We start from the raw sequence: 205,456 nt of genomic DNA, 5'->3' as shown, positions 1-205,456 counted from the left end.
CAAACCTGCCCTGACCCACAAGCGGGAACTCACCCCGCTTGGGTGGTCCCAGGTTTGGGTGCTCCTGGGGGTCCCTGGCAGTCTCATGGAGCAGGGGGTGGGGGGGGGGAAGCGCAGCCCCATGTCACCCCCTGCCCAGGGGGCTGCAATGGAAGAGGGGGCAGGGGATGAGGGTCAACATCTGCCTTGAAACCTGCAGAGCAGCACCCAGAGACCCCCCCCAGCCTTGGCTGCCTCCTGGGGTGACAATGGGGGGGGGCAGCTGCCTCCTATGAACACACCCCTCCCCTGCCCTCCATCACCAGTACCCCATGACTCCCTGCTGCCCCTCATACTCCAGCCAGCCCCGGCTGGGGTGGCAGCAGTCGTGCCTGGAGGCAGAAGGCAGCTTGTGGGGTGGTTTTCTACAATGTGGGCCGAAAGGGGACGGGCCCCCAGAGCCTTTGCGAAGAGCAGATCCCATGGGTCTCAGTAACCAGCTTGGAGACTGGAATGGGGCTCCAGGGATGCATTTCCCAACACACACCACCCCCCCACCCCCCACAACACCATGGCTCTCCCACCACATCCACGCTATGGCTGGCGCAGAACAGAGACAGGTGCTGGATGAACGTTGTTTTATCTACTGTGGCCAAAAATAATAATTAAAAAAACAAAATAAAGGTCCAAACATGTAAAAATGAGTGGGGAGGGTGTCAGAAGCCACCAGGTCCCACGCAGAGAGTCACATCCGCTGCAGCCTGACTCCAGCACCACCTGGTTCCAGCCTACCCTTCCCAGTGACCTGGCACACACTGGGGCCTCCCCACACCGGCGTTCCCTTTGTGGTCATCCCTGTGCAAGGCAGCGTCCGGCGAAACGCAGCCCCCTCCCCACACACACCCACCCAGCAGGAGGAGAAAGCCTCCAAGCAGCGCCAGCAGCTATCACAGCAGGGTCGAAGCGCCGGTGACGGGCATCTTGGCCATTAGTAGGAAACTGGGTGTCTGTACAAGTTCTGTCATGGCGCCGTGGGGAGGGAGGGGAGGAGAAATAAAGACCAAAAAAGGGGGGAGGGGTAGGAAAAAACAAAACAAAACAAAAAACAACCCAAAACCGGTGAAGCTGTGGTGCCGCGGGGTGGGCTCAGGGGATGCCAAACTGTACAACCAGTTCTTCTTTGGCATCGACGCGGATCTGTGAGAGTGCGCTGAAGGCGTAGGCAGCTATCCGGGACACCTGCGGGCACAAGCACAGCAGCTGGCATCAGCGGCGGCTCTGGCAAACACAGTTATCCCAAAGAAAATGCCACAGGGAGCAGCGGGGCTGGCAGCCCCAGCACAAGCCTGCGCATAGGATGGGGAACACTTGTACCCCCCCAAAAAAGGTCCCTGTCCCTGAGGATGTACTGGGGCAGGGCTGTGTCCTGGGGAGATGCCACAGCAGCAGAGCAGGGCAGGAGGCCCCTGGACAGCGCAGGACTCTTTGGGTCAAAAAAAACCAAACCCCAACCTTCAAGACCCTAAAAATGGGCTTTTGTTCTCAGAGCAGAGGCTGCACCACCAGGACCAGCCCCATCCCCGTGTCAGCCCAGGCCTTGGGAGAAACCACGACACCTTGGCCACCCTGCAGCCAGTGGGAAAGCCAGGCTATTCAGGCAGCTCCCAGCATGGCAGCAGTGCCGGAGCTGCTCACTGCAGGCAGGTACAGGCAGGAGACCTCACCACGGCAGGCAAACCTGCCCTCTGAGCGGAGCCCGTGGCCGTTCCTGAGATCCAGCCCAGCAGAGAGGGCAAAGCAGAACCCGGCTGGCAAAAGCCTGCCCACCGGCAGCTCCTCCCTGCCTGCACAAGCTGAGGCCTGGCTGTGCCCGCCCCAGCAGGGGATGAACCTCCACAGTCCCCAGAGGGGAGCGATGCAGTGGGCTGGGCAGAGCCGCTCTGCTTGCCGGGACGTGCCCGGATACTGGCCCGTCTCCATTTGGGAAGAGGTTTCTGGCAGCCCAGAGACAGTCTCCTCTCCCCGCACACTTCAGTATTCAAACGCCCCGGCTGGGGAGGAAGCGCCGTGAGCAGGACAAGCCATGGCGAGCCAGTGGGCTTTGTGCTGGGCTGCACCAGCCCTCCCACAGCTCCGGAGACCAGCCAGTGGGCTGGGAACCAGCCCTTGCTGGGGCTGGAATGGGGAGACCCACCCTGCAAACCAGCTGGCAGCAAACCTGGGCCTTTTCACTGCGCTTAATGGGCAAGGCAGCAGCTCCTCCCTGTAAGGAAGAGTTGTTTCCCCAGCAGCTCCTTCCTCAAAGCGGCAGCAGGACTCCCCAAGAGCTGCAAAACACCCTGCTGCCACAAAGGATCCTCTGAATGGACTGGAAGGAGTACAGAGCCACTGCCTGCGTGCAGTTACTGCACTAGAAACCCGTGACCAGGCTTTGCCTTCAGTGCTCATGAGTTCTTACAGGGTTGCCTGAGACTTGGGATGTTTCTGCATTGACCACAACGTCGCCCATCAACACCGTGACTCCCAACTCTGTGCTCACAGGAGCCCCGGCACGGCCCGTGCTCAAGCCTGTGGTGTCCATGCTCCTCTGGCAAGGCAGCACTGAGCTAAAGACAGCACAAGCAGCCACCAGAACCTGCCTGGGGCCTGCTGGCACAGCCAGGCTGCTGCACACAAGCTGGGGCACTCACTGCCACAACTGCCAGGGCTCCAGGCAAGCGGGGAACAGCACCACTGCTCCTCCGGGATGAGGACACTTCAGTCCCCGCATCTCCATGGAGCGCCGAGGGAGGCCCAGGGGCCAGCTGCAGGGCAGAGCTTGCCCCCAGCCCCTCTCACCTGCTGCAGGTCTGCGAAGGGGACGGGGTCACTGGCGAGCACTTGGTGTGGTTGGTTGGTCAGAGACGGCAGCAGCGGGAGCTTCTTCCAGTGCGTCAGGTTGTTGCTCAGCATTGCCAAGCGTGTGCTGCGGAGGGAAGAGCGGCGAGGGTCGGCACCGGCACCGGGGAGGAGCGTGCCAGCCCACCCCAGGGAGCAACGGGATGCAGGGAGACCCAGGCTCGACAGAAGACGGGTGCTGCACCTCCAGGCACTAGCACCACCGAGGGGGATCTGGGCAAAGCCACGCTGCACCGCTCCCAGCATCCACCCCTCTTCACTCCCCAAGGCAGGAGGATGAGGGAGCTTCCAGTTCTCCAACACAGGCGCCTTTCAAGCGGCAGCAATCGCATCCAGCCACCCGCTGTCTGCCCTGAGTGCTGGCGGGGGGGAACACAGGAGCCCTTTGTGCGTGGCCGCCCTCACTGAGCCTGTAGCCGGGACAAGGACTCTGCCACTGGCACCACCACGGGCCTCACCCAGCAGTGCCAGGAGGGCGGAGGAGAGGAGCAGAGCTAAGCACGACCTCCCTGGATACGGGGAGCCCTGCTCCACGCTGAGTTGACTCCCAAAGGCAAAACCCCAAGGCCCTGCCCAGGGACACAGCTTTGAGGGGGTGCAAGTGTCCCGAGAGAGCAGGGCAGGTCCCACCTGTACTGCCTGGCTCTGTCCATGTACTCATGCTGCTCCATGCCCTGGGAATCTGCTGCCGACACGTCAATGATGTTGCTGTGGAGACACAAAACAGCAGGTCCTGCTGCAGGCTCATCGCTCTCCCTGAGCCCTCTCCCCCTCTCAGGCAGACCTAGCACCCTCCAACGAGGCTGGCCAGGACTTCAGCACTCTCCAGCAACCCAAAATTAACAGCTCAGGGCTGTTACAAGGCCAAACTCGCAGCACGGATGCAGCCAGCTGGACACGAGCGTGCCAGGCTGGACAGCTGCTTGCTGGGAGGGAAGTGCCAAGGACTGTTTGCATGCAACTGCCCCAGGGCAGATGCAGACGGAGGGACAGAGCCTGCGCAGAGAGCCGGGGGCTTTGGCCCGCAGCCTCCTGCAGCGCGGGCTGGCCCATACCCTGGGGACCCGGGCACGCAGCCACTCAGGGAAGGAGGCTCTGTCATGCCGCAAGGGCTGTGAGGATTAAACGCTTGGCAGACATCCTGAGAGCCCCGGTACCGGGCCCCGGGCTCAGAGAGGAGCTGGGCACTCACCCAGGTCCATGCCACAGCCCAGCCACGTGCCCCCTGCCTCCCCCCGCAAGCAGAGTGGTGCTCAGGGCTGCTCTGACACCACATGTGAGACACGCACCAGTTGCCACCAGCCCCTCCGTGCCAGACAGGGGAGCAGCAGGGCCCATGAGCAACCCAAAGCCCCCCCCAGCCAGGCTGGGCAAGCCCCCACCCCACATTGCTCCTGCATGTACAGGGGGCAGCCTCCCCAGGGAGGACAGAGCATCCCCAGAAGGGGACACAGTGCTGGTGCCCCCAGTCCCCCTCTCTGCCTCCCCACTTGCTCACCCCAATCTGGAGCGGGGGAACTCCTCAGCCCCTGCCCCTATTCCCAGCCCAGCAGCCAAGGGGTTATCTCACACCTGCGGTCTTGTCTCTGCGTCCCCATGGGGCTCAAACCAGAGGGAGGGGGCTGACCACAGGCAGCCCACCCCAAATGCAGGCTGCTGGAGGGACAAGGGGGGCACTGCGCCAGCTCCCCCCTTCCCCTTGGCACCCACAGCCTGGCAGACCACGGGTGAGGCTGCCACAACATGTCCGATAGCACGCCGTGTCCTGCGGTCATCGCCGGTCCCCCAGATGCCCTGCCCACCCCGCTGCAGCACCGAGGCAGTTATGGCATGAGGCTTACATGGCTGTTTTGGCGAGGATGGAGGACAGCATGGCCTGCTCGTCGGTGCGTGCCGATGGGAGGTTGTGGTAGCTCTGCTCTGCTCCGTTCAGCACCTTGTTGGGAGGGCTGGCTGCCGGCTCCAGCAGCCGCTTTGTCTCTTCTTCCTGGGGGGGAAATGCAAGAGGTGGATGAGTCCCAGCTCCACTGTGCCAGCAGCTTTTGCCCCATGGGAGTCTCACCCTCTGCCTACCAGGTGCTGCTGGGAGGGGTCCCCGCGCTTCCCGGTGTAACCCTGGCACAACCGAGGCAGCGGCTGGGCTCCTTTTCCCCAATTCCTTTGCTTTTTCACACTCAAAGCCCCCACTGCCACAAAGGGAGCAAGCACGGCTGAAATCAGGCAGCGTGCAGCAGCACGTCTGGAGCAGCTAACCCTGCAGGCAGGAGCCCACAGCCCTGCCTGCTCCCACAGGCAAGCCAACACAGCCAGCACCCTACGGCCAGGCAGCAGGTGTCACCACAGAGGATCCCAACCTGCCCAAAACCTGGCAGCTAACGAGGACGCACCCATTGCATCCTGAACCTGCCTATGCAGAACCTACCACGGCCTCACCCACCGACTGGCGGACGGAGAGACCCCAGCCAGCCTTTTGCATCCACACTGGCACAGCACGGGATTCATTTGGGCCAGGTGAACCCCACCCTAGCCACAGCCCAGGGGGTGCAGAGCCCCCAGCCATGGCTCAAGCCTTAATCCTCCAGCTTGGTGACGCAGGGGTCAGAAGAGCAGGAGCCAACAGGCACAAGCACCCCGGCAGAGTGGGACGCGCAGCCTGTAATCTAGGAGCGTGGTCACTCCTCCACGCTTCCCATCGGTGACATCTTCGGCTCCTCCCCGGCCAGCAGCTCCCCTCTCCTTCCCTTCCCCACAGCACCCATGGAAGCACCACGGCTCAGCCGAGCTCCCTGGCAGGGCACAGGCAGGGGCTGCCCGCACCGCAGCTGCCGATTAAATTTCTGTGGGACAGGTGACAGCCCTGATTTTGCACCGCCACCCCTCCCCAACCCCCACGAGCTGAAGCTGCTCAGCAAGAGGCAACAGCGGAGACGGTCACACTGTCCCAAGAAGGAAAACCTGGCACAGCTCCCACCGGCCATGACCGTCTGGAGCCCTGGGCTTACACCTGCACCGGGACAGGGTCCACAGGGCTGGGGGGTGCTGGGGGGGGAGGTGTTTTCCACGATCTACCAAGCCCCCTCCTCCTCCCACGCAGCACCAGGGAGGCTGTGCGCAGCCAGAAGCACCGGGAGAAACGCAAGGCCAAAAAAACCTCCCACCAAAACCCCCCAGACAGTAAGGTGATGAGGGGCAGGAGCATCTCTCGAGGGCTGTTGGAGGAGAGAAACCGGGCCCGGCTCTGTGGGAATAACGACACCGGGAGAGGGGCCACGACGGTGGGGGGAGGGCGGGCAGGGAGGCGGAGGCACGGCGGCTGTCACGCTGCAGCCGGCATTCCGCAAGCCAGCGCCGGTTCCTGGGAAGGGGACGAGGTCCCCAGGAGTTGCCCGCAGCCCCCCGACCCGTAACCGGAGGAAGGGAGGGGGCGGGCGGGGAGACCCGCCGCTCGGCCCCCGCCCCCCCAGGCCGCCCCCGGGGAGGGGGGGAGCCCGCCGCGCCGGCAGAAGGGCCCGGGCCCCGGGGCGGGGGCGGAGAGGCCTCCCCCGGAGCGGGGCAGCCGGCAGGCCGCTTCCCCCCCTGCCCCGCCCCGCCTCGCCCCTCCTCCGCCACGGCGGGGCCGCGCCGGCCCCCTCCCTAACCCCGCAGAGCCCCGGGCTTCCCCCGCCGGCCCCGGGGCCCACCTGGTCGGAGGCCTCGGCCTCGCTGCTGTAGCAGCAGCCCATGGCGAGGCGCAGCAGGGCCGGGCCGGGCGCGGCGCCGCTACGGTGTCCGGCAGGGGCCCCGCCGCCCCGGTCACGTGAGGGTGGGGAGGGCGGAGCCGCGTCCCTGCTGCCGCCGCCGTCTGCCACGTGACCAGCCATCCCCGTCACGTGGGCGGAGAGAGCCAACGGGAAAGGCAAACCCCCTCCCCGTAGCTCCCCGCCCCGCCTAAAGGCGCCTCCGTCACGTGAAGGGGAGCCAATCAGCGGGGCGCAGGGGGAAGGGGGAAGGGCGAGGACGGGCCTCGCCCTCCGCCGGGGGCGCGCGCCGCCTCCGTCACGTGAACGGGCGCGGCGCGGCGGGGTCGCGCGCGGAGCCCTCGCGGGGCGGGGCGGCGACGGGGCGGGGCTCGCGCGCAGGCTGTGTCACGCGGCCCTGGGCGACGCGCGCGTGAGTCTGCGGTCACGTGTCCGCCCCCACCGACCCTCCCACTCCCCCCGGTCACGGCGGTCACGTGGCGCGGCCGCGGGCTGCGCGCGCCTGCGCAGGGACACGCGGTGACACCGGTGACCCCAGTGATACCTGTGCTCCCGGTGACACCAGTAACCCCAGTGCCTCCCAGTGCTCCCAGTGACACCGGTGACCCCAGTGCTCCCAGTGACACCGGTGACCCCAGTGATACCTGTGCTCCCGGTGACATCGGTGACCCCAGTGCCTCCCAGTGCCTTCCAGTGCCCCCCAGTGCTTCCCAGTGCCTCCTAGTGCCCCTAGTTCTCCCACTGCTTCCCAGTGCTCCTAGTGCTTCCCAGAGCCCCCACTGCCCCCCAGTACTCCCAGAACCCCAGTGCCCTCAGGGCTCCCAGTGCCCCCAGTGCTTCCCAGAGCCCCCAGTGGCCCCCAGTACTCCCAGTGCCCCTCAGTGCCCCTGGTGCTCCCAGTTCCCCCCAGTGTCCCCAGTGCTTCCTGCTGCTCCCAGTGCCTCCCATACTCCCATTGCTTCCCAGTGCTCCCAGTTCCCCCAGTTCCCCCATACTCCCAGTGCCCCCCAAGTCCTCCCAAGCCCTCCTGACCCCCCCAGGCCGGCGTTCCTCCCCTTGCTCCCCTGCAGATTTGGGCATCCCCGCCCCGGGGGGCCAAGCTGAGCCCCCCCCCCCTTCCTCCAAGCATTGCTGGTCCCGAGGGGACCCCGCTCCCAGCACCCCCTGCCCACCCCCGCCATGGGGACCCCTGCCAGCTCCGTGCACCCACGCATGTCCCCGTGTCTGTCTGCCGCTCTGTGCACAGAAAATGTGGGGTGCGGAGCGGGAGCCCACCCCGTGCCCTGCACCTGGGGCGGGGGGGTGTCCCGCCTGCCCCCCTCCCTGACCCATCCCTGCAGCGAGTGCATCGGTGCTCAGCCCGGCGGGACACGACCCCCTCGCTCCGGCTGTGCCGAAGGCAGCGGGGAGAGGGGCTGAGGCCTCGCGGTACTGGGGAGGAAGTGCTGGGGGGGGGGGTCTGCGGGGACCCCCCCACCCCGGAGCCCAGCGAGAGGCTGGGAAGGAGCCCCCAGGCTTGGAGCAGGGCTGGGCACTCTCCCTGGAGCGGCCGGGGCTCCCCAAGGGGCACTGCCCGCAGCCCCCACCGCTGCAGCCCTGCCCCGAGCCCCCCAGTCCAGCACCACCCCCCCAATATGGCATCCAGCCCCCCAAACCCTGCATCCCTCCCCCCAGTCCAGTGTCCGGCCCCCCAAATCCTGCACCCAGCCCCCCCAATCCGGCCTCCAACCCCTGGCTCTGGTGTGTACTCCCCCAGACCCAGTGTTGGGACCCCAGCCCCAGTGATGGGACCCCAGCCCCAGTGTCAGCACCCCAGACCCAGTGTTGGGACCCCAGCCCCAGTGATGGGACCCCAGCCCCAGTGTCAGCACCCCAGACCCAGTGTTGGGACCCCAGCCCCAGTGATGGGACCCCAGCCCCAGTGTCAGCACCCCAGACCCAGTGTTGGGACCCCAGCCCCAGGGTCACCCTCCAGCCCCAGCCTGGCCCCATTCCCGTCCCCAGCCCCACTCAGCCCAGTAACCGGAGCCAGTGCTGGCTGCGGCTGAGGTGACACCATCAATAATTGAGTGGGCACCAGGGCTCAGCGCCGCTCGGGGCCACGCAGCCCTGCCTGCCTCCTGCCTGCTGCCTGAAGTGTGGAGACAGGTAGGTGCCACCCCCACAGCCCCAGCCCCTCGCTGCGGTTGGGGACCCCCAACAGCTCAGGGTGCGGGGTGTGGGGTGCAGGGGCAGCAAAGTTGTGCCGAGGGGGGGGGTGTGAGGGGCTGTGCCGGACAGTGCCCCCCCAGAGCAGCGCCACAGCCCGACCCCCCGGCACCCCTCAGCCCTAGCGCAGGGACCCCCAAGAGCATCCCAGCCCAGCTCCGGTCACAGCCCTCCAGCCCCATGGCCGGGAAAACCATGTGGGCAGCACCGGAGCCCTGGGAGAGGCAATTCCCAGGGGGTGCAGAGCACTGCCAGCTCATGGCACAAATGGGAGCTACGGGCTGGCACCGTGGCATCTCCCTTGTGGGGGCCCTTTCCACAGCCACCCCCCCTCCGCGATGGTGTCGCCGGCGATCACCCTGGCCTTCATCCCTTTCCTCGTCACCCTGCTGATCCGCTACCGGCACTACTTGGTGCTGCTGTACCGGGCGGTGCTGGTGACCTGGCTGCGGGACCGGCTCACCGGCGTCCCGCGGGAGCAGCGCGCCTTCCAGTATCTGCTGGCGCACGCCATCCCTGGGGACCCCCGGCACGTCCTGCAGACCTTCGACCAGTGGTGCTACCACTGCGAGCACCTCAGCAGCGTGGGGCCCGTCAAAGGTGAGCGCGACCCTCGCCTGCCCGTGCCTGTCCCAGCACTGGGCACGGCCACGGCACCGTTAGCATGGCCATGGCACCAATGACATGGCTGTGGCACCACCAGTGCAGCCATGGCACTGTTGGTGCAGCCTTGCAATCACTGACAGAGCTGTGGCATCATTGGAATGGCCGTGGCACCGCTAGCATGGCTACAGCACTGCTGGCACAGCCACGGCACCATCAGCACAGCCACAGCATTGTTGGCATGGCCGTAACACCATCTGCACGGCTGTGGCACTGTTGGTATGGCTGTGGCATCATTGTCATGGCCACAGCACCACAGATGTGGCCGTGATGCTGTTGGTGTGGCCGTGGCACCATCAGCATGCCTGTAGCACCATCTGCACAGCTGCGGTGTTGTTGGTGTGGCCATGGCACCATTGGCATAGCTGTGGTAGTGTTGGTATAGCCATGGCACCACCAGCATGGCTGTGGCGCTGTTGGTACGGCCATGGTACAATTGACATGGCTGTGGCCTCATTGGCATAGCTGTGGCACCACTGGTGTGGCCATGGCACCGTTAGTATGGCCACAGTATATTGGCACAGCTGTAGCATCAGTGACATGGCCGTGGCACCACCAATATGCGGCCATGGCATTATTGGCACGGCTGTGGCAGTGCCACTATGGTCATGGCACCACTGTCGGAGCTGTGCACCCCCAGCGCAGCCACAGCCCTGTCAGCGCAGTTGGGGACATGGGGCCAGCATCTTCGGAAGGGCTGGCCGGGGACATGGGGAGCTTTGGCACGGACATTCACTTCCCTCCTGCCATGCCGTATACTCTGCCCCTCCCGCTGCTGGGGAACCGGTTGGCACCCTCCCCCCCCCCCCGCCCAGAGAAGGGGGGACACAGGGTGGGGGTGCATGCAGCCCCCTGGCACCCTGTGGGGTGCTGAGGGGTCTGGACTGCGGCAGGGAGGATCGTGGAGCGGCTGCTGTACGAGCGGGCGCCGCGGCGGGTGCTGGAGCTGGGCACCTACTGCGGCTATGGCACGGTGCTGCTGGCCCAGGGGCTGCCCCCCGGCGCCCGCCTCTACACCGTGGAGGTGGACCCCCGGCACGCCGCCGTGGCTGAGAAGGTCATCCGCCTGGCCGGGTTCGACGAGCAGACGGTGAGCGCCACGCCTGGGAGGGGGAAAACCCAGCTCTTACCCCTGCTGCTGCCGGGGGGCGGGGGGGGGGGGGGGGGGGGGGGTACACCTGCACCTTGCGCCCTCTCCCATCCCACACCCGCTGCTGGGTGGGATAGCCAGGCTGGGAAAGGCCGGATACTTTCCCTGGTGGGTCCCTCACCTCCGCTTGCTCCCAGATACCCCATGGGGCGAGGTGGTGGTGGTAAGAGAGGGGTTGAATGCTGTGGTCAGCGGGGTCAGCCCCCCCCAGTACCCCGGCCCAGGGGCTGAGGGGTCTCCGGCACAGGTGGAGCTGATCGTGGGCCCCTCGGAGGAGGTGATCCCCCGGCTGAGGGAGAAGCACGGCCTGCTGAAGGCCGACTTCGTCTTCATGGACCACTGGAAGCGCTGCTACCTGCGGGACCTGCAGCTGCTGGAGACCCACCAGCTGCTGGCCGAGGGGGCCACCGTCCTGGCCGACAATGTCCTCTTCCCCGGGGCACCCCACTTCCTGCAGTACGCCAAAACCTGTGGCAAATACCGCTGCAAGGTACACCGCGCCAGCCTGGAGTACTTCCGCGCCATCCCCGACGGCGTCGCCGAGCTCTGCTACACCAGTAACCGCTGAGGTGGGCGGGAGCTCTCACCCAGTGACCGCGGTCACCGCCGTCTCCCCGGCTAACCACGCTCTGCCATAAATACGGGCTCCAGAGGAAAGGCGGTGGCTGCTGTGGTCTGCGGTGGTGGGAAAAGGGGGGGGCCTTGCACCACCTCGTACGGCTCCTGCCCAAACTGCTTCACCCCGTGACCCAGGCGCAGCCCCCCACAGCTCCCGGCACGCCTCAGAGCCCCCAAATCTGGTGTATTTTCTTGAAAACTGAGTTTATTAGAAAAGACAACGCACCGCCGCAATGTTGGGCAGAGCCAGCGCTGCCCTGGCAGCTGCTGCTTCTCTCCGGCCCCCTGGGCAGCTTCACCTTGAAGGCCCCCTGCCCCATGCAGCCCCCCACTGCCGGAACGGCCACAGCAGAAGCAGCCTCACCAAACCACACCCCAGGGCCCCAGAGCAGTGATGAGCGAGGGCTCTTCCCCAGTCTCCTCCCAGTTCCTCAGGCTCTGGTTTGCTGTGGCCACGGCGGAATCAGATCATCCACTGGTCCTGATCCTGCTCTGCCCCCTCCATGTCCACCTGGGAAGGGGGAAGGTTTAAGACACCCCTAGACCACCACCAGAGCACAGGCCAGGTTGTTCCCAACAGCCAGCCCTTCCCTCTCCTCCCAAAGGCAGGGAGACCTGGAGAGGGACCCATTGGGGGCAGAGGGAGGAGACAACCCCCCAGGGTTCACCCTCGACCCCCCCACTTCAGGGTCCCAGTGGGGCAGGGACATGGGCTGCCACCCCCAGCCCCGTTATTTACCTCATTGATCTCCCCATCATCGGGAGACTCGTTATAATCATTCATCTCGTCCATATCCTGCATGTCCTCGTCGTCCTCCGAGTCCTCTTCACTGTCTTCATCGTCCTCGTCATCCTCCTCTTCCTCCTCGTCGTAATGCTGTGGATACGACAGCTCCAGTGCCCCTGCCAGCCCCCCCACCCCGTGCCCAACCCCTGCGGCTTCCCCCCCAGCTTCCCCCCCATCCTCATGCAGGGGTGGGGGACCCCCTGAACCACCCACAGCACCGCACCCACCTCGGACGCTGGCTTTCCTATGGGCACCAGGTTGTTGTCCTTCTCGGCTATGCTCTGGAGCTGGGGAGGGAAGAGAGAGGGAGGGGGGAGGCAGGTGAGCACCCCGACAGCTCCGCGACACCCCGGCATGGCTCCCTGGTGGCAAACCAGCCCTTCCCGCTTAGCTGCCGGCCCCTCAAGCGCTCGCATCGCTTCCTAATGGCAGCTAATCCTAGCCGGCAGCTGCCAGAGGAGTTTTTCTGCCCCCATCCTGTCCCCAGGCAGGGGCAGGCAGGGAAGAGCAGCTGCAGGCAGCTGCCTGCGCTCTCTGGCACAAAGTAGGGTGGTCTCAACGATGCAGCACCTGCCCTGGGGGCGAAGGGGCGTCCCTGCGCTCGGCCTGAGAAGCATTAAGCAGAGCTCAAACACAAAGTTTTTCCTGTTTTCTTTATAAAAAAAAGAATGCAAACATGAGGTGTCTGCCCAGGCAGATGAGCGCAACCCCTGCAGGTAATTAAAGCTCAATTAAAGCACTCCAGCACCTCCCACCCAGAGGGACTCGGAACTTCTCCCAGGTGCTGATGTTTTAATTATGGATCGAAATGATTTTTTAGAAGAAATTAATCACTGAGCTATTTTCTTTTTTAAAACCTTAATCAAAGAGACATTGTTTTCCCCCACACTCAGGAGTGGCCGTAGGGCCGTGGCACCAAGCCACGCTCACAGTGTGGGGCAGAGAAATCCCCACCTGCCTTCCTCTGGAAAAGGTTAATTTATGAATTGGGGGCTGATGAGGGAGCCTTGGTTCAGCCCCAGCTCTTTAATCAACCCCCACCACACACAACAGGGAGCTCCAGGCTGCTGTGGGAAATGAGGGAAGGGCCCACACGGAGCTGGTGCAGCAGAGGGATTGCGGCAACGAGAACACTGGCTGGCTGCGAGACCAGCGGTGCCCGAGACGGCAGCACCGGCTCGGGGGTCCTGCAAAAAACCTTCAAAGAAAAGGCAGAAGTGGTGAAAAAACAGCTGGGGAAACAGCATGTGGTACCTGCCCTGCGCCCCGGGAGAAGTGCAGTGAGCATGGTGGTTGTCTCCGGTGTGCCACAGGACAGCGGGCGGTGGGGCCTGGAGACCCCGGTCTCCCCCCCCGCCCAGCCAGGCCTGGCGCAGCTGGGGGGCTGAAGCACAGTCAGCACCCCTGCTTCCTTCAGCGGGGCAGCGGGGGGACACCCCACCACCACCCCAATCCCACCTCACAGGGTCCCGGACCCCAGAGACACACACCCCCCCCCCCCCCCCCGGACCCTACCCCTCAGCCCCCTCATCCCCCCCAGCCCCCCATAACGCCCGGTGCCCCGCTCCCCCCGGCCCCACAGCCCCACCGGGGCCCACCCAGGCCTGGTGCTGCTGCTCCTGCTGCTGCAGCTCGGTCTCGTCCACGCAGGGTCGGTCAAGGTTGAACCACAAAGACTCGGTAACTCGGGGCAGCAGCGAGGGGAACAGCGTGGACATGGCGGGGGGGGGGGGGGGGGGGTTTACACGGACACCGGGAACTGGGCAGGCCGCTACCGGCCGCCGACCCGGAAGTATAACCCAGCCCGAGTCCCACCGGAAGCAGTTTGGGGGGGGGGTGTGTGTGTGGTGACTGTCCCGCACGGAGCATGCGCGGCGCGGGGGTGGTGTATGGCGAGGCCACGCCCTCAAGAGCGACGGGGCGGGGCAGGGGGCGGGGCCAGCGCCGCGCCGTGCGGCGTGACTGACAGCTCGGGGTGTCTGGCCCCCCCCCCCCGCCCCCCCCTCCCGGGGCATCTGCGACCCATGGCGGGTATGTGACCCCCCCGCGGTATCTGTGACCCCCCCCCCGGGGCATATGTGACCCCAAACGAGGGGTATCTGCCCCCCCTTTCCCTCCCCGGGCAATTGTGACCCCCAGAGGCATGTCTGCCCCCCGACCTTGTGTCACCCCCGAAGTATCTGCCCCCCCCCCAGGGTATCGGTCTGCCCCCGGTATCTACCCCAGGGGTATCTGCCCCCCCCCCCCCCCCCGCGGGGCACGTCTGACACTTGGGGGGGCTTCTGCCCCCCCACCATGGGTGACCCACGAAGGCTATCTGCCCCCCTCCGGGCAGGGGTACCTGCCCCCCCCCCCCCCCCGGCGGCATCTGTGACCCTACAGGGGTACCATCCCCCCCCGGGGGTAGCTCTTACCTGCTGGGGTGCCGTCCCCCCCCCAGGGCATCCATGGTGACCCTGCAGTGCTGGGAAAGGCGTTGGGGGGGGGGGGGGGGGGTGTCGGGGCATGTGGCTACCTGCCCACCCTGCCCGCCCCCCCCGCAGGGGAGGGAAAGGGAAAAACCCAGCCACGAGTGGATTTTGGCTGACGGTGGCCCCAGCCTGGCGCCGAAAGGACGGATTCTGCCTCCACGTGGGACCAGGGAGGGGGGGCTGGGGTGTGTGTGTGTGTGTGTCTGGGGGGGCCTGTCAATCCAGAGCAGAGTGGGGCGGCAGAGCCCAGCACCCCATCCCATTCGTGCCCCACAGACGTCGCCCCCCCCACCGTGCCCCACGCCGGCGGTGGGTGACGTCCCGTGATTGGTGGCCAAGGGTTGCGGCGCGCAGCGACCTTTGGGATAAGCCACGCTTGCCCGGTGGCACGCGGCACCCAGCACCCCTCCAGGTAAGAGCCCCGACACCCCCCACCCTCCCCACCCACCCCCTCCCCACCCGTGGTCCCGGTCGAGGGTTGTGGGTGATGGCGTGCCGCCAGGCTCCCACGTGGGGCACGGGGGGGTACTTTATCCCCGCCGGCACCCTGTTCCCTCGGTATTCCGCCGTCCTCACCCCTCCGTTGCCACCGGCAGGATGATGGTGGCCGCCTGGGTGCTGCTGGCCCTCCTGGCCCTCCTGGCCTGGCCGGTTCCCGCCACGGCCGCCACGGTACGAGACTCGCTGCTCAACGTCTGCATGGACGCCAAGCACCATAAAACGGCACCCGGCCCCGAGGGGCAGCTCCACGGGCAGGTAGGATCCTCACCCGCCACCCCGGCACCCACCGGCGTCACCCGGTGTGGGATCACCGGACCGGATCGCGACGGTGCCGGCGGGGGGGTGCCGTCTGCCCCGCCGTGGTCTCCATCACCTGCTGCCACTTCCCCACATGAACCGCCGGTGCTCAGCCTGGCGTGTCTACCCGCCCCCCCCCCCGTCTCCCCCCCCGGCCCCCCTCACCCCGTGCCCGGGGAAGCACCGGCAGGTTCCGGCTGAGCCCCGGCTGTCCCGGCACAGTGTACTCCCTGGAAGGATAACGCCTGCTGCACCGCCAACACCAGCGTGCAAGCCCACCAGGACCAGTCCTACCTGTACAACTTCAACTGGGACCACTGTGGGATCATGCCGGAGAAGTGCAAACGGCACTTCATCCAGGACACGTGTCTCTACGAGTGCTCCCCCAACCTGGGACCCTGGATCAAGCCGGTGGGTGCAGACCCCCGCCTCCCCCCACAGCGTCCCTTCCACCTTCACCCACCTGCTGGAAGGCTGGGAGGTCCCCGGAGTGAACTGGGATGAACTGGGGTACCCCCGCAGGCGGACAGCAGCTGGCGTAAGGAACGGATCCTGCATGTGCCGCTGTGCCTGGAGGACTGCGAGGAGTGGTGGGAGGACTGCCAGAACGCCGTCACCTGCAAGGTCAACTGGCACAAGGGCTGGAACTGGACCACAGGTCAGTGGGGGGGCGCGGGACACCCCCCCCCCCCCATCTCACCGCAGGGGAATCGGCTGCGTCCCCCCGCCTCGGTGGCTGTGAGCGGGTTTGGGGGTGCCTGAGGGCTCCCCGTGGAGGTGGGGGGGGCTGCCGGCAGCCGGGTGGGGGTCCGCCAGGGTCAACCCCAAAGGCGGCAGGACCCCCATACCCTCCCGCACACACTTCTCACCGCAACACCCCCCCCCCCCCCCCAACCCCCAGGCATCAACCAGTGTCCCCGAGGCACCTCGTGCCAGAAATTCCGGTACGTCTTCCCGACGCCGGCCGACCTCTGCCAGCAGATCTGGTCCCACTCCTACCGTTACACCACCTACCGCCGCGGCAGCGGCCGCTGCATCCAGATGTGGTTCAACCCCTCGCAGGGGAACCCCAACGTCGCCGTGGCGCGGTATTACGCCCAAGCCAACGCCGCCGCCGCCGTCGCCGCAGCCCCCACCGGCTCCCCGCTTTCCCACCTGCTGGCCTTGCTGCCCCCCGCTCTCCTGGCCCTGCTCTGAGCGGCAGGCAGGAGCACGTTGGGGAGGGGGGGGGTGTCCGTCTGCCCCCGGCCCCCTCCCCACCATGGGACACCCCCAAGCTGTACAGGCTGCTTCCCCCTGCACCCCCCCGCCCCCAGCATGGGGCTGGTGAATAAATGCTTCTGCCCCAGTCGGTGTCGGGGTGCTTTGGGATGGGGGGGGGGGCGGTGGGATGGGATGGGGGAGGCTCGGGAGGGGAGGGGGGTCTGGTCCTGCTCCTCTTGGGGGGGTGAAACCCCGTTTAACTGGACCGACCCCCTGGGCTGTGTGGTGTCACCCCCCCCAAACCGCCCCGCCTGGCAAAGCGGGGGGGCACGGGGCTCCCCACTGCTGGGACACATGTGGAGGGAGACACGACACGGGACCCCCCCCAAAGGCGTCCCAGGCGCCCACCGCAGCTCTCAGAGCCTGGGGGGTCTCCGGCACCCCGGGCTGTGCCGGGTGGGACTGGGGCGATGAGGGGGAAAATGGGAGGGGGGGGTGGTGTGCCGGGGACCCCCAGCGCCAGCTCTGCTTGTCCTGAGGTTGGGGGCGGGGGGGGGAACGGGACAAGCCCCGGCTGTCGCGGGGGTCCTGTCGGCCGGGAGCCCACCCGGCTGCCGGGGGGGTGTGTGGGGGGGGGCTCGCCCACGTCCCCACGGACTCCCACCCCACGGGGTGCCCCTCGGCGAGCTGGGGGGGGGGGGTGTGCGGAGCTGCAGACAAAGCGGGGTGCAGCCCCCCCGGCCCCCCCGGCGACGGCAGAGCGCGTGCGTGCGGGGTGCGTGTGTCCCCCGATCCCGGGTGCGGCCGTTCCCGTGCCAAAGCGCGCACCCCCCCCTTCTTCTTTCTTCGAGCCCCCCCCCCCAAGCTCCGCGTTCCCGCTCCGCCCCCCCCGCCCCCCCCCCCCCGCCTCTCCCCGCCCCCTCCCTCCCTCCCTCCCTCCGGTGCTGCCCCCGCCCGCCCAGCGCCGAGCGCGGTCCCCGGTGATCGGAGCATGGCGGGTGCGGGGGGGGCACCGCCGCCGCCGCCGCCTCCGCCGCCTCTTCCTCCTCCTCCTCCTCCTCCGCCGTGGTACCACCGGGACCTGAGCCGGGCCGCCGCCGAGGAGCAGCTGGCCCGGGCCGGGCGGGACGGCAGCTTCCTGGTGCGGGACAGCGAGAGCGTGGCGGGGGCCTACGCGCTCTGTCTGCTGTGAGTGGGGGGGGGCGATCGGGGGGGGGGGACTGGGGGAGGGGGGGGGGTGGGGGGATGCGGGGGGAGCTGGGGGCCGCGGCGGGGGGCCGCGCACACAGATCGGGTATGGGGGGCACCGGCAGTGTGGAGGGGGGAATGGGTACGGGGGGCGGGGGGGGGCGCTGGGAGTGGGGAGGGGTCTGGGGGGGTGCGGGGGGTACTGGCACTGCTGGGGGATGGGGCATCCGCCCCGGGCTGGGGGTCCTGGGGGGCCGGGCACTGACAGATAGACTGGGGGGGCTCTGGGGGAGGAGGGGGGCAGTGGGCTGGGGGTCCCCCGGGCACTGTGGGGGGACGCTGGGCACCGGCAGGGGACAGGCACCGTGGGGAGCAGGGCTGGCTCCGATGGGGGGGGGGGGGGGGGGGGGCTGGGGCCCCCACGCTGCCACCGTGGGGGTCTGCGAGGATGGGGGGGGGCTTGGGCCCCACTCTGCACTCTTGGGGTCCGTGAGCCACCCCGTGGGGTTGGGGGGCACCAGCCCCTGCCCCTCATCTCTGGCAGGGTCCCCAGCCCAGGGGGCTGTCGGGTGGGGGGATGACACGTCTCTGTGCTCGTGGGTCACGCTGGGGGGCTCGGTGGCTGGTGCTGGTCCACGGGCGAGTGCCAACAGCCCCGGGGTGTTGCCACCCCCTGCCCGGTGGCCGTGCCGGCCTGGGGCTGAGCGTGCGGTGGCACCGGGGCGGCAGCCCAGCCATCACCGAGCAGCGGATCCCGGCCACCCCACCGTCCCCGGGGGCCTTGCCGGCACCTCGGCGTGTTGGCAGCACGGCTCAGCACCATGCCGGGGTGATCCCGGGGCGCGCCGCCGGCTCTGCTCGGGGCTGGCGGCTTGCACCGGCGCCGGGACCTTGATGTGGTTGTGGGGCAGGCGGTGCGGCACGGCGGCGAGGGCACCTCGAAATGAGGCTTTTCCGCTCCCCAAGAGCTCGTGGGTGCCGACAGCCGCTGGCTCCTCATGGCAAATGAGGGAGAACCAGGAGTCCGCCGCGAGCCGGCCTGCCCTGGCCTGGGGCTGTGCCGTGTGCCGTGCCGGCGCAGGGCGTGCGGCCTCCGTGGTGGCCCTGTCCTCCTTCCTTGTGGCCCGTGGCTCCTGCAAATTTGGTTTCCCGGCCACGTGGGCGCAGTGTGGCCGTGGCCACCGGATCCCCGCCACGAAGCCAGGATGGCGAGCGGCACTGGGGACGCGGCACCGGCGGCACGACGCCGGGATAGCACGCCTCGCCCCTGCAAATACTGGTGACTGGTGGTGCCACGGGGCTGGGGGACACATCGGGGGTACCTGGGTGGGTGTCAGGGGGCTGCAGCGGGGTCTTGGTGTAGCTGCTGGGGTAAGAGGGGTGCCGGCCCCGGCATCTCCCCTCGCCTGGGGATGCCACGGTGGGCGGCTGCGCCGGGCCCTGCCGTGGCGATGACCGGTGGGGGTCCCTGCCCGGGCAGTGGGCAGGAGCGTGCCATGGTCGCACCGAGCAGCCTTCTGGCCGGCGCGGGGGCGGCTGGGGCTGCTGAGCCCGTCGGCAGCGGCCGCCGCCGGGGCCTAAAAATAACTGCGGGGGCAGGAGGAGGAAAGGGAACTGCGCCGGGATCCCGGCAGCGCCGTCTTCCTTTAACCCTCCTGCCGACGCGCCGCGGCCTCCGCCGAGCCAGCCACGGCACAACCGGGCTTCGCCAGAGCAGGCGGTGCCAGCATGTGGCGGTGGCATCCCGGGGAGCGCTGGCATCGCCGTTTGGCGGCTGGTGGGCGATGCCGGCGGGGACGTTCCCCGTGGGGTGTCCCAGGAGAGGGTGGGGGGCCGGAGCCCCCATCCTGGCTCTCCGCTGGTTTGTGGGGACAGCAGTGCTGGGGTGGTGCCGGCGGGCGCGTGGTGCCCCCCCTCGCCGGGGTGCCTGCACCCCACTCCTGGTTGGAGGAGGGTGGTGGGCGCCCTCCTCTCCGGGGGGGGGGGCAGGTGGTGGTGGGTGCACGGGTGGTCCCCACTGTGCCGGCCGGGCCGTGGCGGGATGCCGGCTGGCGCGGCAGAGGCGGCGGGGAGCCCTGGCGCTCGCCGGCAGCCGCGCTCCCACATAATGGCTCTTTGTGCCGGCAGCCCCGGCATGAGCCCGGCGCTCCCCGGCCTCCTGGCATTACTCACCAAAATAGCAGCCGCGAGCGGTGCGGGGCTGGGCATCTGGGGGGGGTGCCCCCCCTCCGGACAGCGCCTGTGGGGGTCACCCCCCCAGCTGGGGTCCCCCATACTGACCCTTGTGCTGGTGGTCCCTCTAGGCCCCCTGCCCAAGGTTACCCATAGAGACCCCCCTGTGCTTTCCCCCCAGCTGGGGTTCTTCCTATGGGTCCCCCTTGCCCCCCCCAATTTGGGGTTCCCTCTGTTGACCCTGTGCTGGGGTTCCCCATACAGCCCCCCCGTCACCCCCCCATTGGGGTTTCTGCTATGGAGACCCTGACTGTGCTTTAGGGCTTCCCACAGAGACCCCTTGTGCTCCCCTCCCCAGCTGGGGGTCTCTCTGTGCCCCCCCCCAATCCCACCATCTGAGGGTCCCCATGCAGAGCCCCCTGACACCAGTTGGGGGTCTCCCATGTTAATCCCCCCAGGACTCCTTTGAGTTGGAAACCCCCCAGATCCCTCAGCAGCGGTTTCCCATATGGACCCCCTTACCTCCCCCCAGCAGGGTTTTCTATACAGGCCCCCCTAGCAGGTTCCCATTCAGCTCCCCCTCAGTTTGGAGGGTTCCCCATGGCCCCCCCATGACCCCTGGCTGACGACTGAGGCACCCAGGAGCAGCCCCAGTGCTGGGGGAGCTGGTGCTGCACCCCTGGGGTGCTGGGGGAGGATGGGGACCCAGTGCCGTGGGGAGTGGGCTGGCACCAGGGGACCCAGCACCGTGACAAGTGGGGTGACACCGGGGGACCCAGTGCTGCAGGGCACGGCACCCCCTCCGGGGGCATGGCGTGATGGCAGTGGGACGCGTCCTGGTCCCCCAGCTCTGCGATGGGGTGCCACCGGAGCAGGGGACACGGCAGCCGAGCTGACAGGTGGCCCTGGCGCGGTGACAGCCGCCTCTGTGTTCACGGTGACCTCCACGAGTGCCGTGGCCGGGGGCCAGCCCGGGAGCCACCATCCCTGCCGCTGGCACTGGTGTTGGGGGGGGGTCTGGCCGTGCCGGTGGTCCCCGGCTCCCGGTGTCACCCTGCTGCAGAGGGGATGCGCCCGGGGTCCCCGTCCTGCTCCCCGTGCCCGCTGGCGTCGGCACCCCGTCTCTCAGCGCCGCCCGTCACCCCCTGCCCCGGGATCGTGTCCCCGGTTCCTGTGAGCTTCCATTGAAAAATAAATTGCTTCCTGGCCTCCCAGCTGCCAGCGGCTGCCTGATCCTGCCTGCGGTGCGGGCAGGGGACGCCCGCTCCGGCACACCGACGGGCAGCAGAGCTGGGACCGTGGTGTGGCATGGGGCAGGCTGCGGCACTGCCTGCGGACATGGGGGTGTTGGATGGGGGGGCTCCCTTGGAGCAAGCGGGGGGTCACTCTGGGACCCCCAGCACCCATCTGGGACCCCTGGCACCCATCCTGCAGGCGTTTTCCCGTGGGAGCTGGGCTGAGACCTGGCAGCTCGTTGCATGCCATAGGTCATGGTGGTACTGGAGCTCCTTCCCGCTGTGGATTCTTGTGCCCAGCCAGTGGCATGAGGGTCCCATGGGACGGGTGCCTGGCGTCCCCCCCGTGTCTAGGGGGGGCCGTGCAGGCAGATGGGGGGATGCCATGTGTTCCCCCCCTGGCATCCTCTGCCTGACACCCTCCCCGTCCCGGCTGCCTGCAGGTTCCAGAAGCACGTCCACACCTACCGCATCCTGCCTGACGAGGAGGATTTCCTGGCCGTGCAGGTGGGCATTGCCCCCCCGCGCCATGACACGGACCACCCCCCAGCTCTTTGGGAGCAGGGGCACCCCCTTATGGGAAGCAGTGTGTGTGGGGGTAGTCCTGGCATGGGCTGCGGGAGGCCTGGGTGCTGGGACCCCCAACCCGCACCCAGCTCCTTGCTGGGGGGGCTGCTTGGGGGGCTGGGCTGGTGCTGGGTGGGCACAGCACCCCACTGAGAGCTCCCTGCCCCCCCGCCTCTCCTGTGGGGCTGGGTGCGGGGAGCGGGGCTCGGCCTCGGCCCTGTGCCGTGAGCGTGCCCGGCTCTCCGGCACGGCCGGACGATTCGGCAGCACCCATTTTGGCCGGCCGGCGTCGCCGGGTATTTTTAGAGCAACAGAAACCCCTTTGTGCCGTCCGGGCAGGCAGGAAAAAGCCGCCCCCGGGAGGGAGGAGGCCGAGGGATGGCTGCTGCCTGTTGCCTGCTGCCTGCACCCTGCCAGCCCTGCCGGCACGCAGCCACGGCACTGCGGCGGGCTGCCACGTGCGCCGGACCCCGCTCCCCATGGGGCTCAGCTTTGGGGCTCCCGGGGTCAGCCCCCCCCAATCTTGTGTGTGGGGGGGTGTCCCTGCATGGGGGGGGGGGGGGGGAGGTCCGGGTGACCCCGCCGGTAGGCACTGAGGGTCCCCGTGTCCCCGCAGACGTCGCAGGGGGTGCAGGTGAGACGCTTCAAGACGCTGAGCGAGCTGATCGCCCTGTACCTGCAGCCCAACCAGGGGCTGGTCTGCACCCTCCTTTTCCCCGTCGAGAGGGAGAAGGAGAAGGAGAACGCGGAGGAGAGGGACTACTCGGGTATGGCAGGGTGACCCGGGTGAGCGGATGGGGTCCCGGGACCCCCGGTCCCCGTCGGGGCTGTGACTGACCCCCCCCTCCACCATCGCCCTGTTGCAGATGGAGAGGATGAAAAGCCGCCATTACCGCCGCGCTCCGGCTCCACCAGCTTCTCCAGCACCTCGGCAGGGCTCAGCCCCACCGGCCTGGGGCCGGCTGTGCCAGAGGGGACGGCGGAGAGGTGAGGGGCTTCACCCCTGCCCGTCCCCTGCCCATCCCTGCCGGCTCTTCACCCTCCGGGCTCCCTCCCTGCAGCACCAACGGCCTGAGCAGCATCTCCCACGAGTACCTGAAGGGCAGCTACTCGCTGGACCTGGAGGCGGTGAAGGGGGGGGCCAGCAGCCTCCCCCACCTCAACAAGACCCTCGTCACCTCCTGCAAACGGCTGCACAGGTGGGTGCCGGGCACCGGGATGGACGGACGGACAGACAGACGACCGGCCGTGCCGCCTGCCGAGCCCGTTCCTCTCTCCCTCCCCAGCGAGGTGGACAAGGTGCTGGCGGGGCTGGAGATCCTCTCCAAGGTGTTTGACCAGCAGAGCTCCCCCATGGTCTCCAAAATCCTGCAGCAGGTGAGGGGCTGCCATCCCCCCCACCCGTGGGGGCTGTGCCCACGGACACGCCACGGCACCATCCACGGGGACGCGTGGGTGGTGGGAAAGCGAGCAGAGAAACACCCACCCGTCCTGCCCTGTCCCACAGTGCCGGGGGGGTCCTGCCCTACTGGGGGGCTGGGGTGAATCCGGAGGGTCCCATCCTGCCCCGTCCCACAGTGCGGGGGGGGTCCTGCCCTTTTGGGGGGTGGGGGTGGCTCCAGGGGACCCATCCTGCCCTGTCCCACGGTGCCAGGGGGGTCGTGCCCTTCTGGGGGGCTGGGGTGGATCTGGGGGTGCCGTCCTGGTGCCGTGCCGGTGCCGGTGCCGGTGCCGGCTGTGACATGCTGGGGGATTTCAGACGGCGGGGCAGAGCGGGGAGCAGGAGCTGGAGAGCCTGGTGCTGAAGCTCTCAGTGCTGAAGGATTTCCTCTCCAGCATCGAGAAGAAGGTGAGGTCGGGGGTCCCGCCGTGGGGGTCTGTGCCAGGCCTGTGCCAGGGTATGGTCAGGGCGCAATCCGGTTGGTGCCGGGGCCAAAACGAGCCACTCGGGTGGCACGGAGGGGACCCCGTGGGTGGGAGGGGTTGGGGGGCTGGGGTTCTGATGGGGCTGGGGGGGCTGGGGGTCGCGGTGCCCGGCGCTCTGCCGACGCTGACGCCGGCTCTGCCAGGCGCTGAAAGCCCTGCAGGAGATGAGCTCGGCCACCCCCGCCGCCCCCCCCCCAGCCCCTTTCCCGCAAGGCCAAGAGCATCCCGGTGCAGACCTTCGAGGTGAGTCCCGACCCCCTTTCCCCGCGCTTGAAGGGTCCCCCGGGGGGGGTGTTTCGGCATCGACCTGGTGTCCCATCACAGGTGAAGCTGGACGTCACCCTGGGGGACCTGACCAAGATCGGCAAGTCGCAGAAGTACACGCTGAGCGTGGACGTGGAGGGGGGGAAGCTGGTGGTGCTGAAGAAGCAGAAGGACTCCCAGGAGGATTGGAACACCTTCACCCACGACAAGAGTGAGGGGGGGGCATGCGGCGGTGGGGACTGGGGGGGGGGATCCCTGCACCTCAGGCTGGCGGCTGGGGCTGACTTTGCGCTGGAGCGGAGGGGCAGCGTCCCGATGGGGCTCAGTGGTGGGGTGGGAGCGGCTGGCTGTCCCCATCCTGGGTGTCCCTCCACCCTGGGTGTCCCCCAGAGCCTGAGTGCTGGGGTGGGGGGGGCACGGTACCCAGCTGGAGCCCAGGACTCCCCCCCCCACACACCCCACCGCCTCTCCCCGCTCTCCCCCAGTCCGGCAGCTGATCAAGTCACAGCGGGTGCAGAACAAACTGGGCATCGTTTTCGAGAAGGAAAAGGATAAAACGCAACGGAAAGACTTCGTTTTCGTCAGTGCCCGGGTGGGTCGCGCTCAGCCGGGATGGGGGGGGTGAGGAAGGAGGGTCTCTCATAGGGATGGGGGGTGCGGGATTTAACCCCTGGTCCCTCATGGGGGCTTGGGGATGGGTGCTGGGTGCCCGGTGTTTGGGGGATGTCCCCAGGGTGGTCCCTGCCCAGTCCCCTGTGCCCAAGAGGTGCTGAGTTTGGCCGAACCGAATCATGGGGGCTGGAGGTGGCTGGGGGGGGCCCATCCCAGCCATGGGAAGCCCCTTGCCCCTGCTCACTGCCTCCCCCTCCGCAGAAGCGGGAGGCTTTCTGCCAGCTCCTGCAGCTGATGAAGAACAAGCATTCCCACCAGGACGAGCCTGACATGATCTCCATCTTCATCGGCACCTGGAACATGGGTGAGCGGGGCCGGGGGGGGGCCTGCTGCAGGGGGCCGAGCCCCTGGGGTCCCCCCCTGACCATGCTGCTCCCCCCTGTCCCACCTGCACCGCAGGCAGCGTGCCCCCACCCAAGAGCATCACGTCGTGGTTCACCTCCAAGGGTTTGGGAAAGACGCTGGACGAGGTGACGGTCGCCATCCCCCACGACATTTATGTCTTCGGCACCCAGGAGAATTCCCTGGGGGACAAGGAGTGGGTGGATTTCCTCCGCGCCGTGCTGAAGGACTTCACGGAGGTCGAGTACCGCCCGGTAAGAACCTGGGGGTCCTGAGGGCCGCGGGATGCAGACGCTGTTGGGTGGTGGAGATGGGTGATGCTCGGTGTCCCTCTGGCTCCTGGGGAGGCTGTGGATGCTCCAGCTCTGCCGACACCAGGTGTTTTGGGCTGCTCTCGTTGTGCTGGGGTGCTGGTGATAGTGGGTATTGCAGGGGAACAGCCCTTGGTGGGAGACGCCGGGGTGAAGGAGGGGGCTTCTGCAACGGTCCGCACCCGAGGGGCGCCTTGCACCCAGCTCCCTGGCACCCACGGCATGGGGGGACAGGGACCCGCTCCTCAGTGTGTCCCAGCAGAAGCGGGGGTCTGACGGTGGCCGTGGGCCCACAGGTGGCCATGCAGTCCCTGTGGAACATCAAGGTGGTGGTACTGGTGAAGCCGGAGCACGAGAACCGCATCAGCCACGTCAGCACCTCCAGCGTCAAGACCGGGATTGCCAACACCCTAGGTAGGGGCTGGAGCTGCCGGGCACATGGGGGGGACACGGGGATGGGGGCACACAGGGTCGGGGTGGGGGTGTGCTGCACGAGGAGGGGTCCGGGTATGTCTGCGTTGCACGGGGGGAGGTCCTGATCTTGCACGTGTTGCACAGAGAAGGGTCCTGCAGCATGTGTGTTGCACGAGGAGGAGTCTGGGCAGGCGGGTGTTGCACGGGAAGGGGTTCTGGTGTTGCATGCATTGCACAGGGAGGGGTCCGGGTGTGTGCATTGCACGGGGAGGGGCCCCACAGCACATGTGTTGCATGAGGAGGGGTCCAGGCACCTGTACATTGCATGGCGGGGGGGGGGGGGGGGGCTGGTGTTGCATGTGTTGCACAAGGAGAGGTCCTGGAGCACGTATTGCACAAGGAGGGATCTGGCTGCGCATGTATTGCATGGGGAGGGGTCCCAGCATGTGTGCATTGCACAAGGAGGGGTCCTGGCGTGTGTGTGTTGCGTGGAGGGAGGTCCTGGTGTTGCGTGTGTTGCACGGGGAGGGGTCCTGGAGCATGTGCGTTGCATGATGAGGAGTCTGGATGCGCGTGCATTGCGTGAGGAGGGGTCTGGCCATGTGTGTGTTGCACAAGGAGGGTCTGGGTGCGTGCCGGGAGCCTGGGCACAGTGCGGGCTGTGGGTGCTGGTGCCGGCAGTCTGGGTGGTGACCGTGCCCCGTCACTGGGACTTGGGGACAGCTGGGTCCTCGACCCCCCAGGGTGGGCAGCCTGTGGGTCCTGGGGCAGCCGCCCACCCCGGCCTGATCCTGCCCCCGTCCCCGTGTCCCTGCAGGGAACAAGGGAGCCGTGGGCGTCTCCTTCATGTTCAACGGCACCTCCTTCGGCTTCGTCAACTGCCACCTCACCTCTGGCAATGAGAAGACGGCACGGTGAGCACCCACGCACCGGGATGGGTCTCATCCTGCCCTGGGGCTGTGCAACCCCCGTCCCGGTGACACCCCCATGTCCCCCACGCTGGGCAGGAGGAACCAGAACTACCTGGACATCCTGCGCCTGCTCTCGCTGGGGGACAAGCAGCTGAGCTCCTTCGACATCTCCCTCCGCTTCACCCACCTCTTCTGGTTTGGGGACCTCAATTATCGCCTGGACATGGACATCCAGGTGCTGGGGAGGGCGGCATGGTGGGGGGTGGGGGTGGGCTGTTGCTGTGTCCCCCCCTCGACCCCGTGCCAGCCCCTCTGTCCCACAGGAGATCCTCAACTACATCAGCCGCAAGGAGCTGGAGCCGCTGCTCAAGGTGGATCAGCTCAACCTGGAGAAGGAGAAGCACAAGGTCTTCCTGCGCTTTGGTGAGGGCTGGGGGAGCTTGGGGGGGGCGATCCGGGGGGGTCAGCCCCCACTGTCAGGACTGTCCTGACACACACCCCCACCCCGCTGTCGGTGCAGGTGAGGAGGAGATCACCTTCCCCCCCACCTACCGCTACGAGCGGGGCTCCCGGGACACCTACGTCTGGCACAAGCAGAAGCCCACAGGGGTAGGTGCTGGGGGGTGGGGGAGGGTTAGGGTGAGGGGGGACCCCAGCCTGACACCCCCAACACACACACACTCCTGTCCCTGCCAGGTCCGCACCAACGTGCCCTCCTGGTGCGACCGCATCCTCTGGAAGTCCTACCCCGAGACTCACGTCAACTGCAATGCCTACGGTGAGCTGTGTGTCCCCCTCCTTGGGACGCTGTCCCCCCCCTGCCCCGGGGACAGGCTGCCCGCCCCCCCACCCCAGACTGACACCCCCCCATCCCGACTGGCCGCAGGGTGCACAGACGACATTGTCACCAGCGACCACTCGCCTGTCTTCGGCTCCTTCGAGGTGGGGGTGACGTCCCAGTTCGTCTCCAAAAAAGGTGCCTGTGCCCAAGGAGACACTCCATTCCCCTCCCTGTGGGTCCCATCTCTCCCTCAAGGCAGGGGGGGCTCCTGGGGGGGGTCGGTCCTGACACCTCGCCTCTCCCTGGAGGGCTCTCCAAGTCTACCGAGCAGGCGTACATCGAGTTCGAGAGCATCGAGGCTATCGTGAAGACGGCCAGTCGCACCAAGTTCTTCATCGAGTTTTATTCCACCTGCCTGGAAGGTGAGGGATGGCACCATGGCGGGGGGGTCCTGGGGGGTGGCTCAGAGGGCTGATGGGGGCTGTGCTGTGTCCCCCCACCCCTCCGCAGAGTTCAAGAAGAGCTTCGAGAACGACAGCCAGAGCAGCGACAACATCAACTTTCTCAAGGTGCAGTGGTCATCCCGGCAGCTGCCCACGGTGAGGAAGGGCTGGGGGTGGGCAAGGCTGGTGCTGGGGCAGGGGGGGCTGCAGGCAGGGAGACCCCCCCTGCTGCCGGTGCCAGCATCCCATCCCCTCGCCTGCAGCTGAAGCCCATCCTCTCTGAGATCGAGTACCTGCAGGACCAACACCTCCTGCTCACCGTCAAATCCCTCGATGGCTACGAGTCCTACGGTGAGTACCCACACCGGCTCCCCCCGGCACCTCGCCGCCCTCCCAGGGGGCTTCCTTGGGGATGCGGACCCCTGACCCCCCCCAACCCTGCTGCCGTCCCCAGGGGAATGCGTCATCGCTCTGAAGTCGATGATCGGCAGCACGGCGCAGCAGTTCCTCACCTACCTGTCGCACCGCGGCGAGGAGACGGGCAATATCCGCGGCTCCATGAAGGTCCGGGTGCCCGCCGAGCGCTTGGGCACCCGTGAGAGGCTCTACGGTGAGGACCCCCCCACACCCCGGGGGGACAGCGGGGACGGGACCCCCCCCCGCTGAGCCCCCATCCCCTGGCAGAGTGGATCAGCATCGATAAGGATGAGACGGCGGCCGGCAAAGGGAAGGTGCCGCTGGGTGCCAGAGCCAACCAGGACTATGCCAAGTACGGGGGACTGGGCTTGGTGGGGCGGGGGAGAACCAGTGGCCCCTGGCTGGGGGTTCTGGGGGCGCCGGGGGGGCTGAATCATGCCCCAGTGCTGCAGGAGCACAGGCATCTCTCAGAGCATCCCTCTGGGATGGCATATGTGACGTGGTTGGGGACAGTCCCGGTGCTGGCTCTTATGCCACGTGGGTTAGGGATGAGGGGGCTCAGTGCATCCGAGAGCGGTGCTGGGCCCATCCTGGGGGTCTGAGCCCCATCCTGGGGGTCTGAGTCCTGTTCGGGAGGCGGCCGAGCTCCATGGGGCACCCGACACTTCTTGTCACCCAGGTCGGTGGGGCGGAAGCCTGCCGGTGCCGAGCCGCCCGCTGCCGCTGCCGTCCCAGCGAAGCTCCCGGAGGAGCCCGAGAAGGGCAACGCCGCACCGGCCCCCCGGCCCCCCGCACCGCACCGTGGCACTGCCAGGGACGAGGCCGCCCCGAGCCGGTGAGGGGGGATGGGCAGGACTGGGGGGGGGGGGGGACACACCCACCGTCTCCCCCCGCACCCGGGGGTGCCACGCTCACCCCTGTGCCCGCAGGTCCAAGGCGGAGGCGATGCCGGAGCCGGCGGCGGGGCCGCTGAAGAACAGCTTCAACAACCCGGCGTACTACGTGCTGGAGGGGGTCCCGCACCAGCTGCTGGCGCCCGGGGACCCCGGCAAACCCCCGGCCCCCAAGGCCAAGGTGCAGCTGGCGGTGCCCGAGCGACGACGGCACCCCTCGGCCGGGCAGCCGCCGACGTGCCGCGGCGAGGAGAGCTCCTCGGATGAGGACGCCGGCACCCTCAATTTGCCGCCGCCGGATTTCCCACCGCCGCCGCTGCCGCGGGAGCTGGAGCTGCCCCCGAACCCCTTCTTCGGCAGCGCCAAGGAGGTGCCGGTGCCCGTCGGGCGCGAGGAGCCCAAACCGCGGCCGGCCGGCGGCGGTGCTGCCTTCGGCGAGTCCCCCCCTCCCAAGCTGCACCCCCGGCCCCCGCCGTCTGCCAGCGCCGGATTTGGGCTTGAGGGGCCTGGCGGGACTCCCGCTACCGGGGGGCTGCATGGTGCCGGGGGGCTGCCCGCAGCAGGAGGGCTACTGGACGACCGCTCCTGCTCGGTGCTGCAGATGGCCAAGACGCTGAGCGAGGTGGACTACGCCGGCGGGAAGGGGAGGGCGGCCCCCCCCCCCGCCACTGCTGGCCAAGGGGGGGCGGTTGGAGCTGCCCCCCCGCTGCCTGCACCCCGACTACGGCCGCCCCCTCGCCTTCCCCCCCCACTCCATCCGGGAGAGCATCCAGGAGGACCTGGCTGAGGAGGTGGGTGTTTGGGGGGGGCGGTCAGGGTGCTGGGACCCCCCGCCCCCGGCGCCCTCCATCGGCGTTCCCTTTGGGGGGGGATGCCGGGGGTGCGCTGAGGGTGTTAGGGTCTGGGACCTTCCACGGCACAGGGTGGTCCCATCCCGGGGGTCCGCTGGGGTGTGGGGCCGGGGCGACGCAGTGCTGACGGCGCGGGTGCTGCGGCGCAGGCGCTGTGCCAGGCGAGCCGTGGCGTGGGCGCCGTGCCCGGCGTGGGCGAGTGGCTGCGGGCGCTGGGGCTGGAGCGGTACGAGGAGGGGCTGGTGCGCAACGGCTGGGACGACCTGGAGTTCCTCAGGTGAGTGGCCCCCCCACCCCACGGGACGGCATGGGGGGGACCCCCACCCACCTCGCCAGCCCCGGTGGGTCTGCGTTCTCCCCAGGGGGTCACAGCGATGCCTGGGTGGGAGCACGCTGCCCTGGGGAGACCCCCTGCCCTGGTGAGACCCCCGTGGGGTGCTGCCCTGGGGGGGGTCCCTGCTGCCACTGGGGGTCCCTGCCGCCCCCCAGGGCTGCGTAGCCCCGCGGGGTGGGTGGGGGGAGGCTGCCTGGGCACCCAGCAACCCGAGTGGGGGCTCCTGCGCCCCCTGAGGACGTACCCCCCAAGGGCTGGGGTGCCCCCCAGGGGCTGATGTACCCGCCCCGGGGGCGGCGAGCCCCACGCCTGTGCCCCCCTCCCCAGCGACATCACAGAGGAGGACCTGGAGGAGGCCGGTGTGCTGGACCCCGGCCACAAGCGCGTCCTCCTGGAGAGCCTCCAGCTCCGCAAATAGCCGCGGCCGCGCATCCCGCATCCCACGGCCGCGCATCCCGGATCCCACGGCCGAGCATCCCGCATCCGCACATCCCGCCATCACCAGCAGCAGCCATCACCAGCAGCCGGCGTGAGCACCGGGACCCCCGCGGCCGCCCCCCTCCCCGGGTGCTGGGTAACGGCGGGGTGGGGGAGATTGGGGGGGGCAGGGGGGGCGGCGGGTCCTGGTCAGACAATTTCAGGGGGGTGAGGTCCCCACCGATGGGGCCTCCCCTCGCTTAAGTTATTTCTTATTTATTGAGAGAAGGGACGAGCATTTGTCTTGTGGGTGGGGGGGGTCCTGTGGGCAGAGGGAGGTTTTTGGGGTGAACCCTGGGGACCTCTGGCTCCCACCGCGGCCCCTCACAGCCGGGGAGGAGGAGGAGGAGGAGGCGGCTCTGAGCAAAGTCGTGTCACAGCCCAAGTGCCTTTGTGATGCCTGGCTGGGGCCAAGCTGGGATGTGGGATGGGATGGGATGGGATGGGATGGGATGGGATGGGATGGGGGGCTCTGCCAGCCCCCATAGACAACACCAGGCAGAGCTCAGGGTGCCCATCCCTACCCTGGGGGTCCCATCCCCACCCAGGGGGTCCCGCTGCAGCAGAGCTGGATCAGTGCCTTCGCCCAAACACCCCCCCAACTCGCCACCACCAGTGCCTCCGGGGCGTCCCCCCCGTCCCCGCTCCCAGTTTGCCCATTAGGTACTTGCTGGATCCATCCCTTCCCAGGGGCTGCGACACCCTCGGTGGCAGCGGGGCTGGCACCCGGGTCCCCCGTGGGTGCTGACCCAAGTTCCCCCACGGGTGCTCAGCCCCCAGCCTCACCAAGTGCCCTTCCGGGGGGTCCCCGGGGTGGGGATCCCCCAGCTGTGCCTTTCCCCCTCCCCTTCCTCGCCGGGACCTCAGCGCCTCGGACCCCCAGCCCTCCCCATCCCCCTGTCTGGCCCCCGCTGCCACCGCTCCGGCTGAGATGAAGGATGGTCCGGACCCCCCCACCGGCAGCCCCCCCCCCCCCCCCCCGCCCCAGTCCTCCCCTTGTTAGTGAACGGGGCATTTGGTGTGTACTTAATCCTACTAAAAATACTGTCATGTTGTACTCTGTGTTTTGGTGGTTTTTGTTAAATCGTGAGCTATTTTTTGTTTAATCTTTAATGCAATGGTCATTGCCAACCTCTTGTCGTGTGCCAGGCGTGGAGGGGGTCTTCCCAGGGGAATCACGGGAAGGGGCGGGATGAGGAACCGGGGCCCAGTACAGTCTAGGCTGGCTGTACTGGTCCCACCATGGCCTGCGACCCTCCAGGCTAGCCGTACTGGTCCCAGCACAGTGGGGACCCGGCAGAGGACACTTCTGCTGCCCCATTTGGAAGACCCCCATTCCCCAGCTGTCCCCCCTGCACAGACACCCCCCCCATCCCTGACACCCCCCACAGACCCGGACCCCATCGGCGCATCCCGGCACTCCCTTGGACGGAGCATGCTGTGCCGGCACCCTGCAACCCCCTGCCCCCTCCCTGCCCATCCTGGGGGGGGTGCAGGACCCTGCCCGCCCCGGCTCCCCTTACTGCAGACCGCCCCCCCCCCACTACGCCGCGCCCCAGGACCCTACTTGCTGCCATCCCAGTGCTTTCCAGGACCTTCTCCATCACCAGCCCCCCGAGGGGGGCTGCGTGGGGCAACCGTCTCTCCCTGGACTCAGGGGGGGCTGCTCGTGGGGGGCTACCCCAGGTCCCTGCAGCTGCTTGGGGTCTTTTGAGGGAGGGACGACACACCTGAAACATCCCTAAGGTGCTGGGGGTCTGCAGCACCCCTGGCATTGCCTGGGGGTCCCCTGCTGGCATAGGGGGGGACTCGGGGGGCTGAGGGAGGGGTGGCTGTGCAGACCCCCACCACCTGCAGCCTTGGCGGGGGGAGGTTGCAGCAAGGGCAGGGGGCTGGTGGCGTCTTCAATAAATTAAGTTTTATTTGGATTAGTGTCATTTGCAAATGGGGTCAATAAATTACAGAACGGTTAAAAAAAAAAAAAAAAAGAAAAAAGGTGAAACCCAAACCCACCTCAGCTGGGACGGGGGGGGGACACGGGACCCTCGGCAGGGAGGGGACGGGGATGGGGTCCGACCGCTGCCGCTGCGCAGACACACAGACAGGTACGCCGGTACAGCCATGCCGGTGCTCACCGTGCTGCAAAGCCCACCGGCAAGGCCAGCACCGGCACGGTGGGTGCAAGGGGCTGAGCTGCACCCTGGGCTCCCCCGGGACCCTTTGCAAGGTCCCTGCCCAGGGGTGATGTGCCGGAGGGGGGGTCGTGGCTGCATCCGTGCCAGCTCCGGTGAGAGCACCCATCCTGCTCCTGGCGCGGTGGTGACGGCCGGCGAGGGGTCGCGGCTCGTCCGAGGGCCCCACCGGCTGCTCCGGGTGGTCCGTCCCATGCCAGCCCCTCTCCGGAGGAGCTGCGGCATCACCGGAGCAGCTCAGCCCCGGCACAGCAGGATGGTGACAGTTCCCGATGCCTCGTCCCCGTTGGCAGCATCCACGGCATTGCCAGCGAGCGGAAAGCCCCAGTCCTGCATTTGCACCCCAAAATCTCGTTGCACCCCGGGGGGTGTGGGGGTGTTTCCTCCCTTCCAGTTCTGCTGGGCTGGGGTGCTGCTGGGGGGGGGGGGGGGGGCAGGGAGGCAAGTCCGTGTCCGCAGGATTTGGGGGAGGGGGTGCATCACTCCCCCCATGCCAAAGGGAGGCTCTTGCTGCCAAATTCCCCGGCACTGCTCACCCCGTGGCCCCCAAAACCCCCAGCCCTAAAGTGCTTCCTCGCCCCCAGCCCAGCGGCATGGCCCGTGGGGGGGGGCCTCCCGGGGGGACCACCATGATGCCGGAGCACCCGCAGTGCCATGGGGAGCCCCATAGCTGTCCCTGCCCCTGGGGTGCACCGGGACTCCCCCCAAAAGCATGCCGAAGTGATGGCTCTGCCCAGACATGCCGGCTGGGCCAGGGGCTGCTGCCCCCCCCCACATTTGCACCCCTGTGGTCCCACAGCACCCGTGGGTGGGTGGTGCCGGTGGGAGCCATCGGCGGGGGCTGCCCCCAGCTCCGGGTCTGTCCTGTCGGCACAGGGTCCGGGAGAAGGTGGGGGTCCCGTGGCCCTCTCGGGGAGCAGCTTTGGGTGCTGGCAGCTGGGCAGGGCTGGGGGGGGTCCACGGTCCATCTCCCTGCCGGCAGCCATTTGCCGGAGCATCATCGCTGGGTCCACGGCGGGAACATCGGCGCGGTGGGCAGGGGCTGGCGGTGGGGGGCCGGGGGGGTTCGGGGCAGCCGGATCCGGTGACCGGCACATCAGAAGAGGTTTGTCTTGAGGGCGTTGGGCTTCCGATGGAAGGAGGAGAGAACGCCGGAGAAAGGTCCCGGCACGGCTTCGGCGGGCTGCCAGGCCTTCAGCAGGTCGGTGGCGTTGGCGGTGCCGCTGCTGGTGCTCACGCCGGGCCAGATGGGCGCCTTGAGGGGCTGGGGGGGATGGCCGGGTCCCATGGGTGGCCCCGCACCGGGGCTGGGGCTCAGGCTGCTGCCGGGGCTGCCGAGGCTGCCGGCGGCGGGCAGGGATGCCGTGCTGTCCGGCGTCGGGCTGCAGTTGGACTCCTTGGACTCGTCGTCCTCTGAGGAAGAGCGCGGCTCTGACTTCTTGCCGGCGGTGCCGGCGGTGGCACCGGCACCCTTGGCGTTGGCCGCCCGTTCCTGCTTGCGGAATTTGGCTCGGCGGTTCTGGAACCAGACCTGGAGGGGATGGGAGGACCCCGTGCTGCCATCCGTGGGGGTTTGGGGAACCCATGGGGTGCAGATGGCTCCGCAGCCCCCCCATGCCAGGGTGCTCGCCCCGGGGTGCCCCTTGCAACACCCCCACTCCCACGGATGAAACGTTTTCCACTGCACCGGGGAGGGGTCAATACGTCTAAAACCAGCTACAGGCTTTGTGGCGCTGATGCTGGGCGCTGGCACTGCTGCGGTGCTGCGGCACAAGCACCGGCGATGCCGGGAGGCTCTGCAGGGGCTCCTTGGCAGACAGTGAGGGGCACTGCTGGGGCCCACGCTGCCCCCCTGCCTGCACCCCGTGGGGTCAGAGCCCCCCCCCCCATGCAGCCTGTGCCCCCCCAGGGTCCGCAGCACGCACCTTCCCCACGGTGCCGACCGCAGCGTCGGCCCCGCTCACCATCCCCACCTGGGAGGGAGGTGACCCCAAAGGTGGGACCCCCCTCCCCGGCAAGGACTTGGTAGCACACGGTGCCACAAGGTGCTGGCAGGATGGGGGGGTCCATGGGCACCACCACCTCATCGCCAGCAGTTTTCCCCCAGGACCGTGTCCATCACATCCCATTCCGAACCACAGCAGAGTTCTGTCCCCGCAGCCGCTGGGGATGTCAGCAGCCTCGCCTGGAAATGGCCGGACCTGGAAACACTGCCTGGTCCCCTACCCTTAGGGACCAGGACCCCCAGCCCTGTGGGTCCCCCACCCTTAGCGACCAGGACCCCCCAGCACTGAGGGACTGCAGCATCCATCCTGCCTGCAGGATGCCGAGGGCAGGTTGTGCCGCTGCTGCGGAGGGGCGGCTGCCGGGGCCAAGCCGTGCCATTCCGGTTAGCAACAGCCGCCAGCCCGGCCGTATCCCCTGGCTGCTCCATGGCACTGCGGAACGCTCTGGGGGGACGGGGGGAGCAGGGTCCCATGGGACCCTTCACCCACAGAGCATCCCTGGTGCTCGGTGCAAGGACACGCTGGGGGGCGGCCCAGGGACCGAGACGTTCCCTGGGGTGTCAGGGACACGGGCGCTGGCTCTGCCATGCCGGCGTCTCCCACTGCTGCCCCGATCGTGGTGCTGCCGCAGACAGATCTCACTGCTGGGACCCGCTGGGCAGCCTGGGAACCCCCAGCTGAGGGGGGCCAGGGTTGGGGTGCAGCAGGACCCACTGAGGACACCCGGGGCGATCCCTCCTAAACTGTCCCCATGTCACTGAGCCGTGGGTTACCACGGCTTGGGGTGCAGCAGGCACACCGTCGTCCCCCCCCAAGAACAACCCCGGAGTGTCCCGCACCATTCCTCAGGCTGTGCCTGCCGTGCCCGTCCCACCTGGCCCCTCTCATCCCTGCCTGGCCCCCAATAACCCAGCACGGTCCTGTCCGCCCCCCCGGCACCCACCGAGCACCTGCCCTTGCACCCGTGGAAACGGGGGGGGAACCTTGTTTTTCCCCTGTGTGCTGACAAAGCAACTCCCTCCACGGTGCCTGAGCCCACGCTGGAGGGGGGGCAGGAGCTGCCCCAAACCACCCCATTTTCAGCCAAAACCAGAGGGGAGCTGGAGCTGAGGCTGGAGGGGCACATCTGCCCCAACCCCCCCCACACTCCGCAGCTGGGCTGGGGGCCACTGGATGGGTCCCCTCCTGCTGTGGGATGTCACCCTCCCCATTGACCACCCCCCAGCATTGTCCCCCTCTCCAGAGGGGTCACACTGGCCGTGTCCCTCCCAGGGACATTGTCCGGCTGGGACCCTCTCCCTGCCCTGAGTCCTGGTGCCCCGTGAGGACCGCGGTGCCATCGAAGGGGGGAGGGCTGCACGGACAAAGGGGGGGGGTCTGCATCACTGCAGGGCCGATCTCCACCCCCCACGGCCTTTACCAAATCCACCCGACCTCAATGCGTTTGGGACTGTAACAAGTCACTGCTGAGGAGTGCCAGCGCAGCGATGTGGCACGAGCCAAACCCCCCCACCTCTGCCGGCAGCGGGGCCGGGCCCCGGGGGGGTTCCGCTGAGCCCCCCGGCTGTGCCTCATCCCGTCCCCTCGCTGCTGCGGTGACAAAGCGGGGTCCCAGCCCTGATCCCTGTCCCCCATCCCAGCCGATCGCTGGGGAACGACCTGGTGGAAACACTCCGGTCCCGGCCAGGGCACCCGGCACTGGGAAAACACACGGACGCGTTCGATTCCTGGGGGGTGGGTCCCCACGTTGGGACCCTGCGGTGGGTCCCCATCGCTTCCCTGACATGACCCCAATGTGAGCAGCAGATCCCAATGTTGGGGTGCAGCCGCCTGGACCAGAGACCCCCCCCCCATCCCCATCCCCAGGCCCCTCACCTGCACCCGGGCTTCGGTGAGGTCAATTTTGAGGGCCAGCTCCTCGCGGGTGTAGATGTCGGGGTAGTGCGTCTCGGCAAAGACCCTCTCCAGCTCCTTCAGCTGGGAGCTGGTGAACGTCGTCCGGATCCGCCGCTGCTTCCGCTTCTCGTTGATCCCCGACGGGTCCGAGAAGAATTTGTATGGCACTGGGGAGGGAGAGGACGGGGTGAGAGGGGCTGGCACAGCGGGCAAGGCCGGCAGGGACACAGCGGGCAGGGGAACAGGGGTTCACTGGGCAGGGGACACCGGGTGGGATGCAGGGAGCTGGGATGCACCGGGCGGGATGCAGCGGGCAGGGATGCAGCGGGCAGGGATGCACCGGGCGGGATGCAGCGGGCAGGGATAGACCGGGCAGGGATGCACCGGGCAGGGATGGACCGGGCAGGGATGGACCGGGCTGGGATGCACCGGGTGGGATGCAGCGGGCAGGGATGCACCGGGTGGGATGCAGCGGGCAGGGATGCAGTGGGCAGGGATGCACCGGGCGGGATGCAGCGGGCAGGGATGCAGCGGGCAGGGATGGACCGGGCAGGGATGGACCGGGCGGGATGCAGCGGGCAGGGATGGACCGGGCAGGGATGCACCGGGCGGGATGCAGCGGGCAGGGATGCAGCGGGCAGGGATGCACCGGGCAGGGATGCACCGGGCAGGGATGGACCGGGCAGGGATGCAGCGGGCAGGGATGCAGCGGGCAGGGATGGAGCGGGCAGGGATGGACCGGGCAGGGATGCAGCGGGCAGGGATGCAGCGGGCAGGGTGGGCAGGACAGGGCGGGCAGGGCGGCCGCGGAGCTCGGCCGCTGCCTCCCCGCGTCCCCCGGTCCCGTTCGTTCGTTGCCGCCGCCCCCTCGGCGGGGTCCCCCAGCGGCGGGAGCGGGGCCGGTGCGGGGCTGGGAACCGGGGCCGGGGCTAGGGGGGGGCGGCCGGTCCCGTCCGGCGGCTCCTTCGTTGTCGGCGCCTCCGCGGGCAGCGCGTCCGCGGCGGCAACGAAAACGGAGCGGGGAAGGGGAGCCCGGCGGCGGTGCCCCCCCCCCAGCCCCGCTCCGGGGCCGCCGCAGCCCCGGGGACCTCGGGGGCTCCGCGGCCGCGCACGGGGCGCCCGCCCGGCAACGGGCCCGGGGGCGGCGGGGACCGGGCTCGGGGGCGGCCGTGGCGGGGCCAGCCTGGGCTGCGAGCACCGGCGGCGCCGGGAACCGGCGGGACAGGGAACCGACGGGACCGGGAATCGATGGCAGCGGGCACCGGCGGGACCGGGAACAGACGGGACCGGGAATCGATGGCAGCGGGCACCGGCGGGACCGGGAACCGAGGGCAGCGAGCACCGGAGGTAGCGGGAATCGACGGTACCGGCAACCGATCGCACCGAGCACCGACGGTAGCGGGTACCAACGGCAGCGGTCACCAGCGGCACCGGGCACCGCCGGCAGCCGGTTCCGACGGTACTGGGAGCCGACGGCACCGAGGACGGACGGTAGCGAACACCGACGGCGGCGAGGAGTTACCGGCGGCAGCGAGCCCCGACGGTACCGAGCCCCGGCGGCACCGGCGGCCCCGAGCCCCGGCGGCAGCTGTCAAGGACGGCACAGAGCACCGGCAGTACCGGGCCCCGGCGGCCCCGGGAACCGACAGCGCCGGGCACCGGCGGCCGGGGATGCTCCCGCACGCCCGGCCAGCGGGTGCCGGGGCTCGGGGCCGGGCCGGGGGGGGTGGGGGGGGGCGCGGTGGGAGGCAAGCGGGGCCGGGGGGGTGGGGTGGTGGTGGCGGCGTCCCCCGGTGGGCGCGGGGCGGGGGGGGGGGGGGGGTCCGGGGGTCCCGGCTCCGTTACCTGCCGAGTAGGGCGAGGGCTGGTGGTCGCGCAGCGCGCCCAGGGCGCAGTTGGCGGAGGCGAGGGGGGGGCAGGCGGGCCCGGTGCCGAAGCCCCCCCGCATGGGGCTGTACTGGAAGGAGCCGGCCTGGCTGCAGGGGCTGAACTCGTAGGCGGACGCCTCCATGGCGGCCACGCAGGAGTCGTAGGAGTTGAGGTAGGAGTAGTCCATGGCGAACATGGAGCGGCCCCGGCTGCCGCCCGCCCGTTACCGCCGCCGCCTGCCCGCCGGCCCCCGGCCCGCCCCCGCCATCCGCCGCCCCAGCCCGCCCCGGGCCGCCGCGCCCCGTAAATATACCGGCGGGGGGAGCGGCGGACAAAGGCTGCGCTCGCCGGGGGCTTTTGCATGACAATATCTCCCGGGGACGGCGGGCGCAGCAGGAGCGGGCGGAGCCGCCGCCACCCGCCCCCCCCCCCCCCCCCCGCCCGCCGCCGCCCCCCGCCCTTAACCCTTCGTGGGCGCCCGCCGAGATCCGCACAGCCCCCCCAACTCAGCCGCCCCCCCCCCCCCCCCCCCCCAAACCCCGGCTCCCGGCCCGGCCCCGGCAGCCGCGCACGTCGGGGCGGGCGGTGGGCAGCGGCCCCGGGGCGGGCGGGCGGCCCCGCCGTCCCTGCCGGTGCGCCGGGTCCTCGGCAGGGCCCCCCCCCCGCGGTCCCCCCCCACCCCCCGGTCCCGGGAACCAGCAGCAGCGGCCCCGGTACCGGTCCCAGCCCCGTCCCGTTCTCCAGCCCCGTCCCCGCCACGGCCCCCTCCCCACCGTCCCTCCCCGTCCCCGTCCCCTGCCCCATCCCCATCCCACCCCAACCCCATCCTCATCCCAGTCCCGTTCCCCGCTCCATCCCGCTTCCATCCGCATCCCGGTCCCCGTCCCGATCCCTGTCCCATCCCCATCCCCACTCCAGCCCATCCCAATCCCATCCTCATCCCAATCCCCAACTCAGTCCCATTCCCAATCCCCATCCCCACTCCATCCCAATTCCACCCCCATCCCACTGTGCCCCCACGGATCCACCCCCACCTGACCCCTGGCCCTTCCCTTCCCCCGGCACCGCTCCCCACCCCACCACCCCCCCCGCCCCCAGACACCCCACGGCAGCACAGGGGGGGCCCCAGGGCACCCACCCGTGGGGTCGGCCCCTCCCTGCCCCATGGCACAGCTGGGGTGAGGGGTGCCCCCCAGCCAGCGCAACCCCTGTGCCCCAGTGCTGGGGGGGGACGGGGAGCGGGGCTGGGGGCTAGTTCGTGCCACCCAGCTCTGACAGGGCTCCTGCCCAGCTCCAGCCCCGGCTGTCCCGGGGGGGTCACAGGATGATCCTGGGGTCGGGGGGGGGGGAGGTCTGGGTACCCCGAGCCCTGCGGTCCCCCACGGGGGTGACCACCTCCATCCCACACCCAGGGGCCCCCCAGCCTCAGGGACAGACGACTTCTCGGGTGGGCCCGGCTGCCGCTTTTTCAGCAGAGTGCAGGCGATGCTCTGCCAGCACCGGGGAGCGAGGGGCCGCGGGGGGGACAGGCAGCAGATTGTCCCTGTCCCTGATGGGTCACCCCCCCCCCCCCCCAGCCCTTACATCCATCCACCCCAACCTCAGTGGCCGCTGGGTCCCCAGTGTCCCCGAGCACCGGCCACCCTCGCAGGTGGCATCCCGGGAAGGTTCCGGGGCACGTGCTGCGGGAAGGGCCCACCATCCCCTGGGCCCACCGTCCGGGGTGGGGGACGGGACACGGGGGTCCCCTTCATGGGGGGGGGGTGGCTCTGGGGCTGAGCATCCCGGGAGCAGGAGGGCAGCAGGGGCACCCCAAAACCCACGGGTGCATGGGAGGGAGCAGGGGCCTGCGAGGGGGTGCTCAGCCCCCCCTTCCTCTCCTCTCCCGGGGCCCTTTACGCCCCCCCCCCCCCCCCCCCCCCCAATGTGCAGCCCAGTTGCATTTCAAAGCGCCTCATCCCTGCCCCGCTGGGACCCCCTGTCCGGCTGAGGCCAAGGTAGAGGCTTTGCCCCTTTTCAGTGGCACTGGGGGGGGGTGCAGGGGGGGGATTTGGGGAGGATTTGGGGACATTTTCAAGACAAACACTTTCACTAAAGAGGATTTAAAAGTCTAATTACGCCCAGCTAAGGGCTTTGTGCCCACAGCCCGGGGAGGAGGGGGGTCCCTGCCCTCTCAGCGGGCATCCCCCCCCACCCCCCCACCCCGGGGCTGGGGGAAAGGCCAGACCCTGCCCAGGGCCTGCCGGATCAGCTCTGCCCATGGGGCTCGTCTCCGCTTGGGCACCGGGATGGGACTGGGGTGCTTGGCACGGGCCCCCGCTGTCCTGGGGGCTGCCCGGGACCTGTCCTCCCCCATCTCCTGCTCTGTATCCAGCCCCATGTCCTGCCCCGCATCCTGCCCCATGCCCTGTCCCGTGTCCTGCCCCATCTCCTGCCCCATGCCCTGTCCCGTGTCCTGCCCCATCTCCTGCCCCGTGTCCTGCCCCATCTCCTGCCCCATGCCCTGTCCCGCATCCTGCCCCATGCCCTGTCCGGCGTCCTGCCCCATCTCCTGCCCCATGCCCTGTCCTGCATCCTGCCCCATGCCCTGTCCCGCGTCCTGCCCCATCTCCTGCCCCATGCCCTGTCCCGTGTCCTGCCCCATGCCCTGCCCTGCATCTTGCCCCATGCCCTGACCCACGTCTTGTCCTGCATTCTGCCCCACGTCTCGCCCGCCCCATGTCCCGCAGGGCAGAGCTGATGCCCCCGCTCCCGGCCAGGCTCCCCTCACTGGGAACTGCCACCGCTGCCACCCGGGTGAGCCAGGTGCGGGTCCGGTCCCTCTCCATGGGACCCTCGGAACACCCGTGAGCGCGGGCAGGGGCTGATGGGTGCTCCCCACCCGCGCCCACCCCAGCTGCGCCGGCCGAGCGGGCAGGTTGCTAAACAAGTTAATTAGATCATGGAGCTGGAGGCTGGCGGCTGAGCGAGAGCCCCGACTGTCAGGCTGCTGGAGTTGTGAAAAAGTTAATTCAATTAAGTTTTCCCTCTAAACTAATTAGGTAGCAATCTGCCACGCAAGGAGCTGCTGCTATTGCTACCCAGAGCCAGGGGCAGAACGGGGAAGGGGGGGGGGGGGGATGAAGGAGGTGAGGAGAGGGAGGGGGACAAGGGGGGGGATATGGGGGGAGGAGTGGGATGGTGGGTGAGCTGGGGCACCCCGGCCCGGCCCGGCCAGGGGTGAGGGGCAGTGCCAGGGAGACCCCCTGCATCCCTGTGGCTCCTGTGGGAGCTGGGATGCAGATGTGGGTGAAACCTCCCGATTTCGGTGGGTGAAGGAAGATGGGTGCTGGCAGCAGGGGCACCTGGTTGTCCCCAGCATGGCCTGATGGGGTGGGGGCACGGGCTGACACCCCTCCCCATGAAACAGGTGCCAATGGCAGCGGGAAGGACTGGGCATGGTGCAGGAGCTGGGGACAGGGACGCCCCGTCCCTCCATCCCGCCAGGCTTTGGGGACCGTCCGTGACCCGAGGGCCATGTCCCTGTGTCCAGGTGGGCTGGGGCCCCTCTGGAGCTGGGGGGGCTGATAAGACCCTCTCTGACGGGACCCCCTTTGGGCACAACCCAGGTACCCCGCACAGCTCAAGTCCCAGCTTTGTCGGGGTTGTTGACCAGGCGCAGCCCATGCCCTGTAGCAGCACCCGATGGCAGCACCCATGGCATCATCCCACGTCCCATCCAGGCTGTGTCACCCCACAGGGACACCCATGCTGTGGCGCAGACCCCCAGCAGGTCCCTGCCCCGCTGCTACCGGGGCAGTTGGTCCCGCACCGTGCACGGCCCAGTGGTGCCGGAGGCCTCCGGCCGCCACCGCCGCTTTGTTCCCGGTGACAAAGCCCCAAGCCGGGGCTGCACCGAGGCCCCTCCGCTCGCTGGAGCTCGCCTGCCCCTAATCGAATTAGGAGCCCGGCACGGGGCTGAAGGCTGGCGGTAATTGAATTTCCCCCGTCACAGCCTGATGTTTCTCCCCTCCGGATCCTGCCTCCCGTTTATTGTTCCCGGCCTGGCTGTGGTGGCACATTTATTTGATCTGTCAGAGGGAGCCCTTTCACCCGCTGCTGTTTGCTCAGAGGACGCCGGCGCCGCGCCTCCAGCACAATTAAAAACAAATAAAACGATCAGGGAGGGCCCCATGTGCCCCCCAAGTGCCGTCCCGGCCGGGATGCTCCTGCTGATGGGGCCCTCGTGGCTGTACTCCCCTGGGGGCACGGCACAGCACGGCACGGCACGGCACGGCGTGGCACAGCATGGCATGACACAGCAAAGCATGGCAGAGATTGGCATAGCATGGAACAGAATGGCATGGCACGGCAGAGTGTGGTGTGGCACAGAATGCCATAGCATGATGGCACAGCACAGTGTGACCCAGCACAGCATGGCATGGCATGACACGGCATATCGTGACGTGCCATGCCACAGCATGACATTTCACAGCGTGGCACAGCATGCCTGGCCGTGGGGTCCCTGCTCTCCTTGCACCCCAGCCAGCAGCTCCAAGGCAGGGATGGGGCCCGTTCCCACTGTCGTGCAGGAGGACCCGCGAGAGCCACGGCACCGGGTGCCCCGCGCCCGGCGGTGCCGGTGTGGGGGTGCTGGTGTCGTGGCACAGGGGTGCTGGGGAAGGAGCCGCTCCCTAGGGCTGCATGGAGGGAATCTGCCTTCATCCCTGGGGTCAGGCTCAGCGTCGTGCAGCACTGCCCGGCACAGCACGCTCAGCTCTGCCCCCCCCGCCCCATCGCACACTTTACTACTGCTGCAAGACCCGTTTTCAGCCCCATTGCTTCTTGCAGCCCCCCAGGTTTGGGGCCTGGCTGGCACTTGGGGAGTTCCCAGGGATCCCAGCTTTGCCCTGCGGTGCCACCCAGGCTGCCCATCCTGCACCAGGCCAGTGTGGTGCTGGACGTCGGCTGGAGGCAGCCGAGCCCCCGTGTCTGTGCAGAGCGTGGGGCTGGCATTCGCTGCGGGAGGTGACAGCAGTTTTGGGGATGCTGCTTGCTGCCCTGTGAGGCACCCCGGTGTTTTCGGGGACTCCCTCCCCAAGCCCTGGCCCCTCTGCAGCCTTGCCCGCCTGGGGCAAGGATGCGAAGGGGTGTGTGATTCCCTGGCTGTGGCACAGGGGAAGAAGCAGGGACCGAGCCAGCAAACTCCCCTTCCCACCCGTCGGGTTGGAGTCAGCCATGCCCACCACGGCAGCGGCTGAATCTCTTCCTGGTCCTCCCATGAAAAATCTGAATTTGGGAGGGTCCAGAGAAGGTCCAAAACCCTTTCAGGGGAAGAGAAACCTGCTTTGGCTGTCCTGCTGTCCTCTTGCTGGTCACCTTGAGTGGCTCGTAAAGGTCAAATCCTGCTGCCGGAGGCCCCCTTCCCCATTCAGCTGATCCCTGGGCATTGCCAGCCCCCACATCCCAGCGCCTGGGTGGGAACAGGCTCAACCTCTCCTGCTCCATCACCCACCCGCTGCCAGCCCGAAGCTGCCCAGGCAGTGGACAGGGGTTGAGAGGAGCAGGGCACCCATGGACCACCAGCACGGGCGATGCCCAAGATGGGGCAGCTCCACTTGCCATCCCAGCAGCTCCATTTAGGCAGAGCTTTTCCCCTTCTCCAGCCTTCCTGCCCCGTTTGCAGCCCTGGCCGAAGGCAGTGCTCAGGTCCCCAGCAGCATTACTGAATTAAGACCCATGACAAGAAAAGGTGACCAGGGTGAAAAGGTGGGTCAAGGCAGCCCCCCCCCCCCTCCAACCTTCACGTATCCCCTGGAAATGAGTGCCAGTGCCAAAACTAAAGCCATGCCATGACCTGGCAGTACCAGCGGGGATGCTCTGGCAGGGGGACTTCACATAGTGGCTTTGCCGTGTCGGATGGGGCTGTCACCCCCGATCCATCCCTGTCCCCATGCCGGAGGGACTGTGACTTAAGGCTTATTGATTCGGGAAGGCTATTTGGTTTGATTTCCTTTTGTATTTAATTTCTTACTCTTCATAATCCGCCTCTGCGACACGTCACCAGCTGGAGGAGTGGGTGCTGTGTTGGTGAAGTGCCGCTGTCTCGGCGGCAGAGAGGGCTCTTCTCCCAGCGGGGTGATGGTGGTGACCGCGCACCTCGAACCCAGCCGGTACCCACCACGGGACACCTCATCCCACGCGCCCAGGACCGACAGGCATGACCCTGCACCAGGACCCTCGCCAAGGAAGGCAAATCCCCGAATCACTCACACTGCTGGGCCATGCTTTCCCCCAAACCCCGGCAAGGCTCGGAGCCGGATGCTCGGAGGAAATTGGAGAAATCCAGAGGATTTTCCCTTAACAACTCCCCCCATCTGCCCCATCAGCCCTGCGGCGCTGCCCTTGGCACGGGAACCCTCCTCCACCCCAGACGAGATGCACCCTGAAATGGGCTGCAGGGGACACCCTCACCCCTGTGTCCCTCCATCCCTGTCCCACTGCTGGCAGGTCCCTGGAGGAGTGACCGTGGGGTGGCCAGGGTCAGCCCCCAGCCAACCCTGGGGACCCGCAAATGCGGCTGCTGGCAGGATCAGTCCCTGCAGAGCTCACGGCTTGGGAGAGCAAAACCTCCCGCATACAAACACACAGGAAAAATCCAATTCTGCCCAGTGACAGCCACTGTAATTGGTCTGGGCTGGGGACCTTTGCTCCAGCTCTGACACTGGGGACAGCTTGGGCAGCTAGGTTAAGCCTGAGATATTAAATATTTCCCTGAATCAGGTCAGAAGCAAAGCAGCAGGGAGGATTAAGCGAGGGGTTTGCACTGGGATGTTGCCCGGCCAGGACGGGGAGATGTGTCGCTGTTGTTCACGGCTCCCAGCGAGGAGCAGGAGATGCAGAAGCCCCCCGGGGACGTGTCCTGCCCACAGGCAATCCCCACCTCTGCTCTACCCGTCCTCTCTGCGCCCGCGCCAGACACAGGTTGTATGTGCACGCCGTGTTTATTGCCAATAAATAAAGAGAAGCGGGCAAAATACAGAGTCAGAGTGCCTGGTGGTTTTTAAAATGCTGTCGCTCACTCGATCCCTGTCCTACCCCTTTCCAGCCGCAGTCCAACCCAGCAAACCCAGCCTCCACAGCAAGCCTCCTCTTTAAGGAATGACAAATCCTACCAGAGCCGGACACCCCAGGTCCCATAAAGTCTGAAATCTGCTTTCCCCTTTCTTAAAAAGCTTTGATGCTTTCTCTTGTGCCAAGTGAAACCCCAGGACCCTCCACCTGTATGTCCCCGAATGGCAGCGTGGCACCTCACCACCCATAGCTACAGCTCCAGAGCCCTCTGCGCCCACCCCAGAGTAAGCAGGCGCAGGCTGATCGGGCAGCTCCTGCCTGCCCATGCCTGGCTCCAGGCAGCGGAGGTAGCAGGAACACAGCTTTGCCCCTGCCCTACCTACTGCCTGCCCTCACTGATGTGGCCACATTGCACACTTCCGAGTCTTGCGGTATTTTATTGTCAGCCCGCGCTGCCCGGAGGCAGCTGCTGGGGCAGAGTGTGCTCCGGGAGTGCTCATTGCTGCCTACAAGAAGTAAGTAATGTTTTCTGGGTTCAGAGGCGCTTGGATGTCCAGTTTTCGGGATTTGCTGTCTTTCTCCACTATCTCCAACCTCAGGGTGGGCATCTTTGTTTTTTCCGCTCCAGGGGAAGAGCTGTCCTTGGTTTTCAGCAGATGCTTGTCCGAGTCCTCCACTGTGATCCTCAAGGTGCAGCCCCTCGGCAGCAGGTCCTGCTCATAGGCAGCTGCCAACTGGTTCACAACGCGCCGCTCAACCTGAAGAAATAAAACCAGCTCCCATCAGAAAACGCCTATGAGCAGCTTCCCAGGGAGCCGGGCAGCTCTCCTTCCCACCTCCGGGTAGCGCAGGGTCCCAGAATCTCCTGCTCATCCTACTTATTCCCTGTCTCTTTCTGGAGTGTACTGTCTGTGCTGTTTCCTCCCACAGATCATGAATGTCTGCCCTCGGGAGCCGTGGGGACCCTCTTCTGCAGGACAGACCCAAGCAATAATCCCTTCCTGACTCCCCTTGTGCAGAGCAGGGCTGGAGGTGATGCCATGGGCTTCACCCGTGCTCCGTCCTTGGTTTTACCTCATGTTTGATAGACCGGGCACCGTAGTGCAAGTTGTAGCCGTCAGCCAGCACGTCCATGACCTCCCTGTCCCACAGCAGGGTGATGTTGTGCCTTGCCTTGGCCTGCCGGGTGAGGAAGAAGAGGAAGAGTTACTGATGCCTTCAAGCAACCCTGGCACCCCATTCCTTGAGCAGTGGGGACACCACGGGCAGCATGGTGGGGTGTGAGCAGTCCTGGGCCAAGGAAGAAAGGGCACCACCGAGAGCTCCACCAGGCCAGACCCACCAAAGTAAGTGGCCCCCCCAATTCCTATTTAGGCCCCCTGGAGAGCTCAGATGTGCAAGGACCAATTAGACAAATAATGTCTCTGAACGTGCCCCAAAGCTCATTGCTGCCCCAACACAGAAGGAACCATCCCCCACCATCCCAAGAGGTCCCCACCCTCCTGAGTAGGGTCCCCTCATGTTGAACAGCATGTGAGACTATGGTAAAGATATACATTCATTCTGCATCCACATCAGGAGGATGAAGGCTTGGGCAGGGATTTCCTCCTGCTTATGCATTGTTTGAGAAGTTACCTCTAAAGCCATGGATGGTTTTTACCTTCTTGGCCCAAAAATTCAGCTCCTTGTTGACAAGCTGGATGAGCTCCGAGTGGCAAAAAGGGAGAAAATAGACAATCTCATTGATCCTTCCCAGGAACTCATCTCGTCTGAAGTGAGCCTGCAGGGACAAGGGGGGAAGGTCAGCGGGGACAGGACTGGTGACTCTGATAGGGACAGTAGTGACAGTGACGCTGCTGAATGAGCTCCCCAGGGATCACCTCCACCTCCGACAGCTCACGCATCCATGTGGCGAGGCCCTGAAGCCATCCCACCCCATGCCATGGAGCTGGAAATCCATGGTGCCAGATCTCGGGTCACCAGGAGTACCTCTCAGCATGGCTTATAGGAGGAATTAATTCTTCCGGAGATGACAAGAGGAACTAGAAACAAATCTCTCCTGCAGTGTAAGCCCAGCTCCAGCCTCTTCTGCTGTTTGCTCCTGCCTGAGCCACTTACAGTAATACCCCTCGCTGCTCTCAGGGTCTCCCAGTTCTGAGGCTCCAATCTGAGCGTTCTGCTGGGAGGTCAAATTCTTGGTCTCTGTAGGAGCTGCCAGGAGAGCAGTGCCATGAAGTGCTCAGAAACATCTTAAAGAAACTTAATGTCATCAGGATGTGTTGCTGTGGTCAGGTTTTCCTGGCCCCTCTGCAGCAGTGCAGGAGCTGAGCAGACAGTGACCCTGGGAGAGCAGCGAACCCCCAAAATCCCAGTGTAGCACTTCCCACCCCATGTTCCCCTTCTTGTGTCATGTTGTTGCTCTAATACAAGAGGACAGGGAGTGAGTAAGAAGCTGTTATCTGTTTCTGCTGGACTCTGACCTTACTTCTTAGTGGGTGAAAATTAAAAAACGATGTCATGTCACTTATCTCACAGCTGGGTGAGGAACATGGATGACTGAGTGACCAAAGCTCAGGACACCTGAAACATAAGCCATGAAAAAAATCATTCGTACCTTCAAGATGGGGCGAATAACTTTTTCCTTGAACTGCTTGGAGATGGTTATCTTGTCGGTCATCTGGACATCCTCTGGAAGACAGGAGGACACGGGGTGTTGGTGGGTAAGGTGGGACATGGGCTTCCCATCTGCCCAGCTCCCAGAGGACGGATGAGCAAAGCAGCGTGACAAGGAGCCAGAGGCTGAGCAGGGGGGTGAGGTGGGGGTCCGGAGGGGACCTCAGAACAGACCTGGAACCTCCACACCCACCACCATCCACGCTTGGTTCAGTAGTGGGGTGTCCCTGCGCTTGACACACTGGACAGCGGGTCCGGGTGTCCTGCGGCTGCCCCTGCACGTGTTGGGTGCCCGAGGAGAGCACCCTACATTGATGTGTTTCACTTGCATGGCAAAAGAGCTCCGGCTCTGCCTCCGCTCTCTGCCCTACACCCCCAGGAGCTGCCACCTGGAGGTTTCGGATACCAGGAGTCCTCACTCGGCCTCCACAGACCCTGGCCGGTGGCTGGGTTCTGGGAGCCGGTGCTAATTACATTACACACAGGGCACATCATCACCCGTGGCTGCTCTGTGTAGGCTCCCGCAGCTCTGTCAGGCACAGAGGAACCGTCTTCGGTCCCTTCAGCAAACTGCAAAACCCCTGTTCAGACGGTTTGTGGCACAACTCTGCCTCTGGCCAGAGTCTACTTCCCTCAGCTGACTGCAGATGGAGCCAGGGTCTGGCTGGCTCCAGAATCCCAGCACAGAACAGACAGCTCAAATGCAAGGTTTACCTGTCTGCTGCCCAAATTTGCTTTTCCCGTTGTCTTTACCACCTCATTCCTTCCTACATCTTCATGCATTTAACTCCACATGCTATTTTAATGCAAGGATGCTCATCGGGAGATCCCTTGCATCCAAGGTGCTCTGGATAGGATCCTGACATGCCGGGCAGTGGAGAAAGACCCACGCTGGGTGCTGGGAGCCCTTTCCAGCTCGCAGCCTTGGCGCAGATTGTTGCACACCCAGCAGCGGCAGAAGAAGCTCACTTCCACCGGACCCACACTGGTGCCAGCATGCAACAAAGCGGTGCTGTGCACTCTGAAATCACCTCTTCTCCTTCTCCCCCATGGCAGACATGAGCACGCTCATGGTTCTTGTTTGCATCCTGGGTGGGGAGTTTGCTGCACAGTATGGGGGATAAGACAGTATGGCCCATCCGTGAGGTCTAAATGGAGCGGGGGGGGTCTTTCGTTATAAAGATTTGGCCCATTTCACTTCTCTGTTTTCTGCTAAAAGACACCAAGGGTTTTTTCACTAAGTCACAGGAACTCGGCATGGCATTCTGGAAGAGGAGAGCCGGAGAAGGCAGAAGAGACAGAGCTGCGCCCCATATTCAGGTTTGCCACCAGTAATATCTGCTGCTTCCACTCGCAGACGCAGAGATGCTGCAGAAGCAGCTCCTTCCCTCTATCTTTCCATTTATCTGCCCACCCAGGCACTTACGCTGACCTGGCCACTGCCTTCAAGAGCATCTGCAAGCCAAGAACTCAGTAAATTGCAAGGAGCTCCACGAAACTCAATTGAGGGCAGGCTTCTGAGCCGAAATGCATTTTCCGGCTATGCTCTCTCACTGCCGTTCGCTCACTGCAGCTGTCTGCTGTACAGTTCTAGAGATTAAAATTCAATGCTTTCCTCATTTAGGAGAAAAGTGCTTGGCATTTTAAAATGTTATTCTTGAAAGTTCAGTTGCAGGCATGCTCTGTCCTTTACCTAGTTTGATTGAAGTTTAAAGATTCTGAATTAAGCCAGCTTTGGCATCAACTCCTCAAAATAAAAAGGAAGAGACAGTGAGAAAGAAGCTGGAAAATACATTTGACACCAAAACCAAACATTTTTTGCTGCTCCCATGGAGCTGATGCAGAGGGCTGTGGCTGTTTCCCAGGCACAGCCACAGCACATGCTGCACATCACAGCTTCTCCGGGCATTTCCACTGGTGAGCAGAACTCTCGAGACTGACCTTCAGGAAATATGGTGTATCTGTGACAGCACATACTGTGAGGTACCCTATAGAAGATGCATGTCCAGACATTTAAGACCATAAATGGGTCTTAAAAAAAACCCCAAAACTGATTTAAAACTGATGAGAAAACAAGGGATGCAGCCATTGTTCATGGCTGCCTGGTTATCCACAGGCGCAGCAGCACGCGATGGAGATGGTGTTTCCCTGTGCTAGTGCCTTGTGCTCACAAACTGCCATGCATTTTAGAGCTAGAAGGGATGGCCCCTGGTGCAGGCATTGCTGACCACCGTCCGTCCATCCCTTCTCGGCACAGCAGAGACCTACCAGTCCCTGGGGCCTCCTGGTGCCACTGCAGTTATCACCAACCAGCTGGTGAAGGGTCGTGCATAAATTGGGACTCTGCTGCCTTCAGCGGAGTTGTGTAGTTCAGATATTAGAGGCTGCCCTTGCTCTACTCAGTTCTCCTTTTATTACCGAATTCACATTTTTTGAAAATTTTCTACAAGACCCTGATGTGTGAGTCCACGGCTCCATTCCAAGGTGAAGTAAAATTGATTAAGCTCAGTCCTTTTTGGAAGGACTGTGAGGAAACAAAACTCTTCCTCTTTAATATGAGCACCTGTACCAGCCCCAGACTTTTCTAGAAAGCATTTGGAAGGGTCCTGAAAGAATGAAAAGGGTGAGGAGATAAAGGAAGAGCGCACAGGATGAGGAAGACTGAGAGGTGGAACAGAAAGCCTCCTCCAAAGATGTGATCTCCCTCTGAAGGATGTGATCTCAAATAATGAGGATTTCAGAACAGGGCAAGCCCAAAGCAGAGGTATCACAGGAGGGAGAATGGTAGAGATAGGGGTGTGGGACTTCTCAGCAACAGGTCATCCTAGAAGGCAACAGCACGACTTCCTAGACACACACACAAAAGAAGAGGCAGCTGCCTTCCCTTCTGGCAGAGGAGCATCCCTGAGGCTTGCCCTAAAGCTGCAGTGCCTGGAGGACATGTCAGTGCAAGACCAGCTGCAGGGGTGAGCAGTGGAGAGGCAACCAAAGGGTCTGGGTGCTCCCCCCGGCAGAAGGATGGCTGAGCTGGTGTCAAATTAATGTTAGGAAGGAGGTGGATTCTTTAGGGATTTGGGGTATGACATCAAAAGACCAGTACCTAAGTTTTCTGCGATCCTTTTCTTGCTCATCTCCATGGCCTCTTGTCGGAGCTGCAGAGCGTGCTGTGCAATCTCATCGCTTGCCACGTTGGAAGTCATGATAAAGATGGCATCCTTGCAGTCGATGGTTTTCCCCTTCCCATCTGTCAGCCTGCCCTGCAACAACACCGAGTCAACACAAGCAGCATAAGCAGGTGCCACAGGACGTTGCCAAAACATGAGGCAAAATGACACGGACCCCATTTTTACCCCCTAGCAGATTTATTTTTGAAGGGATGCCCAAGGATACAGGCAGGAAGGAGGCAGGGCTGAGCTGCAGAGGCTGAAGAAGCCCCCACCTCTCTGAGGAATGGCAGTAACTTTTCCTGCACGTGGTCCCAGCCTGCCCCATGCAGGAGACACTCGATGGAAGCCCTGGGAGATGCCTCGCAGGGGAGGTGGGCTGGGGCAGCCCATATGGCTGCCCATACATAACTCAACTGCCTTTGATGTTCTGCCTACCTCCCTGCTGTGGTTTTGGGTCTGACGCATGAGCTCTGATGAACCCCACCGGTGCAGGTGAAGTTGTTGTCACCTCATGCCTCTGTCCCAGCCCTCTAACAGAGGCTGTTGCCTCTCGGGTAGGTTTGAAGGACTCTCAGAGGCAGTCCAGGCTCTTGGCTCAGCCCTGCCCATGGTTGTGGTTTAGGCTGGGACGCTGGGCTTGGTGCTGGAGTGGCTGAAACATGAGTCATTCCCCCGTACAGGCTCTTTTGGGGGGCAAAACGGGCAGCAGCAGGCATTGGTGCCTTGAACAGCTCCAGCAACATTGCCCAGATGTTCCCCAAAGCCTTCCAGATGAGTCAGTTCAAAGCTCTCCGTGGCACCATGGCCGCCTGGGAAGGCAGGGAGGGCTCAGAGGGGGCTTTGTAGTCGTCTGAAAGCACCACGGGGATGCACAGGCTGCTAGTAGCCTGACTGAAAATAAGTAAAGCTGAAATAACCTTGCAGAAATAACCGGGTTATGGCTATAATGGAGTGAACTAAGCAACAGAGAGGCCGTGACAGCAAGAGGCAATAGAGAGCATCTCTCACGCCTGCGGGATTGCCCAGCAAATCAAACCAGGGCAGCCCAGCACTGTGGTCAGTGGTGGGGGCGACCGCCACAGCAGCTAACTGGTGTGGCATCAACCTTCCTCCTACCAGGAGGAACCCTTCAAAAGTACTAGTTCTCTTGATTAATAAAATAAGAAAAGAGAGAAAAATAAGGAAAAAAAAAAGCAGTTCCCCAGGCAGTTTCTTTCCTTGATATGTCTCCAGCAGCAGATATCCAGCACAATGACACAAATCCTTGTTGGGTGCTTGAGATTAACATTTGGGTTATTGCCCTGTCAAGTGCGTGGTACAGGAATTGATTTCACATTTAGCTGCTGCTGCGATGATCTATGCAAGAAAAAATTGTGTTATTAATCCCTAAAACAAAAAAACCCCAAACCTTCCAGTGCATTGCTCAGGAACTTGGTTGCCTCTGAGGAGAGAATGAGACCTTAAAAATAAACCGAAAAGCTTGCATGCAACAGGCTGAGGGCTCAGCAGAAGATGCAAAGCCTGGAGACACACATTTGTCCCTGGCTCCTACCAGCTCGTGCAAGAAAGCTGCAGCTGCCGAAGACAGGTCATATGCCAAGTGTCTCCCAGAGACCAGCAGACAGCAAAGGACTCCAAAGTCACAGACTTTGTGCTGCCTTCCTCAGACAGTAGGTATCTGCTCTCCTTCCCACTGCCATCAGGATCAGGTAGTGTCATGCGTGGAAATGCCAGGGAGGAGTATCAGGGAGCTAACAGGCATGGACCTGCCTCTAATGTTGACAAAATTCCTTGGGTAGCTACCTTGGAGGAGTCTAGGGCTTCTATCTGGGACTTCGGCTGCCTCCAGAGGAGGCCAACATGCTCCTGGAGATGCCTGGGAGTTTTCCTGGAGAGCTACCAGGCATGGACCTTCCGCAACATACACAATGCTTTCGGGAGCCTGACTCCTCCAAGGTAGCTACCTGAGGAGTTTTGTGTATGTTAAGGCAGGTCCATGCCAGTAACTCTTCAGGATTCCTCCCAGGCATCTCCAAGAATCTTCTGGCTTCCTCTGGAGACAGCTGAAGTCCTGGGAAGCAGCCCCAGACTCCTCCTAGGTAGTCAGCTGAATGGTTTTGCAGGGGGGGCTGGAACTAGGTGGTCTTTAAGGTCCCTTCCAACCCAAACCATTCTATGATTCTATGTTTAGGGGAGGAAGGGTGTGAGACAAATCACATGCCAACTGAAAAGTCATAAATTAACCAACCTGAACTAAAAAACAGCAATTAACAAGACATGACTCATTAGGATACCGATGGACTATGAAGTCCCCCAACCACCCTGCTTTTCTGATGTTGTGAAAACACCCTGACCTGAGCCTGGGACTTAGGAGAAGATTTCCTCCATGCCATGGAAGTGTACATGGGGGGTGGGCACAGGGCACCCATGGGAACAGGGCTGCTGTCCTCCTGCCTCCTCTTGTTGCTCCTGCTTTCTGCCCTGGACCCTATTCTGCCCTGCCCACCTATTCCCACACTAAGCTGTCACTGGGGTGTTTTTTTTAGCAGTATCCTCATGACAGTCTTCACCGTCATGCCTTCATGGTGACATGGGACAATCCGATTCCCAAGTTTCTTTCTCAAGCTTCCAACCCTCCCATCACTGGCTTTTTCTTTGCCTGAAGATGTCATTTATTCCACCAGGAGACCTCAGCATCACCCTGTTTCCTGACGCTAAAATGCAGAAGATGCTGACTGGCTGGGTCACATTTTTCGGAAGGGACTATTGATCTAGAGCATTTCAGCTCCGCTCCAGGACATCTCCTGCAGCCATCGTCCCTTGCGTCACTCACTGTCACCTTCTGAACGGCCCCTTTGCAAACCCTGACCCTAAAACGTGGATTTACCTCATCAAACAGCTGCAGCATGATGGTAAGGACATCTGGGTGGGCTTTGTCAACCTCATCAAAGAGCACCACAGCATTTGGACACTGCCTCAGCTTTTTGGTGAGCTGCCCGCCCTCTTCATGGCCCACGTAGCCAGGCGGAGAGCCGATAAACTTGGCAACCTAGGAGGAAGCAACAGGACACGTGAAAGCTGATCCATGAGTGCCAGGAACACTATTGGTAGCTCAGCAGGCAGCCACGACTCTTTGCTGCAGACAAATCAAGCTCTATATTCTTTGTGACATCTATCGCACCCTGGGTATCCCCAAATCAGCTTAATAAGCAACAATTTGGCAAAATGCAGATTGGTGGCTGCTGCAAGCAATTGCGTTGCCCAGAGCTTTACCCAGCAGAACCTGCAGAAGCAGCCACGGACAGGCGAAAAGGCATCACCCCTGCTTTTCTAAGCAGTGTCTGAGTGACCCATCCCAGCTGTCCAAGACCTATTTTCATCTCCTTTAGCCTTTTTAAGAGCAAGAATTCAAAGGATTATGAGTGGCAGGTGGCTCTGGTGGGGAATCAAAGCTTGGGAAGAGGCCACGATGGAAATATTTTTCCTGTGTCAATAACCGACTTCACTACTTGACATCATGATACTTTGGTTAAAAAATTTAGAAGATTATTTAGAAGAATATTTCTGACAATAGAAATGTTTTGGCAAAAATGACAAGTGATTTTTGATGTACAGCTTGGAGCATTTTCAAGTGACCAGGGTCTGTGTACGCGTCTTTAGGTGTATAAAAGTTGAAAAGAACAAAATTATCAGTCACTTTGTTAATCTTGTGTTGTTCTCTGGGACGTTGGACATGCAGAGCCAGTGGCCGGCTGGCTGTATGGGCAGCAGAAGCGATTCGTGGAGCAAAATCCCAAATCCTCATAAAACAAAGAAATTTCTTCTCCTTAATCCAGGACAAGGAAGCAGCACAGCTCAAGGGCAAGTGTGTCGTGGTCTCGGTTCTGGTGAATGACAAAAGCCGCATGTGCCATGGCACGGCCGTGCTGGTGTGTCCCCTTTCGGTGAGCCTGGCTCCGTGGGGCTGGCAGGAGAAGCCAAGGCAGCTTCTAACTAAGCACCTAACTTGTACAGGGAAGACACAGACCTGTTGGAGCGGGTCTGGAGGAGGCCACAAAAATCATCAGAGGGCTGGAACACCTCTGCTGTGAGGACAGGCTGAGAGAGAGTTGGGCTTGTTCAGCCTGGAGAAGAGAGGGCTCCAGGGAGACCTTATGGCAGTACTTAAAGTACTACAGTACTTAAAGGGGGCTTGTAAGAAAGATGGGCACAGGCTTTTTAGTAGGGCCTGTAGTGATAGGACAAGGCGTAATTGTTTTAAACTAAAAGAGGGTGGATTCAGACTAGATATAAGGAAGAAATGTTTTACGCTGAGGGAGGTTAAACCCTGGCCCAGGTGGCCCAGAGAGGTGGTCGATGCCCCATCCCTGGGCACATTCAAGGCCAGGTTGGACGGGGCTCTGAGCAACCTGATCTGGTTGAAGATGTCCCTGCCCGTTCCGTGGTTCTATGGTTCTCCCATCATTCAAGTGGCTCCCTTTTGCTGAGCGATATGGGCAGGCTGCCCGGGGAGAGCTGCGATCCCCCTTCCCCGTGCACCGCTGCCCTGCACCGCAGCTGCCGCCCCTGCCCACTCCCACGGACATGGGCTGTGGAGGTGAGGGGGGTCCCTCTGACTCGGGAACAGCAGAGAAGAAATTAGCCGATGGCAGCTAATTCGTTGCATTCGTTTCACAGTGCCTGGGGCTACGTGAGGCTCCCCAGGCTCCTTCAAAGGATGCCGTCTCCTGGGCTGACCTCCTGATCCTTGTTTGCTTGAAAAATTTATATTGTTTTCGCTGCAATTCTCTACTTTATTCATTCCCTTTGCTCTGCCTCTTGTCTTTGTCAGGGCACAGTATTTTATATCTTACATTTATACTGCTACTCCTAACTCCTCTTTCTTTGTACTGAATCATCAGCATGGCTTTATTTTTATCTATTTTTGACTCCTACAGTGTAGGAACCTATCATAACCAATCTATCAGGCCAGCAGCAAGCATGTCTTTATTTTCTCTTCCCACACCTCTTCGCCTTACTGCTTTAGACAAAATAACATATTTTCTGGACCTTTTCTAGCCTTGGCCATCTGAGGGCCTTGCAGTTCCTGAAGATGCTGCTGAGGCTCCCACTGCCTCATGCCAGGTCAAAACTCAAATCAGCCCCTGTCAGCGTGACATGCTGAGTGTGAGGGTCTGCCTGACCCCTGCCCACTTGCAGCCTGGTGTGTATGGGCCGGAGGCTGGCTGCAGACCTCAGCAGCAAGAAATGCAAAAAAATAAGTACTCCCATCTTGGACCGGTCCTTCTGAGCAACTCCCCAGCACCTTCCTCCTCCTCCTCCAAGACACCATCTTCCCAGGTCCCAGCCAGCGAGTCCTCCTCCTCCTTCTTCCCTGTCTCCGTACAACAATGCAGCAGCTCCAATGGGAATGATCCTCAGATCCTTCATGGAATATTTCTCATCCCATGCTTTCTGGATTTGGGTGCACTTCCCCACTGGCATCAATAAAAAATACAAGGCTCCTACACAGCCATCAAAAGAAAAATATTATGAACCTATCTCAGCTAGGACCTTGCTGCTTTTTGGGGAGACAGAGCCCTCCAAAGGGATTTAGGGCCCCCCCCAGCCCCAGGGGTGAATCTGGTGAGACGTCCCACCTCTCCTGGGGCACCAGAATTGGGCAGAAGGTGTGACGGGAGGGGTGGACTCTGCACCACAATCCTGTCTTCTGCTGGATTTTCCTCCTTTCCCCAGTGGGAGGTACGCTGAGGCGATGATGCCGCACCAGACTCGGCAATGTGTCGGAGGTAAGGAAGGGAATGGAGCTTTGGGCTGAGCTCTGCCTGCCTAGGCAGGAGTGCACAAACAGCCCTGGCACGGGTGGGTGACATACAGCACGTGGCTTGTGCCCAGGCTGCAGATTTTCATGCACAATATGATTTCTTCTCAGTGACTCTTCCCCCAAGGGTCGACACTGTGTACAGGAGCCACAGCATAAGATACAAATTATTGGAGCTTTTCTTGCTCCTTGGTCTCTGTTCCTAATTTTTTTGAGTTAAACTTGTTTTTTTGGCTGGTATTTCCCATACTGCAATTTACTGCAGAGCCTGGAGCAACTGCTATTGCTCTGTCTTTGACACATCAAACTGCCCATTTTCTGGAGAACATAGAAGTAGTTCAGGAAGGCCACTGCCAGGATGAGACAGGAGATGCTTGTAACATTCAGCGGCAGCAGGGAGATGCTCAGCACTGCCAAGGACAGGGACCAAATGCAGGGGAACGAGGGCATTGACAGGATTTGTTTAAATTACCCATTAAACTTGAAGCTGCACCCCTTGGAAGCAGAGACAGCCCATTTACTAACCTCGTGCCTCTCCTGGAACTCCGACATGTCCAGTCTGATGAAACCCTGCAAGAGAAAGAAACTCTTAACGTGATTTTTGATGAATGTGCTCCAAGTTTCATTACATTTAAAGGCTCCTCCAGAACCAGGCAGGTGGCTCCACAGATGAACACAACAAGGTTTTGTGGTTCCCCAGGACAGCCAGCACTGGAGTGGCCAGATCCACCACAAAGTTCTGAGGGTTATTCTGAGGAAGAGGAAGATGACTGCAGTTTCTCAAAGAGAGACAGGAACAGTTCCCACTGCCAGCTCATGGCCCCCGGCCGAGATTCACTTCAGACACTGCTTGTTGCTAGAGCTGGAGTGATACAGATGGGACTGAAACAGCAACTCACAATTTGCTAAATAAAATGGATATTCTTGCAGTTCAGCTTTTTAGAAATAAATCACAAGAAGAATGCAATGCCTCTCTGCAAAAATAAAATAAAAATCAAAATCATAAAGCCGAGGTAAACTAGGTTTGTGGGTGATCACCTTAAATAGATAATATTGTTAGAGAATTTACAGCTACTACCCAAGGTTCCTTTTTGCATTTGAAAAGCTGATGATTCACTGCAGACACTGAATTTCCTGGGCTTGCAGCTATAATCTAGCTCCTAGAGGTACAAGAATAGAATAGAATAGAATAGAATAAAATAGAGTATTTCAGCTGGTAAGAACCTACAATGATCATCCAGTCCAACTGCCTAAGAAGAAGGCAAGCCTGAATATTCAGCTTCAGAGCTAATGGGCAGGACATTTGGCAGCACACAGGGAGCCCAAAGCTTTTCTGGTCCCGGGTGATGCCTTGGGGCACCAAACCAAGACAGTGCTGCCATGAACTTCCAAGGGATGGAGTGCCTGGTTTGCCACTCTCCTGTGAAATACCAGTATTTGCGGGGTGGGGTGGTAAGAGTTCAGGCCACTTTAGGACGGATTTCAATTCAAACCAGCCACATTTCCCTGCAAAATATTAAAATACCAACAAAATGCCCAGGGCAAAGTGAGGGGTACAAAACTGGGGCCTGACCCTGGCGGCATGCATGCTGAGGAGTGTCCCACCAACATCCTGGCAAACAGCTGGCACAAGCAAAGTGGAGCTGGGCTCTGCAGGACCTGCTTTGCTTTGGTCTGATCCTGCTCCCAATCCTGCCTCCATGTTCATACCATGCAGGCTGGACAAAGAAGTTAGCATGTGTGATTACCTTGCAGCCTCTCTAGCAGTACGAAAATGGGACGATTATGGGTTTTCCTTTCTTAATCCGTCAGTTCCTGCGAGTTGCTGCACCCCCATAACTGCCCATGGGGTTTATGGGGTTTATCACACCGCTCGTTACAGCACTGACGGCTAAGCTGATTCGTTACCAATAAAACTCCGATTTGTGCATGCTATTGAATTAACACAACATTCAGTGTTTAACTGATTTCTCCATTTGATGTTTGGCCAGGCTTTGACCAGTTCCAGGTGCGGGAGTTAGGGATGAAGGTGCTTGGGACGCAGGAGCCAGGATTTATTGCTTCTGGAAGGCAATTATAGAAGGATGAGGAAAAGAAACCAGAACAGCCGTTTTTTATAGCGTTGTTTTACTTTTGATCTTCTTTCTACACATGTCATTTTATCTTGTGTCCGTTCTCTGCCGGAGGATGTGGGGGAGAGGAATTAATCTATTGTCGGCGCAGGGGGCAGCTCTGTTTGTGTTTCCTCCTCTTCCCCGGCTCCAACCTCTGCACCTTCCCCGGTCCTCCATGCGAGAGACCTAGGCATGTCCCAAAGGTAGGCAGAGACTTAAATGTGAATTGGGGAGCCTGGCTTTAAAAGCTTGGTGTTTTAAAATCTCAGACATCCCTGAACTATCCCCCTACTAAGCCACCACCACCTAGAAATAATTCTAACCCATCTTCACTAAACACTGCCAAGTGGATAACAAACTAAACTACACAAACAGCTTCTGCAGTTTGAAACATTTCAGCACTAAGAACCCGCGCGCAAAATCAATGCCACCGCCTCTACCAGCGTACTGGTACGATGCGACAAGTGGTGCAGCTAGGGACATGTAAAATGGATTTTCAGTATTTTATCCTTCTAACAATTTACAGTGTTATTAGTAACAGAGGCAAAAAAATACGTTCACAACGCAGGATGTCAAAATGACAGCAACCTCAAATGGGGAACACAAGATATTGTTAAATCCATTTAGATTTTTACAATTCAAATATACTGGTAACATAGTCAGGAACCTTCACAGGTTCATTTTAACGCAGCTGAGGCCCTTTCTCAGTGTACACAGACAGACCTCACATTTCTCTTCTACGGATGAATGAAGCGTGCTGCAAGGCAGCCGGGCTGACCAGTGAGCTGGACTCCCAGCCTAGCAAAGCCAGACAATGACCCTGCCACCAAGAAACCAAACCCACCCCGTTACTAAAAGCACCCGGACGGCAAAAAGTGAAGAGACATTACCTTTTTGACATCCTTATGAATGTACTTGGCTGTCTGCTTGGCGAGCTCAGTTTTACCTGTTAAAAGACAGTAAGAAAAGACTCGTGTTAAACCACATTTGTCCACCGTCTGTCTGTCCATCAGCTGTGCTAACACCAGGGCTAGCACCTCCTGTAACTGATACACATATTTTTTTCTGCAAAATGCACTCCTAGGAAGAGGGTATCACTGTCAGATCCCTGGGATAATACCCTGATGAGAGCCCTGGGCAGGACACAGCCGGGCAGCAGTTAAGGGGTTGATCAGGAGAGCAGTATCACAGCGCCAGCTGCTTCATTTTTAATAGTTGATTCTTACATGATGGGCAGAGAGATCTTTATTTTTTTTCCCACAAAAAGGTGTGGTTAGATCAGGCTTTTGCTACACTTACTATCTTCTACACTTACTATCTACACTTACTATTCTCGGTTTCATAAGCAATGTCTTTTGCTCTCTAGATAAAGAATTTCAGGGAAACGGGATATTCTTTCCTTCTTTGATTTATATAAGGCAACTGTCATAAAATTCTAGGATTAGGAACAATCAGTAATGGAACAAATCCACACTGACACGGATGAATACACACAGCAGCTCACGAAAGGCCAGATCCTGTCCTCCCAACCCATCCATTCAGGGAAAAAATTCATTAAACAGGCAGGTGCTACTCCGTGTTGGAAATATCCCCCACTCTGCCAGCAAACCCCTCTTCCCTGCTGCCACCCACTGGCACGTAATTGCTGAGTTTATTGGGTTTATCAGGTGGAGGATTTGGCTATTTTGGCTCCTGGGATTATGAGCAAAGGTGACGTGCAGCCTTCCACAGCCACGGAGGATGCTCTGTGGGTTTACAACAGTACCTCGTGTACCGTCTGAAGCCCATGTGCTATCTGCACTCCACATATATCCATTTTAGATTTAACTGCACACTGAAAAATAAACACTCTGACATGTTAGGGCAGAGAGCAGGCACATAGACATGCTATAAACAACTATACCAGATAAAAAAATTGTGTCTTAAAAACCAAACTAGCTAAAAAAATATACTGGAGTATTACACATCTGCCCCAGTCCCACCCTGACACAGCTGTATTTTGGTGACGATAGATTGGGTGGGTCAGATCTGCAGGATCACTTAACCAGATCACCACAAAAGCGCTGCAAAAATAGGAATTCATCACTGTGCTCGGAAGCCTGCTCTGGCAGGTAAAAGCTTTGCCAAAATTTAGCATCTTACTTCAGTTCAAGCTTTGTTGACTTCGTATGTTGCTATATTGTAGATCCCACTGTGTAAGCATGTAGGTATATGTGTGTACTTATACATATTGTATATACATATATACAAATGGATCTTTAAAGTGCTTAACTGCTGTGGGAATCTACTGAAATGTGAAGACATATTAGATATGAGTTTGCACATATTTGGGCTTTCAGGCTGCTGTTACTTCAAGCCCTATTTAAAATATCCATTTGAGACAATAAAATTCTCAGCTGTTTTGCTTTCTTATTTCAATATTCATTTTTATGGCAGTAAAAGAAGGAAAAAAACCCCACGGAAATACATGGGAGTTGAAGAGCTGACAATTTACATTACTGAGCCTTCAGACCTGCTATAAGCAGGGCAATGAAGTCTCAAAAACATTTCTTACTGTTTTTATACAGCTTTATAGCAAGTCATTTAGAGTTAATACTTGGCCTGCCACTGCTCTGAGGCAGGAGCCTGGTCAGGCAGCAATCCTTGTGTGTCCCGTTGCCTTAACCCCTCCAGCACCAGCATCTTCCCAAGGATCACAGGAGTCAGTGGATGCAGGAGAAGCACTGAGGTTGGTTGTTTCAAATGTCACAGTTTGGTTACTTTAAATCTGCTTTTTTTTTTTCCTCCCTAAAAGTAATTTTGTCCATTTCATGAACTGATCAGCTGTCATGTTGCATTTTATTGTGCTTGAGGACAAATATTATCGGTGTCAATAAAATCCTGTCATTACAAAGCAATCCTTGCCCACAGGAGCAAGATGAGCAGAGATTCAGTCTGCAAGCAGCAAATTTCTACTATTACCCCACCCATGGAGGCAATCCTGCTGGAAAGCACAGGGCTGTTAAAAATAACACTTTTATTGTGAAAACCGCCCCTTCTTGAGACTTGGAGGGCAGACAGTCCCCTGGGATCATTCAGTGTGAGGCTGCTCATGCCCCAGCATGGGATGTGGCTGTGTGTGCTGGAGTCTGGTGGTGGTTGCCCTGTGGGACGATGGACTGGGTAACCAGTTGGAACGACGACAGCATCTTTAGCTGGTATTTTATGCAGAGCCTGCGAAAAGTGCTGCGGGCCTGTGCTGAGCCTGAGGAGCCACCCTGCCGCAGCCCCCTCTCCCAGCCCAGCTGCGACATGGGGCTCTCCGTCCCTCTCACTGCAACCCAGACGTTACCTATTCCAGATGATCCCAAGAAAAGAAAGACCAGCGGGTGCTCCTCATCATACCAGCCATTTTCTTTCCTCCGAATAGCTGCATTTAAAGACAACGAAAACAAAAAAGGGGGGGGGGGGAAAGGCATATAAATCAATGACACAAAAGCAAGTATAATTATCACTAAGTATACACTATGTTTTACTGCTCTCTACCCACTCAAAGTCCTCACTACCATTAGTGCTATCTAATTTGATTAGCCAGCCAAGGCCCCAGAGACACCTAATCAGGTTAGCATGGATTTGGAAAGCTGCCCAGAGCAGATTTCGGATAAAGTTTTCCAGGATGTGCACTCAGCGTTGCCAGGGAGACGGCGGGGAGGGGGGACAGGGATGGATGGATGGAGCAACGGGGGCTGGCGAAGGAAGATGCGAGAGGGACACCGCATTGCCAGCTCGCAAGTGCGACCTTTCTGCAAAAAAGCGGGTTTGAAGAGGTTTATGCATTCTTTCCCGCATGCGAATGGAAAGAGGGAGGTGACTGAAGGTCACAAAAGCTCTGAACTGGTGCAAGTCTAGAAGGACTGGGAAAGGAGAGCCGGCTATCTCTGTGCCTCAGTGGACAGCAATATACTAGGGCATCCTGGTTAAGATACCAATGGAAAATTTTACAAAAGGCAAGAAGGGTTTGGAAACTGCAACACCCTATTACCTGCCAAAGTCCTAGTCCTAACAGCACACCCCTTCTTCAGGACAGACACTGATCTGCCTTGCAGAGCCAATGATGCCTCCTACCCTCCACAGGTCTCCACAGCCACCCAAGGTGTGATTCAGTCCCTCAGCCCCACTGAACAGCCTCAGACTCTGTGAACATGTTCACCAAACCAGTAACATCACTGCAGTAGGCTTATCTGGAAGATAAGGAACAACTTTTGAGGCCAAGAGGATCAAACATAGTCACCTGCAGGATGGATCTGGCCTGTGGAGCACAAAAGTGACTGCCCTGGTTCAGACCAAGGGTCCATTGCTGCTTGGCCTTTTGGCTAAGTAAATAATTGTCAGCATTTTAATATTAGATAGTCCTTGGTTGGACTGGACTTGATATCTGGTGGTTGGCTGATACCGGGAGACGGAGTAGGTGTTTCCTCCATCTGCTGCTGGCATCAGCTCGGTGCAGTGATGCTCCCTGCAGTGGCATGAGAAGCAGCAGCTCCAGGAAGAGGCTCAGGGATGAGTAAGTCCCATCAGTGGGACTTTCTTCCCTATATTGTGCTGACCCCCACCTATCTTCAGCTCTGGGGATCTTCTGTGCCTGCCGTGATGTAAATCCTCCATAAGTGTCACTTCCAAGTACGTGTCCAGCCTCCCCTGGAGTCCAAGCAAGTGTCACAAACCTTTGAGTAAAGCCTGTGCTGAGCACAGCCTATGGAAAACAGACTCCCAGGGTATTTGTACCCTGGAAGACTCTGAAGTGACCACTAGTAAATGTGAAATACCAGTGCAGGTGGGTAGGGTGGCTTCAGTTCAGGCAGTGACTAAAGGGGGCAGGGAGAGGAGGAGGTATTTTGTGGGTTCTGTTCTGAATTTTTATCTGCAGGGGCTTCAGATCTCACGCAGATCTTGTAAGGGATGAACAAAGCTCTTAATTCAGGAGGTTCACAAGGATATATGCCAATGAGATGCGGGGACATGTAAGGAAAGCACTACTGAGATTTGCCTCCCAGTTTCCTTAAACAGGCTCTTCCCCATGAGACCAGAACAAGTGCTCCTGGGGGACAGCAGTGCAGTTATCCTCATGCTCGGACTGCTGACTCTGCCCCTGAACCAAACCTGAGCCCCATGAAACCAAAACCATCCGAGCCTGCCCTGCTCCGCCAGCCTTCTGGGTGCACCACCATCTGCTGCTTCCCACCAAGCACCAGGGACGGACTCGGACTGAGCTGGAGCCAGGAAGGGACCACAGGACACGAAATGCTCCAGACCATAGCTTGGACACAATTTGGCAGCTGGCTCTAGAAAAACGACGTGGTGCAAGGCTCCAGAGCAAAGCATAGAGCTCACCAGATCATGGTTTGTGCCCTGGGAGTTAATCACAGAGGCACTGCAATATACTGAATTTCCAGCTCCTAGTTCAGAGGGAGAGAGAAAGACTCACATCTCAGTCTTCCTGATTTATCTGCATTATTTAAACAGAGCCTGTATTACAGCTCTTAAAAAGAATTATGCTTGCCATATGAATTGGTGCACATTTTAAAGTGTTTTGTGGTATTTTGTAAGAAGCGACATAAACCCAAACTGTACAGTGTTACAAATGATGGGGAGGCTGCGCCAAACAAGGTACCTGCAAGCATGGTTTTCGAACGGCACACGGCAGCTGCCAGATGTCAGTGAGACTAAAGATGTGGCATGGGTTTTTTTGATAGAAGTAGGGCATGAAACGGGCAAGATGCCCAAGAATGATAACCTATGTTATTTTTAAGGTAGCAGAGGAAAATAGCAGCATCAGAGGTAGAATGAAGAAGAGGGAAATCACTCAGAGATCCACAGCTTGACTGCACTTTTAAAATAAAGTTCTTTAAACGCTGCTGCACAAGTGGCACTGCAAAGCTCTGTGTTTGCTGCCTTTCAGTGGCACCCACAGCAAACACAAGAATAAAACTGCATCTCTCTCTGTGACTGCCATCCCCCAAACCACATCTCCTCTCTGACTGCCTGGGACCGAGAATCTGTCCTTGTCCCTCAGACCTGGGCTCGCAGTTGCCCCTGTCTCCCGCAAATGGGGCACCAGCCGGCACTGTGGGGAGCTGTGGATTTTGGATTTGTTTTCTCCCTGGAGCTGGCAGGAGAGCATGACAGTAACCTTTAGAATTGGGGAATTCTGAAATTCAGCCTCAAAAAGTCAGTCTACAAAACCCTCTGCTTGATGGGGTATGGGAAAATAAAGGATCTCTGAGAAAAGGCATCCTAGCCGTGCACGCAAAGAGGTCTTCTGCAGGAACAGGGAGAGTAAACTGACATGGGAAATAGTTAATAAATATTTCCATTTTGCATGTAAAAAGATTTGCATGTAAATATATTTAAAAAATATTTCCATTTTGCATGTAAAAAGCAGCTGAATATCATAGCCTACAGAAAGACAGTGAAATGCTGCCTCTGCCAGCAGGAGACATGGTGGGGAGATGTTAAAACAGCAGCAGCTCAAGTGAAATATTCCAGCAGCTGGATCGTACCAAGGAGTCTCACATGAATTTGCCACAAAGCTCTTGGAGTTGCTCCTGTTGCTGAGAAGACCTGCATGCAGCCGAGCTCCTCTGAGCCCATGTCTGTATTTGAGGAGACCCAGATAGGTCTGGTGAGGATTAGGAGAACAAGTGCAGAGCCTCAAGTGAGCCTGAAAACTGCAAGAAAAAAATCAATCTACTGAGGTTAACAATGAGAGGTTTGAGGATTGACTTGACCACAGTCATTAAGTATCTCCACAAGAAAGCAGAGAACTCGCTCATCTAGCAGACAAAATTAACATGCTCCAGGGGCTGGAGCTAGACGAATTCAAACTAGAAATAAGGCAGAACATTTTTTAATAATGAGGGTGATTAACCATTGCAGCGAATTAGAAAGAGGAGTGTGACTGAATCCCGAATCCCTGCAGATTCTGCAGGGAAAGACAGTCTTCCTGAAAGGTGGTGGTCACTCAGTCTGAAGGTAAAGGTTTGCATCACTGCACTACGTAGGGGGTCAGCCCAAACAGCTGAAAACGCCCAATTTAACCTTAAAGTCGAGGGCACATCACCCAGTGAAACGGGACTGAGTGCAGGGATTGTGAAGTTGGTGGGAACTCGAGCCCCAGCACTGTAAGGACTTGCTGGTTTATGCCTGGATGCAATTGAGATGCATTACCCTGTGCCTTAGCCACGCTAATAAGTTCTGACTCCTGTCAAGGCTTAATTAGCTTGGGCGCAGAGCCAGGCTGCAGGACCGGTCTGCGTCCGGCTCCGTCTCACCCTGCCCGGGTGTCTCTGTTCGGCCCCACGGACCAGCTCGGGCTGCAGCCGGCAACGCGGCTCTGTTCTCTCGGAAATCATGGCCAAAGCCCAGTGGGCATCCAGTCCTGCTCTCCAGCTGCTCACGGGCCATGTCACCCCCACAAAACAGCCACTGCAGGAGGAGGAAGAGGAGGAAATGGTTGTGCTGTTGACACGGAGGTGCAGAGGAGGGCCTGGGGGAGCCCAAGGCGTGCTGCAGCCGTCCCAGCCCCTGCACGCCTCTGAGTGCATCCCACCGCGTGCCCTCCCTGGTGCTGCACGTGCTCCTTCCCTGCCCTTTATCGCAGCAAACGTGAGGTCAAACAGCCAGGGTGGATATATTTTATAAAAATTGATGGGGAACAACATGACCGCCGACAATTTCTGCAGCTATCTCAGCTAAGATAATCAAGGTAATAAACTTTTGCTTCAGGGCACGGAGTGACCACTTGCAGGGGTCAGCACGTTCAATGGTCCAAAGGCAGCGAGGTTAAGTGCGGTCTTTTTTCACTTCCCTCTGCAGCACGATACCAGACTTTATGGGTAAATGCTCGTCTCACTCATAGCAACTCCAGGGATATAAAGGACCCCATAAAAAACTACCATAAAGTTAGTGCTTGTGATTCAGTGTGAGATCATCATTACTTACTGGATTAGTTAGATCAACAGAGTGATGAGGTGTAAAACGTTTTCTACAAGCAGCCTTAAAATGATGAGGTGTTCTAGCACACAGCCTGGCCTCAGTCCTCTTGAGGTTTGGAAAACCTGAAAAATTCTGGATGTCACCAGAGAGGGACCATTGCACCCCCAGGTCTTGCAGCCACAGCTGCAGGAGGGTCTCCTAGGTTGGCCACTGCACAGTTCATCTTCAGCAGGAGGAACAAAGATGCCATCCTAGAACAGAGCAAGACACCAGCGCCAGTTTGAAGGATGAAAACCTGAGCTAGGAAAGCCCACAGGAGCACTCCTCTCCTTGGGGTTTGTACCCACAATGCAGCTGCCAGCCACGTTGACTGCTCTTCGTTGATAGCCACACAAGAAATCCATGCTATGCCTCTCAGAAAGCTGTCCCCTTCCTCCTGTAACTTCAGGGATGGCAGAAATAAATAAATAAAAGGAGGTAGGTCACACTACTTTGCTGAAATTTCATTAAGACATTCAGACCCAATGTCCAAGCAAAGAGGCTGATGATGACGCCTGGGCCTTCTTCTTTGGAGCCATTTCCAGTGTCGCTGCAGTGCTCTCACTTTATTTTGTACATCTGTAACAGCGTAACTGTAGCACTGTGTCTCTGAGAGGCCCTTCAGCTTGCTATTGAACTGATAAATTCACTGTATTACTTTACACAAATCAATACCCTAGCAGTTATCAGGGGTTGATGTGACCAAAATTGGTTTCAGCCAATTTGTGAGTGTAATAAATGTCCATTTATCAAATCAATTCATTCAGCGGTGCTTCTCAGACCGCCCGGGCTCAGGGTACCACAGGGTGATGTCTCCAGGTCCATACCCACCGTGGGATAACTCTCCTCTGTCCAGGCTCTGCATCTACAGTCCAGGGTCTACCACATCCCTGAAGAACTGCTCATCCAGCCCCACTGTCGATGGCTCCGGGATGTGGAAGAAGACAAGCCTCAAACTAGACCAAAGCTGTTTCCTTGCAAAGTCTGACCTGACTTGCAGTCAACAAGTGCTACACACACTGAAATATAGAACTTGTAAAGGATCCTATCTTGTCCAAAATAAAACCAATTTCCTTTGGACCAGAGCAGGATGATATTCCTGCTTACCCATTTTCCTTCAGCTTTGAAGCGCCAACTGATTTCAACATCGTAACTGCTCAGCACGTTTGAAATTTGTAATTTTACAATTAAAAAGTAGAATTTCTGCACTACCCTTTATTAAAAATCTCTACACTAAAAAATACACAACACTTTTCCTTCCTCCCTTCTTATTTAACTTCAGGAAGAGTCGTAACAGATTAGTTCAATCCAAAAAGTTTAGGAAATCAGCATTGGGAAGTGGTGTTTTTGAGCCCCCCACTCCTAAGTGACCACTGCCTGGCAAATGTTATGTATCTTTATAAAAGACATATTCTTTCTCTGGCATGGTATTTAGGATATGAGATCACAAAACAAAACAAAAATATATAGTTTCAAAAACCACCCTCCTTTGGTTTATAACCTCAGAAGGAGATGCTTTCTTTCCGTTGATCCCCAAGAAGCATGCACTGCTTCACCCCGGTGCCTCTGCATCTTCAAGTGAAAACCCAAATAAGACCTAACCAGATTCAGAGTATAATCATTTATGAAAGTGCCCTGGAAACACAATCATAAGCCTTTTAGCTCTTCATTTGCATGAACCAGTTGTAGCATCCAGGCTGCCATTAGTTCCTGGGATCACAGGAATGACCTGCCTGTTTCTGACATATTATGAGATGGAATATTTAATTTGGATTTTGTTAAAGTGAATCAAACATCTACACCCGCAGACGGGAAAGCATCATTCAGCCATGGCCAAGCTGCCTCCCACCATTGCCGTCCCCAGTCAGGGCACTGGGAGGAATCCTGCACTCTCGGAGATGCCCTGTTACGACCTGTTAACCATCATCCACCTTCTCACGGTCCTGCCATTGTTTGTCCTGCTTCATGTAGCAGAAAAGAGAGCAGCAGGGCTCAGATATATCCCAGGGAAATGACAGAGAAAGGTTTCCTCCCTCTGTGGTAAAGATGTCAAGCTGTTGGTGCTGCGACTGCGGCAAGCTCCCTGCAAGCATCCCGGCAGTCGGAGCCTCTGTGCATCCCCACCACCCCGGACCTGCGTGGCAAACACCAGAGCACACATTCCCTTTGTATTCTCGGCTGAGCCCCTCTGGAGACTGTTTGGATCATGCACCGAGTGACGGATTAAATCAGATTATTCAATTAAGGCAGCAGTTATAAATTAAACATATCAGCTAGGCTCGGTAAATCTCGAGACGTGGTGTGTGGCAAGTCTCCTAGCCAACAAACTGCATCGGCAAGTGCAAAACAGGAGGCACGTGGAGTCCACAAAGTGGCAGCAAAACCAGCTGGGAATAAAATAAATAACAAAAATAGACGGGAAGTGCTTGAAAGAAAAAGTCATGTCTCTAAATTCACTCTTCCTGAAAGAAAACAACAAAAATGGGGCAGAAGGGAAGAGGGGGAGGAGGGGACGGAGACTCTCCTGCTACCTTTTGGTCTGATATCCCGAGGCTGCAGGGGTATCAAGCACATTCCCTATAATTCAATAAGAGAAACCTCCATAAAGGCAGCCACTTTAATGTGCAGAAACACCACCTGTGTCAGAAACAGGCACTACCCATTAATCAAAGCTTCCCAATTAGCCCGTACTGCTGCCCCCAGGCACAGCCACTCTCCAAACACAGAGGGTGTCTGTTGTGTTTGCAGGGGGAGAGCTGGCTCTTTCCAGGGCTTCCAGATCACACAGGACTTGTCTTTGTTAACTAGACTGCTATGGTTTTTGTATTTATGACGGCACGTTGCTCACAGTTCTGCCCTGACCTCAGCCTGGTCTTACCTTGCTGTCCCGTTTTCAGGCACTGAACTAGGCTGCACGGATGGTTCAAGGAATTATTAACAGGATCCAGAGGCTTTCAGGCTTTGGACTGGCAAATTGAAACCAGCCCAGCTTGCTGGAGCCTTGATTTCCTTACAGTCTTTTAGTGTCCAGCATGAAAAAAACTGCTGCTGAGTTTTGAGTGGCTGCCCCAAGCTTGTGACACCAAGGAAAACCATCTCACACAAACAGCCGGGACCCCTCTTTTCTTTTCCCTGCAGGTGCTCTGGTCGGGGCTGTGCGCTCCATCACGTGCAATGGATGGAGTCTGGCTGGTGCCTCCAGCGAGAGACAAAGCGTAGTGCTCCCCGGGAGGGTAGCGGGTGGCTCGGAGCTGGTGGAGCTGCAGCTCCAGGCTCTCTGCAGGGCCAGGCTGATGCCCCAGGCTCACGCTTTGCAGGGATGCTGCTGCCGGAGCCGTGGTGGTATAAGCAAAGCAAGGTTTACAGAGACAGATAATAGCATTTACTAGGCTAACTGATACAGTCAGAAATCAACCCCCTCTGCTCCACAGATGCCCAGCACCCTTTCATCTCAAAGTGCCTAATTGATTAACGAAGTTATGCTCAGAGCAACTGTCTGCGCTCATCTGAAATTCATGGTTTCTATTTGGGCCAGTGTGCCTAAAAGCTGGTCTGTTTTTTCCCCCAGCTCCAGCCACTGGTCCGATGAAAACCATTACCTATTCCTCCAACCCTTGCTGCACACTTGTATGGTTCCATCACAGCCACAAGAGGCCAGACTCCTCATTTATTCCCTGCATTTATTTTATTTTTTTTTTAAGCAGTGAAAACTTAGAATTTGAAGTGCAGGAGAAACACCTCCAGAAAAAGGCACCAGCACCCTCATTTGAACAGGGCTTTCAACAGATCCAGACAAGGCAACACTAGCTAAGGGCTTGCCACTGTTTGCAATGGATTCACGGACACGTGTGAACACATGTTTTACCAAATCTATACCACAGACAACTAACACGGCTTGCAAGACGGAAAACAACAGAAGCAGACTTGTAAAGGCAATGTGCTTTAAAGTTGAGTCTCTTAAGGAGGCGCCTCATGCAGCATTCCTCTCTCGGCAGTGTATCTAGCAAGAGAAGATGGTGTCCCTTTGTATCTGTAAGTGCTCGCGGATACAGCAGGGAATGCCACAGGGACATGCTGCTGCAAAAGGTTTTGCTTTATTGTTATCTTTGGTATTTACTGGCAACACCTCCAGAAAGGTAGGGATGGAAAGGGCTCAGGAGGCAAATAACCCTTCCATCGGCTATCATCCATCCCATCCTCCCCAAAGCCTGGGTATCTTACAACTAACCACAACCAAACACACTCTGAGAGCTCAGGATCACAGCCCCCACTGATCAAAGTGGGGCCAGGCTCTGAACTCCAACTGGAATCAGTCTGTTATGAGGCAAGAAGAGCTTTGTGCCATAAACTGCAGCTACTTTGGCTGAGCAACTGTTTCCTCAGCAGCAAATGCTTCGTTTGACACAAGAACTAGAGGGCACCAGGCAAAACTATCAGGAGGCAGATTTAAAATGAATAAAAGGGTCTATTTCTTCCCTAGCTATGCAACTGTCTGCCAAAGGATGCTGCAGAGGCTGGATGTTTACAGGACATCCAAGGGAAACTTGGACAAATTCATGGAAGAAAACTCTCTTGAGGGCTGCTGCACACAAAATTGTAACTTCTGGTTCAGGGTACTCCTGGCTTGCAAATTGATGGACGCTGGGGGAGTAGAGTGAGGAAATATCACTCTGTATTTGTCTTGCTAAAGCTCCCTGTGCTCTGGTAACAGTGACAGGACGCTGGCCTTTGATCTGACGTAGCACATATGGCCCGGAAAGTGCGGCTGAAGTATGTGCTTGTATTTTATGTGGAATGAAGTCCCAAATCTGTAAGGGATACAGGAAAATGCCCCAAAGCAGCCCGTGTGTGAGGGGCTTCTGTACATAAAGTTGTACAAAACTGCTCGCAAATTATTAATGAGTGATATTCTTAAGACAAATGATCTTGTAAAAAGATAGCTCAATGTTCAAGTGTCATCAGGTTCAGCCACTGTGTTTAGCTGAGAACTGCCTGCGTACATGCTCAAAGGTATGAGGTGGGCATGTCAGTGACCAACTTTGACCTTTCAGACACTACACTTAATCTGGGGAGAAAGCATCCCAAATGACAGGGCTTGTAGGCACCTCACTCCAGTGCCTGGGAAGAAAGCATCCAATGGTCCTCTCTGCTGCTGCACCTGAAACAGCCCCTCTTGTGATAAAGAGCAAGCATTCTCTCTCACAGCCAAGAAATACCTGCTGGACCTCATGGTGAGTCCCCCACCAACCTTGGTGACCTGCTCAGAGGCAGCCTCAGATCAGGGCTTGAGGGAATGGCTTGCTTTCCCTGCAGAGCAGAAGATGTGGGAGGGCAGAGTGGGCGGTGGGCAAGGGGTCCTACCTGCTCCCACCGTTGCTATTGCGCTCTCCTGACCGATGATGTGCTCTTTTAGCCGTTGCTCCAGTGGAAACCTCCGGCGTTCCTCCACCTCCCTCCTGCGCTGCTCCTCCTGGAACTGTGGAGGGAAGAAAACGTTGGGACCAGAGGCTTTTTGGAGCAACAACATAAGCATCGGGTAGGTACATAGAGTTTCCCCCTCCCCAGAACTGCAAAGCCCTGCATGGGTATCTCTCTGACACCCAGACAGACAGAGCACTGCTCCCTGGCACTGGGAAGCAGCCAGGGCAGATGCAGCTTAGTCTGGAAGCACCAGCTCAAGCAAGGTGAAATTTCTGGATCTGCTGGGGATGGAGGCTGGGGTGCACGGGAATGGAGAGAAGTGGGTGAGCTGCCACACCATGGGCAGCACTCGGGAACCGGCTTTGCAGCTGATGGGAAAACCAGATACTGCACTGCTTCTGTAACAGTGACACAGAGGGAACACTGACACTGCTCAAATTTCCTAATGAACTCTTAACCTGTTATGAGCTTGCTTATTTTGAAAAATAAAGCCTTGACTATTCTACCTATATTTGTTTTCTTACCCTCCACACATCTCCTGTTCAAAGACTCCAACAACATCCTGCAGGGATGGAAGAGCATCAGTGTGTCCTGTTGTGTACACTGGGGAAGTTGGACACCATTGCTTTGCAGAGAAACCCACAGCAGCACACAGGACGGCACTGGAAAATGCTCTTTACTCTGGAAATTTGCCTTCTTCCACCTCCAGCTCACAAGGAAGCAGGGCCTTTGAGAGCCAGTGACTTATACATTGCTTCCACCCAGATCATTTTCTGGAGCTGAAGGCTGAGATAGCACACAGAGTAGTTTACAGAGACGTCCGACACATGCACTTCTCTGAGATGCTTGGGGATGGGATACAGGCAGAGTGGGAGCAGGTCTTATGGGGAAGTGAACTTCTAGAGGAAAGAGGACAAATCTAGCCCCTGCTCATCTTTAGAAAATGCTGCAAAACTTCCTGCTGAGCACCTTTCCCCTCACAAGCAGAGGCTGGCCATCTCACCAGTGAAACACTGCTCTGGAAACAACTGTCCCACAACGCCAGACTTAGCTAAGGACAGAACATAAAGAGCCCACAGGGTTTGCAGAGTGAGTAACTTAACACACATAACTGGCCCCATCATTTAACCCACCTTCCTGAAGGGGAAACACCTCTAACAAAACCAGAAAGCAGTCGCAGAAGCTGCAGCAGGATCCTGCTGCCAGAGCCGGAGCGGATAAAACCCCCCAGGCCAGGTTGCCAGTGTTTCCTGGGCCAGTAGTGGCTCTGACAGAAGTTAAAAAAAAATAAATAGCAAACAATCCAATTTTGGCTGGTGCTATCTGTCTCGTGTGTAACGGAGAGATGCCATCAGCCCTGATGCCTCATGTGGAGCAATAACTTCCCTGCGGATCCCAGCGGAACAGCACTGCAGGACAGACACCGGCATGTCTGTGGTGATCTCCCCCAGGCTCCGTGTACACCACAAGGCTCAAAGTACTGCTCTTGCCATGTATCTGTGTCTTTCTATATATCTTGACAAATCTTTTCTTCCTCCCTCCTATTCTGCCTTTCTTAAGGTACAGAGAATGTGATCTGTGTTGTCAGGATAGATTTGCGTGGGTTTATAGAGAAGCAGGAAGACGCGCAGGAGGAGCAGGAGGGGATGCCCTTTTTCTGCAATGCCCTCGCCCTCCCTCTTTGGAAAACCAATGTTATAGAAGTCCTTGGGTAGGAAGAAAGTCCCTCTCATGGGTAAAAAACTGCACCAGTTACAGTGCTTTTTCCAAGCTGTCCCACTATGGTTTTCTGCTCATGCTCTGTTCTGGAGAGACCTGCCCTCCCGTGTGCCATCTCCTTGGCAGAGCTGCAGTACCACCAGGCATCTCGCAGTTGGGTCACGCTGCCAGCTCGGAGCATCCTGAGCAGCAGCCACAACCCACACTGAGCAGGGCTCACCAGAACAAGAAAAGTCCACTGAGAAAAACATATTTTAGATCAGTCTAGGATACAACCTGCAACAAAAAGCCCCTTGGGTTTTACACGAGACACAAGCTTGCACTCCTTTCTCTTCCATTCCCTCCACCACCCTCCTACAGAGGTATGCACCCAGCTTCTCCCACCTTCTCCCTGCTATCTTGACACCAGGGGCAGCTGGAGCACCACATCTGACCCAGGTCTCGCTCCTGCCAGACATTTCTGCTGGACATTTTGACCTCGTCTGCATTTGACTTCGGTCCTCAGTGTTGGTGGTGAGGAAAAGAGCAGCCGGAGAAAGCAACACCCGTTCCAGGTTTGCAGTGTGAAACAGTGTCAGTGGGGACCATGTCCTCACCCTCTGACTCCTACGGCACATCACTGGCACTTAAGCGGATTATAGTGGTGTTACATGCTCTGAAAGAAATGCAAGAAGCGGTACCCTGCTCTTGCATTGAAGGCAACTGAACTCCTGCGCTGACCTGGGCTAAGAGGTTCTCCTGATGCAATGCCAAAAGTACAAGAGATGTTCATTTTTAATAAGATATTCACTCTGTCTGTGCTTTGGCAGACCTCACTTTGAGATAATAACAGCTGGCTGCCTGTCACCAAGATGGGTATGGCAATTGTATTCACTGGCTTTCGTTATTCTTTACCCAGCATGGCATCCCTCCCAAGCATGACTGCATTTACGGGAAAAATATTCAGAGGGAAGAGGTTCAAAAGCACAGCACCAGCAGAAGCAAACCTTTGCAGAAAACCTACAGATGTGAAGGGGACAGTGTCTTTCGCCTTACAGGGGTAAGAGTTTAAAAACTTAAAGGAAAGCAAGATGATAAACCTCTGGTCAGCTGCAGAACATGCTGGGGATGTGAACTAAGCTATGACAGTCTTTGGAGATCTGGAGAGTAGTTCTTCTGTGGGAAGGGCAAACACTATCTTGAAGTAATTCTTGTGGGTCTACAGAAAGCATAAAATCAGCTTTCACTGCAAGGCTGCTCTGCCCCTGACACTACATTTAAGATTGTGTGGGGCTTAATGAACAGACACTTTGCAAACAACCAAAAGAGAAATTTTTCTCATAAAATATGCTTAAACCAACAACCCGAGGATGTTCTGGATGGAAAAAGCAAGCCACAGCTAGACGTTTGTTTTCTTTAAAAGGTCCATCAAAGGCAATTCAGTATGATGAAGGGGACACAAGCTCCAGTTCAGGAGGTCCTCACACCACTGCTTGCCAGAAGGGAGCCCAGAGAATCGGCAACTGTGTGGTCATCCTGGCTGAAACATTCCTTAAAAATCCGTTAGCAGCCACTGATGGGACACAGGAGAGACCACTGGATGGATCTGACTGGGCCCAGTACACCAGGGGAAAGAGGACTTCAATGGCAAAGAAAGACTTAGAAGAGCTGAAATCAGTTCTGGGGCTGCTTTCCTTCTAGTTACATACAGAAGACACTAGTTTCGAGGGCTACTCCCTTCCTTTCTGCCCTAGATACATGACAGATTATTTAAATTTCACTGGACTGTTTAGCAATGTGAACTAGCTCAAGAGTCCTAAACACCAGGCAAGTGTGGTCTAGCATAGGGAAAGCACACACAGAATTTTGTTTTTTTTCTAAAAGAATAAAGGAAATCAAAATAAATTAAAAATACATATGAAAACTCCTTGTTATTCTGTCACAAGGATATGTAAATAAAATCTATGGGATGTGCCTATCCAGTAATAGTTCTGCCAATTCATTCTCTAGCAGTGATTAAAATGAGCAATAAATTCTCAAAGACTCTCAGTGGAATGCAGATACTGGGGTGGATGCAACCCCTGGAGCACCATATCCCCCCCAGCTGAATATTCATCACGAGCTGGCTTGACTGCCTTACGTTTTATATACAAGTACAATCATTTTCATCAGGAACATCTCTATAGATATATTTCTTTTCTCTCCTCCTTCTATTAGTTAAGCATAAAAACCAATGCAGCTTTTCAAACTGTTAGGGGCAGATTTCCTTGCAATGCTGGACTCCAGAGACCGTTTACCCAGCAGATAATTCCCCCCCCCTCCTTCTCGTAAAGATTTCAAATATTTTATTCTCAACTTTTCTTCCTTAAAACTTGCTTGGAGAGCTGTCCAAGCGACCAAGTGGTGCTTCTGGCTAACACAAGAAGCTGTCAGCTCTGCAGAGGAGAGCCACGGTCAGGGTTTCCTTTGCTGTGACGGAGCATGGAGAGCCCAAGAGGAAAGATCCCTGTCTCCCTGCTTAGGACAGAGGTTTAGCATTCAGGGAACATGATTCTGAACTCCTGCTTGAGCAAGGATTTTCCTAGGTGAGTGCAGGCAGTACAGCAGTTTTGACTGCCTGGCACATTTAACTCATAGTAATGTCCACTAAATGTAGTAATTGCCACAGTTTTAATTACTTCCTCTTCCACTTGTGGGCAAGTTCTTAACTTCTGGTTTTCCAGCACACAAGTTCAAATTCCAAACCTGTAGACCAGCCTCTGAGGAGCCTAACATCAGAGGATAAGTCTGCAACCATGAGCAAACCTGGCCTCCTCGTGCCTCAGTTTCTGCTTTTGCAGTCTGGTGGCATTGGTACCCCCCCTTCATCGGGCAGCGGGGGGAGTTTCACACTTCCACTGACCTAAGATTCTTGGAGCCACGATGCTCAAGAGGCATTGCTCATGGCTGCTGTGATGGCCTCTCATGCCAATTGATAATTAGTTGCTTCTACTCGAATAAGGCCTCATATCCAGGAATTTTAAATCCTTGACACCAGGCTGCACATCTCTGTCCATCTACTTACTCCTGGAGTTTTTATTGGAACCACTATGGCAAATGTGGTTCTTTTCCCTCTTTAAAATACCTGATAACAGCAGCTCACGAATGGCACACGATGTGCTCCAGCCCACTCAAGGAGACAGTGAGGCTGAAGGGATGAGATGGCCATCTCACAACCAGACAGCAGAAATGGGGGTCTTTTGCCTTAGACTGGTGCTCATGAATGCATGGATACCAGGCCCACAACTGGACTCTGGGTTCTCAGACCTGCTTTTTTTACCAGGAATTTCAGAAAATACAGTAAAAACAACGCCCTGATTTTACCGTTTTTTTGCCAAGGGCTTACAGAACAGTATTACTGGTCCTGTGCAGGTCACTGCTGAGGAAGAAATGTTAACATGGAAGAGGAGGACACATAGCCACGAACACAGCTAACAAGACTTCAGAAGAGGTTTTTTTTCCCCTTATGCATCATGTCATTAACTTATACAGACCTCTTTTGAAAAAGCATGGAGGTGTAGGTGTGCTAAGGCGCTCCTCCATTGCTTGCGCCAGGTCTTCTTTAAAACTGTTCTTGTAGTGGGAAAGGAAGCACCAAGTCACCTGAATCTCAGGCTCACCTTTGTCTCTGATGCTTTCAGAAGGTTCATGACCTCCCCTTCACGGGCATAATCCAGGGGTGTATGTCCCATTTCGTTCTTCTGCAGGGGGTTGGCACCTGATGGCAGGAAGAAATTGATAAGATCAGGGGATTGGAGTTCAGTCTTGGGGCAGAATGAGCAGGAAGCACATCTTGTGCCTCCTGTCCTAGTCAGCATCCCCTCCTAACCTTTGCTCCAAAGGCTATCTGGATCAGAAAGGGACAATGTACAACCAGCGGTTACATGCATGGGTGTCCAGGGAACAAGAAAAGGAATTGTCACTGCTAACAATTGGCTTGGCAGGGAAGAGCTGCTGTGGGGGATGAGAGCACATGGTCACCAGAAGAAAATACAGCTTCACAAAAGCACCCGCTCCTGATCCTGTGGGAGCCACATGGGACCATTACGACTTCAATTGGACACGCTACCCTTCCTCTCTGTTACTCCAAGCTGGAGATGGAGATGGCTGTAGTCTGCTAAACAGCTGCCACCCTAAGCCACAGGAGTGGCTTCTGGGGGAAAATCACACTCTTCTTTAGAATGTAATTAAAAAAAAAAAGTCAACAAACCCCAAAGACTGAACTGGAGTGAGTCAGATGGGCACCCTCACAGAAACAAGCTCACACAGAGATTGCTCCCCTTCCTCTGTCCCTGTCCCAGACACGCTGGACTGCAGAAGAATGTGCAAAGGCAAACTGCTCCCAGTTGCAGTGATGGGAAGTATATAGAGGGAATCTTGGACAGGGCAGTCCAAGATCAGGAGAGAGGGGTACTGGGGAATAGCCAGTGAGGCAGGCAAGGTCTCAGGATTAATCTCTGGCTCTCAGTATCTCAGGAGGTATGTCTAAGGCAGAGAGACTCAGCACTAACATTGGTGCACTCTGTGACTCCACGACAGCTTGCTGTCACCAACCAGACACCAAGGGTTAGGAGAATGAGCCTTCAAATCGGCCTGAAATCCCTCAGGTTGGTGCTTGAGCTGACCATCCCACCGGTTTCGAAGCTGCAGCACTTATCGAGCCTTGAGAAGCAACCTGGGGAGGGAAGAGCCTATAGTAGGTCTGGCTGATTTGCCTGTAAAACAGAGGGGACAGTGGTGACAAGCTGCTGGGAAGGGCAGGCTGATGGTGCCTGTGCACGACTGTGAAAAACGGGAGCCTGGGCACTGCTACAGCACCCCCACTTTGCAAGGGGCTTGACAAACATCTTCCATCCCGCTGGAAACGGGAACAAACCGAGTACCTTGGCACACGCAAAGCAGGCTGCAGCTTCTGCTTCTATAATGCAGGAGAGTGCAGAGCACCAGGATTGCTCAATAAAAGCGAGCAGCAATCATAATATATGAAAGAAGTGAGAGGACTCTCTGCGAGCGGGAGCCAGAGAGATTAGCTATTTCTAAGCATTGGCATCAGGGATCTATATTTGCTTACAGAATGAAAAATGTGCTCCATAAACATTCGACACAGAGTAATTTCTATTGCAAGCCTTGTCATTGCAAATAAAGAATATGATCGAGACAGGTGAGATTATATACTGCTGAGGCTGGCCACTCAATATCTTTTAAAGAGACAGTGCTCCCACGGCCCCCCCCACTGCCAAAACCCACCCCGGGTTTGTGCAGCGAGGAGGGGGGCAAGTTTTCTGGCTTCTCCAAATGATGACATCCTCGAGGCTAGGCCTGCTCTCATTTTAGATGGAGGTTGAGGGTTTGTTTGGCTTTTCCCTTCTCCTGGATCTATCAATAATGGCTATCCAATATTGGCCTAATCCCCCTGTTAATGGCTTTGACGACTTGACTAATTGCTGCAATAATTGATAGAACCTGACTCCTACAACTGGTCGATTCCAACCTCGAGTACCGGCAGCAATAAAATATTACGCCGCAATAAATAACAGTGTCACTTTGCTTGCTAATAGAAGGTAAAAGTGGCGACCGGTTTGTCAGCGCCCCGGCCTGACCCCCTTCCCCATCTCCACCTCCTCCCCTGCCCTCTCCCACCCCGGCAGCTGGCTGGAGCGGCGGCAGAGGGGACGTCAACCTTTGGAGACTTAATAGAAGGCAATTTGTCACCTCCCACTAGCTGTCTGTAGCTGGAGATCGACACCTGGGCAACACCTCGGGCTGTGCGAGCCCGTCGCCTCCTCCCACACCTCCCTGCTCATATTAGGAGGCCCCGGCTTATAATATTTGATAAATAGCACGCTGGTTCACTCGCAGCATCCGCGCGGCATCGCGTCGCTGGAGCAGCTGCATAAGGTCACTCATTGGGGAAATATGTTCCTGTCAGCAGTATCGAAAAAAGTTTAGTAGAGTGACAGGCCTCAATTTTTCAAATTTTATTAACTCCATCCTCTTAACAATTTGTCTTGAATTCCTTCAGATTCTGGATAACTGTCAATAGAGCTCACGACACAGCAGGTGCTGGTACCCAGGTCCTCCACTGCCGTCAGGGAGGAGATGGGGATGGCAGGGAGAGGGGGAGATGGCAGAGAGGAGGAGGTGATGGCAGGAGGGAGAGGAGGATGCCAGGGGCTCGCAGGGCTCACAAAGGGCTTGGAAGAGCATCCCAGCAATGCTCTGTGGGCAGCCCTGTGTCCTCTGCAGCTCGGCAGCCCTGGGACCCTGCCGCAGCTCGGTCCTTGCTCTCCGTTCTCCACCAGTCTGTCCTGACAGGGCAGACCAGCGGAGATCTGGCTCAGGGCATGTAGCCAAACAGGTGCCTGATGAAGCAAGAATAAGCCTCACACCTCAGACAGACAGAACGGGGCTCAAAGCATTATCAGTGACCCATAGGGACACCCAGAGAGCTACATTTCTCCAAAGACTGGACACAGAAAGCCTGTGAAACTTGGGAAAGCCCGGGGCACTGAGACAAGGAAAGGAGTAAGTGTGAGGACCTCATTTCATAGTGCAACCAGATGCTGTGAAAGCTCCTTTGCGGACTGCTGCTCTCGGGCATCCTCAGAGGTAACCTCCAACCTCAGCGTTTCGGTCCTGAGCCTCTCTTCTGCAGACCGCTCAACAGGACCTGCTCTGGGGACAGAGGACGCAGCTGCTGTGAACTAGCACGAGACGGTCTATGTTCTGGTGCAATTCCGAATGTCCTGTCTGCAAAAAGTCTTTTCTGGTAAAGCAGACTAAATCCCAGAAAGAAGAGCCTGGAAATCCCCACGCCCACAGTGGGTATGCTGCTGAGGGTGCTGGAGATGGGCACGGAGAGCGGCTGTCGTCCTGAACCAGGGAGGCTCTGAGCGGCAGACAAGCGCTGGGATGAACTGCACAACTCTGGTGCACTGAATGCGATTTGACACTGCAGTTACACCTTTCCGTGGCCCTGTTCAAATACCAACATAGTCTGGGATTCACCAGGAGGAAGCAGCCCACACTACCTGCTGGGGATTACACAATGTCATCAGCCATCAGCTTTGACAAGGAATGACATTATTATTGCTCCACATGGCTAGTTAAAGTAATATAAAAAGACTTCTCTCCTCCTGAGTCTTCAGTGATTGAATTAGCATGATCACCCCTTTTTCCAGTAACGTAAACCTGTTTTTAAATCAATAAGACACGTATTTCACAAGCAGCTTTTAACATACAACATTAGTATGAAAGTAGCCACCCCAGCCTATGATCCTACCACTCTTTTCTTGCCTGATGTTTCACTAAATACAAGAGACGCATTACAGGGTACTGCTCCACTTGCTGGGCTTTAACCTTTAGCTCTTGCCAAGGACCTGCGCCTGCTACTACCTCGAATGAGTCTTCCCAAGCGCTTGAATTTCAATGTGAACATACACTCCCCTGGGAATAACCTCAAATCTCATCGAGGGAAGACCCAGAGCAAAATTTTCAGAGGTACTGGGTGGAAGTAGAAGCTGCGGGCACGCTTGAGGACAATACTCCAGATGATTCAGTATCCAGACCCAGCCCTCTTCCTTGGTGGCATTGCTAATTACCCTGGCCATGACAGTATATGAGATCAAACCATCTCAGTGCATTGACACGCTGAGGCTAATACTGCCTGTGGTCCCTCCAGTGAAAACGTTGGTCTCCATAGGAGTAAATGCTCAGCATACTTAAGAGCAACATATGGCTCAAAGATCTAATAATTCTTCTGGGTCATACTTGGCTGTACCACCTTGACCGGTGATGTGGGCTTGAGGCTGAGGCTCCGGGTCAGCCCCCACCACGGTTAGCAGTTGCAAGCTCCCAAGCCTCTGACTTCTCCCATACCCGCAGACATCTATATACAAGTCCACGTAAGCATACCTGTAGTCCCTCTTTGAGGGGACTACAAATATAGCTGAGAAGTTAACTGAAAGTACGTTGCACCGAACAATAAGACTCACTCATTAGTGATTCATAATATCATCATTTAAAATGTTAGTACTGTACAATGCAATGATACCACAAACACTGACCACAAGGTGCAAAAAAGATTCAGAAAATGTTTCCCAAGTGTGCTGCTGTGCCTGAATGTGGTGATATCACACCGTTCAGCAGGATTTTCAATATTTGCTTCTACACAGTTCCTCAAATCCTTTCCTTCTGTCACCAAATGAAGCATCACTTTAATGAGAACACACATGAAACAACTTTCTTTTAGCCTGACAGCTCAACCCATAAACACTCCATCAGGAGAACCACGCATGCAGATGAAGATGGCTGTGAAATGCCGTTCTCCCCCGAATGAACTCCTGGTGGTTTCCCGGTGGCCAAGGCCAGCAGGCACCATGAGTGCGATATCCCAGGCAGTGCAGAACATTGCATTACCTGAACGAGGTTCAGTGCCATCACATCGAGCGCTGGCTAATGCATGGCTCCGGGACGGCAGCAGCCCACCCGGAGCTCTTAGGGGACAGGATCTGTGCTCCCTTGGTCCGCCCTCACTCTTAAAGCATAGGAATCCTTTCCAGTATGAGTTTGTCCAGCATCATGCATTAGTTCTTGTCCTGCCTCTCCTTCCTAAAATTCCTGTTGCCCTCTGACTGCTCCCCTGTTAATACACCCTCGGACCGGCTCATTTTGGTGTGGCTCAGCTCTCAGTGCTTCCTCCTGCTCCTGCTCACCTGGCTGTGACTCTGCATCCTTTCCAGAGCCTCCACTTCCCAAAGGTCGATACCACCCTAATCCTCCCCCAATGTGCGGAACTTTGCATCTGACAGCATTAAAAATACATTTTGTCCTAACTGACCAAGCTGGCAACTCATCCATCTCTTGAGGATTTATTCTCACTGTATTGACCTATCACAGACCTACTATGACTGTGCATGGTTTTTAATAAATTTTAACACATACACGACCAAACAGAGAGATGGTGCCTTGATACACCGTTGAAAAAGTGATGTAGGAAGGAAGGGTTCAGACTCAATTAAGAACTAGATGTTTATGGAGTAGAGAGAGTCTACAAGGAAAGGAGAGATCCTCTAAACCAGAAATATCCAGAGCTCCCAAGATGAAGCTCAGCTGCTGACAAGGGCAGGTAAGAAACATCAACGAGAGATCCTCACAGAGGTGCAGCTCAACCGGTGCTCACAAATCTCAGGAACCACGCTGAGAACAAATCAGTGTGTGCTTCTGACAGACGGTAGCGGCAAAGTCCAAAACTAGGATGTGCAAGCTGGAATGGAGGCATCAGAGGAGACTGGTAATAGCATGCAGGAAGGTAATAGCAGGATGCCTTAATGCCTGCGTATAAACAGCATATTGCAGTGAAGGAATAAGTCCCACTGGTGGAGCACTGATGTTAGGTATTAAAGACTGGAAACGAAAATAAGGTAAGTAAGTTGACTGCATGAGCCAATAACACAGAATTTGTACAGAATGAAATGTTCTGACTGAGTAGGGAAAATACAGTACTAAGATCACACCTTTGAGAGATTGAAGGGCATCATAACACACTAAAAAAAAAGTGCAGGGCCTGCAAGGGCAAAAGGCATGATACTAATAAATTGATAAATTGTTAAGAACCAGAGACTAAGAGGTGCTTGCTGAGGTAACTAGTCAGAAAGCTCACAAGACAAGAAGCAAGCCTTAATTCACGCTTGTACAGAGTAAAAGACTTTCTCCAAAACCTCAGCTCCTAAGCACCACGCTGCAGCAGGACACGTGCTCGTGCTTCACATCATTACAAACAAAACCCAATGAAGAATACATTGCCAAGGAGCTTTGTTCTGAAAGAGAACGACATGAATCTTGCTAGAAATAAAGCTGCAGCCCACCAGCAGATAACTTTCAGAAACATGGATGTTAAAGACAAAAGAAATGCATGTTATTTATTAAAAAGTCTTTATAATGAGAAAAGTTAGGATCTTCAAAGCCTGGAAGCTCTGTCCAGATGAGAAAAGCAGAATGGAGCATTTGCTCTGGCAAGTTAAAATGGAAAAAACACAGGTCAAAAAGTATTTAAAAGAAGTTCTTGCTTCAGGAATGAAAACTAGAACTTCTTTTTAACTGTATCAGAAGCTGGAAGTCAGCCTGAGGAGGTGAGTTTCCAGAGGTGACCAAGGTGAAGCAGGAGGGCTCGAGATGATGTGAGGAACAGCTAACTGCACTCTGCATCCGCAGTTACCACGGAAAGGGTCTCACACCAAACCTCTTACAGGGACACGCTGCAGGAACTGCCTCAAGTTGAAGCATCAGCAGAAACAGTTTTAAAACATTACTGAGCATTAATAAATTGTCAGGCCTGGAGACTTTTCACTGAAGAGTTCAGAAGGAGCTTAAACACCAAATTATCCACCAGCGCTAATGACTCACGGCTTGTCATGTCCACTACAGGGTGACAGTGGAAGGCAGCAAATGTGACACCAATCTGTAAAAAACACTTATACAAGGAAACACAGTAGCAGACATGTGGAAAAAACATGTAAGAGGAAAAGTCAGCACAACTTCTTTGGCAGAAAGCCTTGCCTTCCCAAGCTGGGGGCCATGCCATCACTGTTCAGTTGGAAACCGGCATCTACTCCATGCAGATGCATCTCTGATGCCCGAGAACTTCAGAGTTCCGCACCTAAGAAGCAAGATGTTACAAGAAAAAGGCTCCTCATGGATAAATAATGGCTTAAACACTGAAAACAAAGGATTTAAAGGCCTGTGTCCACAGAGGAAGAAAGTTGTCCAAAGGCATCCAAGGGATTTCTGCTAATGCCTGTGTGGTCAGACCATCTGCGAGTGGTTGGAGTGAGGGCTAATACTGACATGACAAAGATGACTACCAATACTATGTTTTTCAGAGCCATTTGAGTGACAGCGATGAGCTGGCAAGCGAAACTCAACTTAGATAATAAATGTAAACCGATGCACGTGTGGAAAAATTGATCTGAGTTACATACAAGCATTGACAGGCACTGAGCCATCTTTCACCGAGAAACTGGGCACGAGGCATTGGAGTTGCCGTCAACAGCTCTATGAAAACATTAACTTGCTGCTGAATCAAAGCGGGAATTAGTTCAGAAGGAAGAAAGCACCAGACATTTGTTCTACTCTGAGTTTTCCTCCTCAGTGCTGTTCCCAGCTGCTCCCACGGGTGCAAGAACGTGGTCGGGTGCGGTGTGCTCCCAGCCATGCCAAGTCCTGCATTGCCGCATCGTTAGGCACCAGCAGCGAGCGACCTGCCTAGAGGCGCTTGCTGTGCGGATGGACACGATAAAGGATGGAAGAAAGAGAGGAATATCTAGAACAGAGAGCCACTGGCAGGGCTGAGAAGCACCCCAGATCTCCTGAAACTCAGCCCAATGCTTGTTTATTCAGGCACATTGCATCCTGAAGGCCTTTTGGTGTCCTCAGCGCCACATAACGCAGCATTATACGCTTCAGGGTATGAACTACAGAACACTCTTTCAAACTCAGAACAAGCCCTTCACATTTACTTGATCTCTTTTATGCTGTTCAGCGCTGGGCCAAGGGCTGTTGCCCTTCTTTATAGATGGAATCTTGCACATAGATTTTTCACCCCAGTATAAAATTACAAAACACAATAAAATGACCAAATTTGCTTTCAGTGACCCCAGTGGAACTCTGGAAAATAAAGAGCTCCGTAGAGGTATGCCCAGTGCACAGGTACAATCCCAGCCAGAACCTGCCCTTCAGAAAAATAACAGAAGAGGACTGTATTTCTCTTTGAATACACAGAACAGTTCACACGCATGGCAAATGGGAAGGTTGCAACAGAATAAGTCAGAGAAAAAAATAAATTAACGTGTGTGTTAAATATAAACATGTTATTTTGGATTTGCCTTTTGAGAGCTCCAGCAGAGAAGAGTGCCCTCCAGCAGTGCTTCTTTGAGCAAGGGTACTGCTGCTGGTGCACCCCTGGCATGACACGACATGACACAACACAACATGACACAGCATGGCACAGCACAGCACAGCAGCCTCCCTCCTGCAGCTCTTTTGCCCAGGGCAGCTGGTAAGGGGATCACCACGGTCGCTGCTGGTCCCCTGTGCCTGACACACAGCACTGCATGTATCACTCAGACACAAACCTCATGAAGAGGATGAAGTAGGGGAGCCAGGTCTGCAAGTTCTTGCACTCTGAGCACAAGACTTGACATATCTGAGGAAAAAACAGGCTTCCCTCAAGACGTTACGAGTATTAGCTAATCTTACCTCAAACTGCTTTCAACTTGCATAAATGGTTAAATTCAAACTGCCTTCAAACACAATCTTCTCCAGCAATGCACAGGAAGAACCAGAGCATGGAAAGGCTTGGGCAATTTGGACTTTGTATTTTGGGCTCAGAAAAACCTTTTTTCTTTGACATGCCTTTTAAAACAAGTTGACCTACCTGCTCCTTTCAGTCTTGCTTTATTGTAATGTGAGTGTAAGTTGGTTTATGCCTTCTTGATACCTGGGTGTGAAAACAATCCACCTTCTTCTTGTTTGTAAGGTAACAGTATGAGAGGGGAAACTAAAGAATCATCATCTCTCTATATATCTACACATGTGTGCAGAGCTATTAACTTAATGACAAACATTATGTCACTGCAGAATTTTGTACCCAGAAACACTTAGAGAGGGATCTATTTGCTCCCCTGCCCTATGGGGAAACTATTCTTAAGCACTCCGACATGGACATAAATGTGCTTGCACTTATACGCTTATTGCTCTCGCCACGCTGGGATGTTAGACACTTCGATGCTGTGATATGATTGGTTTCTAAATCCCAGTCTCACAGGATTTTAATTACTGGTCTGGTGCGGCTGGGAGTGGAACTTGCTGCCGTTGGATGGAGGGGGTCGATACGCCGGCCCAGAACATATTGAGCCACGGCGCTTGCAGACTCTATTGCACTATTTAATCATCTTTTGCAAAATTTACAGTGCAACAGAAGGAATCAATACTGAATTTATCACATTCCATTGTAAATATGAGCATGGAGAGGGAGAGAGGATTTCAGGCACTCTTGCACAACAGCTGGCCTGGGATGGATGCATTATAGCAGGTGCCAGACCTGGAGGAAACCTCCCGGACAGAGAACCCAGGGGCAGCTACGAGGCATGTGGCTCCCCAGAAACACTGACCCTGACACCCCGCTGCTGTCTCGGGCTGAGGAAGGGCTCAGTGTCCTCTGAGGCACTGGCAGGAGCTCAGGGGAGGACTCAGCCACACTCCCTCCGGCACCGTAGCCTGGGCAATAAGGGATCTGCGAGCACGTGGCTCTGCGGGAGCAGGGATGCTCCCCTGGCATGAGCACTTACCACTTCCATGCATGTCTGCAGGATCCCGGACAGCAAAGGCAGAGTTGTCATTTCACATCGGCCTGTTTTTGCTCACAAGGACTGAGTTACAGCCTTGTTCTTCACAAGACAAACAGTTCCTAACTCTAGCTAATATGGGGCAAAAAACCCCAGTGAAGGCAGAGTAGCCTGTGGTTTTCACTTCCCCAAACCAAGTTGCAACAACACTGGCTTTCAAGACAAGCACACACATTCTCCCAGCCCCCTGCAGACATGCTGTGCATTTATAATGAGTGCTAAGGACCAAAGGGACTCCTGGTTCCTGTCTTGCTCTGTCCTGTTAGCTGGCACCGTCATACCTGCGCCACTGCTCCTTCCAAAGACCTGGCTGATGTCAAAGCACAGAGGCAGAGCCAGCAGAGATCAAGGGTGGGACAGGAAAAGCTGCCAAGGTAGCTTTAGAATAAATGAAATTATTTTTGAAGGGAACCAGCTCATGTGGGAACTTTTTGAGTGTACCATCTACTGTCCTGGGCCCCCGGGCAGCGCTTTTCAACCTGATCAACCTCCAGGGCTCAATGAAGAAACCGAGCAAAGCAAAATAATTCAGTAGGTTTAAGCTCACTGTACAGTTGCATCTGAACCTTGTCTGGAAATTTTTGGGGATCCACCCATTAGAAAAGACCTCTTGTTCAGAGACCATCAGCCTAGCAGACCTACGGCAGCATGACTTCCTCAGTTTCTCATGTAGTTCCCCAGTTTTGCTCTTGCTTATGCTAGTGACTTCACCGAGTACAGTGAAACAATGTCACCTTCTGAGGATGTAATCAGGCCCAAGGTATCTCCTCTCCATCATCACAGCTGTCTAGTGATGTCCTTCACCCTCTCTATGTAAGAGCAGAGCCCCTTCCATCTGGGATGCAACTGAAAATGCTCCAAGCCATATTATGCAGAATTCAAACACAAGAAAGCCAGCTATAATTGCAACCTCATTTTTCTTGAGAATACCACAAGCACTTTCACTTTCTGATGTCAAAATAGCATCCCTTGTAATGCTGGCTCTGTAATTCATTTACCCATCAGTCATCCTATTCACAATATCTGCAATTATACTGTACCAAATAGGTTAGTGTGGTGCATTACCAACAAATGTACTGTGCTAAATTTACTGGCAAATCGAGTTCAGAAGTCTGGGTTATTGCAGCTTCAGCTAAAATGTTTTCATAAATGTATGTTCTTTCCTTCCTCTCTTTCCCTCCCTCTCTCCCCCCTCTAATTAGAGATGTGTGCACTGAGCTGACATGATCGCTCACGTTTTACAAGAGAGACTCGAGTGCCAGACCTAGGCATGCATGCTCAAGTTTCTCAAGGCGGCAGGGGCAGTGAGGCTGCTCCAGTGAGATGCGGCTCCGCTCCCAGCTTCCCCAGCTACGTGCTGCGTGACCTCAGCTACTCAGTCTCTCTGCACTTCCGAGACCATCAATCCCAGTCCAAGAGATTGTTAGCGCTGGTATGAGAACAGGGAGCAGTGCCGGAGTCACACTGAGGGTTCCACGCAGGGAGAAGGAGGCAAAGGGTGTTTTGGCACAGGCACTTCCCATGCAGGAACAGCCTGGTCAGCCTGCATGCTGGCTCTAGGAGGAGCTGGAAGCAAAGGGAATTTCTGAAGATGGGAAGTAGAAAGCAAGGTGGTCAGTGATTAGGAGAGTGCGGGCGAGAATGAGACACATAATGAGGCTGTTCAGGTTTGGCAGGAGGAGATGTGTCTGTGCCTGAGATGGGGATGGAGAGAGGCGAGGTCCTGACAAGGGGCAAGGGGTCAGTCTCTGAAGGAGGGAACTGCTCTGCTTTTAAGCAAAGATATGAAATGTAAGCCACCATCTACCTACGTGCATTAGCAAAGTAGTGCACTTCCACACAACAGCAGCTGCCAGTTCAGCCAACCCCTCGCTATGTGGACATGCACACAAAACACACCTTGGAAAAGCACTTGGAAAAGCAATTCAATATCCAAGAAACATGACAGCTGAGCTGTTAAGTGCCAGGGTAACCTTGCTTCTACACTTCTCTCTGTGCCCAAGTTTCTCAGGTGTGTATGGGGGGAAGAAGTCACAATATTCTGATTTTGCATTTCATAAGCTCTAGCCCAAGAAAAAGACAGTTCTCTGCAGCATTTTCTTCTGTGCTTTGTTTAGTGTAACTTTAATTTATTACAAGGATACCACAGCTATCACAACTCTTCCCAGCACAAGGCTGTGAAAGGTAATGTGTCCCATGCTGGGAGAAAGGATATCTCCCTGCAGGGAAAATCTCTCAGCAGCAGTGCTGCCCCTCGGTTTGAAGCCCATGGGGTTTCCCCAGGCTGCTCCCCCTTTCCACTCCCACTCAGCCTTGCTAAGCCTCACCCAGGTCAATCTGCTCCAGGTGACCCTGCTTTGAGCAGGGGTCGGACTAGATGGTCTCCAGAGGTCCCTGCCAACCTCAGCAATTTCACGGCTCTGGGATTCTACAATGCCCCGGCACCCTGACGGGCAAACACAACTCTCCCCTCAGCTCTCTCTTTGTCCCTCGTGACTATTAGAGAGCATGTTTGGACCTAGATGCTTTAGTCAGGGGCAAAGATACCTTTCTTCAGTGAGTGCAAAGTATGAGACAGCAGCTGGATACGGTCAGAGGAACACATGCCAGCAATGAAACACCACTGAGCAACAGACAAGGCATCAGCAAACCACTTGCAATGTCTCCTGCAGACAACTGAGCACTGGTGAGAGCACTAGGGGAGAGAAAACAGCAGCTCTGGAACATCCAGGTGAGCTGCTTCCAAGCTAACATGCTTGTTCGACAGTCTGTCCACAAGGCAGTGGCAGCTGACGTTCTGGCTGTCAGCAGCGTGATCTCTCAATAGCAAATGACAGCGTGATGCACAGGGCTGGGACAGGCTGCAAACGGCCTTTACAACGCAGGCAAGCAGACTGTGCTTGGTTTAATAAAGGAGGGGCCACTCAAGAGATGCAGAGGGACAAACAACTTCTGGTGAACCTCTCCAGCCTGGTCAGGTTTCTAAGCTCCTTCAAGTCTCCTGTAGAGACTTGCTGGAGGGCAAGAGGACTGGTAGCATCGTGAGCCATCAGGAAGGTTTAGTTTGTCTATGAGCAAATGTCCAGAGCTAAGAGGAGGATGGAGGGCAGGAATACACCCACTGTGCTTCCAGACACTGGGGGTCACGGGAGCTGAGCTCTGGTCCTAGTTCCCCATGGATCAGTGCCTGCCTGGGCTCCTCCGGCTACCTGCCTTTCAGCAGCAGGTTCTGGAGCAGAATCAGACTTAGAAGGGTGCTAGAAGGCATCTGAGCTCTATGGCAAGGCTACCCTATTGCCTGCAGAAAGCTGAACCTTTTAATACTGGCGATGTCATGCAGCAGATTTAAATACTGACATAATAAAAGCTCCCTCTAAAATGAAGAGACTTCTATTGCCAATGAACTGGAGATCCTGCCTTCCTTCCTCCAAGCCAAACACAAAACCCTCTGCATCGATCGTGCCTGCAGTAGCAACTGGTGCACTCTGTGGATGTGAGCTCCCACCCACTCCTTCCCATAAACACCGATATTTATGGTGTCAGCTCAGGTCAGGAGACTGTGAAATGTCACCAACAACTGTCCCGAAAGGACAACAGAGCAGTGACTTCGTCTCGCGGTCTGCTGGGCACACACATGCTGACCACAAGGCGATAAGGTCCTGGAGGGGTCAAGCGAGTCACTGAATGGGCCACAAAAGGCCAGGGATGTGGGGTGAGGGGCAAGTGCACGGGAGCTTCCCTTAAAAAAAACACCAGTGCTGCACAACGGGGTAGTTGTTTTAGCAGAGAGGGGCCTTGGCAGTTAATGGCTTTGGCCCCGAGGGCAGGGCACCAAGCGAAGGAAGTGTTCGGGAGAGTAAATGGACAGTTAGTAAAAAGGCAGGTGTAGGGAAGGGTAAGGGAGGGAGCGAGGGGAGCCTGTTCCATGTCAGCAAACAGGAGACATCCTACGCGCGGATATCAATGGCAGACCGCATGGGGAAATTATCCTCACAAAGGGCCCGGGGCAGGCACACTTTGAAAGGTGTTCGATCTCCACTTCTGAGACCTTCAGCCATGTATTCATCGCAGATTATACTAACAAGGATGCAGGGACCAATGCTTTGTTATCGTGCAGAACTGGGAGGAGGGGAACACCCCCAGTCAATGCAATGAAAACCTCGTGTCAGGCACCAATCGTGAAATCGAACTCCAGCATGCAAAACTCACTGAAAGGAAAGGGAAGGGTCTGCTGTAACACTACCAGCTCAGAAGAATTCACCTGACAAAAAGCAGAGATGTATTTGATTTAGCAAGTAAATTGTGATAAATTTTCATCATAACTATGACCGCAAAGGGTAAGAGGATGTTGTGGATGGGCTGGCGAATACAGATTAATCTGAAGAACATTGCAAACTCAGCCCTGGGATCCTACAAGGACTTCTGCATCATGCACCAAGTGGAGATTCATGTTGGTGGACTGCTGTTCCCAGGGTCTAAACACTGGGACATGCTCATACCTTCACAAGACAAAAAATTTCACTTGGAAATGCATTCTTAGTGTGGACTCTCTTCAATCTGTATCCAGAAGGATTTCCATGGGGATGGATTAAGAACAGAATGGTGATGAGCAATCGTCACATTTTAGTGCTATGGCTGACTAAATTCAGACTTTTCACTTTGATTTGGTACACAATCCCTTCAGTTGTGCTCAAACAAACACAGTCCTACAGATTGTTATACGCTTTTTTCTGAGATCCAAGTGAGTTCTTCTGAGCTGAGACACTTTGCCACGAACAAAGAACTCTCTATGAGCATCGAGCAGCAGAAGCGGTCATTCACGAAGACAGCAGTGGCTCCAGGACAGATACAGAAACGGCTTTTGAACAAAAAGAACAGTCCTCTCTATTAAAACAGGCCTGTATTGTAACAGCACTCAGATAGCTGAGCAGGGGACAGATGTAGAAATGAGCTGGACTTGCTACTTGCAATTATTTATTCAGTACAGTGAAATTCTTTAATGCCAACTTCATTTATTTGCACACATATTTTACCTATACTTAGGATAACCAAGCAGCTACCTTGGTACTTTCAACTAGCTAATAATACACACGTCTTGCAAGGAGACTTTCAAAGGCAAAAATGAGAAGCAGGTATCTTTGTAAAAAATGTTATTCCAGAAGGTACAGGGGGGGCGGCTGCCAGCCCAAACTCAACAGACTGAAAAAGAGCTCTCAGCCTCTGCCATCACATTCTCTCATGACCACAGCGTATGTATGTCCCTGCTGACGCTGGCTGTGCCTCTGTACCACCTTCACAGAGGACTGCCCCTTTGCCCTCGCAGCTAGTCCACACCAGGATTTCAGGCATTTTTAAAGAGCAAACACTGCTGTTGACATTCACGCCATCCCACACGTGAAGTATTCCCCAGCCTCAAGAGCCACAGACTCACCCTGCTCAGATCTGTTCACAACCCTGCTGTGACGAGGACTTCTCCATGCCAGCACTTCGACCATGTTACCTCTCTCTCTAACACCACAGAGGCTCTCTTGCTCGTTGCACTCACCATCAAAGCCCTTCCTGGTCTGTGCATTCACAACGCATCACTCAAGAGGGTGAAGCCCACTCCACTCCTCCCACAGGCATCCCTGTCCACAACTGTGGGATCTCAGAGGTCCTGTTGGAGCAGTTTCTTCTGACCACCAGAGCCCTTGGACAAGCAACCGCTGAAGACATGCAGTTGGGACTGTGCAGCAGATGTGCAGCAAGTCAGATGCACTGAGAAAGTGCCAGGTTCAGTGTTCATGCAGTGTCTACATATGCTGCAAACATGAAGCAGGTCTGCCACACCAGACAAATGCGTTGGACCACACATGGGGCAATATTTTTGTCTGAGGACTTCCCAGTCACCACACGCACATAGTCCCACAACCTACAAAGCAGCTGTCTGCTTTTTCAGCTCCCTTCTCTGCAAGCATTCCTGAGGAACCTTGGCTAAATCCATTTGGAATAGGTTTTCTTTCAGTGGCTTATTTTTTTGGGGGGTTAAATTTATGGCCAAGAGATAGGGTTCTGGTATCTGGCAGGCTCCCAGAGAAATCCTGACTCACAGTTAACTGTGGAATTCAGTGGTATTGAATCTCAACTTTTCACTCTTATTTTTCTATTTGTGAAAGATAACAAGCATATGGTATAGATGAGTATCAAGGTTCAATGTTCCTACAATTATTTTTCTTCATCTCTTCTGGGGAGGTTTAGCCTTCATGGATGCTACTTCCCATTATCTTTTTAGTTGCTTTCTTAAGGAATGAGCCTTATGTGAGCCCGTTGTACAATTATCTGCCTGCCTGCTTCCCTAGAATTAACTCCTGAACTCCTGAGGTGCCCACCCCATGAAGATTATGACATTCCTAAAATTTCTGCAGAAATTAGCATCTGGCTAGAGAGACGCTAGAGAGTCTCTCCACTGCAGGGACAGGCTGACAGCCTTCAGCTGCTATAGGCTGCATTTGGCAGAAGGCTGCTGCCAAGCACACACTTGAAAGCAGGCACAACATCGCTGCTTCTTGGTCATTCAAAGGTGCCCTAGGTGACCCTGCAGGGAGGAGAGGAGTTGAAATTGTTGTAGTAGGAGGAATGCTAAGGACAAAGGACACAAATCTGGAGGAAAGCAGAACTTTACCGACTAGCTCTGTGGTTTGCAGAACGATTTGCATCGTGGGCAGATGCAGCTATTTTAACAGCACCATGCAGATGTAGATACACATTCAGCAGACTCCGGTTCTGGGTAACAGCATAACACAGATGCAAATGTCATCCTGGTAAACATCAGCAGGACGATAAAAATAAAAAACTGTTGTCATGGTAGTACATGTCTATTCTGTTAGCTAAATGCATCTTCTTCTTCTCCTCCACTAGTGCTGATGAGCTTTTTCCCCACAACGATAGTCAAGCATTGCAGCAGGCTGCCCAGAGAGGTTGGGCAGTGTCCATCCTTGGACATTTTCAGGACTCAGCTGGCTAAAGCCCTGAATAACCTGGTTTAGCCTCACAGCTGACTTTGCTTTGAACAGGAGGTTGGACTAGAGACCTCCTGAAGTCTCTTCCAACCTGAACTCTGCAATAATTCTACAATTTTTCACCTCTTTAGTATCACAGAATCATTTAAGTTGGAAAAGACCCTTAAGATCATCGAGTCCAACCGTAAGTATCTCTATGGATCTGTAATCTGGAGCCGTGAGTACATAAGAGATGACAGTAAAGCAGGATCCATGAGAAAAAGGGGTTTGTGATTTATCCAGGAGGACCAATAACTGCACAAGCTCATTTCTACCAATTCTCACAAGAGCTGCCTTGCCAAGCTACCAACAATACCTGAGCCTCAACCATTTAATGTGGGTACCGGTACCTATCCAGTGCCTTGTCTACAGAGCAGATCCATTCCCAGTAAAGCAGGGGCTCTTTGATTCCACACCACACAGGTACATAAGGGATATGACAGATGAGTGCAAATTGCGAAAGGGAAATGTTCAAAATACTGAACAGAGAGACCAGGGGATGCATCTCCGCTGAACTGCAGGAAACACTCAATGACTGAGAACAGCCACCAGAAGTACATGAGAAAAACCATTGGAGATGAATGGGAACACAGAAACTAAAAAATAAAGAGATTAAAGCAAACAGTAAATCACATCTAATCCTGACAATGAAAGACTGTGGTCCTTGTCTGAGCCTGACAGTTCTGTGGAACAGGCCTACTCAGAAACAGTGCTCCTGGCCCAAGAGCCAGTTGGAGCTACGAAACTCACCTCCATCCAGCAGCAATTTGACCGTCAGGTAGTCGTCAGCCAACACTGCGTAGTGTAGAGCTGTGCAGCCCTTGAAATTGGCTCGGATGTTCAAGCGGTTGTTGAAGTCGTCCTCCCGGGTTACAAGGACTGCAGGGGAAGAAGAATGGAAGCTCAGCTCACTGAGACAAAATGAAGAACTGCTTGTCTGAATGTGCACCAGCAGCATGGACCACCACCACCGGTCTGGAAGCTTGTTAAGGGCCTAATGGCCTTTTCCAGGAGACAGCTGGGACCCCGGTGGGGGTTTCTGCTGCTTAATCTCCCCACTCCTCTGAGCAGCAGTGGAGATGAAGACAACATGGTTTCCACAAATCCCAGTGACTGCCTTCACAGTGCCCAGGCAGGGGCGGAGGTGGTTGGAGAAAGCCTGAGAGAAGACCTCTCAGCCTTGTTCCAACCACAGCCTCTTTGCACCTTCAAAGTGAAATCAGGATTCAATGCAAGCAAGCAACACAGAGATTTCTGCCTTTTTTTCCCTCTTTTACTGTCCAGAAGGGCCACAGAACAACCATTCAATGCTTCCTCCACACCACCTTCCTCCCCTAGCCAAAACATGATCCCAGCAGGCTGCGCCTACTTCAGGCTGGAAGCACAGAGCACCAATACCTACAAGCCATAACCAAGAGAAAAGAGCCAGAGTGGCTGAGGGATGACAGCGCTACAGGTCCTTGGGACAGCAGTCAGCTGGGAATGCCCACTGGAACTCCTCAGAGTCATGCTAAACTTCCCATATCACGCCACTCCAATTGCTCATGTGCTCATCTCCACCAGGAGCTGCCTCCTCTACTCCACACTTCCCAGAAATGTCAAGAAGTAGCCATTTAAAAGCAGGAACTCTTCTAAAAATACTTCCTTTGTTAACTGAAAGGTAATACGGGTTAAAGTGCTGCAGAGCACAATACTCAACTCAGTTCTGCTCCTGTCCATATCTACCTGCTTGCCATCTTCAGTTCTGTGTCAAAACCAGCTGTTCTTTGGGACTTTTGAGATTTTATCCTGTGTTTGCCTAGTCACCAGTACAGTGTGCTCCATGAGGTGTATTCCTCGATGCTACCGGGATGGGAATAATTCATAATAACGCATTTTACAACTCACTAGAAATCCTGGAATCCCCTGAGCAAAATGCAATTACACCGAGCCTTGGCAGGTTTTGTGAAATCAGACCTAGAAATTGTGATGTTTCTTTGAACAGAAACTGATGCTTGCTAAAGCTGATTAATTATAGTATTTTCTTCCTTTGAGCTCTGTTCTACTGAATGCCAACGTGCATGGATACCCTGCAAAAGGAAAAGCCCAAAGACTTGTGTTTCCAGGCCAGAGCAAAGCTGGGCCAAGGCATTCCTGGGAGGACAGGAGAAGGACTGTGTGGTGAGACAGACACATGGAAACACTTAAATCTTCCAGATCAGGTGCAAAATCAGAGTTTGGACTGCAAAGCTGGAAGATCACAGAATGCATTAAATCGAACATGTACAGAGGCAAAGGCTCTCTGCAGGGGAGCCAGCACCACACCAGCTCCAAGCCCAGCTCTGGGTAGATCTGTCCCCTTTCCACAACACATGCAGATAGGAACTGATGAAATGGCAGATTCGAACACAAACCCAGCTGACGCTCAGGCAATGCACCATGGCTAGCAGACGTGGCTGGGCTGTTACCGCACTGGCACAGGACCACTGTGAAAGGCACTGAAAGGCATTGCTCGTCTCTGCTAAGTGCAGGTCCAACCTGTCCCCAAGCACGGACTTAACAACACCTGCAACATTTATGTGCAAGCTTAGACTCAGACATGCAGTGGGAGAGGTGAAAGTGCCTCCACTGCTGATGCTCTGGTGCTAATCGAAGACCTGTTTTTAGATGCTGTTTCTACAGTGGGAAGAAATATTCTCCCAAGCCAGGAGAAACTCCCTCCTGATACTCAGAGTGATTACTACAAGGCAGTGGTGATTTTGGCAAACAGAAGAGAAGCTGTACAGGAGAGGACGCCGCCCCACCATCGCCTGGCCTTCAAGCAAATTCCTAATTCTGGGACTCTCCAACAGACCAGCCCATGTGTCTGGGCAAGGCTCCAGCACCCATGGGCCCAGAATCCTACCCGGGTCCACGGGAAGGGTCTGCAGCAGCAGTACTCTTCTGCAGCTGGTCTAAGGGTCAGGCTTTAGAAAACCCTTAAGCCCTTTGCTCTGGTCATCAGCAAAAATGAACAGTGGAAAAAAGTGTGGCTCTTCTTAGGTATTGAAGGAAATACCAGGCTGCTGATTAGCCAGGAAGGGACACCTGTGGGAGCAGAGACAGCATCTTCACAACATCAGCCCTGAGAGCGTTCAGCACACCAGAGAGAAGCCTGATCTAAAGCCTGGCCAGATGGACGATCACAGCCACCAAAGAGGTCACGTATTCCATAGTTAAGAATCCGATATGAGCACCACTCTCATGTCTGCAGGGAGGGCAGATCCCTCTCTCATTTCAGCATTCACCATCTTCACTGGCTCTTTTATCAACAAGCAGATGCTATCACTCAGGGCTGTGGGTTTGGACAGGCGCTGCACTTTATATCCGATTTTTGAGGAAAGTGAGGCTGTCGCACCCATTCCAGAGTTAATGGAGACTAATCCACCTCTCACTCAGCTGGTGGAGGTGGGGGGCAGGCAATAGGGCCAGGCCTGGCCACAACCCTTCTCCCCAGCTTTGGGAGATGAGGGAGCCCCATAAGCACACAGCCCCGCCATGGAGTCTAAGTGATGGTGGGGCTGGCATGTGCTGTCTCCTGTTGAATGAACATCACCCAGTTGGTGAGCTAAATTCTGCTCCTGGAGGTGCATTCAGCTCCTTGGTGAATGGGTATATCACGAAAATTCAAGGACTTTGCCATCGAGAACTTGAAAGGGCTCTGAGCACCTAATACTTTCTCACAGCAAAGCAAGCAGACCCGGATTGTGGATCCCCTGCAGGGCAGTCTCCACGATCCCTCCTGAGAGCTACCGACAGATTTCCAAACGATTTGAAAAGTTCAGAAGAGAAAAACACTGTAATGAATACCTGATGCCGTCCTAGCCCAGCATCTCTGCTAATGAACCGCAGTACCTCCAGGAAGATCAATTAATGCCCTGGCTCCTTTCCTTTCCTGGGTCTTTTCTCCAAGCATACAGGGTGAGTATGTATATTTATTTATTTGTCGTCATTTCCTACCCAGGGAGGAGCAGGATAATGAACTGCGTGCGTCAGGGAAGATGAATCTGAGATACTAGGGAGCAGTGCAGTAAAGAGATTAAAGTGTTATTATTGTTGGGTTTTTTCCCCCATGGTCCGTTGTGACAGCTCGGCCGTCATCTGTAAAAAATGTCTCAGAGAGAGATAATCATCGGAAACTCAATAAAGCGTCAGGGGAAGCCTCGTCTACCATCAATCACTGGGTGCCTGGAAATTTTCAGCCCTCTGTCTCCCTTCCTGCCATCCATATAAATGTCTGTAATATATTTTGTGCAGTGTTTGTGGAGCATACCCTCTCGATTTGGATGTTTTTATGAAAAAATATTTATACACAAAATATGTAAATGTGTAAAAAAAAAGTAAAAAACAAAGGCAGTTTCTCTCTCTCCCTCTCTTTTTAAAAATGCAACTGAATTTATTCTTTTTAATAAAACATGTCAACCAAAGAATTAATGCAACTTCTTCCTGAGTGGCCTTATCTTTTCTTCACCCCAAAAATATATAACATTATAGAGGGATGAATGCAGACAAAAACAATTAACTTTATTGGTTGATATACTTTGTCTTAAATAAAGTCTACGTACATGCATTATGTATTGGCATTCCATTGTTCATTTTTTAATGTTGTTTCATACATTTTGCATTCACTGCTACAGCAATCTGATATATGCGTGTTCTCACTTCCATCAAGGAGCAGGTCTATTGCACGAGTGGGTTAAAGTGAGGGATGAGAGCGGAGAGCTTTTAAAAATAAAATAACGCCCTGTCAAAACTGTCCCCTCACTGATTCATCTTCTTAACTCAACCTGTGTTTTATGAAAGGTTCAAATATTACACCTTCATTAGACTTTATATAGCTCTTAGCGGTGAGGCAAAAAGCACAGACAGACCAATGGATAATATCACCGTCTGATTTAGGCTCTGCAAACCATGCAGGGCAAAGAGGCTCTGGACAACCTGTGTGGCTTCCTCCAATTTTCTCCTTACAGCAGCTAGGAAAAGGTTTAACTTCAAAGGAGAAGGTTAGAGCACACAAATGCAGTCATTGTGGATGCAGCAGTCCCTGGGAACGCAAGTCTCAGCAGCTGGCTGAGCTCTGGCAGGTTGCTGGGGATGGCTGGGACACTGCCAGCTCAGAGCCAACGCCAGTGGGTCAGCGAAGCGCTTGGATGGGGAAAAGGCTTCTGGAACAGGGAAAGCAACAGCCAGGGACATTTAAGCAGAGTCAGGTCCTGCCAGCGTTCCTGCCAGCCTGGGAGCTGTAAGCCTGTGGACCAGAAGCATCCTTAAAACGTGCAGCTGGCCTCTTCGAAGCACAGCCAGGCAGCAGGAATCCAGACATCCCCCCCCACGATTCCATTGATAATCACAAACCCAAGAAATTTTAACCACCATTTATCGTCATAAAAAGTGGAAACAGTCTGGGAAATTTAAATTGGTCTGAATAGACAGAGCAGGTCTCTGCTCATCGCAGGGGGGTTGGACTAAATGACCTTTAAAGGTCCCTTCCAACCCAAACTGTTGTATGATTCTAAGTCTGCATCAACATCCCAGCAATGGGGATAGCTGCGAGCAGGATCTTCACCACACTGTTACAAATTAGAACAAAAATAAGGCAGAGGTAGAAAATGAGTAACTGAAGTTGTTCAGAGACTGAGAAGGGAGAAAGTGCTCAGAAACTTGAGACATGGGCTGTGGAAAATCATAACAAGATGAAATGATGCTGCAGAAAATTTCCTTGTTTTCACATAGACTTCAAGGGCTGAAAGCTAGCGTTAATGCCTGCCCGAAAACCAGCAGCAGTAACAGCAACCAGTTATGTCATTCAGCTTTATTTCAATTGGACAAGTCTTTCTTTATTTTATATCTACTTATAAGATCTAGAGTAAGGCTACTGGTGGAATACACTGCCTTGAACCCTTCTGCTTCCCCAGCAAGTGGCTGCATGTGGGTCAGTGGGATGACGCTCCTATCTACAACTTTGTGTTATGTTCTGACTATATAAAAACAGGTTATCTCTACGACGTTGAAGGATTGCTTCTCATAAACATCTACATAATGTTTTCGCTCATCTTCAGACCTATGCTCACCCACATACCATCAGTTACTCTGCATTTAAAAGGAAGCTGAAGCTAGCTCTAAAAAAAACCAAACAAGGTCAAATTTCCATTTCAAAGCCAGGAAGCAAAATTTTGGGACCTAAAAAGCAAATGCAGGTAACTGCACACAATCAATACTACCTTCTAAAGAATGGAGGCCTTTTTCCTTGGCAGTCTCATACACGCTGCTGAAATCATCTCCAAGGTTTGGATCTGCGTTAGCTGCGAGCAGGATCTTCACCACACTGTTACAAATTAGAACAAAAATAAGGCAGAGGTAGAACATGAGTAACCGAAGTCCTTCAGAAACTGAGAAGGGAGAGCCCTCCTCAAACATTGCCAGCTAGCAAAGGAAAGTTAAACCAACAGCCATAGTTGAACATTTCAACAAATACAACCACACCAGCATATTCTCAAACCAATTAGATGTGGAGGCACTTGAGGCAGGGGTGACACTGTAGGGAAACACAGCCCTCCCAAGAAGATCTGCACAGAACAGGCTCTTAGCAAGAGTCATATTCCCAGTCCACGATAGGAATCAGTTATGTCCCCATAACTTTGTGGGTCTGGATCAGTGGTGGAAACTGTCCCCAGCCACAGTAAAGGCACAGTCAGAGCCAGATCTTGGCTCCAAGTCCATCCCTGCCCCTGCAAAAAGGAAGAGTCTTGTAATACTCTTCAGGTTAAGGGATGCAAAACTAGGTTATGCTGTTACTTCTGCTTTTGGGAAGCCTCCTTTAATAAAGGTGCCATCCTACCAAGACAAGAAGGATATAGCATTTCAGTATGAAGCACGACAAAAGGCAGGGGGCTGGAAGGGCCCTATTCACTCTGGAGGTTTCTGCCCTACAATTTATAGCATTCACTTGAGTGGTCCCTCTACATCGATGCAGCTAAAGGAAGCCACCCTTGAAGAGGCATCTCTTGCACCCACATTGGCTATGAGAGACACCTAGTCTTTCTTTGCCTCTTTCTGCCCTCATAAGATGAAACACCAACCTCAGCATTTAAAAATAAATTTCAATTGCATTAATTATGTGGGGTTCTGGAAGAAAAGCATTTGACTGCTGCGTGAAGTTCAGGCAAACCTCCGTTTCTGAGAACCAGACAATTCGTATGAGATCACCACTGAAGACAGCCTGATCATCTGCAACCAGCCCAGCAGTTGTCAGGACTTCTGAAAGAGATTTAACCTCTGAATTTGTAGAGAACTTCCCCATTTTTTTATAATGTAGCTGCAGGGCCCACTGGAGAGGCAGGTCCTCCCAGGGCTGACCAGCATGGCAACATAGGCAGGACATACCAGACTACAACTCTCCTACGCGTTGGGACTGAGGCTTTCAGTTTCCAGACCTGTAAAGTTATCAACACACTGCAGCAGGACAGATCAACACGAGACATACAGGCCAGGCAATTTTGGTGTGGAAGTCCTCCATCTCTGCTCCCGAACGCAAACAATCATCAGGCAAGAATTAGATTTCTCACCACTTCTGAAAGCAGCTTGAAGCCAGTTAATTCTTAATTTTTTTCCAGGGTTCAAGCTTTCCATGACAACTAGACAGTAACTCGTTAGTTAGCATTCATCACTGATGACATGGCTCACGGGCTGACAGCGACATGCACTGCAGACTGACTGACATGTATCTGCAGGCTGTGTCTTGTCAAGTCACATTTAGAATTTAACTTAAGCTCCTCTCCCATTTACGCCATAAATGCATTAGCGGAATAAAAGGTGGTTATTTTATTCTTTGAATATGGTACAATAGAGCCAGCTCTTTACTGGCACTGGTACGCTCTTCACCACGTACAAAGTTACTTCTAGTGAGCAAAGCACCAGGCTAGAAGTCAGGAGAACCTCCCGCCATCTCCCGTGTGAGCATACAGAGTTCATTTATATCTGTATTTTAACAACACCCTTAGTTCTAAAATATTTAGGTTGAGATGCACTGGATCTTATTCTTCAAACAGCAGCTATGATCTTTCACCATTTCAATGTAGTCAGGAGCACGTTGCACTAAAGATTTTCTCTAATAGTTTGAGTTGCACACCCATGATCAAATTAGGTATCTGACGGTTTAGGACTGGCACTAAGGATGGGGATCATCTCACCTACTTTCAGACATCAGCAATGGAGGACATGAAGCCCTAAGTAGCCTCCCATCACAGATGTGCTCCCTCTTTACCGCTCAAATCCCTCCAACTAGCCTGAATTTTCTTTCAGTTCCTTCTGCCGTTTTGGTCTTGGTGCAAGGATCACTGTGTGAGATCATCTACTATCTTCAGCATAGTTCCAGCGAGATATAACCTTACTGTCTCATCCTCAGTCCTCTCAGAACAGACAATTTGCTGCCAGGGCAAAGCCACTGATAAAAGTCTCCCCCTCTGTGTTCAGTGTCTACGCTGTCCTGCTACACTGCTCCTGAAGGCCACATCAGTGAGGACACCTTAGGTAGGGCTGCCATCTCTCCAGCCACACAAGAAGCCTGTAGGTCCTTCTGGACCACCACAGGAGCATCGATAAGGTACAGGGCACAAAACCTATCCTAAAAGTCCTTCAGCACCTCTAGCAAGGGCTTTTCTGAACACAGCTAGATCCAGACTCACCTCTACTTCACAGGTCCGACATGTTGCCTCATATAAAGGGACACTGCATGACCTTTACCACTGACCTCTATGGCCACAGCAAAATGGAAAGCAAGAGAGAGGTTTGGCTGCAAATAAAGCCACATGAGCCCAAGTGCATAGCCTTGGCTGTCCAGAACAGCTGTAGTCAAAGCCTGCCAGCCCAGGCTCTTCCACCTCTGGTCATTAGGTAGGTCATCAAGTAGGTTTCAGCCTGTCAATCCTACTTTTGGTGCCTGGCTGGCAGTGCTGGGCAGGAGGTGTGCCATCTGCTCAAGTCTATGAAACAGGAGAAGTAGAGGTGCCACAGCCAGGCTTTCTACCCAGGAAAGCTCTAGAACAGGTCATTGATCTGTGCAAAGTTCTTCTGGGAGATCCAGTGCTGGATTCCTCTGGAGACATCCTGCATCTCCAGTACTTGGTACTGCTGTGGTCAGTCATCGAGAGAACTGCAGCAGAGATCTGGAAGAGGCAGTCCCTATGGAAAGCACGAGGTACAGGATGGAAGATGGTAGGGCAGATGCTGCCCTGTTGCCCTATGGGATCTTTGTTGATGACCTCCATGATCCTAGAGATGGACATCTAGCTACTGAGCAGAAGCCAACATTAGTGCAATGTGCCTCAATTAAGCCTCTGATGATCTTGCCCCAGCAGCTGACTTACTGTGATTCTCGCATCAGGGCTTCCAGCATGTACACCAGAAAGCCAGGCCTTTCTCATCATTCAAATCCTTAGTAGTACAGGTTCTGATATGGTCAAACCACCCTTCTTGGACCCCGTCCTCATGGCTGTCAAGACCAAAGAGATCCTTCTACTCTAATTTTAGCTGACAGGCTACGATATATTTTAAGGTCCATGCATCTTTCTCATTTTAAGAGAAATGATCCCAAGTCCCAGTGTAGGACTTTAATCCACAACCTTGCAGGCCAGGGGTGAGCTACGGGTACTGAATGAGTCATATGATAACACACAATGACTTGTAATTTCCTTGGTCACTCCATACATCTTCCTTTCCTGTTCTTAGTGACTACGTTGAAATGAATGATCTTCCCAGGCACTTCCATCAGATAACACCTTCGTGGGCTGTCAGTGACTCTTAGGAAGCCCTTTCCTCTTTGTGCATTGCCTACACCTTCAGTGTTTCTCGCTGGGCAATGTCCTTTCATGAAAAGTTTAGCAGAGGACCACAAATGCTAGATGCAAGTTGGGCTAAGAGTGAGAGCGGGAAGTGAGGATGTCAGAACTGCTCCGCTCTCTCTGTTAACAACCCTCTACACCATTTACCCCCCCAGCGATAAGAAACATATCCTTAGCTCTTAAGATAACTGGGAGGCTCAAGTTTAATACGCACAGATATAATCTCTTACTGGCAAAATTTAGTGTTCCAAAAGCCTGGCCCTGTTTCGGGCTGCGATCCAGCTCCGTACACGGGAAGGACTCACTGGTCTAATAACAACACGTGGCACATTCAGCCTCCCTCTCCCATCATCTTTCAATCTCACCTCCTGCTTTTGGGACATGCTGTCCCCTCCAGGCACTTCTGCACCAGCCAGACGTTCCTGGAATCACAAATATTGATCGCACCTATCCAATTTGCAGGTAATGGGACATTCAAGCAAATTAGCCTTTAGGAAAGGTAACGGCACCATCAAAATACAGAGTAACTGTGCTCATCAGCGTAAAGCGTGTGAATGTCACTGGAATAAGCAAGGGACTTTCAAAAATGAGATGACAGTCACAAAGTATGATCAGGTTTCCCAGTGAGAAGAGGTGTAACTACTTCCCAATTCATAAGGCAGTTGTGGGGGTCAATTAAGGAAGCTCTGGCAAATGTGCTAGAGAAGGCAGAAGGCATCTTTCTCTTCTGCACCAGCTCAGCTATTAGTTATTAATAAAGGGGTGACTTTTAAATGGAGGATTCTTTGGCCCATATACCTCCTGTTTTCCTCCACTTGCTGCCAGGTGTTGGGGCAGAACAACACTCCGTGCAGATACCTAGAGGGAGCGGGACGCCAACGGCAGGCTGAGCTGGTCCGGGAAGGCAGGCTTCCCTCCATAACTCACCTGTGCTCAACAGCCTCAACAAGCTGAGTTTTAATTTGCTGATCAAGTTTTCATTAGATTAGAGGCACAGCCTATTCATCAGCATGAATATAAATCTAAATTGACCCTGGTGATGACTCAGAGGGCAACGCTTAACTGAAGTTTGCTGGGCAGTTCAATCGATTGGAGAAAGTGCTTTCTGCTTTTAATGGCTGGACCAACATATTGTTAAATAAATAAATACATACATACAATACAGGGGGTGGGGAAATCAATGACGAGATGGCTGGACGTGACTGGGGCTGCGTCAGGGAAGACGTTGTGCTGGGACCAACGCGCCGGCAGCTGGGGTTGGTGAACCAAGAAGTCCAGTGATCCCCATGACCGTGAGTTATCAGCACAATGCAAAAGCCTTGACGGGTTTTGATACGCGGCTGCCCTGAGCTCTGGCAGAAGCCACAGGTCCTGCCTGGACACAAAGAAGATCCCTTGTATGGCTATACCTTAACTCTCTGTAAAACTCAGCAGGGGCAGGAGGGCCGGGGGGAGCTGCTGTTTACACTCCAGCCCCTGTTCTCTCCTTTTTTTCTCAGATGAGGTCTAAATGTGGATGTGTGCCTTCCCAGGAATACGTTTACGCCTACCTGTGGCACAGAAAGCAGGGCAGCCGTGGCATTCCCTCACTCTGCGGCGGTTTGTTATTGACCCAGATAAAAATGATCCTCCCCCCAAAAAGGAACCCAAAAAGAAAAAAAAATCTTGAAGGGTAGAATTGTTATGTTGTTCACAACAGTTTTCTCTTAAGATTGTGACTCAGGTGAATTGTGCTTCAGAGACATGGTCAAGGTACAGCACTGCTGCTGCATACCCCCAGCCATCCACAAAGGACCGTTAAAAGAAGTCTGGCTACCTGCATGCAGTGGTAAGAAAACGTGCACAGAGGCAGTTTCTGTGGCTTGGAGAGGTGCAGGAACCTGCTAAACTGACGATACCTCATTATGCCTGACCTGCAGGACACCGAATGCCATTCATCCCTGGAAAGAGGGGTGCTCATGCACAGAGGTCTCAGATGGGGACACTGCCGAATCAGTGGAGGAGCAGTGTGGGCAACAGCTGCCACTGGCCTGTCCTCAGGTGGGCAGGTACAATGCAGGAATGGCCAAGTGGACACTGTCCCTCAAAGACATCCAGAAGGGGAGTAGTTGAAAGACAATGCCCCAGTTTGTCAGATCAAGCCCTCAAAATGTGCTGTCATCACAGCTGAAAACCATGTTCAACTCCTCAGCTCTTTGACAGGCAACGCTATGGGCCATACGTCCTTCCAAAGGCATCCAGATATTTCTCCAGCTCTGCTGCAGACAGCTCTGAATGAGTTGCCTGAAGTGAAAGGAGTGAAAAAAATCACACGGACAGATGTATGTACCTAATATAGGTAATAAGACTGCACCAGTTAATCATGTCATTGCCTATAGACAGAAAATGGCTCCAGATAGGTCACCCTTCACTATAAGTCTTAGAACATACCCACCAGAATATTACTATGCATGATGTACTGTTATTACCAATATAAAACATCTATACAGCACCTTCAACGCACAAAGTCTAGGTACGCATGGAAGGGGCACAAGTCCCAGCAATCTACACCGAGGCAGAGAGTGCGCTGCTTCCTGACTCCTCTCCCTAAGGAGGGACGGAGGAGGGCAGGCTGCAGGAGGAGGGCAAGGGAAAGAACAAGACCACATTGGGCCAAGCACTGCTGGTTCTGGTTCCATGTACAAGCCTCTGACCCACAGCTCTTTTGATCTACATAGAAAGACAGAGAAGGAAAAGGAGAGCCAAGGCACAGGGAGGAGTCACTTGTCGTTGGTCATTCCCAGCAGGAAGGTGTTGAGAAGCAAAGGTGAGGAAAGGCAAAGAGAACCAGATCTGAAGATGGAGGGAGAAGGAGAAAAGGTGTGCAGGAAGGCAAAGACGTGAAAAGAAAATGGACGAGAGAAGATGATGTTGGGAACAGCTGAGAGGAATCACAGGCTAAAGCCCTTGACAGAACAAGAATAGGTATGCCTGGGAGGTGCTTATACCATGAGCTGGATGAACAAGCAGGACTCATTTAAAAGCACATGGAATGAATGGTTCACCAGTACAGAGCATTAAGGTTGTCCCCTCCTGCTTGAAGAGAATGTGAAGCAGTCCGTACAGAAGAACACCCACGGGCAAGGGGAGACAGGGACAAGCTTCCAAGAGAAAGCACCTGTTCAAATAAAGAAATGCTCTTTACGTGGAGCTGCGCTCTGCTCTTGTCCCTCCTCCCACCCTCCTCGCACTCATAGAGGGTATCACCCTAAGATCCATGCACAGCTGCTTACAGCATTTGGGGGGTGAGAATGAAGGGCTCATTTATGTGTAAAACAAGATGGGTGTGTGAAAAAATGGGTATGTGAAAAAAGGGGGGAGGAAGACGGACAGAAGTACTGTAGCTATGTATTAGTAAAGAAGAAAAAGGGAAGCTGGAAAGAAGAGGATTGACTGTTAAACCTGAGAAAACACGCACAAACTTACTTAATGCAAGCAGTCATGTGCCTGTCACTCTCACCCACATCTCCCTCCCCAGAGCTGCACGTGTCTCTGTCCCAGCAAACAAAGACCTTGCTATGACACAGAGACCCAGCTGCGGCCAAGTAATTTTCTCTTTATCTTCTCTCTCCACCTGTAAAACGTGGGTATTGCTGCTGCTGAGAAAGCTGTTACCCAGCCTTGCAGAGCCCCGAACCACTCTGAGAAGGTCATCCCTCCGAGTACAGCTGGGCACTCCTCCCCATCACCTGAGCTATCCATATAACTTCAGAAACCCTAAAATCATGCTCCAACCCCCTCCCTCCTTGCTGGACTGGGGCACAGGTCCATTGCATTGACGGTAAGAATGGAAGCAGAACTGGGCACCAGTGTTTTACAACTGCCCAAACTCATCCCACTGGGGCTTAGCAGCACATGCTGCTCTGTGCCTTAGTTTCCCCTTCCATGGGATTCTGGAGAATCAGTTCTCCACCTTATAAGGGGATGAGAGGATGACTCAGTATTTCACTGCCATTTTATTTCTGCCAGAACAATGTAAAACAGAGTAGAAAAGGTCACTATGCTACAAATGCATAGACACTTAGCCTGCTAAGGTCCTAATTGCTTTGGTTTTTAACTTACTATAGCTTTGTTGCTTATTTTAACAAAGGCACAAAACCAACAAAGCTTTCAGTAAGCATTTAATTAAAGCTTAATTACTATAAATATGTTAAATGTGCAAATCTAGCAGGTGCAGCCAAGGGAAAGAAGCCCCTAGTAGTGTTTTTCACATAGACTGTAAATCCTCCCCTTTAAAACCGATGTCGTTCCAGGAGAATTAAGAAACCACTTTAAAATAGTTCTAGAAATCCAAAAGAGCAATAGGCTTTCACAAAGACTAAAAATAAAACAGAGTAGGAGTCACTCCAACTGAAAAACGTAAATGAAAAGTAAGGTGGAAGGTGTGTGTGTGTACGTGCACACCCACTTGCCTGCGTTACTCTTCAGGCCTCAACAGAAATGCACAGATATGACACAGCACTGCAGACTACATAAAGTGGCAGTTACGTTGTTATGCTTAGACTAAAACCAGCATCATTGCCTCATCAGCTATGTTAAAGCTATGGTAAATTCCCCCAGCTATGAGAATTACAGTGTAAAACCTTCCTTTGCTCATGTAAACGTAGTCACAGCTGATCTGCCTTTAGTCCACAACCCGGTTACAACCTGTATTATTACAGAGCCAAGGAATTTGGACCTGGACTCTCACTCACATAAAAAAAGAGCCATAAATGAACCTATCCACACTTCAGAAAGGGTCTGAAACAAGGTAATAAGCTAATTAAAAGAATAATAATAAAAAAGGAACACAATTCTCACAACAATTTTTTTATATCATCTATGTTACCTTAGTGAAGTGTTTTTAAAACACAAACACCAAAATTAGACACCAGACTGAAGTATTTGGCCACTTCCCTTCACTTTTATAACACTAGAAAAAAGAAATAGCTCCTCCAAGCCGCTGAGCAGAGACCAGAGCGGATCTCAGGCGTCCCAGTAGCCCAGTCCCTCTCCACTAGACCACAAACTGTGCCGGGCTGAGAGGTGCCAAAGCTAAGCTGCAATCACGCTGCATGCTGTGCATCTGCATTTCAGAACAGAATGCTCTACAGAGGAAGATGCCAGCTAGGACTAGAAACACTCCCTGCCTGCAGAAGAGTGATCCCCTGAGCACGGGCAATGGGAAAGAAAGGCCTGCCTGGACCTGGAGCTGCTGGAAGTGCCAGTGCCTCTCCCAGTTCACAGGGCACTATGAGGCTAAATTCACCTGGATAGGAGCCTTTGGGAGCCCATGAGAAAGGCTCTGCTTCAGTGTGACATGAAGCCCTGACCGCGCTCCTGCCCAGCTATGTACCCATATCCCCTCTGAAACCTATCAGTAGGAATGTACCCAAACACTTCTCATGCCCTGCCATGTTTTGGATACAGGACATTTTCAAGAGGATGAGAATGATCATTGTTTTGTTGTAAAAAGGAAAGACAGACCCCAAACTTCCCTGCCGGCACACGGGATTTCATCTTGTAGCTGATGGCAACTGACAGAAATCATTAATGCAGTGCCTCTGTAATTAAATTAAACATATGGACTGTAGCTGTCTAATTGGAAGAGTGAGGGCCGTGAAAATTAGGAGACATTACAAAGCTAAAGGACAGGTCACAGAAATCTCCAGCAGCACAGCAGAGAACATAGTTCTCTGAAAAATGACTTTGGAAAGACAGCAATTTGGGGCTGAAGGCTTACTTTTTCTTAGCGGTTCTAAGCTGAAGACACTCATTCCAGCTACCAACATCACAGGCCCCTAAATCCACGCTGAGTAACTTGTGCAGGTATTGGCAACCTTAAAAAAAGAAGTGATGACCGAGCAAGCAGGTTAAACAACACCAAACAACCCTGTTCTTGTTGCAGGGTAACAATACATGGAGATCCTTGCTCAGCTGGGTGCATCTTGACCATCTCTGAGCTACTCGTTACCTCTCCTCTGATGTGCAAGACAGAGAGAGACCCAGCTCACCGCCCCTGGAGGCTGTTTGACTGATGGGTTAAGAATCAAAAGTCGTAACAACTTATAATCCAGCAAATCAGCTGCTGTGGCTGGATAAACCAATTTTAGATCATCACTCTTCACAGAGGGACCACACTCTAAAAAAAATATAATCCTGCATCCTACTACAAAGCAGAGTAAGTCACATTTAGACTAATTCCCACCTAATGTATGCAAAAGGATTGCAAGAGATCCAGAAAAACAGTAGGCACTCTGCATTTGGAAGGGAAAAGCTACTAAACATTTAAAATTCTGCAGGCTAAACCCATGCTCCTGAGTCAAAGCCATCAGCTCCCCAGACTCTGCCTTCTCCACTTCCACAGCTGACCACACACACAATGCCCAGTTCAGCTGGGTTTGGATTAAAAGGGTTACCCTCTGGGCTACATCCGTGAGCAAACGATTTGTAGGGAATTTCAAACACTCCGTGTGTCATGTTCCAGCTCAATACATTTCCCAGCCAGCAGCGAGACCCCACTGTGGACGTTACAAAGCTAGAAATGGTACGGAGGGCCAAAAACATGTCTGGCACAACCCCAGCGGTATCAACAGAGTTGTTACACCAGGAGTAAGTCTGGCTTGCATTTATGTTTGCCTCCGTGAACTATTTAATTACTCTTCCACTATATTGTTGGAGACAAGTCCTACCAAGCTTCAGATATTCAAGGACTTCTTAATTTTCAATTAAAGTCAGTATTCATCCAAAATGTGGGAAAAATAAACACCATTTGCCCAACACAGCCAAAAGCGCTTTTTTTGCCAGGTACCCAAATAAGACACACCGCTGTTATCACTCTGCCAGTCTGTAACAAGGGACCAGCCTGGGTGCTGAACGCTTTTTAATGCCTAGATGTTTTCATTAGCATTTCTACCTGATTTTAGGCAATTATTGTACCATGAACAGCCTTTTTCCCTGTCTCCTCTTAGCCTTTGCAACTCGGGAAGCCCTGTTCTGGTCCACCGGTCACTTGGAATGGTCAACAGTCGTCACACTCCATTGCTGACCATTGTCTACTGGCAAAGGTGGGAGGCTCCAAAGCCCGTCCCTCTGCGGACAGGCAAACAACGGGGCCCGTTGCTGCTCGGACATCAAAGTTAAACAAACAGTCCCAAGCCCCCGCCTCTGTGCCCATCTTAAGGAGCTCCCCAAGGAGGTCACGACTTTCAGCTTGTCATAGCACACATCAAAGTTCGCACCACACACGAACTCGGCACATGGATTCGAATCGTGTCGCCCGAGAGCGGATATTCAGCTTTTGTGCACTGCTTTAATCCTGTGTTTTCCCAAGTAATTAGGCTTTTTTGCTTATGAACTTGTGACTAAGTAAAGCATCCCTGAGAGGTTGTAACATCAAAGCTCATTCTCCCGTCTGTCCCACGTTTTCCAAAATTGGATTTCTTTTTCTCTTTTTTCCTTAAATAAAAAACTAATTGAATTTAGTTGTAGACTGAATATATTTAAGAGTGTCTTTAAAAGGTTACAAGAAGCCACAGCGATCATCATGGGAACTAAGGAGGGAGGGCACAGCATTCAGCATTTTTGCTTCATAAAGGCCTAGCATGAAAGACCCAGCAATGGCCCCACAAGCTAGGAGGGATGCAGCAGCTCTTAGGGGAGCTATTTCTAGTGGTGGGGTGTTAGACTACCTACCACGATGACATCCCAAGGGTATGGACGCATCAGAGGCCGAAATCTATTGCCAATTCAGCAGTCACCTCTCTGGGATTGCAGAGCAGCCTACCTCGATCTGTCACACAACGTATTGGGCAAAGGAAGAGTGTAAAGCTCCCTCGGGTTTAGCTCGACAACGCATCCCAAACCAGCCCAAACTTTCTGGAAACCCTCTGTGGAGCTCAGTATGACTTTAGGAAAAGATGAGGCAGCTGTGAAGTGACTTACTCACTACATAATGGTGAATGCCGAGACGAACGTACCTGGAGTTTCTGCTGATAGCTGCCACCATGAGAGCAGTCCAGCCAAGCTTGTGCCTCGCGTTCACGTCTGTGCCTTCCAGCAATAACCTGGACAGAAGAGAGACACATTCAGGAAAAAGACGCAGCAAAAGCATCCCGAGCACACTGGAGCTAATGACAGAAAGCGGAATATTTTACTTCACAGGCACCTGCTCCAGTGCAGCCTAGAAGACCCAACATGAAAAGCTGATTCAATCCAGTTTCTCATCAGCTACCAAACTGAAATGAACTGGTAGGTGATAACAAGCATAGTCCTTTCAAATGGTGCAATGCCAACCATCTTTGTTTTTTATTTCTTTCTTCTATTCAGTCTAATACCTGAAGAACCAACCAGCAACATGATGGAGAGCAAAGCTGATTAACCTACAATCTGATGACAGGTTTGGATCATAGGCTGCAATGCAACCATTAGGGTTTTGGAAGAAGCTCAGCAGATCTCCAAAGCCCATGCCAACAGGAGATATTTTGCAGATTTTGTGCATGACATGAGAACAAATGAGACAAACGCAAAAAATACAAGGCATCAAACAACTTTGGTGCTTCTTCTGTGAAATTTTCTCAGCCTTTGCACTGTTTCCCTAGTCCCGCCTTGGCACCTTTTAGCAACTTTGTTCCTACATGGCTTCTGCTGGCTTTTATATTCTTCAGATTCTAAAGCACCAGAAGGCTTCTCTACCCTTTCTGCATCCTCTGATCCTGCAGCAACAACACTATTACTCTTAGTGCCAGATTCCAAGCAGTACTTAAGAACAGCGATATTTCATAGAGGCAAACTTACCCAACCTTCTGTCTTTCATGGCCAACCATGGGATCCAAATAACCTCCTCTAGCCAAATGCATGTGAATGCTGGGAGTCCAGCCTACCCTAGCTGCCTATGCTTCCCCACAGCTAATGGCAAGGGATGGGTCCTTGCAGAAGCTAATTCAGCTCATCCTAAAACAAGTGCCAAACCCAGATGGTATGAAATGACAGTCTGGAAGCACCATTCTCTCTGTAGACCACAAGGAAAGAGGGAAGTTCAGACTTCAGACACAAATCCTCCTTCCTTCTCCCAAACTGAGGCTTTCCATCTTCCTTTCTGGGTGAGGCCGTTACTGCACAGCACATCCTCCACACAGATGCAACAGGGAAGAGCTACCATTAAACTCCGTGCTGTGAGAGACACAAGTGAAAACACAAGCCACGTTCCACACATGCAAGCACCACACTTCAAAATCCCCCCAGATCCACAGAGAAGGAATTTGATGGCAGCTGTGGCTGCTCACATGCACTGAAAAAGTCAGACCACTTCTTTAAGGACTTAAGAGAGTTACGTGCCTGAACTTGCCAACCCTTTTCAAATTAACTGCCCTCAGCCTGCTGTGGTGGTAAATCTGTCAGGTGGTTAATAAAGAGTGCTGGGATGGAATTAGTGAAAAGGAGCTAAATGTACCATATTACTCTTCCTACAGTTGGAACAAAGATAAAGGAAACCACAAACGCTAGCCCAGCAAACACCCACAGCTGTACTCAAAGTCTCTGCAAACCCTCCTCCACCTAGTCAAAAATCCTTACAGCGGTTTCACTAAAAACTTATCCCAAGGAACAAATATATAATCCTAAAGTTATTTCTGACCAGCAATACCAATGCCTAAGCTTTGCCTCCTGTCTTGAACACAGTTGAACACAGTTCTTCCCGCTGACCTGAGAAACTAGCCAGATAACTGTCATCCAAGTTAGATGCCTAAAATCATCCATATCCCCCTCCAGTTGAACTTTTTGCCCTATTAGACTGAGACTAATGGGGGCATGAGAGACAACAGGCAGATGACTTCAGCCAAGTCGGATAACTAGCAGGTCGGATAACTCTTCTGACTCAAGTGGAGGTATGATATGTAGGTAATGGGTACAGGTGGGTAATTTGACCATCCTTTTTTGACAGGAGGAGTAGCCAGTGCTGGTGCCCTGGTACCAGATGCTCTGAACTGCTCATCAGGCAGTTGGACTGAGATCCAATAGTTAATAAAATAGAATAGTAACTGGTAGCCTTTATTCATAGCTCCCAACTGTGGTTCAGGAGGCCATGACCTCTGTAAATGATCCACAGCACTAACAGAAGATTTATGTTCTCTTTACCAGGGTTACAATTAAAAGTTTAATGATAATGAACTATTTGGCAGGTAAACAACAGGTCCTTGCTCCAAAAAAGTTTGGTACTTGATACTACATGGTAGCAGAGGAACAAATTTTCATGCAGAATCCTTACCAGATCCATGCTACACAGATCTGCACGTCACTAACTTCAGGCAGGTCGCAGCTCCTGTATTATCAAATGGTCCTGAAAACTACAGTATGAGGTACTGCACAGGACCAGCCTTGGCTCTCCCCAGGATATGTCCTTATGCTTTCTCCTTCTTCCAGCAACTAATCTCTGAAAACAAACAACAAGAGCATGCTGCCAGCTCTGTTGCCTGAAGACCACTCCCAGACGGCAGACTGCTTAAAGGAGAAATATCCATGTGCAGCCACAAGGCTCTCCTGTCCCTGTAACATAGGACGTGCCTAGATACACAGATGATGGCAGCCTGTACGCCACGCAGATTGCTATCTTTAGAGATCAGCTCTCATTGCAGCTATGCATATGGAGGGTGTTTGCACTCACAACAGAGAGATAAGCAAGCCTGACTCAGATCCACAGCCACTGCTCGTCACAGCAATCACCTGCTCTTGCTTGGAGGGACACTGCCTGCAGCAGAAATCCACACCGCAGCTCCATCTGTGCCACCATGTGCACCGCGTCCTCCGCACAGGCACAGAAAGCTGCTCCTTCAGAAGAAGAACTGCTCGGTTGCTGCCACTGCAGGGACCAGCTTCAGCCCTAGCTCCCCCAGAAACCACAAGGAGCTGTAGCCAAGCCCAGCAAGAGATGGGGGAACCTACACTGAGATCTCACCGTCTCCCCTCTGAATCACACCAGGTGCTTTGGAAAATCCTTTCACAGCCATCGCGGTGCCCAGTCATCTTCCATTCTTCTCTTAGAGCGGCATGGAAGGATGTGTACAAGTTATTTCTGAATTTCATTTTATTTACCTGGCCATTTGAAAGTACTTTGAACACAGTAACTTCCACTTCCTTTCTACAGTATGTCAGTCTGATAGTCTAATAGCCACATAAAATCCAGCAAATAAAAGAAAGGAAAATACTACTGCGTCGGAGAGGAAGCCTGACAGGGGAACCCAGGAGAAGCAGGGGGAAGCCAGACACGAAGCCTCCCGAGATACGAAGGCATCGGCATCGGCTAAGCAGGGATTAAGGCAGCCATACCCCTTCAGGCTGGGAACTTTTGTCTGACAGCTAAAACCTCACAGCCCAACACCTACCACTTATTAACATCTTTAACAGGGGTTAATTAATGTAATTCACAAAGTATTAGGCCCATTTGCACTTGACCACAGTATTAATATGATTTAACATTAAAGCCGCAAACAGACTGTCCTGGTTGCCTTCCATCAGCCACTGGGTCGCTCGGCTGCAAAACCTTGGTCTTACCTCCATATGTCATGCTTTAACATTTGTTTCCTCATGAATGGGAACCGCAGCTAAACACTTCAGCATCTCTTCATGAGACAGGGGACAGGACTGCAACCTTCACTTAAAGGACTTTGGAGCCACTAAAAACTATATTTTTAACTCACTGGAAGGCTTTTTTCCTCTACAGACATACTGGAAGGGCTTATTGAACAATGAATTATCTTCACTCTTAGGTAAAAAAATAATGAAATAAGATCCTAGTCCAGCAGCCAAACCTGTTAGAACATAGTGCATCCAACAGGAAGGATGCTGGAGACTCTGCTGCGGGATTTGATTACAGGCTCGGAGCTAAGATACTAGAATTAATCAAGTAGTTTTCCATTCAGGAATCCAGATAATCGTAAGCATCTGGAATGCCACATGACCAAACCCAGTGAGAGAATTACTAGCATCACATCACCTAGCGTAATATGCATTGACATTTCCTTTAGGAGCTGGATTTTTTTTTTTTTTTAAATCATTGCAAGATGCTCAGCAACTTAACAGATTTTCTAGACAACTGAACTTTATGTTCAGGGTCTTCAAGCCTATCATTAATTTTTTCCCCGCCTGATTTAATGATATGACAATCGATAAAGTGATGACCACTGCTCAGATCCTAGACAGCCAAATGTATTTACCAGCAGGAGTATTTTTTTTTAATTAAATAAAATCCTCTGATCAATGTTTAGGATGTTTATCCACATTTTAACCAAATAAGATCCAGGACACTCACTCCTACCTCCTAAGAGTTTCTCAGATGTATATAGCCCTATTAGCACCATTTTCAGTGTTTCTCAAATGACAAACTGGTCCTCGGCTGCAGCAGTACCACCAAGACCCAGTCACTAGAAGAATAACGAGCGGGTGCTTTTTCTGTTTGGTGGTATGTTTGTATTTTAAGGATTTCAGAAAAACCTTTTTTTTTTAGGGTTTTAGGGCAGAAAGCTCGTCCGCTTCTCCAGAGAGATGGGGTATTCTGCGTGAACAGATTTTCCTGACAGTGTTTTAACAGCTAGAGAGCCTGCAAGCGAGCAGTGACAGCTCCCAGTCCCAGTCTTCAACGAACGTCCCCTCTCCCTCCAGAGCCTCACCTCCAAGGGCAGCAATGGGGGCCCTTTGCAGAACTCAAGACTTCTCTGGAAACGAGCAGAGGGTCTGGAGCAGCCCAGGGCCTGGCCAGCAGAACATCACCGGCTGCTCTGGAATTTGCCGGAGGAGCCCGGGCAGAGCAGCACCCACTGCTTTGTGCGTATGCCTTATTTTACCTCGAGACAGCAGCTCCCAAAGCTTCAGCACTTTGATCCACCCAAAAGAGAAAAAGAGCCCAAGTCGGCTGCAGCGATGAGCCTTCTCCCCCCGCTGCCCCCGGACAGATGTGCCTCCTATTCACCCCGCTGCCGGGGTTCTGGGTGACTAACTCGGTGACACTGCGCTCACAACCGAGCCCAGAGGGCATGTTTGAGTTTGTGCTCAGTGCTGGGAGCATGCCCAGCGCTCCCTCCTGACAGGTGGAGGAAGAGGAAGCTGGAAACTTGAACTTTTGCAACAACAATAGCTTCTGTTTCTCTCGGCCACTTAAACATTTCCCCCACCCCTTCCCCAATATGTCACTGTTTAACTGCAGGGATGGGGGACACCCTCAGACCTGCTCATCCTCTTGGGACTTGCCCTCCACTTTGCAGAAGAGGAAGGGAAGAAAAACATCCAAACCCAACAATATCTCCGAACATGAAAGCACAATCCCTGTTAGAGGCCAGGGAAAGGATCTGTCCACTCCGGAGAACATGGCACGCTGCTGAAAAGCCTTTGATCTTGCTGCTGTCTTCCCTGTGATAGCTCGCATCTGCTTCTCAACCCCTCATGATTGTCTTGGGGCCAGTAACACACCATGGTGCTTCGTGAAAACACACGAACCCATAAAGCATTGGGCAGGGTCAGTGCAGATGGTTCAAGCAAGGCTCGGGAAGGGAAGGGACAAGGAGAGGAGCAGCATTTTCTCCACAGCTCCCAAGGCAGGCAGGCTGCTCCGAGGACACAGGGGTCCCGGAGAGGACAGTGTCCCTAACCCAGACAGCACAAACAGGGCATGTGGAGAGGCAAGTGGCCAAGAAGAAACTCCCGGAAATAAATTTCCAACATCAAAGGGAAGCTCTTATAAATCTGAATTTCAGAAGGCAAACCAAGCTCCCAGATGAGAGCGGGGTTGTCTGAGGGCACAGAGGGTGGGCGAAAGCACCGCAGGCAAGAACACACACGATGGGAAAGCCAAAGTGGCACAACGCAAACATGAAGAGACTGATACAGACAGGGTGAGATGCTGGTCTCTGCCCCATGCCTACATGGCCTGTGAGATGCTGCAACACTGCAAGTAGATTTTGTTTTTCAAAACAGGCTGAAAGAGGGAGAAAAGGACTGGAATGTACACACCCTGTCTCCTGCTGCTGCCCAGGGAACAGGGGAGGGCAGGAGTTTAGAAGTACTGGCTTCACTACTGGCTAAGGTGTGCTACGGTTGGCATCACCAGGTTTGGGAGGAAGAGAAAATGTAGCCTCACCTGAAGGAGCCTTGATTCATTACTGACTTCACTGCAATACAACAGCTAAGTTGTGCGTTGGAAAAAGACTACACCAACCTGACAGTCTGTCTCTGGCAACGGCCACTGGCAGATAGTTGGGGAAAGAACATGAGTAATCACTGTTTGCAGAGGGATTTGAGGATAATACACTAACTTCTGGCAATCTACAACACACTGGTTTCTGAGCTGGAGGTGACACATGGTTACCTGCTAGGCTTACTCTGCACGAATCTGAATTTGAGTTTCAGACTCCCTAGCACCCACTGAGTTTCACAGTTAAAGTAAGTGCCGCATTAAGGCAGCACTTTGCATTTGTTTTAAACCTGCTGTCTGACATCTCCCTGGGTGCTCCTTGGCTCCCGAGCTGTGAGGGAAGTGGAATAATTGCTCCCGTTCGTCACCATCGCTCGTGGTTGTACAGGCCACTTCCACGCTGGCTGACTGCCCTTCCCAGTGCTGCTGCCGCTTCTCCTCCAAACCCAGAGCTGCTCGGCCATCTCCCTCACATGGAGACTATCCTGCACTCAGCCCCGCTGCTGCCAGAGTGATAAACACCTACATTAACTGGAATTAACCCTGTGACGGTTACCAGATGTATTCCACACATGCAGAAACTACCACACATCCAGCCATGCCAGATAAGTTGGTCTCTGCTTCCAGAGAGAGGGATTTTGGCACAGTAAAAGGTTTAAAGCTGTTTTGGAAAGACGCATGAGTTCTTCTGTCTCTTGTGGCTGGCTGGCTGGCCACCAACTGCAAAGAGATTGGTCTTATGACTCAGTGTGCAAACACCATCAGTCCTGGAAGGACAAAATACAACAAGCAGCATGAAAAAAGGTCACTACAGAGGAAGTGTTAAAGCAAAATGCTCCTGCAAAACCAGTGAGAAACTGAGCAGCAACAACAGAAGCTACCACTATTTCCCATCTTTCCTCTTCAGTCCTTGCTGCCCTGTTTGGGAAACCTGTGCTGCAGTGCTGCCTGGTAAAGGCTGTCCCGTTTCAGTTTTTCCCAATACGGGAAAGCACAGTGCACACAAGTCTCCTCCAATATTTCATAACCAAGATGAAGAAATCTGGGCTGTTGTATCTGCTCCAAGTCCCCAAGGCCACGTGCCAAATCAAACTCAATAACCAGTCAAAAACTTCCACTGAAACAAAGTACTGTGTAATTTGGTCCACATGTTAGGAGAAAAGATTAAAGGGGTCGCTTACAGGAAAAAGATCTGTTTATCCTAAAAAACCCAGGTGTCCATTAACTCAGATATATACTAACAAATACAGGCCCGGTAAGTGTAAACAGACAGTATAATATAAAAAATAATGGAAATAAATGTAATTATAAATAATCTTCCAATCCTGTCTCTAACCCTCCCTCACTGATACTACTGAAGATGTTTCACAGCTGTTTGGGACAGAAGATAAGGTACACGTCTGGCTGGTGGCCAGAGGCAGTCATGCTTCGGTAGCCGTTGACATAACTCCTACATTTACCCTACAAAGCATTCAGGTGTCCCTCGAGCATAAGGCCACATGCACGATATTCACAGTACTGCTAATTATTCTGAGACAGGAAGTGCTCTGACAGGTACCGGACGGGATATTGCCTCCCGTAAAGGCCCACACCCTCCCCACGGTTCCTCCCCATGATCTGATGGTTTCCCAGCTGCAGGCATGACTTTCTGCTCAGACAGTGGCATGGGCAGCACAACCCCACATGAACTGCCAGTTTGTGCTTGGTGGGGGCAGAAACGGGGCTGCCAGGTCAGGAGAGAAAAGCCACCAACGGGACTGAGCTCCAGGAAACTCTGATGCATATGGCTCATGTTCAGCTCCGATTTGGGCTCGTTTCAGACAAGGGACTTTCAAAACTCCATTCCAGGACTGAGGAGGGTGTTGTTCCAAGTTGGTAACCAACGCCTGATTCACTACAGAGGGGTTTTTTGCCCAGTCTGTGATTTTACATGCAGTTTCTGAATTCTTTAACAAACCCTTGAAATGGGAAGCAAACAGAAGGTGCTGCTGAACCCCTAGTCCACCCCCTGAGCTGGAGAGAACTGATAAGGAGACAAGTGCAATGTCCAGGAGCACAATGTTTTACCCAGAAACAGACGTGTCTTCACAGATCTACTGTGGTACTGGCAGCTTATCTCAGCTCCTCCTAGCCATTTAAACATAAAAAGATACAAAAGGCATAAAAGACAAGAACAAAAAATTGCTCTGGTCTAGCTGAGAGGACTGTCCAGATCCTGCCATGTCACATGTGCCCCAGAGCAGAAAGGGCTTGCAGCTTTCTAGACGAGCAACCTTGTTTTCCAGCACATCTGACCACCGTGCCAGGTATAGATTAGAAGGCAAATCACCACCATGACTACACAGTTCAGCCAGTGCAGCAACTAACACAGCCCTGGATCCTTCAGCTCAGTCTTCTGCAGCTGACCACAGCCTCAGGTTTAATCTTTCCCCACTAGCAGGCCAACACAGCACGACAGTGTATGCCCTGGGCCAGACGTATTTTCATGGTGGGGAAAGAAGCCTGGCCCTGCCACCACACACCCTGTGTATGCCATACGCACCAGAGTACATCCCACATCAGCGTTTCTGCTACTGATCTGAATTAGAACTATGTGGGGACTGAACATCCCTGGAGCGCCATGCTGGTGGGCAGCAAAACTCTCTGTGACAGCAAGGGGAGATGTTGTGCTCTCAGAGGACTGTAAGCAGGGGATAACAAGGCTGGTAACAGACCGGGACCACCCTTCTCCCAACTGGGCAGAGCAGGGTGTTCTTGCCATTGGGATCAGGACCATTTATCAGGTGTAACCCTGTCATGGCCAGCAGCCGAGGCTGGGCCAAATCCCATCTTGCTGCAGAAGGGATCTCTTGCTCGACGAGCTTTGCTGCCTACAAAACAAGGGAGAAGCGACAGACACAGTCTGGCAGCAGGCAGTGCAATGATGAGTCAGAAACAACAAGATGAGCTATTCTCAGCTGCTTGACCAAAAGGGAGAGATCACCATTTGGGGCAATCAAGATTGACTTAGCTGTTTCTGCAACCCTCCACCTAAAAATCAGCCTGGAGAGAGCAAAACCAGCTGCAGGAGCTGAAACAGAGCTTCCTGCCCCAGCACCATGTCTGGCTGGATCCCTCCGAGAGCAGGAGAGCGCCTGGTCATCTCCACATCTCATTAACATGCAGATTTGGGTTGCTGCCTGCTGTTGTGAATGAGCCTGATAACAGCCAACTGACATACGCACCGTGTTTCCATGAGTCACAGTCGTACAGTGCTTATGAGAATACTGTTCCATCATATTTATCTGGCAAGGAAACTCCGCTGTAAGCCTGCGCTTTTGTGGGTGGCTTATTAAGAAACAAAGCTGGAACACAGAGAATCAATATAAATACTGAATATAAACACAAGGGGGACTGAGGCAGTAATTCTTTATGGCTTTGCTTCTTGCTTTCCCTCCAAATGCATGGAACAACTGAGGTTGAGGGAAATTAAACTATCCACATTAATTAGGTGTTATCTTCTGTACTGCCTAACAGCATGAAGGGCTTGAAGGGAATAGCTTGAAGGTTTGCCACACATTCCCAAAAGGAATGGTCTCAGAAGTTAACAAGTTCCTTGATCTCGATCAAGATTTCGGCCTGGTTTCTTGCATTTAACAAGCAGGTAAAGATGAGAAAACCTGTCTAGGAGCTAAGAGGAGACAGAGAAGAGGAGAGCCTACGGCTCAGGGGCTGGATCCAACCTTTAGACACGCGATCCTTCCTGCAGCAAAACTAACGTGTGTGTTAATGTGAGGTCTGCCTGGTCTGTTTGAAAGGCCTGTTCATCCTTAACCAAGGAAAAAGTTGCTGGTCAGAATAACACGAAATTCCCCTGAACAAAAGCCTCCCATTCATTTCTGGTATTCATAACCTTAGTCTTTCCAAGCCCAATTGAGAAATTTCCAGTTACCAGCTGAATTAACACTCATTATGTCTCATCACTTTCCCTGTCTAGCAGCAAAAAAGGACCCAGAGAAAGCCTTTCAGAGTAAGGTGCTCTGTACGCTGTTTGTGAGTAGAGCTTGGCTGGCCTGTGTAAGTATCCTCGCCCAAACTCAGAGAGATGCTAGTGCAGAGGCACAGCTGCTAACCAGCCCGAGGCAAATTCATGTGCTGCCCAAGTGCCCCTGACACAAACCCTCCTTTCAGTCCCTTCGGCCCAATTTTCACCTGTGCCTGTGCTTGAGTTCCCAGACAGAAGATCTGGACAGGCATAGGACAGCTTGGCTTCCAAGATCAAATGCTTTCAATTTTGTATAACTGTATCACTTATTTTCTGACTCCATTCACATCCTGACGGCTGGAACAAAGCAGCGTGTTTGCCTGCAGCTTCGTGAAATGTGAGCTCTTTATTACAGCATAATCTGAGTAGTGTCATCCACTTCCTTACGCACGTGGAAGCACTTGTACAGCAGCACCCTGCTATCTGTCGCTTCTCCGTATATTGTTTAGGAGTTCTGTAGCTGCCTGATGTCGTGCTCCTCTAACCATTGCCACTACCCCATCTTCTGACCTTCCTAGTCAACTGATGCGATTGACTTTAATTTGAGGAATATGATGATGAGATGTAAATACTCAGAAAGAGGCAGTGAGAAGACCCGCACTGGAAGATTTACGCTTGACGATGGGGAGGCTGAGGTATTCTGGAAGGGTGACCTGCTCTGAAGAGCCAGACTCCAAAAAGCCAGCATCTTCTCTGGTTGATGATTCTGATGCTACTGCTCCTGCCCCTCCATCTTTCACATCAAGCACCCTGTTCCTGTGTATTTAAGGTATATTTCTGAAGCCCCCACATAAAATCCCTCCTTACAGTAATTCCTACAGGAAAAATTGCTTCACTCTTCATTGCACCAGGTCATCATCACACTTTTCAGGAACACAACCTCAAAACAGGCAGCAGGTTATGGACACACACGCCAGGGCCTCTACACCTCCTGTTCTTTGACTATCATTCATTTTAGGAAACAGATACTGGTTATCCCTGCTGGCATTCAAATCCTCTATGGGGATTTTCCACAAGGATGACAGCCTTGACTCCATCATCCTACAGGTGGCTGTTAGGGTGATGGAGGCACTCTCTTCCAAGAGAGAACACACAACTCTTTTGGGATAAGGGATGCAGTTATCCTAAAAGCTCTTCAGTTCTTTGCTTATAGCACAGCCTCTGCTCCAGACTGCCTTGGAGCCTCCCTCTACCCTGTTTTCCCGCTGCAGTTAAGCACAACTATGACTTAACTCATGGTTTCAAAATTATCTTCTTTGCACCTCACACCACCTTCTCTCACAGGTCCATTTTCTACACTTCAGACCAAAAGGCTACATTTCCTAGTCATTGTGTTACAATGTTTTAATGTGTAAAGGGCCAGGACAAGCCATCAGCTGAACAAGGCGCTTGAAAAAGGCCAGCTCCCCAGTTTGCACAGCAAGTGAAAACAAGTCCCCAGCAGCAGATGAAGAGAGCGTGTAGCAGAGGACATGGTCTGAAGAATTATAAACATCTGGCTGCTTCTTCTAATAGTCTTTGAGCCAAGAGGCTGGAGAACTGAACAACATCAGCAACTGCTCCGCAACACGAGCAGCAACATGTCTCTGCTCAGCTTTCCTGGCACGGCCTAATGAGACAGGTTGCTGAACAGCAGAGAACATGTGTCTTGAATCGCTCTGTGAAGCCCGAGCAAGACGGCGTGCAGGAGTTCAGCCCTATCGCACCACCAGCTTTTCACTGCCTTTAAGTTATTATACCAAGACACTAGGCCATGGGAGAGAGTTTAAATGAGTCTAAAGCTGTATTAGAAAACTCTATCACACCAGCCTCACCTCCCCTAACTCACCACCAGCGAGTTGTGTGGATCAGAGGGGAGAGCAGGCAGGGGACAGCACTGTCCGCAGAGGGGAGGACGAGTCACCAACAGTGTTACGTGGACGGCGCTGCCCTCTCCCGGGTGCAGCCCACACTGCACAGCTCAATGTCAGACTCCTGCCCCGCTAAGACTGAATTGGGGCTTTACCCCTTGCAGGTGGCAAGAGCAAGAGCCCTGTCTCCTCTGTCAGCTCTGCAGCAGCCTTGGGGTTCCTGGGCTGTGGAAGCTTGTTGTAAAGCAGAGGCCGAAGCTGCCTGCAGCAGGGAGAGAGTCAGTAGTTTTCACAGTCCTCTGCCCATGCCCGGCAGCAAAGGCACGTGCCAGGCACAGGTAGGCAGGGAGCTCCAAACACAGGGGTGCTGCAGGGGGAAGGCAGCTTCCCAGGGAGCGGGACTGGAAGAGCACAGAAACAAAGGGAGAGGCCGTGGGTGTGCAGCACAGCTGGACTGTGTACAGCTGCCAGCCCTTCCCTAATCAGGGGGAGCACAGAGCATCCCTCTCACTGCTCTGCCTGACCAGGCTCACAAATCACCCAGACATCCCTAAGCAGCAGTTTCCTGCAATTACAAACAGCAGAACACATGTGCCAATTAGCTGCATGCTAATATCCTCTTCAGTCCTTGATCTAGGCCAGATCTCAGCCCCGGGGTGCAGCAGAGTCAGGCTGCTTCCTCTTGAGATCCTGGAGACTGGAAGGAGCATCCCCTGGCTGCAGGCCAGGAGGGCTCTCCTCCCCTGCCGCAGGAGGACACAAGGACAGCAGTTGGCAGCACCGAGTTCCCTGGATGCCTGCACTGGGTGGGAGATCTCAGCCAAAGAGAAACATCAGGTGTGGTGAACACAGAAGAGCAGCAATGTCCGCTCCTGTCCTGTGCAAGCTGCCAGGCTACTAAAAAAAATAAAAATATCTTAATTCTGTACTGGTTGAGGGTGACACTTGGGGCATGGGAGACCTCATCACCACTGGGTTACTGAGAGAGAGCAGGCAGGATGGCCAAGCTCTGCTGGACAAGCAGCTCTGCCTGGTTCTCAGACACTTCTCTTCACCCTGCGTTTTCAGGACATTTGTTTCCCCCACACAGCTCCACACTGAGTCCCTGGCACTCGCTGCAGATGAGGTCAGTGCTGGCCTGCCAGCAGACATATTTCGTTAATGCAGCGCTGCTGCTCACAAACCATCCTGGGAACCACTTGAGCCAATCCACGTCCCTCCCAAGAGCTACAGCCACAGGAGGATTTGGTGGGCAGAGAGCAAACATGCCTCTCAGGGTCTGATCACAAGTTGGGCCTGAGAAACGCGCTCATTCGTTAACACCCCAGGAAATCTAACACTGCTAGACGAGCTCCCCAATGATGCCATGGCGCAACCCCAACAGAGGCAGGCAAGGCCAACGGCAACAAGAGCGCTGGAGGCCCATTGCCTGTGGGACAGGAGCATATGGACAGCTCGACTCCCCAACAGGCACGTGCTTGGCCACCCAACCAGCCACTTGACTGACAGGTTGGCTTGGACAGCACAGGCAGACCCGAGCTCTCTCCTGTGCTCCTTGTGGGACACAAGCCCCTGTGCGGGCTGGAGAGCTGCTGGCTCTGGCTGAGGAGCCCACAAGGGTTGCTCTTTCACAGACAGACCCCCAACAAACAAGGCTCTGTGGCTTCTGGCCTGGAGGGGTACATCCGCACCACGCTGCACTGCATGGCCTCACGCTTTGTCCTCTCCCAGCACAGGGATCTGTGATCCACCTTCCACTTCACAGGTAACTGCGCTCACCATCCCTTCTGACCCACTCAGGATCCGAGACAGCGAGGTGAACACCCCAAAGGCTCTGGAAGCAGCCAGTCCTCGCTGCTCTATCCCAGGAGCTCTGCCTTGGGATGCCTACCCACACATGAACAAGTGCCGAGTCACAGCGAGTAACGAGGATGAGCCCACCCCTTCGCCAAGTGCTGACAGAGCTTTCCTGCCTTCCCACCCCCTCAGCAGTGCTGTTCTCTCATACCTCTGTAAAGCCTGCTCACCTGTTGACTTCTGAAACGTTGTTGATCCTTGCAGCTTCCAGCAGAGCATCTTCTGAAAGCAGAAAAAGATGGGAAAGTGAGTTAGCAGTGAAACACACACACATAAAAACGTGGAGGTGGCACAGGCCACTGCAGCAGAGAAGGCAGGGCCTGTGCTTACAGCTCTTATCAAACACCACAGGTTAGGAAGGATCTATTTCTGTGAGCAGGTCACTCCAAAATCCCTTGCTTGCTGACTTCCCACAGCCTCCCTGCAAGCCCTGGTGCTAGGCTCTGGGGAAGGCAGGACTGAACAGCAGTTCTCAAAAGGCAGTCACAAGCAGACACATGGCAACCTGTGTGCAAGCTGAATCCCTGGCCTGGCTGCACAAGTCCCTTCCTCGCCTCTCCTAGCCCAAATGCGGATGTTCAGCCAGCTGAAACAGCAGCTCCCCACATGCCGCATCATAACATAAGAGATCCCCCGGGCAGCACCTCAGCAGACGCAGCCAGGGATGTAAATTGCTCCTCCCTGGGAGACCAGCCTCTCCCAGCCTGCCAGAGATCACCCATGTCTGCAGGAAACTACCTCAGCTCACAACTGTGGGCGCTGCCAGTCTCTGGCTTGGAAGGTGCCATGGGATGGGCCCAGCAAAAGGCTGGAGCAGAGGGGAAAGGTCCTGCTTGGCCACCTGGGGCTGAGGGCAAGGCAGCAGCGGCTCCAGCAAGGAACCAACTGCATCAACAACTGGAGAAACAAAGACTTCTCCTGTGTTTGCAAAGCAAACCCCACAAATGGTGGGCTCTGAGCTGCAGCAGGCATTATGGGGCAGCTGGCACTGTCAGCCCAGACAGGCACTGTCATCAGCCAGAGGTTTCCAGACATCACAGCAAGGCCAGCGAGTTCCTACTGCAGGCTCAGAATGACATCTTCTGGCTAGAGGGGGTAAGGACAGCACCCCAGCTCTGACTCAGAGATGCACAGAGCTGCTGGAGCAGGACTTGTTCAAAAACAGTGCAGCCAGCACAGCTGCACCAGGGTATTTGGGAAGCTGGGACAATTCTCCCCAATTCTTACCAGCCTTCAGGTGCTTCCTGCTCTCTTCCCAACATTTTCTGCCTCCTTTCCCTTCTCCAAGTCATTTGTGCCTGTGGCTCAGTCTTCTGCCTTGCATTGTCAACCTGCCTTCCTAGAGAGCAGCCCCAGCAGACAGGGCTCTGTCCTGCACACCCCATGCCCTGGTCCTGGAGTGAGGGTCCCTCTCTCCTGAGAGAACATACAGCCACAAATGGACAGAGGCAACAATTACAGTTCAGCCCAGCAGCCAGCTTTCTGCAGAGGTTCAAGCTGCACCACAAACCTCAACGTTTCCTCTGCTGCCCTGAAAGTAACGGCAGTCAGTGTGCTGCAAGGAGCTATTTTGGCTGTCATCAGTGCATCCAAACTAAGAGCTTTCGAGCACAAATTGCTTGTGGTGTTATTAGGAAAGCCAAGATCAGTGGGCACTAGGGGTTTACCTGGGCAGTATGCTGTCTCAAGGACAATTCACCAGGCTGAGCATGTCAGAGGGGAGCAGTGGGTGCGTTTATGTGTCCCCCCTGCTCTGGGGTGATGATGGCTGCTTGCTGGCCTGGATACCACAGCAGAGCACTCAGGAGCAGCATGGAGCACTCAGGCCTGCCCAAGACACGGGTTAAAATCCAGGCAGTTGGGGCCAAACAACCTTTGATGTCTGAGTGACTGAGCGTTCAGCCACTGCAACCTGGACTTCAGCCCAGCACAGTGTCCTCCTCCCAGTCACAGAATCACAGAACAGTTTGGGTTGGAAGGAACCTTTCAAGGTCATCTAGTCCAACCCCCCTGCCATCTTCAACCAGATCAAGGTGCTCAGAGCCCAGTCCAACCCGGCCTTGAATGTGTCCAGGGATAGGGGCACTGACCACCTCTCTGGGCAACCTGGGCCAGTGTTTCACCACCCTCAGCATAAAACATTTCTTCCTTATATCTAGTCTGAATCTGCCCTCTTTTAGTTTAAAACAATTACCCCTTGTCCTATCACTACAGGCCCTACTAAAAAGCCTGTCCCCATCTTTCTTATAAGCCACCTTTAAGTACTGGAAGGCTGCTATAAGGTCTCCCTGGTGCCTTCTCTTCTCCAGGCTGAACAACCCCAACTCTCTCAGACTTTCCTCACAGCAGAGGTGTTCCAGCCGTCTGATCATTTTTGTGGCCTCCTCCCTCTGGATTGACTCCAACAGGTCCCTGTCTCTCCTGTGCTGAGGACACCAGGGCTGCACGCAATACCTAGTAAAAAACAACATGGGGCTTTCCCAAACCCACCCACAAAGAAGAGTGAGGGGAAAGCTCTCCAACACGTGGCCTGGCTCAGTGAGCTCTGCAGGGACCCTTGAGCTCTCTGGCCCTGACCTTCTGCAACCGTGTCCCTGCATCCCTGCCCTCTCCGGGAAAGCGTCTCGCCTGCTTGCTTCCCGCACTCTCCCCGCCTCCCTGGCTGCAGGGTTTGGGGCACTCATGGCTCTGTCCCCTCTGCCCGCAGCCAAAGCCACGTGGCTTCCTGGCTCTAAACACTAACCAGTCCACAAACCGGCTCCTGCAACAAAGCCAGACCTTGGTCTCACAGACCTTTCCTAAGCACTAATTACACAAGACTCTCTATAATGATGGTGAAACCTCCTGGGTAACCAACCCAGCAGCCCAGCGCAGCAGTTGGCACGTTACTCACAGGGAAACCAACCTCTGACGTGCCTGAAACTACTGAGTAAACTGTCCTGCTCTGAAGTCACAGCCCCCCCTGCCCCAGGCCTCTGTCACAGCAGCGGATGAGCTCACTGCCCACAGGCCCAAGCCCGTGAGCAGTGAGCGCTGGTTCATGACGAAGGGACCGCAGTGAAGGCCCCCCTTGTGCACACACCATCTCTTCTGGAGCTAGGACCGGCTGGAGCTGGATCCTGACCTTGCTCAGCTGAAGGTCTGAAGGTTGATGCCCTGTGTGCCCAGCAAGAGCAGCAAAGATGTCTCTGCTCCACCACCACCTTGACCAGTAACACCAACGAGGCCGCTCCATCTCCTCTCCTGCAGCAGGAAAGGGGGTGGCAACAACCTGGGGCAGAGAGGCCAAGCATAGGACTGCACCCCAAATACTCCCAAACGCAAAACGCTGCATGAGTGCTGAGAATGGGACTTGCTGTGGCGCAAACCTACAGTTATGCATCAACCTAGAAGCATGCAACTTGCCCCAAGAGATCGCTAGGACTATCCTGCGTACTTTAGCTCAGACAGACGTCAGCCTTCCTAGATCCAAAGCTAATGCTGGGGCAACAAGGGCTTGTGGCCACCCACCAACTGCTTATTTCCCACAGCGGGGCGGACATAAGCCACTCTGTGAGAAACCTTGGGCTTATCAGGGTAGTAACTCAATCCCTTCCCGACTCCAAAACCTTTGTACTTGCCCAAAATATCCTACGTTCAAAGCAGAGCACTGGGGACAGCCAGCCCTGTGGAGACCATGCACCCCGACAGTTCAAACCCTCCCCTGCCAGCCTTGTCACCCACGGGGTCTTGGAGCCGGGTCCTTTCCCAACACACATCACAAAACCGTCCACAGAGATGGGCTGGGGTGCAGCCGACAAGAGCGCTGGCTATTCTATCTTGGTGGCAAGCATGCAGATCATTATCTTCACAATACAGAGGAGCTTGGGTATCTGTCACAGACCAGCACGCCTCTGGGCTAGGGATCAAGGACAACACTTTCCCTGGAGGGTTTCCCAGGCCAGCGCCAGCAAGCAGGCTCCATCTCCAAGGAGGGACCCCCACACCCCCCTCCCTGAGGGGCACAAGCTCCTCTGCTCCGCATCAAGCCCTCTCCCACCCTGGGGCCGGCAAAGCGGCGATAGTCACCCTTGGACAGGTGGTCCCTGATGTAGCAGTACGCCAGTGCAGCGACGAGGGCAGGCACCGCAGCTCCTGGGGGGCAGCTCCCACCTCCGCTCCGACTCCCGCCGGGGTCTCCTCCGTGTCGACAGCACCGCTCAGCACCCGAGGGCCACAGCACCGGCTCTCCAAGGGACATCGCCAGGCCCGACCGCCCCAGCACAGGGCAGCCTGCTCCAGCCAGGCCGGTGGTGCTCGGCCTGGGGGTCCGCAGCAGGGCCAGGCTTGGGATCTGCAGCCCCGGGCCCTCCGCCGTGGGGCCCCCCTTTGGGCCTGGCCCCATATCTATGGGGGTGTCCCCCGGGCCTGGCCCCGTTACCGGGGGTCTCTCCCCCGGGCCCCGCTGTCGCCCCCCCCAGGCCGCGGCCCGCCATGACAGCCTCGCGCTGGGCGTCAGCGTGGTTTCGCGGCGGCCCCTGGCGGCCGAAGGCGGGAACAACCGCGGCCCACCGGTCCCGGTTCCCTCAGCCGCTACCGGAAACCCGCAAGCAACCCGTGAAGGCCACGACCGCCTCCGGAGGAGCCGCGCCAGACCCGGCGGCGGCGGGCGGGACGTCAGGGAGGCCAGCATCGTCCCCACGCTCCGCCGCTGGTACCTTCCCCCACACCCCCCCCCCCCGGCGCTGCCGCTGAAGACCGGCAAATCAAGATGGCGGCCGCCGGCTGCCCGGCGAGAGCAGGGCGTCGGCGCGGGGTCGCGCGCAAAGCCTGCTGGGAGTTGTAGTCCTGGCCGCTCCCTGACCCCGCGCAGTCTACAACAGGTTGGACTACAACTCCCAGGGGGTGCCGCGGCCAGGTCCTCCCGCGCGGGGTATGCCGGGAAAACGGCGGAGGTATTTTGGGGGGGTGGGTAGTGCCTCGAAGGGAACCGGGTTCAAGACCCGGCTGGGTGGGGAGCAGCCGGCTCTGTCCCACCTCACGCCGCAGTCGAGGACCGACCGGCGGGACAGCCAGCACCCTGGTTCTGCCCGTCCCTGCCCGGAGCCCCCCAGGCAGCGTGCGGGAAGGGAGCGGAGCGGGGGTCACCGTAGGGTGGGAGCGGCCCGGAGAGGCGGCCCCGCACCCCGGGCCCCTGGGAGAGCTCCCCCCACGCTGCTCTGCGCAGCCGGCCGAGCCAGCCCTGCGTGGGGTGTGAAGGGGTCCCGCCAGGCCTGCCCCAGCGTGTGTGCGCACGTGTGTGCAACCTGTGTGTGCACACCCGCGTCTGAGCGCACCTGCGTGTGCGTGCGAGGTGCGTGAGCGCACCTGCGTGTGCGTGTGCGCGTGTCTGTGTGCGAGGTGCGTGAGCGCACCTGTGTGCACGCGCGTGTGTGTCTGCGTGTGTGCGGGAGTGCACGTGTATGTGGATGCACACGAACTGTGTGCGTGCATGCACGCGCGTGAATCGCGTGCGTGCATGCACGTACGTGCCTGTGTGTGTGCCTGCCTGTCTGTCTGAGTGCACATGCGTGTGTGCGTGTGTGCACGAATGCGTGTGTGTGCACGTGTGCGTGTCCTGGCAGGAGGCACCAAGCACTGGCGGTGCAGCCCCACGGACATCCCACCCCTGTGGCACCAGCGGCTCCATCCCCACTGCCGGCCTGATGCTGGTTTAATTACCCGTGCGTGGCCAGGGCTTTGCTTTCTCACTGACACGAGGGACCCAGGGATGGATCCAGCAAACACCTCTGCTCCTCTCCGCCCTTGGACGCCTCTGTTCCCCCAAAAGGCATCAAGAAGCCTCAAAAAGCCCCCCAGACCCCTCAGCTGCTCGCCGGCAGCGGTCCAGGGCCGTCCCCACCATCCCCGGAGCCACTACACAAAACAGTACGTCACTGCCCTGCGTGAGAAAAGCTTCTTGGTAGATGATAAAAACGCGTATAACTGGGTGCTTAAGAGAAGGAAAACATAAAATTGCGTATTTAAGGGACAAGATGAAAGGCAAGCGGCACGTGGGGTTTCACTGGGAGAAGGGCTCGCCGCAAAGGCAAAAGAAATGGTCGCTTAAATTATCGTGCACTGGTCGGGAATGCTTTTTGCTCAACCCTCGTATATCTGGCAGCTAAAGGAGCGCGAAGACGGCAGGCAGGCTGTTAGCAGGCTGCGTCTCCTGTTTCTCTCCTCCAAGTCCATCAATATTTCAGAACCGGAGGAATTCGCCCCGTCTCTCACATGCACTTACAGCTCCAGAAGGAATACAGGCGTTTCTGCTCCGTTAGTTGGTGAAGAAAACGATATTAAACCATGCCACATGCAGAGGAAGCTGCAGCTGCCCACAGCCCTTTTCCACACCGGGATTTGCTGGGGGGCTGCAGCCGCCAGCACTCCCCGCTTCTTCGTTATTCCAGCAGCCACTTGCACGGTTTGACATTATGCGCCGTCACTTCAGTGCTTTAATGGGCTCTAACGAGCTTGGTGCCTGACACGGCTTCTGGGTGTTTAAACTGGGTTGCTAATAAGTTGCATTTTAGCAAGCAAAATAAAAGTTGATGAAAAAAAATCAGGTTTATTGAGAAGAATTGGGTTTATTGCATGCATTATTAAATATCTGCTTTCTGCCCACCAGCCCCCGGAGAAGAGCTGAATGTGGGGCTCACGCTGGGCGCTGCTGGGACCACGAGGAAGCACCAAGCCATGCCAAGCTATGCCAAGCCGTGCCGACCCATGCCAAGCCGTGCCAGAAAGCTCTGGGAAGATCGTGGGAGCTCGCCGGTGATCGCAGCAGTTCAGCCTCCTGCAGTAAACCCATTTTCTTTGACTCGGCGATGAGCCTTTGTAACCCAGTATTTGCATCTCCCCACCGGCTCCCGGCGGCCGCCCCCCCCCATCCGCAGCCCTCGGTGGAGCCTGGCAGCGTGGGCCACGTTTGCACAGCTAATTTAGCTGTGCACTCTGCTAATTATAGCCTGTCAGGGGGATGCAGATTGGAGGAGCAGGGTTAAGGCTGGCCCTGGTGCGAGCTCAGCACCGTGCAGCCTGGCCGTGCCGTGATCTCTCCCGAGAGCTGCCGGGGTGCCCGAGGAGATGGCGGGGTGAAAGGACGGGGTTTGGGGAGAGCACGGGGCAAATGGAAACGAGATGGAAATGGCCCTGGAGCGGAGGAGAGGAAGCTGGTCCCCTCGGTCCCTGTTCCCAGCACCGGGTACTGGGAGCAGCCAGAAATTGGCATTTCTGCCCCAAGTGCGGGGCTTCAGCTGGGCTGCGAGTTGTGTCACAGGAGCTGTCAGCGCTGCAGGCAGCCCAGTTCTGCAGCCCAGCTCCCCCAGTTCCCCAGCCAGCTCCCCCAGTTCCCCAGCCCAGCTCCCTCAGCCTAGTTCCCCCAGTTCCCCCAGCTCCCCCAGCCCAGCTCCCCCAGTTCCCCAGCCAGCTCCCCCAGTTCCCCAGCCCAGCTCCCTCAGCCTAGTTCCCCCAGTTCCCCCAGCTCCCCCAGCCCAGCTCCCCCAGTTCCCCAGCCCAGCTCCCTCAGCCCAGTTCCCCCAGTTCCCCAGCCCAGCTCCCCCAGCTCCCCAGCCCAGTTCCCCCAGCTCCCCCAGCCCAGCTCCGGCAGGCAGCTGGCCCCCTCGCACCGTGCCCCGCACGCAGGCAGGATTTCTAGGCCTGCAGATGACGTCTGTCCTATTTTCGGCTCGGGTTCTGCACACCGCGGTGTGCACGGCAGGCCCTGTCTGGGGACGTGGGTGTTCCTGCTCCCCAGTGAGAGCTGGAATTGCCCGGCGGGGGGGGGACGGACGACGACACCGGGCTGGGAAAGGCTGCGGGATGCTGGCACCCGCTCCGCTTGCCTGGGGACAGGGTGGGAAAACCCCCCAGGTTTCAACAGCGGAGCAGACACAGGGCTGTCTGGAAGGGCTGCGCAGCGGGGGACGAGGGGAGAGGGTCCCCCCCGCACCCACCACAGCAAAGCCCAGCCTTGTCCCCAGCCCTGCTGTCACCCACGGGTGATGGCAGCAGGGTTCCCGCACGTGGCTTCTCCGCGTTGGGCTGGGGCGGGGTGATCAAAGCCTCCTTTGGTTCTTTTTCCTGGGTCAGGTTTTTCCCGGGAGCAGCAGTGCGGCACATCCAGCCCAGCGATGCGAGGTCCCCGTGCCACGGGCGCTGAGGACGGTGACACCCCCTCGTCCCCCTCCTTCTCCTCCGGTTATCACATCCCAGGAAGGGCCCCATCCTCGGACACGGAGCTCGGGAAGGGGCTCTGTGCCCCCCCCTCCCCACTGCAGGTCCCAGGCTGCCGAGAAGGACCTTGCTTTGCTGGGTTAGGGAAACGCCGTGCCGCTTCGTCCTCCTTTAAGTGGTTATTCACGGCAGCGGGAGCTGGAAGATGCTTCCTTCGCATTTCTGAGCGCAGAGAAAGAAATCCTGAGTCTGCAGCATTTCCAGAGCCAGCTGGGGAGCCCCAGCTCTTCCAAAATATTGCCTCCTAGTCATCACCGACGATGACAGCGTGCCTTCCCGCTCCGGGGCAGCTGCACCGCGGTGCTGCCGCAGCAGGGCCTGGCACCGGCACGGTGGGGGGGACACGCTTGCCAGGCACCGGCCCCCCGTGTCCCCGGTTGGGGAGAGATGATGCTCGGGGAGACGGTGGTGGTGCAGCCATGGGGCACCGAGTCAGGGAGAGGGTCCCAGTCCTGCACTGTCGGCACCCGTGGCCCCTTCTCCCCGCTGTCAGAGGAAATCCTTCAAAACCGGGGAGGACGGGGCACCGGGGGGGGGGGCACGGCTTGGCTGGGGCCCTCTCCCGCAGCACCGGGGGCCTCCGGGCGAGAGGCAGGGGTTGTGGTACAGGATGGTGTGAGCGTGCCTGGGTGAGCGTGCGTGCACCCCTGAGTGTGCACCCACGTCCGTGTGCAGGCGAGGGACGTGCGTGTGCACCCCTGGGTGTGCAGGCGGGGGGGGAGTGTGCACACCCCTGTGCGTGCACTCATGTCTGCGTGCAAGTGAGGGACGTGCGTGTGCACCCCTGGGTGTGCAGGTGGGGGGGAGTGCGCACACCCCTGTGCGTGCACTCATGTCTGTGTGCAAGTGAGGGACGTGCGTGTGCACCCCTGGGTGTGCAGGTGGGGGGGAGTGCGCACACCCCTGTGCGTGCACTCATGTCTGTGTGCAAGTGAGGGACGTGCGTGTGCACCCGTGTGCGTGCAGGCGGGTGTGTGTGTGTGTGTGTGCGCACCCCTGTGCGTGCACTCATGTCTGTGTGCAAGTGGGGGACGTGCGTGTGCACCCGTGTGCGTGCAGGCGGGGGTGTGTGTGTGTGTGTGCGCACCCCTGTGCGTGCACTCATGTCTGTGTGCAAGTGGGGGACGTGCGTGTGCACCCGTGTGCGTGCAGGCGGGGTGTGTGTGTGTGTGTGCACCCCTGAGTGTGCACCCACGTCCGTGTGCAGGCGAGGGACGTGCGTGTGCACCCCTGGGTGTGCAGGCGGGGGGTGTGTGTGTGTGTGCGCGTGCACCCCCGTGCGTGCACCCCCGCGTGTGTGCAGGCGGGGGGGGGGGGTGTGCGTGCGTGTGTAAAGGCACGGGGCTCGTGTGCGTGTGCAGGCGCCGGTACGCGTGCACGGGCAGGCTGGGTGTGCGGGGGGGTTGCACGGGGGGGTGTGTGCAACTGCAACACCTCTGTGCACCCCCCCGGTGCTCCCGGTGCTCCCCCGCCCTCCCCTCCCGGTGCTCCCCCGGCCCCCCCCCCCCCCCCCGCCCCGCCCCGGTGCCGTCCCCGGAGCTCCGCCCCCTCCCGGTGCTCCCGGGGCCGCCCCCGCCCCGCCCCCGCGGCCCCGCCCCGGCCCATCGCGCACCGCGCACCGGGGATGCCGCCGCCGCTGCCGCCGCCGCCGCCGTCCCCGTCGTCCCCGTCCCCGCCCCCGCCGTAGGGGCCGCCGCGACCCGCGGCACCGGCAGCGGCAACGGTGGAGGGTTGGGGTGGGGGTGGGGGGGGAAGGAAGGGGGAGAAAGGGAGCGTCGCGACACCATGTCGGGTCGCGACGGCGCGTCGGGTCGCGACAGCGTGCAGATCCCCGACGACCGGGATTTCGGGGCGTTCCGGGCGGAGTGCGAGTCGGAGCGGGGCTGGAGCCTCACCTACAGCAAGGCGGGGGTGGCCGTCTGGGTCCAGCTGCTGGAGCCCGAGCGCTCCCTCCATAAGATCAAGGTGAGCCCCCACCGGCACCGGGCACCGGGCACCGGGCACCGGGGGGAACCCGGCGGGCGGGGGCGGGCGGGGGCCCGGCAGCGCGGAGGGGGCGCGGACCCCGGGGGTAGGGGAGACCCGGGGAGGATGCTGGGGGCCAGCACGGATCCCCGGGGGGGGAACCTGGAGGCGAGCGGGGACCCTGGGGTGATGCGGCACCCTGGGGTGAGCGGGGACCCCCCAGCAAGGGGGGACTCGGGGGGTGAGCCAGCACCCCCGGGTGAGCAGGGGCTGCGGGTGCAAGCGGGAATCTTGTGGCAAGTGGGGACCCCAGGGGTTAGCGGGGACCCTGAGGCAAGTGGGGACTTGGGGGTGAACCAGCACCCTGCGGTGAAGAGGGACCCTGGGGGTGAGTGAGGACCCCAGAAGTTAAGGGGGACCCTGGGGCAAACAGGGACCTGGGGTGAGCCAGCACCCTGGGGGACAGCAAGGACACTGGGGTGAGAGCCAGCACCCCGGGGTGAGCAGGGGCCATGGGTGCAGGCAGGAATCCTGTGGCAAGTGGGGACCGTGGGGCGATGCGGCACCCCGGGGTGGGCAGGAACCCCAGGGGTTAGCGGGGACCCTGTGGCAAGTGGGGACCCTCAGGTGATTGCAGCCCCCTGGGCGAGTGGGGACTTGGCCGAGCTGGCACCCTACTGCAAAAAAGGGACCCCAGGACAAGTGGGACCCCAGGGCTGAGCTGGCCCCCCAGGACAAATGGGGACTCTGGGAGTGAGTGGGGACCCCAGGACAAACAAGACCCCAGGGCTGAGCGGGGACAAGTAGGGTCCCCTGGGACAAGGGGGGTGCACAGGGGTGACCGGGGACTCACCCAGGGACAAACAGGGACCCTCGGGCATGTGGGACCGTGGGGCCTCAGTGCTGCCTGCCCCCCCCCCCCCCAGCACCCAGAGCCGGGGCCGGAGCGGGGCTGGAGGGTTCCTCGGGGCCTGCCGGGCACCAGCCCACTGTCACCGGGGCTGTCCCCATCCGGGCTGTCCCCTCGCCCTGTGGCACCCGCTGCAGCCCTGCAACCCCCCCCCCCACAATACAGAGCGGAGCTCCTGGGGCTCTCCGGGTCCCTCCGGCGTCCTCCGGCGGGTCCCTTCCCTCCCTGGTGCTGGTTTGCCGGGCTGGCGCAGGCGGGTGCATGCTCATCCCTCTGGCAAAGTGGGCACACAGGCGGCGTTAGAGCCAGCCGGGCACCAGGAATCCAAGGGAAAACTTAGGACAGGAGCGGCATCAGGCTGGCGTTGCCGGTGGCCACGGGCCACCGTGCCACGCTGGAACCTCTGCCTGGCTCTCTGCAGGGCTGGCCGGCGTCCCCATCCCTGCCGGCACCTCTACAAAGCTTTCCCTGGTGCAACGGGCTATATTGCCCTCGCCGGCATGCCGAGGGATGGCGGCAGCCCGGCGAGGTCGGCGGCGGAGCGGAGGCGGTGGCGGCGGCGGCCGCGGCCTGCTTGCATGCCGCTCTGCAGCAGCTGCGCAAACAAGCGGCGCCGGCAGCACCGGAGAAACCTGTCCCTGGGGTGGTGGCGGTGGCAGGAGCACCGGCTGTGCCTGGCTTCCACCGCGCCTGCGCCCGCCGGGGAATCGCCTCTGTTTGCTCCCCAGCGTCGGCCGGCCGCCGGCGTGGCAGAGCCACGGCTGCGTGTTTGGGCTGCCGTGACCCGGGGACAGGTCCCCACCGTGCACCGGTGGCAGCAGCCTGCGGTGCCGTAGCAGTGAGTCCTGGGGGGGGGGACACGGGGACAGTCCCTGGGGTGTGGGGTGCTGCTCGTCCCCCCCCCCCCCAGAGGTGTGAGCCCTACCCCACGCCGGCACATGTGGCCAGCGGGACATGGAGCGCCCATCTCCATGGGGTCTGCACATCCCCGGGCACGCTGGCGTAGGCACAGCTCTGCGGGGCGGCGCGTCCCAGCCCCCACGCCTAGCCCCCGGTGCCCCCCAGCCTTGCAGCTCGCTCTTGGGGTGTTGCTGCATCCCAAAACGTCTCCGGTGGGATTGAGGTGCCGCTCTCTGTAGAGCTGCTTTGGTGCGAGCACGCAGCAGGGAGGACATGGGGGGGGGGGGGGTGCATCCCTGCCCGCCCCAACAATCCCCGTGTGCCACGTCGGCGTGGCAGGGAACCAGCCCCAGGTGTGTACCAGGATGTCCTGGCCCCGGTTGGCACAGCACGCTCCTGCCACGGGGCGGTCGGTACCCAAAGCCCTCCCTCACCCCTGCGGGGGTCCCCGAGTCCTGGCAGCACCCCAGGGGTGCCTGGTCCTTGGCTCTCCGTGCCAGGGGACCCCGGGCTTGGGGTGCTGCTCAGTTAAACCCCATCGAGGAGTTTTCATCCCCGAAAGGCTGAGGTCCCTGTTTGCCCTGGGGGCGGTCACCTTCCCTCCAGCCACCTTTGCTTCCCGTGCCTGCTCCTCTCCCTGCTTCCCTCCCCAAAACCTTTCCCCCCCCCGGCAGCCCCTCTACCACCCCCATGGGGCTCTCCAAGCTCCCTCCAGCATCCAGCCTTGCTCCCCCAACAGCCCAGTGCATCCTACAGCCACGTCAGGTCCTGGACCCCCCCAGCGCCCTCCTGGCCAGATCCTGCTTGGAAAGATCCTGCTGGGTGTTTATATGTTGATGCTGTGCGTGTGCTGAGCGGCACCGGGCTGCCCCGGCCAGGTATCGGGGACCGTGGGGGGACCAACAGTCCCTGTGCCACCCCCGTGGTCCCCAGCAGCACCCAGACCCGGCACCTCCCACCCAGGATGGGATGCTCCCACTGGATTTCATGCTGGCCGGTGGGACGGGCAGCTGCCCTGGCACACGTGGCATGGCTGACGTGGCACGGCGGGGCCGACCCGGCGTGTTCGCCCCCAACGTCGCAGCTCCCCGGGGACGGGGCTGGGGGCTGCCCGCTGTGCCTGGCACCGGCAGCCTCCAAAGAGCTGTTTTCCTCGCTGTTTGCTCGCTGGCTTTCTCGCTCCTGCTGCTGCTGCTTTGTAATTAAATGAAACCCGAAGGTCTCGCTCCGCTTTGAAGCGGCAGCCGTCCCCCCCCCCCCCCCTCGCCTTCTCTCCTGCCATTAGGGATGCAGCTCTCGTCTAACCTGTTTTCTGGAGTCTGGAAACAAGTTTGTGCCACCAGGACCTGACAAAACCCAGGGCTGATTCTTCGGCAGGACACGGGATTCTTCGGCAGGACACGGGATTCTTCGGTGGCCTCCGGGCTGCCCATTAACCGTCGTGGTGCCCGAGATGGCTGCGGGATGGGGGACCCCGGCTGGGAACCCCCTGCCCACCCCAGTGGAGCAGCGAGCTGGTGCCTGGGGACCTGAGTGCCCCAGGGGAGACTCTGCCCCTGGGAATGGACTGCTCGGAAAGGATGGCCAGGAGCCATCCCATGGGAAGCATCGGGAGGGGGCTGGAGCTTTGCCGGGCTTTGCTGGAGCCGCCGGGCTCTGGGAAGCCACCTGGGATGCACAAGCTGACCGTTCCTGCCCGGACCCCGGCTCCCGCTCATTACTTTATTCATCGGGTCACCTTGAGACGTGGCACCCGGTCGTTAATGATTGCGTCGAACATCCGGGCCACGGGGGAGATCTTCTCTTTAATTAATGACCCACGTGGCCGTGGCCGCCGGCGCTGCCTGCACCAGGTGCCGTGCACCCCTGAGGCCAGGGAAGCCCGCTCCGGACAGGAGGGGATGCTGCTGGTGAAACCAGGGCTTCGTGGCAGTGTCAGCCCCCCGACGATGCGGGGCTGGGGGTTGAGCTGACCCCCAGGGCAGTTTTTCTCCCATGTCGGGGGTCCCCTCAGTCCCCAACCACCTGGGTACCCACAGGCAGCCCCTTGTCCTGCTGCCCAGAGCTGCCCCCGCGAGCCCCTTTCCTCCAAAATCTCTGGGGCAGGAAGGGTGTCAGGGCACGGTCGGCCCCTTGCACCCATTGCATTCAACCTTCCTCCTTTTGGTCTTCCTTCCTTCCTCCTCCTCCTCCTCCTCGCCCCATAGACGTCAGAGTCAATATTGACTCAGGGCCGCTCTGGGCGCTTCCCGGGTGGCACCGTACCCCCTCCCGACGAGACCCCCCCGGCACTGCTGGGGACATGAGTCACCCACGGGCTGCAGGCAGCTGGTGGCACGCAGGCAGCGCGGGCAGGTCCTGAGTCACCCGGCTGGTCCTGCCCGCGTGGGCACGGCTCGGCCGACCTGCCTCGCCGCTTTGGGAATATACGGGAGAAGCGGTGGCACCCGCTCCCGCATCCAGCCCGGCCGGCGCAGGCACGGTGCTGGGGTTTCCTGGGTGCGGGTGGGGAGCAGAGGGTCCCCAAGCATGTCACCCGGGGGTGTGCTCCCTGAAAACGCCTCGCAAGGCTGTCCCCGTCTGAGTTTTTGGCCGAAGGGAGGCTCACGTGGCAGGGTTGCAATGCAAGGCGCAGGGGGATGAGCAGCAGTGCCGTGGGGCTGGCGACGGGCTCCATGGGGTTGGGGATGGGGGCAATGGGCTTGAGGACAGGCTCCGTGGGGTTGGGGATGGGCTCCGTGGGGTTGGGGATGGGCTCCGTGGGGTTGGGGACGGGCTCCGTGGGGTTGGGGACGGGCTCCGTGGGGTTGGGGATGGGCTCCGTGGGGTTGGGGATGAGCTCCATGGGGTTGGGGACGGGCTCTGTGGGGTTGGGGACGGGGTCTGCGTGTGGAGGCTTTGGCTCTGCGAGCAGCAGCCGTGTCGCACTCAAGGGTCCGGGTGCGGGGCTGTGCCCTCGTGCCAGGTGCTGCCATTCCTCTTGCCGGGGTCGGGGGTCTCCAGCACCGCATGCTTGGGCGAGGACGGTGGCTGTGGGTCCTCTGTCCCTAATTCCCTAAATCTGCTCCTAAAGGAAGGGCCCAAGAGCCGCTCCCCCCAGGTGTTGGGTGCCCGGGGTCTGGGGGTCCAGGAGGGGCCGGGAGCCGTCCTTGGGGATGGACCAGGAGCCGGCTGCATTTGGCGGGGGGCAGGATGCCAGTACCCACCTCAGAGGCACTTGGGGCCATGTGTGTTTGCCGGGGTGCCGGAGCAGCATCCCCAGGGATCACGGCAGGGTTGCCTGCGCTGCCCACCGCTGCCCGTGCTGGCTGCCCTCTCTGCCGGCTCCTGCCCGCACTCTGCCCCGCGGCACGGCTCCTGCCGCCCTTGGCCTTGGCCAGATGGCATCCCCGCTGCCGGGGGAGGACGGCAGCTTCTCCTTTCTTCTTCTCCTTGTCTTCCCAAGGATTTGGCTGCCATGGTTACTGGAGCTGCTCTTGACCCTGGGGTGGGGGGGCTGCTCCCGGCTCCAGCCAGCCCCCCCCACGCCCATGCACACCGCACCACAGCACCGGCCATGGCCCCATGCACCAGACCCCCGTGGCACCACTGGTGCCCCATGCAGGGATGCTTGCTTTGGGGGAAGACCAGTGATGGGGGGAAGAGAGGAGGTGGGAAGATGCCCCCCCACGAAAGTCTCCCCCGGCATCCGGGGTGCAGCTGCGTGCTGCCTTGGGGTGTAGCTGGCTCTGAGTGCTCGGGCTATAAGGTGGCTCTGGGGGCCAAACTGGGCCAGACTGGGCTGAGCTGCAGGTTGGGATCCAGCTCCTCTTGGGGGGTTTTGCGTTGGTTTTTGGGGAACCTGAGAGGAGACCCCCCCCACCCAGGGGTCCCCACAGCCGCCCTCCTGCCCGGGGGTCCCCACGGCCACTCCCCCCCCCACCCCGGGGCGGTTTCTCAGCCGCCCACCCCTGCAGTGCAGGATGGAGTGCAAGGACGTGCCGGCGGAGACGCTGTACGACGTGCTGCATGACATCGAGTATCGGAAAAAGTGGGACACCAACGTCATCGAGACCTTTGACATCGGGAAGCTGACCGTCAACTCCGACGTGGGCTACTATGCCTGTGAGGAGGGGGCTGGGGGGTGCTGGGGAGGGGGGAGCTGAGCCCCGGGGCTGTCACGGCAGCGTTCCTGGGTTCAGCATCCGTGGGTTCGGTGGTGCCTGGGCATCACTGGGAGGAGGCCGGGTACCAGTTTGGGAGGGAGTTGGGGAGCAGGCTTGGACCCCCAGCAGGGATGCCTGTGCTGAGTGGGGTGGGGGTGTCTCACCCTGGTCTCCCACCGCTGCTGTCCCCAGGGAAGTGCCCCAAGCCCCTGAAGAACCGGGACGTCATCACGCTCCGCTCCTGGCTGCCCATGGGCACCGACTACATCATCATGAACTACTCTGTCAAGCACCCCGTGAGTCCCTGGGGGGCCTGGGGGGGGCAGCCGGGGGTGCTGCCCGCACCAGGACGGGGCTGGGTTTGCCCCATGGTCGGTGGGAGGTCAGGCTGGAGGCATTGGGGGGCTGTTGGGGGGGTCAGGGGAGCCCTGCCTGCGGTTGGTGCTTGCCTGTACCCCATCCTGCCCCTGCCATCGATGCGTCCTTGTCCCCCCCCCCATCCTCACTGTCCCCCCTGCAGAATTACCCCCCTCGGAAGGACATGGTGCGAGCGGTCTCCATCCAGACGGGCTACCTGATCGAAGGGACGGGAGCCAAGAGCTGCACCATCACCTACCTGGCACAGGTGGACCCCAAAGGTAAGGGGGGGGACCCCCACACTAATGCCTTGGGGCTCAGCCCACCCCAGTCCTGCCCTCGTGTCCCTTGGGGATGGTTGCCCTCTGGTTAGGGGTCTGTCGTAACGGATCAGCTGAGGTTAATAAATAGGGCTGGAAGTTTTTCCGGGGCTGGGAGGGGTGGGTGGGCTCGGGGTGGGCTCAGAGACAGGCAGCAGCAGGCAGGGAGGCAACCGGGAGCATCTCGGGACACGGCCGGAGCCAGACCAGGAGCGCTGGAGCAATGCCAGGAGGAAACATTTTGGGCCCGTTCTCTTGAAATATTTCTTTTTTGGGGTAGAAGAGGTGGCCAACATGCTGAAATGGCTTTTTTTGAACTCGGCAAGAAGCTGAGGCAGCAGTTTGGGTTGAATCCTCATTTCCTTGGACTGTCCCCCCCGCTGCCGCTCGCCCTGTCCCCTCTCCAGACGTGTGTCCCCGAGCCCTCCTGTCCCTGAGGAGGGTGACCCAGGGGGGCTGGCGGTGCCGTGCCCGGGGGTCCCGGCTGTCCCACGTGCCCGGTCCCAGCCCGGCTTCTCTTCTCTTGGCAGGTTCCCTGCCAAAATGGGTGGTGAACAAATCCTCGCAGTTCCTGGCCCCCAAGGTGAGTCGGTCGCACCGGGGGGTCCCACGGTGCGGTGGGGTGGAGGGCGAGGTGTCCCCCCGCCCCGGCCCAGCTCAGCTCCAACCCAACCTTCATCCCAGGCGATGAAGAAGATATACAAAGCGTGCCTGAAGTACCCGGAGTGGAAGCTGAAGCACAACCCGCACTTCAAGCCCTGGCTGTTCCCCGAGCAGAGCCGGCTGCCGGCGCTGCCGCTCTCCGAGCTCTCCCTCCAGCACGCCGACTCCCTGGAGAACATCGACGAGAGCTCCCTGGCCGAGACCAAAGATGACCGCGGCGAGGCCAGCGATGAGGACAGCGTTAACTGAGCCCCCCACCCCCAACTCCCCCCCACCCCGGGGCTGTTTTGTCCCTGTTGTCCCCCCCAAAGCGGTTTGTGTCTCTTGCACGCGCCTACACGTGCACCCATGCTTCTGGCTCGGGGAGGGGGGGGGGGGGGGGCTGGTGCCCCCCTGCCTGGGGACAGGGGGGCTGTGCTGGGCTCCCCCCTTGGGTGATGGCTGCCATCCCCCCCCCCCCCATCCCAGGGTGGGAAGCCGGGGGGCATCTGGTCCCTTCGCAGCCACCGTGGGACACCGATGTCGTCCCTGTCGGTGGCAAACCCAAAGTGCCCTTCAGTTCTTGCCCCCGGGGGGGGCAGAAGAAAGTGGGGGGCCCTGCCCCTGCCCCCCAGCCCTGGGGGCACCCCTTCCCCGTGCTCCCCCCCTGCTCCCCTGTCCCTCCTCCCCGTCTTCCTCTGTTATCGTTTAACAGAACTGCCTTCCTCCCATGGGACCCCCGCCCTGAGCGGACCCCCAGAAGTGGGGGAGGGCTTGGGGGTCTTCCCACACCTCTGGGTGTGCAAAGGGGTCTTTAGGGGCTCCTGGCATCTCCAGGCATGCAGGTGGGGGCTTGGGGGGCTCCTGGCTTGTCTAAGCATGCAGGGGAGGCTTGGGGGGGGGTCCCAGCACCTCCAGGCATGCGAGGGGTGTGTGTGTCTTTGGGGTCTTACAGAACCTCCGGGCATGCAGGGGGGGTTGGGGGGGCTCCTGGTACCTCCACATGTGCTGGGGGAGGGGGGGGCTTCTGGCACCTCCGTGCATTTTGTTGGGGACTTGGGCGACTCCCGGCACCTCCATGCATGTTGGAGGGACTTGGGGGGCTCCTGGCACCTCCATGTGTGCTGGGGGGTCTTGGGGGCTCCCAGCATCTTCAGGCATGTTGGGGGGACTTGGGGGGCTCCCGGCACCTCCAGATATTCTGGGGGTCTCTGAGGGCTCCAAGCATCTTCAGATATCTCCAGATGTTCTGGGGGCTCCTGGCATCTCCAGGAATGTTCGGGGGACTTGGGGGTCTGCTGGCACCTCCAGGCATGCTGGGGGTCTTGGGGGGCTCCTGCCCTCCCCCCCCCCCCTTTTCCAGGCGAGGAGCCCCAAGCTCGGTGTTTGAACACTTTCTACGCTAGAATTAGAGGCCTTGAATCGGGATTTTGGAGCTGTTCCTTGGCTGCCCTCCCGCCCCCCCTCCTTTGCTTGGGGCGGTGAGGGGAGGAGGGAGATTTTGTACCTTGTACCGGAGCTGATTATTTAGGAATAAAAGAAATAAATCCAGCGCAGGGGGTGACTCAGCCTCTCTGTCCTGCATCGGTCCCCTGGGAGCCCTCCCTGTCCCCGGCTCCATGGTGAGCTCGGGTGGGGGGGGGGGTCCCTGGGGGTCCCTGGTCATGGTGGGTGCTGCTGGGTCCTGCTCACCCTTGGGGTCCCCCATGCTGATCCCAGGGAACCACTGTGGGCTTTGGCCCAGGGGGGGGCCTCGGGGGTGGCAATGCTACAAGAGGGTGCCAGAGAAACCCCTAAACCCAATTAGTGCTGGGCACTAATTAGGGACAAGGCTGTTTGCCCCTGCGGTGGGTTTTGCCCCAGCCAGACCAGTAACACCAGTACTGCCTGTCAAACACCCCAAGTGGGGCACAACTCCCCCCAAAACACCTCTGGGAGAGGATGCCCCAGGCACTGGGCTTGGGGGGCTTTGGGGGGGGGTCACAATTTGGGGGTACACCCCCGGCTTCTCCAGTTTTTCTCCATCACTGTGAGGTGGTTTGAAAAGCCTTAAAATGGGAATAAAAGGTGGAAATGGCGAGTGGCCCATAATTTTTCAGAGCTGGGGGGCTGTGAGATGGGTCCCAGCGGCTCCTCCTGGGGTGGGGATGGGGGACATCAGGTTATCTGCCCCCCCCCAGGTGACAGCAAGGGGAGAAATCCTGCTCTGGCTGCGGCCATCAGCGATGCCTTGTTCTCCAGGGCGGTGGGTGTCACGGGGGGATTCGCCGTCACGGGGGGATTCGCTGGCATCCAAGGGGACCCACGCGCTGCTGCAGCAGGGAAGATGGAGCTCGGGAAGACGTGACGTCCCCGAGGCCTTCATCCTCTTTTTCCGATCCCGCTGATATTTGCCAAGAAACCCCAAAACGGCGTCCTCCGAGGAGGGGGACCCTCCGGGGCTGCGGGGACCCCCGGAGCCACGGGGCCCGAGCCAGGGCGGTGGGATGCTCAGAGCGTGGGGGATGCGCTGGGGAGCGATGAAGAGGAGGATGAGGATGGCCGGGTGCCCGGGGGGGGACCCTGAGCAGGCAGCAGGCAGCCGGCCGCCGTCGGCCTTTGCAAAGGCCGCTCTTTATTTATTTAATTCTGGGAAGGGTTTTTCCCTCCCCCCCCTTCCACTTCCCCTACCCCCCCTCCCACCCTCCCCCCCCCCCCGTACCCGCAGCCGCCGGCGGAGCCCGCGGCCGCCCGGCCAGGTCAGTCCGGGGATGCTCCGGGGGGGGGGACACGGACACACATGGCGGAGACCCCTCGCTGCCCGGGGGGGGGGGGGCTGCCCCCCTCCAGCCCCCCCCCCCCGCTGCTTCTTCGCAAACTTTGGGCAGCGGCCGGGGGGGGGGGGGGAGCGGCGGGTCCTGGGCGGGCAGCCGGCCCCGGCGCTGCCGGGGGGGGGCGACCGCAGGTCCCCGTCCCGTGTCCCTCCCCCCCCCCCCACCCCGGGCGGTGGGGGCTGCAAAGCTCAGCGGGGTCCGGGAGGGGATGTGCCGCGCTGCGGTGTGGGGTTTGGGGTGCGGGGGGGGCTTGGGGGCTGCGAGGTGTTGGGGTGCCTGGAGCACGGGGGGGGCAGAGGGGATTCTCCGTCCTGGGGGGACAGGCTGGGACCCCCAGGGGAATGGGGGTCTGCGAGGTGTTGGGGTGCCTGGAGCACCAGGGGGGAGTCAGAGGGGATGCTCCGTTCTGGGGTGACAGGCAGCCCCCCCCCCCCCGCCAGGGGACCAGGATTCTGGGAGGTGTTGGGGTCCCTGGAGCACCGGGGGGCGTCAGAGGGGATGCTCTGTCCTGGGGGGGGACAGGCTGGCACCCCCCGGGGAGCATGGCCCTGCGTGGAGCCCGACTGCAGTGGGCTCAGCCCTGGGACCCCCTGGTCCTCGTGGGGTGCAGCCGTGGCGCACGCGGTTACGGCCAGCGCAGCTCCCCCCCTTTGCCCTGGCACGCCGGCCGGCGGGGTCTTGCTCGACGGCTGCGCGCCAGGGTCTGGCTCGTGGCCGGTCGACGTGACATACCCGGTGTGCAGCCGGTGCACCCCAGCACCAGGCGTGATCCCGTGTTGCCGTCACATGTGGGACCGGGCTGGGCACCGGGGACTCGTTTCCGATTTCGCCTGTTAATTTATATCTGGTGCATCCTCCCCATCCTCCCCCACACCTCTCGAAAACCAACATTAAAAATAGGACCCAATTAAAAAGGGAGCCGGCCTCCGCTCCACCCCTGCGCGGGACAATACCGGAGCAAAACCAGAGCCAGGGCCGGCTCCAGCAATGGGGGGCACGCACGGGGGGGGTCGATCATGGGGGCAAAGCCCCTCGCAGGGGCTTTTTTAGGTCTTTCGCCTGTCGGAGGTACCGCCGGAGACTCGGTGGCGGGGGGGCTGCGAGAAGAAATGGCTCCGTAGGGGAGCGAAGGATGCTCCGGAGAGTGGCCGGGTGTCGGAGGAGCTGCATGCCGGGGGGCTTCGGGCAGAGCCGGGGGCTCAGGTAGGCTGTGGGTGATCGGCAGCGCAGGTGGAGGATACGGATCTGCTGGGCACCCCGGGGCCGGGCTGGGGGGCTTTCTTGCAGTGCCGCGTTGGTTCTGTCCTACCGCTGGCCGGGGAGGACGTGAGTGATCCCCTAAATGCTGTGGGAAGGTCTGCCAGGCTTCGGGTCCGCCGGGATGACCCTCCGGCGTTGCTGCTGGTCCCCTGGGGCCTTGGGATATACAACCCCGTGACCTGGACAAGGCCGTGGCACCCACGGCACCGTCATCATCTCGGGCTGAAGGCTTTGGCAGGGGATCCCATAGGGATGGCTCCGAGGACCCGGTGAGCTGGGACGCTGCGAGCAGAGAGGGATGCAAGCTGCAGGGGCTTCTTTTTTGGGGGGGGGGGTGTCAGACATCGGCCCCACAGGCTGAAGCCCCGCAGAGCATCGTCCCCTAAATGCGGGGCCGAGCCTGGTGCATCGCCCAGTGGGTGCTGCTGAGCCCGGCCCCCCCTTGCACGGGGCACGGCCTCGCGTGGGCGAGGGGCCGAGACCGTGGGGACCGACCCCCCGTCCCCCGTCCCCCCCCCGTCCCTGGGAGCAGGCAGCCAGCGTGTCCCCGTCCCCGAGCTGCTCTGCGGTATGAAAGGAGCATTGTCCGGCCAGCACAAGTGCAATCCGCCGGGACCGGCTTGCAGCCCCCCCTCGGCTTGGGGAGCGATGTGGGGCGGCCGTGGGATCCTCACGTCTCCCCCCGCGTCCCCAAACCACCCGGCTTCATTTTTTCCCTTCGCCAAGGCCTCGGGAACTGGGTGGGGAGGAAAAAAAAAAAAAAAAAAAACACCAAACCCCTTTTTATTTTTATTTTTTTTTGCGGGGGGAAAGTCCCTACGGTTTTCCCCTCGGCTCCCGTTTCCATGAGGCAGCCAAACCTCCATGCGGGAACAAGCCCAGGCCTGGCAGGGCTGCCGCCATGCCTGGCTGGGGGGGCCCTGCCAGCCCCCGCCCCGGGAAGCGCCTCGGCATCCTCGGCGCCGCCGAACAGAGGTACTCGGTGCTCCTCTCACCGCGCTTTCCTCGCTGCCCGGTGGGGTGGGCGATGCCCAGGGTGGGGGGGGGGCTGGGGGTGCAAACGCAGCCTGGGGGGGGACGAACGATGGGACACAAACACACACACACGACCTCCTCGGCTCCACGGTTTCTTTCCCGGGGGGGGGGGGTCATGCTTCTCCTGCACTTCCCCACGTGCTGCTGGGGCATCGGCTTGCCTGGAGCGTGCGGTGCTGCGGGGGCGCTGGGGGGGGACACGGTGAGCTGCGTGGGTGCAGAGGAGTTGGGGGGCAGGTTGCACCCGTGCTCCAAAAATGCTCGGCTGTGACATGGCTGTGCCCCCCAGCTGGATGCACCCGCACCCCAGCACATCCCAGATTAACCCCAGTGTTCCCCAGCTCAACCCCGGTATATCCCAGCTCACAATCCCAGTACTCCCCAGCTCAATTCCAATATGGCCCAGCTCCCCCTCCCAGCAGTCCCCAGCTTATCACCAGTATACCCCAGCTCACCCCCAGCAGCACATCCCAGCTCAACCCCAGTACACCCCAGCTCAATCCCAGTATACCCCAGCTCGTCCCCAGCATAACCCAGCTCAATCCCGGTCCCCTGGGACCCCCGACTGTGCCGACAGCCCGTGTCCCCGGGCCACCCCGGGGAGTCGAGGTGCAGCAAGAGCCGTGCCTGGTGGGGTGAGGGACATGACCAGGGACGCCGGGGCGGCACTGGCGGGGCTGGGGCCGGTGACGGAGCGGTGAAGCCCAGGAGAGCGGAACCCCGAGGGCCCGGCTGGCAGATTTGTTTTCTGTTTGAGAACCAGCTCGGCGCGTCCCAATTCACGGCCAAACAACGCCGGCAGCTGCGGCTCTGCCGGGGCAGCCGGGATCCCTGCCAGGATCCCTGCCAGCAGCGCCCGTGCAGCGCCGATCGCCGCCAACAGCTCCCAAACGCCGGGCAATGCCGCCGGCGGGTTTCTCTCGCCTTCCTCCTCCTCCTCCTCCTCACCGCGTCGTGGTATGTCTGGCGAGGCCTGAAGAATTGCTCGGGCACAGGCTGCCGGCGCTGCGCGGCTAGAACCGGGACGGTCGCTGCTTCGTCCTCTGGTAACGTCGAGCCGGCTTCTTGTGTCGCCTTGCTGCTGCCGCCGCGTCCCCGGGGCCATCGGGACGATGCTCGGGGGTGCGGGGCTGGGGGCCGTGCCTGCCTGGGGGGGGGGTCCCTCGCGCCGGGGGGAGGTCTGCAGGGCTTCGGCACCACTGCGGGGGCTGCAATTTTAATTTGCAGCGTTCACCCCTAAAAAAACAGCCTTTGAAGGCGTGGGCTGGTGCCATGCAGCAGACCCGGGTGCTGCGGGTGGGTGGCCGTGCCAGGGCTCGCCGGCAGCTCTCTCCGGGCTGTCCTGGGGTCCCAGGACCCTGTCGGGAGGAAGGCCATGTCTGCGCCGGGGAAAGCCCCTCCACAAGCTGCCGGTTGTTTTCTGGGGGTGCCCCCCACTGCGGCAGCGGCTACCGGGGCCGAGCTGTTATGGGAAGCAGCCGGGACATCAGGGATGGGGATATTTATAGCAATATTGGACTTTTGCATCCCTCCGTACCCCACGTCCCCTGTCCCCCCACCCTGAAAGTGGGTCGTTTGCCGCCAGAACTTAGAAAACCCACCAAGGGGGTGAGCTCTGGGTATTTTGGGGGTGTCTGGGAGGAGGCAGGGGGTGATGCTGCTCCATGCCAGCATCTCATGGCTCTTCTTCTCGGGCAGGGCAGCATGGTTGCCGCATCCCTATTTTTACCACCCTGTGCCACACATCTGGTGTGTCCCCCCCCCAGCAAATCAAGTCCTGTTCCATCAGCCTGGGAGGGTCACAGGCACTGTCACCGCATGCCGGGGGCTTCGGGTGGCTCTGGCGAGTGTCCTGCAGCAGGGACCCCGTGGCTGTCAGGGTGTTAGTGCTCCGGGAAATTTTGCAGATGGATGCGAGCTGTTAAATCGTTAAAACGCAGAGCCAGAACCCGCCGTAGCAGCAGGTGGAATGTGGCAGGGGGTGGCCCGAGTCGGTGTCTCCCTGCCTGCTCTTCTGCCTGCGACAGCACAAACGTCACGCTTCAGGGGAAAAAATAGTCTAAAAATAATTTGGGGCTTCCCGCCTGGCCAGGACAGGTTAGAAAGTGCTGCCGTGCCCCCCCGTCCCCGGCATGGCCTTCCTCCTCCTCCTGCCCGTGCTGCCGGCCCAGGGTGCGGGCAGGCGATGGTGCCCTAGTTTGGGGCACCCAGGGAGTGGCCGGGATGGCACTTGGACACCCCAAAACTGCAGGTGATGGGGGCGGGGGGGCTGGTTGTGCAGAAAGGCTTTTGCAAAGGGGGGAGCGGGTGCATGTGGTTGGGGGGGTCCCCGCCGGTAGCATCCGCGCGCCGTGGCTTGGCTCTGTCCTTGCCAAAGGGCTGCCCGGGCGGTGCTGCGGTGACCAGGGATGCACGGGAGGTGGCCCCGGCACGGTGGAGGGGGTCTGGGTGCTGCTGCACCCCCATGAGCTGGCTCTTTCCAGGCAGAGGTTTTTGGGTGGCCCTGGGGGTGAGCTGCGTCTGTGCCGCGGGTGCCCACTGCACCCCGAGGAGGAAGAAGAGGAGGCGGGAGGGCAGCGGGGCCGGCAAAGGGCCCCCCCACCGGCCACAGCCAGAGCGGTCAAGCCCCCCACCAAGAGACTCTCACTTCCCACTTACAGGAAGGCAAAACAGGGACCGGCCTGGTTTTGGTGCTGCGCGCTGGGTGCCGTGGATGATCCCCACGGAGGACGCTGGTGTCGTGCTCCCCCCCGGGACCGGTGCTCCACGGGGGCATCCTCAGCTTGCAGCCGGTGTTTCGGCACCGTCCCAGCGGGGCTGCTGGGGGGGGCTGTGCATGCGGGGTACAGTTTCCTGACCTATTTTGCAGGCGGCTGCCAGAAAGTGTGTCAGGAGCTGAGAGCATCCTGGTCGGGGCTCAGTGGGCAGGGACATCAGTTGCTGTATGGTTTTGCCCCCCTTTTGCTGGTTTTGCTCCTTTTTTTGCTGGATTTGCCCCCTTTTCTGGCTAGCTTTGCAAGGCAGGCAGCGATGCCCTGGGAGGGGATGCCAGGAGCTCAGGTTCCCTCGTTCATGCCGCAGCCCAGGGCACACTTCACCTTCCTGGGTTTTACTTCCAGGGGGAGAAGGGAAACACGGGCAGGACCTTGGGGAAATGAGGAACCCCTCGTTTCCCTGCCCCCTTGTCCCTGACACCCTCCTCATCGCCCTCCTCATCACCTTCCTCCCGCTGCATGTCGGAGCAGGGGGAAGCGCCCCACGAGCTGCCCCATCCCAAGGAGCGGGGTTGGCGTTGTCTCGGCTCACGGCTTTCTCTCCTGCTGCCCTCTCCTCCCTGTGCCGCTGCCTTCCCTCCAGCACGGCCCAGCTGCTGCACTGCTCCTGGGCACCAGGCGTGCACCCCCTCAGCTGCCGTGTGCTCCCCACGCTACCGTGCACACCCCAATCCACTGTGCACACCCCGATCAGCTGTGCACACTCCTCACCACCACGCACACCCCACATCTCCATGCACATCCCACATCTCCGTGCACATCCCACATCTCTGTGCACACCCCTCACCTCCGTGCACATCCCACATCTCCGTGCACACCCCACATCTCCGTGCACATCCCACATCTCCGTGCACATCCCACATCTCTGTGCACACCCCTCACCTCCGTGCACATCCCACATCTCCGTGCACACCCCACATCTCCGTGCACATCCCACATCTCCGTGCACACCCCTCACCTCCGTGCACATCCCACATCTCCGTGCACATCCCACATCTCCGTGCACACCCCACATCTCCGTGCACACCCCACATCTCCGTGCACATCCCACATCTCCGTGCACACCCCACATCTCCGTGCACATCCCACATCTCCATGCACACCCCTCACCTCTGTGCACAGCCGCCTTCGGGCAGTTCCCACCACGGGGAGCTTGGCAGCTAGTGGCACCCTTGGAGGAAGGCACGGTGTGTAGGAGCTGTAAAGCAAGCTGAGCAGCCTGCAGCGAGGCTGGGGTACCGTCCCGGCTGCTTAAACATGAAGCACTTTGAGATTTGAATCACTGGCAGCAGGAAGAGGCTCTGAAGAACCTTTTCCACCCCTAGATTTTGATGACTTTGCAAGATTTAACTTGATTTCTGAATGCTGCCTGAGGCCTGGTGTCTTTGAATATTATTTGCATGTTGTATTTACTGGCCTGTGCTCCACGGTGAGATCTTGAAAACGAAACAGCCTCATCTTCCCAAAGTGAGACCTTTGCAGCTGCTGAACTGATGGGACTCTGCCGAGGTGAAGCACTGGAGTAGTTTCGGTGGGAGGTCTCTGGGGTGCGGTGCTGCTGGGAGCCAAGGCTCGGTACGATCCCCGGCCCCTGCTTCTGCTTTTGGGCATTCTCTGCTAGCCGAGGATTCGCGTCGGCAAGTTTCGGTGCGAGGATGTGGCGCTTTCGATTCCCAGCCGAGAGCGGTGGTGGCTGTGGCTGGGCCCAGGCGAGTCGGTCCTGGGCTCCTCGGCCAGGCTGGGTCTGTCCCCGGCTCCTGCAGGGACACTGGGGACATCGGCCCCGTCTAGGATGGCCATGGTCCCGGCTGCGGATCCTTTCTTAATCGAGGCAGAAAGGGGTAAAAATCACCTTGGTGCGAGGCTGGTTGCCCAATGCAGCCAGGGATATGGGGGCTGGGTAACCCCCCTCCCACTGATGGCCATTCCCGTTCCCACAGGTCCCCCCACAACCTGGCTCCGTGTCCCCGGCGCCCACCGGGACCCCCATGGGTGAGGGCTCGCTGCCCTCCCGGGGGGTCCGTGGGGCTCCTGGGGTGGTGGGGACGCAGCAGCCACCCGGCCACTCGTCCCTTCCTTGCTGGTGGCCGGGGCTCGGCTTGTCCTGCTGGCCCCAGGACACCCCATCCTCGGTGCCCCGGTCCCCGTCGCAGTGCCGGGGAGCCGTGCCATGCCGCGCGGCTTTCCGGGGACCACCCTCCCCGTTTCTTCCTTCCTCTCTTGCTGAAGGCCCTGCCCCGTCTTGCCGTCAGCCAGGGCTCATCTGGTACCAGGGTCCGGCTTCTTCCTCTCCCGTGGCGGCTGCAGTCGGCGTTTCTCGGCCGTACTGAGATAACACGGGTTTTGCCGGGGCCGGAGAGCTCTTGCAGCGCGGTGGCGAGCTGCGAGCGAGGGGCCGTTATTGCAACACGTCCCCCCGCGCACTGGGCTCGTAACGCCCGGCTCGGCTTTTCGGCAAGTTCCCGATTGCCGAGGCGGTGTTTGAGGAAGTCCTTGGGCGGGCAGAGACCCCTCCGCGAGCCTCCGGGGAGCCGGGCATGGGCTGCTGGTACATCGGCCACCTCGCCCATCTGCCTCCTGCAGCTGAGCCAAGGTACCATGCTTTGCCCGCTTTAATTAGCTCTCTTTGATTAACGAGCCCAAAAGCCTGGGAAAGGGGAACGCCAGGGTGTAGGCAGGGTTTGCCTCCCCCGCCTGCCGGGTTGCCGGTGCTGGAGGAGGAATTGGGATGGGAATGAGACCTATCAAGCGGGTGCTGCACACCTGACGGGCTCCTGTGCCGGTTTTCCTCCAGCTCGTGACCGCTAGCCCAGGTGCCCTCGAAGGGATGGGCAGGGAAGAGCCATGGGGCAGCCACGGTGCGGCTGCCGATGCCCAGGGATGGTGCTGCCGCAAGTGCAGCTCTGCCACTGATGCACCGACTGGCCCTGGTCAAACTGCTTGATTTCCTGGCACCTCATTAGGGGTAAAACGATGATTTAGCTGGGTGCTGCAGGGCGGCAAGGGTGCAGGGGGCTGCGCGCAGTCACCTCTGCGGTGGTCAAGGCTTCACCGGAGCCGGTGAAGGCAGCATGCTCGGCGGCCACCCCCAATCAGAGACCACTGCCCTTCCCATCCCATACACAGCTCGTTAATCTAATGAGCCTGGCCTTCATTACTGCTGTTCGTGCTCCCGCTGCCCGTGGCTGTTTGCCTCTGGTTTGTAGGATGGGAAACCCACGGCCCCGACAGCAGCAGCGGGATAAGGACGGGCATATCCCTGGGGTCTCCTGCCCGTGCCCGCGTGTGGCACCCAGGGGTGGGTAACCCCGGAGCAGACCCTTGGGCAGGAAAGCTGTGGTGTATGGCGTTGGGCGAACCTGAAATGGAGCAGCTGGTTTGCTGCGGTGCGTGCCGGGGCCACTTGTGCACACTGGCGGTGCTGCTTGGCAGCCGATGCACTGGCCGGCACCGCCGGCAAGCAAAGCCAGGGCAAGGCTTTGGCGTGGGCTGGGATCCCAGGTGGGGTGGCTGCGAAGGGGAGGCCACGGCCGTTTTCTTGCTTGACTCCACTTTGGAAAAGGAGCTGTGGGCGCAGGATGTGCCCCGAGGCTGGGGATGCTGGTGCAGGGATGGGGGTGGATGGGGAGGGGGTCCCTGGTACCTCGCGGGAGGCTGAGCCCCAGGAGCCCGGCACGATGCTCGGCTCTCCTGGGGCTCACATGCAGGTGGCCGGGGAAAAAGAGCATCCAAACCCCTCTGCTAGGTTGGGGACATCTGAGTGGGGCTGGTGAGGACGTGGCGGCTGTGGGAGCCCCGCAGAAAAGCTGCCAGCACCCCTGTTTGAGAGCAGAGGGGATGGCCGAGCCCCTCAGTCTGGACTATGGGGACCATGGGGACCATCCCCGGTCACCCCAGGTCCTCCATCCCCAGAACGGGGAGACCGAAGGCAGTGCGGGCTTGGGATGGGGCTGGCGGGGTCTGTCCCTGGCTGCTACAAGCCTGCGGTGTGTTTCGGCATCCCGGCTCATCCTCCCGGTTTGCAGGCAGCTGCCCATCCCTGCCCCAGTCCTGGGGGTGGTTTACAGCCCTCGCCTGCCCCTCGTCACGCCGTTCTTACAGCCTTTAAGTCTCTTACAAAACAGCTTCGGCGGCATTGCCTAATCCCGGGGAGGAATGCGGTGGGTAAGCACGCCAAGGATTTGAGAGCCGAAAGGGGTGGCGGGGGCGAGGGCTGGGGTGATCCCTCCCCCCCCAGGTCCCCGACACCTGGTTGGGTTACGGCGGCTCTCCGGGTTGATTTTGTTTCTGGAGTTTCCTCGTCTCTTTTTGGACAGAGGTTATAAATGACCAGTGACCGGAGGAAGGAGCCCAGCGAGGTCCTGATGAATGATTTACTGGGCGAGGGCGAAGGGCGATGGTGAGCTGCCAGCCTGCTGCACCAGGGACCCGCTGGGTCCCTCGCTGGAGCTTCGTCCCCGTCCCCGGCGAGCAGCGGCGAGGCCCCGCGGCCGCCCCGGCACTCCGCCGGCACGTGCCTGGTGCCGGGGTTGTGCCGGTGGCGAGCGGAGGTGAGCGCCCGGCGGGTGCAGCTCTCGCCTCGCAGCGGCACAGGGTCCGTCCTGGGGTGGGGGGGGACGGGGAGAGGCGTCCCACATCGGCCGCGTGGCACAAACCCATCCGCTTCCCACTTGGTGCAAAAGCAGAACCGGTGGTGAAACTGGTGCCGCCGGTGCCACCGCTGCGTACTCTCCTCCTCCCGGCAAGGCTGCACGCTGTGCCCGGGGGTGGGGGGGCTCATGGATGCACGCCCACCCCCATGCCACCCCAAATTCCTGGCTGCCGGAGATGGGTCTGTCCCACCGCGGCTTCGCTGGGTCGGGGCCGTGGCTACGTGTGATGCTCGCGGTGACTCCTTGGCTCCTGCTGGGAGGGGACACGCGTGGGACCCCCCCACTGGTGCCACCGCGTTTCCCTCGGCTCCTCCGTGGGGTTTTGCCAAGAAGCGTGTCGCAGGCAGTGACCGGCTGGGGAAGGAGCCTGCCTGCGCAGGCAGCAGCAGACGTCCTGTGACAGCGATGTCACCCAGCACCGTCACTTGTCTATTTTTAAGAGTAAATTTTTTTTTTTTTTTTTTTTTTAAGCTGCACGGGTGGGAGAGGAAAAGGGCTGGTCTGTGTGTGCGTGGCCTGTCGGGTTTTATGCTGCTTCAGGGATTTTTGTGCTGCTGGTTGGGTTGGCTGAAACCAGTGGGAAGGTCCTGGGTGCTGCTGGTTTCTCTGGTGCAGCTGGCAAGGAGCCCTGGGTGACAGCTAGCCCCGGTGTCCCCGTTGCTCCTTCCTTGGCAGGAGATGGACGCACGGCTTTTGCAGCCTGAAGCAAAGCCAAGCTGTGCCGGGAGGTGCCGGGGAAGAGGCACTGTGGCCGGACCCCTGTGGCAACGCCGGGATGCCGGTGTCTGGAGGCGTGGGGGCCGCCGGGTGAGCCCTGCTGCCAGCCAGGGCCTCACAGCGCTGCGGGGGTCTGCCGGATTCGGCTGTGCCCGGTTAGTGCCGGGAGGACGACCAGCCTTGCCCTGTCATACACTTTGCTCGCATTAGGCAGGAGCGGCAGCCGCTCGACCGTCTTCGCTGCCGAAACCACAAGTGCTGGCTGGAGGGGTCAGAGCTGCCTGAGTCAGAGAAAATGTGACTCTGACAGGCAGATTTCACGATTGGCGTATTTACAGCACCAGGAAATCCTCTGCCTCTTATTTAGCAGGTCTAAAAAAGCCTCTGGCAAACCCAAAATAAGATGTGCGCCAGGGTCACCGGCAGTGCCGGGAGGAGCGCAGCCCGTGTGCCAGCGCGGCTGGGGTCTGCCTCCTACCCGGGGCTCGTGTGCCTGCCCGGACCCCGGGACCAGGCTGGGAGCTGGGGAGTGATGCCGTGGGGGGGCCCGTGGGGTTCGGTGGGTGTTTGGGTCAGGGTCTCCAGCTGCCTGGGCTGGGACCAGTGGGCAGCAAGGACCGTGTCTGCATGACGAGATCAGGATCTGGCCCCTCTCCTAAAGCCCTGAGCTCACCCCTAAACCAGATTTAAGACCGACCGAGGACCAGGCAGGCTGTGAGCCAGCGAGAGCTTGCGCTTGCTCTCGTGGGGCTTTGGGAGACAACATTTTGGGACCTGTGGGTTTGATGGGGCTGGGGACGGCCCGGGAGAGGGGATGGGGGCTCCTCTCAGCATCCCATTGCCATGCAAAGGCTTTGTCTGGCATTGGTGAGGTGCAGCCTTCTGGATCCGTCCATCTCTGTCCCTCCATCTGGGCTCGCTCAGGCAGAGGCTGAGGGCAGGGAGAGCGGGGGGCTCTGGGGGGGGTGGCTGTCTGCCCATCTGCAGGAGCTCTGCAGCTATTGATGCATCGCCTCCGCTCCCCATCGATTAGCCCATAATTGCCCGAGCATCCTCTGGGAGACCACATGCCCTCCTGCGCAGGGTCGGATCCTGGTGCTGGTGTAAATGGGGGCTGTGGGAGGGAGCTGAGTCTGGGGGGGGGGGTGGTGACAGCCCTTGGGGGGGCAGCCAGCAGTTCCCGGCGTGATGCTGCGGCCGGGGAGCGTGCCGGCGCCGCGTGATGCCGTCATCTGGCAAGCCTCGGTGGGGATGGCATCTACATTTAGAGGCCTAAATCGGGACCCCCCGGCGTTCCCGGATCCCTGCAGCCCCCTCGGTTCAGGGGAGGTGCCGGTGCCCGAGTGCCAGGTCCTGCTGGGGACACAGGGGGGTCGGAGGCGAGGAGGCCCCTCTGAAAACCACACTGCTGAACTGGGAAATCGTACTTCTGGGCCCCTGGGCTTCAGCTGGTGCATAGTTTGGGACTGATCCTGACCCCCCACTCATCCCCGCTTCTCTCCGTCCCCAGGTTCTGATGCCGTCCTGAGCCTTGCCGGGCGCAGGAGATGCACTGAGCGGCGTGGGGTCTCTGCGGCCAGGCCCCCACCATGGAGGACGGGGGGTCTCTGCCTGTGGCCGCCTGGCTGGCGGCCCTCCACCTCGACCAGTACGTGGAGAGCTTCCAGCAGAGCGAGCTGTGGACGGTGTGGGACTGCCGGGCGCTGACGGACGAGGCGCTTACCCGCCTCGGCGTGGTGCTGCCCGGCCACCGCCGCCGCATCCTCCTGGGACTCCAGAAAGCCTTTGCCGAGACCACCCTGCCCGCCGGGACCCCTCAACCCCCCGTCAGAAGACCCGTGCCCATGAAACGCCATATCTTCCGCTTGAGCACCGCAGCGGTGCTGGGGCAGCCGGAGCAGCCGGATCCCCCGTGCCCGGCGGTGCCCAGTGGGTCCCCGCTCCTAGAGCCGGAGGGGGGTGCGAACTTCACCCAGCTGCCCCCACCCATCCCACCCAGGGTGGGCTGTCGCCCCCCCGTCAAATTCTCCCCGTCGCTAACGAGCGGCAGCCCCGAGCCCCAACTCGTGCCCCGCAGCCGCCCCCCGGCCCCGGAGCTGCCCTCGCCACCAACCGTGGCTGAGAAGCCCCTGGCCGAAAGCAGGGCGAGACCCCCCCTGCCACCGCTGCCGGCCAAGCGTCACCAGCTGGAAGGCAAGTGCCAGTCCCTGAAGACCCCCCCGCCGCCCAGCCGCCCGCCGGTGCTGCCCCCAAGGGCCGTGTCCCAGAGGAGGTAAGGGGGCTGTAGGAGTTGGGGGGGTGGGTGCTGAGCCTGGGGGTGCCCCGAGGAGGCAGGGTCCCCTTGGGGGGCTGCTGTGATGTGAGTGGGACCCTCAGGTGGGTGCACGTGGTGATGGCGTGGGTTGCCTGGGGGTACCCCCCCAGAGACCCCAGCACATCCCCCTGGGGTACCTGTCCCCCATCCCCAGCACATCTCCTGGGGGGCCCAAGCAGGTTGGGGGGGGGCATGAGAGGAGCTGTGGCTGCTCTTGTCCAGGACAGCAATGCCCTCTAGTGTCACACTGTCCCGGGGGGGGGGGGTGTCACCTCCAGGGACACCCCAGTTTTGTCCCCATCCCCTTTTCGGGGGGATGCGTGGGGGGATGCACGGCCAGCGTACAGGGGCCAAATCCTGACCACGGGCCCCGTGAGTGCAGGGGTCTGCGGCTCGTTTCACTCCCAGGTTCAATGCGCCTCTCAGGGGTTGTTATACAGGCTGGATTAGGCCCCCCCCCTCCCCGGTCACCCCAGCCTGTCCTGGGATTGGGCTTCTCCCCCCCCCCCCCCCCCCCCCATCCAGTGCCTGGCAGCGAGTGGGCATGCAGACCCCCGTCATAGCCCTGCCTGCAGCGCGGGCAGCGCTGAGGCCCGAGGAACTCGTCACACCCTGTGGGGGCAGACAGCAAACCGCAGCGCGGGGGGGGAGCAGGCAGCTGCCGGCTGGTGCGGCCGGATGACACGAGAGAACAGGCTGGGGTTTGGCGAAAGCAGCGCTCGCAGCCCTCCCGTGATGTCCCCCCACCCTGGTGCTCCCCCCCGCCCCCCCCCACGCGCTGAGCCGCAGCACCTCCCTGCAAAAACAGGGTTTGCTGCACCGAGGCTGCGCTGCTTTTGCTGCAGCTTCCACGGCATGACCTCCCCTAACCCAGCCCCCCCCCCCCGCCCCCTCACCGTGCCACAGCTGCTGCACCCCAAAATCCTGCAGAACAGCAGGCGGGCATGGAACCAGGGGTGGGAGTGGGGTTCTGGCAGTCTGGGGGGGGGAGAATAGACCCTGGGTGAGAGCACGTGCCCCCCTGCCTCCCCAGGCCCCCCCAAACCTGAGGAATGTGCTGCTGGAGCTGGGGGGGTCTGGCTGGTCCCCAAGGGGAGGCAGAGCCCTGCTTCTGGGGGGGGGGGGGTGTTTGTCCCATCTCTTCAGCCCTGGGTGATGGTGGTGGATGAGACCCCCCCTGCCCCGAGGTGTCTGTGCAGTCAGGACGGGAACGGGGGGGGGGGGCACAGTGGCTGTACCCCCCCCAGCTGCCCATCCTTGTGCCCCGGCAGGCTTTTTGGGGGCAGAACCCCTGCCCTTGCCTGGCTGAGGCAGGCAGAGATGACCCCCCCGGCCCGCGCTTTGCCCCCTGCCTGGCGCCGATGCAGCCAGGGAGCGGGCTGGGATGCCAAGCTGGGGAGGGGGCTCAGCTGGAGGGGGGGGCTGGCACCCCATGGGGTGGGCAAGCGCCTGTTCCCGGGGCTCCGGGGGCTCCGGATCACCGCCGAAGCGGTGTCCCTCCTGGCAGCCCCGGGGACTGTCCCCATCGCTGCCTTTCCGCACCGAGGTGGTCCCCAAAAATCCCCCCGGAGCCACTCTCCATCCTGCCCTGGCCGGGGGGATGCCGGTGCCCGGCAAGGCCGGTGCCCACCGGTTTGGTGCCGGCCGTGCCACCACTTTGGCCAGCTCAGGAAGTTTTTTGCTCGCGGTCGAGCGCGGTGCAGGAAGTGCTCGGGGTGACGAGCTCCGCTCCCCAACCGGCCTCGCCGGCATCGCCGGCCGGCCTCGCCGGACGTTCCCGGCGACGCCGGATCAGGCCCTGCCAGGGATCCCCGCTGCCTTCCCAGGTAGGGACGTCACCGCTGGCACCGCGCTGGGTGCGAGGCGGCGTTGGTAGGATGGCAGCGGAGCGGGGCTGGTGGGAGTTTTGCACGGGAAGCGAGCGCTGCCCGTGCTGCGAGGCGCGAGTCTCGCCTCCTTTTGCTCGCTCGAGTGTTTCCTGCCCCTGCCTGCGCTTTCGGGGGCCGGTGGATCGAACGGGGGGGGCCGAGCGGGGAGAGCTGCTCCCCGTAAGGGGGTGCGGGGCTGGGGGTCGCCGGCTGCGGTGGCGCGGCACGGCACGGTGGGAAAAGGGTGGTTTGCGGGGCAGGTCCCCGGCAGCCCTGGCTTCCCCAAAGAGGGAAGAGATGTTGTCACGGCACTTTCCGCACGCCATCGTGGAGGGTGGCCGGGGCTGCTCCGGGGTTGGGGGGGGTGTCGGGAGCTGCTTGGGCTCCCCTGGGGGCAGCTGGGCCGGGGAACACCTTGCCGCAGGATTTTGCAGATGCTGAAAGTTTGGGTGGCTCCAAAAGCAGCTGGATCACATTTATGCCCCCCCGCAACCAGTTCCTGCTCCCCTGGGGGACGTGGGCATCTGCCCCGGGGCTCAGCGGCGAGCAGGCGGTGCCCAGCTCCGGCGTGGCACCGGGAAGGTTTTGCAAGCTCTGGGGCTGGGATTTGCCCCCCGGGGATTTCGGTGATGGCCCAGCCGTGCCCACCGGCTGCGGGGTCCGCACAGGCCCCCTGCGAGCTGCGTGCCAGGGCCGACGGGCGCCCGGCCACGCTCTGACTCGGCTCGGCTCAAGCTGGCAGCGACGTGTCCAGCGCCGGAGGGGACGGGTGTCCTCCTCGCCGGGTGCCGGCGGCTGAGCAGCGCCCGCCGGGACAGAGGGATGGCTGCCCCAGCGGTTTGGGCTGTTTCTGAGCAGTTTGCGCTCATCAGGCTCCGCTGAGGCTCCTGGGGGACAGCGGGGCCCCAGTGCTCTGCGTGCGCTGGTGCACGTGTAGTGTGTACATTACGGGTATAAATGATGCATAAGTATATCCTCGAGTACATGCGCTGGTGCTTGGTTACTGCAGTGGGTATGTATGGCAGGGCACGTATGCACTGGGGCTTGGTAACCGCAGTGGGTGTATACGGTAGCATATATACCTTGCTGCTACAGTGGATACATACAGTAGGGTATGTATGTGCTGACGTTTGATTGCTGTTGTGGGTGTATACAGTAGGGTATGGATAAGTTAATTGGTTACTCTAGCATATATATCCAGTACGCTGGTGCTTGGTTGCTATAGCAGGCACATACTTGGTTCCTATAGCAGATGTATACAGCAGGGTATGTACAAGCTGGTGCTTGGTTCCTATAGCGGATGTATACAGCAGGGTATGTACAAGCTGGTGCTTGGTTCCTATAGCGGATGTATACAGCAGGGTATGTACAAGCTGGTGCTTGGTTCCTATAGCGGATGTATACAGCAGGGTATGTACAAGCTGGTGCTTGGTTCCTATAGCGGATGTATACAGCAGGGTATGTACAAGCTGGTGCTTGGTTCCTATAGCGGATGTATACAGCAGGGTATGTACAAACTGGTGCTTGGTTCCTATAGCGGATGTATACAGCAGGGTATGTACAAACTGGTGCTTGGTTCCTATAGCAGATGTATACAGCAGGGTATGGCCTTGTGCTGGGCCTTGGTGATGGGTGCGTGCACGGGCACCGGGTCTGTTTGGGGCCGGTGTCGGTGCCGGTGCCCAGCCAGGCCCAGTGATGGAGGAGGTGCGGCGGTGCAGGAGTGCCAGCCCAGACAAGGGGTGCATTCAGGCGGGCGCAGGCGTGAGTCAGCCCACGGCGGCTGTTTGGAGCAGGCTCGGCCACCGGCGAGCCGTGGTCCCGGCTCCGCGTGCGGTTTGGCATGTGCCGGGATGCTCCGTGAGCCGCCTGCGTTGCAGCTCCCTGGGCTCCCCCGGGGGTAACGGGGTGCCCAGCTTCGGTGACATGCACCGGGGTGCCCACTGGCTGGGACCGAAGGAACCCCACGGCCGCAGGGGTGTTGCTGCCGGCCCCGAAACACCTTCCCCTGCCCCGACGTTTGGGGACCTGCCCTGGGCTGCCTGCGGTTGGTGAGCACGGAGGTCCCTGGGGCTGTGGGGGATGCTGCCGGCCCACCCAGGGACCTAAAGCAGCGGGGTGATGCTTGCCCATGTCTGGAGGATGCTTGCCCACATTGGGGTGGTGCTTGCCCACGTCAGGGTGATGCTTGCCCATGTCTGGATGATGCTTGCCCACATTGGGGTGGTGCCTGCCCATGTCTGGATGATGCTTGCCCGCACTGGGGTGGTGCTTGCCCACGTCAGGGTGATGCTTGCCCATGTCTGGATGATGCTTGCCCACATTGGGGTGGTGCCTGCCCATGTCTGGATGATGCTTGCCCAGATTGGGGTGGTGCTTGCCCATGTCTGGATGATGCTTGCCCGCACTGGGGTGGTGCTTGCCCACGTCAGGGTGATGCTTGCCCATCCTGGGGGTGACGCCTGCTGCATCCAGGCTGATGCCAGCATTTCTGGCTCCTGCCCGGCTGCTTTGCCAGCAGGCACCGAGGCTGCTGCGTGGGTCTGGCCCTGGCAGCCCTGGCTCTGTGGGGGGATGAGCCCCTCACCATAAACCCCCCCTGGAGGCGGGGGCGCCCCCAAGGGAGGGATGTCTGAGGACGAGGTCCAGGAAAGAGCTGAGGCATCCCCGCCTGCGCAGGCAGCCTGGGGCAAGATGAGGGACCCGGCGGTGCGGTGGGGGCCTTTGCGGCAGCCCGGCATTTTTGGGGTGATGCCACCCACCCGGCTCTCCTCGCTTCCGGCTGCACCGCCGTGGTCCCCGGCGCTTCCTCCTGGCCCCTCGCTCGCGGCGTGGGGTTTGGCTGCTGCGGTGGCCGCCCCGCGGGGGCCCCGTGCCCGCACCCTCCTGCCCACCCCCCCCAGGGGAAACGGCCCGGGGTGGGGGGTCGGTTGGCATTTTGCAAGCGCTGCTCGGGGCCAGGCTGGGGGGGGGGTCTGAGCTGCCGAGGGCGAGCGTCAAGTTGTGGTTTCCTCCGTGCTGTGTTCACTTCTGGGGTCCCACCATGTGAGTCCCCCAGCCCCCCAGGGTCCCACTGTGCTGGTGCACCCCGGGCATCCCTGTGCCAGGGAACGGGGGTGACGGGGACATCTCAGCCTTGCTGGGTGCGGGATGTCCGACAACACCGCCTGCGATGCCACCTCCCACGAGGTGACGGTGGTCACCGCATTTGACGCCGAGCGCTTCTCACCAGCTCCCAAAAGCAGCCAGATTTGATGGGCCTCCCCCCGCCTCCCCCACTGCCGATTTTGGCCACTGATGGTTCCGACCTACAGCAGTGGTGGATGCTCGCGTCTGCACCCCGATCACGGGGTGAGGCTCTCGACGAGGGCACCCCCTCCCCATGCCTGGGGGTTGGTCTGGGGTGCAAAGCAGGCCCCCCCCCCAAGCAGCTGGGGGGGGGTTGATCGCCGGGGTGGGGTGTAGGAGGGCAGGGAGCGACGTCCAAAAAGGTGGTGGCAGAAGGTTTCTTCTCTGTGTTTGCCCAGGGCTGGGGGGTGGCGGTGGCCCCGGCAGTGGTTTGGCTTTGAGGTGGCATTGCCTACGGGAGAGCAGCCCCCCTGCTGCCCAAAGCTTGGCCTGGGGGGGGGTGCCAGCCGAGCCGTTGCTGGTGGGGAGGACAGCAGATAAAGCGCCGGTTGGCACTTCTCTAACGGCAGACATTGCACCAGCCTGACCCTGCCCGGAGCAGGATCGGCATCGGTTTTGGGCACAGCTGCAGGGTGGGGGGGGTCAGGGGGTGCAGGAGGCGATGGGGCACCCACGCCGCCCCACGGAGCCGTGGGGGGACACGAGGCCCAGGGATGCTCAGGCAGCTGGGGATGACCTGGAGAGTGGCCAGAGCATCAGGGAGGGTGTTTTGGGGAACCGGGGTGTTATCTGTGCCTGTCCTGCGAGCCCCCGGCAGGGGGTGGGGGTGGGCAGGACTGGGGCAGGGGTGGAGACAATTTCCTCCTAAACCCTCCTGAGATATCCCCAACGACAAGACAGAGGTTGTCCTTGACCGTCGCGCCATGCCTGCAGAAAACGAGACAGCCGGGGAACCGTCGGCTCGCTGCTGGCCTTGGGGCTGGCACTGCAGCCCCCCACCCCCAGTCCGGGGTGGGGGGGCAAACACCATCCTGGGTGGCTGTGAAGATGCAGACCCCAGGCGGGCTCTTGCCTGGGGTGGGGGGGGGGGGCTCTGTGGCTTGCACACTGTCACCTCCCTGTCCCTGTGTCCCCGCACCCCTGGGTGGCAGCCCCCCCACCCCAGCAAGCCCCTGCCTGGGGCTGCTGGGAGCAATGCTGCTGCCCTGGGCTGCGGGACAGCTCGCTGCCCACGCTCCCCTGCCCACGCTCCCCTGCCCACGCTCCCCTGCCCGCGCTCCCCTGCCCTCCCTTGCCAGCATTCCCTAATGTATGGATGGTTGTGGCTGGTTCCCATGGAAATGGCTGCTGAGAAATGAGGTCAGCCTGACCCAGAGGAGAGCCAACGCTCCCTTGCCATCCTCCCCCTGCTCCGGTGCGGGCAGCCGAGGGAGAAGTTTTCTCTCCGCAGCTCACCCCCGAGCTGGGGGAAAGCTCTCGCGCACCGGCCGTGGGGCTGGGAGTCACCAGGGTTGGCCGTCCCCAGGGACCGCCGGGTGCTGGTGGCAGCCGTGGCCGTGCTGAGCCTTCTCTTGCGTGGCCGTGGGGCGATGCCGTTAGCCGTGCCGGGGTTCGGTGCTCGGTGGGATGGGTCATGGACCGGCTGCTCCGGCTCGGGGCTGCGGTGGGAGGTAGCGGGGTCAGGGATGGGGACGGTGGCTTCGGCGCCAGCGTGCGGGTGCCCTGGGGCTCGCTGTGGGGCTGCGAGGGGTTCGGGGTGGGAGCAGGCAGAGCTGCCCGCTCCCTGCCCGCCGCCTCTGCCCTCTCCCTGACTTCAGGGCTGGTCAATCAGGTGCCTCATATTTTTATACCCCGAAGAAACTTCCTCTTAATTTCCTGCCCTTAAAAATACCATAACCCCAGAGGTTTCTATTTATTGCCCGTCTGCCTGCGATTGTCGGGAAGGCAGGAAGCAAACGGAGAACGGGAGGCAGGAGCGGTCAAGCCTGGCTTCCCAGGGGCTCTGCAGGCAGGAGGAGAGTCCCCGGGGTCCTTCTCCTCCCCTGGCCAAGGTTTTGGGGCCGGGGGCACGGTGTGCTGCTCACTGACCCAGGAGAAGCCCAAGGCTCCATTTCCAGAGGGCTTCTCGCTGCCCCAGATCTCCTGTGCCCACCCCACCGCGGGGACCCTGGTAGGAAGGGAACATCCCCGGGACCCCCGTCCCGCTCGGGGGACCCCATGGCCACCTGCAAACCAGCCGAGGAAGCAGCACCGCCGTTGTTTAGACTGGAGGAGGAAAAAAAAACAACCCACAACCTGATCCATGACGTGGGCTTCAAGGCTGTAGGCGGCTTCTGGTGTCCTTGAGAGCCAGAGAAGGAACCTGAGCCGCAGCGGCAGCGACAGGCAAGTGAGGTCGGATGCCAGAAAATATTTTCAGGCTGGTAAAGCACCGGTATAACCTGAGCAATGCGAAGCCTTTGCCGTGGGAGGCTGTTAGGAATTGTTCTGTGGGCTTGGGTCTGCTGGGGTTTAGGGTGTTTGATCCCTTTGAGGGGAGTTTCAAGCTGGCTGTGCTGGGGGTCCTCTTCACCCCGGGACCCCACGCCGATGGCCGCGGGTGCGCTGGGGTTTGGAAGGCAGGGCAGGGGAGGTGCGGGGCCGGCGTAAGGCAGCGCTTGCTCCTCTCTCCCACAGCATCCCTGCCAAAGAGGAGGTCCCCGTCCCCGACAGAGCACCCCTGACAGTCTCCCCATCCCCGCCAGTCCTCCTTCCCCGCACGAAGCCGCCGGCCCCGCTGCCGCCGGAGCTGCCCTCCAAGGCCAACCTCCCCTTCGTGCCCGAGTTCGGTGAGTATGAGGGGGGCCAAGCCTGGGCCCCTCAAATCTTCCCCTGTCCCAAATCTTCCCTTGGGATGTCTGGCTGGGTCTGTCTCCCCATCCACCACCACCTTGGGTGGTGTGCTGTGCCTTCCTCCCCCATCAGTCAGTCCGTCTGTCCTGCCCAGCCTTGCCTGGGTCTCTCCCTCCTCCATCCCCTTCTTTGCCTTCTGGGCTGGGGTTTCTCATGGGGTGCAAGATCCAGGCTGGGGATTTGGGTGCACCCTCTCTCCAGAGAGGGGGAGCAAAGGGTTTGCACAGACTCGGAAATCAACCGCACCAATTCATGGAGGAAAAATAAACCCATCAGGGGTGTTAAAAGCGTACGCCTTCAGATGACCCCGAGCTGCGGCCGGTGGGGGCTGGAGGCTGCTGGGGGAGCACGGCAGGAGCAGGACACGGCTCTCAGTCCCACTGCTGGGACCCCCGACCCCCTGTGCAGCCTTCAGAAGCTCTCTGTGCCCACCAGCCCCCTCCTCGGGGGGGTCACCAGCTGCAGGGAGGGATGCTGAGTTGGGGACCCCCATGGAGGGGCAAAGCTCTGGTCCCAGGGCATCGCCTGGGGAGCAGCCCTGGTTGGGGGCTGTAACAGCAATAACTCAGTTTTATCTGCCTCTTTATTTAATAGCTCCAATCCAGCTTGAATAGCTCTGCTGAAAGGAAGAGGAAGGGCAGGGCTCTGCCGGGCACTGGGTGCCTGCCCGGGGTCCAGCCCGGCCAGCAGCCGTGCACGAAGGGGCACTGGTTTAACTGGGAGCTGGGGTGTGTTTCAAAAGCTAGGAGAAGGCACGGACAGAAAGGTTACCCTTCTGTTGGGGGGTGCAGGGAGGAAAGCTGTTTCTGCCCCGTGCCCCCACGGGTCGGCTGCTCCTCTGCACCAAAAGCCAACAAGCTTTGGGTGCTGCAAAGTCTGCGGGGAGGGTGTGTGTCCCTGTAGGGACATGCCCAGGGAGAGCATCTGCCCGCACCCCTCATCCCCATGCAGCCTGGGAGCATCCTCGCCCTGCCGCCAGCACCAGGGCTCCCTGGATGTTAACAGCATCCTCTGGATTAGGATTTTTGGGAGAAATCTCGTCCAGGTTATCACCAGGTTTTGGGAGAGGGTGCCTGCGAGGGACAGGCTGTCTGGGGCCACTTGTCCCCCGTGGGATGGGTGCTTGCTGTCCTGGATTTCTGCTGCCATGGGTAGGTGAGGAGGAACCGGCTCCTTGCTCCTCTCCTTCTCCGGGATCTTATTTCCCCGTGGGTGCACAGGCTCGAGAGCCACTTGCTGCTCCAGTCTCTCCAACAGCTGATAAGGAATGGAGGGGGAGGGAGGGAAATCCACCTTGCAAAACAAGTTGTAGGAAAAGCCCCTGGGGCCCCCCAGCAGCAGGGGCTGCCGGGCAGAGGCACCAGAGCCGGGATGAAGCCGTGGTGCTGGGGCTAGTGGCACCCGAGTCCCCTCTCGTGACGGTGCTGGGAGCTGCCACCAGCAGGACTTTGCCCTTCCCTGCTCTTCTCCAGACTCCTTGATAAAACCCTTGTTGTCGCACCGGCGGAGCGGTTGTTTGCCAAGGGCAGAGCAAGGGGGGAAACCTGCCGTGCCGGTGTCCTCCCTGCCCGGCTCCAGCGCTGACACGTCCCCGTGCTGGTGGGGACAGGCAGGGGAGTGGCAGGGGGTGATGGGACCCCTCAAACTCCACCCCAGATGATTCCTAGCATCTTCTCTCCGCTTTTGCAGATGACTCGGACTACGAGGACTCCGCCTGGGAGGAGGAATTAGCCGGGCCTGTGGGGGAGATGGCCGACAAGGTTGGTCCCAACACAGAGCTTGGCAGTGGGCAGGAGTGGGCAGGACCCCTCGGGGTCACCGTCCCCTCGGGAGAGCCGCTGGCATTGGGCTGCTTTGGAGATACCGGTTAGGGTTGGAGGAGCACGTCCGCACCTCACCGAGCACCCACTGGGTCTCCCACGGGGGCTGGAACCGGCCCACGGGCAGCCCCAGGGTCCGTGGGGAGCAGGGCAACCTCTCTGCAAACTTGCATGCACAGAGTGCGTGCTAGTGGACATCTGCAGCATCGCAGCCCGGTTTTAATCCCTGGATCTGGGATTTATATCTCCCCTGCACTCCTGAGGCTGAATTTGGGTGGGTCTGGATGGATTTGAGGGGTTGCAGCAGCCAGAGAGACCCCTGAGTGCCTGGACCCCCCCCATCCGCCTTCGCCTGGGAACAGGCTGATGGGGAGAGATGTGCCTTGGCTGCCTCTAACCCTGGCCCAGCCACCGCCCCCTGCCCCGGGGGGCTGCAGCGTGGGGCAAGGGCTTGGGGATAAACACCCATGGCACCTTGCTGGCAGAGGCTCCCCTCTGCCCGGTCCTGCCTTCACCCCCAAACCTGCAGCTCCCGCCACCCCCCCCCGACAGCTCTCAGCCATGTGCGTACGTCCGCCCTTGACCAACGAGGGGGAAATGCAGGGTTTCTCAGCAAGCACGGACTTTTTTGGTTGCTATAAATAACCAGCCTGGCGCTCAGCTCCTCCCTACGGCCGTGCTTCTGTCCCGCTGCGGGCAGGAGCGTGTCCCTTTCCCCGGGGGCCGGCAGCGCCCGGGCACCTCCCGGCACCGTGGGCATCTGCAGAGCCGGGAACCGTGGATGGTGGCTTTGCATCTCGTCCCCTCTTTCTCAGTCTGTCCCCTGCCCATCCCTCACGGTGCAGGGCAGGTGGGGAAGGGGGTCAGCGAGGGGACCCCGCCGCGATCTGCCCGCTTTGGGCAGCGGGGAGGGCAGGGGGCTGCCCCCGTCAACCACCTCTGTCCCTGCAGGAGGATGCTGAGCCCGTGACGGGGCGGCCGCGGTCCCTGCGCGCCAACAGCCTCTTCAGTGAGGACGAGCTCGTCGAGGATTACTACGATGCTCCCCCCGCCAAGTAGGAGCTCGTCTGCCCCGCGTGTGTATGTGTGCCCGCGCACACGCAGGGGACACGTGTGAGCGCACGAGGGCAGGAGCGCGTGTGTGCGTGCACGTGCGGGCGGGGAATCTGTACGCCTGCACGTGGGCAGGGGTCGTCCGTGCGCGCACGCGCGCGTGCGTGTGTGTGTGCACAGTTGGGGATGCTTGTGCGGGGGGGGTGTGCACGTGTGCGTGGACGGGATGCAAATGCCTGGGTGGGGGTACTTTGTGTGTGTGCATGCACAGCGGGTGATGCATGCACGTGCGTGGGTACACGTATAGGCAAGGGGTATGTGTGCGTGTGCCCGGGGGTGCTTGTGCATGGGGGTGGGGGTGTGTGTGTGTGTGTGCGTGTAAGCACAGGCAGAGAGCGCTTGTGCATGGGGTGGGGAGTGTGTGTGCACAGGTCAAGACTTCTCGTGTTTGCACGGCTTCCCGGGATGCGTGTGTGCACACACTGTCAGTACTCGATGGGGGGGGGGGTGTGTGTGTGCGCGCGTGTGTGCGTGCACGAGCAGAGAGCAACTCTGCACGTCTCTGAATCTGGGGTTGTGGCCCTGGGGGTGCCCCCGTCCCCCTTCCCAGGGCTGGGATCCGGGTGTCTGCTGTCCCAGGAGCTGGGGGACGTGCCGGGACCCCCACCAAGGGGACTGCCACCAGGGTCCTTGCTCGCAAACAGCCGGTGCTTGCGTTGCCCGTGCCTCGGGGAAGGGCAAGGGGAGGCCGAAGCGTGTGTCGGGGCCGTGCCTGCCCCCCACCCCCGGCGAACCGCCAGCTCTTAACCCCCTCCCTCGGCTCCTCGTCCCCAGCAGTGGCAGCAGCTGGAGTGACAACGGTCCCAGCCCGCGCCTGCCCGCTCCCGCTTTCTCCGGCAGCAGCCCCGGCATGCTCGGCGACGGCATGGAAGGCACCGCCGCCACCGCCCCGCTCTCGCCCACCATCAAAGCGGGGTGGCTGGACAAGAACCCGCCGCAGGGGTGAGTGACGTGCTGGGGGGCCGCGGACCCCCCCTCGGGTGCCCCTCCCTGGAGGGGAGATGCTCCCTGCTTTTTCCACCTGTAATTCCTGCTCACGGGGGGCTGTAATTTTGCTTTGGTGAGAAGCCATCCCAAGGGGTTCCTTCAGCTCCCTCCTACCCCCCGATTTAGGTTAAAAACGCTCATTTTTGGTGAAAGGGCCTTCCTCAGAGCGAGTGTCACCAACGGTAGCACTGAGCCGGCTGAGGAGGAGGAGGAGGGAAGGCTGCAGCTCGAACTTCCCCAGCCCCATGCCATGGGCTGGTCTCACTGGGAAACGAGCTGCCTTTGCTCTGGGGAAGCCCTGAAATAGCAGCGACCCGGGAAAACAGCTGATGGGGGAGAAGTGGGGTGTTTTGGGCTGGTTTCCTACTGACGGCGCTGCCTCCACGGTTCCTCTGCCGGAGGCCGGCGGGTTTGGCGTTCGCCGTGTTTGCCACGGGAGGAGACGTTGCTGGCAGCGCCTGCGGGATGCCAGCCCCAACCCCGGCGGCTCACGATGCAGAACCGCTGGGTTGCAGAGTGCCCGGTTGCAGAAGTAAAACTACGGGAGCTGTTGGGTGCGTGTCCGTGTGCTCGAGGGCGAGGAGCCCAGTGAGCCCAGTGAGCAGAGAGCCCAGCGAGCCCAGTAAGCCCAGTGAGCTCAGTGAGCCCAGTAAGCCCAGCAAACACAAGTAGCCCAGCGAGCCCAGTAAGCCCAGCGAGCTCAGTGAGCCCAGCACACGCAGGGAGCACGCTTGCCCCCATCCCGACACTGAACCAGGTCAGCGAGCCACCGTGCCAGCTGGGGGGTAAAAATCAAGCAGGAGACACGAGGGATATTTGGGGGCTGCTTAATCTGGGCTACGAGGAAGCCCCGAGGCTGCAGTCCTGCCGAGGAGGAGGAAGCTCGGGCTGTTCGCAGCGAGCAGCCTGGCTGCTGGGGAAGTGAGAGCAGCTGGAAGGTCCCTGGGAAGCTGGGGAAGCTGCTCCGGCGGCTGCTTGGAGGGGAGCCGAAGCCTGGGGAAGGCAATGGAAGAAAACCCAGAAACCCCAACCCCTCAGGAGCTAAAAGCAGCTGGAGGTCAGAGCAGGGTTGGGGGTCTCTGCACCCCATGGGACAGGGACGAACTCCTGACGGGGAGCGGGAGAGCCGAGTGCTTTTAATCCTGGTTGCTGTTGCTGGTTACGTAAAGGCCGAGCGCCGGGGTCACGTGCGGCAATGGCGAAATCCTTCCCGAGCAAACAAACCCTTAAGCAACAGCCGCTGGGGCTGGCACGGCGGCGGGGGGGACCCTGGGGGTGCAGGATTGGTGGGGGGCTGCATCGCAGGGCTTGTCGGAGCGGGGGTTAGCGGTGGGAAGTGGCTTGGTGTTTCCTGCAGCCCTGACACCGGGGTGGATGGGCTGCAGGGTTTAATGCCTTGCCCTGTGCTGTGTGGCCGGTCTGCGTGCTGGGCTGGGGAGGGCGAAGGGGGCCCTGGGGCTCTGCCCCAGCCTTGGGGTCCCCCCTCTCCCGTTCGTCCCCATCCATCTGCCACGCAAGAGGCCAGGGTGCCACCAGCCCTGCCTGGCATGTGTCCCCTGGAGTGAACTCTCACCAGCTTGTAGGTCCTGAGCAGTAATTGCGAATAGGGATTTGGGGGGGCTTTTAGGGGCAGCCCCCTCTCCCAGCTCCATGTTTTAACTGGTGCCCGGAGGAAAGCACGAAGTCCCCATCGCTGTCCCCATCGGTGACACCAGGGCTGGGGACACGGCGCAGGATCGATGGCGAGGTGGCCCCAGGCTTTTGGCAACTGGGGCGTGAACACACAAGCAGAGTCGCCCCGAGTTCAAGGGCGCACGGTGCAGCCCGGAGCTGCCGGGGCTGCCTGGCATGGCACAGCCCGTGCCACGGGGCTGGGGCCGGCAAGGGGTGAGCGGGGAGGGGGGCTGCTCCAGCCCCGGGGGGCTCACAGCACCCCTCCTGCACCCCAGTCCCCTCGGGACCAGCACCGGCCTCGGGTGGGCTGCAGCACCCGCTGCATCCCGGCTGCCTGCCCCAACGTGGAGGGTGCAGCTGGGTCACCCCATCCCCTCCAACGGGTCGCTCTGGTCCCTTCCCAGGTCCTACATCTACCAGAAGCGCTGGGTGAAGCTCGACGCTGACTACCTCCGCTATTTCGACAGCGAAAAGGCGAGTAGGGAGAAAGGATTTGGGGGCTCACGGTGAGAAGGTGGCGGAGGAGCTGCCGCAGCGGGACAACATCCCTCTGGGCATCCCGGCCGTGAGACGTGGCCGTGCCAAAGGGCGGCATTCCAGGGAGCAGCAACGGATGGCTGCTGGGGTGATGCTGGCACCGGGGTAGGATGTGGGATGCTCGGAGCCTCCCGGACACGGGCGCTGTCAGCATCGTGAGCCCGGGGTGGTACCCATCCCACCTCCCTGAGGCCGCGGTGGTGAGCAGTGTGTCTCCCCTCCCCTGCCCTGCCCCAGGATGCCTACTCCAAGCGGTTCATCCCAGTCTCCTCCATCTCCCGCGTCACCAGCATCGGGGACCAGAAATTCGAGGTCATCACCAACAACCGCAACTTCGTGTTTCGGGCCGAGAGTGACGGTGAGCGACAAGGGCTGGGGGGGGTCCCTGCTCCTGGGTGGCCCCAGCTGCTCCCCCTCCCCCTCCCCTGACCCAAGGGATGAGCCCCGGAGGCTCCTGGCCCCGGGCTGATCCTGACCTGTCTCCCCTCCGGCCCCGCAGCGGACCGTAACGAGTGGATACGGACCCTGCAGCAGATCGCGGAGGAGCGGAAGAGCAAAGCTCTGGAGAGGACATTGATGTCCCCGACCACCAGCGGTGCCGCCGACCCGGCCGACAAGAGCGGCTTCCTGGAGCTGCGAGGGTTTAAGCACAAGCTGTTCGTGGCGGTGGCCGGGGACAAAGTTTTCCTCTACAAGAACGCGGAGGTGGGTGGCTGGTGGGGGGGGGGCTGTGGCACCACGGGGGACCCCGATGCCATTTCGAGGGGGACCCCTTCCCTTCGCATCCACAGCCTGAGCAGAGCGGCAGTGAGCTGGGACACCCCGGAGCTGCCACCCCCAAACGGGGACTGCTCAGACCCTGCAGGCTGGTGACCCCCAGGCTGCAGTCCCCCTCCCCACCGGCTCCGAGCCTCGGGGACCCCCACGACCATCGCACCCACTGCAGCTGCTCCAGAGCCTGTGGCTCCCCGTGCACCCCCGGGGCTGGGAGCTGGGCTGGCAAGGGGCACGGGGACCCGCAGCCACCAGCACCGGTGCGGTGTGCGGGTGTCAGTGCCAGCACCAGCTCCTGCAGGCAGTGCATCATCCGTAACCCCCCCCCACTGCCTTCCGTCAACCCCCCCGCCCCGCCCTCGCCCACCAGGACTATCGGCTGGGGATCGGCATCACCTACATCGAGATGAACGTGGGGAATGTCAAGGAGGTGGACCGCCGGGGCTTCGATCTCACAACGCCGTACAGGATCTTCAGGTGAGATGAGGGAGGGGAGGGGGTGCCGGCGGTGCTGCCCCTCCCTGCGGCCATGCCATCCCTCATCCCTGTCCCCGCCGGCAGCTTCTCCGCCGACTCGGACCAGGAGAAGGAGGAGTGGGTGGAAGCCATGCAGCAGTCCATCGCCGAGGCTCTCTCCAACTCGGAGGTGGCGGAGAGGATCTGGGTGGTGGAGTCCAACCGCTTCTGCGCCGACTGCGGCTCGCCCAAGCCCGACTGGGCCTCCATCAACCTCTGCGTTGTCATCTGCAAGAGATGCGCAGGTACCTGCATCCCGGCGGGGGAGAGAAGGGGCCGGGCATCCCCTGCCCTGGCTAGGGATGCAGGGCAGCAAGGCTTGGGGGACCCCGGCGGCTCGGCCTCTCCCACCCCAAAACAGGTCCCTAATGGCTCATCTTGCTGGCAGGGGAGCACCGGGGGTTGGGCCCCGGCATCACCAAAGTCCGGAGCCTGAAGATGGACAGGAAGGTGTGGACGGAGGAGCTGATCGAGGTATTGGTACAGACCAACCCCAAAAGACCTTCCTGGGGGGAGACACCCCATCCCCATCCCCATAATGGACCCACTGGCTACAGGCCAGGGACTGCAGGAGCACGGCAGGGTTTTTCCAGCCTGATCCAAGCCCCTTGGGGGTGACACGGTGGTGTGGCTTGGTTGGGGAGTGGACCCCCAGCAGCCCTCCATCCCCATCCCCGCTGTCTGCCGCCGGCCGGCACCCACCCGGGCACGCTGGCGAGGACAAGTGGCACTTGTGTGTCCGTGCTGCAGACAGACGATGTCTGTCTGTCCGTGGGGAGATGGCTGCGGAGCCCTGGGGCCAGGGTTTGGGGCCAAGCAGCAGAGCAGCCCCCCGAAGCGGTGCGGCCGCCGGCGCGGAGGAATGCGTCGGCGCAGCCAGCGCCGGGGCGGGCTGGGGAGGGGGGAGCCGGGATTTGTTACCAGACCCAACCCGGCCGCCATTTCCAGCCGGCAGACCTTGGCTGGCCCCGTTCTTCCCAGCCGTCCCGGTTGGATCCTGCATTCCTGCCTGGCGTCCCACCCGCGCAGCCCCCGCCTCCGGCATCGCCTGCTCCCCGAGCCCCCAAACGCTTCCAGCTGCTGCCTGCGGCTGCTCCCTTTCCCCTCCCCTCTCCGGGAAGGCTGCCCTGAACCCCACCGGGCTGGCGGGGAGCTGCTGCCAGCATCCCCTGGCCCCCTGCCTGCTCCAGCCCCTCCCCAGCCCCCGGCCCCGCTTGCACCCGTGCCACCCCAAAAAGCTCAGGGGTGCTGGCAGAGCACCCCATGGGCTTGCTGGAGCAACATGGGGGTCCTTGAGACAGGGCTAAACCTCTTAATGGTGGGCTGAGCACCGCTCGGTGCCAGGCAGCAGGATGGTGAGGGGCCACGGAAAGCCCTTTAAATCCACCCCTATGGATGCTGAGCATCCCCTCCTCCTCGCCCACAGCTGGGTGCTGCTTTCCAGATGAGATTTTCCGGGGCAGGAAGGGGGGTCGGAGGCGGTGGGGGCTGCCAGACGCCGGGGCTGAGCCGCCGCTGTTGCTGGAACACGGGGCTGGGCAGGGAGCAGCCCTGCGTGCCTGCAGTGGGTGGGTGCTCCTGCACCCTGCCCACCCGTGGTCCCCACGAACCACCCGTCTTCCCCTCCATGTTCTGCCCGCACCCCGCTGCTCTCCCAGGCAGCAGCAGTAATGCAGCAACTTCGGGCTGTGAATGTCTACTGCCGTGCTCATCCCCCCCTCCCTGCCCCAGCAAAGACCCCCGGAGAAGCCCCACAAAGCCCCCCCCTCCCATGCCCAGCCATGCTCCATCCCCCGGCAGCACCGTCCCATCGGCCTCTCCTTGTCCCCGCAGCTCTTCCACCAGATCGGCAATGCCGTGGCCAACCAGTTCTGGGCTGCCAACGTGCCCCCCAGCGAGGCCATCACCCCTGCCAGCAGCAGCCAGGAGAGGAGGCGCTTCCTCATTGCCAAATACCGGGAGGGCAAGTACCGCCGCTACCACCCGCTCTTCGGCAACCAGGAGGAACTCGACAGGGTCAGTGGCCCCCGGGGCCGGGCACCGTCTCGGGGGTCCCGCCTGGGTGCTAAGTGGTGCTGAGCTGGGGTCCCCAGGCTGTTTTGGGGAGCAAGGTCCCTGCCTGAGCAGGCTGCTTGGCCCCGTACATGGGGCTGGATGGTTTCCCACCCTCCCTCCCTGCCTGTACCCCCGCCTGTATCACCCCAGCCCTCATTGCACACCCTATGTCCCCACCGTGCACCCCCAGCCAAAGCCTGGGGTCTCCAGGAGGGATGAGCTGGCTGCGGGGACAGGGTGACCGTCTCTGGGATGGGGCACAACCAGCTTCATTTCCAGGCTGGAGAGCCTGGTCCGAGGTGGGATCCCCCCTTCCGCAGCCAGACATCCCCACGGTTCATCTCTCCCTGGCTTGGGAACGGCGTTGGGGTCCAGCATTGGGCTGGAGTGGGGTTCCAGGAGGGCTGGTGCTGGGGGGATGCCCTGGTTGCAGCAGCTCGAAGCCCCTCCTGCTCCCCGGAGCACCCCACGGCAGCGGGGGCAGAGGTGTCCGGCCAGCACCCCCTCAAAACCCTGGCCAGGGCACCCATTCCCAGTCCCGGCCGTGGGCAGAGTGCCAGACTGGGGCTTCATGGCGCTCTGCGCGACCGGCACAGGGAACGCCATCCCGGCGCTCCGGCCGCCGGCCCTTCGCCTCCGTGCTCCGCCATGGCTCCACCGGCTGCCTTCGGCGATGCCGTGTTTGCACAAGAGCCGGGGGCGCGCCGGGGGCCCGGGTGGCCGCGGGAATTCGCATGTGGGCTTGTTTGTTTTTCTACTCCGGCTAGCCTGTCCCGCCCCGTTGCCGTTATGACTTCACCCCGGCTCCTTAAGGGAGGGATTCGCCCGCCCGCTCCAAACTTTTTCTCCCAGTTCCAGCCTCCTTTGTCCTGCCGAGGCGGCCGGGAGGCGGCGGGGGTCCGGTTGCTCGCCGCGCTCCCACCTGGCTCCTTTTGCCGGCGTGGCTCTTCGCCAAGGGTCTCCTCCTTCTCCTCGGGAGCCTTCGGCCTCACCCGCCACCCTCCCGGCTTTGCCGTAGGCTCTGTGCGCGGCCGTCACCACCAGTGACCTGGCGGAGACGCAGGCTCTGCTCTTCTGCGGGGCGGCGGTGACCTGTGCCACCGGAGACCCCCAGTGCCCGACGCCCCTGGCCCTGGCCGAGAAGAGCGGGCAGAGGCTGCAGATGGAGTTCCTGCTCCACAACAAAAACTCCGGTAAGGGCTGACCCCTTGAAACCCCCATGGGCTTAAACCCACTGCTGGCATTCCTGGAGCCGGGGGAGAGAGCTGCTGGGGTGTCCCGGGGGACGCAGGCATGTTTTGAGCCGGACTTGGCTCTGTGTCCTGCCTGGCAGATTCCCGGCATGGGGTTCTCTGGCTGCTTGGCGCTGCTGGGCTCTGTGCACCCCAGGAGAGGGGCTTTGGGAAGACCCCGCACCCTTGGGTCAGGGCTGGGTGGGGGCCGGGGAGGAAGGCTCTATCCCGGCGGGGGACGCAGGTCCAGAGCCCCAGTGGGGATGCAGGCTGGTGCTCTGGGCGCTGGGAATGACTGGGCCAGCTCTGTCGCACCGTCCCGGCATGCTGCAGCCTTGGGGGGACATGCCCCTACCAGCCGGGCAGCCCCCACCTTCAGCATCCCCAAAAGGACCAAGGGGGGTCCGACCGTTTTGCAGAGCAACCCCCTTAACCCCCCATCCTGTGCCGCTAATGTGCCCACGCCACCGAGCCCTGCTCCGGGTGGGCTGACGGCTCCCACGGGACTGATCCAGGCTCTAACACGGAGTGAGCCTCCGGCCCTGGAAAGCTCGGGCAGCTGGAATGGAGGTGTGCCGGGGCCGGCCAGCGCCTGCCGCAGCCGTCACCTCCCTCGCTGCCTCGGTGGCCAAGTCCGTCCCGCGGAAGCTGGAGTTTGCCCAGGATTGGGGCTGGCCCTGCTGTTCCAGACATGTCAGCACAAAAGGGGTCTGGGAGGGCGGCGAGGCCTCCCAGCTGCCCGGTGAGCCGGAGAAAACCAAATCCCTGAGCTCATCCTGCCGGGGCCGGCTCTGGCAGCCATCTCCGGAGTCCTGGGATTGCTGGGCTCGATGAGCCCAGCGCCGTGTGTGGAGCAGGGCTGGGCTGGTGGAGCAGGGCTCTGCATCCTCCCGGGTTTCCCTGTCTCTAGAGCTCTGGGCAGCCCCGTGGTCCACCCTGGGGGTGCTTTAGGGGTGTCACTGTACCCCGTTTCTGCCTGGTCCCCGGAGGAAATAGGGGGGTGCCTCTCACCGGCAGGCAAGGTGGGGAAACTGAGGCAGGGGGGACATGCCTGTAGTCACACGGGTGGCTGTGGCAGAGCCCTGCGCCGTTATTTCAGCCACAGGACTGCGGTTGCTCTGCCCTTCTCCTCCCGCAGAGCGGCGGGGACCTGGGACAGCCCGGGAGAGACCTCGGCAGAGGGGGAGTCCGGTCCCCACCTTCCCATAACATCCTCATCCTGTCACAGCTCGGTGCTTGGGGCTAGTCTGCAGGGGGGGATGCGGGATCTGGGATGTGGGATGCAGGATGCCCTCCCGGCGGATAAGCCAGACCCCGCTGACCCCCAGGCAGCCCCAGATTTGGGGGCTGGAGCTGCTCCTCGCACCCCAGCCGTGGCATGGTGGGGGCTGGGGGTGCAGCCTGTGGGATGCTTTTGGGCTCCTGCTTCTTGTGCTGAGCGGGGGACACACCCAGCTGTTTTGGGGGGCTGGCAGGGGGCAATGTGGCCGGTGTCACCACTGCCACCCTGTCCAGCTGGCTCCTTCACGTCACATCAGCGAAGCACCCGGGGAATGACATGGAACACTGTCACCCCATCCCTGACCCAGTGGGGTCCTGCTGCATCCTGCTGGGTCCCCACCAGCAGCAGTCTGGGGGGCTTCTAAAGTGGGGGTGCACCCCCCAGCTCCCCATGACAGGCTGTCACCCTGTTTGCAGAGACGCCGCGCCTGGAGGTGGGGGGCAGCGAGGAGAAGCCCTACTCGGTGCCCCTGCCCTCCGTCACCCACAATGGCTTCCTCTACAAGACCCCCTCCATGGCCAAACCCGTCGGTGAGCGGAAAGGCCAGGAAGGTACGTGGGGGCCCATGGGGCAGGGAAATAGGGGTGCAGGGGGGGTGGGGGGGCTCAGAGCCAGCCCCAAAAGGGGTGCTGCTGGGGGGATTGCACCATTCCCTGCTCCCCAGGGCACTGCAAAGGCAGCAGGGAGGTGCAGCATCACCCGGCCAGCCTGGTTGGAGTAGGGGGTCACAGTGGGTGGGCACCCAGTGGGTGCTGCAGGGCCACCCAGGCTGGGTTGGTGGGCGATCTCGGGCTGGCCGGAACATGCGGGGCTGCCCAGCACCATCCTGTGCCGTGCAGAGTTCAGCCGGCGGTGGTGCACGCTGCAGGACGGCGTCCTCAGCTACTACGAGAACGACCGCAACGCCGTGCCCAATGGTGAGATCAAGGTGGAGGAGATCGTGTGCCTGGTGAACAACCCGCCGAACGCCCACGGGTAAGGCTGTACCCCTACGTGCAGCCCTATAGCACCCCAACATCCCCTCCGCTCCTGCAGGGCTGGCATGGCCGCTCACAGGTGGTGGCATGGGGGGCTGCTGTCCCCAAGCCCACCGCTGGCCCCTCCAGCACTTGTGGCATGCCTGACCCAGCTGTCTTTGCAAGGAATCTGTGTAAACCCCTTTGTAACCCTTTTGCACCCCTTGTAATTCCTTTGCAGCCCCTTTGCAGCCATCACTTTGCAGCCCCTCTGCAGCCCCTTTGCAATCCCTCTGCAGCTCCTTTGCAAGCCCTTTGCGATCCCTTTGCAGCCCCTCTGTGGACCCTCTGCAACCCCTTTGCGATCCCTTTGCAGCTCCTGTGCTCCCCGTGGGAGTGTGCATGGCAGCACAGGGATGCTGGAGGACCCAGGGGTGTGGGAGGGGGGATCCCAAACCGGATCAGCCAGTGGCAGAGCCGGCGGCAGACATGCCGCAGGATACTCTCACCCCCGGGATGGGATGCCCCTGGTACCCAACCAGCTCCATCCCACTGCCCGCGGGCGGCCAGGCTCCCCTTTGCCTCCCTCCTGCAGGATCGAGAGCACGTTTGAGATCTACATCGAGTCAGAGAGGCTCTACCTCTTTGGGCTGGAGAGCCCCGATTCCGCTCGGGAATGGCTCAAGTCCATCGCCAAGGTAGGATGCGGTGGGCTGGGGGTGGCTGGGGGTGCCGGAGGGAGCCGTGTCCCACGGCGCTGACGGGTCCCTCTTCTCCCCCGGCTCAGTCCTTCGTCCATCCCCGCGCCGAGGAGCTGCTGGCTCTCGACTTCGAGCGGATCGGCCGGCTGCACTACAAGGGTGGCCTCAACCTGGAGCGAGCCAAGGAGGGCTGGTTCGCCCTGGCCGGCTCCACGCTCCACGTCTGCTTCGAGGACAGCGAGCGGCAGGAGCCTCTCCAGCTGCGCAAGCTGCAGGAGCTCTGTGCGTGACCCTGCCCCGCCACGGGCACCCCCCCAGGCTGGGAGGGACCTTGGGGATGGGGGTATCCCCCAAATTCTGCCCCGAGCAGCTGGGTTGCACCCCAGCTTTTGGTGGGAGGCTGGTGGATGCTGCTCTGATGGAGCGTGGGGTCCCTCCGCTGGGTGGGATGCAGCCGCTCTTCCTCCTTTCCATCCTCTTCCTCATCCCTGGGAAGTCACTGCTTGTCCCATTTGGGCTGGAGCTGGACCCGTTGGCACTGCTCCCGTGGTGTGTGGGGCTGGGGGGGCTGGGGACCCCACGTTCCCGCAGGTGATGGGCTCTCTGCCTTCCCTTCCAGCCATCCAGGGAGACAACGAGGTGCTGGTTCTGGTGGAGAGGCGGAGGTAAGAGCTGAGGTGGGGGGGGGGGTTAGACCCCTCCAGCAAATTATCACACCCTGCCCGAGCACCCCTCCCTCATCCTGGGGTGCCTTCGCTCTCCCCACGGTGTCTGGGGCCCCCCAAAAGAGAGGTGGGACCATCCCCAGGCCCCCAGGGCCAGCCTTCCCAGGGGTCCTGGCCACGCAGTGGGTTTTGTGGGGGGCAGCTGGCCCCCCCACCACTGATGCCGGGCTTGCCGGCAGGACGCTGTACATCCAGGGGGAGAGGAAGCTGGATTTCCTGGGCTGGGTCCACGCCATCCAGAAGGCTGCGGGCAGCGCGGGGGACACCTTGTCGGAGCAGCAGCTGACGGAGTCGGACGTCCCGCTGCTGGTGGACCGCTGCATCGACTACATCACCCAGTGCGGTATGTGCCATCGCTTATTGCCGGATGCTGGCGGGGACCAGAGCGCATCATTTGGGTCACCCCATCGGTGTGGCGCGGCAGGCTGAGACCCGACATGCTTGCGACATGTGTTTCGCTCCCTGAGCATCCTTTCCAGCTCCGTGGGAGGGCTCCGGCTGGAGCAGGAATTTGGCTCCAGCCTGCAGCTCCTCGGCGGTCGCGGCAACACCTGCAGGGTGGGAAGTGCCGCGGTACCAGCTCATCCCCACCGGCTCTGCCACAGGGCTGACGTCTGAGGGCATCTATCGCAAGAGCGGGCAGAACTCGAAGACCACCAGCCTGCTGGAGATGCTGCGCCGGGACGCCCGCAGCGTCCGCCTGAAGGAGGGCGAGCACCAGGTGGACGACGTCGCCAACACCCTCAAACGCTTCTTCCGCGACCTCGGGGACGGGCTTTTCACCGGGCGATGGGGCCAGGACTGGCTGCGGGCAACGGGTGAGCCCTGGGGGGGGCTGCTGGGAGATGGTGGGAGGAGGGGGTCGGGCTCCCCGGATCTGCTTGCAGCCCCCTTTGTCCTCTCCTCTGGGCTATGTGGTGGGGGGAACACATCTGGGCCCCACATGTTCTGGGGGCTCGAGCGGTGGGTGGGGAGCGGAGTGCATCCTTGCTGACCCCATGCAGCCCTGTGCTCCAGCACAGCTGGAGCTGAGACAGGGCAGAGCGCCAAACCCCCCCCACCCTTCGCTTCTGGATCCGGCCCCTAAATACCAGCGTCGGATGCACCCAGCAGCTAAACAGCCATGAGCCAAGCTGCTGTGCAGCTGGGATGGTCCAGCTCCATGGAGCTGGGACGTTCCAGCCTCACAGAGCTGGGATGCTCCGTTCCCATGGATCTGGGATGTTCTGGGCCCCACAGAGCTGGGATGCTCCGTTCCCATGGAGCTGGGATGTTCTGGGCCCCACAGAGCTGGGATGCTCCGTTCCCATGGAGCTGGGATGTTCTGGGCCCCACAGAGCTGGGATGCTCCGTTCCCATGGAGCTGGGATGTTCTGGGCCCCACAGAGCTGGGATGCTCCATTCCCATGGAGCTGGGGTGCTCCACTCCTGTGGAGCTGGGATGCTCTATCCCCAGAGTGGGGCAGAAGGGTCCCAGGTGGGGTCTAGAGAGGGGATGGTGGGGCTGTGGGTCTTAATCTCAACTTCATGTCCCTCCGTGCTCATCTCCTCCCTCGTGCTCCCCTCGCAGCGCTGGAGGACGAGGAGGCAAAGATCAGCGAGTACCGGAGGCTCCTGGGCACCCTCCCCACGGTGAACCGGGCCACGTTGAAGGCGCTCATCAACCACCTCTTTCGGTACGGCGTGGGTGGCAGGTCTGTGGGACGGCGGAGCCCGGGCTCCCCAAGCCCCCGTGGGGCATCGTCCCATCCACTGCGGGGTCCTGGGGAGGCTGTGGGGTGGAGGAGAGCCCTCATCCCTTGGCTCACATCCCAAGCAAGGAAGGGAGGGGGATTTGGGGTCAAGCTGTGCCCAAAGCCGAGCATCACATCCCGGTGTGGGGGGCATTCCCCTTGGCAAGGCTGAAGGGGGGGGTCCCGGGAGAGGAATCTTAACAGAGTTCCCTGTAGGGTTCAGCGCTTCTCTGGGGAGAACCAGATGAACACGCACAACCTGGCCATCGTTTTTGGGCCCACGCTCTTCCAGACAGACGGGAAGGACTACAAGGCAGGACGCGTGGTGGAGGACCTCATCAGCCATTATGTGAAGATCTTTAACGTAGGTTCACCCCACCTCTGGCGCTGCTCTGGATCAGGCTGACGTGTGGACATTCCCAGGGGATGGGGAGGTGGACAGAGGAGGAAGCTGTCTGCAGACATCTTGCTTCGGAGACAAGGGGAGGGGGGGTCCATGTCCCTGCAAACCCTGGAGACACCTGAGCATGGAGGTGCTGGCACTGCTGGGCAGGGGAGAAGATTCCCCTGGGGATCCACGTCTGCTTCTGCAGTGGAACTTAAGGGTGTTCTGGTCAGCCCTGATGGCTCCCTGGGCTCCTCTTCTTTGGCAGGTCAACGACCAAGAGATGAAGAAGCAGCAGGACGAGATCATGGCCATCATGAAGATGCGGGAGGCAGCATCCAGTGGGACGCAGGTGGGTCCTGGACATGAGGACCTTCCGGGGGCACCCTCTTTGCGTGAGGACCTCAGCGCCTGCTCCAGCATCTCCTGGAGATGCCCCAGACAGGGAGTGTCTGTGCTGGGTGGGGGGGATCTAGCCCACATGTGTGAAGCTGCAGGTTGAAGTGCTTTGCCGTTGCCCTCCAGCAAGCCGGGGACTTCATCTGCACTGTCTACCTGGAGGAGAAGAAGACGGAGGCAGAGCAGCACGTCAAGGTGAGCCCTGGGGAGCTCACAGAGGGGACAGGGACCCCCTGTTGCATGCCCAAATGTCTGTGGTGGCATGGGGAGATGCTTTGAGCTAGCACAAGGGTGGCACAGCCCTGGGCACTGGCTGATGGAGACCTGTCCCTTCCCTCCCTCCCAGATCCCGGCCACAATGACAGCTGAGGAGCTCACCTTTGAGATCCTAGACCGGAGGAAAATCGTCATGAAGGAGAAGGACTATTGGAGCTGCTTCGAAGTGAACGAGAGGGAGGAGGCAGGTCGGTGCAGGGGCATGAGGGTGGTGGGGATGGGGATGAGGACAGGGATGGGGATGGGGATGGAGATGGAGATTGGAATGGGAATGGGGACAGGGATGCAGGTAGGGATGGGGCTGGGGATGAGAAGGCTCCCATGGGGACTGCACCATGGAGCAATGCTGGGACGGGCTCCAGGCGCTCAGGAGAGGACGGCTGCAGCGCTACAGCTTTGCTCGCCACATCCAGGCTGCAGGTGGCCGAGCGCTGCAGATGGGCGCGTGGTTTGGGCCAGGACCCACAGAGCGTCTGTCTGCATCCTTAGGGGTCCAAATGCTTTTGAAGTTTGATGGGGGTGTCTGGGCTCTCCGGCCACCCAAGGGAGCAGCCTTGGGGTGCCCGTAGGCAGCAGCAAGCGAGAGCTTGGTGTGAGCAGGATGAGCCCCTGGTCCCGGCAGTTGGTGCCTCGAGCTCCTGCCACCGACTCCCATGGGCTGAGCGTGCCCAGGGACCGTGCTTGGCAGGGAGACAGGCAGGGTGCTGATCCCAGCATCACTGAAAGCCTCTGCTGAGACGTTTTGGTCCTTGCCAACCCCAAGCCATCAAGATCAGGCTCCTCTCTGCAAAGGGTGGGTGCTGCTTCCCCCCTCTGCTCGGGGAAGCACCGTGTTCAGCCAAGCAACATCCAGCCCTTAAAAATAAAAAGGATCGTCAGGCTGTGCAGGGGCAATGATTAGCCGATTAGCCTAAAATTGAATATTCACCTATGAACTACTATGAAATCCTTGACTCGCCCTTTGCTTGTGTGGAAATGTGCATGTTTGAAATACCTCTGTGCATACTTTTGCGTGCATGTGTGTAGATTACATACTGCCTACAGCAGCCTACGTTTTCAAAACATACGTGTGTTGCAATTGCAATATCTGTTGGCAATTGTTCCTTAGCCACCTTCCAGTCCCCGCAGGTCCCCGCTGCTCACGTACCATGGGCCAAAAGTCACCTCCCCAGGGGACAATTAGTAAGCAGCAGCACCGTGAAATGAATCCAATTAAAAGGCGATGGTGCTGCGTGGGAGGTCTGCCCAGAGACAGGCAGGACCTTGGCAGACCCTTGGGACACATGTGTGACCCCCGCCTTGGTGGGTGCCAGCCCCTGGGGATGCTGTCTGACCCCTGCCTGTCTCCCTGCCCGACAGAACGGCCCTTGCACTACTCGGAAAAAGTCCTGCCCATTTTGCACTGCCTGGGAACAGAGAGCTACCTGGTGGTGAAGAAGCAGATGTCCATGGAGAACATGCTCATCTACCTCGGTGAGGAGCTGGGGGGGGCCGGGGCCCGGGCAGGGAGAACAGGGAGGGGACGGGGACAGGGATGGGGATGGGGATGAGGACAGGGACAGGGATGGCGACGGGGATGGGGATGGGGACAGCTCCCTGTCCTGCCGGCTGCAACCCTGCGGAGAATCTCCGTGGCATCAACCATCCCAAGGCCACATCCTGCCTGGCCGCGTAAGCGGAGGGGGCACCAGCCCCCTTAGTGTGTGGCTGGGAGCCCCCCAGTGTGGGGTCAGGGCTGGAGGCCACGCACAGTGCACTGGAGGAGATGGTCCTGCCTGCCCTGCCTGGGCTGGGAGCAGGCAGCAGCCGGTGGGCTGCGGTGCTGGGGGCGAAGGGGGGGGGGTTGCCCTTGCTATTGCCCTGCGGGACCGGGTCTAGCTGCACCCTGTGCCCTTCCTGGGGGGGCCTGACCCCCCCTGGGGGGCCGGAGCCGCTCAGGCGTGTGCCCCCAGCCAGCAGAGTGGGCGACTGCAAGCACGGCATGATGAAGTTTCGGGAAGAGAGGAACCTGCTGGGGCTCGGCCTGAGCACCGGCTTCCACGACCGCTACTTCATCCTCAACCACACCTGCCTGCGCCTCTACAAGGAAGTGCGGGTGAGCCCTGCCTGCTGGCTGCCTGCGAGGCGACGCTCCCTTCCCCTGCCTGCCCTTCCCTTCCCTTCCCCTGCCTTCGCTCTCCTTCCCAGCTGTGCCACAAGACCCGGTGCCGGGAGTCCCTGAGGACGTGGGACCCATGTGGGCTGAAATCCCACGGGCGTTGCAGGCAGCGATGGGGCTGGAATCCCACAGGCGTTGCAGGCAGCGATGGGGCTGATCCCAGAAGTGGTGTTGCTCTCCCAGACCCGGAGCTTTCCCGGAGCAGGTCCGGAGCTGGCTCTGAGTCAATGCAAGGGCTCAGGAGGGGGATGCTGGCATCCCAGCTGTGCTGGCACATCTGCTCCCCGCTCTTCTGTCCCTGGTTCCCCTGCCCTGGCTCACTGGTGTGACAACCACCGCACCCTGGCACACTGCTGCCTCTGCCCCCCGTCCCCTGCCTGTAGGCAGCATGGGGTCTGCAGGGAGGTCGTCCCCTCTCCTCCCACTGCGGCTCATCCTCCGCATCTGCTTTAACCCCCGTCCTCTGTTGAACAGAGCCTGAAGCAGCGGACCCCCCTCTTGGAGAACGTGAGTAGAGGAGCCCGGGGGGCTCAGCCGAGGCGCGCAGGGGCTCCCGCGCCCTCTGCCCTTACAAGGCTGCCCGGGGTCAATCCCAAATCCAATCCCGCAGCACGCGTGTGCCGATCACCGCGCGCTCGTGGATGCGGCAGCCCCAGGTGATGGGGTGCTGCCCGTGCCGGAGCTGCCCCCGGTGCTGCCATCCCTCCCCGTTAGCCCCCAGCATTGGGGGTGCATCAGCTTGCACCCCTGTAATCCGGGCTCCTCCAGTTTGGGGGTACCGCTGCCCTTTGCTCCAGGCAGCTGGAGATGGGGATGGGGAAGGGGCTGATGCTGTTCAGAGGGGACGGGCTGAGCTGGCTCCCCCGTCCCACGGGCATTGGATTGGGCTCTTGTAAGTCATGCCGCTTGCACGCAAACGCAGGTGGGCAGCTGTACGGGGTGGGGGGGTCCCCGTCATGTCACCCGCTGCCAGGGCATGGCTTGCGTGGCATGGCGAGGTGCAGCCAGCATCGGGGAGGTCCCAGGCGAGAGGGAAGGGAGCTTCGGGGCTTTGGCCCTTCAAAACATCTGCCAGCAAAGGGTGATGTCTGCACCGGCTGGCTGCCATGGCACAGACCACGGGGAAGGAGCTTGCTGGCACCGGTGGTGACCTGGCTTTGCCGAGACATCCCGTTTTCCCCCCATCCCTCCCCTTGGGAGGCTGTTTGGTGAGGCAGGGTGCGGCTCGCAGCCAGCACCCCAAAAGGGATGCTCCGATGCAGGGGGAGCCCAGCACAGCCTAAGTGGTACCAGGGAGTCAGGGCACCCATCCTCACCCACCGCAGAGAAGTGCCCACCTGCCGTGCTGTGCCGGTGGTGGGACATTTGGGGATGTGGTCGGGGCAGAGAGCCACCAGCAAAGTGGGGCTGTGGCTACTGCTGCCGTGGCCGTGATGCTGAGGAGGGACGTGATGCGGGCGTCCCCATGGGGGACATCTAGTGCCAGGCTCTTGAGACCCCATCACAGTGTGCCAGTGCTGGTCCCAGCTCCAAAGGCAACTGCCACCATCTCTAAGGGACCCCGCCGGGGGGACAGGCCTCCTGTGTCCCCTCCCTTCTACCCGTGGCCTCTGCCGTGGGCGACGGGCACCCGCTCTGCCCTCATCCTTGGCAAGCCCAGACCTGGGCTGAGCCCCTTCCCCTTCCCCGTCACCGCATCCCTATGGCTTCTCCTCCCTGCCTGCTGGGGGGACAAACCCCATCCTGGCATCGGTGTGGGCTAGAGTGGGGGGGGACGGGTGGCAAAGGGTCCGGCAGCCCCCAACCCAGTGCTGGGTCGCTCTTCTCCCCCAGAGCCACAAGCCAGAGAAGGAGTGGCCCGTCAGGAACCTGAAGGTCTACCTGGGCATGAAGAAGAAACTTCGGCCCCCGACGTGGTGAGCAGCAACGCGGTGCCCTGCTGGGCTGGGGCCAGGGATGGGGATGGGGCCAGGGAGGAGGATGGGGACAGGGATGGGGATGGGGACAGGGATGAGGATGGGGACAAGGAGGGGGATGGGGATGGATGAGGATGGGGATCAGGATAGGGACAGGGATGGGGACAGGGACAGTTTTGGCTGCTGGGACACATCTCCTGCTGGCCGTGCCTTTTGCCACCAGATGTCAGAGCAGCCTCGGAGGACGCTTCTGCAGCCTGCGTGTGTGCATGTGAGTGTGTGCATGTGGGTGCGTGCGTGTCAGCGAGCTGGGTACATGTGTGTGTGCATGCGTGTCAGTGCGCGTGTGTGTGCATATGAGTGCATGGGCATATGTGTGTGTGCATGTGTGTGTGTATGCACGTCAGCAAGTTGTGTGCGCGCGTGTGTGCATGCGTGGCGGCATCTGTGTGCATCTGAGTACACACACGCATGTGTGCGGGTGTGTGGGTGTGTGCATGTGAGTGTGTGCATGCAATGCATGCACATGCATACATGTGAGCATGTGCATGTGTGCGCACACGAGTGCGAGCGCACGTCTGTGTGTGCATGTGAGCGCATGTGACGAGCCATGCAGGCTTGCTGGGAGGCTTCCAGTCCCCACGCTCCAGGGCCACTCTGCACTGTAGGGGCAGGAAACCTGTTTGTACGTACATGTGTGTATGCATGTGAGCGTGCAAGGCCGTGACCCTGACCCCCCCCAGGGGTTTGGGTGTGTGCCACGGTGCCAGGCAGCATTGCTGCAGGTCTTGGGGTGGGCTAGCAGCGGCTGGGGCTTTGGGTCAGGGCTGGGGCCAGGGGGGGCTCCCCCCAGCACTGCGGGGAGGCTGGTGCCCATGCCAGGCATTGCAGGGACATTTGGGCATAGCTGAGGCCAGGCAGGAGCTGAGAGGTGGCAGAGTATGACCACGAAAGAAATACCACCAGCAAAAGGACCGGCTCAGATAGCTGCACCTGCGCCTGGCCTGCTGGACTGCAAACCGGTGCAAACTGGGAAGGACCCAGGGCCATTGCCGCTGCTTTACTGGCCCTGAATCGCTGCGCAGCATTGCGTCGAGCTGATAAATCCGATGGGAACCTGTCCTGCGCGCCCAGCAGTGGAGGGCTGCGGGGGCTTGCAGGGCTGGAGGCAGCTTGCGAGGATGCAGGTGGCTCGCAGAGGTGCAGGTGGCTTGCAAGGAGGAGGGTGGCATGCAGGGACGTGGGTGGTTGTAGGGATGCAGGTGGCTGTAGGATTGGGGGCTGTCTGCAGGGATGGGGTGTTCGCAGGGACGGCGGGTTTGCAGGGACGGGGGGGTTTGCTGGGGTACTTTGGTACCTGGAGTGCTGGAGCCGAGGGTGACGTTCGCCTTCATGGTTTCACTTCTCCCCTTCCAGCTGGGGCTTTACGGTCTTCTACGAGAACGAGAAGCACGAGAAGCAGCAATGGTAAGGAAAGGGGTGGACACAGGGACACTAAACTCATCCCCCAGGACTGATGGACATGCTGCCGGGGCAGCTGCTCTCCGGAGCCGGCGTGCCTTCGCCGCAGAGGGTGTAGGTGGGGATTTCTGTGGGCAGAGCCTGTCTGGGCGCCCGTGGACCTGCCCAGGGTACCACCGGTGTCCGTGGTTGTCACCCTTGTCCCCTTTGGTCCCCTGGGGTCTGCAAGACCTCATGCAAAGCAGCAGCTGGGGTCCCGGCTCCATCCCCAACAGAACCTGTGTCCCTCCCTGCCGTCCCCTCCGGCCGCTGACGCCGTGTCCCCGCAGGTACCTGTGCTGTGACACCCAGGCCGATCTCCGGGAGTGGTTTGCCACCTTCCTCCACGTGCAGGTAGGGAGCGGGCACGGGACAGTGCACGCCGTCCTCCAAGAGCTGGGCTGCGGAGGGATGCTTGGCTAGCAGAAACCCTTCGGGGTATCCAAGCATCCCTAAATACCGGCATCCCAGGGCAGAGGAGAGATCCCCGGGTGGCTGAGGACCAAAAAGCCGGTCTCCAGCCCTCCTTCACCCCCTGTCCCCTCTGTCCCCAGAATGGCGGGGCCCTGTGGCCCTCGGAGACCTCCAAGGTGCGGGCGTCGCGGTCGCAGCAGGACTCCAGGTTGGGTAACATCTCCCTCATCCCGCTGCGGGGCAATGAGAGTGAGATGAGGAACAGTGTGGCTGCTTTTGCTACTGACCCGCTAACCGTGAGTGAGACGGGGGTGCTGGGGAGGGTCCCTCTGCGTGGGGGCTGCATCTCCCCTGCATCACACGCTGGGGGGTCCTGGTCCCCAAACCTGGTGGGGGGGAGAGTGGTGTCCCTGCTCCCATTGCTTATGTACCAGCATCAGCCTCTGGTCACCCCAGAGAGAGTTGGGGGGTGTGTGTGACTGATCCTTGGGGTGCTCTGTCCAGCATTGGGGCCCGTGGGTGGTCTCCTGGGTGCAGGGGTGTCCCAAACCGTGTGATGCAAGAAGAGGGGATGCTGCCAGGCTCCTGATTTTTCCTATAACAGGGGTGGGTTTCTCTGAAATGCCACCCCGGTCACAAATCAGTCCCCCCCTCCTGTTGTCCTTCTGTCTGTCTGTGCAACAGCCGTCCTCCCCGGGGGCTGTCGCACACCGGGCATCCCCCCGCCACCCCGGTGCTGGCCGTGGGTGTCGGAGCCTCGCTCAGCCACAGGGCCCGCCGGTGCAGCCGGCCGGCGGTGGGACAGAGCTGCTCCGGTCCCACCGCGCCCGAGCCGATCCCTCGGGCCCTCGTTGCTGTTATAAACCTGAGGATGCTGCTGTGCCGGGGATGGGGACGGGAAGATCCCACCATCGGCATTGGTTGGGCATTGCCCAACGGGTGTCCAAGGGTGCCCCAAGGGCTGGGAGCAGCACCGTCACCGCTCCGGTGGCCCCTGCCTTGTGCCCGTCCCCTGGGATCAGGTCTGCCGGGGAGCCCTGCCCCAGGACCCCCACCCAGGCTCAGGTTTATAACGAGGAGGGGGGTCAGCAGTGGGGAAGCTCCTCCGGGGCTTTGCGGTGGGCTGTGCTTCGTGGTGTGCGTGTGCCAGCGTGCGAGGCACGGACCTCCCTGCCCGCTCCTCCGGTCCGAGCTCAGACCCCCACCCCTGGCAGGGGGGTCTCTGCACCCCAAGGGCCATGGAGCAGCGGATGGCGTGGTCCAGGGCCAGGGCCCAGCACCGCGGGGCTCCCAGGGGACAGTGCTGTGGGCGTCCCCCCCACCGCAGTCCCAGTGTGGGATGGGGTGGCTGGCACCGCAGCTGGGAGGACGTACTGGGGATCACAGTTCCCCTTCCTCTGGGTTTTCTCCTCCATCCCCTGGTGCCTCCCCCCACCCCGGGCACGGCACTGCCGGTGATGCCCAGACACGGAGGAGGCTGAGGATTAACCTGTCTGCTCTCTGTCCCCAGCTCCTGCGAAACGTCTGAGCTGGAAGCCTGACACGCTGGGTGAGTGTCCCTCCCTGCCTGCAGCCCCTGCCCCAGCCCCGGTGCGCAGGCAGGGGAGGCAGCGGGAGGTGGGAGCCGATGGCTCTGGCTGTCCCATTGCCACCCCGGTTTGGGGACCCGGGCACATGCATGCACGCACGGTTGTGCCCCCCCCACCCACGCATATCCCCCTGCAAGGTGGGAGGGGGACAGACATGGCAGCCCCCTCCTCTTCACCACCCCTTTGCTCTCCACTTGTGCCGCAGGTTCGTCCGCAAGCGGGGCAGCCCTCGGGGAGCCGTGCCAGCCCTGCACCCGGCACCTGCCGGGGGTCCCGCCGGCTCCGGAGCCTCCGCCAAGGCCCTCTCGCCTCCCCCCGCGGTGACCCACGGGCAGCCAGGAGGGGAAACGGCGGCGAGGCCACCCACCTGCCGGCGGAACAGTTCTCGGGAGCCACGGCCAGGCAGCCCACGGGGACCGGGCAGTGCCAGCCCATCCGACCCCGCATCCCGCACCCCACGCCCCGGCTGCTTTCGGCTGCCGCTTCTGCTCCGTGCTCCAGGCGGAGAGGCAGAGCCCGGCCGGCCACCCCGGCACAGCCGCGGGATGAGGGCTGCGGCCGGAGGCTCTTGCTTTTCCTCCTCCTCCCTCTATTTTTTAAGTCTCTCACCTTTAAAATGACAAGGCAGGCGGGAGCAGCCCTTCCCATGGGATGCACGCCCGGCTCTGGGTACCAGCATCATGGTGCTCCCGTTGCTTCTGGGGGGGGGTGCCCCATCCCCGGGGTCCCCTCCATGCCGGGCAGGGCGTCAAGACCCTCTGCATCCCCCCAAATTGGGGAGGGGGTGTATCTGGCCTCTGTTCCCCCCCCCCCCCCAGGTCCAGCCTTTACTGGACCAGGGGGGACAGGATGGGGGGCAGCAGGAGCTGCCCCCGCTTCCCGCTGCCACATCTCAATGATATTAAAGGTCTCGGGGAAATGGTGCGGAGGTGTCCGTGTCTCTGCCGGCCACACGGGGTGGGTGACCGGGGCAGGGGACAGCGGGAGCTGGTGAGCCCATGGGTGATGCCACGGAGCAGGCAGCGAGCTGCCAAGCTGCTTTTGGGGACAGAGTGGTGGCACCCCAGTCTCAACGGTCCTCTGCCGTGCCCAGTCCCGGGATCACCGAGCCCTGCCTGTGCCGCTGGGATGCTGTGCCAGTGCTGGGGTGTTGGCACACTGGGATGGAAGGTGGCTGCTGGGGGGGGTGAGTGTTTGGAGTTCCCCTGCCTGCACCCACCTTCCCATGGCATCGCATCTGCCGCTCGCAGGATGGCTCTGCCTCCCTAGGTGCCAGCAAGGACCTGGGTGGCCCTGGGGACATGCCCAGGAGTGGTGGCATGTTCCTTCACCGGGAGATGGGGAGCAGCGGAGGGGGTGTGGGGGGGGCAGGAGGGCCAGGCCGGACTGCCACTGTGGGTCACTGGGGCTGGGTGGGGGGGTCAGTGAGATGGGCACTGCCCTGGGGACTGGTGGGGGCACCCGCCGGGTGCTGCATGGGGCTGGTGCAGGGTGCTGGGTATAGCCCAGGGTGCAGCCTGTGTGCCAGGTCCTGCTCGGCGATGCATCCCACAGCCCTGTGCTTGCTGTGGCCACGGCCACCCCGCGCTACACCCAGGGCCAAATCCACGCTAAACCCATGGCCAAGCCCAGCCTAAACCCACAGCCAAACCCCTGTTAAACCCACGGCCGCTTGGTGCTGCTCCGTAACAGCTGCTGTCAAGGGGAGGATGAATGTGCATGCAGGAAGGTGCGTGTGCAAGCACGTGTGTGCACGTGCATGCACAAGGACACGTCTGCAGGTGCGTTTCAGGGAGCGGTGCCCTGCAGCGCGAGGCACGATGGGCATTTGAATGCCGGAGGTAAGGAGCTGCCTATTTACGCTCTGCGCAGGCAGAGCAGGCTCCTCCTCGGAGCACGGCACCCCCAGGAATTCCTCCACGACACCCGTGTCAGCCCCACAGCACGTGGCTGATGCCACGCATGACCGCTGCCTGCTGCTGTCCGCGACCTCGGTCCTTGCCATGAAAACCATTGGAGCTCCACCTCGCTGCTGTCCTTGCTGGGAGCCTCCTTGGAGCTCAGCCTGGGTGGCAGGAGGTGGCTGTCCCTCTGCCTGGTCCACGTCCCCAGGGATGCAGGGATGCAGGGGCCTGGGAGCATCGCTCGCCCGCTGAGCTGCCTGCGGTGGCCCTGAGTGGGGGTGTCCCACGGTCCCCTCCGCGCGATGAGCCCCCCCCAGGGGGGCTGGGCGGTGAGTCATGCGTGGGAGAAGGCTGTCAATCACCCGCAGGCGCTGGCGGGGCTGCGTGTTTGTGGCGGCGGTGCTGGCGGCGTCACCCGCGGCGCTGCAAGGGGTGGTGGAGCTGCCGAGATGGGAGATGGAGGGGAGGCACCTGCATCCCCACTGGCCCCCAGCACCAACCCCCCGCACGCTTCGGTTTCAGCTGCGTGCGGCTCGGGCCCCTGCTCGCCGTGCCTGGGTGAGGACCTGGGTGTTGGGGAGGGGGGAAGAACCTCTGCCACCCCCGGCTCCGTGGCCCCTCTCCCTTTCTGCTGTGCCGGGTGGTCCCATGGGGCTGCTGGTGCACCGGGCTCTGCAGGCAGAGCGCCCTGCAGGGGAGCGGGTGCCTGACACCAAAGCCCAGTGATGCGCCATGAAATGCCACTAGTGCTCGGCTTTGTCCCGACACTCATCCATCCGCTCATTCCCCATCCATCCTCCATCCATCCATCCATCCATCCATCTATCTCACCACCCCTCTACCCCTTCACCCATCCCTCCCTCCACCCACCCCTCAGCAGTCTACCCGTCCCTCCAGCCATGCCCTTGTCCATCTGTCCTCCTTCGTCTCATCTTTTCGTCACCAGGACAGCCAGCCACTCTCACCCTGCCCTGTTCCAGGAGCCAAGCAAGATCTTCTCGGCCCCCAAACCAGCTGAGCTCCCACTAATGGCTGTCGTGGATGCAATGTGTGCTCAGTGCATGCGACATGTGCTCAGTGCATGCGACACGTGCTCCGTGGCTGCAGCGTGCCCACCGTCTGTAACATGCGCTCAGTGCCTGCGTTTTTGCACATGCCCTCGATGTCCGCAGCGGGTGCTCAGTGTTGCATGTGCGCTCAGCCCACACACGTGCTCATCTGCAACGTGCTCGGTGTCTGCGCGTGCTTCTGCACCCCCGGTTTGCACACACACACACACACACGTCATCTGCGCACGCGTGGGGCGTTTGCGCGTGCATTTAGTGTCCGCACATACGCCGGGTTTCTGCGGCGTGCCCTCGGTGTCGGCGCTCCCCTCGAGGGCTGCACAGGGTGGGAGAGGCAGCAGCGCAGCCCCCAGAAAGGGGAGCGGACCCCAGCGTAGCTCCTCGGGGCTGGCCTTGTCCCCCCGAGGGCAGCTCATGCTCTGGGGCTGCGCTGCAGCCTGGCTCACGTTGCATGGAGAAGATGCTCCGAAACGCAGCCACGGCTTGGCCTGGGGCTGATGCCCCAACATCGATACCTATCGTTTCTATAGTGTCCTGCATCCCACGAGCGTGAGATTTGGGGTTCCCTTCATCTCCATCCTTGGGGAAAGAATGGGCGGGGAGCTCCTGACGGACCACCTGAGGGGAGCAGGCAGGAGCCGCTGGGATGCAGCAGGGATGCTGGGGACCCCCTGCCCTAACGTCCCCGAGCCCAGGGAAGGCACGAAGGGGCCAGGGCGCTTTGGGGCAGCAGCCCCACAGCTGCACCGAGCTGGCGTGTGCTCAGCCTTGGCCCTGCCACGGGAGGAAGCCCAGCCAAGAGCCTGTCTCTCAAGAGCGGGATGGATGGAGCCTACCTACACCTCCCCTCTATATATAGAGCTGCGGAGGCGAGCGCCATGTGATACCTTGTACAGACAAGTGATTAATTGTGGAGTCATTTACAAACAACTTAATAAACTCCCGACATCGGCAGTGTTTTAGCACGTGAGGGTGATTTCTAGCCCCTCTGCAGCTGCCGGCTGGAACCCGGTGCCTCCTCCCGGGGTGCGGGAGCCCTCGGCACGTGGCCGAACCGGCGGCAACCCTGCTCTTGCCCGTGGTCTGGGGGTGGCAGGAGCGTCGGTGATTTTGTGTGCCAAACACACGGATTAGGTAAATGCCAGGCAAGAGACACCGCCGAGGTGGCACAGAGCACACGCCGGGAACTTGTGTGCCACCAAGGACGATGCTCAGGGGGCTCGAGACCAGCCCCCGGCTTTCCTCTGCCTTCGGCTGGTGGAGGGCAAGTCCCTGAGGGCTCATCCCTTGGCAGAGGGGGAAACTGAGGCACAGGGCACCCCTCAGCCCTGTAGTATGCAGAGTATATAAAATACACCGCTGTGGGTCTATTTTAACTCTATTTTAACGAGTGTTTGCTTTTCTGAGCAATGCTCCCCTGCCCCCCAGGGCCATGCCGTGGCCCTGGCCCCTCCTGAAACAGCCTCAACCAGCTCCCACGGGTCCCGGGTGGGCGAGCGGTGGGGATGCGAGGGCTGCACCCGAGAGCATGGCAGGCGTGTGCTGCCTGCCCTGGGAAATGCTTGCCCAGGCTGCTGCCATTCCTGGGGTGCCTGCCCCCTCCTCATCTCGGGTACCCTAAGGGGGAGCCGGGCAATGCCGGCAGCCCGGTGCAATGCCGCAGACATCCCATGGCACATGTATGAGTTGCCCCCACGGGCCCCCCCGTACCGGGCCAGCCGTGTCCCCCACGTGTATCCCGCACCACGTCCTGCCGAGCGGCTGCTTTTCCCCCCACCGTGGTAATGAACTCAGCAGATTATCAGCTCCCAGATTTAATAGAGGCGCAGCCACACTCCAGCAGACTTTAAAACAGTCATTATTTCATCAGCAGCCCCATTAAACTGTCACCGGCTTTTTTCAGGCTCTCTCACATTTTTTTTCCCCTTTCTTTCCCTCCCGCCTTTTCTCCATCCCTGTTTTTTTTATCAGAGCGTGGAGCTTCCTCCCTGCTCGGGATGCTACTGAAGGGTGACCAGGGATGGAGGATCACCACCTCCCTCTGCTCTCAGTTTACCCATCCATAAAATGGGCTCAAGCTGGGGAAGGATTTGGGGAAACATGCTGAAAACGTAACCGACAGCCCTGCTCTCCGAGCTGGCCCCCAGCCCCCCAGCAATTCTCCTTGTTTCAGCCCAGCCAGAGCAGTGGGAAGGGGCTCTCAATGGTGGAGAAGGGGGATAAGAGCCCCTTGGAGGGTTTTAAGAGCATAAAGCGATGGGGAAGGGGAAGGACCCCACAGCTTGAAGCCTTTTATCCATCCCCATGCTCGCCCCCAACTCCCTGCGCTCCCCTCCTCCCTCCCCAGCAGCCGCCCACTCGCCACTCCTGGCTTAATAGGAAAAATAAAGGAAATTTCAATAACTAAATAAATGTCGAGCAGGCGCGGGGAAGAAGGGCGTGCAGTGGTGGGTTGTGCCTGGGGAAATGCTACCCGCAGGCAGAGTGCTGGGGTCCCGTGGGATGGGGGGATCCACCTCTCCCGACTCCCGTGGGGCACTGGCAGCGCCAGGGGGGCTCGGGGCCGAGTGCCGGTGGTGGGTGTCAGGGACTCAGCACCTTGGAGGGATAGAGAAAGAGGGGTTTGGGAGGGTGGCTGCTCTTGGCTTGGCATGACCAAAGCTGGCCAGGGAGTCATGGCCAACCCCAGCTGGTGGCGAGTGGCAGAGGCAGGAGGCAAACTGGGATTTTCCTGGGTCAGAGGGACCCCCCACCAGCACCACAGGGTTCTCAAGGGCCCGTCCCGATGCCAGTGCTCTTTTTGGGAGCATGGGGAGACAGGAGGGACATGCCGCTCCCCAGGGACCGCAGGGCTTCGGTGATGCTGGGGGCGGCCGGTGACACAGCCCCGTGTCCCCCTCCAGCACTGGGCATGGTGGGAGCAGAGCAGGCAGCCCCCGGCACAAGGCAGCTGCCAGACCTCTGCCCACACTGCAGGCAGCGTTGCCAGATGCAAACGGTGCCGCTACATCCAGAAGACCCGGGGAAGGATGCTCCGGCCGTCCCCTCTGCGGCCGAGCAGCTGGGTTTCCAGGCCAGGCTTGCCAGGGTGGCTGGGGGGGGGCACCAGCACTGCTGCTCTCCTGGGCACAGCAGCCTGATTTCAGCAAAGCCCCGGGGCCCTGGCTCCTCGCCCCGCTGGCAGCAGCAGCACGGGGCTGTTTTTCACCCGCCTTTGTCACGCTTGCTGCGAGGAGGAGCTGGGCTTGTCTTTCTCCATTAAGGTGATGTCAATTGGAATTTATTTAAAAATAACAGAGCTTTCAATCTCTCTGTTAGCATCGCCTCCCACCCCGGCCACCCTGCGGTGATGCTCCTGGGTTGTCAGCCGGGAGAGATCCCTGCTCCAACCCCGTCCGGGGCTGGACACAGAGCAGGGAGCAGTGCCGAGCCAGCAGGATGGGATCCCCAGAGACATGTGTGCAATGTGGGACATACAGATATATCTAATTACTGACTCAGCATGGCCCTGGGCTGCTGGGTTGATCCTGCAGCCAAACCCAGTTTGCATCCTTAGAGGCACAGATTTGCTTCTCCACCCATGGAGAATAAAGCCCAGGTGGCAGCTGGCTGGGGCCAGAGCTCCTGCAGCCGGGGGTGGCTGTCACCTCCTGTGGTGGATGTGGGTCACCGGGACTCGAAAATCCCCATTTACCCTCGTACCATCCCCATGGAAACTCCAGAGAGGACCTGGAGCTGCAGAGGAGCCCACGCTGGGCTGCAGCAGCCCTAACACGTGCACGTGTGCGTGCACGAGTACCCCGGGCAGCACACGCTGCTGCGGGGATGCTTGCACCGACACGGCTTGCACGGATCTGCACACACGCACACAATCCCATGCACAAGTGGAACGCATGAGCAGAACACGTGCCCATGCATCCCAATATGTGCACACACACTCAGATGCACACAAATTTATTTATCCCAGTGTGCATGGCTAAATAAATGCCCAGGTAAGAAGCAGCTCTGTGCACACACGGCCGTGCACGGCCCAGCACCCCCTGAACAAACTCATCCCGCTTCCATATTTGCTGCCACCAGGGTAAACCTGCTTTGTTTCATTTAAAACGAAGTGTTGCGAGTCACCATCATACGGCAGCGTTCAGACGTTGAATGCAGCATAAAAGAAAAAATAATTAAAAAAAGGAAAAACCTAAAAAAATGGTGGGACTTGCTCACACACATATATATAAAAAAGCTCTTTGAGGAGAATCACTTTAAATTGGCTATTTATCGGCACAGCATCCCGCCGGGAGGTTTCCATGGCTACCTGCGAGCCCTGGCAGCCCACTGCTGGGGCGGCAGCGTGCCAGCCCCATGTGCCGTGGCGCGTGTCCCCGCGGTCCCACCGGTGACAAACCTTCACACCGCACCGGCACCTGTTGCTGCGGTGCTCGGCAAACTCCATCGGCCTCAGCCCCGGTGTGGGGTGCCGACCCCGATGCCCGGACCACGAGGGTTGGTACCTGCCTGGGGAGATGCCGCTGGGCTTCATCCCAAGGGATCAGAGGCTGGCAATGGGAGGCAGCGGGGAGGCTCCGTGGGAAGGGGATGCCCTGGAAGACCCCCCCCCGCCGTGCACTGGCACGGCTGCAGCGGGATGCGATGCGCAGCCCTGGGGGTAGGGGATGTCCAGGGGATGGGGTTATCCCCACCGACATCCCTGTCCCTCTGGGGAGGGACCGTTACCCCATCGCTTCCCGGCCATGGGGGAGAGCCCGGTGTGCCCGTCCCCGCGTCGCCGTTTGCGGGCGATGTGAACCCCACAGCCGTGACCGCCGGCTCGGTGCATCTGGGGGCAGAGCTGGAGATGGGGAGGACACGTTGCACATCCACGTCCCTGCTCCGAACCTTGTGGTCATTGCAGCCCGGGGCTCCAGGTGACCCTGATTGCTTCCACGGGGATTTCACTGCTGGGAAGGAATGGCTGAGAGCTTGTTTGCAGCCGGTGGAGCAGAGCCGAGCCACCACCCAGGGAGGGATGGTCCAGGGATGCTGCAGGGCTACAGATCCCTCCTGCAACCCTTCTGCAGCGCAGGTGGTCACCGAGTCCCCCTGGAAACCTCAGCCCTGCTCTTCCCCACCCCAAGAAGCCCTGAAGCACAGCAGGGCCCAGGGCTGTCACCCAGGGGACATGCTTTCACCACCCTTGGGGGGGGCTGAGCTCTCTCCTCCCTGCTCGTGGGCCGTGGTTCGAGGAGGATGGATTGGAAAGGAGACCCTTGGAAAGAGGCTGTTGGAGCTTCGTGCTGTCCCTCGGGGATGTTCCTGGTGGCTTCAAGGGGATGATGGGCGGGAGTGAGCAGGTTCCGCAGTTCAGCCCTCGCTTGGGCTCACTCCAGGGCAGGGGACGTTGCTGGAGGGGAGCAGGAGGCAGAGGGGACATTTCCCAGACCCCACTGAAGCAAAGGGCTGACTCCGGCTACGGATGTCCCATACCCCAAGCAGTGAGTTTTATCCCTTCCACGGTCCCTGAGAACCATCCCAAGGGCAGCCCCTGTCCCGTGGGACCCCCATCCCTGCTCCCAGGACAGGGTGTCCCAGGTGCAGAGGGTGGCCTGGCTGGGGCAGGGGACAGTGGACAAACCCACTCCCAAGCGCGTGGGTGCCACCGACCGCACGCTCCCCTGGGGCTTGTTCAACAACAAGACGATTATCTGCACAGCTCCGTGTAGCGCGTCGCCTAATCATCGCCCAACAAAAGCCCCCGCTGCCGCCTGGCATTGATTTTGTGCAATCTATTACTGCCTTCTGCATGTTTAATCCCTCTCTGCTCCCTTTTGTAGGAGCCAACCCGCGCGTGAAGAAGGCGGGCAGTAATGCTGCTAATTTCCACGGCCCTGCGTCTGGCTGGACAAGGGGATTATTTTGTTTGATTTCTTTTTTGCCTTCCTGATTTTTCTTCAGCAGCTGCCCATTGTGCTTTTTAGCCCTTGTTTTTTGCTGGCGTGTGGATGGGGCTGTAGGGAGGGAGAAGCTCATGGTCCCATCCTGCACCCTGGGTGCACCCATGGGCCGTGCCAAGGGGACACTGAGGGTGCAGGGACACCTCCCAGCTGCCCCAGCACTGTTGGGGTGCAGACCACCAGGACACCCCTTCCCAGGAACACGGAGCTCCGTCCTGCTCCTCCTGTGTCCCCTGGGCTGCCCGGTCCCTGCCCCGTCCCCTGACCCCAGCCCTTCCCAGCCACAACTGCAACCCACCCTGGGGGCGAAGGGGTGTTGGGTGGAGAGGAAAAGCCCCCCCCGACCCCATCACCCCCAAACCAGGGGAGGGACCCCTGCCTCTGGGTGATGGGCAGAGGGGCAGTGGGGATTCGGGACCTCTGGGGTCAGCTCGCACCCCGGTGCCACCCCGGGACTGGGTGCCTCCATGCTCCCCTCCACGGGCAGCGATGTGAGAGCTGGGAAGGTGTCAGGGGTGGCAACAAAGATCTCCAAAACCTCGAACAGCTTCATGATGGGGAACCGGTGGAAGCGGACAGAGCTGGGGTCCATGGGATGGTGGAGGGCTATGGGGATGATGCCCAGACCGTGGGAGGAGGCTGGGAGCACTCTGGGAGCAACCTAGTGGTTCCCAATGATTCCCACAGCCAGGCCGGGTCTCTCCAGGTCTGATCCTGCAGCCCTGCTTAAATTCCTGTTCCCCACCGCCTCTATGATGGGTGTCACCACCCCCCCCCCCCCGCCCCAGCACAGCCCGGGGACGGATGCTACTGCCCAGGGAATCGGCACTGTGGGGATTTGGCTCCAGACTTGGATCTGGGGGATACATCAGACCATGGGACGTGGGAGGTATTTGCTGGGTGATGAAAATGGAGGTTGGAAGGCGGGGGGCGGGCAGAGGGTCCCTCCGGCCCCGAGCGCCTCATCTCCCCGGGCCAGCGCTGGGCAAGGGCACCCGTGTGAAGTCCTCGGTGCGATGAAGCCAGCGGGTCCCTGTCTCCTCCCCGCACCCCGGCTGACAGATGTGACCAGGCAGGGGACGCCGGCAGTGGCTGGAGGGCAGGTTCAATGACGAGTGCTGGATGCAGCCTCAGGACCCGGGACCAGCCGCCCTTCTGTTGCCCCTGTCACGCAAGGGGAGCTGGGGGGGCTGCTGGGACCAGCCTGCAGCCTGCAATGGTGTGGAACCATCCTGGAGAAGGCGGCCGATTCAGACCCCTTCCTCCTCCCTTCTCCTTCCCCATCCTTCCCTCTTCCCTTCTTTCCCCTTCCTCTTCCCTTCTCTTTCCCCTTTTTCTTCCCCTTCCCCCTCTCCCCTTCCCCATCCTTCCCTTTCCCCTTCTCCTTCCTTCCCCTTCCCCTTTCCCATCCTTCCCTTGCCCCTTCTTTCCCCTTCCCCTTCCTTCTCCCTCCCTTTCCCCTTCCCCTTTCCCTTCCCTCTCCAACTGCTTTCACAAAGCCAGGGAAAGTCCTTGCCCCCTCCGGGCTGCGAGAGACCCTTCCTGGGGCTTTTGGGATGCTCCATCCCCAGCCGGACTGGCCGGATCCTGGCACCGCAGACGTGGGCTTTCCCCAGGATCTCTACTATAGCCGCAGAGCCCCGGCACCGTCCTGGCAAGCGGCACGGGACCGGGAGATGCCCCAGGGCAGGAGGTGGATAAATGCAATGGCAATTCTGGGTAGCCAAACCAGCATGGCCATCTGCTCTCATTTCTGCTGCTGGGGAACAGGATAACAGCAAAAAAAGGGGGAAAAGAAAAAAAAAGAAAATGAAGGTGGGGTATTTACCGGGGGGTTGCTGGGTGGGGAAGGGGCTGCTGGCCATGACCAGAGCCCCCCACCAAGCACACCGCTCCCACCAACGCCTTGGCCTTATTCGATGTAAGCCTGCGAGCACATCACCCCTCCCCACAATGCTGGGTTTCATTTTCCTTCCCTAATCTGGTCAGAAGATCTTTTCATCAGCTGCTTCCTCGGCTGCCGCCAGTGCTGCTCCAGTCACCCCAGTGCTGATGGGGCAGGGGATGCCAAGAGCCCCCCCAAAAGCGTCCCCCGCTTGTCCCTTTGCTCCCTTTCATGGAAGGCAACAGGCTTCGGCACAGGATGGGGTGGGGGGCACCGGCGAGAGCCGGCATCGCATCCCACCTCTCCATGCAGCGTCTTCCCCAGCATGAGGACTATGATGCGGTAGGATGCTGCACCCCCAGAGCCCCTAAACAACCTCCAAACAGTTCCCCGGAACTCCCATTCCTGCCCCAAAATACCTGGGGGGGCTTGTCCCCGCTCTGCCCACACCACGGCAGAGCTGTTGTACCTGCAGATGTGGGAAATAATTTTCCTGATCATTGAGGATTTCTTTCATTTTGGTTTTTTTTTTTTTTTTTTTTTTGAGAACAGCTTGTACCGACCTTGCGATAAAAACAAGGCTCTGGGTTCCTCTGGGTGTTGTTTTCTGTTCTTTTTCTGTTCCCAGGATAAATGTCAGTGAAAATGGAAAAGCTTTTCTCCGTTTCGCTGTTTTCTTCCCTCCCTGAAAGACTCCTCAGGTTTTCGAGCATGTTGGGGAAAACAGCAGAAAAATCAGAGAGGGGGAAAAAAACCCCAACTTGCTGAAATTGAACTTTCTGGTAGATATTTCTACAGGTGTGACAGGACCAGCGCTTTCTTCAGTGAGAATACCGACGATGTTGGCCATGTCCCGCAGGGCCGCATCCATTCCAGGCGGGCGGCTGGGCTGTGCAGGGCTTGCGTGCCTGTCATGCAAAAGCACCGGGGCTTCCCAAATTTCTCTCTTTTGCCCTGGCTGGAGGGTCAGGCCACAAAAAAGCAGACGTTGAGGCAATAGGATCTGCTGGGGGCTGCGGAGGAGGCACGTTGCAGCTAGTGCCTGCCCTGGCTCTCTCGCCAGGCTCACCTGAGCACGCTGGAGGCTTGCAGGAGCGAAAGCCGGGGCTGCAAACTGACGTGCATGCAGCTCCCAAACCCGATGCTCTGCTCTCTTGCCGGCAGGGACTATTCCTTGCCCCCAGCACCCCCAGCACCCTGCAGCAGCAGCTGCCCTGCCACCCCTGCGAGCACCCTGCATTGAGCCCCCACCTCCGTGGCTGCCCGGCATTTATTCAGGGTACACGGGGCGGTGGATGCACGCAGAGGGATGCTTGAGAGACAGCCGTAAAGAAAACCTGGAAGTAGGAAAGCAGAATGTGGCTCGGTCCCAGGGACCATCCCGGGATTCTGGGCTGAGCTGCCGGAGTATCTCTGGAGGAAGGAACACTCGCGTGCACAGCAAGGGAGCAAATTGCTCTCTGGAAGGCTGCAGCTCTGAGCGCAGGGCGGCAGCGATGCCGAGCCCTTTTGTAGGGAAAGTATCTGCAGAGCAAATTGCTTTGTATCAGCAAATACATCTACATTAGCGGTGGAATTGGTATCCTGCACAATGAGCACTCGAGGACAATGCACGGCTATTCAGAGCTCAAAAAATTCAATCCTGTAGCTAAGGAGGCTCCGCAGAAGTCGAAAGCAAGGCTTGTTTCATATTCACACCACAAATATTGGTACGAGGGCATGTAACTGTAACGATGCTTTTGAAACACCGGCAGTGCTTCGTCTTCCTGACAATAAAGATATACAGCCCGTGTCAGTGCCAAGAGTGGGGACTGCCATGAACTCCATTAAAAGGGTGTTTTCTGCACCTAATGTAGAATTGCGTGGAGAAACAAAGGGATTTGTAGAGGACGCCGTGTCGGACCCTCCTGGGACCCTCTCCCTCCAGCTGGAAGGTCGGGGTAAGGTGCACCCTTTGGATGCACCTGGAGAAGGCTTCTTGGTAGATCTTGCTGGCCATCACCGGGGTCTTGCTCCTGCACCACAGCCCAGGTCTGGCGTCCCTGTCTGCCTGCGGGGTGCCCACCCCAC

At 58.9% G+C, this 205,456-nt stretch overlaps 10 protein-coding genes across 23 annotated transcripts; 5 read left to right on the top strand and 5 right to left on the bottom strand.

The window, feature by feature from the left end:
- Positions 1–510: 510 nt before the first annotated feature.
- On the bottom strand, positions 511–6,753 carry LAMTOR1 (late endosomal/lysosomal adaptor, MAPK and MTOR activator 1). Its single transcript, XM_049823062.1, has 5 exons — positions 6,558–6,753; positions 4,719–4,864; positions 3,508–3,585; positions 2,818–2,944; positions 511–1,218 (listed from the first exon to the last, which is right to left on the bottom strand). The coding sequence occupies exons 1-5, from the start codon at positions 6,735–6,737 to the stop codon at positions 1,126–1,128; spliced, it is 624 nt and encodes a 207-aa protein (XP_049679019.1). The 5' UTR covers positions 6,738–6,753; the 3' UTR covers positions 511–1,125.
- A 1,969-nt stretch (positions 6,754–8,722) lies between these two features.
- LOC126048347 (transmembrane O-methyltransferase homolog) lies at positions 8,723–11,238 on the top strand. Its single transcript, XM_049823213.1, has 4 exons — positions 8,723–8,762; positions 9,145–9,422; positions 10,379–10,575; positions 10,883–11,238. Exons 2-4 carry the CDS (start codon positions 9,161–9,163, stop codon positions 11,201–11,203), a joined length of 780 nt encoding a protein of 259 aa, XP_049679170.1. The 5' UTR covers positions 8,723–8,762; positions 9,145–9,160; the 3' UTR covers positions 11,204–11,238.
- Positions 11,239–11,424: 186 nt separating this feature from the next.
- Positions 11,425–13,848, bottom strand: ANAPC15 (anaphase promoting complex subunit 15). The gene is made up of 4 exons (XM_049823375.1): positions 13,639–13,848; positions 12,268–12,327; positions 11,993–12,130; positions 11,425–11,764 (listed from the first exon to the last, which is right to left on the bottom strand). Exons 1-4 carry the CDS (start codon positions 13,756–13,758, stop codon positions 11,717–11,719), a joined length of 366 nt encoding a protein of 121 aa, XP_049679332.1. The 5' UTR covers positions 13,759–13,848; the 3' UTR covers positions 11,425–11,716.
- Positions 13,849–14,985: 1,137 nt separating this feature from the next.
- Positions 14,986–16,644, top strand: LOC126048411 (folate receptor gamma-like). Its single transcript, XM_049823374.1, is given in 5 exon segments — positions 14,986–15,035; positions 15,038–15,267; positions 15,532–15,720; positions 15,832–15,967; positions 16,211–16,644. Coding segments are annotated over 5 exon segments (888 nt in total). The 5' UTR covers positions 14,986–14,998; the 3' UTR covers positions 16,507–16,644.
- Positions 16,645–17,449: 805 nt separating this feature from the next.
- On the top strand, positions 17,450–31,691 carry INPPL1 (inositol polyphosphate phosphatase like 1). The gene is given in 30 exon segments (XM_049823268.1): positions 17,450–17,700; positions 21,551–21,614; positions 22,291–22,441; positions 22,541–22,661; positions 22,736–22,873; positions 22,961–23,051; positions 23,434–23,523; positions 23,744–23,797; positions 23,799–23,843; positions 23,925–24,075; positions 24,350–24,456; positions 24,738–24,840; positions 24,936–25,132; positions 25,486–25,603; positions 26,421–26,517; positions 26,611–26,749; positions 26,838–26,937; positions 27,035–27,123; positions 27,211–27,292; positions 27,401–27,490; positions 27,604–27,717; positions 27,806–27,894; positions 28,002–28,089; positions 28,193–28,348; positions 28,423–28,507; positions 28,835–28,990; positions 29,085–29,697; positions 29,699–29,839; positions 30,049–30,176; positions 30,561–31,691. Coding segments are annotated over 30 exon segments (3,885 nt in total). The 5' UTR covers positions 17,450–17,503; the 3' UTR covers positions 30,652–31,691.
- Positions 31,692–33,922: 2,231 nt separating this feature from the next.
- PHOX2A (paired like homeobox 2A) lies at positions 33,923–38,901 on the bottom strand. Its single transcript, XM_049823207.1, has 3 exons — positions 38,650–38,901; positions 36,784–36,971; positions 33,923–34,433 (listed from the first exon to the last, which is right to left on the bottom strand). The coding sequence occupies exons 1-3, from the start codon at positions 38,867–38,869 to the stop codon at positions 33,999–34,001; spliced, it is 843 nt and encodes a 280-aa protein (XP_049679164.1). The 5' UTR covers positions 38,870–38,901; the 3' UTR covers positions 33,923–33,998.
- A 6,720-nt stretch (positions 38,902–45,621) lies between these two features.
- On the bottom strand, positions 45,622–131,595 carry CLPB (caseinolytic mitochondrial matrix peptidase chaperone subunit B). The gene is made up of 16 exons (XM_049823274.1): positions 130,966–131,595; positions 127,068–127,119; positions 112,967–113,053; positions 101,352–101,455; positions 95,863–95,991; positions 78,293–78,390; positions 72,876–72,990; positions 62,833–62,910; positions 60,392–60,447; positions 57,913–57,957; positions 54,454–54,615; positions 51,500–51,656; positions 48,341–48,414; positions 47,387–47,506; positions 46,801–46,905; positions 45,622–46,484 (listed from the first exon to the last, which is right to left on the bottom strand). The coding sequence occupies exons 1-16, from the start codon at positions 131,567–131,569 to the stop codon at positions 46,233–46,235; spliced, it is 2,238 nt and encodes a 745-aa protein (XP_049679231.1). The 5' UTR covers positions 131,570–131,595; the 3' UTR covers positions 45,622–46,232.
- A 5,152-nt stretch (positions 131,596–136,747) lies between these two features.
- STARD10 (StAR related lipid transfer domain containing 10) lies at positions 136,748–145,941 on the top strand. 2 transcript variants are annotated; one of them, XR_007508853.1, is made up of 7 exons: positions 136,748–137,115; positions 142,882–143,029; positions 143,263–143,366; positions 143,591–143,708; positions 144,278–144,330; positions 144,432–145,508; positions 145,662–145,941. XR_007508853.1 is itself a non-coding variant. In XM_049823315.1 (6 exons), exons 1-6 carry the CDS (start codon positions 136,936–136,938, stop codon positions 144,657–144,659), a joined length of 831 nt encoding a protein of 276 aa, XP_049679272.1. In that variant the 5' UTR covers positions 136,748–136,935; the 3' UTR covers positions 144,660–145,941. The 2 variants fall into 2 exon arrangements, 1 of the variants encoding a protein (XP_049679272.1); XM_049823315.1 differs by having other exon boundaries at positions 144,432–145,941.
- A 4,767-nt stretch (positions 145,942–150,708) lies between these two features.
- On the bottom strand, positions 150,709–153,548 carry LOC126048297 (uncharacterized). Of its 7 annotated transcripts, XM_049823134.1 has the most exons (3): positions 153,382–153,548; positions 153,230–153,286; positions 150,709–153,153 (listed from the first exon to the last, which is right to left on the bottom strand). In XM_049823134.1, exons 2-3 carry the CDS (start codon positions 153,258–153,260, stop codon positions 152,276–152,278), a joined length of 909 nt encoding a protein of 302 aa, XP_049679091.1. In that variant the 5' UTR covers positions 153,261–153,286; positions 153,382–153,548; the 3' UTR covers positions 150,709–152,275. The 7 variants fall into 7 exon arrangements, with proteins under 7 accessions (XP_049679091.1, XP_049679084.1, XP_049679089.1 ...); XM_049823127.1 differs by having other exon boundaries at positions 150,709–153,343; positions 153,382–153,397; XM_049823132.1 differs by having other exon boundaries at positions 150,709–153,286; positions 153,382–153,397.
- A 1,220-nt stretch (positions 153,549–154,768) lies between these two features.
- On the top strand, positions 154,769–193,509 carry ARAP1 (ArfGAP with RhoGAP domain, ankyrin repeat and PH domain 1). 7 transcript variants are annotated; one of them, XM_049823126.1, is made up of 35 exons: positions 154,769–154,864; positions 159,151–159,912; positions 167,628–167,779; positions 169,533–169,603; positions 170,615–170,718; positions 171,551–171,718; positions 173,842–173,911; positions 174,212–174,332; positions 174,474–174,679; positions 175,119–175,225; positions 175,310–175,509; positions 175,653–175,738; positions 177,098–177,280; positions 178,338–178,512; positions 180,250–180,384; positions 180,673–180,808; positions 181,385–181,487; positions 181,577–181,772; positions 182,110–182,155; positions 182,395–182,558; positions 182,821–183,033; positions 183,786–183,891; positions 184,165–184,312; positions 184,602–184,685; positions 184,859–184,927; positions 185,079–185,196; positions 186,368–186,481; positions 186,961–187,103; positions 187,641–187,673; positions 189,000–189,082; positions 190,499–190,549; positions 190,873–190,936; positions 191,137–191,292; positions 192,507–192,545; positions 192,791–193,509. In XM_049823126.1, the coding sequence occupies exons 2-34, from the start codon at positions 159,230–159,232 to the stop codon at positions 192,522–192,524; spliced, it is 4,506 nt and encodes a 1,501-aa protein (XP_049679083.1). In that variant the 5' UTR covers positions 154,769–154,864; positions 159,151–159,229; the 3' UTR covers positions 192,525–192,545; positions 192,791–193,509. The 7 variants fall into 7 exon arrangements, 6 of the variants coding, with proteins under 6 accessions (XP_049679083.1, XP_049679080.1, XP_049679081.1 ...); XM_049823123.1 differs by lacking the exon at positions 187,641–187,673 and having other exon boundaries at positions 154,770–154,864; positions 171,554–171,718; XM_049823124.1 differs by lacking the exon at positions 187,641–187,673 and having other exon boundaries at positions 154,770–154,864; positions 191,137–191,204.
- Positions 193,510–205,456: the final 11,947 nt, after the last annotated feature.

The sequence above is a fragment of the Accipiter gentilis genome, chromosome 19 (assembly GCF_929443795.1).
Source record: "Accipiter gentilis chromosome 19, bAccGen1.1, whole genome shotgun sequence".
Classification (NCBI taxonomy): domain Eukaryota; kingdom Metazoa; phylum Chordata; class Aves; order Accipitriformes; family Accipitridae; genus Astur; species Astur gentilis.
Note: the sequence above shows the minus strand (reverse complement) of the source record. Positions and strands in the feature narration are given on the sequence as shown.

Excerpts from the sequence above, each read along its gene's own strand:
- LAMTOR1 (XM_049823062.1), bottom strand. The coding sequence starts at position 6,737 with ATGGCTGGTCACGTGGCAGACGGCGGCGGCAGCAGGGACGCGGCTCCG. Across the intron at positions 3,586-4,718 it reads ATCCTCGCCAAAACAGCCAT|CAACATCATTGACGTGTCGG; the intron begins GTAAGCCTCATG and ends GTGTCTCCACAG. Across the intron at positions 2,945-3,507 it reads GACAGAGCCAGGCAGTACAG|CACACGCTTGGCAATGCTGA; the intron begins GTGGGACCTGCC and ends TTCCCTCCGCAG.
- LOC126048347 (XM_049823213.1), top strand. The coding sequence starts at position 9,161 with ATGGTGTCGCCGGCGATCACCCTGGCCTTCATCCCTTTCCTCGTCACC. Across the intron at positions 9,423-10,378 it reads CAGCGTGGGGCCCGTCAAAG|GGAGGATCGTGGAGCGGCTG; the intron begins GTGAGCGCGACC and ends GGACTGCGGCAG. Across the intron at positions 10,576-10,882 it reads CCGGGTTCGACGAGCAGACG|GTGGAGCTGATCGTGGGCCC; the intron begins GTGAGCGCCACG and ends TCTCCGGCACAG.
- ANAPC15 (XM_049823375.1), bottom strand. The coding sequence starts at position 13,758 with ATGTCCACGCTGTTCCCCTCGCTGCTGCCCCGAGTTACCGAGTCTTTG. Across the intron at positions 12,131-12,267 it reads TAGGAAAGCCAGCGTCCGAG|CATTACGACGAGGAGGAAGA; the intron begins GTGGGTGCGGTG and ends TCGTATCCACAG. Across the intron at positions 11,765-11,992 it reads ATGATGGGGAGATCAATGAG|GTGGACATGGAGGGGGCAGA; the intron begins GTAAATAACGGG and ends CCCCCTTCCCAG.
- PHOX2A (XM_049823207.1), bottom strand. The coding sequence starts at position 38,869 with ATGTTCGCCATGGACTACTCCTACCTCAACTCCTACGACTCCTGCGTG. Across the intron at positions 36,972-38,649 it reads GCCCTCGCCCTACTCGGCAG|TGCCATACAAATTCTTCTCG; the intron begins GTAACGGAGCCG and ends CTCCCTCCCCAG. Across the intron at positions 34,434-36,783 it reads TCACCGAAGCCCGGGTGCAG|GTCTGGTTCCAGAACCGCCG; the intron begins GTGAGGGGCCTG and ends CATCCCCTCCAG.
- CLPB (XM_049823274.1), bottom strand. The coding sequence starts at position 131,569 with ATGCTGGCCTCCCTGACGTCCCGCCCGCCGCCGCCGGGTCTGGCGCGG. Across the intron at positions 48,415-51,499 it reads AAGGATCGCAGAAAACTTAG|AGGATGTCCAGATGACCGAC; the intron begins GTACTGGTCTTT and ends CCTGTCTTCCAG. Across the intron at positions 46,485-46,800 it reads CCCGGTCTATCAAACATGAG|GTTGAGCGGCGCGTTGTGAA; the intron begins GTAAAACCAAGG and ends TTATTTCTTCAG.
- STARD10 (XM_049823315.1), top strand. The coding sequence starts at position 136,936 with ATGTCGGGTCGCGACGGCGCGTCGGGTCGCGACAGCGTGCAGATCCCC. Across the intron at positions 143,367-143,590 it reads ACTACTCTGTCAAGCACCCC|AATTACCCCCCTCGGAAGGA; the intron begins GTGAGTCCCTGG and ends TCCCCCCTGCAG. Across the intron at positions 143,709-144,277 it reads GGCACAGGTGGACCCCAAAG|GTTCCCTGCCAAAATGGGTG; the intron begins GTAAGGGGGGGG and ends TTCTCTTGGCAG.
- LOC126048297 (XM_049823127.1), bottom strand. The coding sequence starts at position 153,343 with ATGTGGGGTGTGCACGGAGATGTGGGATGTGCACGGAGATGTGGGGTG.
- ARAP1 (XM_049823126.1), top strand. The coding sequence starts at position 159,230 with ATGGAGGACGGGGGGTCTCTGCCTGTGGCCGCCTGGCTGGCGGCCCTC. Across the intron at positions 180,385-180,672 it reads TGAGCGGAAAGGCCAGGAAG|AGTTCAGCCGGCGGTGGTGC; the intron begins GTACGTGGGGGC and ends TGTGCCGTGCAG. Across the intron at positions 182,156-182,394 it reads GTTCTGGTGGAGAGGCGGAG|GACGCTGTACATCCAGGGGG; the intron begins GTAAGAGCTGAG and ends GCTTGCCGGCAG.